Source organism: Ammospiza caudacuta, chromosome 2 (genome assembly GCF_027887145.1).
Source record: "Ammospiza caudacuta isolate bAmmCau1 chromosome 2, bAmmCau1.pri, whole genome shotgun sequence".
NCBI lineage: Eukaryota > Metazoa > Chordata > Aves > Passeriformes > Passerellidae > Ammospiza > Ammospiza caudacuta.
In genome coordinates, this window is record NC_080594.1 from 94,439,856 (window position 1) to 94,728,213 (window position 288,358).

Consider the following 288,358-nt stretch of genomic DNA (forward strand, 5'->3'; position numbering starts at 1 on the left):
CAAATTCAATTCTCTACCTCATCTTTAACTTTCTTCCACCTGCAAGTCCAAGAAGGAAAGGAAAGGAAAGGAAAGGAAAGGAAAGGAAAGGAAAGGAAAGGAAAGGAAAGGAAAGGAAAGGAAAGGAAAGGAAAGGAAAGGAAAGGAAAGGAAAGGAAAGGAAAGGAAAGGAAAGGAAAGGAAAGGAAAGGAAAGGAAAGGAAAGGAAAGGAAAGGAAAGGAAAGGAAAGGAAAGGAAAAAGGAATTGCTCACAGTTAATAAGGCAGACCCAATCTGGAAATCATGAAGAACTATTTCTTGGTATTAAAACTAATTGTATTGTGATACAATTTCTTCCTAAGGTCTCAATGCAGTTGAATCATCACTAAGGCTATTCACTGCTTATGGATTTTGAAGAGGGCACAGTCCTGCATTATTACTATTTGAAGCAAATGACTAATCAAATATTTTTTCCCTTCTAAATTTGGTGAAAATCATTATACTACCCTAAATGGACACAAAAGCTATACATACATTTGCTGGATATTCTCAAAACATGTCTCTTCTACCTTATTGCTCATCAGTAGCTTTCACATTAAGAATGAGTAGAGAGATACTGTAGTCCTTTTGGGTAAACATATTCTTTGATGAAGTCTTAAAGAACATGCTCTTTATCAAACTATTTTACCCATCCTTTTCTTGAGTTCTTCATACTTTGCTTAGTCCCATTTTAGCTGAAATAGTTGTTGTCACATGATAGAATTGATAGGTAGGCTTGATGCATCTCTGCAAAATAAAACTGGGTTCTTTAAAATAAAAAAAAAAGTGTGAGTAACATCAATCTGAGTCTTTTCTAAAGCAAAGCCCTGGAGACTTGTGGTATGCTTGTAGCCAGTCACGTGGGGGTTGTCATGGCACCGCTGCTCAGAAAAGGAGCGAATAGCTGGTGGTAGCATTTCAAACAATGCATTTAGCAAATAGAAAACAAGAACTGAGTGTTATAGCAATGAGTATTTTATTCATGCATTTAATAGATTACCAGTTATGCTTCACAAACCAGCTCTACTTCCCACTGGTGAAGGAAAGACAGTGGTGTAAGCCATTAATAAGATCCCTGGCAGGGGGGTTAGAACCAGCATCTTTAAGGTCCCTTCCAACCCAAACCAATCTATGATTGTGTGATTAATTCATATAAATATGTAAAGGACTGCATAATGGGCTATATTTACTGAGTCTTGAATTGCATGGCACGCCTCAGTAATGCCATGAACAAACCCACAGTGTGGTCTTTTGCTCTGCAATACATTTTTTAGAACATTTATTTCATTGATTAAAAAGCACTTTTCAAAAGCCAGGGCAAATGTGTTCATACTGAAATAGTTCTGGGGTTTAATAGACTTTTCACCTTTCTTTATCTGATAATATCTGACTGCTAAGAAAAACAGACAAAACAGACTTCCAAAAGCCATTTACCAAGCTGACTACTGGTTCTCATCCACAGCCATCTTGGCTTTCATTCTTCTTAGGCAGTATTTGGCAGAAAAGTGAACGGGCAAAGATGTTTTACTCGGGTCCTCAAAAATAGGAAAGGTTCTTCTGCTCATTCAAGATCTGCTTGGTCTTCTCCAAAGACAACTTTGAGATCATTTGAGGTTTCTGTCCTCTTGGTATGGAGCACTCTGAAGCTGGGTCTGGCAGACTGCTGAAGAAGTTTGCTTTTTGTTCATGCATTTTCTTTAGAAGGTCCTTAGTTCCTAAGGAGAAGACTTGAATTACAACTTGCAGCTGCCATGGGTCCTCTAAAACAGGCATATTAATGCACATTATATTGGAGCACTGGGCAGCAGGCAGGGAACCTTTGGCAGCTAGTACCAAAATTCATTAATGAGAATTGGTCTGTTCAAGGATGAACCAGGGATATTCCTCTTTACTGCAAGGCAGTTTGTACAGGTTGATCTTACACAGTGTTTCATGTGGATGCATGTGGATCCATCACACAACTTCCCAACACAGAACCAGTGCCAGTGCTCTTTCTAATATGTGTCTTGATTATCTTTTTCATTTCAGTGGTTGAAGTAAGGTTGATTATAGGCATTAGTGATTTTTATTACACTTGGTGTGAAATGGAGCTTAAACAGCAGAAGCAGACATATAATTAAAATCTTGATACCTACTAATTTTGAGCTGTAAAGCAAACAGTCTTATTTTCAGAGAAATGATGGAAAGGAATTAAAAGTGGTTTTTCCCCCGCTGTTTGTGTTCTTAATTTCTTGTTAATATAAAAGAAAGATGTGGCGAATGGCAGTCAAAATAATAAAGAGTACAGAACTAAAGTGTATTTTTTCAAATGCCTATATAAAATTGTGCACATAACACAATTGTATTTTGCTCTTGAACAAATAAAAGTGCTTGGCAGGGCCTTGGCCTGGGTCTTTTAAATACTATATGATTAATGATCTGTTATGCACTGATCTGAAGGACATCATTATCTTTTAACTGATTTTGATGAAGCCCTTAAAATATAAGAAAAACATAGACTCTTAGATTGATGGAAACATGGCCCAGTAAGAAATGAAATCACCTGGCACAGGTTCCCAGCTGCTTCTCAATTAAATTTTGTGAAGGGAAGTGGCTTTAAACTTCCTCCTTGGTTGCCTATTCTCTTTCTACCCTCAGAAACTGTGCATGTATGCATTCTAAACTGGGTTCTGGGGGAAACTGGTATTGCTGGGTTTTGTTTTATTTTGACATAAGGAAAGAAAAGCTCAGCAGTTTCAATGGTTGTCTTCATGTTGAGCTACCTAAGGTCCAGCAGGTCCTTTCTATCAGAAGATGGTGATGGAAGACAGGGACAATAGGTCCAACCTCCAGTTCTAACTTCACTTCTAAACTTAGAGCTACAGCAGGAAAATCTGTAGAATGGTGCTTCACTGCTTAGTTTTCTGAAGCATCCTTAAAAAGCTGCAGACTGGACTTGCATGTAATTTCTTATTAGCAAAAGGTACTTGCCAAAGAACAGATGAGAAATGAGCAGATAATGAATGTGAGAATATTTTTATTTTTTGCAAAAAATGCATTTTTCACTATGTCCTAAGACACAAATGCATTTAGCTTTCACACACAGCAGAGAGAATTGTGTTTTCTGCAGCACAAGAGCAGGGTAGTCAATACCAGACTACTTTGTTAACCTGTTAATCTTGGAGCGTGCTCAGTTTCTCATTGGAGGTCTCAGCACCCTATGGCTCTCATAGGTTTCTGGGTTTGTTTTTTAATCTTGCTTTTGTTTTGGTCTGATTTTTAAGCAAAATAAAATATATAGGGCTGTAAGCTCTGCAGGTGGTACTGCTGCTGGGAATTTGATTCTTGAGTTACTTCCCACTGTGTTGCAAATTAGTGAGTCACTGCCCTTTCCTCTCCCACCCCCTTTGCCAGCAGAAGAGCTTGGGCTGACTCAGGAGCTGCTAGCAACTGCTCATGTTTACTGCCCAGTTACAGAATAAGTTCAAAAATGCTTCTTCTGCCATTGCACACCCCATAGAGAGCATATGTTTGGAGGTACTGTTTCTCACCACGACCAGAAGTGCCCTTTTCATGTTTTTCATTTGCTGTGAACTTGGTATATTTACTAAGAAAATTCAGGGTGGTAAATGTACATTTTCTAAGGCTTTAAAGCTTTTCTGTATGTAGGAAGAGGAAAATATGTCCTGAGTTTTTGGGGGTTTTTTTGTTGACAGCTTTCCTGACTATTTTGAATTTTGGCTATTTCTTACTTTATTCTATGAAGTATTTTACACTGACTGACTTTGAACATATGCACACACTGAGCCACAGGATGAGAGCCACTTGTGGGTGTGTTTGAGGATCAAGCCCAGTCTCCCTTCATTCATTGCCTGTCCCTGGATGTGTGTTTCAAGATGCTGAGAGAAGCCAAATTATTGTTTGGTCAGTTCAGAATGTTACAGGACAGGACCCTGTGCTGTGACTGACCCTCAAGCACAGCCCTTATCAGGTTACTCATGAGCAAATCACCCAAGCCAGTAGCTGAAGAGTCCATCTGTACTCAGGGGGATAACAAAAGCAGCTGGAAGCCGTGCTGGGATGAGTGGGATGTGCTCTGCCTGTGCGTGCAGCACACCCTGGGGCTTCCATCAGGGCTGCCTGCCCCCGTGTGAGTGTGAGCAGAGCGTGGCACAAGTGCTGGCAGTGCTGAGTGGTGCAGAGGGAGGGGATGTGAGGGACACAGCCCCCACTGCAGTACAAAAGCACATTGACCAGATGCTTCCTTTAGACTTGACCCCTTCTGGAAGATTTGAGCAAGAATTAATTTTTGGCTGGGGAAAAAAATTTTCCACTTATTGTCTGAGAAATTGAGAGAAGGGAAAGGGGATGGGAAGAGAGGAAGAGGAAAGGAAAAACATTGCTATAATCACACAGAGTTCTGTTTATCTATATGTATTTATATCTCCCTACATAATTTAAAATCTCTTGGACTATGTTTACTAGAATGAACGATTTCCTTGATCTCCAGAAAAATTGCCAAGAAGACAAGCACTGACAGCCAGTGATCCTGAGGGGTTTTAATGTGGGAGAAGGACACAGAGGGAGAGGACAGGGCAGGACATGACTGAGCTCCTGCCCTGAGGTCTGTTTGCTTGTGCAGCAGCCCTCAGCTCTCTGGGGAGCTGGTCTCACTGCCTGGATGGGTGACACAGGGTAGTGACACAGAGGTAAGGCCAGAGCCCTGTTCCTCACCTTTGCCTGAGGAGGGGTCACTTTCTGGGTGATAAGCTCCAGTCCTGGTGCTGGCCATGGAGGAGGCACTTGGGTGGGGTAGGTCCTTGCTGCTGAACAGCTGCCTGAACAGAGCCAGCATGTCTGGCGACAGAGGGCTGGGTGAATTTTCCTGGCAGCCCCATGTTCTCCCAGGTGAGGCTCTGTGTTCAGCCAGGTGTCCCCTGGGTACAAATGTCACTGCAGCAATGGCAGCAGTGAGGGTGTCAGACTCCTGTGCGTGCAGGCTGGAGGGTGCTGCTGATTCTTTGGCTGGCAGGTTTTTTACTTCTGGGTATTTTCTTTATATCAGACCCTTGCCAAGCTTTACAGGAGTAAATCAGCCAAATTTTCTGCATGAGGCATTGCTAAATCTGTGGCTGGAATGAGGGACACTTACCAGTGCAGGTAAGTGTCCCTCATTGCTGTAGGAGAGGTGTCAGCCTCCTAAGAGCAGTGCAGAGGAGGAAACTCGGGAGCCTGAAGCACAACGACCTCCTAAGAACAGACACAGCAGGGTGAAGCAACAAAGGCTTTCAACTGAAAGCAAATGCTGACAGAAACATTGTTCTGGATGCATGGCCTGTGGCCAGTGCTCCTGGAGGGAATGCTGGACACTGCAGTGGGACATGGTGCTCCTGCATGCCTGGCCCTTCCCCTGCTCAGGAGGCATGTGGTAGTACATGCCCATGATAATTCTTGCTGTGGTGTGGCTCAATGTTTTAGATTTTTTTATATTGCTTTCAGGGCTATAAACAGCTGGTTGCTTTATACAGGCTAAAAAAAGTTAGTGGAGAAAATGAGGAATTAATTAGAATTTTATTAGGTCCTGCAATGTGTATTCTTGTTTCTTTCTCCACTCCATCCCACAGACCTGAATAATCTTCAAAAATAATTTCAATTTTAATTCTTTCTTCATTTTTTTATTCTTTCTTTTCCCTTTTTATTCTCCTTTTTTGACCTCAAAAATAATTGAAAGGTATGCAGAGAAAGACACAGTTTCCCTGAATGCAAGAACCATCTCAACACTAACTCTGGGCTGATGTTCTAAACCTGCTGGGCAAGCAAAAATTGGTTGCTTAAGGCCTGTGTTTGATTTTGTTTAATAAAAAAAGGTCTGGCTCTCTAATATAGTGGCACCTGTGTCATTCTCCCTGCTGCCTTGGGGAGACCTGCCAATTGCAAAATCACGCCAATACAATTAGTCCTGTCATCAGCCAGTGGGACACAATGAGGCAGCCCCTGACAAGAACTGCTCGTCGTACCTGTGTGTCCTGCTGCTGCTCTGCACAAGGGAGGGAGGGAGTCCAGTCCTGCACTGCTGCCTTTGGATTCACCCTCTGACTTACTTGGATTACTCACTCTGCTTTGCTGGCACAGAGGAAGCAAGTTACAAGGTTCTGGCTCTCTGAAGAATATCACATACAAACACTATCCGTTTTTTTTTTTTGAGCAACAAAAGATGTCTTGAATGGGCAGGTTTTGTTGTCCTTGAGGGTTTTATGGGCCACCATAAAGCCAGAGTGGTCAATCTCTTTGAATGAGGCTTGAAGACAATGTGAGGATGGTGCAGGGGGACCTGCAATCATGCCATTTCTAGCAGAGTGGCAAAGCCAGCTATGCCAGCCTGAGATGGGATTAGCTGCATGCACTAGTTTCAGACTATATATCTTGCCTTCTGGTCAGACACAGGCAGATAATGCCATTTTCACTAGCAAATTATTTCTGTTCATGTTAAGGCTTCTCTGTGGATGCTCACAAATATCCATCTTTGGCAAACCAAACTTTCCCAGTGGGCGCAAGAGGAATAAACTCCTGGGTACAAGGAATATATTTTTTTTCCTCGTTGACATTTCCGCTTGGTCTGTGAGTGACCAGACCTTCCATCTGTGGAACTTAGTTGCATTATCACAGCTATTTCCAGCAGGTGGCAGATGATAATCATGCTAGTAACCCAATCTGGGTACAAATGATGTGTTTTCCAGGCTGTTTATTCAGATATTGACTTAAATCTAGACATTATCTAGTGGCTATAAATGTTTCCGAAAGCAATAAACGAAGATTGTGTAATTGGAGCCCATTAGTAGTTACCCATGATAATATGTAATTAAATACTTGGGTATCAAGTGTGGTATGATTTTTATTTTTAAATTCAGCCTTGATTTTTTTTTTAATCTCCCAAATCAGAGAAATTGCTTCTTTCCAAAAACCTCAAATAACCATCTGGCTAATTGTGTTTCATGGTATAAGATTATCTTTGCTCATCAACTGTGATGGGATAGAGCTCCTCCATGTAGTCATGCCTGGATAGTTAACTGATGCTTCAAAGAATTATGTGTTAAAATATAGTGACAAACGGTGCTCTATTGCCCTTCCTGTGTAGCTTCTCACTGAGAGAGCTGCTCTGCCTGATTGTTACTACTGACTGAAGGAGGTTTTATTCAGATTAGCAGTCCTTAATGAGGACCAGATTTTGCTCCTTTTGCTCTTGTTGGTAGTCACTCACCACATGAGTAATCCCAGTGTGTTCAATGGGAGCTATTCACCACACAGAGAGGGTGGCATTTGCAAGTTGACCTTCCAGTGTTGGCTTCAATGGGCTATTTGAGCAAAGGAAGACCACAGGACCTGACCCATACTGAACGCCTGACTGCATGGAAAAGTCTGGTCAAGGCTTACAGCAGCATGTGGGACAGCTGTGTGCCCCTGCTTGTGGGTGAGTGATGCCAGACTTCACCAAGTCAATGTAAACTTCACAGCATCTGTCTTACAGGAGTCACTTATAGCACAAAACTGGAACACATCTCAGAGGCAGAGAAGTGTTTGTTTAATGTGTGTTTTGGGGTGGATGTTTGTAATATAATCCCAATGGCTTTCCTCTGGGAAAAGGAAAGGCTACACAATCCCCTGGGATGGATAAGAGGGAGAAGAAGGGGTGAAAGCTCTCCTTGCAGTCCCCTCAAAAGAGACATTACTGGTGCTGCCAAACTGAGGGGGGTTGAAATTTTGCCTTGGAGGTGGAGAGTAAGGATGGAGTCCTAGTTTGTCAAATTAATTCTCATAAAGAACAGAGAAGACTGCAGATAAGCTGATGACTTAAAAGCAAAGGAGATATGAAAATGATGATTATGGCTGCCAATATGCAATGGTTCATGAAATACGGTTGTTTATATGCATGTTTGCATATATTTATTATAACCATACTTATATACCATATAACCATTTATAATCATTATAACCATTATTTATAGCCATATATTTATTATAAGCAGAAGTGTTCAGTATTTTTAAAACACTAGGAGGTCCTATTGCTGTTCATTTTTTCTTTCTCAATATTATTCGCTGTTTTCACCTAGCAGTTTCACAAAAGGTTAATGTGGAAGATGTGAGAATAGATGCATACTTTTTAAACTGCAGGAAAATTCACCATATTTCATTCTTGTACATAATCACAGGGGTTTTTAGTGTTTTGTTTTGGTTTTATTTTTGTTTTTCTGTAAGATCTTATTGCAGTTTTATTACATTATAATCTTTTAGGGGAGGATAAAGGGATTTATTCTTTCATAGGAAAGCAAAGTTTATAAGCTCAAGTAAAGTAGATATGGCCAAGAACACAAAGCTTTTGCAAGTTTAACCAGAAAGTATTTAATGTTGGTGAACTTCATTGGAATCCTGAATGTTATGAACTTGCTGCTGAAATGACTTGAATTTTAACATAGACATATATTTTAGGAGAGAACTAGACTGACAGATTTTTAGAAGTGAGGAACAAGAATTAAATAATTAAAAGAGCAAAAAAAGAAAAAGTTTTAAAAACCCCCCATATATCATGAAAGTTAGCTGTATTGTCTTGGCTATTGTAACAACCAGTTCTTACTGGCCCCCTTTTCCTGTAATTAAAGCCATTTTTCTTTTCCCCCTTCTGGCCTCTTCCTGGCCCCATGTTCCAGCAACAAGCAGCAAAAATGTGGGATTTTTTGAAGGTAACTAGTAAGAAAAACAGGTAGACGTGCTTTACTTCCTGTACTCTGGGGTCACAGGGGAGATCTTTCCTTTCTTTAAGTGTAGTAACTGCGCTGCAATCCCCGGTTTTCCTGATTCTGAAGCACAGGTCTATTTTTATCCAGTGTGTGAGTGTACCATGCATGCATATGTACTGGTACATACACAGAGCTCAGTAACAGCCACTTCAGTAGTATCTGCTCTTTCCCATGTTTCTCCTTCAATTAGACTTTGTCACTTCTGTATTACTGTGAAATCTGTCCTTTCTTGTCACTGTTGCTGACATTTTGCTAATTAAAGGTTTCTTCTTCTTATCATTCTCTTTCTCTTCTTGTTTTATTTAGTGTAATGGCCAGAGTGTTTTTCTGCCAGACCAACCAAACAAGCAGTTTCACTACTGTTTCATCATTCCTCTGGAGTACATCAGATGTGAACTCTTAGCCTGGGGAGCCACAGGTAATCACAGATTCAGTCTTAATTTCCTACTTGCATAGTATATTTCTGCCATATCTCACTATGCATGGAGACTGAAGGAAGGACTGCAGATTTTCCTGACCAGTTGGGTGGCTCTAGGACTTCAGGAGCAAAAATATCCAGCTACTTTTGCTGTCTTCCTGTGAGAGGGATCACTGCAAGGTCTGAATTTACCACTCAGACAGGGAATAGGATGCAGAGGCTCTAACAAAGAGTTCTTTACTTCTCCACTCACTTTGCCGGGGATAAATGTTTATTGGATCACCTGAGTCAGCACAGTTGTCATATCATGCAGCATCTCGACATGGATAGTAGCTGCCTTTAGGCCTGGTACAGATATTATTAGTTAAAACTGTCTATGTCTTCCTAGAATTCAATTACAATATCTTAGTCATCAGATCATAGTCTTGCTTTTTATAACAGTGATATTTCCTTAGATTTGTCTTAAATATGTTGTTCCTTCACATAAATATAGGTAGCAGCTTTGTGCTACCCTGGGGATAGAAGGTTCATTTTTTGTTAGTTTCTTGCATAATGCAAAAGGAGATTAGAGAGCTTCTTATATTCTGTTTCCTCCCAAGAGAAAGCTATCATGTAGATCAAGAGAGGAAATGATTTCCTTGCTTGGCACAAATGAGTCACAGAAAATGACCTTCTTTGTAGTCTAATTTAGATTCAAGAATCCTCTGAAGAGCTGATAATATAAACCCATATGGCTTGGATGAAGAAAGTTGGGATAGACATTGTCACTAACAGACTCATCCACATCTTAAAAAGCAGTATTTCACTTTGCCTAGATTTTTTTGATGAGCCTGCTGCAGCTGCATACCTCATGTTGCCTGCACAAGTTATGTGTAATATGCACACACATATGTGATGCTGCTGCTGAGGTTTCATTTCAGCAATGGACAAACTGAAAAAGCAGCACACACTCCTTGGCTGTTTTTTATACTATGTTTAACATCTTTAAAAATACATATTCATATGAATTTTGAAACAGTACTTGCATTTATATTGTTGGACTCTATAACATCTGGAGACAAGTTTATTACAGAGGAAGCAGCAAGCTTTCAGCTGCATGTCAAGAAAACAAGATCTGACAGAAAATAAACTAGCACATTGGTACACAGAAGCACTGACAAACAGCTTCAGCAGAGAAGATCTGGTGGGAAACCAGAAGCATAACTGGACAGCACAGAGCTGCAAGCAGCCATTTGTAGATTTTCATGTGAGGAATATTAATTTATTCCACGGCAAAAATTCCAAGAAGGTGCCAGCTTTTTTCCCTATTTTTTCTTGCTATGCGCTGTTTTTTTTTTTTTTTAATTTACTAATGTTCTGTGTGTTTTGATGATTTTAAATGTTGGTCTGGTTCAATTGTTGCTAATTGATTCTGTAGGCATCTTGGTAGTTTCTGTTATGCTTAAGTGTGGAAGTTGGTTGTGCTCCTCTACATTTCACAGGAAAGGCTGGCTTTATGGTTAAATTTTGCCATACTTCTCCTGGACATATCTGTGCTCTTGGCAAAGCTAGGCCATCCTGAAAATGGCCTGGAAGTGTAGCCATGGGCAGACATGCATTCCTGAAGCTGCCCAGCACGCCACTGTGCCCTAACCACACCTTTGGACTGAGATGCTTTCTGATCAGGTTGCTTATGATGCTGGGTGAAGGATTTCCAAGTGTCATGGCTTATGGGCCTCTTGTTTTTCACAAAATACAAAGGGGAGTCATGACAGTGTAGTTTTTTTAGCCAACAAATGTGTTACACCACACACCCCTGTGAGCCCAGCGTTAGCACAGGGTGAGGTTGCAAGCAACACTTGAGGTTAGGGCGTGGGAGAAAACCTGCACCTTAGATTACAAGGTGACTGTATGCTGGGTGAAATGACATTAGATTTAAGATGGTGGGCTCTGACTGTAAATTTGGGTGCACATCAAGGGGTGGGGAATTTATGTAGAGCTTGATTTTTCTGAACTACAAAGACTCTATTATAGGTAGGTATGTTCTTTCATTTTCTGGGCATAAAGGATACAGATAGAAATGCCATGACTATCTGGAAAGAACACAATGGCAAATTGGGAAGGATAGCCTGTTCAGTATCTGCTGAGAACAGCTCTTACAGCAGCAAATGCTGGGAAGAGAATTGAAAAATTGATTTTTTAAAAATTACTATTTTGGGGTCAACTTTCTGCAGATAAGAAGAGCTTCCAACACAGAAACGAGGCCAGCTGAAGTCCTTATGTAGCAAACACAGAAGTAAAATATTTTATTAAAGATGTCCCTAATATTTAAAGGAATCAGGTTTCTTCCTGATGCTGTTGAGGAAGATTTAAAAGATTCTAAGCACAGGATATCTTTGCTTATAGCTGAACATGATCCACTTGCTTATAGTTGTAATTCTTCATTTGTGCCTATGTACAGCATTGTTGCTTGCCATTTTTCTTCAGTGAGATGGCCCAGTGGACTTGCATTTATTTTGTATCAATATCTTCAAGGAATGTGCATGTGTGGTGAAAGTGCAAAAGCGACAGACTTTGCATATTTCTTTTTATACCTCAGCATGTATACCCCAAAATTGTTTGTCATATCCATCATCTGAGAGGCAACATCAGGTTAGCTGGTCTGAGAAAATGTCTTCTTAAAATGTGAGCTCTCTGATCAGAGTTCTTGTAATTTCTGTTCAGACTGCTGCTTGTGTTGCCTCTTGTCCAGTTGGAAGGTGAGACAAAAAGAGGGGAATCAGAATTATTGTAACAATTGAAATTTGGGTCATGGTGCAGAAAATGCTAAAGGTTATTAGGGCAGGAGCACTGTAGGTATCACGGGGGATGTGAAGGACCAGCAGGCAGAGGAGCTGAAGTGTGGCTGGGAGTGAGCTGAGAACATTACAAAGAAAAGATGGCACATGGTGGAATGAGTATAATGAGGTTGCAGAGGACATATTACAGTGAGGAAAAAGGAAGTACAGCATGGGTGTTGGTAAATGGAAGCCTGTACTTTGTTAAATCTCTTTGGAGTCTTGTGCTGTAAAAGTATTTTTATCAAATTACATATGTCACTTGGCTATGCAGACAAGGAAGACACAGTAAGTCAGGCAGCTCCTAGAGATAACTCACTGCTTCCTTTTTTGGCTCTGAGCTTGCCAGCTTCCTTCAGTTAGACCCATACCTGTGTTGGAAATCTCAGATGCCTCAGGCTTTCCTACAAGCTGACTTCCTCTGCTATTGTAGCCCCTTCCCAACTTTTCATTTGCTCTTCTGCACTTCAATACCTCACCTTTTGTTTTTGGTAATAAAGGACATTTATTTTATGTTCTACCTTCCATGATTCAAGCACTGATGGATTGCCCAACTGTTTTCATCAGGCCTTCAAGCACCTCTTTGGTACAGACTTCATACTGCCTGTGACTGATTTGCCTTCTCATTTCTTCTTCATTACTAGCTTTTTAATATATGTATAGATTGTCCTCAGTGAGTTTGCCTTTCTATCAGTCCTGAAATTAGAACTAGAATAGAAAAGTATTTTTTTTTTAATTGCAGGCTTGAGAAAGGGCATTTTTTGGTGCTTATCAGACGTGTTGGACTGTGATGTGCCTGGGCTGTTCTGCATAGGGATGTTCCAAGTCTCTTGAGGGGGATTGTGACGGCACCAAAGGTGATTTGATTTCTTAGTTTTTGAAATAATCTGTAGACCTCCATTGAACCTTGTGCTCTGCTTTTGCCAGACCTTTGGGGAGGCGTATTTCAATTACTGACTTTACAAGACCCAAAGTTTGGCACTGAACGCTGACACAGGTCCTATTTCTTGCTGTTTAATGTGTAATCACGCAAGTCTGAAATCTGATTTCCCTGCTCTCCCCGTGCAATCAGGTAGAGCCAGCTTTGCCGCTGATCAAATGGAGCCAGGAAGACAGACCGGCCTGCTCCCAGCGCCCGAACGGGTTTGTTTATTTAATACGGGACCTTTTGCTCGCTAATGAATGGCTTTCAACCTGGGGCATCGCTACAGCCCTCTCTTTATGGCTCTGTGGGAAAGAAGACTTGCACATCCCTCCCTCTCTCTCGCCCTCTCTCGCCATGACGCCAAGGGTTGCTGCCGGCGGCTGGTCCGGGCCGGCACCGGAGCGGGGCACGGAGCTGGTGAGCCCCTGCCGGGCCGCGCTGCCCGCTGGGGTCCCGGCCGGACGCGCTGTGCCTGGGCCGTGCCGGGCCGTGCCGGGCCGTGCTGCGGGGGGCGGCCGCGCTCCAGCTGTTGCCGCGCTCCGCGCTCCCCCGCGCTCCCCCCGCCCCGCCGGGCAGCGAGCCAATGAGCGCCGCGGCCGCCGCCCCGCCGGCCAATGAGGGGGCGGCGGCGGGGCGGGCGCTGCCAGCCCGCGGGGGGGGAGGCGGGCGCTGCGCTCCGCTGGGCTGCGCGGCCGCTCCGTCCCTCGCTCGCTGCAGCCCGGTCGCGGTGCGTCCCGAGCCGTCCCGCCGGTCTCCCTCCTTCCCGTCTGCCGGAGTATCTCGCCCGCCTCCTCCTGCCCGCTCCCCGCGCCTCCTCCGCGGCGGCGGGGCTCCAGCACTGCTGAGCGTCAGGCGCAGCGGCGGCGGCAGCACCATGGCGGTGGAGGAAGAGGGGCTGCGGGTCTTCCAGAGCGTCAGGATTAAAATCGGTGAGTGCGCGGGGCAGCGGGCAGGGAGCTCCGCTGGAGCGGAGGGCGGCGAGGCGCCGAGGCCCCTTCGCGCTGCCCTGGCTCTGCGTCCCGCCCGGGGAGCGCTGGAGGCGGCGGGGCGGGCGGTGCTCGCGGCCGGGGGGGCTCCGCGGGGCCGTGCGGGGCGGGCGGTCGGTGCCTGGGAGGCGGCCGGTGCCGCGGGGACGGGCGGGCAGCGCCGTGCGTCCGGCAGGCGAGCGGCGCCGGCAGCAGTCCGGGCAGCGCAGGGAGTTCGGCCGATTTCGCGGGTTTTGTTTTTTTTGGGGTTTTTTTTGGGGTTTTTTTAGAGCGGTTTTTTTTCTTTTCTTTTTTTTTTTCTTTTTCATTTTTGCTGCTAAGCTGCGCTGTAAAAGTTTGAAGGCGGCCCCCGGGTCTCAGCGCTGTGTGTCTCTGGCAGGGCTGCTGTGCAGCCGGCCCAAAAGCGGCTGCGTGCAGGAGCTGCCGTGTCAGCCCCTGCCCTCGGCCAGGGGGACAGGCAGGGGCTGCTGTCGCTTCCTCACGGCTTCCTCCGGCTCGTGCTTTTGGAGATTCGCTCTTCTTCTTGTGTTGAGCGAGTTCCAAACCACATTATTAGAAAGTAAGCGACAGATGTCAGCGAGCGGATTAAACTCTCCCTCGTCGAGTTCTGAGTGTGCCGGCTGGGAGGGAAATCCCTCGTTTCCGTAAGACAATCGGTCCCTCAGGCCGAGCGAGCGGCTCTCCTGCCCGGGATGGGGCGCGGGGGCTGCGAGCTCCCGGGGAAGCGGCGGCGTTGAGCGCCGGGCTCGCAGCGGTGGGTACCGCGGGCGTGTGGCTTCCTAATAAAGCTCTTGAAAAAATATTCCTTTGCGTTTCCCTGCTTTCGGAAACAAATTCGCAGCTTCCAATTGGCGTGTTGGATGAAACTGAAACGTGAGATTACGTAGAAAATCTCATTATTGTACAGTGGCGTTAGCATTTCAAAGAGACCATTGCTAGGATCGTTTCCTCGTTGTCAACAGGTAGTTTAGTGACAGCAGTTTTTATGAATTAAAATATTATCATATAAACTAAAAATTACGTGTTCGTTTTATTTTCTCGTATACATCCAGAAAAGAGATTCAGTAAGCCTACAGAGTATGGACGGAGACTTGCTCTCTGTCTCTTTTCAAAGAGGGGAGGGGAATTTAAAAAAGGTCTTTTCACAGGGGAGAAATCCGGACACCATGCGAGTGAAGATATTGCAAGTTGTTTCCATCTGTGATTTTTTAGTAAAAGGGCTAAGAACGCATCCCGCGTATAGGATGATGACTTGTGGCTAAGCTGTTTGTGTTTGATCGGTTGGGGTTTTTTTGAGAAGAAAACAGTGATGATCTTATACCTGAATGATTGAAGTCACGAGAGTGTGGGAATTCCTTTGCACTGTTGAGGGGATCGAATACAATAACAGCTGCAGAAGTCTTGAGATGAAGCTCATTATGTGGCGGACTAAAGTTAATCCTGCTGCTGACTTCAGCTGTCGGCGCGGAGCACTTGATTCCTGTAGAACCGCAGCAAGGATCCCCGCTGTTTTTTAGGCTGGATGGCGAGCGGAAAAGCCGCGAGCATCCCGGCGCTTGGCTTGGCTGGTGCCGCCGGAGCGGAAGGTGATTCCCGGAGCACGGGGAGGACAATGCCCGCCGCCGTGCCGCCGCTGCCCGCCAGGGGGCGCAGCCGAGCGCGCCCGGCAGCCCCGCCGCCTTCGGCCACTCGTGTTCCCAAGTCACACTCCTCTCTGTAGCTGACTGTCTCTTGGGAAATTTTCACAAAAATAGGAAGTGGCGGGATTGCTTTGATGGGTTGAGGAAGTATTCCTAATGAGACTGGCCTTGTAAAGCAATCCTCATCTTCTAGAATTTGTACATGGAGCTTGTAGGCTCCCTACAGAAGGTCCTGTGAGTGGATCTGAAGGGAGGTCACAGACTCACGAAGCTGGCAGGGCGGGAGGGCATCACTGGATGTCATCCTCTGCAAACCCCCTGCCAAGGCATGGGTTATCCAGCATGGGTTATACAGCAAAGTGCCCGGCTGGTTTTTGAGTGTCTCCAGAGAGGGAGACTCCATGACCTTTCTGGACAACATGTTCCGGTGCTCTGCCACCCTCAGTGACACCAAAACTTTAAGGAATTTAAGGATTTTAAAGGAGCTGACGTTTTAGTTAGAGATAAGCTTTATTAGAGTTAATCAAAATAAATGGGTAGGCCTTGATGAAGTTAAGAGTTAGTAGTTAACTAATAATTGATTGCTTGCCAACATAATGTTTGGTTAGCTGAGTTTATAATGAAGACTATAAAAACTGATAAATAGCTTTTAGGAACATAAGACAATTGTAGGCCTCCTCTGTTCTGAAACCAATTGAAGACAGGGAATGGGAATTCTACCAAGGGTTCATTTGTCATGTTTGCATTGAAAAGGTAGAAAGGTGAGAATGAGGAAGACTTCATTTACGTCCTCATTTTGGGTCCCCTCTCCGTGAAAGGGACCACCGACCCATTTCAAGGAACAAACTATGCATGCTTAATTATTTTGAACTGATTACCATACAAACGGGCAATGAGATGTTCCAAAGTTATGAATATGCATTTGTATTTTGGGTATTCAATACTTGTGTAGATAAAAGGACTCTGTAATCACCTGTAAATTGCAGTGTGTATTTGGGAGCTGTCCCACATGCTGCCCAGCATTGCAATAAACATACACTTCCTAACTTTAAACTATTAGAGAGTCTTTGTCCATCACAGTTGGATATCGGTACTAGATCAGTATCCATATTTTTAATAAATCATCAGTGTAAAGAAGGTCTTCATGTTGAGGTGGAACTTAACTGTGTTTCTATTTTTGGCCATTCCTCCTGATCCTTTTGCTGGGCACCACTGAAAAGATGGTGAACATTGGAGGGACACTGCTTTTTTCAGCTATTCCAAATAGTTTCTTTTAGCAGCTCCCATTCATGGGTGTCTTGTAGTTTTCTCTCATTTCTAGTGACAGGAGGCTTTAATCTTTCAATGAATGGGTTAAGAGAAGAAAACTTATTTGAGGGCAAAAAAGGATTGTCATTTTCCATGTTTTGCTTTGATTCATCATGCTAAGGAGATGGTCAGTTCTGTTCTTTGGGAGCTTGTTTCATAGCCAAGCTCTGTCTGATTTCTGACTTTCAGGTATTCTGTGCTTGATCTGATAAGACATTTCCTTCTCTGTAGCACCTCTGCTGGCAAATCATGAATGGGGACACGGATATACAGGTGTGCCTTAGAATAAATTGGATGAAATGTAGGATTGATTCATTGAGGAATGAGTGCAAACACAGTGGATGACACCCATGTTGGCACTCCTCTTTTAATGAGGAGGCAGATGTGGTTGGGAGGCTTTTGGCTGTGCAAAACATTTGTAGCCTGGAGATGTTTGAATGCCCGAATGAAGTGTGCTGCTATGGCTGGCTTGTCCTGTATTTCCAAGAAGCTGCAGGTAAATGAAGGCATTTTCTTCTGCTTGTATAACTTGTTCTTTTGGGACTTGATAGGCTGCATGGAATCAGCATATTAAGCTAGGTGAGTTATTACATTCTGCATCTCTTAAATGCTTCCATGTTCTGAGCAGTGTTGTTTCTAGTCAAGCTTGGATTTAGCTTGAGCCATCTGTCTCCTTTTTTCAAAGTGTTGGAACAGTTAAGCTTTGTGGGAAGATGTGTGTTTGCCTCACTCAGTTGAACTGACAGTGGTGTGGCACCTCCTAAAGATGTCTCACTGAGATACTGAAGCTGGGGAGCAGCAGTGTGAACTGTCATTGTGGGTACCAGTGTTAAGAGGAGTTGTTCCTGTGCTACCTCTTGTCTACTTTCTTTTGTGGTTAGTTGAACTGAAAGAAGTTAATGCCTGGCAACTTCTGCTCATGTTGCAAGGAAGTAATGTACAGTAGAAAGAAAAGTAGTAGTACTTGTGTTAATGAATGTGCTGTTCAGATGTCTAGTTGAAATTGGTTTATTTTGGCTTCCCATAATTGAAACCATTGTGCTTATGTCTTTTTTTTTTTCCTTAATTGAAAATTATTTTTACCGGAATCCCTTATACATAAACAACACAATGTGTCATGTAAGACTAAACAAACACTTCCTATAAGATTGCCACTTTGAGGAAGTGTGCAGTGCTGATATTTCCATGAGTCAGTGTTTCAAAACCTGAAAGGAAACAACATAAGGCTCTGTGGCTGATGATTGGCTGGAAAAACTACAAAGAGTCCTTCTGCTTGACAACATGACTTTTGTTGCACTGTTAATATTTACTAAATATGCTGTACTTAATTGCTACTTTTTTTCTCCTTAAATGGCATCAACTATTAAACTTTCAGTTGAAAAAAACGAAAGCTCATGTTTAGCGTTTCTGTTGATGAAAGCTGTATGCTGCTTAGCAGAGAACCTGCTGCCAGATTTTACTTTGTGAAATTGTTTATACATGAAAAATCTAAAGAAACAGCTCATTTGTGAATTTTCGCTTTAGCAAGCTTTTCATGTCCCTAAAATCTAGTACTGTTATACTTACGGGCATTGGGCTCTGCTTTAAAATAGTATTTTTTCTAGCAGTAGTAGAGCTTGTTATAGTTCTGTCTGATAGTTTGAAAGTAGTAATTGGGGCAGGAGGATGTTGCACACTGAGAGTTTACTGGAACTGTAATATATTGAGGGGACCCTCTGCTCATTGTGCTTTTGAGCTGACAGATAGTAACAATCCCCTTGTGCAATGTGAATGCTTGTTGCAATTTCAGACATTCATGAACTTCTAAATCTTTCTTTTATCGCATTTTAAAAGGGCCATTTTGTGGTTACAAGGTGTTGAGGCCTTAGTCTAAAATTTGGGAATTCCAGTGGCATAAGCTATCCTTAGCAGTAAGTGTGAGCAGAATCATGAAGCAGTGAAATATTTGTGATAAAAGTTGGCTCCTATCTGATGTAGGTTGGTGCTTCACACACAGCTAACCCTGTTCTAAACTCACTCAATTTTCTAGGAACTGCAAGAACTTGTTTATGTCCAGTTGACAAAATTAGTATGGTTGGTCTGTAGATATGCCATCTCTTTGCCTCTTATTCTTTACTAATTAATGGAGAGCTGTGTAGTTTAAGACACTGTGAAAGCAATTAAACTTGTGAAGCTGAGAGTCTTGGGTGAAGTCAGGCAGAGTACTTAGTTAAGTGCTAGTTTACTGCTGTTTAAGCCGGTCAATTGCCAAGAGAAGGTATTTACAGGCTTTCCACCATTAAACTTGTTACAGTGTAAATGTTTGAGAGATGTCTCTGCCTTTCCCAGGCTAAAAAGAAACTTCTCTTGTCCCTGACAAATTTAAGGTCTCCCTAAAGTCTATTAATACTAAGGTTGTTCAGGAAAATCCATTTTGTCTTTAGAAGATGTCCCTTTTAATGTTGTCTGCTGGGATTTAGTGCCTTAAGTGGTTACTTGTAGAAGTAATTACGACTAAATATGTTCATTGCATAATACTGTAAAAGGATTTATTCCCTTTTAAATGGGGCACAAGGTTGTGGAATAAATATTTTTAGAATGAGAGAGTTTTTCCCAGGTACTTTTCTCACTCTCTCATTATATATATACATATATAGATATACACACATATGTACATATACACATTTGTATGTATGTATTTATAAAAAACAAATGGAAAATTATTTAGGAAGTGTGAAATGTTTCTTATAAAGATAACAATGTTTTTTTCCGGTGTTTCTAAGTTGGAGGACCAAGAAGAAAACAAAGGAAGAAAAGCTATTTGCATCTCACCCTGAATATATTCAAGACTTCTCAATATCTTTTCTTCACATTAAAAAGTTAACAAGTGCAGCTTAAACTGATGTTGCATAGGTGAAATAAAGTGGCAACTTAACGTTCATATTGATTGACTGTAGCAATGCTCATTAAGGCTTGAGACTCACAGGCCATGGAAGATGCAGAGTAAATTATGCAGATTTGTCACTGCTGGTTCAGTATTTGACATTGCTAGATTTGGTGGTGGCTGTGTTCTGACCAGCTTGTATTTGGTGTTCTGAATGGAAAAGGCTGGGTCCACTGCTGTTCCTAGAGGCAGAGTGCCCTGGCTTTTTATGGACTGTCCAGAGCAGCCATGGCTGGAGCAAGACTGTATTTTCTGCAAGTGAGAGGAGGAAACAGAGGTAGCAGTGGAAAATGCTGCAGTGAATGCAGTTTTGAAGAAATAGAAGATGTGTTTGGGGCTGCCAGCCTGATACCAAACTCCATAGCATTCCATCCATAGCTTTCCTTTCTTTTAAGTAGAGAAGGATTCATATATAAGTGGAAGCTCATGTGTTTTGGTTTATAGAGTGTGTAGAGGTAAATTCACAGGAGTGAATCTGTTAAACAGACATGCTCAGGGCCCTTGATGTCAATAAGCAAACTTGTGATCTTCTTCTGGAGTTGGTACATTTGAAAGAACTGTTATTTAATCTGTCTCATGAGAAGTATTTTCTTGTCTCTTCATGTAAGTGATTGTCTGATGGTCAGAATACCAAATGCTCTTACATAAGGACATACAAATGCTGGATATCTTTCTCAGTTTTCCAGAAAATGCTTTTGAAAACTTCATTGCCCTGAATTACTCTTCAGACTGATGAATATTTTTTGTGTTTTTGTTTTTTTTTACTATTTCACTATCATTGGTTAAAACCAGATCTTTAGTTCTGAAATTGCCGGGTTAGTTAGATGCCAATATTACCTTCTCCTGCTCTGTTTTTTATGTGTCAGTTCTGCCTGATGCTGTACTTTATGTATTGCATGTTTCTTCCATTCTGTTTGATAGCTGCAGTCCAAAGCATGAAATCATGATATAGTACCCCAGATTAGTCCCTTGGTGCTGTTGGGAAGGCAGGTCTTGTCTTTCCCCTTCCCTGCTCATGTTGCTCCCAGCCATGAAGTGCTCTTTGCACACATGCTGTTGACTGATGCTTCTCTGCTCTCAGGAGAGAAAATCCAGTTCAGTTTGCAAAGCAGAACCAAAGAATGCAACTTAATTTTCTTTTGAGGTTTAGTTTTTTTCCATTTTAGTGAGCTGTACACTGCAGTGGTTGTCAGAGGTGTTTCTGGACAAGTGTCCAGGAGCTTGACTGGGAGTGTGCGTGTGTGGGGAGTCGGAGGGGACAGCAGGTGCATCCGTTGTGTTCATGTCTGGGTACTGGTGATGTTGTGACACTGCCTGACTCCTTCTGTGCTCTTCAGTTCACTCCCCTTCCTTACTGTAGGTTTTCTTGATGGTGCTGTATTTGTTAGCTGCCATTACACACCAGCTTGGTCAGCTGCTGTGGAGAATAAATGTTAAAACTCCAGAGAAAATGGCAAGAAGATTACTTGACAAACTGATGTATCTGTATCTCTGACCTCCTGCTTGAGAACTACTTGAATCTCACACTCAGTTCAGGACCGTAGCTGTTTATGAAAGTTTAGGTGTTCTAGTTGGTATTAATTAATAGTCACACATGCTGCCCCATTTCTCCATCACACACTTGTCTTTTAAAGCTGAGGCACCTCATGTTGATTATCATATTTATGCTTGAGAGAGCTTTCCCCTTTCTCTGCATCAAAGCAAAATTTCTACTTATGCACTTATGTTGTCAAGCACTCTGTTGTCATATGAAGTAATTTGTTGCACTGATGCTCCCATTTAAGGAAGATCTCATGTAAACAACTGGACAGTGTTGCCTACACCAAGATTAGAAAATACATTTGAAAAACCTCATCAAAAATACCTTTGATAGTATTAATCAGGTTAAAATTCCCTCTGTCCTTTCTCACTGAGTGATGTCCATTACAGGAGTGTAAATTAGGAATAATTCTTTAAAGCCAGCAATTGCACTTCTGTGAGAGTCGAGTTAAGTCTTTGAATATCTCATGTAGCAATTTTTTTTCTTGGGGGAGGTGGGGGAAGGGAAAGGATGAGGTAAAATCCACTTTGAGTTGTTGAGGAGTACTTAACACTTCTCATGTTGTTACAATGCACTTTGCAAACGGATGTGTTTGGAGAATAAATCTTAGAGCTAGCTCTTGTGAGAGCCAGAAGCCTAGAATAAAATCAGAGGCTTGTAGACTGGGCTGCATACTGTAAAAGATCTAAATATCAGAGTTGCATTGCTCATATTGATCTGACCAACAAATATTCAGGCAAATATGTCAGAGGAAAATTAATGTGTGTGTGCTGGTGGACCATTAATGCTTCTGGGGAGCAAGTCACCTAAGGCATATATTAATAGTCAAAACACGCATTAGTAAATCTTAATGCTGTGCTTTTAAACTTTCTAGTACTCCAGGTTTATGCATTTTGTGGTTACACCAAGAAAAAGCTCAATCTTGGAGTTAATAAAAGGTTATAGTTTATTAAACAGAAAAGCTGATTGTGGACTCACCCATTCTAACCTTCTGATTTTACTGACATTTGCTAAACTTTATGAAATTTCTGTTCTTTAGCAGTGTCTGATTTCTTCAGCGTGGCGGGTTGGTGACTGAATTTAGGACCCAAATAAAGCTTTGTTTTGGAGTAAAAACAAAGCAAATCTGACTTCCTTCCTCTCCCATCCTAACCTCTACCAGGGGGAAAGGAAGTTCCCTGAAACTTTACATGTTGTTTTCCTCCTATAGAAGACTTTCTGGGTGAAAGTTTTGCAAAATGAGATGTGAAGCTTCAAAACTACGGAGAACTGCAATATTTTCCCCCTGTTTTCCTTTCTCAAATTTTAGTGGATCAGTGCCAGCTGTAAAACACTACATATATTCAGTGGAAAGTTTGAGGTCTTTGAGGGTTGTTTGGGTTTTTTTTTCCCTTCTGCTTGAAAGAGAAAAAATATATTGTATCTGTATTTTTGAAGACTCTTGAGGGAAGAACACAAATGTTGAAGACTTTTGAGGCTTCTGATTAACATTTCTGCTGTTCAGTTTTCATTCCAGACCTCTGAAGTATTACCATTTCTTTCTGCTTTGCTAGAGACTTGTGCATTTGTGTGTTATTGCCTCTCAGGCAGCACTGGGGCAAAACGAAGGTCCCTTCATTAGCCCAGCAGCCGAATCTTGCTGTTTGTCCCCTGTTGCTGAGGTTTGTAGCTGTGACTGCATGGCCACTGACTGAAGTGGATTAGGCTGATGTGATGGTAAGAGGGTTTCACTTCCTTCAGAATGACTGGTAGGTTTTAGCAGCTAGCATTTGATGCAGTGTTTAATTTGCATAAATATGAATGTACTTTTACACACTGCTAGGAGGTGGATGCATGTTAGATGAAGTGTCTCAATTCTTGCATGCGCAATAAATGAATGAAAAGTTTCAAAGCTGGGAAGAACAACTATTTCTGTGATGAGGGGAGGAGGGGGACACAGATCTGTGTTCCATAAGATGCATGCTTCAAGCTTAAGCTTTCATTTCATATGTTACAGTGACTTTGGGGGGAAATGTATTTTGTCTCTTTGTCTCTAAACTTGTTTATGAAGAGATTTCAAAATCCATTTAGAAGAAGTTTGCATTGAAAGGCCTGAGTTTGTGTTTCAAAAAAAGGAAGATGAAACATTGGAGATGTTGTTACACAGGGAGCAGAAGGGTGTTTGAACTTGTGAAGGAGTTTTATTTCCTGGGTTTTTAATCTGGAGTGTGTTTTCTTTTTTTTAAATTTATAGATGTAGGAATAAAAATTTTAAGTGACTGATAACTCGTTTTATAGCAATTTGCAAATTTAAATTCTGTTTAGTTCCAGTTGCATGGAAGGCATGTAGTGTAAGTCAATTTTACTGTTTTTTGAATTTTCCTTGCTTTTGAGTTTCATTCAGCTTTAATATTCCAAGTATTGGAAATAGGACAACTTGAAATATTTACAGTTGTGCTGCTGTTATGACTGTTTATTTAGATTTCATATGTTTAAAAAAAGCAGCTCAAAAAACCAGATTAACTGGTGGCTGAGTTTTAAACTCCTTAAAAATAGGAGGGAAGGGAAGAAGTTTATTACTCTTTCCAATTCCTTCTAAAAATATTTCTGTTTACAAATTGTTTACAGCTACTTACTTCTGTGTAAGAACTCTAGAAGAAAACAGTGGTAGCTTTTTACAAGGCTGGAGTTGATTCTTGCTTGTATTTCCCAGCTGGTGTTAGAGTACATCTGGAATCTATGAAATTCCTTTCTTTGTTCCTCATTTCCTGTTTCATTGAGCGCTACAGTGCAACATTCTGAAAGCTATTTCTCTTAGCATCTTCTGAGATGTGCATTTTAAACCAATTAGTGAGTTCTTAAAGGTAATTATATGTGCTTGTGTTTAACTGTGTAATTGAACAGTGAAATTGAACTGTATTTTGAAACTTCTCAGATGTTTTGTTATCTTATTTCGGTGAAAAATAGTTCCGTTGATTTATCTGGCTGTCGTTCAGCTTGTAGAATTGTAGGAAGGAGGGTGGTAGAAATAGAAGAAAAATCTGGTAGATAGTACAAAAGCTGCCTTTCTTAGTCTCTCTCTCCCTCCCTCTCTCCCTCCCCCTGCCCAGGAACAATCACCAGTTTGTAATGGAAAATTAGATCTATTTTGCAGGAGACACAGGGTGTGACATCCTACAGTTGCTTTTTGATTCTGGTTTGAAAGGCTGGTGACTGCTATAGAACACATGAACACAGCCTTGGAAAATTGAGCTCTGACACTGTGGCACAATGTGAGAGCTGTGTGTGCCTAAAACAAAACCAATCCATCCTCTCCAAACCGGCCATATTTAAGTTTGATTTACTGGTTGGGATTGCATTGTTGCAGATAATTCAAAGGTAGTAAAAAAGAGAGATGCAGTTGTCCAACAGAATTGCTCTCATTTTTTGCAAGTAGTTGTTCTGTTCTTCCTGAGAAAAATTGTGCTTTTATGAATACTTTATGTATCTGAGTGGCTGCCCTAAGTTTTATGGAACAAATGCAAATTCTTCGTAGTCCAGTGGTCAGCTCTTCTGTTGTTGCCATTTGCCAGCTGCGAGTGCCGTTTCTGGGATTGCAGCTTTCATTCTTCGTGCTGTTACTAGTCATGAAAACTTTAGTGCTGCAATACATGTTGAAAAACTTCTTCACAAAACACCTGCTCTTAAGATGAGACTTGCATTGGAAGCATTGTTTTTTTCTCTTTATAAATGCACTTGCTGATTTGTTTTCCCTTCCAGTTTTGACTTTGGAATATCTCTGAAATGGCAGCATTTGCTCTCGTGGAGAACTTAATATTGGGAAAATATTTATCTTCTTAGCTGCTTTGAGTAAATTTTAGCAGATATAAGCAAGGAGTGCTAGCAGTGAGACCTGTCACTCCTCTACAGATCTGATCAGTACAATTTCTTGTCTTCCTTTGATTTTTTTCAAATGTCCCTGACAGCAGATATGTAAGTGATTACATGAAATAGGTTGTGCATGGAGGTAGCTGCACATTATATTTTTTCTCCATATTGTAAGGAGCTGAGTTGTTTCTCACAAGGTAGGCAAAAATACTGACAGAATTGTGAAACTCCAGCAGCTGTGTGTCTTTCAGCATAATATATTATCTGGGTACAGAACCACTATTAAGGTTCTCACGTCTTCTGCACTTGTATAAAGGTAACTGTACTGCTCAGGGTGTCTGAGAATTTGGTAAACCCAAAAGCCATTTTGCTATGTAGGGGATTATTGTTGCTATTGGACTCTATTATGTTTCAGGGATGCAGTAAAGGTCCTAAAAACTTGCACCTGCTCTGCTCAAGTCAGAGGAGCTGTGCCCCTGTAAATTTTGTGCACTGTTGTAACTGTCAGTAAGCTCCTCGTCTTGATTTGTGCAAATTCTCTGTAGCCGAGACCAAGTCTGGTCCTAAGAGACTTCCTTCAGAGTACTTATCCCTGCAGCACTGGTTCATGAACCTATTAGCTGAATTCCTCAAATGATAAGTTGCATTTTACCTCCAGGAACATAATGTTCAAGTTCTGAGTTTTGTGTAAAGTATTCCCTGGTACATAAGAGAAAGGACCCATCAGCTATTTCTGCAAATGTTCTGTGGCCTGTTCCTCTTTATAAACTTGTAGTCACATTTACAGGGTAGATATTTAATGTTTAAGACTTCGGTTGATGTTGCATAATATTCAAATTTCAAATTGTTAAGATACCTGAAGAACCACATTTGTGCTCTATTAGCATTTCTTGCCCTAAGTGTGAGGTAGGAGTTGACCAGCACTAGTCTTACTTCTGTAAATATTTGTCTTACCCTGTGCTTGTAGATTGTTCCACATAATTAATTTTGCTGCATGCTGAGGGCCAGCAGGTCTTGGATGGCTCTGCTTGACCACTGTGAACACCAGAGTTCCCACTAACAGGAGCTGCTGCAGAATAGGCTTAGGTGCTTCAGAGATGATGATGGCTTACAGAGGAGGTTGTGGTCAATAGTCACAAATCCAGCCCTGTTTAAAGCTGGGGGAACTGTTGGTGTCCCCTCTCTGTCCTGCTGATGTGTAGAGCCAACCTCTGTGCTCTGTGGGATGGTGCTTGCAATGGACTTCAGGAAATTGGTGTCACGTGTTAGAGTTGAGAGGAACTAGATTTCAAGATAGCGTGACTCTCCCTACTCTCCCATGGATTTTTTATTTTTTAGACCTACTAAGCAAAATTGCCTGAGAGGGAGGAAAAAAGCTAATTTTTGTTCAGACCAATACTCCTGCCTGTCTATTTTTGAATGGTGATTCTGTGATTTTTGACAGGGAATAAAAAGTGCCTGGGGGGATTTGGAATGCTGCAATAGAGCAAAATCATTTCAGTGAAAGTGAAACTCTTACAGGCTGATAATTAGTGTGTTTTGACACCTGATTCTGTGACAGTATTCCAGAAAGTTGTGAGTTTGGAAGTGGAAAAAAAAAATGAGCTGAATTACTTTTAAAGCCAGCTTCATTATTAAATATAACCAGTCTCTGTAACAGTCTAGTGGAAAATGTTGTTTTTAAAGTTTCCTAATAACACCTGCAAATTATTGGTATGCTGGTGCCCTGCTTCTGGTAATGGGAAATGGTAATCCATTCTTGGAAATAACTAGTTCTACATGCTCTTGAATATAGGCTTCACTATCTTATGCAGAGTGAATCTCTGGAATTTAAGGTGTATTTTTCTCCTGGTCTGATGGAATCTTATTCAGGTTTAATTGTACTGTGTGCAACTTTTTTTTTTTTTTTATGTTTGGTGGCTGTTTGAGATATAACCAGAAGTACCAGGTGCTTGTGAGATGGGGTCTCTATTTCAGCACTACCTTGCACACTGCATTTGGAAACATATAGCAGTAAGTTCTGTGCCTAACAGACCATGCCCAGTGGCAGAATGAAATGGGGTCAGCCATGAATATCTTATCCAGGAAGGGCTTAGAACCAAATAAGAGCTTACATGTCTGTGAATTAGTGCCAGGCTGCAGATATGCCAAAACTCCTCTGGCCTTGCATGGGGTTAACTCAGTGCTACAGAATGTGATCTGAAAAACCCACTAACTTGTGTGGTGGGGAAACACTGGCTGTGGGGCTAGGTCAGATTCCCTATTGCTCTCCTGAACTCCCCAATATGAGATGTAGACAGGAGCTTCTACCTACTTCCCTCAGAGTATGGAGTAAGGACCACGTAGCTTTGCCTTGAAGACAGGAATTTGGTTCCCTTTGTCCGTCTGGAGGAGGCAGTGATGGTGGTTTATCAGTGCTTTTGTTGTATTGTAGGTATAACATCTGGTATTGTCAGTGTCGTGGTGCAATGCTAACATATTTTGCAGTGTATTTATCTTCTAGGGTATCAGCCTGCAGGAGATAGAATTGGGATATTTCTCTTGGGGTAGGTTGGGGTTTTGACAGAGGCAAAGCACAGTGCACTTTGATCTAGTGCAGGTGTCATGTGCACTTATTTGATATTTTTTTCTTGCTGTTTTGCTACTGTTTTGGACATGGATGCATGCCTTTTTTTTTTTTTCATGACAAAGTGTTTGTAACTTCTGTGACCTATGTGGTACACCTGAAACCAGCTGTGCTGGAGGGCTGAGCCTTCATAGCTGTGGGGGTAACAGGGTGTGGGAAGGATGAGCCATAGCTCAACCACTGTGTGCTGGTTTGTTTTTTTTTCCTTTGCATTGCTTTCTGTTTGTTGAATGATAGTTTTCTTTTGGGAACATGAGATTAGCACTAAAATAGGCCAGCATAGGATGAGGATGACGACAATATAAAGCTTCTGAACATGATTTTGAGCCAGTGGGTTAGTTTTATTTTAATCAGGATTTTTAATTTTTTTTTCAACAACCATTCAAGTAAAATCTTTGAAACAAAACAGCTTGGTATCAAGACTATGTTCAAGTATTTCTTTTGAGGAATGGAGCACTTATTTGGATTTTGATGGGGACTAATGTGAATTCTGTTGTAGGGCTGTGATTGAGAGCTTTCAGGGAATAAGGGAAGGAGGTTGAGACTTTTCTAAATTAAAACTAAGTCAAAAGGATGCTGCTGTACATCTTCTGTACATCTTCAGAGGCTATTAGTGATGCCTCTGAAAGATATTTAGCTGTACCCAGGCTTCAGAATCATATCAGTAGTTATGGCTGAGCTGTAGGCAGTATAATCACTGAGATACAAAATTGGTTTGTACTCTTGTAATAATCTAGATTGGGTGGTTCAGCCCCAAACCTTCAAGATATAAGACAGTAAGTTTGACCTGGCCCACTTAATTCCTTTTACAGTCTCCTCAGGTGTGATTTTTAAAGTTCATTAATTGCCTGATTAGCCTTAATGATAGATGACTTTTTATGCTAATTATTTGAAGACTGCCTGATTTAGGGAAGTCATTGAAACACATAGCTGCTGTTCTGCCTGTAAAACAGCCTGGATATTTGTCTCACTGTGACATTATGAGATGGGACATATGTCTTCATTCATGTTCCTGGCAGCTGGAAGCAGTGTCTAAAAGGCTTGTATTGTTTACCCTGTCTGCTAAGAACCGGTGAGCTTCCAGAGTCAAGCACTTGAAACTGAGGGCTGCCATCAGGAGGGTTGTTAGTTTTAATCTTGAGTCTCTTTGTGTACACAACATTCCTGCCTTTACAGGATTATATATTTACTTTTAAAAGAAAAATGCTGTACTGCTTTCAGTAGTACTTGTGTAATGAGTAATTATTTTTTACTATTATTATTATTATTTTATTATTAACATTACCATCATCTGTATTCTGTTCTTGTAGTGGAATGGTTTTCTGCCATATGTTTAGTTTAACACCTGCTCTGGCATTGTTGTTGAGCTGCTTTGCTGCATTCCGTACCATACAGTGGAATCTTTAATCATCAAGCCTTTTTCAAGGTAGAGTTGACTCTCTTAATTATGGGACAGGATAGAAAAATGATATTTACCAGTCGTGGTGCCAATTTCCATCTAATTCTATGTTTTTCTGGAAGGCAATTTTGTTGAAGTAGTAAGGATCTTGGACCTGAATAGGTATTCCGCCATTGTTATTCCATTGTGCATTCTTCTTTCTTCCTGCTTACTTCATTTGTGATGTGCCTTCCCCCACAGAGTAGCATGCAGAAAACTCACAAGCACCTCTCCCAGCTCCGTGTAGAGATGGAATCAACTGGCTTTGGCTAAGCAGTGCCAGAGTGATGAGAGAACCCTGCCAGGGGAAGGGACAGGGGAGGACAAGCAGGATTCTGTTTCTCTGCCTAGCCAAGTCTTGCTTCCTTCCTTTCAAAATCCTGTTCTTGTCAATCTGCACTTGGAGTCAAATGCCTTCTGTGCAAATCCTCCCTGGCATAACCAGTATTGGAGAAGTGAAATGCAGTACAAGAGCAAGTGTCTCTCACAAGGATCAGAAAATATACTGATTTCTGTTCTCTGGGATTTTGGTGAATTTTTATTGAATTATTTAAGGTCAAAAGGCAAGGGTTGCCTAATACTTAATTTTGACACCTGGATATTTGCTGAACAAGTTGACTTCTCTTGAGCTGATGTTGTCTGTTTTAGCTGAAACAGTTGAGCGGTGTAGGAAGAGTTTAGCAGAAAACAGCTGTAGTACTTGAATTGGTTTTGAAGAATAGAAGCTAAAGAGGAAGCTATTATTAAGAAACTGGTACTAAATTGTTGCTTTCTCTTTCCCCTGTGTAGCTGTCCTCCCCTGCATGTTAGACTCGTGCTGATCTGCAGGAGTTAATACAGTTTTTGCCTTTCAGTAAGCTAACAGTAATGGAATTTTGAGCACTGCGCTACCAAGGTCTCAGTCTTGGTGTAGAGCACTGTTTTGGGCAAATAATTTCTGTTCTAGTTGCTTGGAGTCTAAACAATGTAGAGAAGTCTGCTATAGCTTTGGTAATAAATTTCATTTTGTATTCTAGCTGTTTACCGTTTTGCAAAGCTGCTGTTCACTTATGTTACAACATAACCTTTTGCTTGGCCTTGACAAGTGTTGCCCTGTTCTGAATAACGATGGTTAAATACTGCACTGATCCTTGTGACCTTAGTAGCAGAACTCCAGTGCCCTGCTGCTATAAGGGTGTGTTTTATTAATTTTTAGAGCAGAACTGAATGAACAAAAGATTAATTTGATGTGATGCTATCCTATTCCATTTGTCACGGAGCACAAAGTGGATTACTTGATTAAAAAAGGCAGGCTGGAAGCTGGGCATGACAATAAAGCAGCCAGGGCAGTGATCTTGCCAGTGAGGTGGGGAATCATATGGTAGCCAAAGAAGGGTAGAGCAGGTTCATGATGTTAGCCAGGGTCAGCCAAGAGCATGGTGACCACCAGAGAGCTCTGTAGTGATGAGTTGGTCCAAGGTAACACCAGAATTTAAGTCATCAGGGCAGAGTTGGGGCTGGTAAGGCAAATGGCCGGGTGCGGAGGAACCTGCAGAGCTCTGCCAAGGGTCTGAGTTGGAACGCAGCCCTGAGGTGGGGCAGAGTGTCCAGTGAGGCCTCCTGCAGTGCTGTGTGCTGGGGCTGCTCCTCAGCAGCCTGCTCGGGGTTCACACAGCTGCACTGTCCCGGCTGGCCCCGAGCCCAGCTCCGGACCCCGGGGCGGGGGCAGAGGCTCTGCTCAGAGAGAGCCCTGGCACTGCTCTGCTTGGGTACGGCCTTGTCTGGGCTGGCCTCAAATCACATAAAACCTGCTGCAGTTCCTGATCCTGGGATAACCGTGGTGTCAGTCCTCAAGGGTGAGAAGAGGAAGTGGAGATGCAATAACAGAAGATAGGTCTGTGTGTTTTGTAACACTGGCTGTGGCAATAAAGCGCATCCTGTGTGTGAGGGGAGCCAGGCCCGGTGGGATGACTGCAGCCACCGGGGCTCGCCTGGGATGGCCGGGTCTTCCTCAGCCCTTGGTGGATGAGGGCAAGGGAGGAGCTATTGGCAGCAGCTATTGCTCCAGTGTGTCACAGTGATTGCTAATTAGACTGTTGGGATGGACAAAAAGTAAATTATCTGGAAGTCTCTTTAACCTTTTGTAGCTATGTTTTTGTGCCTTTTTTCATCCATGGACTTTGACTAGTATCTTGCTCTCATTCTATGACATTTTTTAGTGATTTATTCTTCTTCCCTCTTTCTGTGGTTTGAAAACCGTGTCTGATTTTTGTGAAGCTTCTGGTACATACTCTTACTTCTCTCCAGGCTGTGTCAAGTCTGCCCTTACATCATGTCAGCAGCCTTCTGTTGATCAGCAGAAGAGCTCTATTAGAGTTCAGTGTTCCTTTGTTTCCTGCCTCTTTTCTTTCCCCTTTCCCCAGAAGGATTTTTTTTAGAGACTTCTCTGTGTTATTTCTGTGGGAGCTATGTTGAAGGAGTCTTTGCAGCAGACCGTTCATAAGCTAATTTCTACACAGCCCTCTAAGCTGTGGTTCTCCCTGCAGACCTGTACTTAAGATGAAAGGGTTGGTTCTGTTTGCATTTGAGTTTCCTGCTGCTTTGAAAGACAGTGGCATGTCTTAGAACAGCGGTACTTGCAATGTGCTTCTTCCACAGAAGGGAGAGTAATGACCAGTCTTTTATAGATATAGATCTTCCTCTTAGTTCTGCCTGGTTAAAAGAGTTAGAAGTTATCACTGTTATTATTTTTTTTTCCTTTCTTGAAAAGGCAATGATAACTTACACAAAATATTTTGAATTGTAGTCTAAATGCACATACTGGAGTACTATTAAATGCATCTGAAGCTTGTTCTGCATAATCAAATTGCTTAGAGATTTTTATCTTCTCTTAAGATACACATAAAGTCTGCACTTTGTGGGTTTAGTAATTCCTTGCTGCATGACATCAAGGATTCCCATATGTTTCAGGGTATCTTGCTTGTGTACGAGCAGGGATATGGCAGGCAATCAAGTTAGCAAGGATTAAGGAGAGAGCAGTTGCAGGGTTGGGGGGAGAAAATTCACAGCTGTTATGTAAAGAAAGTGGTATAGGATCTCCCAAAACAAAGTAGCAGAGAGTGCCCATGAGATGTGTTCAGTAAGTTATTGAGTGATTCTTTATAGCTTGGCTTGACTGTTAGTGCTGGAATTTTATGTGAGTTCTTTTACTTAAGTGCAGTGTTGGTTCTGGCACTGTCTAAGATTAGGTGCTCCTTTGAGCTGAAGGGTACAGCAGGGAGGTGGAAGTGGAAAGAAGTTGAAAGGAAGGCTTATCCTTAAGTGGTTTTTTCTTCCCTGCTGGGAAAACCACAGAGCTGTACTATCTATTCAGTAAACATCTTCCACTGGGTGTGAACTCTTGGTAATTTGCAGCTCTTATTGATAACAAGGGAGAGAACTTTATTTTAGATAATCCACATGATATAGTTGGTTGTTGTGAAGCATTTAAAATGGGGATGGGGTGGGGGGCCGGGCAAAGCATGAGGAAGGAAGCTCGTTAAAGAGGAAGGAAGCTTGTTAAATGGGTGTCCTTCTCATTCTTGCAAGTACACTGTAAGTGGTTAGAGCTCAATGATGTAATTGGATTCCTTGGCAGATTTATTTTGCAGGTGGTTCTTTTGCAGTTATCAACTGTACATGTGCCCCATCTTCCATTTAAATGTAAGCCTGACTGGCAGCATTTATGACTTCTGATTCCTGAAGAAAATGAGGCAGGATTTATGTTTAAGATTTGGAAATTGAGTTCCTAATCTACAAGACAAATTTTCAATACATGTGTTTATGTCTACTTTGCCTTTACAAAAGGGGGAGAACTAATGGTAGAGGTACCACTTGAACAGGTCTGGGTGTGGGTCTTGTAATGGGAAATGGCAGTCTGGGTGTCCTTCACCTGAGTTTTGTGTTTCACAAGATGGTAACAATTTGTTGGTTTGTTTTTTTTTTCCTCTGCAATATAAACATGTGTCAGCTTTGGTTAGCCATGCCAGCAGGAGTTACACAACTTCCTCGGAATGGCACACTGTGCCGGACAGAGGATATCCCGTGAATTTGAGAATGAAGCTTGTAGATGATAAATGCCAAGGCAAGAGTTAATTTAGTACCCACTTGCCATAAATAGAGGAAGTTGATTCATACAGTCACAGCTAGAAGAGTACATGAGTATGTCAGAGACTTCACTGTCTTGCTTGAGATCACAAATTTGCTGAATAATGTGGCAGGCAAGTTGCAAAATTCAGTCTTCTACTCTTAGAATGGAAGTCAGAAAGATAAAATGGTGTGAAAGGAAATATCTTTTTTTGCTGTAGTTGTTCTTTTTCACTACTTGGCTCTTCAATACACCAAACACTTCCACTATTCCAGACATTTTAGATGTATTTGTGATGTAGTAAAAGATTAGCAACATGTGATATTTGATTATGCCTGTAGAAAAAGAATAGAGAATTCTTTCATCTCAGATAAAGCTGTATCAAAACCCAGCAGAATAAGTAGTCAGAAATGAAAGTAGGGTTTTTAAAATGTCAGCTGAACAGAGAGTTTCAAAGTTAAAAGTTGCTTGCATGTTCTGTTGGGTTTTCGTATGTCGCTGTAATGTGACAGAATAAAAAAACCATGTAAAGCAGTTATAGCGTTATTACAGTATATATTATGCAGGTTATGATCCTGTGCAGTGTATTTCATGAATATATGCTAGATTATTACAGAGAACAGTATTTCAGTTTGTATATTTGCTTTACTGACCACAAGTGTTGCTGTTTTGAGGCACTTTGAGGCTGCTGTTTTTGGCTTCAAATTGCAGCAATAAACATGATAGGTGGAAGAATCACAGGGACTATTGCTTGTGTTGTACTGTCAGTGATAGGGTTGAGTGTATCCAGAGCTGATTTTAGGACCAACTCTGTTTCTAAATGTGCTAACCATCTGGCACAGTTTATGTGTGTGGTTTGTTTTATGCTTGAGGGGTTTTTTTTGAAGGGGGATGAACAGATATACAAACGCATGAGTTTTCTTTTGGACCAGTTTTGCTGTACTGTAAAAGATAGTGTCTAACTGCTCTGGTTATTTACTTTCTAGTTTTTAGAAATGTTGATAGAATAGATGGTAGAGGCTGATACCAGGCATGTTAATGGAGTAGGAGAATAGAAGTGAGTGTATTTCTCAGCGGATCTGCAGTGGAGTTTGGAAAGTTGTCTGGATTGGCAGAGACCAGTTTGTTAGCTTTTAAAATAAATATATTCTTCTGCCAGGAAATAAAAGCTGCACCTTGTAAGTTCTTCAATGTATACCACACTTAAGTAGTCACTTCCAGGAGTCTGCCCAGAAAAATGAAGTGTTGCAGCATTGTTTTCTTCACTACTCTAAATTTCAGACTCAGAGTCATTAGTAGATCCTGAGATGTGAGCTGGTAGTTCAAGGGTCTGTTGCATACTGCATTTCAGTGCTAAGCATTAGGAAAAAAAAGATAAACACTTAGCCTGAACTGTCCCCATAAAGTAGGTAGTCAGAAGCACAGCTTTCATTTCTGTCCACACTTTCTCCTTTGGCTCTAAATTGGTCCTGTAGATGCATAACTGATTGAGATTTTCATTGCTGTCTGTCCATAAATGCTGATGTTTGGTCGGAATTTTTTAACATGCAGTAGCTCAATAATGCATGATCTCCCTCAATGTGTCTTTAGACTGTTAGAGTTGTCTGTTTATTGTTTTTTTAATTCTACTCTTAAGCATATGGAATATGCATGAAATAGAGTTGATGGGCTGCAGTTGAGCTAGACTGACACAAATAAAATCTCCTCATTATGTTAACAGAGATAATTAGTATGACTTTAAATACTTTCCTTGCTGTTTCCCACCCATGTGAATCTTGACTGAAGTTGCTAATGATTATTAAAAAGTATACACCCCTGTTCTCCACACCTGTAATTGCAGTGTCTTGGTGCTTTGTAGGTGTCTTGATGCTGTCAGGCTTTGTAGGTGTTTGACAGAGGAGATAAACAATGTTCTCTGTTTTTGTAGGGAATCTACAACAACAGCTTTGTGTTCTACACAACATGCAGCTTTTCTGTGTAATTTAAATTATTCTTTGTTCTGCCCTTCTTCTTGATATGTTAATTATGCTATATTGTACTAGCAAAATGACATTTGGCATCAATTTATTTTTACTATCCCATTTGGAGATGCATGAGTGGAAGACATCCTGTACAAGTGTCATGTTTTAGAGTTAATTTTTAAAATTATCTAGCTCTTGTTATGTTGCCATCTGTTTTCCACTAGCTTGAAGAGGAAACAGCTGTGGTGAATAATATCAACACTATTTTTAATAAAGTCTAGTAGGTCTGCTTACCTTCAGTGTGCATGTGCATCCCAGGGAGTGACTGTGCTGGCTAGGAGGGGAAGTGTGGTTTTGCAGTAGGAGCTGTAATGAATTTGGAGAAGCAGTGATTCTGATATGTCTCTTCATAGCTGGATTTGAATGCAGCTGGAGAGATGAGGGATAATGGGACACACTTCACTTGCTATAACTGTGCATTGTCTTGTAGAGGGGCTGTTATTGCAGCTTCCAGGGGCTGGCAGGCAGCTGTGGAGCTGACTGAACCTGCTGATCCCAGGTGGAGACTCACTGGTGGCCACACCATGGCATCTCCAGTGTGCTGAGCCAGCAGAGGCAATAGCTGCACTTGACTTTGGGGAAAGCACTGGAGATGGAGAGCCAATGACCTGGCCTCTTCAGCTGACAGCATGGAGCTGCATGGAATTAGAGGTAACCATTTTGGGGAGAATATTTAATTTTCTGATGGAGAATAAGCCTTACTGATGGTAAGTAGGGTATGGATGCACTTGAATAGCTGATTTCCTTGTGGGCTTCTTGATTGTATTTTAGACTTCATTTTGGTAAGGAGCAAGAAACCTCATGAAAGAGATGATGTACAGTATAAGCTTCAATCACAGTGGTGATTCAACTGAATAAAGGGAAGGATAAATGAAAGTAGAAAGTTGCCTGTCAAAGAATGCCTTGGAAAAAATTTCTGACTGGTTTATTTGAGCTCAAGCATTGCAGAGTGGCCAAGATTTGGTACTGGTTTACGTAGATTGGCTTTCTTCACTGATTTCCCTTTGATTTTGATAGAAAGACTTTGTTAGGTCTGGAAGACTTTGCTGGATTAGTAGTTTTTTTTTCAATGGCCCTTTTTTCAAAGGGCCATCAGTAAAAAGAGTGGAGAGGCTGATCAGCAGAGAGCATTAAGTGGTGGTCAGGGAATATAGAGTTGAATGGAGAATGATGATGAATTGGACTGGATCTTCCCATAAGTTAACCAGAATCTTTTTGTCAGAGACTTTTGCATTTGCTTGAGTCTTTAGGTCAGTGGCATTATAGAACAAACCCCAGCAAGAGTAGCTGTGAAAATGAGCCTGTAGTTCAAGTGCTTGAGATTGCAGCCTCAGATCTTCCAGGAGCTGACATCCCATAAACCTGTATGAAATATGTGTCCAGTGCTATGCATTGCACAAGCCCTGTCCCTTTCACCCTCATTGCTGCCCCATTTCTTGCACCAAGGCCAAAGGCTGTGGTGTGGATCCATCAGGAGCCTCTACCGTGTCAGAGCTAATGGCTGCACAAGAGCTGTTCTGAGCTGATGTGGTCTGTTCTGCTTGATGGGTTTGTGTGCCATGTGAACCTGTGTCTTTGCACCACGTGGGGCCGGATGGGCAGTGAGCAGTCACCTGGCCTGCGGTGGCTTCAAATGGCTGTGGAGCTGCAGTGTTACTGAAACAGGTGAGGACATTGCTGCTCCCAGCCTAAAACCCCCTTGTAACTCTTCTGACACAGGATGAGTGTGTTGCAGTACAGGAAAGGAAGACACTGACTTGCAATTCAATTGAAAATGAGTTATACTTCCTTCGCGCTTTCCTACCCAAATTATGCTATTAAACAGTGTTGCTGTTTCTCTGGAGGAATATCTTATGTATGCTAAGAACATGTTAGTACAGAAATCTATCTGCCTTTCAAAGGAGAGAAGCTTTGAGTGATAACTAGAAGAATTCCTAAGAAATAACCAAATAACAGTGACCTAGAGTATTGTTACCTATGTAGATGTTTCCTTTAAAGACTGATATTTCTGCTAAGCTTTAGGGGCAGTTTCTTTGGTTGAATAGCAAATGTGCATTTGTTTTCCTGCTTGCAGGTATACCACTGCCTCACTTCTGAATTTATAACACAAATATATTCATTTCAGAACAAGTTAGAACTGGAAATAAGAAACAACTAGTTTCTGGTGCAGAAACCCCCACAAGTCAAAAATCTTCAGTATAGCAAAGATCTGCTTTGACCGCACATCTTAACATTCTAATTCACAAATGGTTCATCTTGGGAAGATGAGGAGAAAGTGTCTTTCTTTGGATCCCTTAAGTCCATAGCTGGCAGCAGCATGGTTATGCTGTGGTTATGGCATGGTTATTTCAGATGTAATGGTGCTGGAGTATGCAGAGGTGAACTTTGCCTTAGTGGAAACTGTTGTTGGGTTTATCTCTGTGTTACTCTGTGCTTCTGTTGTGTGTAGGTACCCTCTCTCCACTTGGGAGTTCCTCTGCCCTTCTGTTTTGGTATGGAGTACCTCAGGCAGCTTCCCATGAAGAGTGTCTTTCCTATGAAAGTAATCTGTCACAAGGCATTTTTCCGCCAGGTTGCTCTGCAACAAAGGTTATATTACCTTTTTCCTGCCTAAATTAGTGTTCTTTCTATAGTAAAGCCCTTGGGGGCCATTTTTTTCTCTGTAGGGATGTGACAGCACTCCTGGAATTCCACACTGCTAACAGTGAGATATTTCCTCTCCTGCTTACTGGGAGCTGTTTGTCTTACCTGCTTGTTAAAAGGACCAGGTGCTTTGTCTTCTCCAGCTCTGTGTTGGTAAATTCTCCTTTGTGTTTGATTTCCACCCTTGTGCTGTTATGACAGCAGACAAGAGGCTTCCTAGACCAAGGTCTTGATTTTGACATGCTGCACAGGAGAGCCCTTTGGTGTAAGGTAGGTGGGTCAGGCTGGCATGGCTTTGCTGGCCCTCAGATGCAGAAGCTGCAGTCCCTCATGCAGTTGCATTAGCAAGGACTGTAATGCATTGCTCCCATGCAGCCTCATCTGAGGGGTCTGAAGTTGCATTTTGATTATGAAGTACTGAGAGGGATGGAGTTTGACCATGGAAGTTTGCTGTGTGACTTGCTGTGCACAGTCAGAGATGGAGTCTGCAGCAGAAGCAGGATGGAATCCAGGGGTTCAACCAAAAGAGCCAACTTCTTGCATGGGGATGGAGCCTTCCTGCACAGAGCAGCTCTGTTGTGTGGTATTGCTGTGTAAAAATAAATGGGCCACTTTTGAAATCACATGAAATGAGCAAGGGGTTAACTGAGGCTGAATGAATGACTTTCCATTCTCAGGTGATCTCTGCAAAGAAGCATTAGTTTGTTTTGGTAGCCAAATCTCCACTGTATTCATCCCCATCCTACAGCATTAAAAGTTGTGACTGCAGCGTGCCCATGGATTTGTGTCCATCTACTCTATGTAAATTGTGTTCTACCCTAAAAGGTAAAAAAAGGGAATATTTTTATCCAACAAATAGTCCTTGGATGGGCACGTCTGTTTACGTGTTTAACTTTTGCATCTGGTTATTGTAAATGTCTGTGAAGAACTTCCTTACAGTCTGTGAAAGTGTGTGATATAATCCAGAAATCAACTTCATTTTACACTTGATTATCAGAAGTATTCCCTGACTCCAGTCTCATGTTCTTTTGCAAGCTATGAATTTACACAGGGGTTTGAGAAGTTTATTTCAAGACAACTTGATATTGCACATGTGTAGTTTGACCTTTAGGTATCTATTGACACTGGCTGCATGTGATAACACAGCTTCATGTGACCCACAATAAATATGAAAGGATTTATTGCTTTCTGTTTTTTGAGTTTGAGATAAAACTAGTACATACTGTATCAGAAAGAAAAACATGATTTTCTCACTTCTGTTGGGCTCTGAAAAAGATGAACTGTAAGATGATGTGTGTGGGTACATTATCACTTTTTGCCTGCTTGATGTGTTCTGTAAAGTGCTGATGACAGAGTTAACCAAGGTTTTGTGTATTTTGGGCTTTTGACGACTGAGTAGTTGCACCACATAACTGTGATTCAAAACTGTGAGTTTAAGTTTACTTAAATGTGTGTTGTCCTTTTTGGTTGTTGGACTGAAGAATAAGCTTGGTTGCAGTGCCTTCTCCAGCTGTGTGTCATGAAAGCAAGCCACTGTCACCAGCTAGCTGTGTTGGCTCAAAGACTGTGCAGTTGGATCTTGGTTAAATTGGCAAAGTTTTCAGAATGAGACTTCTAAACTAAGATTGACACTACAGTATATCTTTTGTATTGCATTATGCTTAGGAATGCTGTGTCCTTATACTTCCATCCTGTCAAATGTCCTTTACCCTCCCTTATCATACATGAATATTTGTGTAGGCTTAAGCATTTTAAGAAAGAGAATGTCTTCTTTGTTGGTGCAGCTCTCATTACTGCTGGACCTCTGCTACTGAGGCAAAGTGAGAGCAGGTATGTGCTGTGTTAGAATGATGAAACTGAAGATGTGTATAACAATAACATTTGTGAATGTGTTTTGGAGCGGTTGCCAGATACTCCTCTCGTTCATGTTTTTGAATTCCTTCTGCATTGACAAATTATTTCTGCTTTTTCACTAGTAATAAGTATGCAAAATATTTAACACTTCATGAATACTTCACAATCAGTGTGACTGTACCCTGTTTTCTGCAGCTGATATGACTAACTTGTAAACTGAAACCAGAAGACTGAAGGAAAACCAACATCAATTGAGTTTCATTATATTAACACTTTGCATAATTTAGAAAAGGAAAGTAGGTCACTTTCCATTTTTAATACCCACTTTATACTTTGCATAAAAACCCAACAGGATTGCAGACAGTTCATGAAAAGTTATACATTTCCCTGTAAATACAAATTTGAATAATATGGATGTTTGTGGAAATTGCAAGGGAATATTGTAATTTTGGCTCAGATGTTTCTTCAGAATCTTAACTGCTTATATCAAGTGCTGTGTTTTTAGAGCACAGAGCTGCACAAACTTCTGAAGTCTGTAGTTTTGATCATTGCTTGTAAATAAATGACTATATCCAGATTCTTGCTTGTTTTTCTGCAGTTGTGCCTGTGTTACCTATACTCAGTGCTGAGGAGTGAAGAAATAAATGTGTTTTCTCTTCCCATAGTTACTGAAGTTGGAAGATCAAGCATTTGGTTTTTATCACACTGCCTGCACAATGAGTCATGCTTTCTTCGTTAGGTCTGTTCCTCAGGCCAGGATTCATGCGATGTTCCCCTTCTCTGGGCAATCAGATTAGTCACTGTTTGAAATCCTGTTTAAAAAATAAATGGCACCACAGGTTGTTGCCTGCTCACCCCTTCCGTGCTCTCCCACTGCTTGCAGTTTGGGTTCAGCAGCATCATTATATTGAAAAATATATTATGGTCATGGTAACTGACATATCATTGGAGTCCCACTGAAAATAGTCTACTAAATTTGGGATTCACAGTAACTAGCAAAGAATTGTTTATAGGCAGGTGAATTTTAAGTAATTCAGTGTGCTGAAATACATCTTGCTTAAACTTGGCTTCTTTCATTATACTGTTAAGAACAAAAACAACATTGCAAATGTAGTAGTAGCTTGAACTTTATGAAACCTATAGATTTATGAAAGCAGTGGCAATAGCAAAATTGCTAACATAAATGGCATGCTGTCATGGTACCTGAATCAGACTTTAGTATTTGGGGCAGAAACTGAAAGTGTCTGATGGAGCTGAGATTTAATGGAGGTTTTGAACAACTTTAGGACAGTAGCAATTTCTAGTCCCTGCTATGTAATACACTGTCATGAAGGCTCTTGAAGTTCTTTATGCTGGTACTAGAAGATTTTAGGGGTGCTGGTTCATTGTGGGAAGTAGCAGTTTGAAAGACAAATTAATGTAAAAAATGTGTGGTGGCCAGATTGGAAGTAGGAAAAGAGAGGGGAAAATATATATAGTGTAGTTGTAAACACATAACCCAGATGTTGCTGTAGATATGGAGTTTAGCCATTGTTAGCTGGCTAAACTCCATATCTAGTCAATGAACAACAAATCATGATTCAGAAAATGTGTTATGTTCATGCCCAAATACTCTTACATAGGAGTCTGTCAACAGTAGTTGTTAATGCAGGCACCGAAATTGTGCAAAGTGTTGCATCTTATGAATATGCCCAGGATCAATGTTTGGTTTGTGCCTTGAGAGCAAATTAGGGTTATGACATGGTAAAGAACTGGAAGTTGTGAAATAAATGGTTATAAACTCTGTCATAGTTTATAGATGAAAACCTGAATAGAAGGAAAGATGAATTATGTTCCACATTAGACTTTCATTCTGTTTCTTATGAACAACTTCATTTTTCATGTTTTAAGTTGTTAACAATGTTTTTTTGACAGGAAAATGCTCATGAAGTAGGTGGAGGTGCAGACCAGCGTGGGAGAAAATGTGATCATCTATAGAAATTAAAATGTGGTGTTTTGGGGTTTTTTGTGAAGGTTTTTGTGGTGGTCTTGTTTTGTCTCCAATATGCAGCTGATTCTCACAGGTACCAGACACTCACAATTGTTACATATACTAGTTCACATTGTTGGTTTTCCTTTCATTCTGTGTGAGACAGATTCCTGAGGTGACTAAAGAGATATACTAAAATTCAGCTTTGGGTGAATTTTGTGGGTGTGGGTGAGCAGCTCATACAGAATACCCAGCTTCAAAAACATTGCCAGATTTGGAAGATACTTAGCCTCTGGGTGATTAACTACAACCAAAATTTAATTTTGAGTCTTGCTCTTATTTCTCTGAGAATATCCACTGGAATAGAACAGACCTGTGTTGCTGTGAAGTTTGTTTAATCCTGCTGCATTGGCTTCCCCTGGAAGACAACATGCCTGTGTATTTTGGCAGTTACTTTGTGCAGAGATGAGTATCTTGGGTCTTATGTACTGGGAGATGAGGACCTGATCCTCTGACTGCAGATGAAGCCTGAACAAGTAAATACTTAGGTATTTGTGCATGTGAACTTTATTTCCATGAGAGATTCTTCCCCCAGCCACCTGGGACACTGGGAAATTGGATGGGGGAATTCTTGTTTGGTTTTTTTACAGCTCATTTTTCTCACTGCTGGTCAAGCAAATCCCTTATACTGCTCTAGGTTTGTGGGTAGATCCTTACAGCTTAATTTAAAAGTAATCTCACATGCTCTTAGCTTGTAATTTGAAAACTTTCCAAGGCTTAAGGCAGTGGTAGTTAATTGTCATTTCCTCCCTATACTTAGGTCAGTTTGTCTTCATCTGTATTTTTGAAGTGAAAATTTATTTTGACAAGGAGCTAAGAATCCCGTGCTGATGAGATTTCTGAAAAAACAGACACTTGTTTAGTAAGCCTGCTGACACAGTAAATGGAATGTTTAGGGTCTTGGATGATGATGATGGTCCAGGTCTGTCAGTATATGGATGTTGTGGAAGTAGCCACTTTTAGCCATTGTTGGGCCAAGCTGTGTGGTGGCTGTAGTTAAGGCAGTGTGGCTTCAGAGCAGAGGCAATAACTACCACCAAACCTCAGAGCAGAGGCATTTCATCCTCTTGCTTTCTGTGAAGAGATCTATGAGTTTTTAGATCAGTGGCAGTGTATCCTTCCATATGTTGACTTGAGTCCAGCTGCATAGCACTGCAAGCTGCCAAGTGGTTGCTTTAATAGTCAAGCTCAAATGCTTTTAGGCACCTTAAGATATTGAACGGAGAGATGCCTTTGGTTTTGCTTCATTAATGGGTCTGTGAACTAGCAACAAGAAATTAGCATAATTGATGTAAATTCTTGTGTATTGTTGTCATGCATCTGTGCAATACAGGCTAATCAGCAATGAAATACATTTTTTAAAGTCAGCTATAATCATATCAGGCACCAACCTTAGTAATGTCCAAGTGAAATGTATTTTTGTTTTACTCTACTGGAAAAGTGTTAGGCAAATAAAGGCCCAGCTACTGAAGTAAAACAAATACTGTGGATGGATTTGATAATGCTGAGAGCTGAGTTTGTAACATAGCATTTGTCAGCCACTTAAGACTATGGCTAGAAAAGTATGATTTCCCTTTTTCATTCAAAACCCATTGATAAGCATGTAGACTGAGAACTGGTTATGATCACACTTCTCTTAAAGCGTTTCCTTTTATCTCGTTCCTTAGTGCAGAGGATGCTTGTCATGTGTGAAGAAACACATGAGGAATACTTAAATGGGAAAAAAGAATTTGATCTCGTTGTAGGAAAGTACCTATTTTCACTGTTCTTGAAGAAAGACTCAAGTAAAGCAAGTTGAGGAGATATCAATACCTTGTTCTCCCCTCATGAAGATTAATTTTGTAATAGGAGGAGTATGTTGAATGTGGAAGAAGACACTCTTTTCTCAATTAATTCCTAAATCTTAGATAGTTTTCAAGATTGCCTTGAACTTCTGTGGTCAAAATCCCCCAGTTTCTCAATAGCCAGGTTTTGTTTTGGTTTGAACACTGTGGAGCCAGAGGACCAAACTGAACCTGATCTAAACGTGATTCCCTGAGACTGCTTGGTGAAGATGTTTCGAAATATGTAATTCTAAAGCAAGAGCTGTTGTGAACAGCAGAATCATTGGAGGAAACAGTTTCTGAACAGGACCAGTAAAGCCTTTGGCTGTTCAGCAGTTACTCCTTTTGCTTTTAATCGAAACAAAACGCGGCCTTTGGTGGATTTGTACTTTTCATGTTACTTTACTCTAAAAATTTTTGGTGTTGCTTGTTGTGATAGAAGTGATTAGTGTCCTGGAAGAGGGAGGGCATCACTCCTTTTGCATTGCTTGTGTTTTGTTGTTTTTTTCCACACTGTTGCTGTTGCTTTTTGATCTACAATTTAAAAGATGGGATGTACATAAATAAAAATTGTCCTTTTTAAAAAAACATTTGTGATACGACTTTTAGTTTTGTCTGTGAATAATATAAATAAAAATAAAAATATTTTTCCACATTTCTTTTTGCTTATGCTGATGTTTTTGAGAACAGTACTTTCGTTCCTTAGCAATGACTAGGTTTCTTACTACAGAGCAACAATCTTAAAGTATGCTAAAGTACAGAGGCTCTCAGAAGGGAACACTTGTTGGATTTCTTTGTTTGATGTTGTAAATCACTTGCTTGTATTTCCTGTGTTGTACTGTTTTTCTAAAAATAGTGAAAATTGCTCGCTGTTTGCTCAGTGCAGCTCCATGATGGAATAGTCTGTTTAAAGTTACTTCCTCTCAGCTACTCTGCCCCTCCTGCAGCCTGAATCTCTCCCTCATGGCCTCCCACAACAGATGTTCAGTGACTTAAACTTTGCTGAGAGAAGGTCTTTCATAACTTTAGGAGGCTGATATTCATTTTTAAAAAATAACTACCACCAAACCAAGCAACTCCCCCTCCCAAACGCCCCACCTCGGAACAAAACCAGAAAACCTACCAAGGACTGCACAAGCCACAACCTAAACCAAGGTCACAATTCCAAGGCCACAGAACAGCCTGTAGCCAGTCCCTGCAGTTCTGAAACTGTAGGAAAAACCTCACAAGTCTCTATCAAATGCAGCTAGGAGTTGCATGAGATGTGCTGATGCAAAGTACCATCTTCAAAACACAAACGGGATTGAAAAATAATAAATGTGGAACTGAGTCTAACTTTGTGCTAACACAGATAGAGTCTAGCTAATTCATAATTTTTTCTGCAGAAATATGACCAAAAAAAATCACATCAAAGCCCTTAAGGCTTCCGCCAGAATGCCACAGGAAAACTGAATTTAAATGTGAACTCCTTGAGAACACCTTTTTCCTGGCAGTATTCTACTTTAAAATAGTAGGATACCTTCAAAGTATCCTTTTACACAGAATAGCTTCAGTCTTGTTAAAAAGCAGCTGGACTGTGTATTTTTTATTTTGTGGGATTAAGTTACTATTCTAAGGGGATCTTTAGAGAAACCTGATGCCTGCTGTTGACCACAATATTGCAACCAGTTACTAAAGAGTTGAGGAGAATTATGCTTCTCCTCTTGTACAAACTAAAATCTTAATTTTGCAGGCAGCTCTCATGAAACTTGCTTTATAGGCGTCTTTCCTCTCAGCCCTGGGATTTGATTAACAGCCCTGGTACTGTAAGCACTTAAGTACTTAAGATCATGACAAGATCTTTTGAGCCTTCTCTCTGTTCATTCTTCTTACAAGAAAAGTAAGACTGTCAGCCTGCAGCTTCTCATTGCTCTCCAGTGAAAATATCCTCAGCTGCTTCTGTTACACCCAGAAAAATAAAGCAAGATACGTGGACAGTTTTTTGGACTTTCAGGGCTGCAAAAGGAGAACTGGAATGTCTGATCCCATGTGTATAGGAAAAAGGGAATGTGGCTACTTGGCATTCTGAGTGACGGGTCTGAGTGTGTTCACCATGCAGGCTGTGGCTGATGAGGCTTAGCAATTGTTACAGTGGTCAGAAAGGCCTGTGTGCTGTGCCAGAGCAGGCTCCAGCTCAGAGAAGGATCTGTAGGAAGGTTCCTAACCAGTATAAGTTTAATAATTTAAGGGGGAAAGGAGGTGGTTCAGCACTATGGCTCTGGGTGTACTGGTGAGGTTGGTTGTGCAGGTGGGATTTTAACAGGTGCCAATGTTCCTGTCACTAGGCTGTGAATAGAGGTATCAGCTGGTGCTGGTCTTCAGTTTCATGCCAGAAGATTTGGGGTTGATGCTCTTTCCCTGAAGCCAGGAGGGTTTCCACACGATACTCTTGTCTAAAAAGTATTTAATTAATGCCGTGTGCTTTCCTTGATGGCTGCCTGCTGAAGCAAGGCTGTGGTTTTGGGGCTGTGGTATGGAGCTGCTCAGGGGGTGTTGCTAATGCCTGGTCTGCGGTGCTGTTTTGTTGGGGAAATGCCATCCCTGATAACGTGATGACCATTTCACGTGGAAAGAGGCTGGCAGGCAAGGGCTTTTAGATTAAGAACAGGTCATCTAAAAATCTCATTTTCCAGATCATCAAAATCTCTTCACAGATGGCTATTTTTGACCTGGTTTAGAAATCTAATGCAATGTGTCCCCTCATGAAAGGAAAGTAGTGTGTATGTGTGTGCACATAAATGCCAGTGGTCAAGGCAAAGAGAGATCGTTGGACAAGTAGCATTACAAGCCATACCTGTTTTAAAAGAAAGAATTATATTAATATATTAATTTCCTTTTTAGATAAATGATTTTTGTGTTTTGCTTATTTTTGGGCTTTGAGAATTATACACAGATGTGGTGAGAAAGGAACATTTTTGACACTTGGCATGTATTGCTTAGAAAGTGTTTGTTGTTTTGATTTTACTGCAGAAGTACAAAGGAGCACTAAGCTGCTTACATAGTTCCATAGTTGCATGCTGGGTACACTGGTTTTTGGAACTTCACTTTTAAATTTTATTTTATTGCTATTTTCTATTTGGACTGACAAAAATTAATTCAAACTCTCTTTTTTGAGAGGTACCCACAGTATATCTACATATAGGAATTATATACAAATGCAACCATCTATTCTGCTTTCAAACATTGCATTAATGTCATATAATTATCACATTAGCTGTTCAGTAACAAAGTTGGTTTTTAATGTGGATGAAAGTTTTTCAACTGTGACCATTTCAATAATAAAAGGGTTTATTTTCTCAGTATATTCTTCCTGAGGTATTGTAGTCATATCCCTCCTTTAGTCCCCATCTAAGATGATCCCCAAAAGATGATCTTCTGTGTGCAAGAAAATGAACTGCTTTCTCAGCATTCAACATAAATGCAACTGTTTCTGTTCAGTTTAAATTTAATGCATAGACACTAAATTCTAGCTATTTGTGTGTGTGTTAATCCACATTGAGTGGTATTATATTTCCGTTTCAAGTACAATGAAGTATTAATTAGAAACTTGTTGTCATCTTGATATTTTACATATATGCTGAATTTTGTGCATGAGTAGCTTTTTAAGCATAAATTGTGGTCATCAGAGGTCTGGGTGTACATACGTTTTCTTTTTTCTGTTTTTGCTTGATCTGTGAGTGTTCAAGCAATAATGCTTTTTCAGAAGAAAGAAAACTTGAAAGGAATGCTTGAGATAATTTTTCAAGATTTCCAGCATCTCTGTTGAGATAGAGAGCTTAAATGAGAACAGGAGAAGCTTTTCATTCTTGACATACATTGCTGCTCTGCTTTTGTTCTTGAAATGCTTCCCTGCAAGTTTCTTTGGAGGGTATTTTCCTGAATATAGTGGAAACAAAGTGGATTGCTGTGGGTTTGGATACGATGCCCTTTTCAGATTTTAGCTATTTTGTTTCTGTACTTAAGTCTTTCAGCATTCTCCCTGAAGTCAAATGCTCTGGTACTGAAAGCTCAGCTGCTTTTATTGGATTTTTTTTTTTGGAGGTAGGTTTCTGTTTGCTTGTTTGTTTTCTGAAACAGTTTGAGAAATGGCTCTGTCATGCCATCATGGTCAAATACGTTGCTGCTAGAAAGCAGCAAGCTAAATTTGTTAATGCATTACAAAATCTTCCTTCATGCATTCAGATTGGCAGATGTGTGCTGGTGACCCAATATTTGGCAGCATAAGAGCAGGAAATCTGTTGCAAAAGGTAGATACAATATGTGGCTGCCATGTAGCCTTTGCTTTTCAGAAAGTTGCATCTGGGGAAATATATATCAGAAACAAAGAAGACACAATGGTAAGTATCTAAATTCAATTTAAAATACTAGATGCTTCAAAAAATTCAAGTGGGAAAACCTTAAGGAAATGTATGCATATACTTATTCCTAGAAGCATTTTCCAAGTTTTTTTAGCTCTTACCAGTTATGCTCCCAGCGCCCTTCCTTGCCATATGTGTAGGAGCGCCCTTTAAACTTGCTTTCCTTTGGTTGCTGGTGTTTTAGCAGGGCAGCAATATGCAACATTGGGAAGAACAAGGAAGATAAATACAATTTTGAGTTTTTCCTTTATCTTCTTCCAGCTTGTTGCATTCCCTGTGCCTGGCTTAAGCTAAGCTATCTGCTGTGGTAGTCTATTTTTGAAATGTAGCAACCTTGTAGTAATTCTATGAGGAGAACGGGGAGAAGATAGCAAGCCAGTGACATATTCAGAATTGTACAGTCTTTTTTTAAGACTTGTCTAAAATACCAATGTTAACTTTTCCACAGCTGAAATCAGCTTTGCTAGGTTTAAGTACTTAGTGCTAAATTGAGTTCGGCACACAGTTAAATTAGGACCATGTACATTGGAAGTGCAGGGATAGGGGGAACAGCTATTGGAAACTTGAACAGATTATTCTGCTGCTGTGGCTTCAAATGGAGGCCTTATGCTCCAAAACAAAGTGCTTGTGTAGTCTGAATTGTCAGGGTCTTAGACATCTTAAGAAACATTCCATTTCTTCTTAGTGGCAGTGGAAAACTAAAGGTTTTAAAGGCGAGTGTGTTGACCTTTCATCTGCAAACCCTCTCCAAGTTCTCCTCTGTGCAGGTACTTCACACATGTGAAGAAGGGAGGAAAAAACATGGGAGTTGGCCTTTGAAAATGCACTTGATGAAGATGTCTCTTCTGCACACATAGGTTAAGTGATTAAATTCTTGCCCAAAATAAATGATCTCATCAGCTCTGTTTTTTGAGAAAATGGAAATAGTGCATGACTATATAATGTATTAAGGACTTTCTTTTATTTTCAGTTTGCTGGTAGCAAATCCAAAAAAATACTGATCAGATTGTTCAGCTTCATTGTAGATGGCAAAAGAGTGTCACAGAGGGAACTTTTTTGTCTTGGAGGAATCTAAAGAGCAACTGAAGCTCTAACAGAGCGCATTTGTTGGCTTAAAATGTCTGGCTAGAGAGCTGAGTCTTTAGCTGTGCTTGAAAGCTTGATAAATTTTTCTTTCTCGACTGCTCAGTGCTGGAGGAATCTAAACAGCCATTGGCTGCTGCCGTTGTTGGGAAGAAACAGTATTTTTTTTTGTAAGTACTCAAGTCAGTAACATGATTAATATATTGGGTTGGTCAGTTAATCCATTGTTCTAATCTCCATGGTTTTCCAGGGTCTTTTTCATTTTGAAGAAAGAAATTACTGTAAAATGTCTTCTCCCTCTATCTTCCCTCTGTGTACTTTGTACCATTGTGACGGTGGTGACCTTTAATTTGCTGTACAGACTATGCAGGCAGCCATTTTCCAGTGATGCTAAATGGTGTCTTCCTTTACACTGCAGTTAGGTTTCAATATTGTGGGCTTTCCTATTGTAAGTCTTTTATGAAAGAAATAACTGAGTTCTCAAAATGTGGTTCTTAGAGTACTTGAAATAACTATTACCTTTAAGTGCTTAAGTGAATATTGTGCACATGAAAAAAAATGGAAATCAAGATGAAAAACAGAATTTGGTTTCATGTAATGCATTAATGTTGAAGCAGAAAGTGGAAGAGTGAAGAAAAAGGGAAGCTGTGTTACTGTTTTGGTTTGATTTTGAGCTTGAAAATGTTGTGTCTTTCTCTTGGAAGAAGTGTGAGAACAGTGTGCCAGCCCTGGAGGAAGAGTTCCTTATCAGTCTGCTATTGAAACACTTCCTGTTGACACTGTCTCTTTGGGGAACTGTACCCTGTTATCCAGGAAAGAGGCTGCTCTCATGTGACTCTAATGGAGAAAAATTAACAGGAATTTGCTTGCTTGGGCAGAGAAGACAGGCTTGGAGGCCTCAGTCTGTGTGAGAATAGGGCATTTGATTTGTAACTTGCTTGAACAAGAATAAAACTTGGAGGTTTAGTGTGGCAGGACAGACTTCAGTGCCGACTGAGCAAGCCATCAATAATCCTCAGTATATTTTTGTCTAGAGCTGCTGCAGTTGAACTATTGCTAACACTTCAGCTTAGTTTAACACCACATTGAGCATGCCAGCAGATGTTCCAGTCACACCTTCAAATTACAGTGGAGACAGCTTTTTTTAATCCAGTGTCTCGCAACTCTGAAGGAAGTGGGAAGAACGCTATCAAGTTGTATCAGCTGAGCTGAGCGAACAAACTTATTTAGAAGAACTCTGAAGCAAGGCATTAATGTGTGAAGCAACATTTTCTAGTCCCTTTTTAGTGCCTCTATATATGCTCCATGGTTAGCTTTAGAAAAAAAACTAACCATGGCGCATATGTATGCACTACATGCACATACAGTCACACATGGACAAGCCATTTTTGAGAAGTGTCGTTGTGTGATGTTTCCAAGGGCATGCCATGGGTCAGTTAGCAGAAGTGTGTGAACAGTGTGCCAGAAGGAGATGATAGGCAGGAAGATGTGGAGTCCTGTGTCATTTGATGTCTTTCCTTAATAGCTGAGGGTGCAGGTTGGCTCAGCATTTCCTTGCTGTGCGTCTTCAGTGTTTACAGGCACATGCATCAGATTGCTATGGGACAAATCTGCCAAAAGGAACAAGTATGTCTGTACTGAAGACAGAGTTGAAAAAAACAAGGTGATTCTGTTATTAGTATGAAGCTATTTGGGAGCCAGAGACTGGGGAACTGTGTCTAGGAAAGTGCACTTAAGCTGAGCTGCAGGGGTTGGATAAAAAGTTATATTTGTTACCATCATTTAGAGCTTCCTTCTGTACTGGCAAACAAGCCTGTGTTCCCTTGCTCTGTGCAGTTTTGGTCTTACTCCTTATATTTTTACCAGGACAGAATGACCTAGTACCCATGCTATGTGCTAATAATCTCCAGCTACTGGAAGAGTGACAGTAAATAGGACCATGTGCACTGCAGACTTACACTTAGTCTAAGTTTTGTCTTTAGATTTAAATCACTCCTCCACATAGTGATACATACTTCAGCCAAATGATGAGGGGCTTTGTCCAGTTTCCTGATGGAGAGTTTTGATTTTTATGAGTTGGCCAAGGAAGTTTAGTACTTGACTTTGGTTGTTAATGAATATGTAAAGGGGAAAACTGTGGTTTTTGTTCTTGTTTCATACACTTGGGTTTGGTAGTCTCTTGGTTAGCCTGAGTTCCTCGGTCCTGTCCTTTTTGTTGTTGTTAATTATAGTACTAACTTCTTGCTGTAGTTTTGAAACAAATGTTTATTGTGAAGAATATTCATGACTTGCATGGTACCTTTGTGCAAGGGCCTTAGGCAGCTTCACAAGTGCTAATTATCCCATCAGAGTGCTTTGAAGTCCAGCTTGTGATCTAAGGCTGTTGGCTGTAACTAAAGTGACTGTTTTCCATCTCCACATCCGTGGTGAGTGGTGGAGCTGTGATCTGCACAGCTCATTTGCTGTGTTCTGGTAATGACTTCAGGATAAAATCACCGGGCTGTGTTGAAAAGCTTGGTTGCTATGTTGTGTTGTGTTCTTGGTATCTTAGGGGAGCATTAATCAAAACCTAAACTTTGTATGGAAGGAGATAGTCTGCATCCAAATACATGGGAATAAATTGGATGCAATGGACTTTTCTTAGTTCTTAGCTGAGCTCTAAACCTGATCAGGACCTGCTGCATTGAAAACAGGAGACTGCTGCAAAGTTTGATGGAGACTTCACATTTGAGAAGGAAAATATAATACTTTCCTTTAGCCATGTTGCTGGCGCTGCAGTAGTTGACAGATTACTGATTTATGGATAACATTTTAATATGTAACCTTTCTGGTTTTTTTCTTTCTTGTCTTTAGGTGAAGCCAAAAATCTTCCTACATATCCAGGGCCAAACAAGATGAGGGATTGCTACTGTACTGTAAACCTGGACCAGGAGGAGGTTTTCAGGACCAAAATAGTGGAGAAGTCATTATGGTAACACATACATATATAAATGTTCTGTTGACTCTTCTCATTGTCTGCTAACTAGGTTTGTTTAATATTCCAAAGATACTTTCTTGAGGGGAGAAGAGAGAATGAATAGGATTCTTCTTCCAGTTTAAAAAACACTAGTGTAAAAAGAGTAATGTCATGATACTGACCTGTATTTAAGGGGAAAAAATGCCTTCACCAAGGCAATCCATATTAATTTTTTCCCTAACAATGTATCGCCAGTGCTTCTTTCTTTCTACAGTACTTGTTTTGTACTTCCTGAGCTTTTAAAATCTCAGTTTAGAAAAGGTTCACTAAACTCCATTTTGCATCTTTCTAGACTTAAAATTTTGCATTGGTCTGGCTGCCCTAGGGAGTTAAGAATTCTGTTTTTTTTTTCCTGTCACGAGGCTGTAACTGAAAGGAGAGGCTTGAACATAAGATGCTTGTCTGATTATCTTGGACACTTCCTATGAGATTGCAGAGGTCAAATGTAGAATGAAACAGAATGAGAAGCATGTAGTAAAAATTAAAATGCTTTCTTCTGGAAATCCTTAGACATAAAAAAAAAAAAAAAAAGGGAACTAGGCTGGGTATATATGTATATTCTGGTAAGCCAGACTTTTTTTTTGAGTGGAGAGGAAAGAAGCAGCAAGGAACAATCAAGTTCATAACATCTATATTAAGAGATAACTCTCACCCTTTTCCCAATTTGAGTAATAAGTTAGGAATTTGCTATTTGTCTTGTTATTGCAAATAATGTACTTCAGGAAGTATCTCTAGACCTCACTCCCAGCTACTCAGAAGTACCTGACCCATTCAGGAATGTGAGTGGGATTTATTCCTGTAAGTCTCTTTAATTGTTCTTTCACACAAATTTTTGTCATCTTTAAGCCTTGGTGTTTTTGAATGATGGTGCTAATGCTCTTTAATTTGTAGTATACAAACTAAAAGCAAAAATTGCTCTGTAGGCTTTCTTCCTCACCCCTATAGCTGACATGTAGTATCCCTAAATCAAATATCCCTGAACCAATTATTTTTTTAAAACTGATTGGGTGAATCATATGCATTTTGTTGTTGTTGTTTTGGTGGTTTTTTTTTTCTTTTTTTTCTTTTTTTTTTTTTTTTCTGGATGATCATTAGTGCTTCACAGGGAAATGGAAGATAGGAAGTGAGGATGTGTGAGAATAGCTGATGTCATTTCCTTGAATTAATCCAAGCATTTTTCTATTGAAAAAATAAACTCTTGGTAATAAAAATAAGCAACAAGTATAATTCATTCAGTGGGAAAAGCTGCATCTGTTTTTAGGTTGTCTAATAAAGAATGGAGAGGTACATGAGGCTGTGAAAAATTGGAAGGTTTCTGGTTTCCTGACAGGACTAAGTTCATTTGGTTAATTGAGGCAAATTCAGGGGAGAACTGAGCAATGATCAGAGGTCTGGAGAACATAACCAGTGAGGAAAGATTGAAATATTAGAATTGTTTAGCTTAGAGAAGAGGATGAGAGTAGACATAAATATTTAGATAAAAAAAAATAAAACCAAGACAAACCCCTAACAACCCCCCCACCAAAGCCAAAATTTGAGAGGGGGAGAACTGGCCTCTCTGTCCAGTATGGATATTGCAAGTAATAGTGAACTCAAATTGCAGTGGGGAAGGAAGTTGAGGTTAAGGTTAACTGTGAAGAAAAAATCTCTGCTCAAGGTTCTGGAGCACTGGAGTAGATTTTGTTTGTTTTCATGTTTATTGCTGATGGCTTTTAATAGGTTCTATATGATCTGTCTGAACTAAATAATAGAGATCTTCCAGCTTTGAAACAATGGTGGGACCAGATGACCTCTCAAAATCCCATTATGGACCTATTTTCTTTGATGTAAGGCTTGACTAAAATGATCTCCTTCATCATTCTTTCTTCTCCTAGTCAGTGGGAGCCTGCCTTTTCCCTGTGTGAGCCTTGGTTCTCAAATACTGTTTTTGAAAAACTTGATGCTTTACAGTCTCTGAATTTCCACTTATAAACATTCATATCAACTCAGTTTTGCATTTAGTCCTATAATTGTTTTCCTGTCTTTGTTTTTCTGGGCCATAAAAGAAAAGCAAACAAAAATCCCAACTACATGAGTGGTAATCCTGGGATGTCTTCCCAACCTGTGGGTAGGAATTGCTCTTACTCCATGAGGCACACTCAAACAGCTACTCTATCTTTCATGACTGTGTTTACATTTTTTAAAACAAATGCATACATAGTCTTCCAGAAGATGTTTTTCAGCTGATACCAGACCCTACTGCAGTTGCCCGTTATTTTTTGTAGGATTCTGGGATGAGGATCCTCATCACGTGATCCCTCATCACGTTCCATTCTTTAGTGCTTGTTTGCAGATGGATTTAACCCATTGAGTGAGTTATTGGGCAGGTGGGGCTCATGTGCCCTATGGGTCATGGAATTTCTGTGCAGCAGAGGAATTCCTGCTCTCATGTCTGGTGCTCCTTTGGCAGGCCCTTGCCAGCTTAATCATGGATTGTGTTGGTCTGTTTCTCTGAGGTATTGCAGTGATACACAATGGTTGGGAAGAGGGATGTGAAGCTGGGCCAATGCTTGGCTAAATTAATTGAGTCCTGCCTGAAACACTGCATGGCTGGGTGACATGGCTTGACACAGTTCTCCTCTAACAGTTTGAAGGGAAGATCCCTGGCTCTGGTCTGTTGTACCTGGTTTCTACTTCCTGTCACTTCATGTCTGGCACAGGACTGGCTTGCTATAGTTTTAAGTACTTCTTGTATTTTTACTAAAGCTGGTAACTCCCTCATCTTCCAATAAGCTCAAAAAAATTACTTTTATGTAGTTTACATAAAACAAGATAGTTTGTGTGAAAATCTGAATTAGGAGGTCTTTCATAAGCAGTCCTAGCACTACTGATTCTGGAATGATGTCTTCTTGTTCAGATTTATCCTGGAGAAGCCCATCTTTTGCAGCATTTCTGAATGTTTTTTTCCTTCACCTGCATGAAAGGCTCACTGTAATTGATACATGTCTTGTGTAGTTGGGAATTACGGTTTTCCCCCCACACACTTTCTTCTCAGTTGAGCTTCTTTAGGCTTCTACTAGGCATTGCATAAATGTATATTTTTCAATGCAGGCCTGCTCCTGGTGTAAAGCTTAAATAGAACTGGCAGATGGAAAAAAGGAAGCAGTTATCTCTCCTTCCCAGAGGGACTTGGATGAATGTCCAATTCTGGCTTGCTTGGAATATCTGTTATAGAATCTTCAGGCTCTGACTCATCCTCTCCTGTTTTATGCTGGGACAGTGTAAGAAGTTGCCTCCCTGAGCTTTGTCCTAATCTTCTGCAGCGTATTTTCTTTTTTTATTAGTCTGTGGCAGAGGCATGAGAAGACAGCTGAGAGCAGTAACCTTTTAAATCAACAATGCATGAATCATTCAGAACTCAAAAGAATTGACCCAGCACATCCTGTTGTCCAGTCAAGTGCCCTTACCAGTGCTCTGAAGAGAATATCTATGAGCTTGATGCCCTTTTTCTGAATGTGCGTCTCAAAAACTGAGAGGAGCCAGCATGGTGACTCTTACCTCCTCTGTTCAGCAGTCAGGTGGAGCTCATAAATTGCAACATAGAACTTAAATCATTCCTGACATCCAGCCTCTTGGCTGCTGTTAAACTGGATGGTGGGCACTGCTGCTTTGTGCTGGAAGATTTTGAGGGCTGTTGCCATAAACTTAGTAGTGTCTGAATGAAACAAGTCAAGGGTTGGTTACCATTGGGGCAGGCCTTCCTATAAAACCACAGAGCAACATGAAAGTGCTGTTTATATGGGTAGTTCAGAATCATCCCACTTCTCTGGGGGTCTTTGGGCAAGAATAGTGAATATGTGAATTGGTCAGACCAAGAAATCCAGGTTCTCAGGGAGAGAGTCTTGAACTCTTCAAGCAGCACTGTTTTTGTAAACTTGGCACAAGCTTTTGCTAAATTCTAAGAAGGTCACATGCAAGTCATAAGATATGAGGGAGAGGTCAGTTAGAGCCAGGATTTAATATGCTTCTCTGTTTTGTATTTGTCATTCAATATTTATATTACCGTCATCTACAAAGACACTGAGTAGATTTGGATCCATTCCATATAACCTAGCAAAGATGTACGTGAAGGGACTCGTGTATTTTATGTCCTAAGGAGCATGTTAGAATGACTGTGGTTTTTAAAATGCAGAGCTCTACAAATTTTCTTTAGTTCTGAGCTGCAAGGAAACAGCCTGACAAGAATTTTGCCTATTAATTCCCTTTGCTCAATAAACCACTTATCCTCCCCCATTAGTAGCTTTCCCTACTTCAGGCTCCACCATCCAGGAGTGTTTCCTAGCTACAGATATTTCCTGAGGATGAATTTTCTTGGACTGTTGGTGTTAAGACTGACTTTGCCTTTGCAGTTTGCATCAAATGTGCCCATTCACTTAAAGGGCAGTGTCAGCTGCAACAGGAAATCAAGGCAGCTTCTCAAATCATAGGTGAAGAATGGAAGGAATGTGACATCTCTAAATTTGTTTCAAGGAAATGAATAAAGGCAAAATCTGTCATACACTAAGAATCAAATTTCTGACAGTGTGTGCTTTAGAGAGGTGAGCCAAGCATGTTGAGTCTGTGATTATTTAGTTCACCACTATTTCACTGAGGAATTTTTCACATGCTAAACATAGTGATCAAAGCCTGAATGAAACAGCAAATGAAGCCATAGGCACTTTCCCCACTTTCACACCCCTGATCTTTTTTTTTTTTTTTTTGCTAGTCTCTGGTGAACATAACAATGAGAACTACAAGTCTGCAGTGTGCTTGTAACTGTATATTGAAATATGCTGTAAATTCATAGTTAAGGCTGTGTTCTCTTTCATAGGTGGTTATTCTGTGTTTGTTTCAAAATTAGATCAGGTAACAAATTCAGCCAATAGCTCTCAGAATTTTCATTAAGTTATTTTATTGCCATATTTAATTCTATTTTCTAATTCTAGGTTTGCTTAAATCCTCTTTCCCAGTGTGTTTGGAGTTCATGGCTGTGTAGCTAAATTTCTCATGTTCTGATAACATCTTGGATGCAGGCCACTTCTCAAATTTTAAACACAAAGTTGTTTCCCTTAGTTGGAATGTTGCCAAAATTAGCTGTTGTATCTGAGCTAGCTCCTTTAGCTGTTTCTACATTCTTATACTGCCAGCTCACCTCCTTGAAATAACAGCTTTCCCCAGCCCAGATGCCTTAAGCAGAGGCCTTGAGGTGGATGTGGTAGTGTGTTCTGCTGCCTCACTCCTGCAGGTTCCCAAGGTCTGCTTGTGACAACACCTAACAGTGGCTTGAGTTCCTGATGACAATAAACTTCAGTTCTGGAACACCCTGAGGCTCTAAGGGAAAGGATTGAGATTGGTGGGGGTACAGCTTCAGTCTGGGATATTATTGAAGCCAAGCACTGCATGGCTGTGCAGGGAAGTAATATAGCTGGGAAGAGTGCCAGTAAAGGAAGCAAGTTTTAATGGAAGAAGGAGAATGAAGTGAACCTTGAGACCCAAGGCAGGGTTTATGAATGAGAGTGTTTATCTATATGAAAAGCCACCCATGTGAGTAACAATTGCTGGTGTTGTAGGCTGCTTTGAATGATTAAAAAAAAAAAAAAGTAAATGCAGCTATAATGTGACTTCTGCTGTTTGTGTGTATCATCTTACAGAATATTTTGGGAGGTGACCAGGGGCCAAATGGCTGCTGCTTCAGTTTATCATAATCCTTGTAAGCCTCATTGAGCCAAACCAGCAACTGTCAAGTGAGGTTGATAACTATAGCTCATGTGTCTGTTTGTCTCTTCTGAGCACAGGATTGAGAAAATGCACACTGCTTTATTTTTTCCTCTATGTAGTAGGGCTGGTTATGGGTGTAACAAAGCACTGTTCATCCGAGTGTCTCTGCACAATACATCAGAAAAAATTCACTTAGGCTCAGTGGGTGTCTGGTAGACTGCAGCCAGCACTCTCAACAGTGGGCAGAAATTATATGTTTGGATTTAGAGGTTGCCTCCTGTGCCATATACTGCCTGTTGCATGTCCTCTGCCAAATCTGTGCTTCAAATATAATATTAGTAATTTTTAATAAATTGTGTCAGAAAGCTACTGTGGCATCTACCAACTTTGGCATTTACAGAGCCTGTCTTACTTGCCTGTTGTCTCCTAGTTTTGTGTCTAGTAGGAGACTGAAGTGCATTCAGATTTTATTTGGCTTGCTGTATCTGCTTTGAATAAACGTCCTCTCTTCTACCCCACTCCCTTACATATGCTGCAAAGCATAGCATAAAAAGTATTAGCCAAGTAGTAGAAAAAGCTTAGCAGTAGAAACAAACAAGTGTGCTCCTTTGTACAGACTGATTCTGCTTCCTGCTCACATGGTGATGTGAACTCTGGTGTTCAGTTCATGTAGCAGGATGAATTCAGTATTTCTAAACCTTTTAAAATAGTCAGAGGATGTGGAGTTGTCTGTGGCATGTTAATAGTCCTCACTTTTAATCACAAAAGCAGTTTAAAAAAAATCCATACACAAAGAATTCTGGCTTGAGGGGTTTCATTATTATTCATCATGCAACTCTTTCACTTCATCCACTGAAGTACTGGTGCCAGCACAGAAACAAAACTGCTTTAGCGAATCCTAAGTATTGAAAAACAAGCATGAGGTTTTGTAACACAGCCTGAAACTAAAGAAATGTTTTTACACTAGCATTTGTTTTATGAAATCTCTTCCTCTCCGTTAATATTGTGATGATCTCAGTAGATATATGAAGCTATGAAATAAACTTGCAAGTATACTTCTGGAATTTAGTATAATATGTAAATGTGAACAATTCTTGAACCCTTTTTAGAGGGTGTATTGTGTTTGAAGTAAGGATTCTCTTCATTATTTATTTTCATTCCACTTGATCTGCGCAGTAATTTTTGTTTCTCTTCTCCTTCTCAGTCTCCTCCTGAAAATATTCACTGCCATAACATGCTTAGAAGACATTCAAAAATAGATACCTTGAAATGGGGAGGGCTGGAAAGTGTTAAGTGAGTGAAACAATACCTAGAGGGATCTTTTTTAGTTTTGTTTTCTTGGTATTCCAAGAAAATATACCTTGCTCCCATGCCATGAGCATTCATAACAAGCAAGTTTTTGGTGAGGTGAGAGTGAGTATGCCTGAAGGTTTAGATAGGCTGCACTGTTTATGCATCTGTCTGACTTCATTTTTTTGTGTGTGTCTCTTCTGTGAGGAGAGCAGAAAGTGTCCTGAGGAGAGATTTTTCAGTGCGTGTGTTGGTGATAGAGGCTGTACAAAAGCTGTGCAGTAAGAGAGCCCTGTGCTTCCTAAGGAACAAGGACTGCTGAGCTCAGACTTCCCTGAGCTCAGGACATATTAAGATATGTGCATGTACTGAAAGAGAAATGAGAAAGGGGTGTGAAGGAGAGTGTGTGGAATTGAAGGCTAATCAGACCCTTGTGTGCCTGAAAGCTTGGAGCAAGGATTTAAAAATTGGTACAGATCTTTCTCCATTTCTAACCCCATCAGGAAAACAAGAGACAGTGATTTAATAACAAGCTCTGTTTCATAACTAAAGACTAGCTGATACCTGCAGTGATACTCTTCTTGTTACTTTGATGGCAAAACTAAAAATTAGCAGAGCTGTTCTGAACTTAGTAGTCCTTAACTGCATTTTCAAACCCAGCTTCTTCAGTATGTTCAGCTTGGAAGAAGATGAATTGCATTTTCAGGGGAAATCCACTGTTTCTGGCCTTGCAAGTTCTTGCTCTCAGCAGTAACATCCCACCACTTGTTTGAAGTGCAGAAGAAACTGAAATAATGACAGCACTGGTGTTGGCCATGCCCTTCCCCTGTGATCATATTCATGTGCAGTCTGTGCTGCCAGGGTTGGGGAGGAGGCCCTCACTGTCACTCCTCCACTCTGAATGATTAAAATATCTCTTGAGTGTAGGGCTGATTCATCTACAAGGAAAGTTCAACTCAAAACCTGTAAGTTGAATCTGAACTCACTTGGTTCTTGAAAGATTTCTGAGTTTTTGGCCGGCTAGTTCCAGTATTTGTTTTGGAGGATGTTGTCAGACTCCTGAGGGCTGGGTAGGCAGATGTTGCTGCTTTTTATTAATTGCTCTGTCAAAATAAAAGTACTGAATCCCCATCCGACAAATTCTGGCTTTTCAGAGAGAGGAGACACTGGGGGAAGGATTTAGCTGTTCTTTTGGAAAAACTCTTCTGGAGCCCTGGGGTTCTCGCTCGAGATAAGTTAGCTTGGGAAATAAATGATGGGATTTGACTGCTGCGACCTCTTGCTCTTCAGGTCTTGGTGGGAGACAAAGCAAGTACTGTTCTGAGGAGATACATGGAGAAAAAGCACACATTTCAGTGGAAGCTGGAAGTATTTGTATGGTTGCATTTGATTCCTTCAGAAAGAAGTTACTGTTTCTGCAGAGCTGCACAAGATTGGGTTGGGAACATTCTGGATTTATCTTGATGTGTGTTGTTACAATTAAAACTTTTCTGGCTAATTACCCAGTGCAGAGACAGTATGCTTGTGTTGGAAATCTTGCTTAAATTAATTAAGAACCAGTGCATCTCAGGGGTGTTACCTGAGTGATGAGAGGTTGTGAATCTGCAAGGGGCTCAAGATGTCAGAGGGGAGAAGCCAAGAGCAGAACAAAGCATCTCTTCTGTTGATGGTGGCTCACACTGCCCTGCTCAGACTAATAAACCTGTAGTGACCTGATACAGTCCCTGCATGGCTAAGTCAGCCTTCACAGCATTTCTTCTGCTTTTTAGTCTCTTTCTGATTTTGTGCATTGGGCTAGGTACCTCCTGTTGTCCACACTGCTTTTCTGGCTCTTGTTTGTTTTGCTGTGGATTGATCTTAGTTGACTTCTGCCTCTGTTCAACACCCATGGCAAACATTAATGGGAGGGACTTGCCAAAGGTTCCAGTTGATGTCTCTTCCCCCCAGAATCATTAAATTATGCTCAGTATAAGTCACTTGTATTTATATTGCATTTAAATTTGCAGTACACTGAAACTTCCCTTATATTGTTGATAGAGGATTGAATATATAATCCACAGTTCATTAAGTATCGTTTCATTCTAAGGTCATGAATGAAATAAATTCATCTGTCATGTTCTTCCAGCAGAAAGGACAATTTTATGGCTGAATAGAGTATTAAAGCTCAGAATGATGGAAGTGTTTTGCATGTATAATGCACTAGGTATTTGGGCAATATTAATGCATTTGTTTGGCCCCCTAGGGTTAAGCCTGTGTGTGAAAACATGCACCAAGTGATGTGCACAGAGTGAGGCCCTCGGGGCTGCCAGCACAAGCATGGCTGCTGGGACAGTCCTGCAGCTCCCACTTTGATAGAAGCTGCCTTTAACAAAGAATTAAGGTATTTTGGGCCTGAAGTAGTGGCTGTGAAATTCTTGCTTCCAAATGAAACTTATCAGAGCAGAATGGGTAGAGCGGATGTAACAAGGAGTGCTGAATTGGATGGGGCAGTTGGGACAAGGAGTCAAACCAGCTGCCATTTCCAGCTGTCAGGTTTTCCTCCCCTGCCTTCACAGTAGGCATGGCTGAGTGGGCCTCACATTGGTTCTTGTAACTTGGATGCATTTTTTTCAAGGAATGGGAAACCATTTCAGTGGTGGAAGTTTAACCTGTGGGTATGCCTTGGGCTTTGTTGTTCATCCAACATGTGTTCTTTGTGTGGCTAGTGGAGTAGCGACTTAAATAATGTTCTTGGTGAATCCAGAGTGATGTCTGGATTTTATGAAATTATGGTGTCATTTTCCCTTCAAACACAGACTGATGAGCTAATTTGCATTGCCTTTGTGTTTTAAGGGAGACTTGTCAGCTAGCTTTTGAGGGAACGTGGTGATTCTGAGGGAGTGTATTTTCCCATAGGCAGAAATACAAGCAAAAACATATGGTGGTGTAAAACATCCCTGAAAGAAGCCAGGGAAATGACCTTTCATGAAAAAATTCTGAAAATTTTGAAAGTTTATTCAAGGAGTTGTTAATAACTTTTGCATATCTGATTTTCTAACATAAAAAATTTTAATAGTGATTAAAACTACAGCGCAATCATGTCTCATTTTTGAGCTCAGCCAAGGCAATAAGAGGGGAAGAAAAAACTTGCTGGCTTTTGGCCTGTTGGAATTAGATATATTTTTAAATCTACATCTGCAGTGCTTGCTGTATTTGTCCATGTGACTTGAATTGCATCCACTCATTTAGATCTACTGAAGCGTGAGTGACTTGGAATGAAAGGTCTGTGTAAAATGGTAGACCTGTCAATGAATAAATAATGTTTATATATGCTTATAGTTCCTAGGAGTAAATCCTTAACCATGTAATTTGATAGAAGGAAACTGAAAGCATTGCTGTCAGGTGTCTGAGAAATTTTTTTCCCATTTAAATTGGTAGGATCCAAAGAAAGCCCCTTAGGTCCATAAGGAGCTTTTCATGCTGAGACAGTACTTTCTTATTTTTTTTAAATGTCTTTAAAAAAAAAAATCTTATTGTAAAAAGAAAAACAGAACAAAAAAACCCACACCAAAACTATGCAATTCCACTGTGCAAAAATACTCAGTGCTCTGACGTAACAAGCTGCCAGCTCCAAGGCGTAGTTACCATCAGTTGGCTGGGTCTGACTTTAAATAAAAAGCTTTGCAGGGGATGAGAAAAGATGCAACGGCTGTAGGCATTTTATCTTAAGTATACTAAGTGCTTTAAAAAAAAAAGCCATGAATCATACTGTATTTTTCTCATCCTGTTCAGTATGCTTTTGTGATCTCTATCCTAATGGTCTACTATAAGCATTCTTTGGCAGCAGGGGCCTCTCCCTGCCCTTCAAGCGCGGTATGTTAACAAATAATGTGGTCTCTGCCCCCTTTGTAAAGGGATACTTGTTTTCCAGATAGAAAGAAGTATGTGTTCTTTTTTGCTCATTAAAAAATCTTGTTCTGTGAGCGTTTAAGATATTTAGGAAGAGTCAAAATGGAACTGTGCTTAAAAGGGAGCATTCAGTTGTGGGAAAGGCCATCACAGTCCTGAGTGATGTTCTGGGTGTGAAATATAAACGCACCAGCTTGTCCAGGATACCAACACTAATCTATTTTCCTTTTTTTTTTGTGTATGTGTTTGTGTGTGTTGGTTTTTTTTGTTCACTCAGCCCCTTCTATGGAGAAGACTTTTACTGTGAAATTCCTCGGACCTTTCGCCATCTGTCATTTTATATTTTTGACAGAGATGTTTTTCGAAGGGATTCCATCATAGGTATGTGTTCATAAATTACTACTTTCCTTACAGCTTATTTCTCTTGGATTTTAACTTCTACATCATTTGCAGTCTTAGGAGATGGGGTCTTGATAGGACTGATGATGATAGTGGTAAGTCCTTTTGTCAGTTGTCAAAAATGCCTTCAATATTACATATTATGTATTAAAAAGTTGGGGAGAAAAGCACTGACTGTTGTGATAGTGAATGCAGATTGCAGTTTAACTAAAACAGGCTACAAAACCTTATTTAAATAGGATAGTGAGCAGTTTAACTAAAACAGGCTACAAAACCTTGTTTAAATGTTGACAGCCTCACATTTGTCACTGCAAATGTTATTTTTGGGTTTTTTTCCTAACTGCAGCGCCATTAGTCTTGCAGTTTTCCAGGGCCCTCACACTTGGGTGCCTGCAGTATTGTTAAACTATGGCTGCCTTAACAACAGGCAGAGGAATCATACTGGCAGTAGGTACCCCAAGTACAATGATGACAGAATTTTGGGGAGTGTATCAGAGCAAGCTGTCACTTACAGAATAGCTCTAAAAGACTTCCAGTGCCTGTTTGAGGATGACAAGATTGCTGCTTTTCCAGATATTATTTGCTGTGTATTTCATCTGCAGCAAATTGCGCAACACTCCGTTTATCTCTCTGGGGATAAAAACTTTGTAAAAGCTTAGTTGTTATTGAGGGGAACAGTTTCTATTTTAAATCACTTGAACACTTTGGACTTTTTTTTTTTTGAGTTATTCATCTCTTTTGAAATAGATGGCTATAGCTATCCTGACAGAGGTTGTAGAGAGGAAGTTGTCAGATGTTGAGCAATAGTTTGTATAATGGCATAAAAAAAATTCTCTTAAAGCGTGGAGTGCTGGTGCAGATATTTTACATGTATCTTTACATTACAGTAATTTGTCATGCAGCTTTTTCTTTAATTATTGTTTTACATATGAGGTAGGAAAGTAGGTCATCATTCTCTTTGTCTGTAAATGAGCTCATGTGTGTGTAGCAACCTGGGGAGGAGGGAGTCAATTTCTGATTGTTGAGTGAGCTTTTGGAAAGCTTTTTGTTCTCTCTAATGTCTAGTTTCCCTTGTACTTTGAAAGTAACAGCTCCCTTCTTTCAACTGATGAAGTTTTCATTGTTGAAATGATCTGATCTTGTGTGTCACCAGTTTTCAGCAGCTGCAGTGACCCATCAATAGGCCAGGGACTTTTCTTGCTCAGGGCTTTACTCCTTTTCTTGGAAGAAGAGTCTCTTGAACCACTTAATACATGTCTGACAGGTTAAATTGCAGATAGAGAAGTACAAATATTTTTATTTTCTCCATGTTTTCTAAGTTCATGTTTTAATAATCAAGCTCTGATGTTGGAGGGGAATTATTCAGGAGCTGCTATAGTAATCTTAAAGGTACTAGGAGCAGTTTGTGAAGAGAACATGCAGAAAATATAAAGACTTTTTTTTGCATGCTTGAATGATTGATCAGGTTTTCATTTTTCACTCTCTTCAGGAAATAGCAATGTTAACTCTTGCATGTGTTGCAGAATCCACAGGTAGGCAAACTGGTGTTACTATACTGGTCTTAGGATCATAGAAAGAGCTGGGTTGGAAGGGACTTTAAAGGCCATTTAGTTTCAACACCTTGGTTGAAGCATGGTGTAAGTGACACCTTCCACTAGATCACATTGCTCATAGCTTCATCCAGCTTGGCATTGAACAGTTCCAGGGATGGGGTATCCACAGCTTCTCTGGGCAACCTATTCCAGTGCCTCACCACCCTCACAGAAAAGATTTTGTTCCTAATGTCTATTCTAAAGCTACTCTTCATTTAAGGCCATTCCCCCTTGTCCTATCACTGTATGCCCTACAAAAAGTCCCTTCCCAGCCTTCTTGTTGGCCCACTTCAGGCACTGAGAGGCAGCTGGAAAATCTCCTTGGAGCCATGTCTTCTCCAGGCTGAACAGCCTGTCTTCACAGGAGAGGTGCTCCTGCCCTCTGATCAATGTAGTGACCCTCCTCTGGACTCATTCCAGCAGGTCCACATCCTTCTTGTGTTGGGGGCCCCCAGACCTGGACAAAGTACACCAGCTGGGGTCTCACAAGAGCAGACCTAGAGGGTCAGAATCACCTCCTTACACCTGCTGGTCACCCTGCTTTTGTTGCAGCACCAAGATACACTTGCCTTGGAAATTTGAGGTGCACATTGCTCCTTCTCTTTAGGGCTGCTCTGAATCCATTCTCCACCCAGCCTGTGTTTGAACTTCTCATTGCCCTGACCTATGTGCAGGACCTTGTACTTGGCCTCATTAAACTTCATGAAACTCCCATTGTCCCACCTCTGCAGCTTGTCCAAGGCCCCCTGGATGCCATTCCTTCTCTCCAGTGTGTCAGCCAAACCACAGAGCTTGGTGTCAGTGTTGATGTAGCAGTAGAAGTCAAAACTCCGGTGTTCCTGCCTACACTGAGATTTTACACAGTGCACATTATGTATTGTAGTATTTTTCCTCTCCTCCTCCTTCTCTTTCCCTTACTTCTTATTGAGACACGTTTTGAAAAGCATTTCAAAGATATGGAAGTGTGATAAATAGCAACGGAGAGAAGGGAAGAAAAAATCTAGAATTGCTGTCAGTTTGATACTACTCTCTAAGTTCTGCTTGTACTAGGAAATTTTTCTGGGAAGAGAACAGTGCTCTGGAGTACCTGCTTGCGGCTGTTTTCACTATGGGAGTCAGCAGCTGCAAAGCTCAACAGTGGAGTTTTTTTTGAACAAGGGTGTTGTCATCTTATTGCAAAAGTTCCCATACCTTCTCAGTGATTTCTCATGGTCTGCTCCTCACAGTACTGACTCCTTCACAGCACAGCCAACAAACTCCATCTCTCTCCTCACCCAGCTAACCCACTCTTTTGTAGCACTTGTCTTCTTATTGGACACAGCTGTGGCCTATTAAGGGCAGGCCTGTTCCTAATCTTTGGTGACTAGCACAGCTACAACTCCTCAGGTGTGAGATTACCTTCTGCACTATTCTCTTACATTCTGTCCCTCCACACAAAGGAACTCTTCAATTTGTAAAAGTCTGTAACATTTAAAAGCAATAGTTATTCTATCTGTATCTTCAGCTCGGTTTTAAGACTTAAAACTTTCCTTGAAGAGGCTTGTGCAAGGAAGGTTTGGAAGATGTCTGTACTGAAAGGGGTGATCAGATCAGAGCTAAAATGAGCTCTTTTCCACTGAAACACCAAAGTCAGGGGCCCTTAGTTTGCATTCCAAAGATCCCTTGTGACATTCTGTTATCATGAGAGACTTCTGTTGAATAAAATGTAGTTACTTATGCTCATCCAGCAATGAACTTTTTCAGAGGAGGAAGTTGGGGGGTAGTGTCTTCCATCCAGGAGAGACTGATTTAAAGTCCGTATGTTACTGAGCTTGTGAATTTACCTATGTGTGATTTTAAATGTTTGACATCTCTTGCATTGTTATTTGGCTGGTTTTGAGGGGATTTTGAGACAGAGAATGAGTGCAAATGGGTCAAAATGGTGAGAATTCAGCAAGTAGCTACTTTTTGTAGCTTCCTTTTGGTTCACTGTTCAGTGTTTCAAGTTACAATACTGACTTGGTATTACAATGCGACTTGGTGTTACAGTACTGACTTCCAGGGTTACTGGAGCTCAGGCATGCTTTTATTTATTGAAATGTGAAGTATAAGTTTGTGATGGTAAATTTGTGTAACTTCAGAAATGCAACTCAGTGTGTGACAGATGAGAATGGTTAGGCTACCAAAAACGGAAGATGTGGGAGAGAGAATATGAAAGACAAGAACCCCCTGAAAGCTCTGACACAAACTTCTGAGAAGAGCCAAACAAACTCAAACTGAAGCATGTGTAGCAGATATGTTTTGGAACATGCTGTAGTGTTTTGGCATACAGGATGGGAGGATTGTGCAGATAAAGATATCTTTTGAGTCTGCATGTTTGCTTATTACATTTGCATTTTCTTAATCATAATTGCTAAGTCATCTGGGATTTTGTTAGCTTAACAGACATAACTTTTGAACCATTGTGTCTTGGAAGAATATTGAATGCTGGTTGAAATGCAAATATAATGAAGAAAAATCAGTTCAGTGGATCTGAAATATTATTTTTCTCTTTTTTAAGATAAAATAGCAAATAGTTACTGTGAAAGTAAACTAGTTTTAAGTCGTTGTTTAAGTGATATTGACTGTTACTGGATAGAGTTTATGTACTGACTTATATAGTGTGTTGAGATGCTTTGAGTAGGAAATATGAAAGCATTTAAAATCGCATTTATTTTTTTCTGAATGATCAAGCAGTAGTAGTAAGACAATTTGCTGGAATATGTGTCTATAATGTGTAAATCACCTATTTCCTTCTGGTTGTTAGAATGAGAAAAACACAGAGGAGATGAGGCTAACTTGAAAAACTCAATTGGTGCCCCTCCAGTAATAATGGAAAAAAAGATGTCTCTGGCTAGATGCAGCAGAAGGAATATCAGGATAGTAGTGCTGCTATATCAGGCAAATGTTCTTTAATGATTGTTTTGATATTTTTCAGCCTTTTAGAGATGTTGAATGAGACATGCTGTGTCTGTAATAACAATAAACTGGGTTTCTCACACCTGAATAACTGAGCTAGATTTAGTGAGGAAAACCATGTTTGTGATATGCCCTGAGCTGTTATTTCTAGGTGTGTAATGAATAGCTCAGGCTGCCAGGCTGTGACCTTAAATATACAGACCAGATTAAAAACAGGAAATATGCCACACCAAATCACTTAACACTTGGGTGAGAGATTGGTTGATATCATCTGTCCTTCAGGTGACAAGTACACAATCATTTATCCTCTACTTAAGTGATTTTGGTTTTTCTCACCTCAGCACTTCATTTGTTTTGGTGAGAGATACATGAAACTGACTTGCCAACATCTGTGCTGAGCAGGAACTGAATAGAACAAAATGCTCCTGTGCTGCTGGGGATGGAATGGTGCTGAATAAAGCACAGATGTGAAATGTTAAAGCTTTTCAGTGAAGGAGTAGAAAGCCAGTGGAAGAAGACTAGTATGTGGTTCTGTTAATTACATTTACAATAACTTAGCTGCTCTAAGTCACCTTCATACAGGTTGTTGGGTGTGTTGTATGACAAATTGAGACTCTTGTGGCTATTCTATCTTATTTGGTTGTAACTCTTTTCCTGCTTAATGCTGGATGAGGTGAAGCAATGTAAAGCACTAAAACAAATTTGCCTACAGAAGGAGTTAAATTTGGCTAATGTGGACTAAAGTAGATGAAACCAACTCCTAACTCTTGGAGACACTCATAAAATGAAAACACCTTGGAATTGAAAGTTGAGGCTTGAATGTTTGAATTACCTGTGCCTTTGTTAATGGTTACTTCCAAAGCTGAGGAGGTATGTTTGTAGAGTAATTTATTACCAAACATCCAAGCAAACCATCTCCTGTTATTAGGTAAGTGTTACCAAATGTAGCTGAAGCATCACCTTTTTATTTCAGTATTTTACTGGTTTAAAAGAATAAATTTGAAAAAATCATCCCTGATGAACTGTTCTTCTTGCTAGTTCAGTGCAGGAAAGATCCTCCAATAAAGCATGAAGCATAGGTCAAAATTTCAGTAGAAAATAGCGTTCCTTGGTTTCTTCCAGCCTGAGCATGGCTTGGGCAGTGGTTTGCTGCTTCCATAATGTACTGGTGGATGACGTGGAAGTAACATATCTGCTCAGTATGATATATTTATATAACTCTAATGAAATAAAGGAAACAGATGACTCTTCCATAGCAAGTCTCAAAAAGATATAAGCTAGAATTATCCTGGAAAGGTTCTCTGCAGCTACACAGAAAGGCTAAAGTAAATACACTCTGCATAGAAAAAGTTGGCACTCACAATATCTTTTAACCTGATGAGTGGTCTCAAGAGCAGGGAAAAAAAGTTGAGCTTTCAAAAACTGGTATTTTTTCTTCTTCATCCTGGAAATACAGATCTAAACAAAACTACTGAGCGTAATGTGCTAGAACCTCGACTGTCTTTTCATGCATCCCTCCTGACCTGCTGCTGACACGAGGACAAGTTTTAATGTTGTTTGTATGTAGAATGAGGGGATGGATGAGGTGGCTGTTCAGCGCAGGCAGCATGCTCAGGGTTTTGGTGCCTGCTGGAAGGCAAACAGCAGTGAATGCAGGTCGAGTTCAGGACTGCTCTCCCACTGCAACCCACCACAGGCTACAGCCAGTGTCTCAAATGTAGGGCCATTTTAAGGGCCCAGGGAGCTGCTGGCAGAGTTGATACCAGAGGTGTGGTTGAGGATTGGTTCTTTTTGTGTGTGGGTTTTGCTGTTTTTAGCAGGGAGGGAGAGCAGAAATTCAGATGGAAGCCAGGTGAGATCTCTTGCATTGTGACCAGCAAAAGAACTCTGATGGAAGTTCATGCAATGCTGCAGCTTGCAGCTTTAAAGGATGGAAGCTGTGTTTTGTCCACAGCCTACTTTTCTCTGCCTTATTATCCAAGATAAATCCCACAAAGGGGAAAAATTGATTTAATAAGTGATATTCTTAGTATATTTGGACTGGTTTAAAAAACCCAAACAAATGAAATTGAGGTCATGAATATCACATACCTCAGTACTCTCTGTGGATGCACTAATGCTGTGCTGGAAGTGTTCTGCTATTATTGCCACTAAATTCTTATCCATTGTAGCAGATGGTTTAATAGTGCTTGTGCTTCATGGTGCACTGCACAGGAGCCAGGAGGGAACAATTCTGCTGCTTCTAAAGCTCTGAAGCCTTATGTTGCCCATAATTCTCATCCTTACCTTTGTAATTCTGAAATAGGGAGTTTGCTTGTTTTGATCTTTTTGTGTGTTATGGGAGAGGTGAGTGAATTTGTGGTCTTCTTGAAAAAGGCAGGAAAGGTTTCTGTACTTTCATTTAAAGACAAATAACCTTTCATGCAGATAATTATAACCATATAGGTAGGCTGAAATAGCAGTGATGCTTTTTGTTTCAAGATAATTAGGCTCTCACAGCCTAAAGTGTTGATTAAAATTGGTTCTGATTTGTCCGTAGTCTTTCCAACCATTGAAAGCTCCTTTCTTTGTGCACCTTCATAACAGTTGTGTTAAATCAATACAGTGATACAGTATGTCTGTGTACCTAACCTACTAACATGAAGCAACTTCTGAAGTAGCTTTGAGGCTCACTTATTGCATTACATAGGAAGGAGACAAAGTCTCTGTTCAGAGCTGTGAGAAGACTCAGTTAATTAGGCTTTTCGGGCCTTTTAATGTGTGACTCAGACCTAACCCTTTGCTGTGAATTACCTGTACTGCAGTCATTGTTAATGAAGGATATTATATAATATCAGCTCACCTGGCAACAGTGTGTAAAATTCTGTTGTTTTCACTATGTAGGTATTCCAAGATAAAGATAACCTAAAGAGAAGGCACAAGAGCTCCTGAAATGCTCTCTCTGATTTTAGACTTCTGTAAAATAACTGTTGGATCATGTTTCTGGTAGAGCCTTGTGCCCTTTTAAAATGACAAGCTCCTTTCCTTGCTGCTGTGCTACTTTTTCAGTAAAGGAATCTTCTACTAGTCTAGCATCTGTCAGAAATATTCGCATATCTCATTTGCAGTCTAGAAAATTACTCTTTAAAAGGTGGGATGTAATCCTTCAACCAATGCCTAATGCTTTTGTCACCAACAGGTACTGCAGACAGAAGGTGGTTGTGCATGGGTGGAGAATGCCTGAGCCAAATTATAATTTCTGTCAGTGTTTGTATGGAGATGTTGACCCTGACTTAACAAGCCTAGGCATGTTCAGGGACAGGTTAATGGGCTGCATTGACTTGTTTTGGAAAAATGTTTGTAACCAGTGAGGGATGGGCACTGAGGGTGTGGTGCTTCCACAAGCACTTTTCCAGGTGGTATGGCCAGAAATTCCTACCCTTCTCTGTTCAAAATCTCTGCCTCTGTGCCCAAATTACAGATTTCCTGCTGTCTTCTGTCTTCTAGCTATGTTAATGTGACTCTTGAGTGAGGAAGCTCTAAAACAGGTCAGTTGAAATGACCTTTGTGTTAAAAATGCCAACACCACCCACATGTGGCCCATGAAACTTATTTCTTAGTCTCTTCTCCTTGCACAGAATGTTTATTTTCATTTTTTGAGTTTTTTTTTAGATTAGTTTGATTTCCTCAATAGTTTTCAGTATGCCCTGCTTGAGAGGGTGGGGGTGCATGGGTGGAGAACGTGGGAGGCTCTTAAATCAGTTTGTACCAGGGATTATAAAGTGGAATTTGCAGCTTTAAAACCATCCAGGGCCTAGGTAGTAACTTTATTATATTGTTTTTTCTCTAAAGAGAGGTTCATAGAGGGAAGAGCTCAGTTGTGGCATGTTGCACCTTTGTTTTGAACACAGAGTTTAGGATTTAAACGTTGCAGTGAAGATCTGTTCAGTCTGAAGTGAGGAGGGGGATGGTCATAAGGAAAATGTTGCCATATGGATGGAAAACACACAGCAGTGTGTGAGGCTTTCCTACCCTCCCCCAGTCTGAGGCTCTGGTGAGCATCAGGCTTCAGAAAGAAATTAGTTCAGATGAGAAGAATATTTTTACTTCATCTTTGCTGGTTTTTGCTGAGAATCTAACTTCTAAAAGTGTAACTTATACTAAGTTTTGAAATTACACCTTACACTGTTCAACAAGCTTGGCTGTTTCCTGCCTCTTCCCATGCAGTGTCTAAAAGCTGAATCAGATGCAGACTCTGCAGCCTGGGGCCACTCTGAGGAAACCAGCAGGAGTGGCTGGGTGCCTCAGGTGCAAGATTTAGAGTTTCTTGGTGCTGTCTGGAAGCCACCCAAGCCTTGAGAAAGAGTGTGAGACAATGGGCTCGAGTTTGAGAGCATGCTGAAGAACCACAGGGAGGAAAATATCCCCTAAATGAGAGGTGGTAAATCCTTCTGACCTCTCGTGTCAGGTTTATCTTCAGGGAGAATTACAGGTTCTTATCGTGTAGTGTCAGGTCAAATGACAGGTGCCAACAGCTTGTGATTATTGGCCTGGATTTAACCTAGTTCTGGTGCTGTGGAAGTTGTTTGAGCCAGGTCAGATGTAGGTCAGCCAGTGGAAGAGCAGTGACTGTGTAGACCAGGGCAGAAACATGACCGTGCTCAGCACCTGCACTGTGTTTTGGTGATGAGGAGGAGGAATGTGAGCTGGATGAGCGTATGCTCATGGCTGGTGCAGGTGAAGAATTATTAACAGATTGAGAGGGAAGCTCCTCTGTGTGTGTGCAGAGAACTGTTTAACAGGGCAGATCAAACATTCTGCCTTATCAGTATTATATCTTTGTATATGTTTAGACTGGCCAAACTGTAGGCCCTCTTTTTACTGCCACCCTTTTCTTTTTCCCTAGTAGATTTTAGTTCTTTGTGGATCATTTGGTATGCAATGAAAACCCCTGGATAATAGCCAGCCCAGTCAGTAAGTTTCAGTCATTAATAAAACTTGCTTGTGTGCAGAGCAAACAGTGCTGTTCAAACAGTTTCCTAATCAAAACAGTTGTATCACCATGTTAACTCCCTCAGAGCTGGAGGCACGTGCCATTGCCTGTGAACACTTGGTGCTGCAGTCATGATCATGTACTGACTTTGTGGCCAGACCCGGCTGGGTTACCCTGCCATCCTTGATGCAGAGAGCAGTGGAACTCGCTGCTGAAAAAGGGGGCAGTGATCACCCCATTTATGCCACGTGCAGATGCAGATATTGGAAAAGAATCCTTGGGTTTTCTTCAGGGCACTCCTTACAGGGAGGTGGCTGTGAATGGGATGATGGCAGGTGACAGTGTTTGCAGAGTGTGTGCAACCTGCAGTTGAGTGGAGGATTTCTGCAGGAGATTAAAGGGTAGAGTGAGGATAGCAGCCAGTGAAAGTAAACAATTTCAAATGAGGTCCAAAGCAGTTAGTGGAAGGTCATGCATTTCAATGTATTCCTCTCCAAGTGTTTTAGAGAAACTAGGTTCCCCACAAACCGCTGTGGTTGGAGAATAAAAGTAGAAGCTTTGAAAAAACACAGTCATCATGCCATGGATTCTCAGCAGAATAACTTTGTGTCTTCTGTTCAGCACAGTGCAGATGTCTTATTTACCCTTCCTGCCATATTATTTTGTAGGTTTGTGTAATTTAATTATTGCTTTTCTAAGAAGTTTCAAGTGGCTTGCTCTGCATATCCAGTAAAGAGTCTCCCTTGTTAATCTCTAGTTAAATGCTTGACAGGAGATGGATCTGATAATCTCCACAGGCCGAGCAGTGAGAGGCTGGTGCTGAGGACAGAGTGAACAAGACTTAAAAATAATGGGTCAGAAGTTATGAAAGGGAAACTAGACCAGAAACCCTGCCAGATACCATGCAGGGCAGTTGTGGAAGAATGGCAGATAGTTTAGAAACTGGGACTGGAAATCTGGAAACTGTCATCAGAAACAGCCTGAGGTGACAGAACAATGCAGATGCAACGTGGTATGGGGCATAGCCCAGCAAACAGGAGGGCTGGGTGAAGCCATCCAACTAAAGGAAAAGGCCATAAATTGAAGAAATGCTGGTGTAATAGCTTGCTGCTAGGACTTCTTTAAGCTTTTAGATTTCTGAAGGGAAGTGCTTTTTGTTTGCCACCTTTGTAGTCTTTGATCATGTGTTCTTGCCTTTTTTTTTTCTTTGTAAATGTGTTCTGTTAACATGTGCTGGGGTAATGTATTACTGACATCTGGCCAAACTGCATGAATTTAGGTTGCCTTGGTACTCTTTTTCCCAGAAAAATATATCCATTGGTGAATTTTATCTAGCAACATTTGGTTAAAGAAAGTTTGTGTTTTTATGACAAAGCAGTGGTTGCAAACTGTGTGTGAGCAACTCACTTTAGCAGCAGAAATCTACCCAACCACATTGCCAAACCCCAGCTTCCTGGAGCCCTGTCAGTGTCTCTGACTGCCCTGGATTCTTTCCCTTCAAACATGCTGCTCTGCTCAGTGCCTGGGGAGCCACCCGACCCAAGGCAGCCTTCTGAGCATCACGTGCTCCTCAGGCATGCCACACTCAGCTTTGTGTATACAAAGAAGGAGGCTTGGAAAAAGTTTCAGTGCTCCTCAGAGAGTGCTTTACTTTCTGCCTGAGAGAGATTGGGCAGGACAGAAATTTCTGCATTGACCCTTTGCAGTCATGCAGGCTCTTAGTTCACAGCGTGGAGCTGAGTGCTGCTACTGTACCTACCAAAACAGATAATTTGGTAGTGGCAAGAGGGGGATAAAAATGTAAGAGTTTAAATTCTTCAGTGTTTTGGTGTGGTTTTCCCCCCTGGCTTTTCTCTAGAGTCAGGGACAGCCCTTGGGTGCCTCTGGCTTGTGTAATGCCAAGTCTGAAAGATTTGAGCGAGAGAGAGAGGTTGACAGGGCCCCAAAATGCAGATGTGGGAATATGCTGTGATTTGACATTTCTAGTTGTTTTCCTTTTCCTACAAAACTATACATTGAAATGCCTCATCCTGAAATATTGTTGGCAATAGCATATGCAGGGCACTGTTAATTTGGGATTGTTACAGACATCAGCCACAAAAAAATCTCTGCAGTGTTTTCCAAGCTTTTTTTCCCGCAAGTTTAATTGCATGTTAGAGAATTAATAATGACGTTTTTGTTATAAGCATATTTTCAAGCTTGTCCATAATGTCTAGTGCTTCACTCTGTTAGGTGTGTAGGACTTTAGGAATTTTCAAGTCATTCACAAAATGGAGTGGAAAAAGATGCTTGTCAGAATTGTATGATCCATCAATATTGTGCTCATCATTATGTATTGTGTAAAGAAATATTCCCCAAGAAAATCTTCCCTTGCTCTAAAGCCTTTCTTGAATAGGACAGGCCCTAAATCATTGTTTTGCAACTTGGTTTTGATGGAAATATATCTTGGTGGAGCTACAGTATGTCTTAAACTCTGTTTCTGGTTTGTTTTATTTCAGGAAAGGTAGCTATACAGAAAGAAGATCTGCAGAAGTATCATAACAGAGACACCTGGTTTCAACTCCAGCATGTTGATGCTGATTCAGAAGTACAGGTGAGATGGTTAAAAGCATATCTTGGCAAAGAGTATTTGTAACAGGACCATGGCAGTTTCATGGGTGTCATGGCTCTGGGGCAGATATGTTGCTTCCCTACAAAAAGGAAGCATTGCCCATTAGTATAGTTTGGGTTTTGGTGATGAGTGTAGGGTGGATTCAAAGTGTGCATAAATCACTGGGGGTCAGGATTCTGCATACAGAATCAATGAAAACAATGTGAACCATCAGGTCTGATACAGGGACAGTGTGTTTATCTCAAGTATCAAATAACTTCAGGCCTATAAATAACAGTTGATTCCTCAGGGAGTGGAGCCATCTTGAAAATAGTATCTGCAGGTACTGCTTAAAATAATTATGTTGGCAGGTTGCCACAGGAATGGCAATAAGTACATCTTAAATGTGAAAAACATTCCTTGCCAGATCTCCAGGCCCTCTTCCATACAGTGGGAATGCTGATTATTGTATTACTTCAGCCCTAAATCACATTTAGGTTTTGGTACTTTGCAAATTTTTCTACACAGTGTGACTCCTCTCTCTGTACTTTTCTTCTTTTGAAGCAGATTCTATTTTCTGTTATGACGTTAGGTCTTGTGAAAACAATCATTATAACAAAGCAAGCAATCAAATTATATAGCAAAATACTCTGCCAGTTACTTTTTTTTTTTTCCTCCTGTAAGTATACATATCACTTTTGAACCACAATATTTGTTTAGGAGGAGACATGAATATCTGGCCTGTGCAAAAGTCTCAGATAAATGCAAGGGGAAATGCCTCTTAGATACTTCTGTATGGTAGAGTTGGACACAGTGCCTTGGCTTTTCAGTGTGTGTGCAAGTCTGCACATATACCAGGTTGGAAAATGACACTTAAAATGCACACACATTCCAACGTAAGGTGTAGTCATGTATGGTGAAGCATATGTGAAAATGCATGTAAGATTAGGTTTTCTTTTTGTTTGGAGAGACAAATAATACCCTGTTGTGCCTGTGACAGAAAGAAAGCCTCTTCAGCCTGTGACATTCTCTTGTAAAATATTGATCCTCTCTAATGCCACATTTCAGTGTCACTGGTGATGGAAAGGCTTTTTAACAGGCTTTTAACTATGAGATCTATTCTGTTTACCCTGGTGTGTCCCTGTCTTCTTACCCCAAAGCCTCTTATGACAGTGCCTTTGGAACAATAGATTAAGTGTTTATTTCCTGTAGGATATGAAAACTTTCCCTTTGTAATTTATCAGTTGAAGAAAGCCAATATTTAGATAAGCTTCTGCATTGTTTGTTTTGTTACAATATTTATACAGAGTGAATTTGTGGAAGCTTTTTAGACCAGGGTCCTTTCTAGTGCTAATGTAAAGGGCAGACAGCTCTTGCTTTGAGTGATGAGGAGCACAGGATTTGCTGGAAGCATGTTCTCTGTTCATAATTGTGCAGTTTATCACTTCTGTTTGCATCCTCACTAGAGCCCAACTCTTAAAAGCTGTTTCTGGGATCCACAATAAGCCTTTATTATACGTAGTGTAAATATGATTTACATGATACTCTAATTTTTTCCATTTATTTAAAAGTTCCTTGGTCTTTATGTTGAGGCTGCAAGAGGGCTTGGTTTTCCATAATAATGGGAGTAGATTTGTAAATATTTTGTATGAACTCTTATGCAAGTGAAGATAGCCAAATGAATTTTTTTTGTTTGTATCTTTTACATTTGCAGTATCTCAGTTGTCCTAAGCACTTCATGATTTGTAAGGAAAAATAAAATCCTTGTATTAATGATGAGTATTTTTACAATGTTACTCAGTTTTCCTCCAACTTTAAAGAAATAGTTTAAGAAATTTTTAATAGTTAACATTTGCAGTGAATCATGCAAATACTAGTACAAAGGCAGTCTTTATGTGGCAGCTATCAGTTTTATCATTCTAGCAGCTTTTCCAATACAATCTAGTGGATTAAACATTGAGCTGTAGGCCAGGAAACTCCTGCTTTTTCTGCTTTTGTCAGCCAGGGGCTGTTGTACTATTTTTCCATGTTGTAGATCACTTCATGGCTATTTAGCTATGCATCACAGCACTCTATTGAGGTAAGCTATTGTCACTCCCACACTTTGAATACAGTGAGAGTAAATGTCAGAAAGAATGTGACTTGCTTGAGGTTATGCAGTCAGACTGAGAAATTAAAAAAGAAAAAGGAGACCAGGTTTCTAATTATTTCTAATACATTAGGCCATGATATGAAAGAAACTGGGTAAGAATAATAAACCTATGAGAGACTTAGCTTTACCATGTGTGAAGTCTAAAAATACCCAGGTTTTAAGCAGAGCAGCCAGCACAGTCAGAAACTGAAAGCCACCTTAAAAGCAATGGATTGTTCAAAAATTAGTGATATTGGATGCTTTGTTTCTTGTGGCCCACTTTTAGGACATGGTACCTCATTTTTGTGAACAGAAAGACTGATTTGAAATTATAGATAGTAACATTTGTGATGTAAGAACTGATATTTTGAGCTATCTGAAGTTTAATGAGAGAAATTTAAAATTTTGTTCAGCATGGTTGGTACCTCATTTGTATGAGTTCTTGTATACTTTAAAAAATCAGTATGTAAGTGTTAAGTGTTGTATAACTTCATCACAGATTGTTTCCAAGGTGTTTAGCTTGAGACTTTGAATCTAGTTTTATGGTTTTACAACATTGCCAATTCTTACTGTCTTAATGAAGGTGCTTTGTATGTTCAGGAGTGAGATTATGGCTTCATAAATTTTATTGCAGATAAGGATGTTACTGACAGCAGGACTGCATTAATTGTCAGACTACACAGATATGAGTATCACTGTCAGATGCTTTAATGCCACCTCCATTTATTGCTTGACAGCAAGTAAAGGAGTCTGGCATGATTGCTCATGTTGAAATAAAAATGAGGGCATTGTATGTCTGTGCTGGGTGCTGCTGAGCCTGTGATCTCACCAGCACCTTGTGTTCAGTCTCGCAGGGAGCGGTACAGGTGGGACTGTGCAGCTGCTCAGCCCACAGATGCAGAGCAGGCAGTACAACCCACCCAATGCCTTTTGTGGGTTTGGTTCACCCTTTATCTAGCAAACCCACCCAGTGAGATAATCAGCATCATCAGGTGCATCTCAACTTCCCCTTGCCTGAGTCAGTGGAAAGCAGTGGCTGCCAGAGCACAGTGCTGTGTCAGTCAGCCGTGGGCTGTAGCTGCCCCTTGAAGTTCCCAGGCTTTTTCTCTGTTGCTGCATCAGTGCCCCCACATTTCACTGGCTGGTTTTGCTCTCACTAGTTTGAGGATAACACAGTGCATGGTCTGCTCTAGTCCTGTCAGGACTACCATCCAGGATAACCTGGATGCTGTTGAGATAGACCTGGGTGATTAAACAGCAGTTGTGCTCTAGGTGGTTAAGTTTGAGCTGCTCTGTGAAGAACAAATGATGAAACTTCAGCTTGTATTTGTGTTTGTCATACAAATATGAAATTACATGATGTCTGAGTATTTCCTTTTTAAATATAAAGTAAAATGTTAAATGTGATCAGGAAGCTTTCTTATATAGAGTACAGAATAGAAGTTGACAGCAGCCATTAATGTTTAATTTATGGCTTAACTTTCCCAACTGAGAAACTTGTTCTGGAGGTAGAAAGCTATAACGAGGTGGGCTTGTGTGCATTTAGCTGAAGGAATTTTAAGTTCCCACGTTCTGATGGAGCCTGCCTCCTCCTCAGTACTGTGCCCAGAGTTAAATGCCCAGTGTCTGACAGTACACGAGCCCAAGAATTTTAGTGAGAAGTAGAACAGGAATTGAGCCATTGCTGAAAATGGTTTAACTTTTGCATTGAAATAGATTATGAGCAATCAGGCAGCTTCAGCTGGAGGGGAGGGGCTAGCAGCAGCAGGGACAACATTGTAAGCTGCTTGAGGCCAGGAGGAGCATGATGTTGCACACTTTACATGGGACGTGTTTTTTTTCTATCAGTCATTTGTCTTTCAGGACCTGCTGTATTCTCATTGTCATACTTTTTGAGGTCTGGAAGTAAAAATAGCCATGCTGTTGCGTGTACCTCTTCTTTGATCCATGAATGTTTTCCTTTTCTTCACAGAAGGAAGTTTACCCAACAGTAACTGATTCAGATATTTGCCTAGGGCTGTAGATGACAGATGCTCTCAGTGGTCCATGTGTTCTCAGTGGAACTTAAGCCCAAGTGCACATGCAGCCTTTAAAAGGCCTTTCCTGGTTTTGAGTAGTTTTCCCCTTAATATTTTTTCACTTCACATGAAATTCACAGTTCAAGTCTGTTTTGTGAAGTTTGAGGTTTGCCACCTAAACATTCTTTGTGTATATGTAATCAATGAAGTGGTTAAAGATCCAGATATATTCTGATTAATATCTATATATACCAGCATACTCCAAACCGTGTTGTCAGTATATGCCTAAATGGGGGCATGTGCAAAGAGAAATTATTCTGACATGTTTTCCTGTGCAGGCTCTTGTTTTAAAAGTTCCCCTTTTCAAGTGTGCTTTGAGTTACTTCCTCCATTCCATTGACAAATGTGTAATAGTCATGTCCTCTTACAGCTGAGTTCTCAGTTCTAAATGATAGAATGCTTTTCCAAAGCCATTTATGCTCAAGGTCTTATGTAAAGTCATTGTTGGGGCAAAAAAAAGGCTGACAAAAACTTGATAATTGCTCATTTCCCCTTCCTTCTCATAAGAACTTTGATGTGTCTGAGATATCTATTTGGCTATCAACTTAATAAAAATAAAAGGCATGTAAAGGGCAGATAACCAACACTGAGGAAGCAAATTGTCTCACATTTTAACCTTCTGTACTCAAAGCTTTGTGCCAAAAATTAACTGATGTTAAGTACTTTCTTCAGACACCAAAAGCTTTTCCTCTTCCTTTCACCACTTTAGCATTTTGTCTATGCAGGCCTTTGACTATTGTTGATTAAACATGCCTGTTCTTGAGAAAGGACTGTGTCATGTGGTGTACTGTTCTTCATTAGTGAAAACATTATTTATGGGTATGTTTGGAGAGTACACCTAAAACTTCTTATCTTGCTTGACATAACTACTGGCTCTGAAATGCTGCCTGTGTATTAACTAGAAGAACCTAGCTAAGGCATGGTGTGGTTCTCAAAAAAATGTTTCCTTTTTCTTCTTCATCTTCCTGTTGAATGCAGAATCTGCATCCCAAGTGTCAGGCTTTGTGAATGAAATCTTGGCCTTCTGGGAGTGGGAGTTTTGCCATGAGTTCATCAGAGCCAAGATTTTACCACAAATTGTTTAATTAGCTCATCTTCTCCATCACACAAGACTGAGTACAGTTTATCCCATTCTGTGGAGGAAGCTGGAAATGTTACTTTGTTATTTTTATTCACTTTATTGAAATTTCCAAGGACTGTCCCATGTCTGCTTGCTTCTTGTTCTATACAAATCAATGCTCTTTTTATATGTGGACCAAGTTGTGTTGAACTGTGATGGCTCTGTTGCTAATTGTTAATTAAGAATATACATTTGAAGATACAAGATATAATTGTCTTTAGGAGCAACTGTGCAGAGCAGTTTCACTCCAGTAATTGATAGAATTACATTATCCGATGAACAATTAAGAGCATTGCATGCCCACTGTCCAACACTGATATTTTCTATCTTTGTGTAGGTACTGAAACACTTCTAGCATAAAAATGAGTCACTGACGCATTTTGTACAACCTACTGTAAGCATGGGTAAATGCAAATGGTGAAAAGAAGAAGCTGCTTCCAGGTTAGGTATCAGCTTTTAACCACAAACAGGAAATAAATGGGTGTTACCCTCTATATTTTGAACAGTGGCACTTAAGCTTCTGTCTTCTAGTTGTTTTGAAGAGAGATGACATGTCTGTTTTGATAGGGTGGGGAGAATCTCAAGGCTAAATGCCTACTGACAAAATTATTTGAGACAACTGAACCATGCATCAGCAATGGTAAATAATGTTTGTGGTAAAGGGAAAGAGCAGCTATTGACCAGATCCTGCTTTGTGGCAGGACTTCCTGTGTGAATGTAAGAGCACACTATTCGGACTTAACAGCACAAAGGGCTAGGGCAGCTAATAATGTTTTGTTCTATTACTTTTCAGTAGCTAGTCTATTGTGGTGAGGAGCACCTACTGCTGAACGAGTGTACATGGTTTTAAAGTAACATACGTGGGGCTGTATCTGCGGAACATAATTTGTCTGGGGGAATGAAACCCTTTCACGTGCAACATCTACATATTATATCCCATCAAACTATTTGAGAGAAAAAAAAGATTAATTTTAAGGATTTTGACCATATGGCAGTATTCTTCCTTTAGAGAAACAGGAAGGTTAACATTATGCCATGTGAAGTTGTTTGCCAGCTCCTGAGCAGTTCTGACATGCTTGCACATATGGAGAGCAAGCAGATATCAGTTCTGCTTTGCTTAGCATTTATGAATCCATGCAGTGCTGAATGGAGCTGCTGCCCTTGCCTCAGCAATCAGCTGGGTTCTGTTCCAGTTTCTGGGAGCTGCCCTGTGGTCCAGCAGGCAGGCTGTGATCTCTAGCATGATCCTCAGACCTTTCCCAGCCGCCCGCTGCCCTCTGCTAAAGGAAGGAGCAGCTGCTACGAGCAGCAAACATAGACAGCAAACAAACTCCTTCTTCCTCCTGCTCCCAACCTGCTGTTAGGCCTGACCTTATGTGAGGCTGCTGATAATGCTGCAGGGCTGGATTTACCTAAAGCAGTAGCTGTACCCTTGATCTTTCCCCTCCCACTCCCTCAGGGGCAGCATTTAGTGAGCCCTTAGGGTTTGGCTCAGTTTTCTTGTTTGCTTTTAAGTTTTACTGATGGCAGAAAGTGACTTCCCAAGAAACTGGGTAAAAAGGTTTCAGCGTAGACAGAATCTGCCCAATAACATTTGCTATATTCTGAAATAAAATTTGGAAAGACTGGAAAAGCAGTGGTGCAGGTTATTTCCTAGTTTGGAATGGTCTCTGTGCAGTGCTGAGTTCTTCCAATGCTCATTTCTCCTGACAATTTGGAGCAAGGGAAGATAAACCAACATACCAGTGTTATCACAGTCCTGAATTTGAGATTGCAAAAAAAATGAAGTGGTGGCATGAGTCAGTGTTGAACTGTGGTTCATGTCACCTGCTTAGCCTAATCCTCTCCTACAGCTCCTGTCTGGTACATCTCATCTGTCCTCCACCTCCAGGAGCTGGGGTGAGACTGCTTGCAGCAGAAATACTCTATCAGCAGGATGAAGAGTAAGGAGCCAAAAGTGGATCCCAGTCCCTCTTTCCACACTGCCGAGCAACGAGCAGAGTTGAGTTGGGAAAAGTGTCCCCATGTGGAATAAATGTTTGGAAAAACTTTCATCCATGTGGAATAAATGTTTGGAAAAACTTTCATCCAGGTGCACCTCCCAACTTGGGGGGAAAGTTCCCAGCAAAATTGGGTAGGCTAGTGAGAAGTAGAAAGGTGGGTTACCATAAACCTCTTGCCAGCAGGTTTAATAGTAAACAAAATAGTAAACGAATGCCTTACTTAGGAGTTTTTCTGATATCAGCTGTTGTTCTTTTGTGGAAATGAATTATCATGCTGTGTGAGCCCTGGATATTAAGGCTATTTACCTGATACTTAATATTCAAGCAAACTGTATATTTTGTAGTTTTGTTTAAAATCAGCAGATAAGACTTGTTCTTTTCCTTTGATGTTTTTAAAAAGTGAAAGATTTCTAAAAATTTGATAGTAACAAAAAGGATGGAGGCCTGGTTGATATTTGCTTTAAAATTATTTGGGAAATTTGGATAGATTTGGCTCCTGTCTTGAGCTTAGGCAGACTGATAGTCTTTTGTGCATCTTCTAGAGCCTCAGATAGGCACAGAAGTTCCTGGTATTTGTCAGTGCCTTTTCATAAATATTTCTCTGAAAAACCAGATGGCATCTATTTTGATCTGGGTTGGATGTTGCATCTGAATATACAATCACTGCTCCATGAGGGGTGTGTCAGATTCCAGGGCAAAATGTGTGCATTCAGCTGCACTCTGACATGGCTCCCAGTGGTGTCTTCGTGACCTTGCAAGCACTGCCTCTGAGGCCTTGTTCAGGATGCTGAAACTGCTTCATGCCAGGGTGGCAGAACTTTGTCATAAGAGTAACTTCAGGATAATCTGTGGTCATGCATTTTTTTCCTTCAAAGTACTGCGGTTAAATTAAACCACAAATTTGCAACTGTTGGAAACATGATACAGTTAGGTAGGGTTTGTGTACTTTTATTTGCTTTATAACTGTTTTCTGGTGTTTCAGTCCACAGAGGCTCACTGCTTCATTCCAGGCTGGAGACAGGCTTTCCCTGTATCTAGAAAACCAGGACTTTGAGTATTTTTCTTTTTTTTGCCAACTTGCAGTCAGTTTTGTTTTCAGATAACAGAGTGTGTTGTAAAGGTTATATTTAACAAGCATAGTATAAATTGTGTTCTCAGTAAGGCCTTTCAAACTTTTTTTTGTTACTTATTTCCTTTTGAGTACTGTCTGCTTCCCTACAAGAAATTCAGTCATCCAATGGCTTCTCTAATCAATAACTGGAAGCTGGCTGGCCCCATTATGTGGTGTTAGATGTGGTTGGGAAGGAGGTGTGACCTGTGAACTCACCCTCCATATCAGCAGGAGCTGATGGAAAAGGAAGTGTTCAGCAGTTGAATTGGCACTCCTTCAGCTTGTTCCTTGAAAAGGGGTCCTACCCTTCCACAGAAGGTTGTGCTAATAAGCATAGCTGCTTCTATGAACAACCCTGAAATATATTTGCTAATGGAAATGTTTTGAATAATCAATACATGCTGCTTCAGAATTGCCAGACCTCCAGATTTTTTCTCAGAAAAAAGAAAGCATTATAGCCTCCTAATGCAGGACTGAGCCTAGACTCAATCCCTGGCTCCAAAGGAGGAATTCTCTCTGAGCAGGATGAAGTCACTTTTTCAGTTTTCAGTAAAATGAACTTTTTCTTTTGTTCTGTTGCATTGTCTAATCTTTCCTGCTTGTAAACTCTGCAGACCTACTACAATAAAAGATTCCGGTTATTATTACAGTAGTTCTGTTAATACTAAAAATATAGATTTCTTTCTTACAAACTGTCAGTCAAAGATCACGGCAATTCTCTGTTTCTGTGGTACATGTAATTCATTATAGGTTGACCTTCTTGTTGATTAGATTAACTTTTGATCCTATGATACTGATTTATTGCAGTTTTCCATCTTCCCTTTGCAAAATGAATTATCTGGTATTTTGTAAACCCAGCTAATGCCATTTCTCAGGAGTGAATTTATTCAGCTGAATCCTTATGTTTTGCATAATAGTATAATTGATTTGGGAAAAAGTATTCTGTTTATGTAAGAGTAACCTTTTCTGTAAAATAAGCCTGAAAGCATGTTACTGTAGCCTTATTTCAAGGTATTTGAGTTTTTAACTGGGAGTAAAACACTGGAAGGTGTTTTGGGAATACATGTAGGCTGCTGGTCCCAGTGATCCCATGACCTCTGTTTTGCTGTAGGAAGCTTGGAGTCACTCTTGGAGCAGCTGACCATTTTCAGAGCTTTCACAAGAGAAAGACAAAAGCTACAAGAAAAAATGGCTTTTTAGCCCATGAGAGGCATCACAATCATTTTATGCTTAATGTAGCTAGGAAAATGCGTGAAATACTGCTGATTTTTAAATATCTTTTTTTCAACCTAATTTCTGAAATGAGGAGCTTTCATTTTATTCAGTCTGTTATTCAGGTTGAGCAAATGGCCAGTTTGCTCTCAGGCTCATCTGAGTGCATTGAAGCATTCTTTCCTGAGAAGGAAACATTTATTTAAGACTAGCAAAAATATTTCTATAAAAACACTTGTATACCTTGGTACTTTGTGATGGTAAGGACTTGAGCACTGTGTAACAGTAGATACTGTGAATGCTAGCAACATGATTGAACATTTTTAATGTGTCTTTTTAATAGTTGTTTGATATACTTTTATTGATACCTGTCTTACAGTTTATATTGCTTAATACATTTTATTTTTATAATGTTTAAAACATGTAGAGGTTAATTTATAAGATACTTCTGTGATATAATTTTTAACAATAGTGTTGCAGATACTTGCTTAATATTTAAAATGCTAATTACAACTTCAGCATAACATTTCTGTGTCAGACCATAGACACTCCATATCCTTCAATCAGTTCAGCTTATAATATAATGGTGGGAATTATGCACCCAAATTTAAGTTGAATGAATACTAGTTGGGATTTTCTGGCAGTAGAAAGACCTCAGCTATACAGCTCTTATTTAATCTTTAGGCTTCTCCTGGAATTACTTGCACAAACTGGCTTGCTTTGGTTGAAGTTGGAATGGTGTGAGTGCCTATGGATAAAACTAACATTTCCTGTGGTGTTTTTGGTGTGTTTCAGGGGAAGGTCCACCTGGAGCTGAGACTGAGTGAAGTCATAACAGACACTGGTGTTGTCTGCCACAAGCTCGCAACTCGGTAGGACTTGAAATATAGCTGTGAAGTTATGAGAAACAGACTGATTGCAAACAGTCTGCAGTGCTGCATTTAAAAATAGTTGGAGGAATCAACACATTTAGTTGAACATTGAATGTTCCTAATCAGAAATATCCCTATGAGTTTATAGCATGTGAGTTTTTTTCATTTTCCCTTTCCCTCCCTCTATGTAATTTTCTTCCTAATAACCTTAAATGTTAATAATTTCCTTACCCAATTTAGTCATGGCATAAATACCAAAAAGACATCAAAGGGTAATATTTATGTCCTTCTAGTTTGCATTAAGGACCTTACCAGCTAAGTAAATTTGTAGCACAGCTTGTGTGGTGAGAGTGCTACAGAGCTGACTTAAAACAAAAGTTTGCTATCTCTTACTAAGGCAGCCTCAGAATCAGCCATCTGGTCTCATTCAGGTTGGAACAGAGATGACACAGGACTCAAATGGCAGTAAAGATTTCTCTATCCTGTGGGGAGGAGTCTTCAAGACCGCTGCTCTCAGGCCACACCAAAGCCTTTCACGTTACCCCAGAAGCAGTGGCAGAGCTGGTTTGCCTCTGTGAGGAATGCTTTGTGTTCTCTGGCAGAAGAGCTGTCAAAATCACACTGCTGGCATCATACACTTCTGTGTCAGTCATGTCAATATGAGAAATGCTGTGCTAGGGAAGTTCTGACCAGCCCAATTTTCAGCCCAGTATTTAGTATCATTTTGTTGCTGCCTTTGCTAAGGCTTTGTCCTGGTAGTCTTTACATCTGGGATCTGTTACCAAATGCAGGTGACCCATATGGTGACCTCCATCACTGTAGGCCCACTCTTGATATGAGGATGGGCTGGGGTAAGTGGTCCTGCCTGCCTGTGCATGTACCCTCTGGCCATGCAGGTCCTACCAGAGGTAGGTACATTTGACCTCCTCCTCTGCAGCAGGTACATTTGACCTCTTCCTCTCCACAGTCTGCTCTCATGAGGCAGGGGATAGTCTGCTGCTGTGAAGGCTCTGAGCTCCAGTGAACTTGTCAACCAGGGCACAGTGCTCCTGGAACACAGCTAAACCTCTTTGAGAACAAAAATTGCCATGTCAGTATAGCTGTGCACCACCTGGAGGGCCCAGCCTTCCTCTAGCTGCTGCCTGAGGACTCTCATTGTGTCATTCTCCATTGCACAATTTGAATATGACCAGGTGATGATGGTCACACACATACTGAGAAATCAGAGCTCAAACCTGTATCTACCAAGTCCTAGGCTGGCATCTTTTAAGTGTTGCTTGTATTGCTATTGGTCCTAAGGCTTTGTGGGACAAGGGGAAGTAGAAGGTGGGAAAAGGCAATTTCTGTGTTAGAAAGGGTGAATATGTGTGGAACATACAGGACAGTGAGTTTATCACTGAGCTTGGACTTTCCTTGAAGCATGCCTGGAGGATTATGTGTTTAGACAGGGAAAGGAGCACAGTTGTCCTGGTTACCACCATGAGGTTTTGGGGTTTTTTGCTTTGGCCTTTCTGAAAGTGTATAATGCACTCCTTAGATGTGATACAGCCACAGAGCCTTCTGTCCTTATCCTTTGAACCCTAATTGTGGGTTGAAATCCTGTGATATCCGTGGCTCTGCAAACATAGATTAACTGAAATGCCCTTCTGCTCCCATCTGTTTTGAATAGTTAGGAGGTGTACTGAAGGACCTTCAGAAGTGTTTGCCTGTGTTTGTTTTATTTTGAGAGAGTATGCCATGCCACAGCCAGCTGTCTTTTAAAGGTTTTGTCTTCGGTTAAGTGGGGCCCTGTAAAATTATAGTACCAATGGATTTTTCAGTGAACTTCCTGAAATGCTGGAAATAGGTGTCTGAAAAGCTCCTTCTTGATATGCAATACATGCAGCTTCTTGCTTCATGAATAGCAGTAAGGCAATGACTACATTAACAGTGTGATTTCCAAGCTTTTTCATTTGGCTAGACAGGTTTTAAATACTTATTCAGATTTTTGCTTATATATTCTCTATTTGAAGACTATTTCATTAACTTGCTACAATGCAGATAAAAAAAAACTTCAGTTGCTTTGTGAAGCATTCTGTAACCATGATTTGCTAGGTATTGTTCAGTGTATTAGCTGCAATGTGTAGAAAAATCACAGGGTTTTAGCCACTGAATCACAATGAGTTCAGGTGTCTTAGAAACAAAATTTGAAAATCAGAGTTCAAGCAATCTTTTGTCTGCTGAAACTGTTCTTTCCCTTTGCCACCTTCTCTTTGATATCTGACCTGGACACTCTGCTTTGTCTAGTTTCCACATTTTTTTGTTGTTTGAGTGGTGAAAGTAGTGCTTAGCAGTTCAAATAAGAGAATTGGGAAAGAAGAATGTTTCTAGATTATGTCGTTCCACAGGATTGATGCAGGATTTCATGGCTGTCTGTCTTAGCTGTGAGAAAGAAGAAGGGAAAGATGAAGGGGAGTGTTTACATCATGGGATAAAAAAAAGCACTTCAGAATGTAGTCCAGCATTTTCTTCATGCCACACTGCTTGCTTCAGGAAGGTCTGAATTGCAGTTCTTAACATTTTTCCACATGATCTGAAATCTCTTGCAGGTTTGTTCACAGACATCTTGGTTCTAGCGCTTCAGCCTGTAAGAAAAGTGGGGTAATTAAGCAATGCTTAGCCAAATGTCTTTGTAGCTGGAATTTGCCAGTGAGGAGAGCAGCAAAGGCAGGAGAGGCAGAGCCTTTGTTAGAGGTGGGTCAGGAGTGCAAAGCAGAGACTAGGTGTTCTAGGGAAGTGCAGGTTCCAATTGAGTGTTGTGAAAATCACTGATTTTCTTATGAATATCTCGTGGATGTTACAGTGAGCCAATAAGGCTGTAAAAATATGAGCAAGAATCTAGAATCACTTCATCTTCAAAACTGACTTGTTCTGGTGAATCTAATGCTTGTCTTGTAAACTTCCTTGACTTTGTTTTAAATGAAGCATTTAGCTGCAGAGATGAACACTACCCTGCAAACTCCCTCATACATGTAACTGGTTGAACAGTTCAGGTTTGCAGGGAGAACAAAAGCTGCATCCAGTGGGCAGCTGTTTAAAAATACCTTAGAGACACTTGCTTAAGTCCCAGAGTAGTGCTTGTTTTCAAAGACCACACATGTTGGCTAAATGAACACCTGGCCCAATTAGGAAACTTTTTACCTCTCCAGAAGGTAAAAAAGATATGAGCTTACCCATAGGTCTTTTTCAGTGTGCCCTCTGAGCCTGTTCACATTGCTGCCACCTCTGCATTCCAGAAAGCCTGGAAAGCAGCTGGGGCTGAGCCAGCCCTCAGTCCTGTGGAGCATGCTGTGAAGTCAGCTGGATGAATGGATGGAAAAATTCATCTGAATGGAAGGGCAAATTAAAATATTTAAGTGCTGAGCTCTTGAACATTAAGTAGTAGATTATTAAAAAATGCAAAAGGCAAGTGTGCTTCCTTAGCCCCTGCAGAGGAAGCAAAAAATTCAGTTCAAAACCAGTTACCTAATAGCTTCTCCTTAAGAAGCATTCAGTACTTTCATTTAGTCTTAAACCACTAAGCTGTTGTGCTTCATCACAGGCCGTGGTCTCAGCCAGCTGCTACAGCACAATCTCCTGGGCTGAATCCCTGCACAAGAGATTAAAAGGAGAAGCATTAGTGGATTTAAGTTGCATTGACAGTACAGATGTAGGCACCACACTCACACTGCTTGTGTCCCCCAGCAACTTCTTCTGTCATACTCTGTAAGAACCACAGCTCTCTCTTGGGATGCTCCTTCTGGGAAAGGTTTGCTACTTGTGGGCGTCCCTTGTGGGACCCGGTACAAAACCTGGTGGTCCTTGTAACTGACCCCCATCAGTCTCCTGTATCCCAGTTACAGGACTTGGGATGCAGGCTCTTGATGTGTATGTTCACACCATACAGGGAGATGAGATGTGCAGCCTGCTGACCACAGACCCTTGCCCGAGTATGTCAGATAAAAAACAACAGGTATGGACTTGGTGGTTTGGGACCTTCCTCTAGCTGCACTTGTACTGAACACTGTTGTGCCATGTAGTGAGTCACCTTGAGTGCTGGGAAAAAGAAAGTCTTAGTAGGTCTGGCTTCTCTCCTTTTTGTCTTTTACTCACAAAAGATCTTGCACTGTGTTCCTCCTCAATTTTACAGTCACAGCCTTCCTGGCCCTCTGCACAGTCAGCCACTGCTTGTTGTGACTAGCAACATCTGGCCTCACTGGCTGTGAGGTGAAGCCTCTCTCCTGTTTGTCACCCGCCAGAAATCTATCTGTAATTTTATGAAGATTTTTAAGATAGGCTGTGGAAGGAAGTGGTCAAGACTTTTCCATGCTTCTGGCTGTTTGTGTCCATACACACCCCTTTGTGCTGACACACAGCTTTTGGCAGCTGCTTGAGCCCTGTTGTATTTTTTTTTTCCCTCATGCTTTTTAAGCTGAAACAGGCCTTAATCCTTTGTATCGTGGAACTGCACTTTTCTTTTTATGTAATGCAGAAGAAGGAAAATGACCAGGGAGAGATTCTCTTTCTGCAGCCATGCTGGGTGGAGGTGTTTGAGCTGTCATGAACAGTGTGTGTCTAGCCATATTGCATGAATACATCTGAAAATCAATGGTATGTACTTTTCCCTGAACTTTTTTTTATGAGCCACCACTTCCCATGTACAGAAACCTTTCCTGCTTTACAACCAAAGTACTTGGAAAGGATCCCTAGACTTTTTGTAAACCTTTCCCCACCATTGCTAGAGCAGGTTTTGGGCAATGTATTTGTGTTTAGCACAGAAGGGTGGTTCCCCAAAGGCTTTAAGGCCTCTGGGCTGTCCGGACAACTTTGTCTCATCTGTCAGAGCCACACAGGCAAGGAACAGCAGATAGGTGCATTTGTATTTATTTAATAAAGAGGAGGGCTCCTGTAGATAGCTTTGTAGCAATCTGCAGGCTTTGCTGTGGTTAAGCTACTAGAGGCAACATTTAGAGGCAGTGTTCTGTATTTAGCAAGATGACATCTTGCAGCATGCCTGAAGGAACAGGCCACTGAACTCCTGTTGAAAGTCAGAGTGAGCTGGGAGCCTGGCTCCCTGATCATCCTCTGAGAATTCCAGCATGTGTATGTAATTAGTCACATTTAAATGTCTGTATTTATTCGCTGTCCCCAGCTGCTCCTTCAAGTATTGTCTTATGTCTTGTCTCTTAGTTTTAAAAAAGCTTGGAAACATCTGCTTTGGAGAGCTCACCCCTCCTCTCCTCTGCTTCTTTTTTCTCCCACCCAGTAAATCTATATAGCTAAATAACAACATCTGTGCTTCAGAGGCTACTGCTGTCTTTCACATGTAGTAACACACTTATCCAGTAAGTAATTCATAAGTCTACAAATACATTATCAATGCTGAAATTTTATTTGGAAAGTGAAGCTTTTGTAGCTCTGGTATGGAAGATGTGGCTGCTCTGCATTAATTTATGAATTAAATCCTGTGCAGCTCTTTTGAGGGCTCCACAAGATGTATTCCGACCATGTGGAACAAAGCTGAATGGGCAGTTTACAACAGCAGGCAGGAGAGGAGACAATAAGTAGGTATGACATCCCCAAGATCAATGCTTCAGGGATTGTTAAAAGAACAGTGACTGATCTGTGGGCTTTAAAAGCTTTCTGAAGACAAAGAGGGAGGTAAGGAAGAAGGTTTCATTTGTCAGGTGTGGTTAAAGCAGAAAGTCTCTGCCTAGGCGTGGGAGTCCTGGGACTTGGTGGTGCTTCCCTTGCCTTCCCTGCCATGGGAGTAGAGCACAGAGCATGCAGTGAGCAGCATCCGACCTTCCTCTCTGATGGCTCACATTATAGATCTGAACTTCCTTGTCCATGAGCATTGCTGCTCACTGGTTGACAATCACTGCCCTAAAGCAGATTGACTTTATGTAACTGTTTAAAAGTCTCTTATGCAATATGATGTTTCTAAGGTTAAGGTAAATGATGGCTTTGTTTTGAAAATTTCAGCGCTCAGCCTTTTTGTTTTGTTGGCCACAGCTCATGAAGGGCAAAGTTACATATATCAGGTCTGGTTGGAAGGCTGAGATAATGGCCATTCCTGCTTTTGGATCAGCAGTCTGGATCCTCATCTAAAGCACTAGAGGAAAACATGGTTTTGTCTGGTGCAGGTCTGCTGTTTCCTCCTGTGATTGCAAAAAGTATTTTCTTTTTCCAGATTGGAGCTGGTGTTCCACCAAAGATCCAGCAGCAACCTGGAGTTGTTTCTTCATGGAAGCAATGTTTTGTTGCTGTGTGAGGCTGTAATGCTCAGTCTCAGGCTTTTGATGGTTGTGTTGATGTGGTGCAGGGCTGCAGCTCCTGTTGGAGGTCAGAGGAGGCCAGAACTGGCAGTGGCTGCTTTTCCTGTCATGTTGCATCTCTTGGTACTGTGCCTACATCCAGAATGGGTCCTTGAGCCACCCAGCCCTCTTGGGTTTGCTGCTTCCAGTTTAGAGAATATACATTTATGTTGCTTTAGTAAAGTTTCCATTCCACTGCAGAGACATGCAGCCAGCTTTGAACTCCCCTCAGGGTCAAATGAAGCTTATTTTCATGCCTAAAAGATGATCAATTAAGGGAAAAAAGGTATTGCTAACTACAAGAAGGCCGGTTTAATGTATGCATCCATCAGGTGAACTCACAGTATTTTGAAAAATTTCAACCTCTGTTTGCTCCTGGGAAGGAATGCTAATGAAGGCATGAAGTAGTTTCATGGCTTCATTTTGAATAAACTCATGCATCCATTAAATGTGTTACAATCTCCTTTCTCTGGAGAGCATGCCCTGCATCAAGCTGCACCTTTTCCTGCAGGATTGCATCTTGATCATGCTTTTCATCTGGTGTGGGTTTCATAACAAACTGATGGGGAGAAAATGCTCAGAGGTTAAATCACATAGCATCTGGTACTTTTTTTTATCATGAAGTGCTGCAATGCTGTGGGTTTTGAGAGTACAGAGGAGAAGAAAGAAGAGAGATGTATCTTTATAAGGCTTTAACATAGTACATAAATTTTTTCTTTTTTCCTCCCAGCTCTCATAACACTGAGTTCATCACTGTCTCTGCTGTGCTTCTCCATCCCCACCATAGCCTCTGTTGACTGTTTTGTAGCCTAAATCAAATTTCAACTGTTCTCCATTAAACCTCTGACATATAGAAGTACTGTCTTCTGCTGCTGCTGTGTTTCCCACTAAATGAAGTTTGTTTCACACTTCTTTGCTTTTGTATTCAATGCTTCTTCAGTGCTTCTCCTCCATTAATGAAATTCTTTATGCAAATCACATACAAGTATTATTTTATCTGTAACCCAATCAACAGCAACTTCAATTAGACTCTTCTCTAGCAGAACATACTTTAAAGTGCTCACCATTTTGAGATTGGATAGTCATCACATGATTCTGGAATAGGTATAAAACTTGGTTTGTAATTAAAGACTCAAATGTAAGTCTTAAGCCGTTCTGTTTTAGCAGTAAATGCTGCTGTGTAGATAATGTGACAGTACTTCCTGTTTTACACAGAGTATGCACAGACTGGGATTATAAATGGAGGCAAATTATTCAAGCATAAATCCTAATGGTAAATTATTTTATTTCTAAATGTGCTCGAGGTCAGTGTTAGGGTGCTTCAGGGGCATTAGAGAACATTCCTATAGTGCCAGTGTAAAAGGTGTGTGGATTTTGAGAACTGTGAATTGTTATCACCTTCAGTAGGCTGTCAGTGCCCCAAATGTCTGCAGTTTTTCCTTCACTGATGTCCTTTAATGATGATCAGCTGGAAAAGTTGAATTACATTTGAGATAGGGCCCCAGGAAAAACCAGCTAGCTGTGTTGCAATGTGACCTATATCAAAAGGTTCTTCCCTTTGGAGTACAAGGTGTTTCACATAATACAGGGGTGAGCTTGCACCCTGTTTCATTCTGAGTGACTCTTGGGATTTCTACAGCTTCTGTTGCAGGCACCATCTGAAACCAGTGGAGGAGTTTCTAAAGGAGCAGTGTGATGAGGCACAAAGATTACGGTTGTCTCTGCAAATTTTTAAACTGTTGCTCCAAGAGCAGCACTTGCCAACATGATATTTAAGTAGCAGAATGGAGCTAGGGACAGACATCAAGGTAGGATGGAAATAGGGGAAGCTGGAGGGTAGAGAGGAAGTTGCAGGGCCCCAAGTGTTGAGGTTGGACGATTTCTTTTTTGTTGTGCTTCTCTGTTTTGTTTCAGATATAAGGAAAGTAGAGACATGGTACACAATACCTAGGAAACACTTGTCATTAACTTCATTGTTCACAGAAGGACGTGTTGAGAGGAAGTTATTGCAAAAAGTCATACAGTGATGTGGCAATAATGAGAAAGTATCTCTTGCCCTACTCCATCTGGAATCATGTTTGTGCTTCTGGGCACATTATTGTACTGAGAATGCAACTAGTTATGTGCTATGACTGAGTACTTTCCAGAATCCACAGTGCTAAAATCACCTGGTGTCAACTGTATGTCCCCCTACTTGTCTGTCTTGGTGTAAACCTTTGACTTGGATGCCATTTTTTGGGATTTCAGTAAGAGTCAATTGTGGAAAAACTCATCTGTTTTGCTAGTTGTATATTTGTAACGTAAAAAGCACTTGTGAGTCAGATTAAAAATCTTTCAATACACATTGTTAATTTAACAGCACTTTGAAACCTGTCATTTTCACTGTCCCATTCCTTTCTGCCATACAAGGTAGATTGCTAGTTTATCTAATAGTTTTGTTCTCATAAACCCTAAGAGAAAAGGGAAATACTCTGAAAGAAATTGCACTGAGCACAGAAATTGTCAAGGATGCTGTGCTTTTGGAGGCAGTAATTTCTGCAATTAATTTGAACTTATTTTACTGTTGACTTGCTTCCAAGCTGATGGTTTTGTAATAATTTCATACAAGCTTCAAATAGAGGCAACAATTCAGCTAGACTGTATCCACCTGCAGATATACTTGCTGTGTATGGTTTTACCCTTTTAGTTATTTGACAGTCTCTGCTGATTTGTCCAGTTTTGTGCCCCACCAGCCCAAACATCATGTTTGTAAAAGGTGGCACAGTGTGACAGCAGACTCACTATTTATGTGCTTTTCAGTCAGAAGCTGCTGAGAACTGCTGTGTGCAGCCCTTTCCTCCCTAGGGACATCCTGGGTTGCTTTCTTCTCTGCATAGCCATTGAGTTTAATAAAATTAGTAGAACTGGAGTATCTTTTGAAATCTCTACCACTTACTCAAATTCTGTGGAAAACGCCAACTGATTAAAAAAAAAATCATCAGCAGGAGATTGATTGACAAATACAGACAGAAAGCGTTTTCTCTTAAGCTTCTCTCTTTAGGAGACTGGGCTAAAAAGCATGCTGTTAAACTCAGAAGTGTTCATGGAACAGCTACAGGAAAAATAGAAGAGCTGGTAAATATATCTTAGAGTGAGTGACTGCTGGATTTATGCAAGAAAAACTTTGATGACACCAAGCTGGGGAGGAGTGTTGATCTGCTGGAGGGTAGGAGGGCTCTGCAGAGGGACCTGGGCAGGCTGGATCCATGGGCTGAATTCAATGATATAAGCCACACCTTGAGTCCTGTATCCAGTTCTGGGCTCCTCAGCTTAGGAAGGACCTTGAGGTGCTGGAGTGTGCCCAGAGGAGGGCAGTGAAGCTGATGAAGGCTCTGGAGAGCACATCCTGTGAGGAATGGCTGAGGGAGCTGGGGTTGTTCAGCCTGGAGAGGAGGAGGCTCAGAGGGGACCTTCTCACTCCCTACAAACACCTGAAAGGAGGCTGTGGCCAGGTGGGGGTTGGCTTTTCCTCCCAGACAACAAGTGACAGGCACAGGTCTTAAGCTGTGCCAGGGGAGGATTAAGCTGGATATTAGGAAGAAATTCTTCACAGAAAAGGTGATTGGGCATTGGAAAAGGTTTCCCAGGGAGGTGGTGGAGTCACCATCCCTGGAGGTGTTTAAAAAAAGACTGGATGTGGCACTGAGTACAATGGTCTGATTGGCAGGGTGGTGTTAAGTGATGAGTTGGACTTGATGATCTCAGAGGTCTTTTTCAACCTAGCTGATCCTGTGAAATCTCAGTATGCACATTATTTAGAAGAGTCCTTCTGAATGTATGGTTACTTATTCCTACTGTGAGTGATAACCAATGTTTGGAAGCTCAAGAGACTAGTGGGAAACAAGTAGTAAAACCATTGGGGGTGGGGAGTTTGTTTGTTTGTTTTTTGTCATGATCATTAATCAGCAAACAATTTCTTGTGGAAAATTTTGAGGATATTTTAATAGTTGTGATTCCTTTGAGTTAAGCCTTGATTGCTCTTCAGAAATGTGCTCTCAAGATGAAGCAATCATGAACTTGTTGCACAAATTTAGTAGGTGTGAGCTTTCATCACTGTCTTAAAAGAGGCCAGAATGTGATCCCAAAGATCCCTTTTCATCCCAAACTATGAGAATAAACATAACATCAATATAAATTCTCTCTGCAATAATTGGAATTAAAAAGCTGATATGGGCTTCTAATTACAGCTGGTTATATCAACATGCCTATCTGACTTTGCCCTAATTTGCATCTTGTTTTTTTCTAAGATGAAGTGACAAGCCACTAAAAACTTCAATAAAGAGCACTTTACATTGCTTTTCACCTCTAGAGGCTTTGTGCTGTACAAGCAATGGTATAACCACCACTTGGTGAAGCACATTCTTCTTTGGATGGGATGTCATAGGTTTTAACTAAACCTATGACATGACCAACCTTTCAGAGCAGAAAGTCAAATGGGACAGTGTGCCAGGGGAAATTGTTTACAATTTGTGTAATGCTTTGTTCCTGGTAGGGGCTACCAGGTTTAACGTTCAGATGTGCTTTTGTTGTGCAGGTAATCACAGCTGGTGCCTTTTCCTGTCAAACAGGTCAAAGGGATTTTGTATCCCATTAGAAGTCTGTGGCTTCCTCTCCAGGCACCTTCTGGGTTTTGCTCCATAGGTGTTTTCCTAACATCTTAAAACTTGTGGAAAGTCTTAAGAGCCTGGTGCTTTACAGTTGTAGCATTGCAGAGGATGATGCTTTATTAAGGAAGTTTCACTGCTAATGGAAGATTTTGTCTGCAGGACCTACTTGCTTTGGTGTTGCTACAGAATGGCCACAAAATATCCTTCATGGGATTTCTGTATTACATTCATAGTTTGATCCTTCAGGCACAGAACACTATTGCACATCTCCTTGTAGGACCAGAGGAATTATTCAAATTAGGCAAGTCACCATCCTGTGACAGCTGTTTTTGAAATAAATGGTTTATGAATCCTGTTTGATCTCTTCTTTTGCCAAGTCAGGGACATTGGTAAGGGCTTTTCACTTAATTTCATAGGAAAGTGTATTGCAAAATGTACATTTTGATCCTTATGATGCTTGTGCTTCTTTGATGGGGCTTTGAGCAGCTTGCTTTAGTGAAGGGCATCCTTGCCCATTGCAGGGGAGTTGGAACTTCATAATCTTTAAGGGCTCCCCAACCCAAACTATTCAATATCTCTATCTGCACTTTTCATTTCAGGTAAATGAAAGTTAACAAGCCTGATCTGTACGTTGCAATTTGATTTACTAAAGAAGACTCTCCACAGACTTGGTGTATCTGGTTTAAATTGAATGTTTCTGGTTTGAGTTAGGTTTCGTTCTTTAAAATAAAGGGCAGGTTTTGAGGATATAATGCCTTGATTTCCATATTAAATACTGTGTGCTTTTTGTTTTTTGCCTCCTGTGTTTGATTACTGCATTGTCCGTAATTACAATGAGATACATTGACATCTTTTTAGATATTTAAATCCTGACAGAATCAAGTTATTAATATTATTTTGTGAATTCTAGTTGGAGAGCATTTTTATGTTCACTGTGACACAATTTGTATAACTTTAGCCCAATTCTCTTATCACAGCAAATCCAGTGTATCAGCGTTACTTTGGAACTTAGTTGGCAACATAACTGCCATTGGGTCTCGGCAGGGCTAATGAATCAACTTAATTTGAATTCCATTATGAAAGTATTGCAAAATGTAGCAAAGATCACTACCCTTTAATAATAACTATTGTTAATCAAGATCCCAGATTGTCTGATGATTTACGTAAACATAATCAAGAGTTTTTCTGAGTTGTTTCAAGTTGAGTTTTTTAAAGCATTAAAGGTTCTGCTTACCTCAGGTGCGCCAAGGCATTCTCATTGCAGGGGATTGTAGCCTCTGTGAAGTGTTTGGAGGCACCTTTGATTGCTTTGTAGTTCCACAGGTAATTACTTCTTTTCTTTATAAATTACAACCTATTTTTGTGTTGCTTTCACTTAGAAAGGTGTATTTCTTACTACACCTAATTAAACTTTGTTACTACATCTAATTAAACACATGGTGTGAAAACCTATATGGAGGAGTATTCAAGAATTTATTTAGTAGAGAAATCAGTATACTTGGACTGGGTAGGGATGAGAAGAAGCTGGCTGGGTTTACATTCTGTTGGTGCTACAGCTTTCATTAAACCATCTCATTCCCTTGTGTTCCCTTCCTGTGCATCCCCTATCACCCAAAAGATGCTTCTCAGCTGATGCATTCTCTTGGCCCAAGAGTTGTGTGTTGTTGGGCCCTGTGGTTCAAATGTGTCATGGCATGTGATTTAGATGCTGTTTTCCAATCCTAGATGCTGTTTTCCAATCTGCTGTGCTTCATGTTCTCCCAGTTGTTCCAGGTATTTGGCAGTTCAGGCCACTCACCAGCATGTCTAAATTTTTATTTAAAATACTACTGTCTATGGCCAGCCTGGGATATCTGTTTGACATGACCATACTCAGCATTTGGGAGGAAACTCTTGCTCACCAGCTAGGTAGGAAAGCCCTAGGATGGGCTGCTTCTGTTTCTCTCTTTTGTTTCTCAGAGTTTAATACCCCCACTCTCGCATACCCACACCTACCCACTCCCCACCAGGGTGCCTATTTCCTTCTCTCTGTCATAAATTCTTTAAAGCTTCTGCTTTTAGCCTTTTCCTTACCTTTTACTTCATAATCAGATTCCTGCCAGTAGACTCAAAAGCTTTTGGGTGATTTCTTTAACTTTTACTCTGCCATGTATCACACTGTCTTAGGGATGAGTGTCAGTTATTCCTGATTATAATAGCTTCCTGATTGTAAGGTATTCCTTACTAGCATAGCTTCTTCATTTTGTCTTCCTTCTTGTCATATGAGTATCAAACATCTAATAGTTGCAGATGCTTCTGGCCTCTGCTGGCTGGTGGAGGGGAGAAGTCAGGACATGTTCCTGCAGCTTGTTTTGTTTGCTTATGTGCTCATGTATGTACACAGTGACATGCAAGTGCTGCCTGAAAGGAGAGACTGTGCTGTGTGCCCACAGCTCCTTCCTGGGAGCAGGTTAAACTTGGACAGGTCTCAAGTCAGAAATCACTGCAGTTTTCTTTCCATAAAACCTGTATTTCCCATACAGATAACTGAGACAAGTATACCTTTCCAAGCAAATAAAAATGACATGGGAGATTTTTGTGCCATGGTCTGGCTTCATTATTTAGCCATAACGGCCTTTCTGCCTCTCACTCCCATGGTGCCTTTTGGTCTTCTTTCTTTTCTTATCAGCCTGTACAGACAGGATCTCATTGCCTCCATTTAGGATTGCCACAGGCAGCTCAGCTAAAGCTGCTGGCTGGGCTCTAATCATTTGCTGTGCATTGTAATTGTTGCTGTTTTGTGCTTCACTCCTTTTGCATTTCTCACCATGCTGCATTTACATGAGGGCTTCTGCAACTGCCTCGATGCGTTGACCCGTTCCTTGGCTTCCTGCCATACTACATGAAATTCAAATTTCTTCACTTGCCCCTGCAAGAATCAATATAGTACCATCATTAAGCATATTCCATTACAATTTTTATATACTTCTTGCTTTGATTTAACTTGTACCTGCATCTTTTGTCTTCTCTGAATATCAGCATGTACTAGAAATAACTTCTGCCTGCTTAGCCTTTCTCTTTTCTCTCCTGCTAAGTTCTTGTTCCCTGTTAATAGCTGGGGTTGCCAGTCTGAGACCAAGGCAGAAGGAAATGATGATGTCAGTGCCAGGAATAGTCACTAAATCAGTGTAGAGCAAAATTTCAGTGAGCCTGTGTCTCTGCTTAAAGCCTCAAGGCACTGTCATAGAGGATAATTTAATCATTTTTTAATATTGACATAACTGAAGAGTTTTCTGAAGAGGCTTTTACGAAGCTCCTGTAATTGGCTCATAAACTGGCTTTAACTACTAATGGATTAACTCCTTGTGGGAACAGGTTGGCTGTCACCCACTTTTTAGTCTGCTCTCTTTAGTACAGAGTACAGATGGTACTCTGTGTGCTTTTAAAGGTCTTTCTAGAGTGGGTATTGGAAAGCAATTGAGATGGTTTGAGCTGTAGTATGGAGGACAGTTCCCATATTAATAGCAGAAAAAAAGTCTGGTTTTAAACTTCTAAGAAATGTAGATGTTTAATGACATGAGAAGTTTGCAGTTTATTTGAAGTAATACTGGTTTTAGGGATGCATATGTGTTGACAGTATTTCTTCCTTCTATTTAATGAAGTAGGGGTTTTGCATTGGATGTAGTTGTATTGTAATACCTGTAATAGGATTTGATAGAATGGGGAAGTAGGGGCTGTGCTCATTAGCTTTCACTTGTTTTCTATATGTTATTTGTTGGCTTTGTATGAGTATTTGTCCCTGTTTTGCTGTAAAATACATGGGAAAGAAATTTTTGCTTGATCTAAGACACTAGCAGTTAATTCCTTTTCCTTTGCTCTCTCACAAGGAAATCACCATTGCCAGCCTTGTGTTAACAAGAGTTGTGTGTGTGTGACAGAAATTTTCTGCTTACAGAACTTTTTTTGTGCTTAAGACCAAAAGCTAATCTGCATGCTGCACGGAGCTGCAAAAATAGTCGTAGGTCAGCTTGGGAAGGAATATGTTCAGGGTAACATGGGTTTAAGAACATCTTTAAATTTGTTGGACTATGATGATTTTCATCTGAACTGGAAATGGGGAAGAAAAAGTAGAGCTTACATGCGATTGCAGCTGTAATCTGAGTTTCAAGATTTCTATTGTGCTTTTGTCATTGAGGCTTTGGGGAGTATTCTAAAAGCGAAAAAACCAAAACAGTTGCCTGCACAGCCTATTCCTCTGATGTCCTTAAGGTTGATCAAAATGGGAGTAGTTTTGAGTGTATAAATATATTTTGTATATAAATGTTTCAGAGTCAATGCCTCAAATACTGCAAAAATCTTTATTCTGAGAGAATACACGTGGAGTAAATTGCTGGTCCAGGTGAAGTGCATTTGTCTGAATGAGGCAGGGTTTCATTTAGTGCCACAGATCTTTGTGGCAGAATGAGTTGCCACATGAAGGTGAAAATAGCTCCAGTTAACTGTTAATCCTCTCAAATGTTAAGGAGATGGCAAGTGTTTATTTTTGCTTTATAAGACAGAACTTGTTTGTTCACCAAAATAAACTCAAAAGGAGGGAGGGTATTATCCAGACATGATAGTGTACTGCTGAAGTTCCTCAAGGGGAACAGTTTTCCTGGAGGGGCAGTGAGAGTGGTGGGAGGCTAGACTGGAGACCAGCAGTGTGGATGAGGACTGGATAAAAACACTGGTTTCAATTTTCCTGGAGAGATGAAATAATGTAATGGGAAAATGTCTTAAAATCATTATGGTAAAGCAAGTATTGATGTATTTTGTTCAGTATGGCTTTATCTTCTTGGACATTGTTCCATCCTTTCCTTTCCCTGGTTCGTTCTGCCATGGTGGCATGGTCAGTGGTCACCAGACACTACCCAGTGCTGTAACATTTTCTGTCTGTGTGGGACATAACTTGAAGGTGAACCAGGACACATCATTGCAGGCAATTCCCAGGATGTGAGAACTGCTATCAGAGGAAATTGGTCTGTTCCCAGTACAAAACAACATTCAGGTGAGAAGAATAGTAGGAAATCTTGTTTTGGTACAAATAGATCACTTCCAAAAGTCAAGGAATAGGGACTTTTGAAACAATCTTTTACTGGAGTTCACTTACTGGGAGTGGGCATGATCCTTTGGCCTCAGATGATCATCCAGAGGACAAGGACTTGATTCAGTATGTGTATTCCATAGTCTTAGCCTCCTCACTCCCTGGGGACATGGACAAGTTAAAGTCATAGTGTGAATTGGTAAGAAATTTTGAGAGGGTTGGGATGTAATAATTCTAGTAGTTTTGATGATAAAGGCAGAGTGGAATTAAAAACCAAGATTGAGAAAACTGTAAGAATTTTTGTCTTACTCCAGAAGAAACTGGCCACTTCATCAACCTCTTGACAAAAAAGGGTTGTGTGTGTATGTTAAATCCTCAGTGGACATCCAGTAGATTACTTTGTGGAAGTGGAGGGGAAGTGCAGGGCTTGTCTGAAGGTGCACAAACAGATGGAGCATTTGGTCAGACTCAGGCCAGGATACTGACTCTGAGTCTGGCTAGGACATGAAGAATGATGAGAGCAGTCATACAGTGACACACTCTCCTGGCCTCTGAAAATTTATGATTCAGGGAAATTCTGAGCTAGACATGGTACCTTTCTGCTTATTAATGGTGAATGTACTTTGTCTGAATTACAGACAAACCCCTCTGAAACATGTGAGTATAACTGGTTTATTAAGGCTGTAATAAAAGGAATAAGAAGGAGGCCTGGCAATAATTCTGCTTGCAGTGGAAGGTGTCAGTCAGTTCTCTGGTCTGAGAGCAGCTGCCATGTGCCCACCCTGGTGTGAGGTGTGCCAAGGTGCACATGGAAGTCCATCATGCGGCCTTACAGCAAAGTTCCTCCTAAACCACTGGGAATGAGAAGGGAGCTCAGCTTGTGGTGCAAAGCTGCACCAAAAGAAAAGAGCATTCAGGAATGATCTGAATATTGCAAGGAAGGGACACCACCTCTTTGCTGTTAGACAAAAAGACTGGACTGTTCTATTATGAAGTTACAGAGTAATAGCTTTATTTTATGCTTCATGAGAAGTCCAGTCACAAGGAGAGAGTATTTAGAGGTGTTCTGTTATCTCTGCAAGACAAAGTACTCAGGATAGAGCATATGTTAAAAGATGACTCTAGTGAGTAGAAAAGAAAAATTGGGAAGGAGAAAAAGAGAGTGAGAGAGCTAAAAGAGAGTGAGAAGAAGCTAAGTCATATACCCAGCTCTGGGAAATCTACTTTATCAAACAAGTACTTAGCATAAGCCAAAGATGCATTGTTTTGATGTTAGTTCTGACAAATCTACCACAAGTTTGCTTTTAAGTTGGTATTTGTCTGGTCAGGCTTACCTCACAAAGTACTGAGTGTTCAAGTAATGATTAGATCACTAGAGCAAGCAGGGAGGAAGTCTCTTGTCTTTAAAATTATGCAGAGCAGAACCTGAGTATGGCCAAAAAATGTTCATATGAGGTGGAATGAAGTCTCAAGATAAAGAAATGAAAGAGAGGTGGAAAAAGTGAAGGCTGGAAATAGAGGAATGACAAGATAGATGAGCAAACTTGCTAATTATCTATATTGATCTCAGAAACCAAGCAATTAAAATATATGGTGCAGTGATAGAAAGCAATTGTATTGAAAAAATGATGTATTTATTTTCTCTTGAGAAATCACAGTGAGAAAACTGTCTGATTTGAGAAGGAGAATGGGAATGGTGTGCTGGTCCCCACTCTAAGCTGAAAGTGGGGAAACAACTGTGCCTGAATTGGTACACTGTAGTGATTTATTCTGGAAAAACAGTGAATACCCGTATGAGTTTTAAGAGCAACAGTGTCCCTTCTGGTTTCTTTTTTTGGTCTGTTTTTGCCTTGGCTGTCCATTCTGACACACAAGGAGGCTGATGACACATGTGCATCTTGAACTAATCACAAAGCCTGTAATTCCTAAACAATTTTGGGAGTTCCTGGGCAGGAGCATGGAATGCCTGTGGGCTTGGATCATTCTGATGTTGCTCACCTGTGTTAAGGCTGATTTTGAGTATGTTTGTGTAGGGGCTGTGTCAGAGATTACAGCCTCCAGTGCTGAGTTGGCAACCCAGAGGAAATGCCTGTACTGTCAGATATGAGCTACTCAGTCTTTGTTGAAAAATCTCTTCATGTTTTTTCAAGACTTTCTGCTCCTGCCACCCTCTCAGCTTCTGTAGACACAAGGGCATGTTTATGATATGTTTAGGTTTTTGAGGTTTTCTCTTACGCACTGGGAATTTTCCATAGCTTATTTACTCTTCTGAAGGTTTGGTCATGAACCATATTGAAAACTGAACTGCCTTGTTTCTTGAAACCTATTAATTTTATAAACCACAAGCAAAATACAGTGAGGCAGCTGCATTGAGAGTTTTCTCCTATGACCCAGCACTAACCTTAGCTCTGCCCAGCCAGGCAAGCTGTGAGGGATGGCTCATTCTGCCCCAGCTGGGCTCCAGACAGCTAATGGTGAGAAATCACCAGTTGGGTAGACAAGATTCTGGCAGCCACCAGACATTTTTTTTTTTTCTCTGAGGTCTAATGGGTTGACTTGTAATTCTTGAATAATTTTGATTGTCAGGGCTCTTTTTCATTATTCTAGTACATGTAAGTTAAGTTTATTCTGCAGATGACTAGAGCAGGGGCATTTTATTTTTACTGGCTTTGTTCACTGCTTCCCACTACGCCCCTCTTTCCCAAGATCATACCTTTATTACACTTTTTTTTTTCTTTTTCATCTAATCCAGATATGAACTGTCAGTCTAAGTAATGTGATGGCCTTGTGGCATAGTTGAGATTCCATTTTATTGTCTCTGAGAAGCTGACATTTTGTTCTAGCTCTTTCCTTGCTTGCCAGGTAAAGCCAGTGTTTTGGTACAAGGCTGGGAGAGAGGAGCAGTAATTGACTTAGCAACTTTCCCATGACTGAAGAAAATGGCTGTAACAAAAGCAGCCCTGACATTACAGTATCCTGTAGCTAAGGAGAGTGTTCTAACATGAGTCAAACAGACCTGTGCATTGTTGAATTTTATTGTTTCCTCTCATAATGCTTTATAAGAAACAAGAACCAGAATGATTGTCTCTCCAAACACAGCCTTCCTTCCTCAGAATCCTAAGTCTTCAGTCTTTTGCCTGATTTCTTCAACATTCTTAAACAATAACTGCTTTTAAATTACCTAAAAGGCTTGTGATACAGTCTGTTGGTGTCTGTTTCCTGTTTTCCCACATTTTGTTTCTTTCAAGGTTGCTTTTGCTTTCCTTATTCCAGAAGTACACAAAGAAGCATCTTACTCTTAAGTCATCATGACTGCACAAGAACATTTGTGTATTTTGTTTTATTCTTTTTTCCTTTTGTTTTTGCTTTTTCCCCAGAGAACAGAACAACTACCCTACTGTGTAAAATGCCCCTCTAGTCTAGCCTAGTACTGATGCTCTCTGGTGAGTGATACTTCAAGTGTTGTGATTGCTCCAGTGTTGCACCCTTCCTGATCACCAATTTGGGATTTCCTGAGCTGAAGGAGGCTTCTGGACCATTAAGCTTTAATAGCTGCCAACAAACCTCTGCTCCATGAGTTTCTGTAGTGCTGATTTTAATCCACATATTCTTTCAGCCTTTACAACACTGTGTGGCAATAAATTTTGCAATTTCATTGTGTAGAAAAAGTACTTCCTTTTGTTTATTTTTAAACCTTCTGTCTGGTAATTTCATTATGTGCCCCTTAGTTCTTATTTTGTGAGGAAATGTTCTTCACACCATTCATGATTTTGTAAGCTGTTTGTGGATGGATAACTTCTGTTTTCTGAGCTGGAGAGTACAGCCCTGGGAGAGCTATGGGTGGTTAGAAGCCATCTGTTGTTGTTCTCCATGTGTTCTGGAGAGCACACACAATTCAAATTATAGGTGCCCATTGATTTACATTGCTGTGTTCTCTCCAAGCAGCTGGTGATACTGCTTGCCTTTTTAACCATTGCTGATGATGGATGTGATAACACAGGACTACCCACAATAAAAATCTTCAATTCTTCTATGTGGCAATATTAGAATAGATCCTGTCATTGTACATGTATACAGTTAGGATATACATATTTTTTGCTTGGATGAGTTTGCACTTTTCATCATTTAACTTCATCTGTGATGTTTTTTATTTTCTGTTTTGATTGTGTAGTGATTTGCAAACTCTGTATGTCCTCGAGTGTAGATTACGCTCTCTCTAGGATCACTTTCTATTTTCTACACACTCTGGAAAGAACTGCTTTTACTAAAACAGGAGTCATAGTCTCTCTGGCCACATGCTCTGACTGTTTAAATTTCACATAGTTCTTCTCTTATGGATGAGAGCTCGCTTGGAATCCATTCATCAGCAGCAGAAAATTGGCAGACTGCTATAAAGTCATTGAGTTACTATTTCATTTTAAGGAGCTTCCAGACTGCTTTAAGGAAGCACTGGAACACAGGAGTTTGGTTTGACACTGACACTTGGTGTACAATTGTTCTGTTAGATAGGAATGTGTTCACGCCACATCTGCAATCCTAAAAGAATTACCAGTAGTCCTGCTGTGGCTCACTGGGCAAGTGTTTCTGCTGTGAATGTGGTCTTGTGGTCCTACTAGAGCAAAGACCCCTGGAAGGAAACTGGTCTGTCCTTTACTTGTAAGAAAATCAAGCTGCACCTGCCTCTCCATAAAAACTTTCTGCTGGTGCTTACTGGTTTTTCCTCCTGCACTGACAGATACTCTGTCAGAACGCTACAGTGTAAAATTACATGTTCTTTCTGTTCACATCTGCCCCTTTTAAATTTAAAAAGTGGCATTTCCCTTACAATTTTGAGTATTTGTATTACTACATGTGCAAAAAAAAAGCTTATTCTACACTTTTTCTGTAAGGTAAGCTAGGTGAATTTGGAGTAGGATTTGACTGCTTGCAAGCAGGCATCTGGTCTATTTATGAGGCCTCTGAGAGATGTGGAGCTGTCAAATTTATGTGTTTTTCATGGGTACCTCCTGCCTATGTGGAGCAGCATCAAGGGATGGTGGAAGAAACTAAGACATCTCAAATGGCACTGTATGCATTGCATTGAGGCAGCCAAATCATGTGTTTTGTGTGTTGTTTGATGCTGAGGGTTCCTGAAGCTTACACCATGGATTTCCAGCTGGTGCTGGGATAGAATCTGTGGCTGGAATTTCACTGTTTGTGTTGTAGCACTTTGTAATATCAGATATAATCTTAAACTACATGGCTTTGGAGGTTTCTACATTCTGTCTCTGTGGATGGTGAACTTGTTGTGAAATAATTGAAGTCCAGAGATAAAAGCAGCACATAGCCTGTGCAATCCAGGCTTTTCCTAAATCTCTCTGTTGTTTTGATCTATGATTCCACTTGCATATCCAGAAAACACAACAGAATTTTGTACTAGTGTTAATGAATTTTTGTTCTAGTGTTAGTTGGCAGTGAGGAGTCAGCTAGGTGAGGGCTGTGCAATTGGGAAGCTTGTGACTTGGTGCATTACTGGGGGCTGTCTGTATTGAAAGACAGCTACCTAGCCTTCATTCTGAGGGGCCATGGGTAGGACAATTCAGCTAGCAATGTAATGTATTGTTTCAGCTACCTGTGTGTGCCCCTTAGTGTGGTGCTCAGTGTTCTTCTACTTGTAGTGCTCTCTGAACCTGTCTAGGTTGTGCCTTCTCTGGTACAAAAATGATGCCTGTATTGATGCAGAATATTACTTATTTTCTCCTTTTATGGAGGGTAAGTAATAACAGGCCTGTAGTTAAACTGTATTTAAAGTCTACACTATATGTAACCAAATAATTTGCCTTGTGGATGAAATTGTGGAGCACTATCTGGTACTGAATTGTTCTCTATCACTTATCCTTACATTCTTTTACATTGAAATTGCCATCACTGAAAACAGTAAAATGGCTATTACTTTGCATGTGATGTTACAGCACCCAGAATTTTGCATGATACTTCACATTGCAATGATGGTACTGCTCACTTGCCCAGAGAGCTTTGTGGTTTGTCTTCACTGAAACTTTCCAGTGAAAATTGTGCAAATACATCAGTCCAGCAGGTTACCTGTTGGAAGCAGAACTTGTTGCTGGAGGGAGAGTTCTAGAAACTGGCTTGTCTGTCTGTGTTTCCAGCTGGTGCTGCATTCCTCAGTAGGTTTTAACTTCTGAAACATGCAGCATTTTTTTCAGTTTTTGGGGGTAGTTGTGTTGGGTTTTTTCTACTTCTTTTTTTCTTCCCCAAAGAGATGTTGAAATGAGAGTGCAGAATTGCAGCTTTCCCACCATTGTGTGCAGCAAACCCCAGTTTGTTCCATTTTTTCCCTCCAATGTCTCTGTTACTACCTGAATGCAGAGCTGCTGAATATTTAGGATGGCTGTGTTATATGTCCTGGTCTGTAATTAACACAACTTTATAAATAAGCCCATGCCAAATTTTGCAAAAGCACTGAGGTCTTCATGAATGTTATTTTGAGAAATTATTTAGCTGCTTCTGGAATCTGTCTGTGTGGGTTTTTTCTTATATTTCTCTTACAGAATAAATTCTGGTTATGTATTTTGGTGAATAAATTGTCACAGAATTTTAAAGTGCTGACAGCTCCCATCTTGACAGCAGACTCCCACTTCATGAACCTTAAATTGCTGTGCTTGCATAATAAAAATCCTTTGAGTTAAGGCTTTGCAGTAATTTAACAGTATTTTTGACCCTTATTAAAGTTAGTATTTAAGAACAGAATGTGTTGTCAAGTTCAAGTATAAATTAAATGTTTCTGCTTAGTGACATTTAAATTCCCTAGTGTAAAGTGTTGTGAAAAAAACCCTATGAACATGCTTCAGTTTTATTTTCCCTCCAGCTTCTTTCCATTAAGTTAATGTATTTGTCTTCATTTTCTTCTTTTCTAGAGTTTTGGAGTGCCAAGGGCTGCCCATTGTGAACGGGCAATGTGATCCCTATGCCACTGTTACCTTAGCAGGACCTTCCAGGCAAGTATTGCACATTCAAGGGCTTCCCTTTTATAAGGGTGGTTTCTGTTTCCTTTGTCTATTAGAAATTTGCTTTCTCCTATGGACAGCTGGGAGTATTTAGACACTGCTAGAATATGTTAAATGTTGGGGTGGGTGTGTGTATGAGCTACTGAATTATGCTAGAGTAAGTGATTTGAGACTTGTTTCAGTTTTGATTTATGTAAAGATCTGAATAATTTGAATATCCCAGAGTATATAATTTGTGGTTAGTCTTAATTTATGCATCTTCTCACCTCACAGTTGGAGGCCAGTTTTTGAGCAAATTCATTGCCTAATTTTGGGCAGGGTGGAAGAGAAATGTGAATACATCAACATCTTGCCGAGTATGCACGTTTGCATGTGAATATTTAAGAGTGTCTTCACTTTCAAGGTGTGACAAATTAATATGTATGTCAAAAACCCTCAATGGCTCAGTCCTTATATATAATTTGATATATGCAGACATTATATCATGGATAAAATTTGGAATGAGGTTTTAGTGATGAGATTCTGCATGATACTCTTCAGTTCAAATTTGGGATTCAATTTTCCCATCTGTTATGAAAATTTTCTCTGCTGTTGGATGTCGCTGGTTTTTCTGCTTATCTAGTCATCTTTTATGTCTGTGTCATTTTAGAAACAAAACAGCTCTGCTGTGACCTCAAAGAATCAAATTTGGTGGCATGGGTTTTTAATGATGTTTTACAACAATTTGTTGCAAATACTATAAATAAGAAGCATTTTTGACAAATATTTACCTCGCATGTAGAGAAGTCTTTGAGCCTGTCTGTATTCTGCATCTTTGTCTAGGTGTGTTGTGCCTTATCTCCATTAATGGAATTGTGTATTTGACTTGTGCAATTCATTTTAAGGTTGTAACTTGTTTCAAATGACTGGCTGGGTGTCTATTATTGAAACAGTAAGGAGACTGATTGACTAACTCTTAAATGTCTGAATTTACCTTTGTCTGCTTCCCTATGCCCCCAGTCTGAATAATGTGTGACTCTTGATAATGTACTTCCTTCAGAATAAGGAGCCTAGCCTTATCCTATTCCTATCTGGGTTTTGGTGGGGGGAGAAGGCTTGCTTCCTATCTCCAGCAAGCAGCATGCAGCTTATTCCCATTCACTGCTTTGTAATTGCTCAATAATTGTGCTGCCTTAATCACCTCCCGTTCTACATCCTGCTTCCCAGTCCCCTCCCAGATGGGTTTATCAGTAAAGAGGCTGATTGGCAAGTGTGACTGATGAGATGGGGTTGGCAATCTGTGCTGTGTCCTGGAGGAGATTAGTGTCTCTTATCTCTCAGCTTCTCCTAGGAATAGTGGGATATTCTTAATCTGTACATCATTCTCCTCTCTGGATTTTCCAGTGCCTCTCATTTTAGAGTAGGAAAGCTGCTTTATTCAGCTGCAATTATGCAATGACAAGCATAAAAATTTCAGCAAAAATGCTGCTGTTTATTATGTGATTTGTACTTAGAGTCAGCAGACTTCCTGACAGAAACTCTTTCTGTGCCTGTATTATGGATGGAAAAATATTGTATACTGGTGGACAGGCTCATTCAACTCACATGGGAAGTCTGGGAATTAGATCCAGCTCCCCTTGACCTCTGTGAAATACACAGAGTTGTCCAGTGAATATAAGCAGTTACAAGCTATCTAAGCAGCTTTGGTGATGAGAAATGAATGATAGATTCTGGGATGTAATGATTAGTAGGTCAGTTTTCCACATGGCTGATGTGCCTCTCCGTCTGCATCTGTTTTATCTACGCCTGCAGAGCTGTAGGGTAAGATTGGTGACACAGGACAGCATACAGCTTTTCTCTTGTAGGTAGTGAGAACAAATCAAGCATAGGTTCATAGCATGTGGAAGCCATCAGACAGCTGTTGGCTGGCCTGTGAGAAATGCATTGGCTGGCTTGAGCCCAGCAGTCAATGTCTGTGTTCTCAAAGGCAGGCACAGGCGGATGGCACGGCCCATGGGGGATGAATGGGCACTGCAGAGCTGGGTCAGGCCTGCTGAGTGCTTGGGAGGAGGTCTGCCACATCTTACGCCTTCAGGACAATAAAAATACAGACTTCTGCTCAGCACTGGTCATAGTAATCCACCACTGTATTAACTAAGTGCTGCTGGTGCTGCAGGAAAAGGGATGCTCATACAGCAATAAAAATATTCTTACCGAAGAAACCATTCTGGATTTTTTGATTGTCACTGAAAAGCAGCGATTGATTTTTCAGACCAGAATCATAAAATATGACTCACAGAAATAGCTAGGCTAGTCTTTGTCTCCTGTGCTTTTAGATTATGAGGAATTTTTGAGTCACATCAAGACTGACTGCCCTCCAAATGTTGCTGTTCAGAGCCCTAGTCTTGCCAGTTTGTACAGATAAAAGATTCTATGTCAACCAAGTGAAAGAATAAGGGTTCAAGGAGTTGTGTTTAAAATAGGATAACAAAATGTGATTACTGCCACTTTAGAGAACTAGGAATGCATTGAATCTCTCTCTTAAATGTGTGCAAAGTGTCTGTGCCTTGCTGTGCTGGAGCCACATGGCATTCCAGTTTTATCAGATAAATCAAGTGGCTGGCTATTTCCTCCTCAGTGGCTCTCTTCTAGGATCACACCTCTACTAATGTTGTTTCTTACCCTATTTTTTTGTTTTTGTTTCCTTAATTCAGATCAGAAGCCAAAAAGACTAAAGTTAAAAAGAAGACCAACAATCCACATTTTGATGAAGTGTTTTATTTTGAGGTTGGTATTTCAAAGGAGCGGGTGATAAGCTGAAATACTATACTGTGGATAGTTGGCACAGCATCCTGCTCCATGTTGTGCCAGCTGTCATCTTTGAAGGCTGTTTCAAAGCATGGTGTGGGGGAAAGAAGTACCAGGGCTCAGACTGGCTGTCTGCTGAAGGAGCAGTATCCTGCTTTCACCTCAGGTGCTCTGTAGGAAAAGCTTCAAGCTGGGCACTTCTGAGCAACAGGCTTTACATTTAATCACAACTTACCTCACGAGAGTTTTGGAAAAAACACATTTAAAAATAAGTTCAAAAAACCTTAACAAACCACACATGCAGAGAAATTATATTTTTTCTTAGTCTGTGTTTTTATAGCTGGTCTACCCTGTCTTTCCCAGTCACTGGGAGGAAGGTTATCTCCTTAGGAATACTGAAAACTGTAGAGGAAAAATACACTTAAGCTGGTTGTTCTGGCTGTCTACCAGTCTGCTGCAATACTAGTGCCTTTTCTCCAAGTGGGTAAAACCTCTATAGCTTTATTTAATACAGAGCATTTTCAACAAGTCCAGTTAAGATAAAGTATAACTGCTATGAAAGTCCTCATTTTGGTTCCTTTTGGCAAGAGTAGCTCTAATTGTGGTGTGTCCATACATATATGTGCATGTGTTTATAATTTAGATCTCTCTTGAAACTTTTCATTTTGTCTTCTAAACTATGCGTATCATTCTCTTTTTCTCTGGTGTGTGCTTGACAGTTCTATTTCAGTAGACACCTCAAGAAAGTATCTGTAATTGTGAAGTTGATGGAATAAAAGCTAGAATGGCACAGTGCAGTTGGCATGGATTGAAAAGCTCTTTCTGCTCATGTGATCTGAAAGATGCAAGTCATATTTGCATTAGAAATTGTTGCTGCCATAGGGATGGCACGTAGGGATGTGGTTTCTGGGATCAGCTCTGTGCCACAGCCACATGAGGAAGGGAAGCTGGGGGACAGAGGAGCCATACAGGTGCTGTTGCACTGTGCAGATCTGAAGTGTCATTCTTGACATTGCTGTCTTCCCTCTCCTGCAAACCACTATCTTTGCCTAGGAGCCAGTAGTTGTACTGACCAAAGTCTGGCATACCAGCAGCAACTTGGCTCTTGTTGATGTAATGTGTTTGGATATAAGGAACAGATTTAGCAAGTTCCTGATTGGCAGGAGCACTTTCTGTAGTGCCTGAGGGCTGGAAGCCATGAGGGTAGGCCAGGACAGCTTTCTGAGGTGATCTTTGCTCTGCTAACCCAGCCCATCTCATCCTAGGATATAGGATGTAGCTCCTTGCAGTGAGCTCTTGTGCCCAGTTCCTGGCTCCATGAGGCTCTGTGGAGTTGCTGGGCACAGTTAGAGGGGCAGAGGTGCCGTGAGACCAAGTGCTGAAACTGCACTGAGGTGTCTGTGTGTTCAGCCAGGATTTCAGTCCCTCACCTGGCCCAGAGCTGTGGTCTTTGGCAGTGATACGAGAGTGATGCTGTATGTAAGTAAACTAAGATGGGCTTCCTTATTGTAACACAGGCAGTTCTGGAGGAGCCTGTCAGTGAGAACCTTTTAATGAGAATGTAAGACTGTAAGCCACAAAAACTTCACCTGATTCCTCATCCTTCCGTGTGCTGCAGAAACAGAAAATGTTTGGTATTTAAACACTGAACTTGGCAGGTTGTGCCATGCTGGGAGAGGAAGGAGAAAAACAAAGCATCTTCCAGCTGGAGTTGAGAGAGAGAGGGAGGGCTGGGGCTTGCTTAGCCTGCCTTTATGTGAGAGCTGGGTTGTGTGCAAGTACCAGCAAAAGTAAAACCTGAACTCAAGGCCATGACACAGTTCTGCTAACTCAGAGCAAAATGAATTCTGTGCTGGTAAAAGCAGAGCTTGGGAAATGACTGAATCAGCCAGAGCTCTGAAATATAAACAGCTCTGCAGACAGAACCATCATAGATTTATGTCATTTTGGGAGCAGTTAGTACAAATCAGGCTAAACATCTTCAAGGAACAAGGTTCAGTAAAACTGCTGTGACTGGGAAATACATTCACTAATGAGGTGTGGGCAGACCTGTGGCTGGTGCATGCAAAGGAAGAGCTCCAATTCCTGTGGAGCTGAGAGATCCATGCTGTTGACAGCGGTGTCACTTTCTGCTCCTGAACAGCTTCATCAGCTTTTCTGCAGCCTGCTAGCACAGTGATTGTCCAAGCCTCCAAGGAAGAAGCTGGTCTGTAAAAGACAGTGTATGGGTGCTTTCCTTTCTACAACCAAAAAGTTACACAGATTTAATTTTCTAAGTGAAAGATAGCTTATTGTTGGTTTGGGAAATAGAAGGGCTTATTTGAGGGGTGTGGTGAGTGAAACTTGCACCTGATAGTCAGTGCCATTTTCACCACTGCTTCAGCTGCAGTGTGGTGTGGAGCTGTGTGTGCAGCTACAGGAAAATGGTCTTCTTACAGGAATTCAAGAAGGAAGTGCTGGGGACCTGTTTGTAAACTTGCATGTGCTGAAAAAAACCTGAGCAGCTGACAAATGGCTTGCCAGCTTTCTCAGGTGAAAGGGACAACACAGCAGAGTTATGCCCCCTTTATTGTACAGTGTTATGGGTCAGCTACTTTAGCACAGTGGACTGGAAGGTTCCTCATCTCCAGTTCTGTACAGCTATCCCTTTTGGAGTACCACTCTTGAGCTGTATTGATCTCCACACTGAGTAGCCATATGGGTGTACAGAGAGATGTCATAAATGCAGATTCCAGCAAAACTTCTGAGAAGGTGTTTACTTAGAAGGGACATGCCATAAGTTACACCTATGCTACAGCTTTTTGTAACAACTCCTGTGTTACAGATAGAAAGAGACTTAAAAGTTTGTTTCATTATTAAAAATTGCACCATAAGCTTCACAATGGTAGTAGAAACTGTCATTTGCAGGCCTGTAGGACACTCTGCAGAAACAGTGAAGTGTTTGCAAGGCTAGGGTGAGGAAACTTGTGTTTAACTGCTGAAGTTGTCCTCTGCATTTAAATCCACTGAACTCTTGGGCTTACCAGCTGAATTTGATTCCATTAGTGTGGAGCATTTGGTCTCCAGTGCTGCTGGTAGTGTCTTTTAGTTCTTGTGTATCACTTTGAAAATGTTGCCTGCCTCACACATACAGAAATAAAAAGGCTCTGAGTGTCCTCTGCCAAAGATTGTTTTCTGGTTTCTCTCCACTTAGGCAACTGTATCATTGCCCCCCTCAAGTGCCATTTGCATCTCATGTACAGTACAAAACCAAATAGTCAAGTTTACAATAAAAGCCAGTTTTTGTGGGTGAGGAGTATTCAGCCACAAGCATTTTCAAACATACAATAAAGTTCAGCTTCAGTGTGCAACCAAGAGCTGAGCCCACACATCATCATACACCCTTGCATTTGATCAGTTCCTGCTGTGGTTTCAGCTGGGTGGGGTAGCCTTTTTCTTGAGTTTCTGACGCACTAGGCAAAAGTACAACCACCAAACTGTTCTTACAGTCATGGTAGAAAACATTTTATACAAACATTTAAGAATTGTTTTTTACAAAAACTTTCTATGCTAATACTCTATACTTTTTTCCTTTTTTCTTTGCCTGTGCTTTCCACTTAATCAGTCTTGCAAATATGGTTGGTGAACTGTGCAGCTGCTTTTATATTCTGATATGCGTTACACAGGCTAGGGTCTCTTGGTCTGCTTGGTGTTTGTTGTATGGGCAAGTTAAATTAACTTCCAGGATATCAGGACAGGAAGAACTTCCTAATTTTAATTGGATACACTGCCAAATGTTTTTAAGGGTGGTTGTGGTTCCTCCCCCATGCTCTGCAAAGTGCCTCAGGGCATCTGTTGTACAGCTGTGTTTAAAACAAATATTAATTGCCCTTTTCTTTCCCTGGATGTGGATTATGGAAGTGGTGCTCCTTTCAATGGTGTTTTTTGTTGTCAATGTAAACTTAAAGTGCTGTAGTAATAAAGATGGTCTTCCATGTAAAAAAAAAGTATGGACTATCTGCTTTCTCTTGGTAATGATTGTGTAACCACCACTTTATAGTCAGTAGTCTGTTTAGTCAACATGTTTATTCACTTGCATGAATGTTTTCACTATCAGGACTGAAGTTACTGCTGATAGTAAAATACTGTACTCTTCCAAAACTTTGTGAAAGTTACATCAGAATGTTTTTGTATCAGATCAAGCTGCTAAAAGTTTCCTCCTTTTTATTAGGTTACAAGACCTAGTAGCTACAACAAGAAATCCCATTTTGACATTGAAGATGTAGATGAAGTGGACAAAATGGAGATTAGGTAATATAAAATGCATTATTAGCACAAAATTGTCTTCCAGAATTGTGTAACTTTGTAGTAGACTCTGTTTACAAAGTGGAAAGTGTGGTTTTTCTGTTGATAAATCAAGATGAGTTTTTGTCACTGTATCTGTATGTTTATTTACCTCCACTGTCCTGCAGATTCTATCTTGAATATGTGTGGTGGTTCTGATGCAGGAGAGATCCTTATTTTCCTTGTTTCTCATGTGCACTGTGTGTATACTGGTATAATTGTCATTAAGCACAGCCTTTTGTGTCTGGGCTCTCCTTTCCTCCCTCCCTCAGTTTCCCAGGACAGCCCAGAGGCTCTGTGATGCTCTAAGTTACAGAGTATATTTTCTTTTTTCACTTAATTTTAGCAACCTGTATAAGGTCCTTCTTCCCTGACAGGAGACTCCTGAACTCAAGAGTTTTCCTGGGGCAGAGACAGTTTCTCATCTCTTTTGCCTTCCAACTTTAACCCTTTATTGCACAGGATTTGGTGTGATAAAAGTGAAATCAATTGCACAGGAAAAAAGCAATTCTGATTTCAAAGCCAAAACCATTCCACCCCACCCTGTGCCGCCCTCTCAGTACAATTTTAAAACCTGCTGAGGCCAGTCAACATTGTGGGGACAGGTGAGTATAAAGAGGGGTGAGAAAACAATAGGAGGTGCAAAACTTGAAAGTGTCACATGTGTCTTAGCATCAGATACTATTGGAACTTGGAGGCTTGGGCCATCTGGTGCACAGTAAATGAATACTGCTATTTCTGCATCAGGTGGTGAGAAATTCCCCTCTCCTTTATGGTAGAAGAATAGTAGCACTGCCTCCCTCCCCATATGTTCTTGCTAGAGAGGCAGTGAGGTGTCTCCCAGAAGGTTCCATAGTTCCTTCAGAATCACAGCTGGCTCTAAGGAAAGAAGGGGAGACCAGGAAAGGGGAACAATACTTCCTCCCAGCAAGCAAAACACATCTGTGTTCATGAATGGATGGAGGGCTGTTCTGGTGTGACAGCTGCTGGCTCATGTAGCCTGTCAGTGCAGTGTGGCAGCACTGCAGGAGCATTGATAGGTTTGTGTTTGCCATGGTTCTGAGGCAGGAAAGGGAAGCTATTCATAAATATATATTCATACATGAGAGAGGCAGGAGCTGTGCTGCTTCACAGAGAACATCTGTGTCAGGCAGTGCCAAGGTAGCTGGTTTAGGGCAAGCCACAGCTGACTCATGGGAGCAAAAGCAAAGGCCCAGGTGCAGGGCTGAGCTGCTTTGGTGGTGTCAGTGTTGCAGCACAGCAGGTGACCCAGTCCTAGCACCAGACTGTATTTCTGCAAAGCTTTTTCTTGTGTAGGCAGATACAAAGCAGCATGCCCCATATTCTATGGGATGTATGTGATAAATGGGAAAATACACCATGTCTCAGAAGGCCCAGTCTAATCTTTATAACTATGGTGCCCAGCCATGCACTGATTTTAAATGAAAGCTAGGATTCTCTGATAGATTTTTCGATAGTTTTGAAGCAGACGCTAGATATTGGTGTATAGCAGTTACATATTGCTTAATATTTCAATGATTCTTATTTTATACTACTGGACTAAATGAAATTACACAGTTGTTTTACTTGCTAAGTATATTTTCTGGACAAATTACTCATCTGCAGCAATAAAGGATGTGGAGCTGAGCTTCAAAAAAGTCTATAATTCCTGAAAACCAATACAGCACAGTGTGGTACAGATAAATAGTTTTAGAGGAAGCTTGCAAAATAGTTGGGAAAAGATTAAGCACTTAAATAACAGGCAAAAGCAGATAAAGTGTCAGTCTTGGTTGGGCAAATTCTCCTTAGAGCTTTTGTCCCCTGTGGGACAGTGTGTTTTTGTTTCCATCTTGGGTTCCCCTCCCACCCCCGCTTACTTCCTCCACTCTGTTTAGTGAGAGTCAGAATGCCCCCCGGCCCTCTGGACAGATCATACAATTTATGGGTTTGGCGATTTGTTTTCTTTTTCCTCTCCTGAGAAAGATACAATTCCACAGGGTAAAGAGGAGACTTAGTCTCTCATGATTTCTCTCTAAAGCTATGAAAAGTTTTCTCTTTTTGAGTGGGTGTAGGAAGTTGTAGGCTGGGCATATCAACACTTGGGGACCAGATGTTCTGGTGAATTCATTGTTTCTCCTCCCCTTCTCTCCTGTTTGTTTCTTTCTGTGACTACAATCTGACCAGTTTCAGAATAACACTTGTCATAATTTTGTCTTCTAAAAATATTGGGAAACAGTGATCTTTTAGACTCTGAGATCTGTGTATTAACATTTTTAATAAGTCCTGTTTATTCTTTATACTCCAAGAGCACCACGCAATAACTTCAGAATTTGCATGCCTGCTTTGCTTACTGTGTAGTGTGAGATCTACTTTGAATTTTTACTTCCTATTGTACAGATCCTTTGCACTGATTTTTTTTCTGTAACTTTGGGGAAACCCTTCAGCTGTCTGTGTTTGAAAATGATATTACTAGTTGGTATCTTAAATGAGTTTGGATAAACTAGAAACCAGTAGCCTGTAAATACTTGGTATATTTTAAGTTTGGCTGTGTAAAAAGGCTTAAAGACTCCTCTCCTCTTGAAGCTGCTTTTTAGCTGTCTGAACTGGTTTGCAAGATAATAACCCATCAAATATGGAGAAAGGAGAGAGAAGGTCGAATTTTCAAAGAAGTTTTTTTCCGTTTGGAGAGTTCTTGCCCTGCATAAATACTGTCCAAATTATCAGAGTCCAAAGAACTTTACCTAGCAGGAATGGAGTGTGGGCTGATGGTGTGTCTAGTGTATGACAGCTGGGGCAGGAGACACTGTTGAAAGATACAAGGCTCAGAGGATTTAAAAGTAACACATTCTGTGCTTGCATAAGATAGATAAACCTTTAACAGGGCTGTCAACATCTGTTCCTTGGCCAGTCTGCTCTGACTTGCTTGGCACCAGGAGGGTTGTGTAAATACATCCACAACTGGATGCCTTTGCACCTTATCCAAGTTAAAGTTGCTCTTCTAAAAATTGTCATTAGTTGAAAACTTGCATTTCTTTCCATGTACCATCTTTTCTCCCAAAAGTTTAGGGCACATTCAAGCTGTCACTTAGCTGCAAAATAGTCAGCTGATCTTGTTTTTTAATAAAAATAGCTCTTAGAGAAAATCTTAAAATACATACAGAAACAAACACCCTGGAGTGTGAAACCCTTGCCTCAAGGTGGGTGTGGTAGCGTTAACCTACATGCTGGGTTGGACACCAGTACTTCTGCTTTGAGTCTCAGTGCAGTTGTTTTCCATCCAGATGTTGAAGAGCATATGAAAAGGAAGAAAGGATCATCTACAGATAGATACCAGAACTTCCCAATTGTGAGGGACCAAGTGCCAGAATTTGTGTAAGGTTCAGCCAGTACACAGACTGTACTGAAGGTAGAACCATCCTACAGCTTTAACTCCACAGAACCAGTTTAGGTGCCATAAGTTTGTATGCTTGACACAGGAGTCTTCCTAAGAGCTAGAAACAGGGAAAAATTGTGTAGAACTAATTCTGTAAAGCTGCCACTTAGCTGTTAGTAATCCCAAATTAGGGACTGACAATATGTAGTCCTTAAATAACTTCATGCTTTTTCCCCTGGTGTCCATTTTACCTGTATTTTTCCATTACCTGGGGTAGCCAGACAGCCATCTGAATCTTTATCAGTATGGACAGTAGAAACAGTACAGATGAGAAAAGTTAATCTAAATTATATTTTTCACTGATGTTTTATGGAGGTGAATTGTAGGGCTTCCAAAGTCTAAGGTAAGATTATCTCTTTACTATTTGGAAATGATTGCTGTACAGTTTCAAGTCTTTCTAACTCATAAACTTCAGGGGGAAAACCCTAACAAATTTGGAAGAAATGTTGGGGTTTTTTATTATTATTAGTATTATTTTAATTTCTTAATAGTATTTTAAATTATTTGTTTTTATTACAGGGTTGATCTTTGGAATGCCAGTAACTTGAAGTTTGGTGATGAGTTTCTAGGAGAGCTGAGACTGCCTTTGAAATTTCTCCGACAGTCCAGTTCTTATGAAGCATGGTATTTGACATTTTTCTTTTGGAGAATAAGTAGAAACATATGTCTACTCTGAAGACTTAAGAGTAATTATTGCTATGTGATAAAGTTTAAATGGATTTAATTTGTATCTTTTTGTAAGCAAGCCAAAGTAATCTTAGCAAGTGTAAGAACAAGAAGTTTTGATAATGTGATTAGAGGTTTCAGTCTGCCTCTCTGTAGCATGTGGGAGTTCTAGAATGTTGTTTTTATATTATTTACTGCAGTTCATCAGCAGTGCTGTAGTTTTAGTGTGTGGGTTTTTAATCATATCTACAAAAATCTTTGTGTTCAGAACTTCCCATGTTGCAGTTGGTGCAAAACAGACTGGCAAACTTAATTAAGTCTGATTCAGAACTCTCAAGAGTTTGGTACATATATAAATACTTTGTGTATCTGTAGAGTTTCTCTATGCTCATATATACCCTGAGAAAATCTTGTGTTTCAGCACTAAGTTTCTGTCCTATTTTTTGCACATCAGGTATTTTCTGCAGCCCAGAGATAATGGTAACAAGTCATTGAAGCCTGATGACCTGGGGTCCTTAAGGTTAAATGTGGTTTACACTGAGGACCATGTTTTTTCCTCAGACTACTACAGTCCTCTGCGAGATGTCCTGCTAAAATCTGCAGATGTTGAGGTAATTTGCTTGTGTTGTTTGTTGTTTCCTTGCAGATCATCTTCACAGGGGTCTCTGAAGATTTGTCACTATCTTGCTGACACCATAGTTGTGTAATTACCAGAGGGGTCAGCTCTTCCTTTTCAGACTTCAGAGTGTTTTCAAGCTCTGCATGTCCCTTGTGCTTGTTTTCAGTCCTTGCAGAGATCTTTATCTGCATTCTGTGGGTGAAGGCAGACCCAGGAACACAGTGGTTTTAGCAGCAGCACCTTCTTGGTGATTTTTTAATTTCAATTGTTTACCTTTACTGGACAGGAGCAGGTTTTTTTGCATAATTGGGAAAAGCCCAAACCAAGAACTAATCCTGAAACATCAGAGATTTGGACCATGTGTCCCTTTATGTGTACTTTTTACAGTTGTAATGGTGCTTTTGTTTTTTCACTAAAAGAACTCTCTCTCTGTATTCATTGGGACTTGAAATTGCAAAGGGTTAGATAGAGTTTCTTTCTCTTCATTTGCTTCCCAGGCAAGTGACATTTACTGAAAAGGCAGCCATTAAAAATGTGGGAGATAAGAAGAGCCTGTTCTGTAGTAGTTTTTTAATTGCTGCCCTCTTGTGACCAGAACCTACAGCCCACAAAAACTGGGATGTGGCGTCCACCCACGTTATATACAGACATTTTGGTAACTGGCCATTGCAACTGTTGTGGGGGGTTCTGCATTAAGGAACTAATGGGAATATAAAGAAAAAATGGTTGTTCTGGAAGGATTTCTCAAAGTTTTTGTCTTCCACTGTTCAGCCTGTTTCAGCATCAGCTGCACATATTTTGGGTGAAGTTTGCAGAGAAAAGCAGGAAGCAGCCATACCTCTGGTCAGGCTTTTCTTACACTATGGCAGAATTGTGCCTTTCATAAGTGCCATTGCGAATGCTGAAGTGAAGAGAACTCAGTAAGTACCAAAACCACACTGCTATCAAAAATACCTAAACTGCATTGGCTAGTGCTAGAATCCTCCACTCAGTTTCTAGAAATATGCAATTTCAGAAGAAAATGCTGGAGTCATTCCTGTTCTTCCTAGCTGTGTGGCAGAGTTCTTTTGAAATTCTTTCACTGCTCTCAAGATCTGGTTAATTTGACCTTGAGGAGGAGTTCTCATCATTTTTTGTGGAAATTATTTGCAGGACTATTCCAACATGTGAGAGCAGGGATTTTTACTCAGTCTTAAGTATATATGATAACTGAAATTGTACATTACCTTCAGCTCTTCATATGAAATAATTTCAGCTTTATCGTGTGCTAATAAATCATTTAGTGCTGAGTGTTTGTTGAATTTGTTCAAAACAACAAGCAAGTTTCTTCCTAATCATAAATATTTAAGGCAAGCTGTGTATCTAGTCCTCCCAGTTAGAGGGTGAAGGATTAAGGATGGGATTGAATTTGGATGGGAGGGCAGAAAATGAAGTTTGTTTTTTTCATCTGCTTCTTTTGAATTCCTTGTTTGACTTACTGGTGGGCTGATAGTTCAATAGTGTAAGATCTAGTGTTAATCCCAAGCAGATCCTAAAGAATATTTGCTGCCACAATCCTTCTGCCTGTGTAGTCATGCTCTTCACTAACAGTAGAAGAGATAATTGGAGTCAAGTGGAATGACAGATACTTCCTTAGTAAAAAATGAAGTCTTTGTGTGGGTTGGCTCTTTTCAGAGTGTCTGAGGGATCAAGTGCTTTCTTTCCTGTAGATAGGTGTATTTTTTTCTGAACTCAGGTTGACTGAAACAGCATGGTTGTTGTAGCATGAGGAAACTTGCTGATCCCTAGTCAGCCCATGTTAGTTTGATAAAAAAGCAGCAGAGATACATATTGTAGATGAGATCATTGGCAATCTACCTATTTGCATAAAGTAAATTGCTGAACAGGGAGGTACAGGTACATGATAGAGCAGTTGGCTGAAGCTTTATCAGTCACAGAGGCTGTGTGTCTAATACAAGATGAGTTCTGTGCAAGAGATTTTTAGGAAAACCTGAGAGTCTGCAAGATGCCACCTTGCCTCACAGTTATCAGGGCTGAACTGGGGTCTGCATTGTGTTATCACAGAACAGTGCTCCAAGTCCCTTAGAAAATATGGCAGTGCCATTGGAGCCTGTGTTTTCTTCCTCCCAGCTCACAAGTACTTATTTTGTAGGGGCAAGTAGTAGGTCCAGCGTAGTTGTGAGACTAAAGTCTCTGCCTTTTTCCCTTACTCAAATTAGCAGTGTTCAAATTAGCATGTGAAAACAGATGTGTTTCCCAGATTTGTGCTGTAGACCTCTTGGATTTGAGCCTGCGTGTCACTGTGTATTAGGATAGTGCATTGAGCACAAAATGCTAATACAATGAAGATCTGTAGTCCCTCTGAGTTTTCCAAGGCTGCTGCTTTTCTCTTAGACCCTGGAAGTGCACTAAATGCTGCATGACTACATTTAATGGCAGGCTGCTGTCAAAGGGAGGTTTTGCTTGTGTATTCAAACCTAGAATTCTGTGACCTTTCACTGCTGCTTTTATCTCCATGTATTAGCAGTTCATTACAAAGAGACTAAATTACAGAAAACTGTTCACTTCCAGAGATCCAAACACCATTTTCAGAGGAAACTCGTTAACTTCCAAGTGCATTGACGAGACAATGAAACTAGCAGGGATGCATTATCTGCAAGTTACTCTAAAGCCAATTATAGATGAGGTAAGAACAGTTCAGACTGTTTATTTGGTAAAATATCATTGTAAAGGCCTTCAGGGAATAAATACTGTTTATAACTTTTCATTTTAAGAACACTTTGTAAGAATAATGTTTAATAGCTATTAATAGCTTGTTTCTGCATTAAAATCCTGTTTGTTAGGTTAGCCACAGCTGAGTTGTTCAATTCAGGAACAGTTGGATTGCATTAAAGGAGAAGTAAAATTTCTGTTTATTAAGCCACATTACCCTGTTTTATAAAAACTAGCATATATTGTTTCTGAGAAACTAATAAATAGTATATCCAATAGAAAGCTGTTGTGAAGCTATAAATAATGCATTTCATCCAGTGGGTTTAAAGGGATGCAGTTATTCTTAGATAACTGTGCATGTGATGCACATATTGGAACAATGGTTTATTATCTCTACAGTCCAGAATGGTGGGTGTGGGTATTTTAGTGCTGTAATTGGGCAATACTTTCAGACCACAGACTTCCTTTAAATGATTTGACAATTTCTTCAGCTGTTCTTGTCTTAAATGTTTCATCAGAGAATGTCAAGTTTTAAAGAATATGGAAGTATTTTCAAAGTTGACTGTTTTGGAAAAAAATAGGACTTTTCTTGGACAGCTTTGCTTGAGAAAGTCTAAAGAACAGTTCTGCATTTCAGTTGAAGGAAAAAGTAGAAAATTAATGCTGCTTTTTCGGAAAAAATAAAGATCACACATAATTTACCTTTGCTGTTAAAAGAAAAAAATACTGTTTATAAAGTTGGCTTTTGCCTTTTACATCTCATCTCAAAAGCTAAAAGATTAAGCTTTTTACAAAACTTTTTGTACTTGTGGATAAATTTATATGTCAATTGTTAACTATATATTTTTTTTCTAGATCTGCCAGGTCCATAAACCTTGTGAAATTGATCCTGTGAAATTAAAAGATGGTGAAAACCTGGAAAATAACAGGGTATGCATTAGATTTTGAAGACAGTCTCTATTTATGCCATCAAGTTTAACTGAGGTCCTCAGAAGCTTGATCTTGCAAATAATTTTGTCATTCATTAGAATACACTGTAAGCTTTCTTGACATCACCCTTATAATTATTTCACAACAGCTTTGCATTATGCTATAAATGCAGTACCTGTAGAAAGTTAATGACTTCTCCTGCTGCCCTGAGGACAAGGATAATTTAGCCTGTGGCTAACTTGGAGAAATGGAGGCTCAGGGGAGACCTCTCTCTCTTCAGCTAAAAGGAGGTTGTAGCAAGCTGTGGGTTGGCCTCTTCTCCCGAGTAACAAGTGACAGCATGAGAGGAAGAGACCTCAGATTGTATCAGGGGAGGCTTAAAGTGCATATTGGGGAAAAGTTTCTTGAAGGTGGTCGGGCACTGGAACAGGCTGCTGAGGGAAGTGGTGGAATTGGCCTCCCTAGAAATGTACAAGGGGCTTATGGATGTGGTGGACTTGGCAGGACTGAGTTAACTGTAGGACTCAATGATCCGAGATCTTTCCCAGCTTTAATGATTCTATGATTCTGCTGATGATGTAGTAAACAGTGCTAGAGGAAGGAATGATTTGCCATACTGCTGCATCATTTAATGTTTGGTTTAATAGGAATGATATTTTTACTCTTCTTCTTGAATATGTGCATTTCCCAAACAGTATAATTGAGTGAGAGTTTGTTTTTCAAGTGTATAATGTTGAAAGTGGGAATCTTTTAATGATGCCACTATGAATAAAACCAGGAATAGTGCCACTTTGCACAGCAGAAAATTATACTAATTTTGTCATAATCTTTGCATTTTTTCAGGAAAATCTGAGGCAGTATGTTGATCGCATTTTTACTGTAATTACAAAATCTGGTGTAAGCTGTCCTACAGTGATGTGTGATATTTTCTTTTCACTGAGAGAATCAGCTGCCAAACGTTTTCAAGGTGGGTTTATAGATATAATTTTATTTTACATAACTGATAGCTTTTAAATACAGGTGTAGTCTAGCAGTCTGCATAATCCCTGCTGAATTTAGTATGTGAACAGCAGTTTATCCAAAATAATATTTGCAGTATGTTAATGCTGTTTTCTCATTGTTTATTCATTCCAAAAAGGAACATGATTTTTGATGATGACTAGAGTTTTTTCTTAAACATCTTTCTAAGGAAAAGAGCATTTAAAAAGATCATTATGATGATCATTTATAGGTTCAGTATTTGCAAAGCATACTCAATTTTCGAATATTCATGATTTTGTAATGGCTCATTCAGCAGATTTCATGCAGTGGAATTATTTTCTGCTTGTATGTCAATCTGTAATAAAAGCCAGTCTATAAATTGGAGTTACTGCAAGCTCACTGCTCTAGGAGCCCATGTGCTGCAAAGGTTTTCTGGCTGTCAAGAAACAGCTCTTTCCAGTCCTCTTAGCTGTTGTGACTCTGTGAGAGTCAGTGGGCAATGTAAAACCAGAATTAAGCAAAACAACCAAGCTATGTATTTTCATGAAGGGAAGCAGATTACAGTAGAGAAGTTTTAGAGAGAGTAATATGAGTTCAGCTTTTAAATAGTCACTTTGGAGTAGGCAAGCTCAAGTGGAAAACCACAGACTGTGCTGTCGTACTCTTTGTTTAAATAAATACATAAAATGTATTTTTTGTAACTACCAACTGGAATAGATACATTAGGAGTCTATACAACACTTGTGCTCAGGGCTATATAAGTAGGTAACTGAGACTTGGCCTCTGTGCTGAACATTTCATAAACTGTGTAAATTATTCATCATAATTCAGTGCATATATGGAATAGCAGATGTCTGTGAAATTCCCTGTGTGGTGGAAAAGTGAATGGTGTTCTTGCAGCTTATGTTATGAACCTGGTTATTTTTTAAAGAGGCTCTCATTGACATTTCCTTACATTAGGCTAGCTCATCTCTGGCTCCAAATCCTCTGTTATCAGTTAATCCTGTAACTCACAAATACATACATTATCCAGCACATGCTGGAGTTAGCTCTCTCAAGGCTCTGATAATTTCATGAGGCTTTTCAGGAAAGATTATTGAAATGCTGAGTAGAGGTATTTTTTTCTTTTTAATAGGTGACCTAGATGTAAGGTACACAGCTGTCAGCAGCTTTATTTTCCTGAGGTTCTTTGCTCCTGCCATTCTTTCTCCAAACCTCTTTCAGCTTACACCACACCATCCAGTAAGTGCTGTATCAGTTTTTTTTCTAGCTGTGCTTATGGTTCTGTCACCAGAAGAGTCTTTCTTCAATTCTTGTAATAGCCTTCAGGAAAAGTACCTTTGTTAGTTCAAATATCTGTTATATCTGTCTTGGATATGAAGCATATGTTGAATGACTTTGCATGTGAAGAACTTGGGAGATGTTGGAAGAAGAATGAAATTTAAGGACAAACAAGGTAGATGGTCTAAGCTACTGTGGAAAAAGGATCGTTGCTTCATTCTTGCTACATCATATTAATGCTGGATTGATTGGCAGAAGTGTTGGAAATATTTTGGATGTTAAACAATATATGTCAGGCTTCTAGTAGTTGTTCTTATTGGGAGTGGGGAGGATGTGGACAGCCTTGTTTTTGTTTTGTAAGTGATTGCCTTTGGATCTCTGAAGCTATGGAGCATGATGGCTTATGAGCCAAAAACCTTTTTAATATAAAAGCAGTTTTTTCCTGCAGTGTTTTACTTGAGGTATTTTCTAATTTTTTGTTACTCTTCTGCAAGTGAAATAAGAAAGAAGAAATATAGTTTACCTTCCTCTATTCATTATTTTATATAGCTAGTCCATGTAATATTGTTCTTCTTCCTAGGATCCTCAGACTTCTCGAACTTTGACCCTTATCTCTAAAACCATTCAAACACTAGGCAGCTTATCAAAATCTAAATCTGTAAGTATGCTATTTTCATTTAATGACTTCATTTAGGAAAGTGATTTTTTAAATCTTTTATCATTAATTGTAATTAAGCCTTTAAAATGCTTGAGTTGCACTAGGCTCATGCAAAACTGGTTATGATTGCTTTGATTATAAGCCTCTCATGTTTAGAGGAAAACTAAATCTATCTTAATCTGAATTAGATTTCAGTAAAGCAAAATTGTGTTACCAATCTAGAAGTCTGTTTCAGAGCTCTTCATTCCTTCCTTTGGAAGAATGATAACAATCAGGAGAACTTGTGAAGTTCTCTACTTATCTGTGATACATGATCAGCAGCTCTATAGGGCTCAATAGATTGTTTCAGCATTTTAAAACTCAACTGAGAAAAATCACTCAGTAAGGGAAAGGGCTATACTTTCCTTTTCATAGCAGTGCAGTTTTCTGTCAGTAGTGAGATTAGAGCTAGATACCCATACTCTGGATGTTTGATTGAAATAACTGTACCTAAGGCACCACACTGCTATAGCTGATGGTAATTTGTGGTGGTTGGGGTCTTGTTAGGATTCACACAGGTGACTGTGGATGACTGTGTACCTCAGCTGTGAGTCCTTCAAGACAGCAGAATTACTTTTCTTATCCTTATTGTCAGGAGGAAAAAATGAAGCCAAAGCAGAATTTTGAAGCATTTGAAGAATGCATTATTAACTGTAGTAACTGAACATATGAAATGCATTCTCCTGCCTCTCTGAAATAAAAGTTTGGTACTACTGAATGTGTGCTGTATAACATGAAAGTACTACTTTCCTTATTTTACTTCTGGCCAGAAAAAAAAAACGATCTGTCTGCAGTGGTTTTCCTCCTGACCTGCTGCTATTAACAATAATATTTGCTGTATAAACTGTATGGTGATATGCATGGTTTTGGCTTTGTATTTCAGGCCAATTTCAAGGAATCTTACATGGCTACATTTTATGACTATTTCAATGAACAGAAATATGCAGATGCAGTAAAAAATGTAAGTAATACATGTGAAGGTTCTAAAAATCCTGCTGTGCTGTTGAAGTTGAATCCTAGAAAGCAATACATACTGTTGGCAGACCAGGAAGTGTGTTGAGAAAAGCAGACTCCTGATAACTAATATTGAAGAAACTTTTTTCAAATTATACACATGTCAGTAGTAAAATTTCTTTGCATCTATTTCTAGTTAATAAATAGATTGGATTAACAGGGTGCTGCTGAGAGCTTTTGAGATGTGTGTACTTTATAGAGTGCTGCAGATCTGTGATGAAAATTGCTTAGTCCAAAAGGAAGTGAAAGATCCATGTAACAAAGGAGAAGCACAAGAAGTATTGGGCATCTGCAGTTCTACTGCTTAAGAGCATTTGTGCTATTTTTAGGTTACAACCCAGGAAACCTCCCAAATTCCTCAAGCTTCTGACATTACCTTCTGTTTAACTTCTTTTACAAATACTCTCATAGCTCTGTGCTGTGCAAATGCTGAAAGGTTTTCATTTGGGTAGTGTGTTCTTGCCATTTTTACATCTGCTTTTTTTCACCTTTAGTTTCTAGATCTGATTTCATCTTCAGGAAGAAGAGATCACAAGAGTATAGAGCAGCCTATATTGCTTAAAGAAGGGTAAGCATGCATGTGCAACAAAACCATCCACTCGTGTGCTTACTGCCATTTTAAGGCAGCCATCTCTTTTTCTGCCACCCCTATTCCATTCATGCAATCAGAGAGGGATGTAGGAGAATTCTTGTGTTGCAATTTCTGCTCTCTGTGGTTGCTATAGCTGATTTGAACATATTTTCATTTGGTTTAAAGATCTTAATATAAATGTGTTTTGAAATAAGTGGAGGAAAGAGAAGCCTGTAGAACTTAAATAGTTTAGCTAAGGCAAAATAAACTCAGCATTGTATTAAAATCAAGCTGGGATCTTCCTCCTGAATTATAGTGAATAAAAGCTGTAAAATTTCACTGTGAAGACAGTGGAAGACTGTGAAGAGAGATACTGAATAACTTAAAGAGAGCAAAGCCTGCAAACAGAACTTGCTTTTGCTGCCCTATGAGATACATATGCTAACTATTATCATGGGCATTTCAAGGAAAATTTGACATGCACTTGGAACAGTTTATAGTTTCAGTACCTTTCCTTTTTTGGGAAGTATGTTGCATATGCTGTCTTAGTTTCAGATACCAATTGTTGCATTTTTTGTTACAAAATTGGGTTGTTAAGATCATCTAAGTGCATACTAGAAATAGCTTCTTTGAGCTGGGAGGAAGAAAGGAAAAAATCCAAATTTATCAGAGCTCAGTAAGCTCAAATACTGTTTGAAAGTAAGCCCTCATCGTTGTTTTAAGTAATACAAAACCTACATTTTCAGTGAAAACATGACTACCCCTTCTGTTTAACCTTGACAGTTCACTTCTCTGATAAACCTCTGTCCTTAGAAGCAATTTTGTCTAATTTAATTCTGTACATTTATCATCCTTTTGGTTTTCAAAATAAATTTATAATTTGTAACATTTACCCTCTAACTGTAAAACATTTTTTTTTCTGCCTCTGTCTTTCTTTTGCTCCTGTCTGATTTTTTTCTGTCTTTTCTTGCTCGGCCTGTGGCTGCTGTTGTAAGGACTCTTAAACTAACAGTAAAGAAAGTTGATGGTAATAGTTCATGCAGGTAAGATGGTAGAGGCAGTTGCTGCTTTGCTGTAGCTACTGGCTGACAGCATGTCCTTTGCAGCAGTAGATTTGTCTGACTTAACTTTGGGGAGGAAGTACCCTGTTTAACCATCCTGAAATGCCTGTGTAAACCCAGCACAGAACTTTTAGTTACCCATTTATTGATGTTGACCTTTTATTTTATTTTCCTTAAAACAAAAACCTGCTGTAAATAGAGAATAAAGGATTTCTATCTATAGGCAGGGCACCAAGAAGCACTGTATGGATCCTGAAGAACTTACTGGGAATGATGAAAAGACCATGCATTTTCTAGGCACTTCTTAATTACTATTCATGTAAATTATTCCCAAGGTTAAGAAGTGGCCTTCAGCAGTCTTATTTTCTTTTTTGCATTATTGCTGTGTTTTGTTGTGGGACTTCTCACAGCCTTTGATTTGATTCTTCTCCAGACTGAATGGCTGTTTAGTGAGGTTTCTATTTGCCTTTGCAATATGTTTGCTTGCTTTTGTGCTTTTAATCTATCTTTACCTCTGTTAAGAGTATCAAATGGAAAGCTAGAGCATAAGTACTTTTGGATGAAAAGATTAGTCATTGGCACTTGGGTATGCTGTCATCAATCATGCCATCACTGCTCAACAGCTGCCTGCCTGGTTCTTTCGAAAAGGAAGAGAATGAAAAGGAGAACTAATTTTTTTTTTTGTTGGTGGTGAAAAGGGCATGTCAGTACTTCCAAGCAAAGCTAAGGTGGATCTAGATTCAGGTCTACCATAAGCATGAGAAGAAACAGTTTCTCCAACCACCTTGTACTGAAATGGATTTTATCTTGGACTTTTTCTCCTTTGTGCTTCTAATTGCTCTGATTTCTCATATCTTCTGCAATTGCTAGAAACAAAGAAGTTGACTGTATCACTTCTGTGACTTTGAATGCTAGTCACCTATCTCTGGAAAATAAAAGCACATTTTTCTCTTGGCTATGTCACCTATGAAGAATTTAATTAGAAATGTGCTCTTAGCTCTGCCCTATGGAGTTTGCCTTTTTCAAAGAAGGGAGGCTCTGTAGGAGTTTGCAATTTTAAGTCAGCTTTTTTAATTGTTGGCATGAGAAAGATTCGAAACTAACTTGAAGAGCATGTTGTCCTGCCCAAGAGTGTCAGTTCTTCCTTTGAAATTTGTGTTAACCTGGAATCTGAGGGCTACTGCCAGTGGGCCTGGTGACAACCTGACTCACGTGGTGTTATTAAATATTTCTCAAGTATTCCAAGAATAAGGACCAAGACAGAACTGTCTGACCATTTTAAGAATGAGAGATGTGTAACTATAACCAGTTAAAAAAAAAATCTGCTGCTGTAGACAGTCTTTGTCAGCTTTTGCCCACACAGCTTGGAATGAGCAGCAGGCACCAGCCCAGCTGGTTACAAAATAGTTAAAGTCTGAAGGAACTTGGATCTCTGTTTGAGCTTTAAACAGACCTGTGGTTTGGTCAGATGCATTGTAGTTATTTGTGACTGAAGGTACCAGAAGCAAGAAACAGTATTAGCTGTTCTAAGCATTTTAGCTCTGCTATATAAAAATCTTAAACCAGGTCATTTGCTGTTCTCTCTGTGTGCTCTTTGTGCTGTGTAGTGCCTTCCTACTTGACAAAAACTACTCTGTAGTAAGTAGTTTTTACCCACTCCATTATACAGTTCTGTATTTGGTGCAATATTTAATGTAGTGCGTAGAGTAGCTGTTATCAACTCTCTACTGCATATGGACACACATTTTTATCTTAACAAAAGTGATGCTGTGCAGTTTGAAGTCACCAAAGTCACATTGAAGCTTTTGGATTGATTTAGTGGTTAGGAAAGTGGTGGATGCATCACAGTTTCCTGGTAAACTAATTCCACAATAAACTCATTCAAGTTTGAAATTAATTAAAACTGACAACTCAGTAAATGATCACCCCTAATCTGCCGAAAAAGTGGTGGGGGTGCTCTACCTTCCAGCCATGAGATCACTTTGTTACTGAAATTGCATTTCAACTGCAGTATCTATGTGCAATTGCAAATGAGGCTGTGGAACATCCTGATTTTGTTTTTAGAGCTTGAGAGTGATTAAAGCATGTAAGGATACAGTCCTTGTGCTCCAGAGGCTTTACACCTGCCTTTTAATTATTAAACATATTCTAAACTTTTTGAGCTTTCTCACAGCTTAAAAAAAATAAATGAAGCTTGTTGAGTCAACAGGTCAAGCTTAGCAGAGCAGTACTAACAGTGTTCTGCCTTTTTTCTGCTGTACTAGGAAACCATTTAGCTGGATTTGTAACTGCAGAAAGGGCACAAACTGCAGCTCAGTTAACTAACTACAAGTCAAGTTACACGTCTTGCCCCTCATTTAGATCTGGAAAAAGGACAGACCTAACTAATAGATGCACCAAACCTGTCCAAATGTGACACTTTTCCTTGCCAAGAAAAGACCTCAATAATTAGAAAACACTCTGTGTCCCCTCCTAAAGCTTTGCAAGTGCTATGACATATCTGTGTATATACACATTTATATATAAATCTCCATACATAAGCATGTATTGTAACAATTGGTGCCCTGTTTGCTAGGTTCATGATCAAGAGAGCACAAGGAAGAAAACGATTTGGAATGAAAAACTTCAAGAAGAGATGGTTTCGCCTGACAAACCACGAGTTTACCTATCAGAAAAGCAAAGGTAACAAAGGTTTGCCAGTCTTGTTTTGATACGTTGAAGCAAAGATTAAACAGAAGGATTGTGTAGGAGTAGAAGACTGAGATCCAAATGTGAAACTGTAGAAGACACAGTGCAGGCATGTCTGTCAGCCTGTATGTTCTTGCTCTTCTTTTAATGTCTGTATTGACAGTTAGAGAAGCTTCTTGGATAGCGCAATACCCTGTAAGTTAGCAAAGTATTTGATAATATTTGTCTAATATCAGTCAGTAACATCATCTGTAGGTTTCACAGTTACCTAGATTGTCCTAAGATATAAAACCTACAAACCTCAAGCTGGAATTTGGGTTTGTATTGGACGTTCTCAGATGCATCTCAGCATGTGCTCATAAATTCTGTATAGTGTTGGCACAACTGGATACAGTAGACAGGAATTCACCTGCAATCTTTGAACTTCAAAAAAATGTGTTCACTTAATGTTGCCTAATAGCAAGGATTTTACTTTTTTGCAAATTGTTCCTGTCTGTTCAGTAGTACACAACAAATACCACTTCCTTCCATCATGTAAGTACATAGGGAGGAAGAAAGATAAGGAAGTGTGTTCAGATCATGCCAGTCATTATTTCACGCTCAGCTTTGAGATCTTGCATCACCACTAGTTGAGTTCACCTGACAGGAATGATTTATTTCATTGTCACCTTTGCAGTAAATATACCGTGTCCTGCTGCAGTAATCAGTTTCTAAGAGGTTTGCTAGCATAAGGTAGTGCAGCTGAAAAGAGAAATGTGCTTAAGATAATACTTAGGGACCATGCTAGCAAATCCCTGCTGAGTGAAAGATTTTCCCTCTTTTCTTAAGCAGTCAAAATGATCTTCAAAGAAACTGAAAGAAACTGAATTAGCCCTTGGAAAAAGGGCAAAAGGTGAAGATGAGTTGTGAGTAAGTGGCTCATTATCTGTGTGTCTGTGTTCTGCAGGTGATCACCCTCTGTGTAGCATTCCAATTGAAAACATTCTGGCAGTGGAAAGACTAGAGGAGGAATCCTTTAAAATGAAAAATGTAAGTAGGTCATCTTCATTAATGTATTTGTTAGGCTGCTCCAGATCCAGCAGCCTAATCGCCTTTTTCCCTTCTGTAACCTGGATTGGGTTTCTCTTGAAAGATGTACAACCACAGCTGCTTGTTCTGTATATAGTAGCAGGAGTTTCCAAAAGTACAGCCCATTCAGATTCTTAACAGCCCAGTCAGCAGTCTCTGGGTTTCATGATCTGCAGCACACACAGTACTGAGTGCTGCTGGTCAGCTGCCAGCTCTGTAAGGTCACACACAGGTAAGATGATCGAGCCCCTGGCCTTTCTGCCAGGCCTCTCTGGTGAGCAGGAGCTTGCTGCTTGTAACTGTGAAGGATCACTACTTCTTTATTAGCTATTAGGTTTCTTTATTGGTTCATGGATTTGTATATTTGTATTTAATTTGGGTTAGGTTATGTACCAAAATATCTGTGCTGTGCTGGTATGGTTTACCATTTTGGTTGCCACATTAGGGAATAAAATACAGCTGTATTTCTCATGCATGGAACACCACTGCCAACTTCTGTATTGTGTAAGAACAGACTTGATCAGTTTGGGTGATGTTGGGAGCCTTTTTCGTACACCTCTGCCTGTAAAGCTGAGTCCAGGCCTTAAAAAATTGTATTTAAAATTAAACAAAAAAACAGCTCAGGGGTTTTTTTCTAGTTCCAAACATGCACCTACCACAGACTTACTTATACATATAAATGGTTGTGACTTTTATCTTTTTCTGCCTTTAAGTCCTTCCTGCCATCTACACTGCTTGTGAGCACCATGCAGGGCAGTGCTCAATCCTGCCCTAGATATTAGGTTCCTCAAACAGCTCTTTGTTAAAAGTGAAATACAATTCTAGGCTCTTCAGTATTTCCCAGTTTTAGATATGATTTTGGTAATATCTCTCTCTCTGTTAAAATGTGGAGTAAGTTTCTGTTCCACCTGCTTCTAGAACACATCTCAGTTGTACTGTAGTTTGCTCTAGTGTTTATAACTCTACTACACAGGCAAAAACCAACCAATCTGCAAAAATAATTTAGGCTATCAGAAGGCAGCTATAACATGTGATGAACTACACTCTGCAAACTAACATGATTGAACTGAAAGCAGCCACACAGTTGAGATAAAACTCACTGTCTGTAGAGAGGAGCGAGCTATAATTCTGTAACTTATGCTGAGTGTACTGAGCTAGACTGAGCATCCAAAATATGTCTGCATTGTGAAGATTTATTATTGGAAAAATATACCTTTATTGTTAACATCAAAAACCCTGTGCTATTTTAGTTGCTTAAATTCAGTATTACCTGGGAAATCAAGGTGACTATATCCATTCCAGAAAATAAGGTTCAGTCTTTCCATTAACAGTAGCAAATAATGTTACCACCTTCTTGTACTAATATATTCCTGTTTTTCTTGCCATACATAAATAGATTACTGCAGCAAGATCAGAATTCTCAGAACACCACAGCAGATGTATTTGCAATGGATATTCCCTTGTGGGTGCCTGTGTGATAAAAATTCACATTTTGTATAAATACTCTCAGTGTATCTGTACTCTGAATTGCACCAAGTGTGTCTTTGTCTCTCATGTTAAACCTGCCTGTCTGGCAGTAAGGCCAGTTGCCTATGTTGTTCTTAAGCACAGTCTGGGGCATCTGAGGGTGGCTTTAAGTACTTTGGGTCTTCTGTGTTGTTTGAGAGACAACTGGTGGTTTTGGTAGTGTAAAGGTCCTGCAGCCACTTGAAATTCTTGGCTTAGTTGTGGGCTCCTCATTAACTGTTGCCATATATTGGATCACTTTGGTTGGTATCCTCTTACACAAGGCCATATTCCTTAAATCTGTTCCTTGCTGCAGTGCAGGAGGCTCCATTTAGCCCAGCAGGACATTAAATTTCTTTTCCTTGTAGCTCTGTGTTAATAGAGAGTTGAACTGCATGCTCCTGTCTTCCTTTTTCTTTCTTCCATCCCAAACTCAAATTGCCAGTTATGCCCTGAAGAGTTTTATTGAAAGGACTCTGGTGTGTAGTTGGCACTGTTGGACTGATCACACCAAGCAGCTCCTACACTGCCATGGTGCATTGTGCCTTTCTAATAATGGTCTGATGCCATTAGGGACCAATATCAGATCAATTGTCTGATACCAGTAGTGCTTCCCTGCTAAATCCAGGGAAATGATTGTTTGAGTTTTCCCTTTGCTATTTGGCATGATGCACATTTAAAAGTGTCACAAGGGAAGAAAGGACTGTACTTGGTACCAATCTGCAACATTCTCCCAACCAGCTTGGTGCAGAATTCAAGCCAGTATTTCAGGTCTATGTAACAAACAAAGGCAAATTTCAATTCTGTTGAGTCTGGTTTGTTCTTATTGTTTAGTTTGTTTATATGGTTTTTGTTGGTTTTTTGGGGTTTTTTTGTGTGGGTGTGGACCTCTCTGGTTTTCTTTTTAAAACAGCACAATGAAACCAGCTGTTTATAAAATTGTATTCCATATGGCAATGTAACGTCTAATGATTTGAATAATCAAGTGAAGAAGTAAAGGGGAGAAAGATAATTTAGGCATACCTGAAAGAGAGAAGAAAATGCGTTAAAACTAAGTATTTGCAGAAGCTAGAGGAAATGAAGGAAATTTACCTTTCCAAAATTTGCAGCCAGGATCACTAACTTGAGCTTAGTAATCTTCAGTGTGAGATCAGTATAATCAAGCATGAAGGCTGTGCATCTAAATGTTCCTTCTTCAAGAGGAGGAATACCCTTCTAGGTTGCAAGCTGTTTTGAACAGGCAGGAGAGCTGTAGTTAAGATTTTCGGTGGTCAAGCTGTAACAGAATTAACGTGTCATTATTTAAACCACCTGATGTCAATCAAAGAGAAACAGTATTTCTGTGATCTTTTAATAGCAGCTACAGTTGGGTGCAGAAGCATGGAAGTTACTAAAAGACAATGGTCATGCTGAAACAAGTACTAGAAGGACTGGAGAAATGGCAGTACTAAGGCAAAGCTGTCACTAAGGCTGGATCCAGACTCTAATTTTTCTCTTTTCTGCCTCCTGCTGATGAGTGTTTCCTTTCAGGCCAGCACTGGGTTCCTCTGTCAGTCTTCCAAAACTTGGAGTTGCAGCATTACTAAAATTGCTTCCCTGAGGCTGACAGCAAGTCTTGTTGAGACCCAAGCAGCAAGTTGATATTAGCTATTTGTAAATCATCTCCTACAGGAATGGTATCTTATTCCTTGTACCAGGTGAAAGGTCTTGTTCTTTTAAGGGCACATTTGCTGCTTGGTTGTATTTGTGTTGAAATGTATTTATTGGTCCATTCTTTTAATATGCTGTGTTTTTCCTGCAATAAATCTTCACTCTGATTCTAGTCCTAGGTTCACTGACTCATTCTAGTGCTTTATTCTGTGGTTTATTTGCAGATGTTCCAGGTGATCCAGCCTGAAAGGAGAGTCCTGTATATCCAAGCAAATAATTGTGTGGAGGCCAAGGACTGGATTGATATCCTCACCAAAGTTAGCCAGTGCAACAAGAAGCGCCTGACGGTCTACCATCCCTCAGCCTATCTCAATGGCCACTGGCTCTGCTGTAAAGCTACTGCAGACAACACCCCTGGCTGCACACCCTGCACAGGGTAAGGGTTTCGTGTGCCATGGCTACTGCCATGGGTATGTGTGTCTCTGCAGGTTGACTTGCAAGGGCACAGCTAACCAAGATTAGCCAGGGGTACAGGTGTTCAAAGGCCATCTGTTGGTATTCCTGATTCTGCATGTCTGGATTGAAATGTTGACTTCTAAGAGTTAGAGATGATGATAGGAGGTGACTGTGGGATTAAAAATACTTTGGTTTTGATTGTCTGTCATTAATAAAAATGTCCAAAATCCCTTCAATATCCTGTTTGTAAATTCCTGTAAATTCCTATCTACTGATAGATGTAATTCTAGATTGATCTTTTCAGAGTTCTGCTCACACTCTCTCTTAAACAAAGATGTACTGTCTGGTTTGTAGGAAGCAATTTTCATCTAAACTGAGAGAAGTTACAAGACTGTAGTGGTAGTTAGTCTAAGAGACAAGACCTGGGTAGTTGGAAGTTCAGTACTTTGGCTCCTCCATCTGGTTGTAGCTGTCTAATTCACCATAATGGCTGGATACTGATACAGTCTTCTCTTTCAAGTCAGTGAAAAGATGCTGGATAAATAGAGGCTTAAATGAGTTTGAACTTTTCTTCTTTGGGGAAAAAATTGAAGGTTTTGAACTCTGTCACACACATTCTTTTGGCTTTCATGAGAACTCACATTTACTTTGTTTTCCTTGTTAAGTGCTTTATGTGCCATAATGCACTGTTTAGCAAATAACTTTTACCTCTCTTCTGATGCCTTACAGAGGCCTGCCAGCAAATATACAACTGGATATAGATGGAGATCGAGAAACTGAGCGCATCTACTCTCTTTTCAACCTGTATATGCCAAAATTGGAAAAAATGCAAGGTGAGGATTAAAGATCATTACATCTCCAATTCACTTACCAAGGCAAAAATGCTTGTGAGAAGTTGGATGTTCTGGCTCAACCAGCCTTACAAATCACTTCCTAGAACACAGTGGCCTTTATTCCACTTGTTTCCCCTTCTGCAGTCTTGAGGCAGTTGTGTGTATTATTTTTGGTGCAGTCTCATGGTCTGTAAAAAGTTCTTTGCGTACGAACAGTTGTTTGAAATACGGTCTTAACCACATCATCCTAAAATAGCATAGGCACAGGGCGTTGCTTGGAGGCTCTGAATTGACAAATCAGAGCCAGCACTGAGCCAGAGGTTTACTGATCCTGACAAGAGCTTGCACCAGCAAAGTTGAGGTTTCAGTGGAATATGGTTTTGTGTTACCAGAAGTCATGTGCACACACATTCCCTGATTCAGAGCCTAAGAACAGGCTGGATACAAACGGTTTCTTTGGAAAGGCTCTGTCAGAATTACCCATCGAGGATGACCTGTGGATGCCGGTGAAATGTTAAAAAGTGGAATTTTGGCTGGGAAGCTTTCAGGAGCTGAGGGAAGCAGAGATGTGATGGAAAGGATAAAAGAAAGAAGAGACAGCAGAGGAAGTTGGTACTAGTAGGCATGCCAAGAGAAGTATCCGGTGTACCCAGTGCCAGACTTGAAATCTCAGTTTAGCACAGGGAGTGGCGGGGAAGCCTTCACTATGGCACTGATCTTTAAATAGGACTTTATTTTATAATGTGAGATAAGCCAGTGGTGTCAAACACACAGACTGGAAAGCACTTTAATCTGTTCCTGGCTGCTGTGCAATTGCAAACTCAAGATCCTCACCACTTCCGAGCTGTCTGAACTGGCGCCCAGCTTTCCCCTGTTCCAAATCCTCGCTGCCAGAGCCAGCATCAAGTGTCAGTGCCGGGTAAAAGGACGCAGCTCTGGCACAGACAGTGCAGCAAGGGGAAGGGAATTTGAAAGCTGAGACTGGGACAGCAGTAAAGCTAGAAGGAGAGACAAAGTAAAATACTCTTTCCCCTTCTCTCCCCTTCTCTCCCCACTACAGTGCAGGAGTAGATCACATGGGAACTATGTTGTGGATGTTCATGTGTAGTCAATGTCCAGATCTCCTATTCAGGAGGGCTCCCTGCTAAGATCAGAAGGAATAGAAGGATAACTTGCCCCTTTGGATATGTCATAAAGCAGGCAGCCAGGCAGTAGTTATGGCATATTCTGCTTATGCTTATTGTATGAATCTTTTAGGGGTAATGTGGTAAAACACAACCACTTCAGCCTGTACTGTTTTCAAATTCAGCCTGTAGTTGCTGCCTGGCGGTGGAACTTGTCCCCACAAGTGAATACTTGACTTTGTGCAGACAAAGCAGGCAGCACAGTGGCAGAGGCAGGCCTGTGTGAGTTTCCAAATGTGTGCATGGGGTGCAGATAGTGGCAATTGAGATTAAAGCCTTGCCTTGCAGCAAAGGACAGCTTCTCACCAAGCCAGGAGCAGCTGCCAGGCTTGCTGCCCTTTCTGTACAAGATGAGGAGGAGGGAACGAGCATGGGACACCCTCTGTGCCTCCCAGCAGCCCAGCAAAACTTCTGCTGTTGATGTCACCCACAGTTGTGTGGTGGCCCTACAGAAGCAAACCAAGAAACTATATGAAGCCCAGACTGAATATTTTTAGTCTGCTTGTCTTGCTTTTTTCCCTCTTGCCTCATATCTATTCCTGTACTTCATTTTTTTTTTCTCCAGAGGCCTGTGGGAGCAAATCTGTGTATGATGGACCTGAAGAGGAAGAGTATTCTACATTCATAATTGATGACCCTAAGGAGACATATAAAACACTAAAGCTGATTATTGAAGGTGTTGGAAATTTAGAGCAGGAGCACGCTCAATATAAGAGGGATAAATTTAAGAAGACAAAGTATGGAAGCCAGTAAGTGCAATGGGTTGTACAAACGGGAACAGTTCTGGAAGATGGTATTTCCCTTGCTTATGTTCTGGGTTTCACTGTATTTTGTCCAAAAAAGGTCCTGCAAATACATACAGAATAGCACTGTGACTTAGTATTTATTTCACAATATTTTAAAGCACTGAAGTGCATTTTTTAATGCTTGTTTTTAATGCAGTTTCATTCATAAAATCTAAATGTGGGTTTGTTATACTGTTGGTTTTAAATTTTGAGCCCATGCTGGTGAGCTGAGCAGTAGTTAATAGCAGAAGATAGATGTGTTTACCAGCTTATCTTGGAGTGTTGGTTTAAAAATGGAAAGAGTAATTGACACAGCCACATGACTGTATTTTGTGTACACATACAGCTTTCTGCATATGGCTGGCAAAAGAGAGGATCAATTCAGTCAGTTCTAGCTCAAGTAAAATGCAGTGTTAACATTACAATTGCAACTCTGAAAATCAAATTTAGGGAAGAAGTTCTTGTGTGTTCCACCTTCTGTTCTGACATTTTAATGTCCTGACAGATGGCTCTATGTGTAAAACTGTTTTTTTCTTTTCTTTTAGAGAACATCCCATTGGTGACAAGAGCTTCCAGACATACATCAGGCAGCAGTCAGAGATCTCAGCACATTCCATATGAAGTGCAAAGGAAATCGCAGGACAGTGCTGAAGGGTTGATTAGTGATGCTAAATAGCAAAACAAAAGGGAAGCCACACATGTAGCAAAGTGTATGGATAAGTGTCAAGCTTACAAACTTTGAGACTTGGTAAATGTATTCTCTTTTCAAGAAACTGTTATAATAGTTGCTATGCACTTTATTCATCTGGTTATTGACAGATGATAAAACCCTGCCTTCTAGGCAGTTGTCATGTGTATTTTTAAATTTGCTTTGGTTTCTTGGAATCTAGTGATCAGTTCAATGATCAAGGTGTGTGGACTTCATCTTGACAACTCCCATGCAATTCCTTGTGTTTTGGAAACCAAGCATGCTGCTAATATGCAGCATTTTCTAGAAAGGTCGTTTGTTACTGGTTTTTGTTCCAGATTAATGTATATTATGCCATATCCCCTGTGTGCTCTCTTAGGAAAAGCTTAGTAACACTTTACTTTTAATGCCTGCATTTAGAAAAGAAGCAGAGAAAAATCCCTCTGGTGTAATCCTCTACATTGTAGCGTGTATTCTGAGCAGGCCAAGGAGCAGGCCTTTTGTTTTTACAGCAGTGTAATTTTTGCTAACTGTGCACAGTTTTTAATAGAAATTCAAATCTGAATGGTACTCTTGATATTTTTGAGATACGAAGTCATTTCTCCAGGCACATTCAGCAGACTTTGGATTTGAAGATGCAATCTCAGCAGTGTAATAAAACTGACTCTCATAAATATGAGTAAGAAAGAGTTGAACTCATGTCAGAGCTATGTGTCTCTTACACAGTCCAGTGAATGGTAATCTTTGAAAGTCTGCCAACTGAAAGGCAAGGTAAGCTGATTTTGATGACCTTTTATCAGCACAGTGAGAAGGACAAATAGAATATGAATCTGGCAGCTGAGACATGCTGATTCCCAGGCACAAAAGTCATCAGGATGGGTTTTCTCTGAAAGGATGTTTATGCACTGGAGTCCATGCTATCCTAGTACCACTTGCTTTTCTGGAAAATAGATTTCTACTTTTCCAAAAATGTTTTTAAATACTTTTTAAAAGAGACTTGTTAAATGATATTTAGTATATTAACATGCATAATGATAACTTGGTAATACTATGAGTATAGTAAAAATGGAATGAGCTGTGTATCTCACTAATATCAACAAAAGGAGAAGGAATAAAGATCTTCTGAATATTCAATGCATATTTATGTATGCTGTTTAGCTGTACACCATAATTTTTCTCTGTGTAAGGGTCTGATACACAAACATCTAGCTTTGATGGCTTGGAAGCCTGCATGATGGACTTTAGGCCTCTGTGGGGTAGAAGCTAGTACAGGTTTTAAGCTGAGTTGGATCAGAAAGCGTGGATCAGTTTAATGTGAAGATGTCTGTCTTTGCTTCATGTGTTAAAGAATAATTCTTAACCGTGTCCTCATTGCATCTGACATGATTTAAGATGGCTAAAGTACTTTGAATGCCTCTGTTAGTGATATTCTTAGGAATTAAGTTTTGGTTTTGTTTGAATATATAGTAGACCACCTTCTAGTAGATGATAGATGATCTTTTATTCATCTTCACCCAGCAGACTGGGGAAAGGGAAGTAATGAAGCATTGCAAAGATGCATTTAGGACTCCAAGCTTTTAGCTGCCATGAACTGCAATTTTTAACATGTATTTGTAACTTAATATTGTTTATAAAATACTAATGACCTGTAATGTGTGTTCTACTTGCCAATTAAAAGAAATGGTTTATTTCTGAGAACTGTGTCCACGTTTGGAGTCTTTTTAAATTCACAGTGGCCCCCAGCATGCCTCTTGGCACATCATCTGCTGAGAGTGGAGGCCATGGATGGAGATCCTTATGAGTGAAACCTGCCAAGTCCCATCCTTGCTCCTCGTCCCATCCCCACCCACCCCTTTTCTTGTCAGCATTGCACCCATGGGACTCTGCAGTGAGGCAGACTGGGCATCTGAGCCAGCCATGAACTACGTTAGCAAAGAAAGCTTGCTCAGATAGGTCAGCATCTTGAACTGGTTCCTTGTGTTACTGCACAGTAACTGAGCTGAGGCCATGTTGAAAGGACAGGGTGTCCTACATTGACTATATGATGCTTTTATCCCCAATTGTCTTGTTCTGTTTATGCTGAATAATAAGTTTTACACCTTTAAGACTTTTTCCAGAGAGTGAAGGAGGGAGAGAAGAAGCGTGCAGTTTGTTTTCAGACACTGCAATCACTCCTCCACATTTCTGCTCCTGGACTGTGTTGTCTGCAAACAGACAGCAGGACAGAGCTCTCCTTTGCTTTTAGTTAGCTTAGCTAGCTGAGGCAAAGAAGTTCCCTGGACTGTGGTTTTCTTTCCCTTTTCTTTGACCTGTTCAAACCTGCTCTGGACTGAACACCCAGGGGAGCACCGGCAGCTGCACCTGTGGCCCACCGGGCCGGGCCTGGGCCGCGGCATTTCCAGCACTGAGGGACTGACCAGAGACTGAGTGAGCTGAGCTGCTGCCTGGGGAGGGACTTCTCAGTTTGTCATCTCTTTTGGAGCAACAAGGAGTTTTATTGATTAATATTGTTTAGGTTTTATTGTTTAATAAACATTTTTTTCCACTTTTCTCCAAGGAGGTATTTTCTCCCGGAATGGTTGGGGGGCGGGGCCAATCAAATCTGCTTTCCTAGAGGAGCCCTTTGGGGGTTCTCTTCCAAATTTGCCCTGAACCAGGACACAGGAGGAATGAGCTGAGCCCACAGCACCCTGCATGCCTATGGATTGGCTCATAGACCCATGGAACCACCACCCTTGTCCTGTGACAAAGCCTTGGACTTACTGAGGTCTCTGCTGTTCCTACTCCTGGAGCTTACCTGTCCTCTCATGTGCACAGAAGTCTGGCTCTGAGGTGTGGGACAAGCTGCACACGCTGGTGTTTACTTGGATTTCAGCAAGGCCTTTGACACTGTCTCCCACAGCATACTCCTAGACAAACTGGCAGGCCGTGGCTTGGACAGGAGCACTCTTTGCTGGGTTCAGAACTGGCTGCATGGCCGGGCCCAGAGAGTGGTGGTGAATGATGCTGCATCCAGCTGGCGACCAGTCACCAGTGGTGTCCCTCAGGGGTCTGTGCTGGGGCCAGTTCTGTTTAATATTTTTATTGATGACATGGATGAGGGTTTAGAGTCCTTTATTAGCAAATTTGTAGATGACACTAAGCTGGGAACGTGTGTTGATCTGTTAGAGGGACAGAGGGCTTTGCAGAGGGGCTTGGAACGGTTGGATGGATGGGCAGAATCCAATGGGATGAAGTTCAATAAGTCCAAGTGCCGAGTCCTGCACTTTGGCCACAATAACCCCCTGCAACGATATAAGCTAGGGACGGTGTGGCTGGACAGTGTTCAGGTGGAAAGGGACCTGGGGGTGCTGGTTGACAGTCGGCTGAACATGAGCCAGCAGTGTGCCCAGGTGGCCAAGAAGGCCAATGGCATCCTGGCCAGTATCAGGAACGGTGTGGCCAGCAGGAGCAGGGAGGTCATTCTTCCCCTGTACTCGGCACTGGTGAGGCCTCACCTGGAGTATTGCGTCCAGTTCTGGGTCCCTCACTTTAGGAGGGACGTTGAGATGCTTGAGCGTGTCCAAAGGAGGGCAACGAGGCTGGTGAGGGGCTTGGAACACAAGCCATATGAAGAATGACTGAAGGAGCTGGGGGTGTTCAGCCTGGAGAAAAGGAGACTCAGGGATGACCTTATCACTCTCTTCAACTTTCTGAAGGGTGGCTGTGGTGAGCTGGGGGTCGATCTCTTTCTCCGGGCATCAACAGACAGAACAAGAGGACACAGTCTCAAGCTGTGTCAAGGGAGATACAGGCTAGAATTAAGGAGGAAGTATTTTACAGAAAGAGTGGTCAAATACTGGAATCATCTACCAAGGGAGGTGGTAGAGTCACCATCCCTTGAAGAGTTTAAAAAAAGACTGGATGTGGCACTTGGTGCCATGATCTAGTTGAGGTGTTAGAACATGGGTTGGACTTGATCTTAAAGGTCTCTTCCAACCTAGAATTTCTGTGATTCTCCTGGGGAGCGTTCCAGGGAGGCTGGGCAATGCCCCTCAGGATGGAAAGCTGCTGGCTGGCACTCAGGATGTGTCACTCAGCTCATGTTGAAGGTGACTCTCACTGCTGGGTGGGTCTCAGCAGAACCCAGGCCTGCGCTTCCGAGAAGCTGCTGGGGCCCAGCTGCTGCAGGCACGCTCAGGCTGAGTGACAGCAGTGGTTTAACAGATAAACCACATCCAGGAACAAAAACCAAACTGGTGGTGGAAGACACATCACAAGTGTCCTGGTGAACTTAACTGCAATTGTGTACATGTAGGGTTTTGCTGAGGAACTGTAAACCTTGTTTTGAAAACAAAATTTTACATAAGATGAGGTAGGAAACTGACACAAGATTTGTAAGAAATGAGAAGAGTTAAATACAAAATTACTGTAGAATCATTTCCAGCTCTGTCTCTTTTTCACTCAGTCCCATCTGGTATATATATAATAATTTTCATCTCCTGCTAACATAGCTTAGCTTAAGTCAATAGGAAATCTTTGAAATCTGCTTTTCTTACAGCATAACATTGTGTGTTTGGTGAGGGGGTTGTGTTAAAACTGGGCTTCCAGTACTTGCTTAGCCTCTATCTCCTGTCTGTCTGCAGCATATGTTTCTGATGCTATCTTCAGAAATAGTCAGAAATCCTACCCACAAGAGAAATAGTTTGGGAAACTTGGGATGGCATCCCTTGTGTCTGGAATGAAGAAAATAGGGGGGGAAAAAGCATAGGCATAAGTAAACACATCAGGTCAGTTTTCTTCTCTACTCTGTCTGAGGCTGAAAGACAACAAAATTATTTTTGATTGAAAAAATAGTTAGAAGCTGGGCTGTTCTCTCCTGGGACTCCTACTGCCAGAGAAGTTCCTGAGCCTGTTTTCTCCCTTGCTGAAGCAGTATGCTAGGGCAGGGCTGATGGGGTGACAGGACCCAGATGTGTAAGGCAGCTGGCTGTGTGACACAGCTGTCTGAGGCACCTGAACTTCAGTGTGATTCCCCTCCTCTTTCTGCCGTACTCTCTGCAGTTTTACCTTCTCAAAGGTGTGTGTGAGAAGTTCACAGGACAGCAGGAGAATGTGAGAGCCCTTCCAGCCCCCATTATTAGGTGCAGGAAATGGGTTCTGCAGCAGGAAAATGGTGTAAGGACTGACAGTGGGTGGTGCTTGGAGATAAAGAACAGCATCTTCCCACAAGCCACCTTCTGTGGGTGCACTGCAGCTGGGCTAGCAGGGCTGACTGAAGGCAGCATTTCCTTCTGGCTCTTGGGCTACTGTCATTAAATGGCAAATAAATTATTCCAGAGCTCAAGTGGGTACTGAGGAATGGAGGAAGTTTTAAGACAAAAGCACTGTATTCCCAGATAAGATTCTGGATATGATCTGTGAAAGAAAAGATTGCAAAAAGTAATCATGAATCAGTTGTTCTGGATTCCTAAAATAAAACATATCTTGAGGATAGAAACCAGCCCTCCTAACCTGTGACCAATTACACATGCCTTTAATTTCAATCCTTATTTTTCTTCTGCTACTCCATTTGAGCCACTCTGATTTACCTGAAAATTTAACATTATTGTATTTCCTGGTTCTGTGCAAAGCTGTGACTTTGAACCACAAAGGTGCCTGGTGTTAGTAGGTTTGCCTGCAAAAATGATGTGGAAGTATTGATTAAAAAACAGGCTCACCAGCAGCCTGGGCTAGATGTAAGGAATGTTGAAGTGGTGAAAACAGAAATTGGCTTTTTACTGGTTTGAAAACCTTGCTCTGCTGAATCTTAACCAAAAGCATGCCCTGGATGACACCAGTCTGCTTAGTGTTGAGAGCAAATTCTCTCTACAAGTGCGGGGTCTGTATGGTGTCCGACTTTACTAAATAATTTCATCATCTTTAACCTCTGTCACAGTTGCACTGTTCTGTCCTAAAGCTGTGAAATGGAAATACACTTTTTGTTGTTTGCTTGAGGCCGTAACAAAAGTACTACCTAGATATGGACTCTTACAGCAAATGAGTAAGTTTTGCTAGAGATGACAGCAGTGCACAGGATTGCCATCATGTACCAAAGGTAAGAATTTGTAAATTTAATTGACTAAGAAAGATACTTTGGATAAATGTAGCCATATATTTCTCTGGGGGTGGAACCTAAAACTACAGTCATCATGTTTGTGTAGAGAAATCTAATGATGGGAGTACAAGAAGTGAGTTTTATGAATTAAAGATGAAGAAAGACATACTTGATAAAAATACAAATTTTTATCACGCACAAAAAAAGGGGAGGGCTACCCTGAATCTCCTTGTGTTTTACTTTCTTTAGCAAGTCTTTCTGCATTTCAGCTTAGCTAGAATTCCTACTTCTCATTCTCTATAGAAGCTATCTCTTTGGCAGCCAGGAGAGCCTATGACTAGAGAGGACACAGCTGAGAAAAGCAACTTTAAAAATAGACAGACTCATCTATGGTGTCTGGAGATGCAAATGCTTTGCCTCCCCTGCACCCAGTGTTGTGAGAACAGCTCTGTGCTATGTCTCCTCTTGTGGTAAGGCCCCCTGAGAGAGATTCTGGCTGTGCTTCTGCATCCCATTAATAGTACTGATGAAACTGAATCAGTAAAATAATTAGGAGTTGTTAGGAGAAGATTTTGGAAAAACCTGGACTGTCTACCTAACCAGGGGTACAGCAGTCTCATAAACACCTGCACCAACAGAGCTGACACGGACAAGCCACCCAGAGAGCCTCACCACCAGAGAGGATGTGTGATACCCTCCCCACCAGCCCACTAGATCCAGGCTGGTTTTCCCACTAGAGACCTGGGCCTCAATCTCCTTTGTTTGAATATCATCATTCCTTGTATAATTTCTGCCAAAGAAGCAGGAAGAGGGAACAGTGAGCAAAAAGCCCTCATAGAGAGCAGTTTGTTGAGCCCTCTGAGAGGACTAAGCACTGAGTCTCACCGAAGAGTAGCTGGTGCCCAAGCTATTTTGGTGTCAGAGATGGCTGATGTTTTGGCTTTATTTAGAAGTTGTGACTACAGGAGAGGGGATGAAGACACTGGCAGGCCTGGGCAGATAGTATCAGTCTCATTAGGAGGAGAAAGGTATGAAAATCTCATGGACAGACAGGACCCATCTTCCTGGGCTGGAAAGGGCCAAGTGCTCAGGTGTTTAAGGGCCTGCTCAGCTCTTGTGGTGGGACCTGACACAGTCAATGTAAAGCAAGAGCCAGGATGCCATGGGCAGCCTAAAGTAGAAAAATCAGAACTGGTTTTGCCCACTGGGCTCCCAAAGCTGAATGATGCTCTCTTAATCGAGCTGTCCAGTAATTAAATTTCTCTGCATGTTTCTCCTGCCTAAGCAATTCCTGCTGTGAAGGAGAGCTGTTGTTTTCTGTTGTGCTTCTTCAGAGCTGAAAACCCTACAAGCCACCATGCAGCCACATGTACATGGATCCCCTGCAGCTGCCTGGGGCCAGCAGGGAGGAGAGTGGGGCACATCCCTGGCTCCCTGCATGTGGGAGCTGCAGGGCAGGGCTGCTGGCAGTCTTCCCAGGCTCTGCAGGCAACGTTGCCACAACTTCTTTTGCCTTCCTGCCTTCCTTGGCCCTGCCCTTCCAAAACTATCCCAATTTCTTCTCCTCATCTGGTGCCTGGACAGAATAGATGGAGACACACCCTGCTTACCAGCACCTTCCTCTTGTCCCAGGTGCAGGCCCAGCCTGTTGCCCCTTCTGGTGTCTCAGATCTTGTGTTCACCATTGCCCTAGTCCTGGCTGCCATCACTAATCACCAGCAGACTCAGTGTGGAAAGGACCTCCAGGGGACCCCTCGTCCCAGCTGCCCCTCAGATCAGGGCTTTTGGCTGCTCCTGAGAGTGCCTCTGTCTCTGAGGCAGCACTGCTCTTTCACCCAGTCAAGGAGGTCACTTGGGCAGGGATACAGTGCTGCAGTGGAGGAAGAGCAAAGCTGGTGAGCTCTCTGGGAAGTTTTGTTCTTCCCTTACAAGAATCTCAGTGCTGCTTGGAGGTAATGGGATGCAAAGAGAAGTATTTCCATGCTACAGGCAACTATGCCAGCATCCTTGCCTGTAAAATTTCACTCATCTGAGTATTTGTGTGTGGCAGGGGCTGAGTGTTCAAAACCAGACATTAGGGGCTTTGAAATGGCATAAACCAGAATGAGTTTTCTTTTGCAGGGAATGGGGAATGATGTTCTGCTGAATATGCTCATACACAACTCTGACAGCACTGTTGGAGTGTTACTTAAACAGGCAATCTCAAACCTCTTGTGATATCTGTGAGAAGCAAGATTTGTATTTAAATTGATTCAATAAGACATCATAAGATAAAGAAAATAAAATCTGCCTCTCAGTTGCAGATGTCCACCATGACATTTCAATTAGTTACTCATCCTCCAATAGTCAGGGGAAAGAGAGAGGCCTCTCCAAACTGATTCACAACACTTTTTAGTTTGTCTGCTTTAGGATTAAATTAATCAAACCTGAAAAATTTTCAGTTCCGTTTTGTAGACTGCAGAGAACGTGGCAGGATCTCTTACAGGACAGCCACCTGAAGCTGGTGAGAGGAAGCACAGGCAGGGTGACAGGAGGGAGTCCCAGCTGCTGTGATGTACCTTGTCGCTCAGTGACACCCCCGCTCTGCAGCTGGAGCCCTGGATGTCCTCTCAGGGTTTTCCCTCCTGCCTTTGGTGCCACAGGGACCGCAGAGGCCACTAGATGGGGGTGCAGGATCTCCTGCAGGACCTGTCCCACAGCCCCGGGTCCGGCTCAGCGTGTGCTGTTCGGCACAGGCTGACCCCGAGCAGGAGAAGCCCAGGGATGCTTTCCTGGCTCTGAGGGTGCCTGGCCCAGGGGTGCCACGCAGGGCCCAGGTGGGATGTGAGCCCATCGTGGGCTCCTGCTGAATGTGCTCTGAGGGCTCAAACCGAGTTGTTTTTCCTTGGCTCCTCTGGTGGGACAGGACCACACCTGGTCAGGGACAAAGCTGGGGCTGCTCCAACAGCCCTGGAAGCTGCCAGGACCCAGTGTGGCCTCCAAACAAACCTGGGCTGGCAGAATCTGAGCAGGTTGGTTCAAGCCTTGCATGACAAATCCCCAATGCTTTCAGCTGTGCACTGATGCCAGATGAAACAATATTCCTGCTTGGCAGAGGGCAGCCAGATGAGAAAGGTGAACCCCTCCTGCTTCAGTGCAAGGAGAGTGGCAATTCCCATGTGGTACCACTTAGTTCTAGAGCACCAAAGCAGCAATGAATTTCCTGGTCATTGCTTTTGGTTTGCTTTGTACTTCTTGTATTGCATGTGGGGGATATTGTTCTAATTTTTAACAGTCTCTGGTCCCCTGATTTGTTGTTCTGTCCTCTTTTCCAAAGTGCAAAAGGAAACACATTGACTGGGTGAGCTGTGCATCCTTATTGTGAAACTCACACTGGAAAATGACTGTGTATTTAAGTCTCCAGTGCCTCCAGTGATTCCTGTGGTGTGGCTCAGAGAGCTACAGGTGGCCCTGTGGTCATTTCTGGGGTGGCTGGAAAGAAAACCCAAGGCCAGAGGGCCTTACAGCATTAATGCAGTACATCCCATCCACATTGCCATCACATCCACATTAGATGTGACAAAAGGATTTACGGCCCAAAGGATTTATGTTCTGGAAAAAAAAAATTATAAACAATGTGAAGGATACTGGCATTCCTAAATTTGGAAGTGGGTATATCATCCTATTGTTTTTGCAAGCACTAGCAGAACAAGAATACTATATATACTATATTTGATCAATCTTGTGAGCCCTGAATCTTGTGAGACTCCTTTAGAGCTCCTCAGCTGACCAAGAACAACTCTCAAGTGCATCCCTAAGACACAGAGAGCATCCTTTGTGCCTTACTGCTTTGTTTGCAGGGATCAGGTGGGGTTATCAGCAGAGTGGAATCCTTAGTAGGGAGCTGCTGGCAAACCACCTCTGCTTCTGCCTGGTGTCCAGCCCCACAGAGGCTGGGCTGCTTCCCAGGCCGGCCAAGGCAGGAGAGAGAAGGAGCAGTGCTAAACAAGCACCCATGTCTTGGGAGCTGCTCAGACCTGGTCTGGGGAGGGATCTGCACCTCAGCTGGACAGGGGAGAAGTTTTCTCCACAGTTTCCTTTCATGTCCCCTCCTGAGCATCACACATTCAGACCTTGTCCCTGGCACCTCTTAATCAAACCCTGACCTCCACAGCCCCTCTTGAGCTCCCATGGCACGGGCATGGCTGTGGCAGCTCTCCTGGAAGGAGCAGATCCTCCATAGGCTAGCAGCCAACCCTGGCAGGGCTGTGTGAGCCCAGGGAGTTTGCCAGCCGTGCCCAGCTGGCACTGGGGAAGCTGTAACATGTGCCCATGGAGCACCTGGCAGGGCTGTGTGAGCTCAGGGAGTTTGCCAGCCGTGCCCAGCTGGCACTGGCTGTAACATGTGCCCATGGAGCACCTCTCCAGGGCTCATCCTGGAAGAGGAAGCATAAATCATGCTGGCTGTGTGGCTCTCTCCCAGGGCTCTGCACAGATCAGCTGATCTCTTTTTGTTTGTTCTGTGGTTTTTCCCTGGCAGGCACGTGACTCGTGGCCTGCAGATATCCCTTCTTAAGAAATGTTTGCCTGAGATTGGAGCCAAGGCTTGGAGCTGGGAGTAGAGCACTTCTCAGCCAGCTCCTCCTCTGCAACAGCCCTGAATGTCAGCATTCTGTGCCTTTCCCCAGGGCAGACAGGGCTGGCAGGACCTGTGTGCTGGGGGCACAGGCTGCTTTCAGCTAGGTTTGCCAGACTGGATGGTTTGTGTTTGGTTAGCTGAGATGTCTGTCTCCAGATGCTGCAGTATCTCATTCTTGGCTGTGAGGGTTGACATGGACCAGCTGAGAAGCAGATGCTACTTTAAACAGAAAAACAGAGCTTCAGTCTGGTTTGCTGCATGTCCAAGACACTTTATACAGAGGAATTACATCCATTATGAGGTGCTGTGGTTGGTGCAGGGTGAGGCTGTGATCTCTAATGCTCACTTCTAAAGGGCTATGCTGAAGCCATGCTCCTTTTCCTTCAATGTGTGGCTTTGTTTAGCTGAGTATCTGCTCTCACCCCATTAAATTCCTGCTGCTGGTCTGTCTCACACCCATTTCCTGTCATCTAAATTCTACCTTCTTCTTCCACCATGGTCATTGCTTTTGTAGTACAAAGCATTTGGTGGGAAGGGCTGTGGGCAAAGCACAAAATTAGGTTCATCCTGCACCAGTGAGGTGGTTTTGGTTCAGGCTGCTCTTCTCAAAGTGACACTGGGGTAAATACAAAAGACTGTGAGAGAAGAAACCAATGTTAGATACAGTATTCCTTTCCCTGCTATCTGTTTTGTTTCTCTTATAACAGACACAGGTGAGATGATGCTGGAAGATTTACACTCAGCAGAAGGTGAAGAGGCCACTTCCCACTGATGAGAGCTGTGTGTTCCATGTGTTTGTTCAGAGGCTGGGGAGGGCACTACTGAGCTAAAACCCAGCAGAAACATTTTCCAGCACTGAGAAGCTCTCTATGATTTGCAACAGAAAATGAAGAAAAGGGTGAATGAAGAGCAAATTCAGCTGTGAGAAACCTGCTGGAGGTTAAATCTCTGCTGCCCCCCAGGGCATGTTAGCTTCAAAGGTGAGAGAGGTGCTGCATGCTCTAGGTAAATTTTGCTTTAAACACTCAGCATGATGCTCTAGGTAAACCACCTCTGCCTGGTGCAGTGAGAGCCACACAGCCAAAAACTCATTTTGCAGATATACTTTAGCCTGCTCTACCAGAGCTGGGCTCTCTGGCAGCCTGGCATTCACTAACAGAGGAATTCCCCTGCCTCACTCAGCAGAGATCTGAACATTGCTCTGGGAGATGTTTTTGGGGCAGTGAGTGTATGAAACACTCATATCAGCCCAAGTCACAAACACTGCCTCTTGTTAAATGGGTTTTAAAAGCTTTAACCTCAGGGTTTTGAATTATGAGCAAACAAAACAAGACTTGGATTCAGTTGAGAGGCCTTGGTGGATTATGCTTCACCCTGAGTATATAGCTCCAGCATCCCACTGTGTGCTCTCCCCTAAGCCATTCTCTGGACTGAAGGCTTTTGGAGACACAAAGGGATTGTAGTGCATCCTCTTCACTGCCTACAACAGATTCCACCTCACAGAATCCCTGGGGGCTGCTGATGGTGTTTCCCTGGCTGAGCCCTGAGCTGATCCCAAGCACTCACTCCTGAGCCTGGTGTGTTTCTGCTGTGGTAGAGGAGAAGCAGAAATGATCTGTCACTGCCTGTACAGCTCCTGACTCCAAGGAACAGCTTCTGGAGCAAGTCCAGGGGACATGACTTCAAGGGCCCCTGATAAACTCTGGAGTCAGGTGAGGTAAGTCACAGGAGCTGCTCATCGTTCAGTTCCCTTGAAACAGAGGAGCTGAGCATTCTGCTCAGATTTCCATGATGAGAGAAAACCTGTGCAGCCTTAGATCCTTTCAAATCCTACCAAAACTAAGAGCTGGCATATTAATCTTAAAAAATAGGCACCTCTATTCCCTGCTAAACACAGGACAGCAGTTCCCAAACTTCTCTCTTGCCTACTCTGATTTTTTCTGGGAGACACTGGCCCTACAAACCCTCTGGACAACGTGAGCTTGCATCTATAAATCGCTGAGGCAGAAGATGCAAAACCAGCCAGACTCCACTGCCACCACTGTTAACCCCAATTCAGTAGAGGCAGATGCAGCAGAATTGCATGTTGGGGTGTTGAGGTGCCCCTGTCACACTCAGTAATGCTCACTCGCTGCCACTGCTCTCTGTGCTTGGGACATACCAGCAGCACTATTGGAGCTGTGGCAGTTCCAATGGCTCACCCAGAGCTCTGCTTTTCACCAAGATATTCAGAAGATGACCAGAAACTGAAGTGTGAGCTCTCTGTCTGTCAGCTGGCCCTTAGTGAGGGGGGTCTGAGGACATCACGTCTGTTGACTGTTAGAATTATGAAAGAAATGAGAAATCTGCCTTCCTCCAAAACCTCCCAGCAAACCTCCCTGCAGTCAGGCAGCCAGAGGTCTGCAGAGTCTGAGCAGTGCTGCTCCCTGAGGGTGGCCCTTAGTCCTCAGTGGTGCAGGGCTGTCTGCAGCACAGCTGCTCCAGCTCAGACTGAGGCATCCAAAATATATTCCAAGGTCACCATTGCTTTCCTTCCTGTAGGACTTGCCTGCACGTCAGCAGCCCTGTGGTGTTTGTTGGAACCACAGATAATTTTCCATCTTGCAAAGCACGAGGTTTGCTGCAGCATAGTGGGCAGGCTGGGTAAAATCTCCCACTTTTACCCAACTTTACTCCATGTTTCTCTTGTAACATTTCCCCCCTCTGCCCTGCCTCTATCAGTGGGGCTGACACGTTTTCTTCCAAGTTACCATACATCTGCCAACTTCATGGGAAGTCCTGCTGTATTCCTCAAAAGCACAATACTTTCTCTTGCTGCAACCAAATCAATCATTGCAAAAAAAAAAAAAAAAAGTTTGTGAAAAAGTTTGTGTATCAGATACATCATCAGCAAATATTGGGCAATTCTTGCATTTGCCCCTGGCAATGTTGCACAGGGAAATAAGTGTCATGGAATGTCAGCACAGTCTGTGTCCCTAGAAGCTCTGGAAAGCATAATTCCCTTTTTCCTGATGTAAATGCCATTTGGAGCTGAAGAATTTAATCTGATGTTCATACAGCCCCCTTGAAAGGCTAGGGGTAGTGTTTCCTGAATTGCCATTGAGTGCATCCCATCCCAGCTGCAGATGGAAATAGCTTTTCATAAGATAATTCTTTTTCTATTATTTTCCCTGAGATCATTTTTGCTGTAGGAAATATGCTCTTCAGAGCAATGGGCTTGCAGGGGGCCAGCAAAGCATCCATGCAAGCTGGATTTTTTCACTCTGTTCTGAATTTTCTTGGCAAAGGTACACAAAAGCAATGCAGAGAGCTGCCTGGGAGGAAAGTGGATGTCCTGTAGGTCATGATCTAATGTTTTCCAGACAATGTCTGGCAGCAAAATGCTCTTCTCCAATTCTTCAATGTCTTCCAGAGGTGGGTAATTTAATGAAATATAGGTGTCCAAGATTAGATTTGACTTGTCTGTTTCTGTCTTTTCATGTACTTAACACAATAAACATCACTAGGAGCTCAATTTGAGCTCCCCACTCAAACCTGTAAGTATTTTTTGGATCTCCTACTCTGCAGTTTGCAGTCTGAGCCTGTCCCACTCCCTCTGCTCATGCCTGGGGAGCTGTGTGGTGGGGCTGGCTGAGAGTAGCCCTGGTCAGCTGAGAGCCTGGCAGAGCCTGCACCCACCAGCCCTCACCAGGGGCCCCAGGGCATCGTGGTAAGGACATGACATGGGCATGGCCAATACAATGCTGATTCTCATGCAAGGAGTTGGAAAGGTCATAGAGGGGCAAATGGCCAGGAGAGGTTGGCATGGCTTGACTCATCACTAAATTAGCACAGTGGCAAGCCTCATCTCTTGGGATGGCCAATGTAAAATGACAGGCAACTTGTGTCTGCAGAACCACTGCTTCTAAAATTGGGGCAGGTGAGCTTTGGGTTTAGCTGTGAGTAGCTCAATGGTGCTACCTCATGGCCAGAGAGAAAACTGCTTCACCCTTGTATCTATTTTTAAATTTTTGATTTATCCTGTAGGGTGACAGACTTGCCACTGGAGTCTCTTACCAATGGACAAATATTCCAAATACATCCAAGTCTCCAGCTGCATACATGGGGATTTTTTTTTTTTTTTTTTTTGTGTGGAGACAGAGTGCAGACTTAAAAGTTGCAAGCTTCACAGAGTACTCCAGTTGAATATAAAGTTTCTGTTTGTCCTTGTTACCTAGCAGTGTTGTACCCACCTCAGACAGGGAGCTCTTTGGCACAGGGGCAGCTCTGGTGCCCAGCTCCCTGCAGAGGAGGCCACAGGGGTGCAGCCACCACCGCTGGCTGGAGCTGCAGCTGGTCCCCACAGACACCATGCCCTATCTTGGGAAAGATAAAGTTAGGAACAAGCCAAAAAGAAACTGCTCATTCCTCTAAAAAAGTTGCCAATGGGAGCCTGATTCTTTTGGGCTTTTTGTTCTTTCCCCCATTGGATGCCAACTGTCTTCTTTTCAATACTAGCTGGAAAAGGATCAAGCACCAATGCACACTAGAAGTGACTCATGATTTGGAAAATTGGTCTGGCATGGGAACCCCTCATTCCCTTTCACCACCTTGTTTCCAGCCCTGACACTGAGTATTTCTATGCTGCTAAATAACAGAGAACTGGACCCATCATGAGGCCAGTGGCTGTTGCCTGCCCATGCTGGGCAGATTTAAGCAATGATTGCTGTATCACACCCACTCTGGGTCTCTTCTGAACCGCAGGTGGTGCCTCCTGGACCCAAAGACAGGTTTGTGTTTTGCTGTCTCCTTTTGGTGCAAGGGTCAGAAATACTGTGAGGCCTCAGTGCAGCCCCCAGCAGTTGCTTTGTAGCCGAACACCAAAGGTGGGAGGGAGTCCCCACAGTGAGTGTTCTTATGAGCTAATTCCAGTTCCTGCAAGAAAATTCAAAGCCTCCATCAGACGGAGAGCAGAGGCTGCAGAGCTGAGCTTGGTGTGGTTCTGCATAGGCTGAGGCCAGACCCACAGCTCCTCTGGGACTGGCACCACCTCTCCTTCATCAAATCAGCCCCTGGGCCAAGAAAGCTTCTCTGTGGGGTACAACTATTGCACCAGAGTAATAATTGTCCAGTTTGTGCACCAGAAATTAGCTCTGTTTGCCAAAAGCTCCTTCAGTGGTTCTGAGAAAAGTTAGAGGTATATTGCAAAATGATCCTCATGTACACCATACTGGACCTGATAAGATGCAAGATTTTAGGATCCCAGTGACAGAGACACATCTGGTGTTTGTAAGAGAAAAACAGTCACCCTCTGGGAAAATAAGTGTTGGGAGCAGTGTAACTGGTGTCTTCCTGATGCCTTCCTGTGGAGATGTGGTTTGCTCCAGGTCAGCTCACCTTGTTAGCTGAGCTGACCTGGAGTGCAATCCTGCCCAGGGACAGAGCCAAACTGCTGTAACAAAGTGTTTGCAGCTCTTTATTTGGCATGAGGTTTTGTTTGCCAGCATGCAGGAGCTGGAGGGAGGAGCCACAACTTTGTGTCAGCAGTGCCACTGTCCTTGGAGCTGAGCTGGAGAACTGTCCTCCTCAGATGGACTCTGATTTAATACTGGTGAGCCTATGTGAAAAACACCCAGTGTTTCACTGGCACTGAGCCCTCTCTCTTCCTGAGCTTCCCTCCCAGCAGAGGCACAGGGCATTGTATGGATGGGAGCAGGTCTGCAGACAAGGCTCCAACCTGGCTGAAATTCATTGCCTTTGGCAATTGGTAAGTGAATGTTTTTGTCTGACAGAGCTTCATGGTGCATCCTGGAAGCAGCAGCCAGCCCTGGAGATGTTTTCCTCAAGCTGGGGTCTGCTGGAGGAGGATCCCTGCAAGGGAGGATGTGTGAGGGCTGAGGAAGAACCACCCACCCCTCAGCTGGACATGAATGAATGCTTAGTCAGTGAGGAAGGCTCCTCCCCTCTGCTTTGGGACCTTGAAGAAGCATTCAGAGAGCGACAGCAAGATTTCCACAATGTCCCAGCAAGGCCTGGGTGTGTGTCCCCTGGCTGTGGGGACACAGAGTTTCCAGGAACCCCCTGAGCTGGTGTGAGAGGCACTGAGGTCTGCCTGGCAGGAGAGCTGCTGGCTCTGCACATTCACTCAGCCCCTGCCATGGAGGAGCTCAGCCAAAGGACTTTTTTGGCACATTTTTCTTTCAGAAAACATTGAGAAATAGAAATTTAAACTAGCAAGTTTGTCACTAGAAAACCCCGTGGAAGAGGCTCAGTATTGCTCCTGTGGGAGCTCTTGACTGACATGTGGTGTAGAAGGTTTCAGTCTTTGGATGATTTAATGTTAGCTTGACTTCTTTTCTGTAGTGCTGATGTAGAGAGACACAGTAATTGTACTGCTTTTGCATAAGTGCAAAATTCTGGCAGCCTCAGCTTAAGAAAGCAAAATATTAAAGTTCAGATTGCAAAATATGATCCAGTTGTTCTTGGTATTAGAAAAAATACTCAAAATATTACAGTTGAGGCCTTTCCCATTTTCTCCAATTTATCTCTTTTATGTGCTTATAGCTGCTGAAGCAATAGGGACAACAAGGAATACTAAAGCTGATTAACCATAGAAGTGAGTATAGGGCTGCCAGGCTGTTTCTCCAGTATCACTGCACTTTGTCATAAATCTGGGTCCTGGGGGACCCCTGAATGAAGAATGCACACAGAGAGCATTAGCATGACTCTGTGTGAAAGGCAGTTGTTTGGAGTTGCAAATAGCACTCTCCATCCCACTGCTTGCCAGTGGCTACCTATTCCAGCTGACAGTCAAAACAAGCCAGATGTAGCAATCCAGACAAAAACAAAGCCCACCGGACAAACCACACAGGGTAAGCAGCCAGAAACACAAACATATGGTTGTGTGTTGTCTGACTTCTAAACAATTGTCTTGTCAGAGTGGGTTCCCTGCATTTATTTACTTCCATGGACAATAGCCTGTCTTTTCTTAGTGTTTCAGTGTTTTTAACCACCTCATCCTCTGGGGACCATCACCCTCCAGAAAGGACCCACAGCACAGTGTGACCTAGGCTGCAGTGCTGCAGAATAAGGGTTTTCCACCTGTGGGAGCTAGAAATCCCATTTTTCAAGAATGTTCCAGTTTCCGATATGTACCAACAACCTCAAAAAAAAAAAAAAAAGGTTTTAAACGTTAAATATTTCTCCTGACTTCCTTTGGAAATCAGAAAATGCTGGAGTCATAGGTGAGGAGCATGACTAGTGGAGCCAGGCTTTATGAATGAGCCCCCAGATAGATTGCTCACATCATATTCCCTGTCTCTGCGTGATGAGTTTGTGTCCGATGCTGCCCTGGGACAGCCCTTAAGGGATCCCACTTGCTCAGCCCATGGTGCTGTGGGCATGTTTCCTCAAAGTCACAAAATGTGATGCTACATTGTGCTAGACCAGCAGGATTTTGCTGTTTGAATAAGAATCAGTAGGTGACAGTCCTACTTTTCTTGTTTGAGCTTTTATATCAGCAAAACTTCCTTTCCAAGCAGCTGATGGTAGGACAGCTGTCTAGGGAGCTGCCCCATGCAGTCTTGCATGAGGAAAACCCTTCTGAGGAGCTCCAGCTTGCTCTGCAGGAGCAGCACATCAGCTGTGCTTGAGGCATGTTCCTGCCAGCATCAGACGTGACGTGCTGCAGTGGGACTTTCTTAGCCTGGCCACTGCACTTCATGCGCTTGATGGTGTTGGAGATGTTTCCCCAGCTCATGGCTCGTGTCTCCTCTTCATTGTAGATATTACAAATCAGAGCAAATTTCACAGCCTAACTCTCTGAAACACTGCTCTCCCATTACCAAACTGTGACATTAACTCCAAGCAGGGAAAATGCAGGTTCAAACCAGTTCCAAGAGCCTAATCCATTTCACACAGGAGAGTTTCCCCCTGGATTAGAATGCTAGTGGTGACAGGAGAATAGACCCCACACTAACCACGTGCCATTGAGTCACTGTGAAAAACGCCAATCACTTACTTTTAAAATTTTAATAGTAATAAAACAGTTATAAAAATAGTAACATAATTCAAGTAATAAAAATTTGGACAATTAGGATTTAGGACAATACGAGACAATAAGAACAAAGAGTAAACCCAAAAAAGGACACACGTTAACAGAGGATTAAACCTTAAAAGCAATAGCCTGTTGCATATTCATACACCTCATACATGATGCATAAATTCCATTCAAACACAGGATTCTGTCTGGTCAGTGTCAACTTCTTCCTCTGAATCCTAACGGCATCTTCAGGGCTGAGCGAGGTGGGAAGAAGTTTGTTTCTTCTGATAATGGTGCAATAAATTCTTTTTCTCTGAAAGATTTAGGTGTCCTGTGGCTGCTATCTGGTGTGAGTCCTCTCTTTAAAAAAAGTATCTTACATAGCATAGTCTCTATTTTAACATTATGTTATAACCTAAAACTATATTTAACACCCTACTTAAGAAAATTAATACAGCATAACTTTCTAACATAGCACATACAATATTCATTTTAATATTTGTGAACAGCCAATCATAAAATATGCATTTTTCACAGTCATTAAGCTGGTTTCCTTCAGGGTCACTGCTCGAAGCTGCAGCCCTGCCAGAGGGTCAGTGCTGAGCTTTTGTCTGTGCAAGGCCCTCAGGGATCCTCAGGTGGGAGCCCTCAGCATACCTGCATGTTTTCCTATGCACATCATATGAAAGGAACACCTATGAAAAGGAGAAGGTCATGTTTGACTGCAGAGTGTAAATGCATTTGTATCTTCAGCAGTTGCCTTGAGAGAGGTCAATAATCCTCAGCAGATTTTACCAGGAGGAATTTCTCTCCTGTGAAAGATTTTGGTCTTCAGGTCATGTTACCAGATGCAACTGAGCCAAATTCCCTCCATACCTGTGGGCTGGCAGCTGCTGTGGACTGTGTTCCCCTACATTCTCATGGGTTTTGGGTCATTTGGCAGACTTTAAGTTTGAACCCTTTTTTAAAAAATATGCAACATAGGTAATTTCCTCTGTGCTACAGTAAAAAAATGTCACTTAGGAAGTGTCCTTTCAAATCCATATTTTTGATGTTATCATCAGTTTTGTTTCCCTTTTTGGTTTCATTTATACTTGCTACAGCATCTTTTTCTTTTTTTTAATTGTGTCCAACAGAAAGAGGCAGCACTCCAGGTTAAGATGAGATGCTGTTAGAAAGCAGCCATGTTAGCTGTGCAGCATTCCCTTGGTGCCAAATATTCATAACCATCCTGCCTTAAAACACTTAGTTAATTATCAGATAAAACTCAAGGGATCAGCCTGATGACCTGTAGAAAGTGCTTTGTGACCGTGTGTGTCATATATGTGGCACCATCATTGATCCCCTTCAATGACCAGATGAATTGGTGCCACAGAGATGTAAAACTCAGAAGTTTTAGTCAATATAAGTGTTCTCCTTCTGCTGACATGAAAGCTGGGCCTGATGCATGTTCTGATCTAGGCTGGAGCAAGCCCAAAGGTAAGAGAAGCATGTCTGTCCCACTGATCCCATTCCTCACGCCACATCTGTCTCCTGTTATCACTTCAGGCTTGGGTTGTGTTTAGACTTAGCTCAGCAGAGAATGATCTTTTGTCAAGAAAGGCTTTTCTCTCTGTCATGCTGGTCATGAACCATCTTATCTGATTTGCTGCTTCTTGAGCAGAGAGCAGAGGCTGTGTGCAGGGTACCACAGGAAAACACTGCTTATAACTGTAGGAAAACAAAGTTCAGAGAGTGCTTTATGCTGCATGTGTCAGCTGATTATTTTTGCAGAACATGATGTTATTTCCTCCTAAGGACTGAATCTGCTTTTCTTAGTCTTTTCTTGTGTTATTTGTGCTTTGTTGCATTGTATCCTTGCTGCTCCTCAGCCTGTTCTCTTAGGCTCATTGGGCCCCTCTTGACAAAGAAAGCAGGTTCTTGACAATGAGTATTTATTTGCAAATATAATACCCTGATAAATGTGGTTTTCTAATACCTGCACTGGTCTTGGGAAGAGAGGAAAAACTAATACCTATGGGGTGAAATCATGGTTTGGTGGAAGGCAGTGGTGGCATTTCCACCAGCTTCGCTATGGCCAGAATTTCACCACAAAGGGGTTTGGGAATCCAAAAACCTTCACTGCCTCCTCTAACTGCCTGCCTCAATGCAGAACCAGGAACCCGCAGAAACACCTCTCAGCTGCTGCCTCCCTACTGTTTCATCACAAAAGAGATTATTTAGGAACAGGGGAGTGCCCAGGCCCAGGCCCAGGTGCTGCTCAGCCATCACCAAAGCTGCAGAGTAAGGCTGACACCCATGGCCTCACTTCACACACTCCTGCTCCTTGTCTGGCAGGTGCTCTGTGTGGACCCACCTGCAAAATCACCTTTAGCTGTGTGGCACACTTTGGCATTACTGCTAGAGAGTGGCTTTAGTGGGCACCTGAACCTCCTGAGTGGCCTCAGTACCTAAATCAGGCCCACTCTGTCCCATCCTTCTTCCCGTGCTTTCTTCAGCAGATGTTTTCTCAAAGCAGGCCCAGAGCACTCAGACATGGTGATGCAAGTGAGGGTTTGTGTGGCTCTCTGCTCTGCAAAGCGTGGGATTAAATCCCGTAAACCTTTGGCCAAAGCAAGCTGTGCTGTCCCCTGGGACTGATCTGCCCTTGCTGAAGTCAAAGGCAACTCTGTCTGATTTTGCTGACTGTTGTGAATTATTGTCTAAAGTCAGGATTTCAGCTTTCATCCTCATGCTGTGAGGATGGCAGGATGGACCACAAACCACCATTCAACTCTCACTGTTAAGGACTCCACCAGCCTGGACCTTGTCTACTAAACAAGGAAAGCAGAGATTTGTGTATAACCATCCCACTCCACTGGCTGATATCAAAGTGGGAATAACATGGAAAAGAAGCTGCTCATAGGGAAGGCACCCAACTGGTTTGTGATCAGAGTTTGGTGTTTTTCTCATCTTTGCTATTTTCCGGAAAAGAAGCAGAATGGCTTGAGTGTGGTCATGCTCAGGACTTCCAATTTCTATACAGAAAATTGTCATAGAAAATGTGATGCAGACATTTATTCCTCTCCTATGCTCTTGCTGAAAATTATCTCATCTATGCTCCTTCAACCTCAGATGCTGATGAGCCTGATCCAAAAACCTCAGAGGGATGATTCAGTAGGATTTCACTTTGATAAAGGCTCCTTACAAGCATGTAGTTTCCTTGGAATGGCTCTGTTGCAATTCATCATTTTATCTGAGTGAGGTTATCCCTCAGGGCACCCTGGGCTAGTGGCCCATGCTGGGCAGGACCAAAAGCAGAGCTGTTCCTGAGACTGAACCTCCCCTATCATACTTCTGCTTAATTTATTTGCTCATGTTTTGGCATTGCTGCAAAAAATGTCCTGGCCTTTGAAATGTCAAGGTGTGTAGTGCACAAATGAGAAATCAATAATCTCAGTTGAGACTTGTCATGAGAGAGGCTTGTCTGCAATTGCCTCCTGGCAATCTTTTAAATTAATTTCTTTTAACATCTCTGTCCTTGTTCTTTACAGAGTCCAGAAAAATGCATGTGAACAGAGGAATGTGCCACCTTCAACAACTGCACAATTCATGTTACCTCTGTGTGCTGGGAGAGCTTGTCATGAAAAGGCAAGTGCTGGCAGCAGATTTCTGCTTTTCTTGTGTTTGACATTGCTTGGAAACATTTTGTGGCTTCAAACCTAAGGCCTAGGAGGCTGTCAAGAGAAATAGAACCCTCTGAGTGGGTTATTTATGAGGCTCACACTCTGGGGGAAGGGCACAGAGTGTGGATAGTGCTCATGGCAATTTAGCACAGCACAGGTGAAGAAGGAGCAGGCACCCAGACCTAACAAAAGAGGGTGTTTCCTGACAGAAACAGAGCTCAGGCTCAGTAGATGCATTCTGATTTTCAGTTTCTGTGGTTACTGACAAAGTTTCTTTGCATGATCACATCAGGGCAAACATGCAAATCTTTCCAGGAAGGGTTTCATGCGAAACATTTTTGGCTCCTGAAAGAGAGAAGGCTGCTTGGGTTCAAGATCCCCTGGGATAGAAAGGTTTTTATATATGGGACTTCAAATCAGAATTTCTGTTTTCCACTCCACTTTGCAGTTCAGTCTGGCAGGGATGTACCAGATCTTGAGCTTTTCTAGAGTGTGGAAGGAAAACCTCAAGCACAAAGATCATTTGAGTACCAGATAGTTTCCAAAAGTCTCCTACAGGAGGATGAGCCAAACTGGAAAACTGTGATCTAGTCTTCAGTTCACATAAGACCCTCTGCACTGCTTGGGCCACAGCTTTTATAAAATTTGTCCTGTCTTACTTATTATTCCTGAAAAATAAAACTAAGCATTCTAAGAGAGTTTTAAAATAGCTCAAGTGTGACTCAGGTCCTGCAAAAGTATGTCATTTTCAGCTTAGAGAAAGTGTTTTATCCTTAATTTGCCCTGCAATGTTCAAATCCACAAAATGAGGTGCTATTCACACCACTCTTGATGGTGACTCACCGTCCTTTAACCTCCCTGTACTGGGCCCAGAAGCAGATCCAGGTTTCCATGGGTGGAGGCAGGGACCAGCATTTGGTGTCTTCACTGTGTGTGTGGCAGCCAAGGAGAAGCATGAAGGGAGCAACTTGCACTTGTGTCTGCATTTGAGGGATGCTGAGGGCAGTGATGAGCAGGCAGCTTACTCTGAGGGGCAGGAGTGGCAGCAGGGCATGGATAAAGCATTTTCCCCAGCCTCATGCTGCCCACTGACATTTTCAGCAATGTTGGTCAGCCCTGCCCTGGTAAAGCTCTCCATGGACATGCACAGCTGTTGAGATGTGATTATTTTGCCTCAGTAGTTTTACTTTTTATCTCTCCTTTTCTCAGTCCCCAAGAAGGAGTTGTGCTAACGTCTTTATTCACTTCTCTTTCCTTTTTTGAGTGTAATTTTTCTTTCCTCTTCCTCCTGAACACGAACAAATCCTCTCTTTGCTGCAGCAGTGTTCAGGGCTGGCTCTGTGCTGCAGTTTATCACAATGTCACTCTGACCCGGAGAACCAGGTGCTACCACCTGTTCTATAGATGTGGGGCCAAATGAGCACACCATGGTGAGACTTCAGGATGTATTTCTTCTGTAACCTCTCTCTCTCTCTCTCTGTATGGAATCTACATGGTGACAAAAGGAGTTATCTTAATGCCTCCCCTGGTCCCCAGCCATTTGAACACTCTCCTTTCACAGGTCTCCTGCCCCATGCCAGCTGTGGAGTTACAAACATTGATGCTGGCACTAAAGAAAGGGGGACATCCCATATAGTCAGGGGTAAAGGAGCAAAGGGAAAGCTGTTTTTTGGTTCCATGTGGACCTGGCAGGGCAGCCCAGGTCAGGACAGAGCTACAGCTCTAGAAGTGCCCCAGACAGTCACAGGATCTCCTTCCCCAGCACCCCACTGACATGGATATCACAGGTGATATGGTGGACACACATATTGGGAGTACACCTGGATGGACTCAGGACTGCATGGACAACCTCTCTCCACAGCACTCCACCAAATCCCTCAGCTGCCTTAGACCAAGCCACTGCAGTTAGGGTGTAGTTATTTTAAACTGGGACATCTTCAGTCCACTGGTGGGAGGTTGGCTGAAGTGCTTATTTCAGAAACAGAAACACATTTAATGAACTATGGCTCTTTTCCCTCCCAAGTGAGTATCACTGCTCAGAATAGCTGTGAGAAGGGCAGCTGTAAACATCTCCCAGGCAGCCTGGCACAAGTCAGGCACAGGAACATAGAGATAATCTCTGTGATGCTCTGGTTAGCAAACATGGCTAATCATTCTCAGATTTTTCCTCCAGACATGGACAGCTCAGAGATTGCCATAAAAACTGTGTTTTACAGTCTCCCTGGAGGGTAATTAGCAGCAATAAAAATATTTTCAAAATTGCTGGCTGGTTAATAGTGTGTACAACACAGGAGAGCTCTGAGCCCCAGCATCAGCTAATTATGAGGCATGAATGCCTCCAAACCAGTAAGCAGTCCAAAACAAAAACCTGCATTTGCTTCTCCATCATACAGCAGCAGCAGTATGGGACATGCAGGGGAGGTGTTGTTTCAGCCATGAAGCAACATAAAACTCAGATATTGTTTTTAACCACTATCCAAGTAAAAGAAAAAGAAATCTCTCTTGTGGAAACTGAATTTAGAATTGTTTTCCTACACAGAGATGGCTGAAGTCATTAGGAGCCACCATTTTGCACCTTCACTTGCTTCAGGACATTTGCAATGGGAAGAAGCTCAGTGTGATGGCATTTTACTGATCAAGCTTGTGTTCTCTCCTGAACCCCTTAATTGCCTCTTTGTGTTCAAATTTCAAAGTGTTCCTATTCCCCTTTTAGGTTCCTTCAATGAGCCAGGAGGGAAAGATTGAAAGGGGAAAGGTGGAGGATATGCCATGGGTTTACAGCTTGCAAACTCCCAGGCAGCCTGCAGCTCCACAGCTGTGCTGCTCAGGGCTCACTGCCTTCAGGCCTTGGGGGCAGCAAGTCCTTCCTTCCAAACTGATCTAAGGAAAAAGCAAAAGAAAACTATACAGTATGAACATGAGCTGTGCACTAACCAGGGACCTGGGGATGCCAGAAAGGAACCTGCAGGAGTCAGGAAACAGAGCAAATGGTGACCCCACCTGAGCTCCAGGTGGGCCCTGCTCATTGCCCCTTCCAGTGATTTTGGGTTTTGCACCTGACAAAGAAGGCAGCTTTGAAGTTGCTTTCCACATTTTGCAGACTGCACGTTACCTCTATCAGTGTGACACTGGCTGTGGAGTGCAAAGGCTGTGACTGACAGTGAAATAAAATGCTTTATTTTGAAAGAGTTACACCACAACCTTCTCACTTGATTATTGTTTTAAAGTACAAAAGGCTTAAAAATAGGTACATTAGCAGTTGTACATGAACAATATGTTAGCATTGGTTATTTGGGAGTTTGTAGACTGGTCAGTCATACATCATTTGGAATCCAAGTCCATTTGAGGAAACACTAAAACATCACATAATGTTATCCTTAAAGACCTTTTGCTCTGAATACTCCTTTACTGTGATGTTTTTCATGTCTCTTAATAGCACACAAATAAGTAAGAAAAAAATTTTGGGAGTAAATTGCAAATTTTCTGAGATTAGAAAATATTTGTCCATAAAATTATCCTCCTTTCACTAACAAGTATCTAATTGTAAAACTGACTTCTGGAATGGCTGAGAAGGGTATTGTGAACCTTTCAATAATATAATATGTATAAAAAACACAGTCTTGCAACCTTCCATTTGTTCTGTATGAATAAAGTCTTCATTTAAATTCCTGACAGTTTTAAAAAGGGCACCTATTTTTAACCTAATCTATTAATAGTATTCAATATTTAATTACCCTTAAAGACTGCAAAATTATAGAGGACATTTTTTTTTCAGTACAAAATCAATGCCTAAATAATTTTCACAAGAGTGTTCTGGATGAAAATTAATTTCTGCAAAGAAATTATTTAGAAAAATGGTCTAAGTTATTTGGTCTAAATTTCAAGAGAGTATTCCTGGTCAAGTATTTTGAGAGCTTAAATGGGTTTCTGGTGGCATTAAATGAAAACATGAAATGGGTTGTGAATGGGAGTGGGTGGAAGCAGTTTTGATCACTGATTGCAAGGCTCCCACCTTTCTTTGGCTCATTATTGCCAAGATTTACTTCTGCTGAGACATTTATAGCAGCAGAGCAAATCTTGCTTTACTGAGCTGACACCATGCTCTCTGGCTGTAACAAACATACCCCACATGTTTGGGGGCTGAAATGTTTCCAGCTCTGTCCTTTCCTGGCACTGGAAGGTGCTGGCTGTGGCACTGGAGAGAAAGAGCTTTCCTTTGGGCCACCAAGAGTGTGTCTACCCCTCTCTTGCACAGTCCATAGCCACAGAAGATGCAAGGTCATGGGGTGATGTGGCAGGGAGATCTGGAATTTAAGGACTCTGAGGAGCCCAAGGCCACCAGGCAGCTTTGGACACTCAAAGAGAGCACAGTCAGAGCTCTCCCTCCCTCCTCTCCACTGCTCCCCAGCCAAACACGCACATACAGGGCTAATGTGGTGTGCAACAGCACTTGGGAAATCAAACATCTGTTTGATCACGGATCAAAATGTAATAAATGGAGGGGGGTCAAGAAGTGTTGCCAGAAAGATCTGAGAACACCCTGCTATCAGCTACAAATCACCGCTGACACTCTGCAATGGCTGGTATGCTCATATAGCGAGAAAGTTTGTACTTGGCAGTGTCAGATCTTGGAAGCTAGCAGATGGCAGCCTGTTTTTCCAAAGGCTTTTCTCATTGAGGCATGCAAGCCACTCTCATAAAGCTGCAGGCCAGCTCCAAGTCCTGGGAGCCAGATCCCATTCTGATTCCTTGTGATTGTAACATGAAAGAACAAAGGGCGGTATCCTGCCATTGATACATTTTCAGGCCTTTTGATGGACACAGCTTAGAGACCCAGATATAGATCAATGGCAGGATGTAGTCATAATGACCAAAACTGAGCTAAAAGAATGGTGTCTTCCTATTTCAACTTTATATGACATAACACTTGCGCATAATGGAGACCAGGTTTTTCTTTTAAACAAGTTGTCAAAGTATCTATTGCGTCCCATTGAAGGAATGCTTGAATAGCAAATTCCAAACTTAACACTTCAGTAAATCTAGCACATTTGTTATTCTATATGTGAGAAACAACTGCTCCCTTTGAAAATTTAAAAGGTTTATTAAACCTTGACAAAAATACAACAAAAGTGCTACATAAGGAAAAAGTTACAGCGCTGGGAACTGCCCATGTGCATACTACATGGCTGGTTGATCTTCAAGATGGATGCTCAATCTTTTATACCCCTGAGAGTTGTATCAGCCAGTCCTGGCCCCTCCCAAAGTCTGTCAGTCAGCTATTCTTTGCCATTTATCAGTGGAGACTGCTTTCTTGTTACTTGATTGAAGGTCAGGTGTTGCCATGCCACACCCCCTAAGCACCAAGCTTTTCCATTCCCAGTTGCCCCAGGCAAGGGACACATGTGCAGCCTTCTCTTGCACCTGTCCTAGACAACCCCAGCTGTCTGATGGTCACAATACGGGGGGGAAAGGGAGCTATGGGGAGAACAGAGGACATCTAAACTACAATAACATAACTATACATCACTAAAGCTTTTATTAATATTCACACAATAGTTATCTTCTAATTGCAAGAGCCAATCATCTCATTATCCATCTATAACACTCTACCACACAGAGAACTCTCTGCAGATCTTTTCAGTTCAACTTTTGCAGATAGAATATCTTGGCTGAGACCACAGCTGGGGTTGTTACCAATAAAATGAGCCACCAAGAAGATGATGGATGATGATGCTTCTCCACAGCACTCGGTACCAACCATGCCATGTCTCCCAATTTATGCAGCATAACATTTGTGTGATGACTTTGTCTTAGAGCTAAACCTGCCTATCAAGTTGCTGAAAGTTTAATCTTTACAGTGTGTGCATTACTGCACAGATCAGTAAAAATTCCCCCAAAACCAGACACAGAAGTTTTGGCCAAACAATATTTTAAGAAGTTTACTTATTCTGCTGGTGGTTATTAGTTCAAATAACTCATGACGGCCTAATTTCTCTTTAAACTTTTTCTTCCTCAGAGTCAGAGGTAGCATTTCAAAATATTTGGAAGGGTGCTATTTGTTTTTCTTCCCAAAATCTCCACAAAGATGTTGTGGATAACCGCAAGAGTATCATCCACATTCCTTTATGGTAGTACACAGGGATATGATTTATTCAAACCCAGAGTACTTTAAACATGTGCCAGGTCTCACAACGGAGCCCTGGAGCATCCACCTAGACTGCTCACAAACCTGGCTTGAGAAAGCCATCTCTGCACTATCCAAGAGTAACAGGGTATTTGACAGTGCTGCTGAAAACCTGGGAGGCTAATGTGACCCAAGCAGGCCATCTGGGGCTATTTAGCTGCTCTTGCTGTGTGATAACATAACTTGGCGTGAAGGGCTGGAGCCTCCAGCAAAATCAGACATGACAAAATACTCCGAGCTGAGTCAGAAACAATAATGACTCTTTTTGCTGTATATAAGCAGAAATCACTGACTTTTGTATGGCAGAGAGCAGGCTGACAGATAGGAGTGGCTGCTCAGTGGTGCCTTTTGACTGCTGATCCCCTCTCAAATGCTAAGAAATGGAGAGCTCCTTAGGCTTTATTGCAGTGTAAACATTTACAGTGTTGATTCCTTTTTGGAAAATGAGGCCTCATCTGCATTAGAATGAGGGAGCTACTGAAGCATCTGTAGCTCAGGATGGACTCCCAGGAAGCTGGCAACCATGAAGTTGTCCTGAGATTAAATACATAATATTGTAATTTTTCAGTCTTTTCCCTTTATTGAGGCTAAACGTGAATTAAGAGTCTTTCAGTGTTTGCCTTGGAGAGAAATAACTATTCCTCCTGCACGCTGGGATGGGACAAACTTGGTCCTGATGTGACACAGAGGAATGGGAAGTAGGAGCCCAGCTTCCATAGCTACAGATCAAGGGATGCACATCTGGGGTGGGCTTTCCCCCACCAGCAGCATGGATTAACAGCAATATCAGCAGCATTAGCAGGGATGGAACTGTGCAGACCAGACCCATGACATGATATAGTCTCTGTTGCCTGAGGTGATAGTTCCTCTAACCTGGGTCTGCTGCTGTGGGCTGTGCCTGAGGGAATAAAGATGTCTGAGATTACACAATGAGGTAGCCTGAGGTAAAGCTGAACATGCTTTTTACTGGGTGGCAAAAAGTTAAATGTTGGGAGCCTCAGAAGGAGGCAGAACTGGAGCTGGACCCTTGCAAATTCATCTGTGCATAGCTGGCAGCTGCTACCTGGGAGGAAAAGCAAACCTAAATTTCCCTTCAGGTACTGCTGCTCTAACACTTTGGGAATGCTCCCTGTAAACACTGCCCTGAAACTGCTTTTTAAGGATAATTTTTGCAGTAGGTTAAAAAGTGAGTGAATTCAGGACAGCTCGTGACTACACTGGAGATCTGCTACTCAGAAGAGGTATAGATCCTGCCCCAGGCTCTCTGTAGTTTGTTTCTCACAACTTGTGAGGCTTCCAACCTCCCCTTCACCTGGGGCTAGGGGTGATGTTCTGGTTTGGTAACATTTCTACCCTTGATATCTGGGACACATGACCCACAGTGCATGACAATGATGCCTCAAGCCATTCTGGTTTTGGTGGGTTTTTTGCAGCTGACATCCTCATTGCAAAGTCCCAAGCATGCACAGGCAGAACAGTGCAAAACTTCAAGCAATGACCTCAGTTTTGTGACTCAGGAGTGCTTGGTGGTGCTGGAAGGGAAAGCAGGAGTGTGTGATTCTGTGACTGCTGAGACAAAAGTGCTCCTGTAGGCACAGCTTGCTTTTGGATTTGAAGAGTTACTGGGAAATTTAGCCAGCCTGGAAAGTTATAAAAGGAGGGAAAGATGTCCCAGAAAATAACCCAAGCTGGTTCCGGGAGCAGAATTGTCAACAAAAATCTGTTTTCACATGTATTTGTGACCTTTTGCATCCTACTGCTATAACTCCAGGTAACTGTTCCAGCCTCTGCACTTGCTTTTCTCTCACTTTGTTTTATTTTTATCGCTATGCTTATTGCCTATCCCATATACAGATGAATTCGTAAATCATTATTTAAAAAAACCAGAACACCAGAAAGCCTGAGATGAGGGAAGGCAACTAGAACTCTAAACCAGACTCAGCTAGAGCTCTAAACCAAAGGAATGTCACTGTGTCTTTCCCAAGACTCCCAGCCTCTCCCCAGTTCCTTCCCATGTCACCTGCAGCTGCTGGTGCAGCCCTGCCAGCTGTGCTGCCTGACACCCTGCACAGCTGGCTGCAGCAGCACAGGCTGGTGAGGGTGGAGCTCCCTGGTTCTGCTTTCACAAAGGCAGGATTTAGAGAATGGTTCTTCTCAGCTGAGCTGACAAGGGCCATGTATCAGAGCCAAGGATCACTGCAGAACTCAGGGCACATTTGTGCTGCTCATGGCTCTCTAGGTCAGGCTCAGAGAGCTGTGCAGAGCATCCAGAACACAGCTGAACATGAAGCATGCAGGCAGTACAGAGCTCTGGTGACACCCCTGCCCTTTTTTCTTGGGCAGAATAGCAATGAAGACCCTAAAGTGAGAAGCTAAAACCAGTAGATCCTGTTAGGGGGACAGAAGGAGGAGGAGGAGGTATTGGTGCTTATAGAGTTATTAAGAGTCTTCCTATCTGAGAGCAGAGGTAAAAGCAAAATGAGATTTGCCATTGAAGTCTGAAAGTTTCTGCATGTGTTTTATTTGTGTACATGTCTTTTTCTTCAAATGGAATTTGGACAGTGTTTTGCATGGAGTGATTTCCAGAAAGTCTTGTTCTTCATCCTCATGGAATTTTTAAGGAGATATTTGCCCAGGCTGTCCACATGAGTGTGTCTTGTAATGTTGATCCCTCAGAGAACAATCATGGATGAAATAGCAAAAAATGTTGTGCAACACTGTTTTTCTGAATTAGGAGCTTGGAAATAACAAATATACTGGAATTTGGTTTCAGTCCATTCCCTTCTTTATTTGACCTCCTATCAAAAAGAAATAATATATTCTTGTAGAATAGGAGCTGTGTCAGCCAGTATATTGGCACATCTGTGAAATGCACAGGCTTACTTCAAAACAACATTTTCTTTTGGACAGGAAATTGCACTGAATTTTTCTGAAGTCATTGGCCAACCATGCAATGACAGGATGGGAATTTGTCCTTTTTGACAGATCACTGTAGTCCTCAGTCGACTGAAGCCCTTTCAGCATGGTCCCCTTTGATACCTCTGGGGGTTACAGCACCCCTATCCTTCTGCTCCAGCAGAGCCAGCCCTCTATCCCAGCTCTTCCCACAGCCTCTTTAACCACTGAGGGCCCTGTATGTCCACCAGCCCCTCACCCTCACAGTGCTCACACAAGGTGCTGTCTACCAGTCCTGGGACCCTTTGGGGAACCAACCTTCATCCCACCCAATTGTCCCACATGTGGAAGCAGGTCTGCTGCTGCCACTGTGAACTCCGTGGCTGTGTGGCTCATGGCCACAGACAGACTCTGTGGGCAGGAGAAGCTGCCCTGCCTGCCTCCACCCCAGCTGCATCCTTGGTCTGCAGCTCCTGCAGTCTTCTCCTCACCTTTGCAGAGAGCAGAAGGGAAAACAAGGAGAAGGGGTACAGCCAAAGAGTCTTCCAGTGGCTGCTGCACCTTCTCCTCACAGCTTCTGCACCCATGTGAGCCTCCACTGCTGCACCTGCTAGCACTGGTGAAGTCAACAATTCCCAGCTTGGACAGCTTGACAACCTCACCACCTTCTCAGGCACCCTCCACCACAGCCACACACACAGATCAGTGTTCCCTTTAGATCTGCTTAGAACATCTCCTGCTCTGCACTCACCTTTTCCTACCAGCAGCACATCATTTTGGAGCTGCTCTTCTTTCTTCATCCTCCCTTGCTCTTGCTGCAGAGGAAGCTTGCAGTCAAAGAGCAGGACAAAACAGATCACTGGGATGTTCACACCATCACAGGGTCTGAACTCCCTGCTTGTCCACAGGGATGTGCAGGCAGTCACTGCTGAGATTTTCAGGAATGGCAATTGAGAAGAGGAGGCCTGGAAAGGAGTTGGGAAGATTATGTCTACACAAGCAATTGATCACATTATTTGGCTTGCTGATTTTATAATTGTAGTCCTAAAGGCAGCAGGACTCTGTACTGGGGTTTTTAAAAGCTTATAGAGGCCATATTTATCCTATAGATTTTTTTTCAAGTCTTGGTTTGCTTTTAAAGTATCATCAAATAATATATAATCTTTTGTGAAGTCTCCCCCTCTTCCCATTTAAAACATACCTTCCAAACAGCACAGTCTGTCCAAAAACTGGGAAAATGTTTGTGTTGCTAGTATTTATTTTTTTCTGTTGAATAGTGCAATAGATATTGTGCCTGCATAAGGCAAGAATTTAACATAATTCTGAACAGACAACCTAAATAAACAGCCAACATGATGGCAGACTCCTGGGTTCTCAGGGAAGGTAATTTCATCAGCAGCCTGATCACTGAACAGGCAAAACCTGCCTACAGTTCATTACAGGCCTATTTTGAAAACACTGACTGCTTCTTGAGAAATCTGTGTGTTCACAGGAGAAAATGGAGGTGAAATAACTGAGAGAAGCAGCACAAACTTCTATTTGCACAATTCATCCATGCTAATCAGCCTCTTGATTTACCCAGAATATAGGAGCTGATGTAACTGCCCTGAAATCCACTGTGGATGTAATTGAAACCTGCTGCAAAACTGTGCTTTTCTTACTGAGTGCTTACTCACTGTAACTGTGAAGTTTCAAAATTTTACCACTGTACTCTATTGCTTGTCCTGTATAGTAAATAGAATGTTGAAGAACTAGCCTTCTCTTCAGGTTTGTTGGCTTTGCAATGATTCCAATAACTACCACATCACTCAATATCTCCTAATATGCTTGCACAGACATGAAAATTTATGATAAACAGATGGATTTTGAGGAAAAAGTACAGCAGCAGTTACTTCGAGATGTGTCTTTCCATGTTCAGCTGCATGCTTTTTTATTATTATCTATATGCTTTTTCCAAGCTATATGTTCCCAAGAAACACACATTCCTTTCTGCTTGGAACCGTGCAAGTGCAGCAAGTCACCCAATAGGAATATATGGGTCATGGTACTACATGACTGAACTCTTATTCAATGACTTATGCTCCTTTTCAACTACTTCATCACCAATAGCTGCTGCTGAAGGAGCCAAAACTGAATACAAATTGGAAGAACATAAGGAACAGTTTTTTTCATGATGTAAATATCTATTTTAGGCTCATTTTAAAAGATATTTCCATTTATTTTCAGAAGGAAAATGTTACATTTACTTAACTTTTGTCAACTGAAATGAATGGGCTGTATTCATTTGCTCCCAAAGGGAGTATTTAGAACTGCCATTAGTCCTATTAAAACCAGAACTAGACTTAAAGTGACCTGCAGAATGTGGTGTACAATAAAACTGCAGATGAGTCTTCAGGAGATGCTTAAGGCACAAATATTTCTCAGCAATGTACCAAACTTTGCTGTTTCCCCCAATGACAATGAAAATTGTACAGAATTCATGAAAGATTTCATAAATGATCCTATGTGTAAAAGTAGATATGAACTTTCTACTCTTCCTGTGCTGGAAAGAGAGGCTTTTAGAGTAATCTCAGACAGTCACTGTTGTCTCCTCTTGATATCGTTGACATTTCAGGTTGTTTTTTAAAATATGCCACAGTCAGAGAGACAAAACAAAAATGACCCACAAAACTTCCAAATTTTAAACAGACAAGAATGTGTAAATATAAACAGGACAGATGAAAAATTCAATCAATTCAATTTTTAATTGCAGACAGCCAAAAGGTCCTTTGCCTCAAAATAGGCTGCATAAGTTTGAATCCCACACATGATATTAACCATGACCATGCTACCATTGCTTGTGGTAGGAAGACCTTTATTTGATGCCAGCACTTTGTTCAGTGTATATCTTTCCATGACTGGCCTAGCCTTTCCACTGTGAGATGTTTCCATTCTGCAATACTCTTGAAGTAACAGAGAATAAGAAAAAAGGAAAAATGAGTGTATGTAAACAGAGTTGAAGTCTTTCAAACCACTCTGAATCCTTTAGGCTTTTGTATTTTCCCCACTGGAGACCTTTTGATTCCAACCTCAGTCCTCTGTACACTTCCCACAGATTGAAGAAACAATAGCAGAGACTGACCCAGTTTGGGCTTTCTGCTGCCACTGCCTGTGCCCCTGTTAGGGCAATGGGTGAAAGCAGTCAAAGTGCTGGGCACAGCAGGGCTGGCTGAGCCAGCTCAGGGGGCCTGGTCTTGAGAACTCCTGCAGATATTATACCTGGATCCTGGATTTTTATATATCCAAAATATAATATTATCCATTATATTTGACTGTGCAGTGCCCAAATACATTTAAAGCAGAGGATAGTCCATGCCCCTCTCCTAGCTTCCCATGAGCTCTGATGTTTTGAGCTGAAGCTCCACTGTACCTGGCAGGTGGAGCAGGGTGTGTGGGGATGGGCTGTTTCCATGTGGGAGCAGCTGCTCTATCTGCACAGAAATGCTGAATAGCTTCTCTGCTGGCTTGCTTGGCTTAGTTCTATCTCTATTGCTCACACCCACAGAACTGCTGATGTCCACAAGACCCAGTTTTAGATGGTACATGGACATGCCTACAAGCACACTAGGAAAAATGTCCATCTATTGTTTATCCTATCCTTTTGTCCTACTCAGATGAGTCCCACCACAGCCTCCTGCAAACCTCCAACAATTCCTGTGATGTTTGGAGCCTTTTATTACTGCAGGGGCTTATTCTAGCTTAATTTCTAAAAATTAGTTAAAGAGAGAGAACAAGAGACTGCTTAGACTAGGTTTTTATGTCACTGAATCATTATTTTTTTAATGAGTTTTAAGGAATATAGGATTAGAGGTACTTTCTGCTGATTTCACCATACTCTCCATATCTTATTTCATTCTTATGAAATAGGAATATTTGTTGCTGATTCAAATTTCATTAGACGGCATCTAGATTCAATATTTTCCTCATTTCTTACATTTTATTTTTAGTTTAGAGGATTATCAAGAGAAAAATATCCAGAACTTGACTGAGAGGTTTAATTTTGCAAAGGCATTGATATTTTCAACTCTTGTTTAGGATCTGGGTCCCACTTATAAATCTAGATGTACAGCTCCATACCACAAAAGAACATTAATCTGCCTCAAATCAAGATGTACAAATGACTTTCTACATGCCTGAAGTAACACACATTTGGTAGCTTGTCTGGACTGGATCTAGTACAGAAAGCCCCATAAGATGTTGCTCCACACCACTGTGAGACAACCTAATGAAATCCAAAGCACCAGCTTCTGACAGACAGAACAGTGTTGACTGATGTCATTCTGAATCAAGACTTTCAGCATCATGAATTAAAACTGTGGCTTTCAAGTGGCTACTGGGAAATGTATAAATGTTTAAATATGTATATTGTTTATAAAGTTCCCCTGGACTTACATGTAGGCTACCAAGATGCAGTCTTCAATATGTCTGTCACTTTTCTTGCTTCTGCATATGTAGATGCTTACACACTGATTCTCATCTCCAACTGAACTAAACTCAAGAAGCCACAGGTAATTTTGGATGACATCCCAGGATTGCTGGCAGGGAATGAGACAATTCTATAGCTCTCAGTTCAGCCTTGAGGTTACTTGGTATGTTCTGCAAAACATGTTTTTTCCATGACACCTGTTTGTTATACATAAGGGTTAGCAAATGCATTTTTCTGCTGCTGTGCCAGTAAATGTCCTAGTTTATGAACCAAAATAAGCTGTTGGAGAAGGCTGTGTCTCACCCTGCCCAATTTAAATGAAAAAGGTAAGGCAGGAGCTGTATTTTAGCCTGTCAAAGTACATCTTTATGTGCAAAAAGGATCCAGTGGTCTGCAGATTATCAGTGAGGAAATGACATCCCCATTCATGGCTTACCCTCCAAGCAGTGGGAGGGGAGCCAGGGTGCTGACACCTGAGCCAGACCTGAAGGTCAGCTGAGCTGTCCCTGCTCCCTCACACAGAGATTTCACAACCCAGAATGGACATTCAGCCAAAGCTCAGCTCCTCATCTTGAAGGTATGGAGATAATGGGGTGCTACCACACAAAACCTCTGTGTCAGCCACACAAACATATTCCAGCCCTTCCTCATGGAAGATCCCTTTGCTCCTTTTTGTGTTATCTTGGAAGTATAAAAATTTATCCTAAAACACAGCTCTGCAGCAAACCTGCTACACTGAAGACTGGTTTATAGTGGTAATGAGTAACATTTACTGCACGATATACTTTCTCTCTGGAATTTTTCTGTTAGTTCTGATTTGCTCAGAGATTTCAGGTCTGGGACACACTGGAATTATCTAAATATTTCAACTATGGTATTCAAGGTTAAAGGGATAACTACCTGTGAAACAGCATTATCTGAGTAGACAATTCTTGTCACTCCTTGTTGCAGTGCAACTTCACTCACTTGCTTTGAAGGGTTAAATCTTATTCATAGAAAGGAAGGTTTCTGGTTTCCTGTCCCTCCCTTTGCCTGTTGGGTGAGCAAAGCCATACAGATCCCAGGGGCCAGCAATGATGGCTGATGGCAACCACCAAAGCAAATCTTGTGGGCTATGGGCTCTTTTGATGAAATATTGATATTTGTAACACAGACATCTACTATGGAATAATCTCTTTTTTATCAATGTACAATGTATTCAGGGTGTGAATAATTTCACTCCAAACCAGACACCTGAAATAAGGAAATAAGTGTCAGATGAACCATGCCCTTATCTGCATCCCTCTGCTTGTCATGAGGAAAGCCTGGAGTGAGTGGATTGGACACTGACATCTGCTCCAGACACATCCAAAAGCAGGCAAGATATTTGATTCCTGCTTGCATTTCCCAGGCCATGAGATCTGGGTCACCCTGAGTCACAGCCTTGCTCAGAGGGCTCCTCTTTTGCAACAGACTGGGGCTCTGGGAGAGCTTTTGGCTGCTGGACAGCCACTTGCTCTGTGCTTCAGGCTTCCTTCTCTGATGGAGACAACTCCAACATAGAAAGCAGTAGCTGGACTCTTTGAGGAATGCTTAATTTTATCTCCTTCCCCCTCCACCCCTGCTTCCCGCCGTGGTAAGCTAAAATAATTAAACACTTGGGGCTTGTTTGCCTACATTGTTTATCCATCCTTGCTCTTGCTTCTATGTTTAACAGAGGAAATAACTCTCTATGATAATGTATCACTACAAGCTGGTAACATCAGATAAACTAAGCTGGACAAAAATGTTTTCCTTGGCAATTCTCCACTTTCTTTAATTTGGCCAGAGAACCCACTTTACTTCTGGAATTGTGAAGACCCCAGTTACACTTGGTTGTAACACAAGAGTTTCATGGTTTTTCTTGTTAAACTCCATGTCAGACTCAGAGAACAATCCTGCCATTCATTTTCCTGCAGCATAATTGAGCTGATAAGCATCAAGCCACACACATCAAAACCCACAGTGAATGTCATTTGCATTAGTTTTCTGCCTCTACAGAAAAAAAAGCAATCTGCTTATCAGCCCCCATCGGAAGCTGCACAATGCTACAGGGATGCATATTAAAGGCTGAACACAGGGAAGGAAGGAGGCAGTGCTCTTGTGCACTTGGAAGGAGCCCTTTTGGGGTGGAGACAGCATTCCCAGGCTCAGCAGGAGGAGCTGGGTGAGCATCAGAGGAGCCCTTCCATTTACCCACAGGGACTGGTATGGGGACACTGCAGCAAGAGAGAGGGAAGCAGGATGAAGGTTCAGGGATCATCACATGGGAACAGCTTGTGCTGCAGCTCCTCTGTGCCTCCCATCCATGGGGTTCAAGCAATAGGGCCAATCTGGAGATATCTGGGCACACAGAGACAGAAGGACAGAGAGGGCTGCTGGAGGTGCTACACCTCTGCCCCCCAGGTAAGTGTGTGCTGTGCCTGGGGAGGTTCTGGGCTCAGATTTAATCACTCCTTGCATGGCACCTAGGATGCAGCCACAGCTTTGAGTTGGGACACCTGGAACACTGCAGAGGGCAATCACCTTCACTGTGTGCAGAGTCTGTACAGGTGTGTGGGATGTATGCACGTGGGGCCACATGTGAGTGAGCTCCTGTGTTATGGGTTAGCACTGTGCAGGACTCACACCAGTGCATTGCCAAAGGGTTTTACCTTTTTGTTTGGCACCCAGCACAAAGCTTTGGCCTCATATGCCCTTTTCTACCTGAAGGTTAGAGTGTGGCCCTGCCCATGGGAGACACAGGAATGCTCTACCAGAGCTGCAGGTAGAGCATCTTTCCCCCTCGTGGCCCACCAAGTGCCTTGAACAGCACTGGCTGGGCTTGCTGCAGACCCAGTACTGCACAGCACGGGCAGCTGCTCTGCTCATGTAACTCATTCAGCCCACACAAGGTGAGTCTGCTGCTTCAAGACCCTGCATGTGAGATTTCGGGAGCTTCACACCCAAATTGTGCATTCCTGTGCATTTACTGCACTTGCCCTGAGAGCTGCTGTCTCCTCAAGTGATGGGCACATTGAAGATTTCTAGTTTCAACAGAGAGCCAAGTGCATGGAAAGCTGAGCTCTGTTTCCAAGCAGCAAATGCACCTGGCATACAGTAAACCACACTGCTGCAATCTTCCTTGCAGCATAGGTACAGACTGAAAGCCTTAAATACACTGGGTTATTTGTTGGGACTTTTCCCACCCTTTCCTCCCTCCCTTAAGCCAAACATTTATGCAATAAATTATTTCTAGAGCACAATATATAAACAATGCACACAAAAATAAGAACTGATAAGCTCAAGTAAGAAAATAGCTGAAATTTTATATCTAGATAACAACTTAAGTTTCAGTCCATTTTATTATTTTTTTCAGATATTTAGGTGTTTTTCTTGCAATAGGTTTGACTTATGAGTATTTTGCTTAACACCATTTTCTTAACAGAATGCTTGAAATTTTTTTTCTTAGTTATAACCAAATGTGTAATTTCTGGGACTTAGAATTTGAACTTCTGATCAAATAACTTAGAAGCAAACTGTAATTGTGTGACTTTTCCTGGTGCAGCTGGTGCCAAACCATAGATGAAGGCAAAGTGATTACAGACAAAGAGCAGCAGCTTGGTGACTGGGTTTCCTTTGGAGACAGTCAATGCAAGTAATTTCTGACTAAGTCTAGAGAAGAATCTGCAGCAGAGGCCAGTACTCAGGGCTGGGATGGGTCTTGTATAAAATATACAATCACTCTGTATTGTATATAATATAATGTATAAAAAATCACTAACATTCTCAAGGAGACTAATGTAGGAGACACCATATTCCCTCCTGAGGGTCCTCTCAATGCACCACAGCATCACAGATCCCTCCATTGTAGCCATGATATTTTCTGAAAAATCCTTTCCTTAGGATTTTTTCTCCTGAGAAGCTGAGACCTCAGAAACAAAATGTAAACATTGATTATCTGCTGCTGTGGAATGCAACAGGTGCATCTTTGGTCCATGTTGGTTGTTTCTAATTAATGGCAAATCACAGTCCAGCTGGCTCAGACTCTCTGAGAGTCACAAGCTTTTTTATTATTCCTTCTTTTCCTTGCTAGCCTTCTGATGAAATCCTTTCTTCTGTTCTTTTAGTATAGTTTTAATATATCATTTTCTTTTAATATAATATATATCATAAAATAATAAATCAGCCTTCTGAAACATGGAGTCAGATTCTCATCTCTCCCCTTGTTGTGGGACCCCTGCAAACACCACAACACTCCATCATCTCCCTTGCTTCACAGCATTGTCCATAAGAAGTGAGGGTGCACTCCCCAGGGACAAGGAGTCAGCATCACAGGCTGAAGAAAGCCCCAGCCTGTGTCCTGCAGTGGGAGTGGATTTATTTGCCCCTTATATCAAAAGGGGTTGCTGCCCTTCCAGATCTGCTTTGCCCCATTTATTTCATTAAAAGCAAGGTGCTGCTGAGTTTTTATTATGCAGTGGACTGCCCACACCAAAATGCAATATCCTGGACTGGGTCTTTTGAACCATTGTTTTTCTGGTTCCAGCTCTTAAGATCCAAGAAGGGCTTTAATTACTGTGGTCTGAGTGTAATTCATTCAGATTTTCCCAACCACATATTCATCTCTTCCTGTGGTAGAGCTTGCAGACCCAGCTTGCAGACCCAGCTGGCAATTTAGCAAAACTAAATTTCTTTTTGAAGAATCAGCACTTCATTTTTAAATTACCACTCTGATACAAGCTAAGATGAAGGAAAGATTTTCCCTCTCTCAACTTAAAAGGAAACAATTTTGTCCTTTTATTTGAACACTATTCTATTCCATGATTTTTCTCTTTGCCATAGAAATTTTGAAATCAAGTCAAACAACAAAAAGAAAATATGATATCATAAATCTTGGACATAAACCCCCACTTGGACTTTATAAACTTAAAGTCAATTCCAGCTCTTCCTGGGTTTTACATTTGAACTTCCCTGAGACTTCTGCTTTCTAATCAGTAAACAGGAATAATACCTTCCTGTCTCAGAGGACTGCTTAAGAAGCTTAACTGGTTTGTGTTTACAGGATGTTGGGAGATGGCAACACATGCATGGCTATGGAGATGCCTGTATGTGCATATAGGTATCTCCTAGGGGGTACAGACTGGTTTGATTATTGTGTGGCTCCTGTTTTTTCACTGTCTTCCTAAAACACAGAAGATTTCTTGTAGAGAGGAGGATGTTGATACATTTACCTGAAGATCAGATTGCACGCAAATGAAACATATTTTCTTGACATATTTCTTGCCCATTTTAAGTACCAATATTTGAAAGTTTTGGTATTTGATAAAATTTTTACAACACAGGCTCAAAACCAGCTCTCACTAGCAATGTATTGTGACATTACCATATCTTTCAAAGCAATCTGTAATGGAAAAGGGAAGTCATACTTGACCTAGATATCCCTCTCCCTCCCTAATTTTCCTGATTAAAATAAAATGTTTCTGAAAGTCATGGTTGAACTGCAGTGCCACACAGGAGTTCAACTCACTCTTCCCTCCCCAGTGGGATGGGGGAAAGAACCAGAAGGGTGAAAGTGAGAAACTCATGGGTTGAGGCAGAGACTATTAAACAGAGAAAGCAACAGCCACACAGGCCAGCAAAGCAGAACAAGGAACTCATCCACCACTTCTCATGGGCAGGCAGGCATCCAGTCAACACAGGAAAGCTGAGCACCACCACATGTAATGGTGACTTGAGAAGATAAATACCATTAGTCCAAACATTCCCCCTTTCCTTTTTCTTCCCCCAGCTTTATAGACTGGTCATGACACCACATAGTGGGGGATATCCCTCTGCTCAGCTGGGGCCACGTGTCTCAGCTGTGTCCCCTCCCAGCTCCTGGTGCACCCCCAGCCCCCTCACTGGTGAGTGGGGTGGGAGGCACAAAAGGCCCAGGGGCCCTGCAAGTCCTGCTCAGCAATGGCTAGAACATCCTGAGTTATCAACACTGCTTTAGCCATAGCCCCATACTGGCAACTATAGAGAAAATTAACTCTACCCCAGACAAAACAGCACACTGAACTATGATTTTTTTAATTTAAACCAAAGCTGATATTTTCTTTTGGTTGCTTACAACCCTTCTAAAGAACATAAGCAGGCCCCATGACTGCCTTCCCTGCCAAAGCCCACATCAGTGTCACCTTTTGTTCCCAGGACTTCAGAGGATGGCTCATCCCTCCTTTTTGTATGCTGCTTTGGGGTTTTGCAGGCATTCTCCTTGAGGAGGCATTCCCCCAGCTTTTGAAACTTTTGAATGGAAACTTCATGGCAGTCAGCACAGGTTGCCCAACAACACATGTTAAAATTCCTTCCCTCAATGATAACAGTCTTACAGTGGGATAACCTTCTTCTCTGGCCTGATCCAGACTTCCATTTTGTCTCCCACAGAGACGTCAACAGAGATGTCATTCAAGTCTCAGTCCCTCTCAAACTGCACAACTAGAATTTCCCTTCCAGAAAAGAAAGCAGAAAGCCTGTTTTAGAAATAAATTCAGACCCTTGCTATTATTATTGTTATTATTACCACCAATAGGTAAATGTACACATTTGCATTTAGATGGAGAAATCAGCACATCAGATGTTGTATTTTCCATTCAAATACAAAATATAAATGTTGATATTTTAATACATATATTTTCATACACTTTCCAGAAAACGAATTTTTGCTTTCTTGGTTATGTCTGTTGTGCTGCTCTGTTAAAATCCCCATTGCTATTACCTTTTTCCCCATCCTTTACACACACCAGAGGTTACACCACCAGCATTCCACTGACAAATCTTGTTGGAACAAGAAGCTGATCAATAAAAGATTACAGAAAGTTCTGTTTCCATTTTGCAACATGGACCTGCTGGAACTCTACTGCAAAGACTTGTGTCCTAAACAATTTAGAGATGCCATAACATTACTCCTGTGTTGTTGTTATATTTCTAGATATTGCTGTTGTTATACTTCTTGACTCCCATACCTTCTTTTGGTGTTTTCTTACAGCTGCAGATCTTCACAGCACACTCCTTCTTCTGCATATCTATCTTTCTTAGTCAGGGCTCCCCCAAGGCTCTCCCTGACTGGCCAACCCACCCCCTTTTGTCCCAGTTGTCTTTACTAGCCACAGCTGCAGCCCAATGAAGGACATCACAGCTGCAGCCCATCGAGATCAACTGGGACCTACCGGGGCAAGGCCTATATACAGATATTGAAGTACAATACAGATATTTACTGGGACTCAAAGGCCACCTCTACTATACTCCTGTTTCATTGCATTAAACCACAAATCATAAGCTAGGTTTCTACTCTGGTATTATTCAGCTCCTTCCAATGCAGTTTTACAGCTGGAAATGAGAAGGCAACAGCTCCTTGTTACCAGGCAACTCTTCCCAACCACCAGCAGCTTGCCCCAGGGATCAGGGCTTGAGAGCTGCTCTGCAGTGACAGCTCCTCTCCCTTCTTCCAAGCCCAGACTGATGCAAGGAGGCTGCTTCAGAGCAGAGTTCCCTCTAAGAGCTAAGCATTGGCAAGAGCTACATCTAGTTAAAACTCTGTTTTTGTCTCTCGCTGTCCCATTATATTGTATCATACAGCTGGGAGTTTTTTATGGCTTTGAGTTAATGAGAACAATAAAGAAACATCATGGTCTTCTGTTAAGAGGCCCTTTTCACAGTCAGCAATGAATATTAGTACTCTCCCTCCTGCCTTGGAGAGACAGCTCCAACTCAAGTAATGTCTCAGCAACTCCATTTGTCATTTGGTGTTTATATTATTCCTGGTGAGGTTTTGTAGAACACATTGTATGGGCTTATATTTGTTCTTATTGTTTTGCTGCAATATTCTTCTCCTGCTTATGTCATCCTTGAATTTATTTATATTTCTTTTAGCCTTTATTCAAGTAACTAAAAATCCCCTAGGTAGGACTCAAGCACGTGCGGAATGCAGGGGAATAGAAGCCATGATGACCTCATGGTATATTCATATACCAATGGCCTAATAAAACACAAATCCTGTCCACCAGCAATGTTTATGACATCCCTTACATCACTCAAAAGTTCATTCCTACTCATAATCTGGTTTGGGATTCAGTCTTGTTGAACTCTTTTCCTCAGTATAAGTCAGAACTGGGCTCTATCTGCTGGCACTGCGTTTTCTCTCAATGTTTTCCTGACAATCACACACATTGCGATAATTTACCCATCATCAGGGTGCTCCTTGTTTTATCCCAGCACACTTCCACAGGGCTGGGGGCATCAGAGAAAAGAGAAGAAGAAACATAAGTGTCCATGTTGGTGCAATGCTCCAAAGCAAGATTCAGGTGTCTCAGCTGCAGAGCATCCAGCAGGAAAGCCCTGAAGAGAAATTGGTCCCTTGCAAAGGCTGTTCCTCTGGTCATTCAGTTCAGCATACAGACATGGGCATGACTAGCACCTGAGGAAAAGAAGCTTTTCTCCTTCTCCCTCCAGCATAATGTATCCCTGTCAGAAAATAGGATTGGGATCTCTTATTGAGGAGAGACATTAATTGGAGAGTGTTTTATGAAATTTCTTTTTAAGTAAATGACATGTGTGAAAGATGAACAACCTTTTTTCTACATCTCTCTCCATGCATTCAGCTCCACTTTTTACTCAAGTCTTTGATTCTCTCTCTAATCTACATTTACTTATTCTTTTTATCCATTTCATCATCACTAAAATTAAGCATATTTTGAAAATTAGCCCTTTTCTTCTTGATTTAATATATGCCACACACTCAAAAGACTTGTTCAGTATAAGGGCACTTTTTCTGTGATTGTTTTTATTAGAAAATGTTAAACTTGAATACACCAGAGAAGAGGAATTTTATGCCATTTACATTATTAAATACCTCTGGATGAAATTTCACATTCTAACAAAAATATTGGTGTGATCTAAACAAAGGCACATGTTTGTGTGGCTCCATGAAGGACTTATATTTGGAAGAGGAGAAAGTAGTTTTTTGTATTTATCCCTGAAAATAGCCTGAATTCGAGCATGGCTTCTAATTGTTTTTAGTTGCAGTTTCTCATCCTTCTGACATTCTTTTTCATCACCTGTTGCATTTACATCAGTGTGTGTCTTGGAATAAAGTTTCACATATGCATCAGTAACATCTTTCAGTGGAGCTGCACGACTATCCAGCATTACACCAATTGCCTGGAAATGTTCTTAGAAGGCTTGCATCCTATTTTTGTTACCTCCAAACTTTCACTTCTCATCATCACAAATACTTTACAATTTTAATTTGTTTTGACTCACTTTACAGCCAGGCATTAAATGAATCTGATGTGTCCAAAACTCTGTTTTTAAAAAGGAAAGTGCAGGCTGTGCAAAAAGCCCCAGCTCATCTGTGGCAGTGGCACATTAGGAGAAGGTCCAGACGGATCTACCAAATGGGTTTCCCAAGTAGCAGGGATTGCACTGGTACCGTGAAAGGTTCTTGTCTTGGAGTCTGAGTTCAATTCTTGCTGATGACAAAAAGAAATCTTAAATTTTTAGTGTGGGAATCTATACTTTGTTTAATTAACTGAGGCCCACCTGGGCATGCTGCACACACTGCTACAGGAGCTTTTTCATCTTTGGGTGAAACAAAATGACAAATCTTCAGGTCTTCAAAATGTCACTGTTTCAGTAAGGAATATTTGTGTGATTTTCCATATAAACAAGATTTGTGTGTGTGTGTGTGTGTGTGTGTGTGTGTGTCTGTGAAGACAGTAGGATATTTGACATTTGGGATTCTACTTTTTTATATAAGTTACCTGCTAGGGGCATTCTAAAGTTATTTATGGTCTGTCTGCCCACAGTAGTTCCAGTTTGTGAGCTCCCTTCTTTGCCTTGTCACATGTGTTGAAAATCAAGATATCTTTCAACCTATACAAAATTCTTTTTCCAAATGGCAACATATGGAGACACTAGAGAGACATTTAGTGATAGCACAACAGATGCTTAATCATCAAGAAAGGAATCTATTAGAACTGAATTTAATATCCTCAATTGGATAACACACCTGTGAAGGAAGGAGCAAGATAAAAGGAACTGGTGTTCCTCCACAACACAGTTAAGTCCACAATCTAATGCTTGTATCCCAGAGGTACAGAGGTTGTTTCAAAACAGAGAAAAGCAAAGCTATTATTTTTAAGAGGGAGTAAGAAGTAAAGAGCAGAATCAGTTATGGAAGATCATCTCCACAGCATCTTGTCACCATAAATACAACAGCCCCATTGGGCTCCCTGCCTCCAGGTACTTAGTGGTGACTCAGATTGCACAGAAAACACTCTCTGGTCCTGCACCCCACCTCAACCCTTTGGTGCCCTGCAGAGGTATATAACCAGGAGCCACAATGTCCTGCAGGCTCTGGCAGGAGGTCTGTGCTGTTGGTTGGTGCCATTCAGTCTGGGAGCTCACCTGTGGATGGCAGTGCCAGTTCTGCCCAGGAGTTTGCTCGCTGTCTTGCTGCAGAGGGAGTGCCACTGTCCAGGTAAGCAATTTGGTTTTGCTAGTGCCTAAAGACATTTTCAGCCACCATTTTAGCCTCTAATGAAAGGAAATCTCATTCACCTGGAACCAAGACAGGCACAGAGAGAACAAGATGACAGTTCAGAACTTCCTTGCCCTTGAAGTTTATTTCCTGGCATCAGTCCGTAAATTATAGTTGACGACTAAGCAGCAAGTTCCAGATCTTAATGTGCTGAGTATAATTGGCATATGGCCAGCCTGTACTGCACTCAGGCCAAGGATCATGGAAACAGCTCTCTTACTCTCAGAGGGATTTTCTGATTAAGTATGTTGCCTTCAACAATAATTTAATTTCTTAAATATTCTGATGTAATCTCATATCCTTCTAGTCGTAAAATACAAGCAAAAGTAGGAATGACACCTTAGGAACACTTTCAAAGGAAAAATAACAGGAAATGAATGGGAATGAGCATGTGAAGCAGTTGCTTGCTGTAAAATCTGAGATACTTTGGCATTGTGGGACAACTCAGAGGACATGTCTAACCATTTTTTCCTTGAGGTGAGAAAAGTACTTCACACAGAAGAGAGGGTCTTTCACAAGTCAAGAACATGCACCTCACAGTGTCCTTGGCTAGAGGACCGACAGAAAGAAGGAAGGGCAGGCTTGGGAATCCCTTCCTCTCGTACACAATGAATATGTAGAATCATAGAATTGTTTAGGTTGGGAAAAAACTCTAAGATCATCAAATCCAACTGGTATCCCAGCAATTCCAGGTCCACCACTGAATTGTGTCCCCAAGTGCCACAACCACACATTTTTGGAACACTTCCAGAGGTGATGATTCTGCTCTTTCCCTGGGCAGCCTGTGCCAATGCCCGACCGTTCTTACCATTAATAAATTTTCCCAATATCCAATCTAAATTTCCCCTGGCACAACTTGAGACCATTTCTTCTTGTCCTGTGTTTTTTTAACTGGGGGAAAAGACTGACCTCCACCTCACTACAACCTCCTTTTGGGTAGTTGTGTTTGTAGGTGTCCCCTGAGCCTCCTTTGCTCCAGGTTAAACAGCCCCAGCCCCCTCAGCTGCTCCTCATGAGATTTGTGCTCTAGACCCTTTACCTGCTCCATTGCCGTGCTGCTTCTAAAGCTCTAAAGCTGTGAGGCCTGCATAGTCTTCTCAGGACATTTTAGTTTCATTCTGCACTTTGGTGACTACAAATGTAATCAGTGGCAGGAACCTAAATGAACTTTGCTCAGTTAAACCTTCTGCTACACCTGTGCAGCTTGTCTGCACACTACACACTGGTTTCTTTTGGGATTAATGAAGGAAGAGAAACCAAAGGACATCAGTTGGCATTTGGAGTACGTGTCTCAAGTTCTGTGAACCAATGAACAACTTTTAGATTTTTGATCCTTAACAATCACCTTCTAGTTGTATTTTTAGTCACTTCTCTCAAAATTTGTTAGATTTGGTGCATATTTCTGGTTAGTGTCTAAAAACCAATGGAAACTAATCCTACAGGTTCAGATTTATATGTGGAAACATCTGTGTCTAGATTACTGTAAAATCAAAAGACAGTCTAAAATGGGACATGCTGAGAGCACAAGCAGTTCATGTAACATTGTTTTAATATTTTCAGCCTTATTTTTCTATGCTGTTTCTCATGTTCCCTAAGACATTACTGGGACAGCTGAGAGCAGATAATAAAAAAAAAAATCCATGAATTTTGAAAAAAATTAAACTGTTACTTTATTCAACTCATTGCTTAAATCTGCCTTAAATGCTACCATGCCAGAAGAATGGAAGGTGGAAAATACAACTATTGAAGAGACTTCTGAGCTCACCAAAATCAGTGTTTGATGTCTGTGCCAAGTAACTTACTGGAAAACATAAGAATAGAACTGGTGAACTGAATGATATGTTGGAGAAGAATCAGCATTGCCTACCAAGAAGGATGTCTTGTTTTGCAAATCCATTTGATATTCAAGGAATGATATTTATTTAGACAAGGATGGTTCTGATAATATTAGATACTTGGATATTAAAAAAATTTTGAGCTGGTCTTTTACCATATGCTCTCAAAGTGTGATCATATGGGATAAACAGAAAAGGATTTTAAAAAATGTGAAAGAAAGAAAACTCATCATTAGATTACACAATATAATGCAGTTTCCAGAACCCACAAAAATTTCTGCTGTTCAACATCTTCAGAAATTTTATGGAGAAACTTAATGCCATGAGGTCAGTTGGCAGATAATACAAAATTCATCTGAACAGACAAATCTTAAACTGGTAATCAAGAATACCAGGAGACTTTTAGCAAAAAACCCCAACTTTTATCTTGACTTAGTGAGTTTAATTTATTTGCTGAGAGGTCACATCAGTGACAAAAGTGTACAAAGATTGTACATCCAGGGATAAGGTGGAAGCTTAGAGGGAAGGCAGAGTGGGACAACCTGTTTTGGTAGCAAGAAGCTGTTCAGTTGGCTTGGCTGTATCACTTGATAACACTCTTCATGTGACAGGGTGATAAATGACAAGGAAAATTTAATATACAGACACACAAAGCGACACACCCATGAAACACAGCCCTCACTTTTGCATTCACTGCTAAATCTGCACTCAGGAAAGAGATCTCAGACCTCTTGTTCATGGCTCTGTGGAGAGACCAGGTCAAGAATTGACCCATGCAATGTTTGAAAATAGTAAGAAAAAAAAAAGAAGTAAGAAAGAAGCAGGACACTTGCTATAATATCATATCTTGTATATTGCATGTAGTTTTGCCCACATTGTCTGAAAAGAAGTATAAATAGCAAATGTACAGGGCAGGATGAAAAGTTGGGGAATGGTGTCTGAGGGGCTTAGGCTGCAATCCCAGAGCTGACTATGGATTTACTGCTGTAATCCCACTCCACACTTCTTCATGCTGTCACTGAGCTGGTTCAGCACAGTAACCTGGTAAAACACACACACACACACACACACACACACACACACACACACACACACACAGAGACACACACACACACACACAGACACACACACACACACACACACACACAGAGACACACACAGAGACACACACACTCCCACAGACACACACACACACACGCACACACACACAGAGACACACACACTCCCACAGACACACACACACACACGCACACACACAGACACACACAGAGACACACACACTCCCACAGACACACACACACGCACACACACACAGAGACACACACACTCCCACAGACACACACACACACACGCACACACACACAGAGACACACACACTCCCACAGACACACACACAGACACACACACATACACTAAAAAAAGAAGAGTTTCCTGCCAGGTGACTGGGCTCAAATGGCACAGCCACATCTGTGGACATGGGCAGGAGGATACATGACAGAGGGAGGAAAGTGGCAGCCAGTCCTAGGAAACCTCTGCCTTCAGCTGTAGCTTCATGAACCACTTTGGCCAGCTCTGCTGATGAAATTAGGCCGCAGCTCCTTTGCCTGCAGCTACTCGCTGTCATCCCTGAAAGCCTCTCCCTTTTGGTGTTTGTGCAGCTGTTCAGCAACTCAGTGGGGGAACTGATATGAACAAAATTAATCATTTTTGTTGGATTATTCTGATAGAGTTTGCAGCATGCTAGCACAAGAAACGGATGTGACCAAAGGACAGGAAAAAGCAACAGGAACTGGAAGGACTGCTCCTTTGAGCAATGCTAGCTCAGAGGGGTTTGGAAACAAGTAATAGACCAAAGCTCCACAGATCAGGAAAAATAATGGTTCTGAAAGCATATGAGAGAGGTCTATATACTGGTGTGGTGGAAACAAATAGGGCATGATCATTCACTATTTTTTGTGACAAAAATTCAAGTACCCTGTAAAATTATTAAGCACTGGATTTAAAACCAGTGAGAAAAAGTTCCTGTCTAGCCTTTGTGCAAATTTGAGACCTTCCCACCACTCCTGGAGGCCAGGTGTACAAACAGATCAAAAAGATATTGGACAAATTCATAGAGAAGTGGTACATTGGTGGCTGCTAGGGTTGCACTGGATTTCACCTGAGAGCTTTCCCTCTGCACTTCAGGAGTTGAAAACAGAAGAAAAAAAAGCCACTTAATGGTGGTTTCTATGTTTTTATACCTCTTACCTGCATCTCTACTATTGGGTATTGTCAGACAGAAGATACCAGCGTAGGAACAAATGCTTTGAATGAGGCTGGCTCTTCTGTTTTCACCTACTTTACTTCAACTATGTGATATGAATACATTGTTTACATTTGTTTTATTATATTTGCAGTAATTATTGTGGGGACACAAAATCTGTATTAGATATACCTAAATAACAAACTAAAACTAGATAGGTTCTTTTTCTGAAACAAATTATGCCACTGAAGCTTTCTCGAAGAATGTATGGACATGGTGTTACTGGAGCTATCTGTCACACTTACCCTTTGACAGAGCAGTACAGATAGAAAGCACGGCTTTAAAGCAGCGGCACTAGATAGCCTAAGAGCCCCTCTGAGCTCTGACCCCACAGCTCTAGGTTACAGCTAACAGGGTCTCCCACGGCGGAAGTGTCCTGTGGAACTTCGGATGGACAAAGGACAGTAAAGCACGGCTTGCAACACATTGGTAACAAAAGACATTAATCTCTTTCCTGGGGAGTTCATCCTAAAATACTGGAACAAACTGAAAATGCGTTTCTGACGAAACCTGTGTTGGTGTGTGGGGAGAGCCAAGTTTCTAATTTACGGCAGGACTGGCTTGGGTTTGGTGCCAGCTTCTCCCTTCCCAGTGATGAGCCCCGGAGCTATTAAAGAGATGTGCCTGGAGCTATTAAAGCGATGTGCCTGGAGGTGAGGGCGCAGTCTCCCCGCCCGCTGCCCGCGTCCTGCCGGCCGCCCCTCGGCCCGGCTGCCCGTGACCGCCCCCGCCGCTCGCCGCGGTCGCTCCGGGCAGGTACGCGGAGCCGGGCCGGCGGCCGCTCCGCCGGGAGCCAGCCAGCGAGGTGTGTCCGTGAGCAGCGGCTCGGCGGTGCCTGGTGAGGATTGGGCAGGGCGGGCGAGCGGCTCCGCGGCTCCCCCGCCGGGCTCCGCGCCGCGCTCCCGCAGTAGCAGCGCGCCCGCCGCCCGCGCCGCTCCCGCTCCGCCGCTCCCGCCCCGGCCCCGGCCCCGGCCGCCGCCGCATCGCGATGCCGCATCCCGCGGCGCCCCTCGGGGCCGCCCTGCTGCTCGTCCTGCTGGCGGCGGACTCCTCGCAGAGTGAGTACCGCGGGGGGTTCGTGCCTCCCGCACATGCCGCCGAGCATCCCCGCCGCCCTGCGTGTGTGCGGGTGCGGGCTGTGCTGGCTGGGGTGCGGGGGATGCGCGGCTGCGGTGAGGGCGGCGGCGGGGTCAGGGGATGCCGTGAGGGGCCGCGCTGAGGCCGCGGGGGCCCACGGGCGGCGCCCCGGGCACGGAGAGCGCTCGGTGCCCCCGGAGGGGCGGTCTGGTGTGCGGGGCGGGGGTCGGGGGTCCGGGGCGATCCGGCGGGCTCAGCTGTTCACCGCTGCCTGTCCTTGCTCCCGCTCCTCTCCTGCTCCTCTGCTGCTCCCGGCCTCCCGCCGTGCCGGCTCGGCTGCCCAGCCGTGCTGCTGCGCGCCCCGGAAGCCGCCCAGTTCCTGCGGCACCGGCAGCGGCGGGCGTACCAGATCTTCGAGGAGACCAAGCAAGGACACCTGGAGAGGGAGTGCGTGGAGGAGCACTGCAGCAAGGAGGAGGCCCGGGAGGTGTTTGAGAATGACCCAGAGACGGTAAGGACGCGGAGGCTCGGGGAATTGTCCTGCTCTGCGCTCCCGCCCACCCTCTGCCCGCGGCTGGATGCCAGCTACCGGCACGGCTGGGAAAGGCATCGGGAGGAGGAGGACCCCGGGCCATGAGGGGAATGGCTGGAAGGCACACTGTGCTCAGCCCGCACAAGGGCAGTGCCAGGGCTGTCCGGTCAGCGGCGTGTCTGTGAGCGTGCTCGTGTGAGCAGCCCGGCCTGGCACCGGCTGGCGGGACTGCCACTGGAGAGTGGAAGGGTCCTGTTCACCCACGGTCCAAAATCCATGAAGCAAGACCAGTGCAGCATAATGATACAGCTTCTCTGTCTGGATACCCTGCTCTTCCCTCCAGCTTCCCATCCCAGCTGTATTTAAAATCCCCTCAGTGTTGCGGCATATGTCACAACTGGGGCTTCTAAGACAAATGTCCTAACCACTCTTAAATTTGTGGGGGCCAATTCAGCTTGGTCAGCATTTAGAATCAGTAGGTTCAGGACCTGTCACTACAACAGCAGGAGGGCACATATATGGGAATGTGGTGCTGCTGCACTTCTAGCACTGGATTCACACGGTTACAGACTGCACACCATGCACGGAGCTGTCTTTTCCAGTCTTATCAAGGTTGACTTTCACTTCAGTCTTCTCACTTTGAGCAGCATGCAGATGCTTTACTAAGCTTGGCTTACTCCTCCAGCCACTTTACACTTCCTTTCAACACTGTTTTGGATAGGCTGTTCTCATTGCAAGGACTCTCTGGCATTGATTTAGCAGTGGGAAGCGGATTTTCTTGGTGTTCAAACTGAAGCTCAGTTCTGCACAGCATGTTCCTGTTAATGGTATGATGCTCTAGGGAGAAGATAGGACAGAGGCAGGGAGAGAGAGAGTGAGCATGTGTGTGTCTACACAGAGGCACAAACCACAGGCAGGGGAGGGATTTAGCAGAGGAGATGTTTTATGCTTCAGTAAGGCAAGTCTTGACACGTGTGCTTCATTGGCAGCCTCAGCACTGGATAGTGCAGTAGCTTGCTGTCACAAGACAGTAGTAAGCACAGCGAAAGCAAAGTGATGTGGTTTTGACCATCTTTATTTTCAAGATTAATATGGAACACTTGCCCAGGTAGTGTTTAATGTTACACCTTTTATGTGTACCTGTAGTCACATCTGCATGTAGCAGTGTTTGCTTCTGTTCTGCAAAAAACAGCTACTCCAGAATGTGGATAACTGTAATGGGGTGAGAGTGGCTGGCACAACTACAGTATTTGTGTTGAGTAATATAACTTTAAACTCAATATAAATATTCATCACTTAGCAGTGAGTACAGGGAAAACTCTGATGAGTGTGATTTTGTAGCCTTCTGGAACAAAGGTGATCTAAGGTCACTACTTTTACTAACTGGCTGCTGGCCAAGAAGGTAGCCAAAGGGGATATATTGATAGATTAGTTTAAGGGTAGGATAGTGTACAAATTTGTCAGGAGTTTTTAACAGTGTTTGGTAGTGATTTTGTAAATTGTAAAGAATAGAGAGTTCTCCTACTGAAATGACAATAGTGAAATCATTTTGGTTTAAAATCTTTTCACATGTAATAGAAATTCTTTAAGATGCCATCATACTTTCAGTGTGTTTTGTAGGACAATGCTGGCTTTCTGTTATTGCAAGTGATTTTGATTTTTGGTGCATTTCCTTTGTTATTGCTGCTAGGTTGCACTTTGTTCTGAAAACCTGAAGAAAGGCTAGATGGTTTCCAGTGTCTGTGCCCCCTAACATGTCCTTCTACACCAGGACACTTAGATCTGCAGTGGCATGAGATCCCACCTTTTCTGAGACACAAACCTCCCAAGAGCTGTGAAGTTGCTTGTTAAGTGCAGTATGTCCTAGTCCTTGTATTACTTTGCTTCAATTTGATTGAGAAGCCAGTGTGCTGTAATATATCAGGGGGATTTCTGGCCCTTCCTCTCCCTTTTGCAATCAGTATGTGATGGGAAAGCAGCAGCTGCTGTTCAGTAGCAGCTTTCCAATGCATGGTGGCAGAGGTTATGTATGTGGGCTGCTTCTGCTCTGCACTGGAAGGCTTCACTGTTTTATAGTGCATAGGTGACTACTCTTTCAGCAGTAACTGGATTTCATGGACAGAATATTAATGCACAATGGAAGTGTATTTTAAACAGTAGGGAGCTGTTGTGCTGTCATTTCACTGATGCTGTGTTGTACATCCAGCCCCAGTGACTGACAGAAGAAGGAAGCTAGTTGAGACTTAGGAAAGCCAAAACCTGTTGTGAACAACACCAAGCTTTTTGAAAAATTACAGTAACTGCAGTCATGCTTCAGCATATTGCCAGGCTGCAGCTGATCCATGAGGGAAATGAAGAGATTGCTGTTGACAGATGAAGATTCCTTGTAGTTTAGGAAGGATGAAATTTCTGCATGTGCCTGCTGAACCTGGCCACATGGATTAACTATTTAGGTTGTACAGAAAGGAGCAGCTACAGTACTTTTTGCCCTGTGCTGGGCTCTGTGAGGCTATGCAGGCAAACCATGACAAACACAGCAGTGCAGTCTGTCCTGTTGCATCTCCCAGGTTTTATGCTTTAAATCAGCAGATGAGCATCTATGTGGGCATTTGGCTGTTTACTGTCCCACAGGAGCAATGCTCTTGCAGCCTTGACAACTGAAAGTTAGTTTCAGATTAGTTGATCAATCTTGATGCTTCTCAGTTAGCCTCAAGAAAGGCTTGTGATGTCAGACCAGAAGTGTTGTCCCTCTTCCCTTTTCCCCTCCATTAGATGCTGATGAAATGTATGAGTCTTCCTTACCTACCTTTCCATTCTTGACTATCCTGTGGTTGTGTGAGGAGAATTTGAAGGGTTAATTTTACGACCTATGACCTAAAGATGTGATAGGAAATTGCATTAACTGGATCAATAAAACAGTTCCAGAAGTTGAGGTAAGACGAAGCAAGGTTTTAACAGCTCATGTGATGCTTCCCATGCTTCCCATACCTTTATGCAGCCAATTGTAACATCTAGCCAAGAATTTTAGGGAAAGATACCGATTTCCTGGACAGAGCAGTAAATGAACTGACATGTCACATACCTACACCAGAGCACTCTTCTTGTGGGCCTTCCATTGTTTCAGTGATCAGCTTCCCATAACAACATCTGCAAGCAGCCAGCAGAAGATGCACATTCTCTGAAACCTGAATGTGGATTTTGCCATGTGTGAGATTACTTACCTCAGCTGCTAAGAATAGTGTATCAGGCGGGGCCCAAGGGCCATTCATGTGCAGGGCAGTGCAGCTTTTGTCTTTTATGTTACGGAAAATATAAATATCAGCTTGCTCAGACTAGAGGAAGGAAGATCAATTGAAACATTTTTAGATTTTTTTTTTTTAAGGCAGAACAAAACTCAGTCTGTGCCACTTGTATGACTATACATGGTAAAAGCAAGTAGCCTGGATTAATGAGTCTTGCAGCCTACCTTTTTCATGAAGCTGATTATAGCATCCTTAAACATTACTGCAGAATTCTGGGATGGTTCCTGTTTTGTAATTTCATTTATGCTAGAGGTGCCAAACAGAAAAATTAAAAGTTAATATAGAGGTAAAAAAAAAAAAAGAAGGATGGGAAACATCTTGATGGGAGGTATGCAGACTGTTTCTAAATGTGATCTATTCAAAATACATGCTAGGTGTGATAGATGGGATGAAGTTGCAAAATATCTTGGATACAGAGATAAGAATATCTTATTTAAGATGTTGACAAGGCCTTATAAAAGCAGCACTGCAGAAATATTTGACCTTGGTATGCAGTCAAGGTATTACAGCTTGTTAAGTGACTGATAAACTGCTCTGGAATTTGGTTGACCCGTTCTAAAAATCTGGTCATCCAAGCATGTAAAACAAAGGGCAGAAGGGAGTGTAGATCCTGATCTTCTTAGAAACATTGCATTTCACTGAAGAAAAAAGTGTCTTTGTGCAAGGAGTTTCTCTGCTTTGAAAGGCTCAGCATAGGGAAGATGTTTGAATGCAGCCTCTTATCCTTTGGTACCACAGTGCAGCATCTGTCCCTGCACATCTTGCTTGCTGTTGTTACTGCTGAAGAATTACTGCTCTTCCTGCAGCTCACCTTAGAAATTGCTGTGCTGAATGCATTGAAAAGTGCTAGGCACACCAGAAACGCTGATGTAGGTCAGCCTGGCCACCTGTGTTTACTGTTTGTGGATTTGGCCCTTGGTAGAGCACTGTGCAAAGCCAGCTGGTTTCCATGTGCGTGCAGAGTGCACATCTGATTCATAGGCAGACACGTGAAAATTCCACATTTTGAGGGACTTGCATCCAAAATGTTTTTAAAATCTACGGCTTGTCAGATACACAAAACACTGGCAGAGAATCACAGCATAACTTGGGGCTGAAGAGGAATCTACTCCACTGTCCCACTCGTGGCAAGGGCAGCAGTGACACCAGACCAAGTTTCTGGGGGCTTTTAGCAATCTTGTCTTGAAAATTACTGATCCTAACAAAACATCCAGCAATGTCAGCATTCTTTCTGCTAGGCTGGGTTTGTCGAGAAGTTGAAATGAAGATGAAGCAATTTATAGGGTGTGGTAAGGGTCAGTTTGGTTGGTTTTATTCTTGATGGCTCACTGGTTTTATTTTTTACGTGTTCCATAACATGACATGGTCTTGATAACACAGATGAGCTTCATCCATGGACTAGGGTCATCCAGACTTCATTCTGATCTTTTAGGAGGCATGCTTGTCAGGCAATGTTTACATGTTATTTCTAAGAATAACAAGGTAGACACACGCTTGTAAATATTAATCAGTAAAGTATGAAGGCATGTAGAGGGAGGAGAGGAGTTGCTGGGAGAGTAAAGCAGTGTAAGATTTCTTTGAGTAATTTAGTGAATGTTGTGTAGTCTAGACATGGAAAATACTGATATCATCTTTAGATACAGATCTCATCATCCCTGTATAGAATATTCCTTTAATAACCAGGCAAAAATCTGGTTGTATTTGCTGTGACAGTTCTTCTCAATATACTGATTTGTTTTGACATTTTGGCAGAGAATGGAGAGAGGGCTAGATTTATATCTGTATAAATTTCTTTATCTCTTCTTGTTGGTGCAGAGAGAGAGGAGGAGTTACTGGAAAACTCTGTGTTGATGTTTTAACCTGCTTGGACTCAATACATGTAAGAATGGATTTCCAGGCACAGTGATACCTGCTTAATAGCCTTTGAGAAAGAAAGTACAGGGATACTTAGACTTTTGTCCAGGAATGGGTTGAAGGAGAGAAAAAGCAAGTAAAAATCTGAGTGCCCAGGTGTATGCCACAGTGGCATCCCAGCCTGCTGGGATGAGATCCGTGTGTCCACCAGGTGCATTCCCTGCCCTTTCTTTCCTTCTGCCTGTAGTTTGGTATAAAAGACAAGGGAGCTTTGTACCAAAATCCAGTGGGTCTAACTGATCTGCAAGGCACAAGGATTGGGACTGTGGGCCTGGATGTGCCCATCTACTTTGCAGTACAGACACAGTATTTGTTGGCAGTGGTGGTGTTCAGTAGCAGGAGGGTGACAAAAATACTCCTGCCTGCCTTAGGAGGCAGGTCAGGCATTTATTGGCTAAATGCTGCTTTATCAGAAGAAGATAAGGGTGAGTGAAGTTTGCCATTGGTGGAAGCAGACACAACTCCATCAGCTCTACTGCACTCATACCTGCCTGATTTGTATCAGTTTCCACTCATGGGAGAGCAGCCCAAAAATTCAGAATAAACCTGGGAATACTGACACACCACATCACAGATGTAGTGCATGCTAAATGTCCTGTGCAGGAGGAGAGAAGGAGCAAGAGAAGACAAAAGGGACTAATAATGTGCTGAGGGACTGTTTGAAGATAGGGTGGAATAAGATGCTAAGAATGACAAATTGAAGGGGGGGGATTTATACTGGTTGCAAGATGGATAGTAATAGAAAAAGTAGATGAAGTTAGGGTCAGTCAGTTTTCTAGAGCAGTACAATAAGTATTAATAAGTACGTAAGAAGGGGAAAAAGTCAATTAAAAATTAAGAAAACAGTTTTGTGGCCATGAACTCATCTCATTCTGTTTTTTAAATTAAAAAGAAAATTAGCAGTCTACAGGGAATTAATATAAGTTTTTAGTGCAGCTGCCTAAGAATCAGGTAAGAGAAACATTGAATGTGTATAAATTGGCAGCAGTGATTCATGTGTATTCCATACTCTGAGTGAGCTTAATGAATTACAAGCAGTCATTTTCCACTAAGTATGAAGAACAAGGATGGAAGCATGACCACAGATTTAGAAGAAACTGAGAAGGAGCAGAGCAGCAAGGTTTACTTTTCCCCTCACATTGCTTTTCAAGCTTTGGTTTCACACTGGGGATTCAGCTGCCGTAGTAGAGATAAGCAACTCCTTTGCCTGTTCTTTTCACCCTCCTTGCACAGCAATTTGGGGGATTGCATGGACCAATTAAAGTAACTTAACCTAAAGAAAAGTAGCCTGCAGAGAAAAATGGTAATTTTGCAGCTGGATTGGTTCCCCAGTCCAGTGGAGACTGGCAATGGAAAGGACAGCCTGAGTTAGGATGGGAAGGAAGGCCAGGTGCTGCAAGAGAAACAGAAATGGTTGTCAGAGCTCAGCCTGTCAAGGCAATGAATGGACAACCAAGCCTTGGAGAATCTGACTGAAGTTTTTCAGCAGGTCTCTCTTCTGTATCTTTGCTTTAATCAGAGTTTTGTTATGACCGCTGCTCTATAGGCTCCCCACATGTGTGTGGAATTTACTTATTGATGGCTTTGTGTTTTGTCCCTGTTCCTTTGAGCATCAGCAGTGGGAACTAGAAGAGCAAAGTTGGGAAGTAAGGAGGATACCCAGAGAGGGGAGCAATTGTTTGTGTTGTCTTCACTCTACACACCTGCCAGGACAGAAGGGTACACAAATGAAGAGATAAAAGGAGAACTGGTCATGCTTGCACTGCACAGAATTACATGTTCCTGGAAAGCAACCATATTTGGCTGATTCCTGGAACAGGGAGGTGTAGTTCAATTCCAGAAAATATTTAGGACCAGAACAGAAAAGCAAAAGTTGCTTAATTATGAAAATAATGAACAGGGAAGTATGAGACCAGATTCTGTCACAAGAGTCTGGTATCATCTAAGATGTCACTTCCCTATTCCTTACTTGCCTGTGCCCTCTGAGTCTGAATCCTTAAATGCCTCAATGTGATTGAGTGCTGCTCGTGTGAGTTGCAGCCTCTGCAGATTAAGCAAGATCCAAAGAAACAGTGTGATTACATTATAAGGAGGGGGAAAACTAAAGTGGATAAAATGCCACAGAGCCCATGAGAGAGCATAGATATTTAAAACATGTTTGATAGGATATATGACATGTTCTGTTTTAAATATGGATAAAATAATTACAGAGTGAATATAGACGGTGTTGGAGAGACAGCCTTTTACTTATGTTACATGTTTTGTTTTCCTTAATTTGACTAAATTGTCTGAGCAAATGTTAGTTTACTACATACAAATACTGTAACTCTTGCAAAAGTAAAGATTCAAACAAGCAACATTGAGTGAGATGACATTTGTCATCAAATTGAGATCTTGCACATTATTGCAGCTGGAGGGAAAGTAGCCTTTCTATTCTGAAGCAGTGGAGGAAACCTCAAGGCATTTATGATCAGATTTCTGTCAGAATAACTTAAAAGCACATGCAACCAATTGGAATCACACTACAAATTATTTTTGTTGAAGTATTTGGCACCAGTTATATCCATTTCATGCTGTTTACTGTCTAGTCAAACCCTGCCTCAGGCCACCTATAGAAATCATGTCTCCCTGCCCCCTGCATCTTCACAAAATGTAAAGTCTCTGTGATATACATAAACATTTTTTTTGTCTTCTGTTTGCTTCCAGTATTTTTTTTCTCTCCTTTAATTATGCATTTCAATCATTGGTTGGTTTTTCCTCATTGCAGAGAAACAGTTTTTGCTGAAGTGGCACCTCAGTAAGCTATTGGGAAACAATCTTGCTGTCCAGAACAGAGCCAAGGAAGTTATGACAATAGATGGGTTTTATTTCAGACTCAAGGATTCTGCAGAGGTACCAGTCTCTATGGAAGATGTCATGCTGGAGAGTAGAGTCTTGGATGCTTCTGTTTTGGAAACTTCAACAACTTGGTAAAAGAGGCAGTCCCAGCTTTGTGCACCTGAGTAGCTGGACAGTGTGAAGAGGATACTTGACAAATGGACAAAAAAAACCTAAAAGCCACCTGAAACAGCTGTAACTGGGGTGGTAGGAGATGAGACTTGGATGCTGCTTTTGGATTGTAATGTGACCTACTTGGTTCTCTAACTCCTCACTTGCCAAATTGTGGGGAGAAGTTCTCTTTGCTCTTCATCTGGAGAATACAGATTGCCACAAAGCACAATCGGAAACACATTGCCCTGGCTGAGTGCTGGGTCCCTCATGATGAGAGGGAAAGCTTGTGCAGGCAGCATGGCATTCATTTGAGGATAAATTCTGAAACTACTGATTCTATGTATTTAAAATTCTGAATTGCAGAACTGCTTCATGCCCTGATACAGGAGGAAGGCCCATATTGTGTAGTGTGAGATTTGCTGTGCACCTAAAGTCTGGGGCTGAGTTTTAAAAAAAGGAGGAGAGTTCTCAAGCATTGCTGAGATTTGCACTCTCAGGTTGTAACAGTTGAAAACTAGCAAACCCTGAGTTACAGCCAGTTATGGTTGGAAGCAGAGATTTCTTCAAGGATAATGCAAGCCCATAGTGTGGAAACATGAAGAACATTTGTGAATGAGGTCTGGCCATGCCTAAGACAAACATTCAGTCCTGAAGGAAAGAGGAAAAGGGAAAGGGAGAGTCATTATATGGAAATGAGGAAAGGGCATAATGTGGGAGTTGTTGCTACTGTCTTAGAGGTAACTAGGTAACTGAGAAAGTGCTTTTTAGAAATCACTGTTGCTAACACAAGTCGGTGAAATGCTCCAGTGTTAGTAGTGCTGCAATCACAGAATCACAGACTGGTTGAGGTTGGCAGGCCTTTTGGAGGCCTTTTGGTCCATCCTCCTTCCAGGCCCCTCCTTGTCCAAGCAGGGCCACCAAGGGCCAGATGTCCAGAAACATGAGCAGCCTTCCTATGAACTACATCTTTTATTTGTGGCCTCTAGAGCTCAAACATGATTTTCATAAGATTCTGTGCCTTACAGTCTTAACTGACCTGCTACTCAGGCAAAATAAACAGAAGCAGTAAGCAGGCCCTTTTTTCTGAGGTCTCCAGTGTTACCAATTACTTTAAAGTAAAGCACCAGTGAGAACATTTTCCTGGTGTTGACAGGGTCATTGTTATGTTTTCTGAAGGGCTATTTTTGTACGGTGACTCATGTTAATGCCTGTTCTGATTTGGTGTTTTTCCATCTTTTCTAAAAAGGACTAATGCATACCCTGTATAATTACAGTGACTTCTGGATTTTACCACTGTGGACTTCGGCCATAGAGTTGAAAATAGATGGTGACCCCATCCCAGTGTAGGTTTGCTTTGGCAGGGGGGCTGACACAGGTGTTTCTGCCCCTTCCACTCCACAGCTGTGAATTCTTACCTTCATGTTGCTGTTCTCCTCAGTTGTTTCAATGACAGGCATTTTGGGGGTGGCCCCAGTCAAACTGTTCTTATCATTTGGAAGGAAAAAAGCCAAAAATAAAAATTAACAACCTGGACTTTTGGGGGGGTCGTTTGCTTGGGTTAGTTTTTCTGAGGACACTTTTAAAATTATGCTCTCTTAGGTATCCAGACTAAGTGTTGTAGTAGCTGTTTTATCAGGGTAATAGTAAGCTCCAGTTGCAGGTAGGAGAGGAGCACCTTAGCCCCATGAACAGAATTCTTATGGCCAGGCTTGGTGTCACTCTGCCTTGAAATAAAAGCATGCACTCTCAGATCTTGAAACACTGTTGTGGAAGCAAATAATTGCATTTAATGCATCAGAAGACTTGCTTCCAGTGTGTACATATATTCGTGTGAAATGGGTGGGGATTGTAGAGCTTAAATCTTTCTATTAAAGCACAGATCTGTCTCTTGGGCAGCAAGAGCAGGATCTCTGGAACTGAGCTGAAATAAGCAAGCCAGGACCTGCCCGGAGAGCCTGGCCTGGTGCCCTGCTTTCCACCTCACTGAAAGGGTGGAGATGTGCACGTCTCAGGCACTTCCCAGTCTCTCCTGTTCCTTCCTCTTTACCTGAGATCTCTGCTGAGCTGTGCTTTGGGTGGTACACGATGTGTAACTCATGGGTGACTTACAGCTCATACTACAAGTTTGACCTGTAGTGGCAGCAGATAAAAGATGTGATTTACAAAAGGACCATTCGTGTTACCAGGCACCACAGGCTGCCAGTGTCCTGTAGCTTCTCCCATCCCAGCCATGACTGGTTGATAGGTAGAAGCCAGCCAGACAGAAAGTTTGCTAGGTCACAAAGAAGAGAAGTGGAAATATATTTAAGTTTTCTTGGCAACACTCACAGAGGTTAGAATTTTGAGGCTGCATTTGTGATGTTTGGTCTCTTGTGGAGGTCAAAGCTTCTGCAGCCTTTGTCTTCCTTTTGCCAGCACTGGGACATTCCTACTGGACAGAAGGATTAGAGAGCTTGGTGAGGTCAGTGTCTGTGCAGCAGCCTGTCCAGTGGATGTTTATGTCCAACATGTATGTGTTTATAGCTTTTTATTTAAAAAGCCAATTGCTCCTGCTTTTATTTTCAGCGGTAATTAGGAAGCAGATCTAAAGGGATAGGGCTGACCACACTTAAATGTTGACCTTTTTTGTCAGAATCCAAGCTGAAAATTTAACACTTACATAATTCTGTGGTGATTTTTGCCACCCTAGTGGTAACAGTTAAATAACTTCCTTTGTTTTGATCCTGTGAACGGTGTGTGACTTTCTGGATGGTGAGAAGTTTATTGAGCCTGAAATTGAAAGTGACTTGTTGAGAAATCAGCAAAATAGTAACAGAAAATCTTTGCCAACTCCTTCTTAGCAAGCCTCAAAGCATTTCTCTTGGCATTTTTTTAGGATCCTGAAAATACAACGGAACACTTCTAGTGGAAAGAAGATGAGTTGCACACTTTTAACAGGGACCTAACCCTGTGTAGGATTTTCATTGTCTTTGGCATCTGGGGGTCATTAAGCCTTAGTACATCACAGAAAACTGAAAAGACATTGAAGAGTTGAGTGTCACATGAGAAATAATGTGTATCTGTATCAAGTTAGGTACTCTTGAATTTTTAACTGAGAAAACTTCTCATTAGTGTTTTTTGAAAAGGGACTGCAGTTTAAGCAGGTTCCTTTTCTCAAGGTGTAAGATCATTCATCCTTCATTCTTGATCAATCTTTTCTCTGAATGTAAATGCATTGTCATTTTATTTACAGAAGCCCACTGTAAGAAATATTGATTATGGAAAGAAATGAAAAGCTAATCATACAAAAATGAGTCATGTTAAAGCCTGTGAGCACGTGTCTTTGTTTTAGAATAGTAATATCAGCAGGTTTTGTAAACCTGGAGAAGTGCTACTGATCAGCAAGTGCCTTGGTATAACATAAGCAAATGAGAAAGACAGGGAAAGAAGAGCTAAATTTCTAGTAATAGCCTCCTGTTTAAATCACTTGGCTACATACTCTGTGGAATGAAGCTTGTGGTGGTACAATGCCTTGGAGTTTCACTTATCTGCTGTTCAACTGGCATTGAATACACAGTCAGTTTGAGTTTGGAAGTTATGTTTACAAAAGTAAATTCTGTACCACTTTTCTAGCACTCAACTCATTCATCAGAGGTCAAGGAGAAAATACCTTTGCCACCACTGACATGGAGCAATTAGGCTGATAGCCATGAATATGAATGCTCCTATTTATTGTCCTGTCAGTGCCAGAATAGTTGTTCTTGTCAGAGTCTGGATTATCCTGTTGGTGGTTAAATCTATCTGCACATTCTTGTGAAGTACCTGGAACAAAGGGGAAATAATGAAAGAAATGTTTGGAATATTTTATTACATGCCCCTATCTTTTTCTCCTCAAGTGCTAGTTGAAGTGCAATTTGTGGTTGTAGCACATATGAGCACCCATCTGAATATTTAGACTGCTTAGATTTATTTTTGTTTTGACTGCATTTTTATGACTTGTCTTTTCCAAACTAAACCTTAAAAAAAAGGAGTGAGCAAGGACCATAGTGGGTTCTGAGCTCATCACTCTGATGACACATCTCAAGCTGAAGAAACATTTCAAAGCTCAGCCCCAAAAGAGGCCAAGAATATCACTCTCATATCAGAATTGAAAATTAACATTAGTGTAAGCTGCTGCTTCTACTTCTTTGCTGATGCTCTCATAATTTAGGCTGAATATTTACATGGTGCATTTCAGTAACTGGAGCATATTTGCCAGAAGCAATTGATTCTTCTGGTAAATGACAGCAGTGCAATTGATTGCACTGGACAGCCCAGATCAAACTGAACCATGGTGTGTGCCTGTCCCTGTTGTTTATACATGCCTGTGTAGATCCAATCCAAACATCTGTAATAAGAGGAGAAGATAAAATAGTTTCTTCTCTTGCACATTGTATAGACCAATTTAATTTTGTAGAATGCAGGGTATTTACTGTCCCAATCTCACTGAATATAATGTTATATGGAAATTGCTCCTCTTGCATAAAAGGAAATGATACTGTGCATATGCTTTCATAATTAGCTGAGAAGTGGTTTATTAAAAAATAATTAAGTACTGATACAATGCATAAGTTTTTCCTCATTCAATACCCCAGTTACCATTTTTAACTGCACTTGAATTAGTGACATGTATTATGAAAACCAGCATGAAGGTGGAAAAAAATGCTTTTTTCCTGACCATGAAGTTTTTTTTTAAGAATGTGATACAATTGTCAGCTTCAGCCAATCTCCCATTCTTCCAAGCAGCACAACTGCATTTTTCTGCTGTTTCCCTGTGTTGGTGCAGGCAGTCATGTGGCTTGCCAGGCCTCACCAGGCTGACTATTCTAGCATGCAAGATTGGATTCACATCACATCAGCACAGTGATGCTGCTCTCACTGTATGGCTGCACTTTGTGGATGCAGAGTAGGGAACAGTAATGCATGACCATGTGGCATGAGAGGAATGGCAATGCCCTTTGCAGCCTGGTTTTAGAGAAATGGATGTCAATTTTCCCCTCTCTTGCAAAACATCATTGCTCCCTTCTTTGAGCATCCAGGATGTGATGTGTGGTACAGCAATGGGTACTGTTTGAGTTGTAGGGTGCTCCTTGCAAGAGCAAATGTGCTTTCCTGTGGTGTTCATGCCCTGCATCAGCAGAATGCCTTTGAGGAGGCACAGGGTGACTGAAGGATCCTGTACTCTTCCCTCTAGGTTTGCCCCAGATTCCAGTTCTTTCCCCTACCTCATGCCATCAGCAGCAGCTTGGAGGGTGTCTTCATGCTCAGTCACTGACCAGATCAGCTGCCATCAAAAAATACCTTGAGACAAACTAATGTTGCTTTGCTTTTCAAATGACAAAATGCATGTTTAATACTCTGCTGGTTCTGGTTCTGAATAAAAGGAAATTAGGTGTTTGGAATTGTTAAATAACTGCCATACAAGACCACTAAAGCAGCTCTTAAATAGCATGAAAATAGAAGCAAATACAATTCAATAAATCTGTGCTCTTTTTTCTCCCTTCTACAGGAATATTTTTACCCGAAATACTTGGGTGAGTTGCAGCTTTTATTTCCACTTTGTGGGAGTGCTGGTATGTGCCTAACACTGGAGCTTGTCACAGCTGAAGTCTCTGTTAAGGGATGGAAATCTGATTGCAATCTGATTGCATTGCTAACTTTTAAGATAGACTTTATGTTCCTTATTGTACTTTGGGGTGTGTGTTTTTACTTATGTGTACATTTGCAGACAGAGATGCTTTCTGTGTTTTCTGCATGTTGAAGTCTTGATGTTGCATATATATCAGTGGCTTGTTATGAAATAATTTGTAGTTTTCTACCTTTTTCCCTTTTTAATGAAGTTAGTTTTTAACTTATCTCCTTTTATAAATGAGATTCTTTTTTAAAGAGAAAAGGAAAAGGAGATTTCTTTTCAAAAAAGAAACAGGTGCCAGATTCAACTACTGGCTTATTCTAGTGACTGTATCATAGTATGGCATCATACTGTTTTCTATTTGTGTTAAAAATTATGTATTTAAGATTACAAATGCCACAGTGGGAGAAAAAAACATGTACTTTTTAGATTTTTTAAGAAGTTTAGATGGTCAAATTGGAGTAGCTACTATCATAGTTTTAGAATCATAGTAGCATCTGGTTAAGTGATCATCTTCTTCAAATGGCTTTTAACTGTTGTACATCAAAGCTAAAAGATTTCAATGAACTTCAGAATTTCAAGGCATCTGGGAGATGATAATATTGGATAGATTTTGCATCCACCTTCCAAATCCTCGCAGGCCAGGTATCATTTTACATGCTTTGAACAGCTGTCCTTCACCACTGCAACAATAACAATTTCATTTTCTGTTTTTCAGCTTGTATTCAGAAATATGGGTCGCCGTATACGAGAAATCCAGATTTCCTTACATGTGTTCATAGTAAGCATTTCTGGTTTTTATATTGTAGCTAAATGTTCTCTCATTCTACCTGAAGGTGTGGGACTAGCTCAGCCATCTCTGGTTTTGGTAGTATTTTAATACTGGTCTTCCTACTCTCCAGGCTTAAGATTCCATACCACTAAACAAAATCTTTCCCATTTTATAACCTAATGCCACCTTGCTGTCATGTTTTAGTGCTTTGATATTTGATGATGCAAGTTTCTTTCCCACCAGTTTCCCAAAGTTTGAATAACATGAGAAGCAAGAGGGACAAGAACTAGGAAGTGCCATAAGGCATAAGGTACACAATGGTTGGCCCCTTGTTTTCTATTCCCTTGAATGCTAGCTTTGGCTTACCCCATTAAGGAACCTCAAGAAAAATTTAAAGTCAAACCAGGCTTGTGCCAGTCTTCTTTGCTTTAAGAGATCAGTTTAATGTATCCTGTGACTATGCTTTGAATATTGCTACCTTTAAAACCTCAAATCAGTTTGGAAGCCAAACGGATAACTTTGTAGAGGGTGAAGGGGTTTTTTTGTCCTTCACTAGAGAAGAAAATTTAATGAATTCTTCTAATACCTTTCTAGTTGCCTCTAGTAAACTTTTTACATTAATAAACTGCATTAAAACAACATTTTAAAAGACTGAATTCCAAGATTAATGAGTGGTATGTGAAGAATTTCCCTCACATATTGCAGCAGTATCACTTATGGATGGTGAGTCCTTTGACCTGAGAATTCTCAGACGTGTGATACCTGTGTTGGCTGCAGTATGCCAGCTTGTCCAAAGTGGGACGTGAGGCTGAATGTTTACATTTACTTGTGCGTGTGGCAGAGCAAAGAGGCAGGAGTTTCTGCTGAAAATGGTGATATCCACTGGGAACACTTGTTCCAAAGATCTAATCAGGGTCTCAGAAATGAGAGTCTAAAGGGTAGTGATGAAAAAACTTAAAAAAATAAAAGCTGAATAATTGTTTTTAGGGATTTCTGCCCATTGCAGATGCAGTAGTTTGGAAAGAAAATGATAATATTTTCCCCCATTAAAATATTAACAGGTTTTTAAATGGCTGAGTTTTGGCTAGCCATCATCAATTCACAGGAGCAGTAACAGAGAAGGAGCCTGAAGCGCACTTGGAAGAGTGACAGGCTTCGTGCTTGGCCAGTGCTAGTGTGTCTCTTAATTTTTCACAGATGCTGCCAAAAGACTATGTAGCTCTATGAGTTTGTGCCTGCAAGACACTTCTAAACTTTGTTTCTTAACAGCCTTTCTCCTCTCAAAACAAGGCAGTGGAATGTTCTTTTAACCTGGTGTACAAAGCTACTGAACAGCCTGAGGGCTGGAGGGTGATTGACTGCACAAGTTTATACTGGAAATAAGGCAGAAATTTTAAGTATGACAGTGATTAGGTAGGCTAGATGGAATATGTGAGGATTCCTAATTTCATAAACTCGTAAGATAAGGCTACTACTAGGATTCCCCTCTAGATTCAGAAGAGTTGATACAGAGAGTAAATAGGTATTTCCATCATGGGTGCTTACATGAGCAGTATTCCCATCAGAGTTAGCTGAGAGTTAATCTCCTCTGGTTCTAGAGGGATTCCCCCAGCCAAGCTGTGTCTGCTCTGAGGAGACCTGGGTCCCTCCACAGACTCTGTTTATTGTACTGTCTCCACTGACTGCAATGAGTATTTATAATTGCTTTACAGATAGATGCTTACTTTATACATGGATATTGATACTTTCTCTGCATATCTGGATCTTTTTCTAAAAGAGATCCTGCAGGTCATCTAGGGATTAAGGATTTGGTTCTGCAGTGCTTTGGAAAGTTCTGCAGGACTTTTGGGAAATGAATTGGCCTCAAAAAACTCAATGATATTTTTGTTAGATCATATGTGCCTGCTTTTGACTATTAAGTTACTGAGTGTAATATTATCTGCAGCCTAGCATTTTATGAAGTTTCAATATGAACAATTTTTTGGGTATCAAAAAATAAGTTCACAGAACAAAGTAATGAACTGAAAGTGGCAGTCAGTAGGCATAAAAAAAGTCTTGTTTCCATACAGATTTCAAAGATGGAATTGGTAGTTCTATTCTGTATCTGCACTTGTGAGCTTCATAGGTGGTATCAGACAGCTCAAAGCACATGAAAAGGACATGCTCATCACTACTTTTAACAGCTTTGCTAAAATCTGTCATGTAAAGGAATGGAAACAAGAGCTCTGTTTTTTTTCTTTTGCAATGATTTCAATCAGGAGCACCTTCTATGAAGCCAGCAGAATAACACAACTGTGAAACCACCAGAAGAGTAATAAGAGTGTGACTTATGTTCTCAAACTCTTGTGATAAGAGGGAGCAAACAATCAGCACAGTGCTGATGTGATAGAAATCTCTGTGGTTGATATCCATGGATTATACCCTGGGTTATTACCCTGCTGGGCATTGTTACTACCATGTGGCTCTGCAAGGCATGTCAGAATCCAGTTTGAGGGGAAGAATCAAAAACTTGTGGATATACCAGATAAATTATGTATAACCCTGCTGACTGGATTTGCTTATCACATAACACTGCCATATTTAGGAGGTTTGGGGTGTGCTGCTAAAAAAAACCACAAAAAAAAACCCCAAAACCTGGCTTACTATACCTAAACCATTCTGTTTAATGTAAACATTATGATCTATCTAAGACAAGGAACATCCAGGACAGGCTTGCTCTGTTGTGGCTCATTGCCACCTTAACCTGGCCTGTCCTTCCCCAGCTCCTCCCCCCAGCAGTGTGTCAGCTGGGCAGGGATTTACTGGGAGGGGTTCTGGCAGGTGGATGTCAAGACAGCCCATGTAGCTGTGTTTTGTTTTGTGTAGCCTGGGCTCTGTGGCGGTGCCTTTGCCCCAGCTCTGCACAGCTGGAAGGTTTTGTCTGAACATCAGGAAATGCTTTTTCATTGTGAGAGTGAACCAGAACTGGCACAGGCTGCCCAGTGGAGTCACCATCCCTGGGATAATCAAAAGCCTTCTGGCCATGGTCCTGAGCTGCAGGTGGCCCTGCCTGAGCAGGGAGATGGCACAAGTGACCTCAGAGATGCCTGCCAACCTCAACCACCTGAGATTTAAATCCAAGACAGTCAGTGCAAACAAAAGTGCTGTTCAGTGCTTTATGAGACATCAACTGCAGCTGCTGCTGCCTGCACTCACAGCAGTGTTAAAGTTCTTTCAAAGCAGCTGGTCATGACAGTGACTTTCAGGGTCACACAGAGGAAGCTAAGGAGAGACATGTAGCAGTATAGTAATCCTGACAAAAGTAGAAGTCTTGACTTTTCTCAGTTTGAGAAGTCTGATGGGGCTGCTAATCTACAAACAGTTCCTTTCCTGAAAGCCTCCCTGTCATGTTTAGAATATCAAGAGTCCATACCGGACTCAGCAGAACCAATGCATGGAAACCAGTGCAGGTCCTTTCTGCTGCTGCTCACTCAGTGTGTACACATTTGGCACTTTCAAATGCTGGGAGGAGATATGTGAAAAGAAAGGCTCTTGAGCTTTTCAATCTGCAAAATGAGCTTCTGCACTGTTCCTTCTGGTTAAAGTTGTGGAAACAGTTAACACATTCATGTTTTTGAAGACCACTGATCTAGAGCACTGGTGTTAACAGATTACTACAATGATAGCCACCAACTCATTTTTTGTGGAAACAAGGGTGTTCTCTCATCCTTCCTTTAGCCACCTCTGTGAAGCACTGTCCCTGGGTGTCGTGCAGGTAAGTGGGTAGGTGAATTTGGACAGCTGACTACAGTTGGTGAGTGGCTACATGACTCTTAGGTATTTATTCTCTCAGTCATTACCAAAGTGTGGTGACTACTCCCCTGCTTCTTTCCAATGAGGAAACTCATTGCCAGGTCCTGGAACTTGGCTTAAAAATCCCCTTATGAACATTGTGTTCTTTATAAACTGGATTAATGGTTTGCTATTCCTTGGTTGTTGTTATATGAGTATTCCTTTTTTATTTTCATTCTATGTAATAAAAATTTTCATTTAAAATAGCTGGAAATCTATCAGTCCTGGTAAGATCCTCAGTTTAACTACCAAAGGTAATTGAAAAGAGTACCCATCCTTTCTTGAGTATGTTAGTTGATACTGCTTTTTTTATTTTTCTCAAAATTAGTGAGAGTAGAAAAATAAGCTACTTTAAGTTATTTCTTTGAAGATATGTCCTTCAGATATGGGGGTGGTAGCTCACTCCCTTTTGCAATTAAGTGAATTCCACTGCATGTGCTCTGTAAAATTCCTGGCACAGCTTGTTTGGCACGTGAGCACTAAGAATCAGCTTATAGTTTTGCCAGGTGCAAGTATTTTTCAGTGATTCCCCAATACTGTTTAAGCTTTCCATCTTCTAATGAGAGTGAAACACCTGGTTGCCAGTGACTTCAATGTATTGTTTTGTTTTGGTTTTTTTATTCCTTGTGTAAATCAGATTTGCCAAACCAGTGTTCTCCCAATCCTTGTCACAAAGAAGGGACCATCAAATGTGAAGATCTCAAGGGGGATTTCTATTGTGAATGCAAGCGTGGCTGGCAGGGAAAGAAATGTGAAAAAGGTAATTTGGTTTCATTATCTTTTATTATTGTAACAAAAATATTTTGGGTTTTCCTGTATTCTCAAATGGTCACTGATGCTGTGCCGCACAATTCAAAAGTCACAGAACTGAACCTGGGTTACACATTGTTCATGTTTTTACCCTTCTGGGAAACAGGTAGTTTTTCACATCAACTTTTTTGTATGACTGTAATGGAGCTCAGCTTGGTATTGGCTGTGTAATCCCGGAAGTTATGGCCCAACTTTCTGCTCCACCCCTCTGAAAGCAGCAGCAGAAATAGAGTAGTAGTGGCTTTTCAAGCAGAGCTGCATCAGCTGCTGCTCCGAACCCTGGTGTAACAGATCACAGACCACAGAGCCAGAGAAGCTGGCCCATCTTCCCATCTAGCATCCCTGCAGTGGGAACAGCGACTTCCAGTTGGCAAGTTGAGGTTTGAGTCTGATGACACACAGATTGATAAAATTATTCTGTTGAAGCCTCCTTGCTAGTCTGACCTTATTCCATGTCCACTTAATTCCACATATTCCATTGGTGCATTTCCATCACCTCAAAAGAGAATTTCAGACAGAAACTATTCGTGCAAGAAGTTCCAGCTGCCCACAGTTTTCTCTACAAGTTATCTTCCCTCCTCTTGTTTTCTGGTTACTTTGGTTCTTTTTCTTCTGCCTGCAAGGCTTCCTGTCAGGGCCACTGCTTTTTTGCTTGCCAGTAGTAAATAATGACTAGAATTGTATTCAGCCATTCCAGAATTGTGTCAACCAAGACAGCAGGAGATCCAAGTCTTTCCTTCTCATGTAAATATTGTGATGAGTTTATAGGATCACTCAAGCATCTTATTTAATCAATTCAGAAAGCAGATCAGTCCGCATCCAGTTGGCTTTGAGAGCTCAGGCTCTTATCAGTCTGAAGCATATTTCCTTATTTTATTATAAAATGCCATGACATGCTGTTCTACCCATCAGCTAACTCTGGAGTGCCATAGACAAGCAGGGCATAATGAGCAGGTCGGGTAGATTGAGGGTGAAACTCAGGCTCTGCTGGACTTTACAGGCCTTTGCTGCCAATTTCAGTGGGGCACAGTTAAGCTCACAAATGTTCCAGGTTTGAACTTGGAACTTCCTCTGTTCTCATGAGTTCTGTAATAGTAACAATATAGTGTTCCTGTTTTATTTAAAGCTTTTGTCCTGAATTACTGGCCATAGCATAATTTTAGTACTTAGTTATGATATAAAATACATAAGTAGTTTGCTTCTGCAAACAAGTTTCTTTGCCTCCACAGTGACTAAAGATACTTTTATGTATTCTCAGAGCTGTGAAGGAGATACTATTCAGTTACAGATCCTTCTCTCTCCCTTTTTTTTTTGTAAGTTAAACAAACTTGAGCTTATACACATGAAGTGTTTGAAAGAAATCTTTGTGCTTTTTGTTATCACTTACTGCATCTGTAATACTGTTTCTTGTTTGATATTTCTCCTTCCAAATGCCTGTTGCTCTGTGACTCTGTAGATTATTTACAGATGTGAACAGCTGACTGTGGCACTTTCTTTTGATGTAGATATTGATGAATGCAGAACGCAGAACGGCGGCTGTAACCAGCTCTGCCTCAACAAGCTAGGTAGCTACCGGTGCTCGTGCTACAGTGGTTATGCTCTTAAAGATGGCAAAATATGTGAAGGTAAGCTTTGCTGGGACTCTCAGTTTGCTTCAGGGGGTTGCTTCATGACTTGTGTCTATATTCTGGGGAGCTGGGCTGCCCTGAGCAGTCCTGGTCTGCTCCCTAGCCCAGCAGAATCTTGCTGGTAGCTCCTCTTAACTTTACTCCACTGGGGTTGTGCTGGGTGCTCCAGCCAGCCTACATGCCTGGGCTTGTCAGCAGTTGGACCATGATGCTCTCAAGAGCATAACAGAGGCGTGATTCATGGAGGATTTGTGGCTTGGATTGTGCTAAATTGTTTTAGTTGATCAGCCCTCATATCCTGACATTGCGAGGAGGAAGTGCTGGCCAGATGTGTTGTTATGATTCTTTCCAGTCTTACAGTGTTGTAGTATGTGAACCATTTGTTTTTGTTTTGTGTGTTTCCTATTTTATTGTTTTAGATTTGCATGTGTGCAGCTGCTAATGAATTCAGATAGATACAGATGGCTAAATTCACTGCAACTCAATATTAATAGGTGTAGAAAGGCCCTGGTGAAGTTTGGCAGCTATTTTACATACCAGCTGAGAACAGAAAATGAGGACCTAAAGTTTCTGATTGAAACTGCTGAATGAATTTACATAACCAAAACTTAAGCAACTGAGATTTTAGAAGTGTTAAGAGACTGCATGCTGAGACAAACTCAGTAACTCAGCAACAGGTGGCTGTTAAAGTTACAGCCACATCTTATGAAAAAAGATGCATATATCCCTTAGAGATGGATGTGATGACATATTTCTAAACAATTTGCATACATGATCTGAACAATTTATTAATGCTACCAGCAAAAACAAAAACAGCAAGATTTTGTTTCTATTCACTTACACTCTAAAAAGTGATAGATTACATGGTATCCATTCCTAACCAACTTAGAAGAGCCAACTTCACTTTTGAATTGCCCTCTGGTGCCAGCCAGCATGGACAGGTGGCTGGCAAGGGGCTCACATATGTGTTTGTTTTGCTGTGTGTGTACATTTGTTCCATACCCCAGTACTGTCTCCTAGAGCACTGTGAGCACTGCTATATAAGCGTTCTGTAGCTTCAATGTGTGACCTTCCAGCTGCTGAGATTACTGTCAGGTGTGGTTATTGATAGCTCAGATTTATCATTGCATTTTGACTTCTTAAATGTTTGTTCCTGTCATTGTGGGCATACACACAAAAGTTCCCTCTTGCCTTGATTTGTAGGCTAAGCCACACTGGGTACTCAGCCAGTTTGTTCATATGTGGGAAAATCAACAAGAGTCATGAGTAATTGTAGTTTTAACACATACTAGAAAGCAAAAGTAAATATTAAACTCTTAGTACACTGCAAATGTTTTGTCAGCACTGGGATTCTGCAGGGTATTAGTTAACATGTGAGGAAAACAATCAGGTTTTTTTATGGACTTCCAGTTCCAGTTCATTGCCTGCCCTTATGGCAAAACCCCACGTCTCTCTGGCATGGCTTGTTCTCTGGGACAAATTGAGCTGCTTCAATTCTCCCTTGCCACTACAGACCAGCAGATTTAGATCTTAGCTTTGTAAATATATGAAAATGTATTGTTTGCTTGTCTGAGGACACAGAGCAGAAATGTCTGGAGTGCCATAGGCTGAGTGTTCTTTCAGTGTTTTGGAAAATATTCATGCTGTTGCTCCTAAGTTTCTGCCTGTTGCTTTTATAAACCTGCACTTTCAGTCCCCCAGGCTGGAGACAGTGGTGCTTTTTTGGTTTTGTAGTAGTTGTTTTGTTTTACAGTTTTTCTCCTGGCTTACTTTGCATTGCTTTTTCCAACAGTGGTTAATGGCTTAAGGTAAAAAAGACCAACTGATTTTTGAAGCCTGAAGTCACTTCTTATAGCTAGCTAACCCTAAAAGTAGATTCTTAAAGATACTGGTCTTTTTCAGTTTTCAAAATAATACAGGGATCTCCTTGCCCTAAGCTCACTCTATGTGAAGAGTGAAGTGATTATACTCCTCTGAAGTTGTGTTGTTTAATTGTTTGTTTTGCAGACATAGATGAATGCACAGCATCAGCAGACATCTGTGGAGAAGCTCACTGTAAAAATTTAATAAGCTCATATGAATGTCTTTGCGATGCAGGCTACAAGTACGATGATGTGAGAAAAACTTGTCAGGGTAAGCACAAGAAATGTGTTAGCATTTATGATATAACTTAAATCTGTAGAACCCCAGAAATTTAGTTTCAGTAAAAGCTTTTTTTATTTGTTTTTTAATCTTGCTTACACACTGGAGTTCTGTTCCCTTTCTGTAGTTAGGAGTGAGTTTGCAGTTTGCGGTCACCTTTGAATTCAGTGAGTTTGCAGTCACCTTTGATGACTGGAATCGAGTTGTACGAGCCAAAGTACTGAGATTTCTTGAAATTTCAACAAGTGCAAGATCTGGTGAAAGCTGAGAAGCATCTGTGCATGTTGCTGTCTCTTCATAGGACAAGAAAAGTTACAAAGCAGTAGCTCTTTTTTCAAAGCCTGTCTTGTGGTATTACTCTGAACTAGGAATTTAACATGTACTGGAACCATGCAGAGTTCTGCTGGCTACACTGCCACAAGCTTTCTCAACAGAGTAAGTTTTGGAAGTATTCCAAAACCAGCACTGTTCCCTGCCTTTTGTCTAAGTTAACTCAAATCACACTCCAACCTGTCCTGTTGGGCGTTAAGTGTTAAACTCTGCCTGAAGAGATCCCTGTCAGCTGTCACAGTTTGCTTTCCTGCATTTGTTTGTGAAGAAGATAAAAAATAGCTGAAGAAAAAAAGAAAAGAGTGAATGAGAAACTCAGGTTTTATATGCACTCCCTGACTGCAAGGAGCAAAAGCCAGTCACTACAGGCATAGCAGAAGGGGCCTGAAGGGAGGAAGTGTTGTCTAGGAGTTAAAGCCCAGGGCTCTGCTCCAGCAGACAAGTAGTTGAGTTCTGCTTCCAGCCTTCCCACTGACTTGCTATGTATCTTTGGGCAGCTGGAATCTGTCTGTGAAAATAGATTTCACAGAATAAGCTGAGTTGGCAGGGACCCACAAGGATACAAGGACAGAGTCTTTACTCCCAGCCCTGCACAGCACCATCACCAACAGTCACACCATGTGCCCAAGACCATTGTCCAAATGCTTCTTGAGCTCTGTCAGGCTTGGTGCTATGACCACTTCTCTGGGGAGCCTGTTCCAGTGCCCAACCCTCCTCTAGGTGAAAAAACTTTTTCTAATATCCAACCTAAACCTCCCCTGACACAACTTCAGGCCATTTCCTCAGTTCTGTCATGTTTAAATGTTTAAACAAACTCAGTTTGTTTTATCTCTCCTCTTCTCTGATCTTGTGTAGACATAGATGAATGCAAAGAACAGCTCTGTGAACAGACCTGTGTCAACTCACCAGGGAGTTACACCTGTCATTGTGATGGCAGAGGGGGAGTGAAGCTTTCCCAGGACATGAATACATGTGAGGTATGTCAGTGTTCATTGCTGTAACTGCAGACAGACCTTTACTTCACAGCACTCTCTGATTCTCTTTCTGCTCTGTGAGGATAATAAGCACTCAGAAATGTGTTTTGATTATAGAACATCATACCATGTGTGCCTTTTGCTGTTGGAAGGAGTATTAAATCCTTGCACCTGGGGAGGATGTTCAGCGGCACTCCTGTTATCAGGCTGCGCTTCAAAAGGAAACAACTGACGAGGTGAGGACAATTTAGAATGGCAGTGAAATGCTCTAACTGGCTTTGATGCATGCAAGGGAGTTGTTACAATAATAATTGACCCTACATTCATCATTATTTGCTTGGATTATGAAGTCCTGTTAGGCTAAACATTACCTAAACCAGTAATTGAGAAAGGCAGCCTTGACCACAGAGCTGTTAGGATAATTACTGAAATATGTTATTGTACTCTTTATTCTTGATGGTGTTTTAAAAGCTGTACTCACATCTTAAGGCTTTCAGGAGTGCATTAAAAGCTAGTGTATTTTAACAGAGCTTTAGAGCTGCTAGAATTGATGCTATCTGTATAGAAAATATTCTGTGGTTTTTGAACTCTGCATAACTAATTTATTTCTTGGCACCTGTGCGGTCAGACTTGTGGCTGAGTTCGACTTTAGAACCTTTGATCCTGAAGGTATCCTTTTCTTTGCTGGAGGCCATCAAGACAGCACGTGGATCGTGCTGGCTTTGCGCAAGGGACGGCTGGAGCTGCAGCTCAAGTACGGCAGCGTGGGCCGCGTCACCAGCACCGGGCCGCTCATCAACCACGGCATGTGGCAAACGGTGAGCCCGCACCTGCCGGGGCCCCACCCCTTCCTGGCCTCTCTGGGGGGCACTCATCAGGTGCAGACGGACTCTGTGCATTCATGCTTCTCCAACCTGTCTATCCATTAAAGGCATGCCAGTATGTTATACATTCCAAGGTGAAAATATTTTTCCTAAGAAATTGAAGTATACTTTATATCCATTGTAATATACACTGCATCTCTAATTTGCACAACCAGAGCAACCACTTGCACAAACAGTGCCTTTGAGATGCAGTAGGGCTAAGATGACTTCCCCTGAGTTCAAGAAGATGGTCTCTGGCTGAGGGCTGGAAGTCAGATGAAGAGATCCTTCCCTCTGTTCTTTTAAGAAAGTTTCCAAGTGTATTTGGTGTGGGGAGGTGTGTTTATTCCTTTTGTTTATTCCTTCATTTGTTTAGTTACAGGCCTCAGATTTTCTGAGGCCTTGACAAATCTCTTATGCTACAATATACTTTTTATAAAGTCTTCAGGCCTGTTTATATAGAAAATAGACTGTTTCCCTTGTAAAGATATTGGAGTCTACTATAGCATCAGGGAATTCCAAAAAAGGTTGGAAGAGACCTCTAAAACCACGAAGGCCAACTGTCAACCCAGCAATACCACTGTAACCCCTAAAGCATTTTTTATTGATACCATAATCCCAGAAATCTCATGAGATTATATGGATTGTAAGGGTTCATGTTCTTCTTGGCACTCTCACAGAACATCAGCTGGTGATTTTGGGAGCGTTAGGTTGTTGCCATTTGTGCCAGGATCATGAAAAACATGCTGCAGTATGATCTAGACTACATGAGCAGTTTATACATGCTTTCTCACTTCTGCTTTTCCTCTCCTTTCATTTTTTCTTACTTAATTAGTTCTTTTAACTTTTAAGTTGATGTGCCTCTTGGGGAGTGGGTGGGAAGTTCTCAGCTAACTCACATATGAGACAAATGCAGATACTGGTAACTGAATCATTTTCTGGTTTACATTTTTTAGTATATAAAAGCTCCAAATCATACATTAAAGAAATAAGCAAAGTGGGAAAAAATTGTTTCTAATTAATAAATTAAGAATACATTCACTATCAACCACTAACATTTGGTAATGCTTCCAGCAGATGAGGTGATGTTTGGTTCAGTTCCTTTAATGACAGTGAAACAATTTTAGATTCCAAATGGAGAACTGTAGAGGTTTAGTGAAGCTGTAGATAAAATGTGTGATATGCTGTATCTTTACATATAGGAATGGCTTCAAGCCAGTTCTTACCGAATTTTATGGTAAGAGTTGTTGTGCTAATTTGAAATATGACAATTGTAATTGCCTGCAAAGAGAGGATGGTGACAGAAGATGTGAAAAGCAGAGTGAATGCCACTGGAGTGACTTGGGAGTCACAAAAATCAGCTGTTGTCAAGCTAATTCATTTAACAGAGGAGCTAACATACTTGCCAAGTGCCTGACCTCATTATAAGATAATTACAAACTAGCCCATATTAGTTTGAGGGGGACACAGCTGAAATGTGTTTTCTTTTTTCAGGGAGAGAAGGCAGTGGGATGAAAGTGTCATGTTTAGGCAAGAATTAAATGTCTCCTGCCAGCTATCAGTGTCAGGGCTCTTATCCCGAGGTACCATCCTAACCAAGGAATTGCCTGGCCGAGTGACTGCAGCAACACACCCTGCACATTTTCTGAGGGGTTGTATAAGTCCCCCAGAAGTGCTTCCCAAGGCTTTTTGGGGCAGTAAAGACCAAGCTGTGGTGCTGTGTGGGGCAGGTGGGCAGGAGCCACACTGATGGGGGGAGGCAGAGGTGTCCCTGCAGCCAGGGGTGCTGCCCTGCCTGTGGGCTGAGCAGTGCCAGAGGCACAGATAGGATGGCACGAGTGCAGAAGAGAGCATCGTGCAGGGCAGCCACAGGAATGGACCTGGAGCAGGCCAGTGGCCATAATTCTGCTGGCTGTCTCCCAGAGAGAAACAGTGCAGTGCTGATACTGCCCCAAAGCAGAAGCATTTACCCAAAGATAAACAGCAGCAGAAGGAAGGAGCTTTTAGTCTTTTGATTGCCTATTTTACACCTTTGAGACTTGGGATCTTGCCTGCTTTGCTGGGGGGCTGTTGATTTCTCCTTTCTCTGCTGTATTTTCTACTCTCTTGCTTTCACCCTAGAGATACTAGGCTCTCTTCTGCTTGACATCTAGTGTCACACCCCTCTAAATGCCATTTAATCTATATGGCTGAGTGATACAACTGTAAATATGTTCCTATATTTTATCCCCTCCCACATTTCTCCATTTTTCTCTCTCTGGCATGGTTTTTGATTTAGGAAATCCTGTTTAAGAATTTCTTTTTACTGTCTCCTATTATAAAACACATAGCCACACATTTCATTTTGAGCATGGACTTGTGTGTGTACTTTGCAGCCTCACTTTCCATGAAACACAGCCCCAACAACCTTCAGATGTCACAGTCCAGGCTTAAATGCAGTTGTGATCTTTAGTCTGCACTTCAGTATGCACAGAATCAAGCCCTTAGTTTTGGCTAGATCTTTACCAGAGGACTTTGGATACTGAGAGAACTTCATATGGGTTATGAGAAAAGAAATTTTACTACTTAACTTGCAGCAGATGGACAAACAACAACTATTTAAAAGCAAAAGATATGAAAAAGCACCAGCTGTGTTCTCATCTCTTGAGCAAAAGTTGCATACTTTTTACTGAAATACAATGGCATTTTCAAAACTTCAGGCCAATATTTCTACCTAGGTATTTTCTCTGGTGTTAATCCTTCCTAAAATATTTTGCAATGAGCATTGAACCAGCATTGAAAACACAAACAAGCAAACCTCAGGAAAGACTTTCAGTGTGGTTATTTGTGTGTAATGCAGCTGGATGAAGTGGCACGTATGAAATTATGATAGAGAATGCACTCGCCTTCAGTTTGTTTTGCATTTCCAAAAACAGTCATCATTTTGTCTTATTTTCAGTGTTCAGTTTAGTCCTGCTCTGAGGGCAAAGTCTGGTTAGCAAAAATAATAACTTACCTGCACTGTTAAATGTCAGGGCTGAAAATTAAGCAATCACAAGATTGGTATTTGGTTGTAACCCTGCAGCTGACTGTAGGTCTGTCCCTTTCCAGTGCTGTCCACTTGCCTTTTTTTTTTTTCAGCAAACAGTGGGCAGGCTAGCTGTGTGCCATAAGCTGTCCAGGGCATGAATCCAACACACAAAGCTGCTTGCCCTTGCTATGGCTAAGCATATGGGAGCCCTTAGCTATGCGAACTGTCTGCTGAATGTCCCTAAGCCATGGTGGCTGGCAGCAAGCAGCTTCTCCTTGCCACAGGAGTAGGGAATTGGAGCAGGATGCTAACTACTGAAAGGCTTCCTCTTTTGGTTTATATGTGATGGTAGGGCACCAGCAATTAAGCTTTGACTATAAGAAGCAGGAGCTTAAACAGCCAGAGGGCATTGTAAAGTAGGCAGAATGTAATTTCCTAAACTGGAATCTGTTGAGAATTCCCACAGGGATTAACCTCTTCTCCTATGGAAGTTTTCGCTGATTTTGGTTTGCTTGTATTAAAGATCAGATGCAGATTTTTTTTTTTATTTATATGTTATTACTTGCTATGCAATCTAATAAAATTTTAAAAGGCCCTGAATTCTGGTGGCCCTGTAAGTAGCAGTGTTTCTTCAGAGTATGGGCACTGATGCAGCTGGCTATTCCCAATTCCCATTGGCTCTGTGCCTGCCCAGTGTCTGTGCCAGGAGCAGGGAGAAGCTCTGTGCCAGCTTCTTGTGGCACTCCACAGCCTGGAGCATCAGGGCAGTGGTGACCACGACACTGGGCAGAGGTGTGTGAGTTTTTGGCTACACAGCCTGTGGGCTTATGTTCCCACACACTGAATGGGCTTCACAGCCACCCAGTACTCAGAAAGAGCCTGTTTAAGACTGGCTGGTGTGTCTCCATGAAATGCAGTCTGGAGATGTAGGTGCTGCTTTAAACAAACAAGCTGCAGAAAAATAAATTAATGTCCTGTAGGATGTGGCATAGGGCAACACAGCAGGTGGAAACAGTGCTGTAGCAATATAAACCAGATTGTACTGGAATTCATAAGAGAAGAAAAAGGTTCATGAGAGGAGAATATTCTGTGAATAGTCTTTCCTACTATCAAATTCACTTAATCTTGGTTACTGAAGACTGCAATCCAAAGGGAGTGCCCAGGTACAAACCTGCTCAACCCCTTTATGTTCTCCTTTATGTTACAGCCACAGAGCAGGAGCTCAGAATGGCTGATAAGAGCAATTTGGGACTGCTAGTCAGAATACAGAGAGAAAGATGCTCAGGACCTGACCTGCTAGCAGGGAGAGGGCAGGACATGTCTAAACATCCTCTGAAACAGATAACTGGTTTGTACAGCAGCTCACTGATAGAAGCTGCTTCTAGGTGTCCCAGGGAACAGAGCTGTACAGATGAAGAGTGAGTAGGTGGAGTATCTGTCATAGAGTGGGAAGAAGATTATGAAATAGTGGAGGTGTGTTCCTTTCTTCTTTACAGAAGGATTGAGATTGTCTTCTGCCACAGCCACAGAACACCCCACTGGTAGCAGGACCCATGTCCAAGGCAGCAGAATCTTGGCTGCTGGTCAGTCTGGTGCATTAGCTTTGGGCTTCACCTTCCCTCCCTCCACAGAAGATTTATAGTGCTTCTCTGTGCAGCCTGGTCATAATCAAAATGATGAAATCTTTTTGAATTTTCAGTGGTAATAGAATCTTCCTAGAAGTAGCTTTTCAGAGACATGGAAGGAAAACTTGCAGTTGCTTTTTTGAGAGAAAAGTTATTGGCTATTACACATTTTTATTACCCTCTCAAAATTTCCACTCTGTGTTGTGCTTTTTGAAGAGGTGGATATTAAAAGACTGGGTCTGGGAGGCTTCTGCATTATCTTACACTGATCCAACAAAAGACATCTTGTTGGTCCTTCCAGCCTTTCCTTTCACATGCAGTTGCAATAGGAAGTTTCTCATTAATAACTCATTATTGCATTTACATTTTGCATAAAGCAACCTACACAAGTCATGTATTTAATCCACTCACATTTTTCTGTAGCTGTTTTGAAGTAGGTGGACTGTCTTCACCAATAAGGTTAATCACAGACTGCTTTCTAGAGTAGATTTACATATCAAGGTGGAATGTAACTTAAAAGGTGAACAAAGAGCTTTGGGGACTGAAAATATTCCTTTATCTTGGGGATTTCACTGTGGTCTGTCCTGTACCTGAAATTACAGATACTAAGTTCTATTCGTACTTAATAACTCAATTTGGAATTTTACTTTTTCAGATCTCTGTTGAGGAACTTGAAAGAAATTTGATTATAAAGGTGAACAGGGATGCAGTTATGAAAATTGCTGTCTCAGGAAACCTGTTTACACTGTACAAGGGAGTGTACCAGCTGAATTTGACTGTAGGAGGCATTCCTTTCAAAACAAAGGACCTTATTCTACCAGTAAGTGTGGCATGATAACTTGTGTTCCTTTGCATGCCTGAAGGGCTTGAGTTCATCTTTTCTTGCGGTAATGTGGTGACATTGTGCCTACCAAGTCTGGAACCAACATCAGGGGCACTCTTTGTGTTGTGACCAAAGTTTGTTCTTCACGTGTAACAAATCACAGTTTGCTGCATTTGTTTGCTGTGTCACTATAGTGAGAGCCAAGGAAAAACAGAAGCTTATTTTTCTTTATTTCCTCCTAATTGAAGTAGATACAGCATATGAATAAAAGTTAAGGCAGTCCTTGGGTAAGATTGGATGATTGCTGTGTTTCTGGAATAGCTGCTGCTCAGGCTGGTTTGAATGCCCACCACCAGCAGAGTTGGCACCTTGAAATCCAAATTTGCATCTCTTTATTCCTAAATTGGGTGACAAGCTTGAGGCTCTGTGACTGGGAGTGCAGCAGCTGAGCCTCACAGCTCCTGTGCCTCCCAAGAAGGCATTCAGGGCCACTGCTTGTCAGAAACAGTAAGCCCAGGGTGTAGTCAGAATCTAGGATTGAGGGCCAGAAACTCCTCAGGTTTTTATCCTGGCTCAGACACTTAATTCTTTCTCTCCTTCACTTAATTGGGGGCAGTGGTGCTGATTTAAAGACTTTGCAAGGAGCCTTCTCTTTACAAACTGACTCCCATTTTAATGCTGACATTAGGTACAGGATAATACATTTAATTTAATGTATTATTAAATGTATTATTATATAATGTATTATATATTAAAATTAAATTTAAGACATTTAATACATTAGGTACAGGATAGCCTAACTAGAAGCTGGAAGGAATGAGGTTTGTACAGAGTGGTGTGCCAGTCTTGTGGTGCATGCACCCCTCCTTGAGCCAGAACCCAAAAACTTATACCGTGATCAGCTCCAATGTCTGTCTTGCATGTCATGCAGACTGTTTGCAATGACAAAAAGGATTGGGATTTCCAGTCTTAACTTAGCCTCCAGCATTTGCAGTGATGAATTATGGAGCTCTGGCTACAGAGCTTTAGAAATAAGTTGTATTAATGATGGGCAACACATAGAGGAGCTTACAGAACCAATACAACCAAACCAGGACCTGCACTAGCTAATGCCCTTCTGGCCTGTGGAGACAAGCTGAGCTCAGGGGAGTTTCCTGGGGAAATACTGACCATTCACTTGCTTGGGGTCACAGGATTGGGGTTGCTGCCTCTTGGTTTGCATGTGCATAACACATCAAAATGATTTCTACTGTTTAGTATGAGAATATAACTCAGTATTCCTTTGCACACAATTCCTCTTCACTGAGCAATCATTTGAGGCTTGAGATGCTGCTGTATCTTCCCAGATCAACCCTCGGCTGGATGGCTGCATGCGGGCATGGAACTGGCTGAATGGGGAGGACACCTCCATCCAGGAGACCATAAAGATGAATGAAAAGATGCAGTGCTTTGCTGTGGCAGGACGAGGCTCCTTCTATCCTGGCCGAGGTTTTGCTGTGTTCAATCTTACTCACAGTAAGTAGGCTGGGATTTTTTGTTTCTGACCCGTTGTCCTGCCATTAACCATACCTGGTTAATAAACAGTGTTAAAACTTAGGTGTGTGCCAGACTCACTGTAGATTGATGCAGAAAAGATTAAACTTGTGGTTCTTGTCAAAGGAAGGCTTGTAAATGATAGATCAAGCCAGTGCAAATGTGGCCATCAGGTTCTTTCTGTGTAGCTCCAGTAACACATTTCACAGCCATACTGGCTCCAGCCAATCCTCAGCCTTAGAGGCTTTACACCTCTCTGTCAGCAGCCTAGGTGCTTCCAGTCCTTACCATTGTTTCCTGCTCAACAGGGAGACCTGAAAGCCATACTTATGATGATAGACAGAAAAATTGATATTGTCTATTGTCTTGGATTCACTTCTAATCATGGGCTGTCTTTACTTACACTTGGGACAAATGCAGTAAGCATATCTCTGATAGAAGCCAATGAAATTGGCATACAGTAATAACAGGTTTCAAATCAAACTTGTCCATACTAATGTAGCGCTCAGAAAGGCAACTTTTATTGTTCTAGATTATTGTGTTTGCTTATCTGTGTAATCAGCTGTCAATATTTCTGAACCCACACAAATGCTGACCATCTATTTTAGCATGGTGTGTAAGTCCTGCTCTGCAGGAGCCATCTGTTCAGTGTTATGTGGATTTTTCTGCTGTGCCATGGTCAATTAGGGAGTACCAGGTGTCTGTCATATTACTTAGCACGTGGATTTAAAAGTTCCAAAGTAAAGACAAGGCAGCATCTAAAATGCAGGTGAAGTGCAGATAAGGCCTCAGCACCTGCAATTTTTTTCAAACAATCATTCTCTTTTTTTTTTTTTTCCTTTGCAGTGGTAAGCTCTATAAAGAATGGATTATTGTATTTCAAGATGTGGTGAAGTAGCAAAGCTAATAGTCCTGTGAAGGGAGGTTACAGGAGCACATTGATATCTTTCTTTGCAGCCTTCATTACCTTTTCAATTATTAGGGCACTGAGGCAGTAAGTAGATACCAGAAAATTTAATTCAGGGTGCAACAGGTGAAATAAACATGCCACACTTCTGAGAGATCAGTGATCAGGAAGAGTTTGAGTAGGTGGTGAGTGTAGTATGCTTATACAATTTTGAGTTTAATACAGGCTTTCATAGAAATGTTTCCTGCATGTCAAATTTCAACTCAGATTTCTCAATGATCTTTGGACAGACTGGTTCAAAAACTGGTTTTCAATTGACCTATCTTGTAGCAGTTCTTTGAATGTGTCAGATTGGCAGCCATGGGAATTGGACTAACTCTTTGTGATAAAAAGCTTCATGTTATCCTTTGACATTCTAAAACCAGCAGAATGCATAAGGTATCAAGAGGAAACTGATGCCATTTTCTTGTCCAATTTTATGTTCAGGTGCTTTGGAATGATTTTTTGTAAAATAAAAAAAAATGTGGCAGTCCCTCCAGATGCTCATCTGCCTATGTTCTTCTCCAGGGAGAAATTGAACAGCTTACCCATTTGACACATTGTCCAATGAATTCCTTTTTCTGCAGTGCAACCTTCTTCTGGAAATGAAACCAAGACAAATTGGGAAATTGAAGTAAATGCTGTAATTCAACCAGCAACAGATACTGGTGTGCTGTTTGCCCTAGTTACAGAAGAAGCATCTGTCCCTTTATCGCTGTCTCTGATTGACTATCACTCCACAAAGAAACTGAAGCAACAGGTACAAACAAGTATTTTTGTACAGAAGTTTCCTTGCTGTTTCCTGGTAACTGGAAGTCAATTTCAAAACCAGCTGTCAAGTTTGCTGCCTGTCTCATTATTTGTCCCATCTGTTCAGAGCACAGTCTGAAACAACAGTGCTTGCCTGAAGTTCTGCCTCTTACAGGCGTGTGTCAGATGCTAATAGGGAGCTCTTTGCAAATGTGGCCTAGGTAAAAGAACTGCTCTCTTGAATGCAGGCATATTTTATTTTCTGGCACAGAAACTGTTTAGTGCCATAAACCATGGATTCCTATTCTTGCTTATCAGTAGCTGTCCCAAAGTAGCCAAGGCTTTAGGTGTGGGAAAGGTGCTGGGAAAAGCCAGTCATGGTGGAGTGTTGAATGGCATTCATAACAAAGGGCTAAATTCTGGCATTCCACAAGGGTAAGCCAGGAAGGATTTCACTAAATCCCATGAGCCAATTTTCATTAATAGTTCAGCAGCTCCAGTTGGTTTGTCCCCAGTGCAATATAATGACTTCTGCAAGACCCACTAAGAACTCTCTCTGAGAAGACAGTTTCAAGAATTAGTCCCACTGGTTCACTGGTTTTTCATCTGTGCAAATGAGCTCAGAACACAATCAGCAATAGTAATAAGCCTAATTCTCTGAAGGCTCTGCAATATATTTGTAAATAAAGGACACATTGGGCTCATCTTGGTACTGGGTAAGTGTAGCTAGGTATTTTTCTGCTCATTGCCTGTTTTTCTTTCTTTTCACTGCTGTTCAGTTTGTCATCGTGGCCTTGGAGAACACAGTTGTGTCCAGGCTGGCAATAAATCTCTGTGATAAAAAGGAACACTCTGTGGATGTCCTCCTCAAGAAAGATCACTTATCCCTGAGGGTGGATGGGGTAGCAGGAGAAAGTGAACTAAGCATCTCTGAGTTGGAGGACAGTCTGTCCATCCTGGAGAGCTCTTTGCAGTCAACGAAGACATACGTGGGAGGATTGCCAGGTGAGCCTCCAGTTTTGTACCATGGACCACAGACTTCCAACTCGCTTTGCTGAGCTGGGAGTCAGGAAAACTGTTTCTGTTCAAGCTGTGAGAGTCCTTCTCTTTCTGCTTGAGCAGGCCTTGTCTGCAGTGCAGGAACATAATGGATCTGGGGTTGCACTTTGCTTGAATGATTGTGTCCTTATGAGGGCAGCTAGAGGCAAAAATATTAAGAGGAGGTTTTGCTTGTTCAACAATAAGAATTATTTAATCTGAAGGATTGCTGTAAACTGGGTTATTACCTTAAACCTGGTAAAATCCATAGGAGTTGGGCTACAGGTTCTTGCAGTGCTTCATTAATGCAATGAATCCATGGGAGCACTCCTTGAGGGGAGTACTAGGGCCTCAGGGGGTTTTGCCTAAAACTTGGGAAGTGCAGTGTTGGGATTGTCCCTGGCTGATGCTCTTTGAAGCGATCACAGCACGACACAGTTAACTGACTGCCTCCCAGCCAGGGGCAGGTAGGGCGCAACCAAGGGGCTAGCACCATTTATAGTGTCTCTGGCTTTTCAGCACAACAGCGTTTCTTCTGGGAGGTCAGTCTGCTCCTCTCTTCTGAACCTGTAAGATCAAACTTTCATCTGAATCATGAATTTTGGCCAAGTTTGGGAGTTTGTTTCTTGTTCTGCCTGAACAGGTTTATCAGTCCCTTCTGCTGAGGAATGCTATTAAAGGAACACTTATGTCTCTGATGCACATGATGCCAGCAGCTAAGCAAAATCTTGCCCTTACTTGCCCAAGCAAGGGAGAGGTACAAATGTTTGCTTCTTGTGAGGTGCTGAAGCAGTCAGGCTGGAACAGGGTGGCTGAGGTGCCACACAGTACACATGGTGTGGCTGTCCCCACCATGAACAAGAGTTTACAGAGGATTTTTGCTGATGATGCAAATGGCTCACAGTCACACCTGGAAGGGGGAGGCCACATACTCTGGGACATTCACACAGTGGCAGGAACAAGGCTGAAATCCCAAACGTGGCATTTTCTACTCTCAGATTAAATTATCTAAGCTGGCCATTGCACAGGCAAGAGAGGTTGCCTGCTTTCTTTTAAGCTGCTCTCAGATGCACAGTGGCGATTTCCACAGCTCAGAAAACATCCCATTCTGTCACTGTGCAGGTTCTCTGTGGTTTAGACTACCTGTGCTGGGTGCAGGCCTGGTTTTCATTGCCATGGCTGTGGCAGCTCGGGCTCAGCTGGCTGCTGTAGGTTTAGCGCTATCCCCCCTTTGATCTGTTGTGCTTAGCAACAGGAATTTCTGCCAGCACTCTGCTTTTGCCATTGAGAGGAACCCAGCACTTCCATGAGAAACACTGTCATTTGCCAAATAAATAAACATTTCAGCACTTCAGTTGGATTAATCACTCTGGGTTAAGTAACAATACCAAATGGTCAGATCTAAGACAGTTTGGCTCATTCAGATTTTGAAAACATTACGTAGTTTTTGGTTTTTCCGTGCTTCCATACGCTGTGGAAAAAACAGTATAGTGGTCAAACTTCACCTCTTTATTCCATTTGCCACAAAGAAAGAAATAATTCTGGATCCAAATATGTATTATTAAGTCTGATCCTAAGCACAGCTAATGTTGCAGATGTGGAAGAAATACTACTTAGAGTTTCAACAGATAAGAGAGAACATGTAGACATTAATTGCATTTTCTGTAGGCTTTTCAGTTCTGGTAAATCCTAAATTATGTAATTTATATAATGCATAGGTGATTTTTCAGAAACTATGCATTCCACTAGGTGAACAAACCTTTAAACTAGGCTTTCAAATCTTTACATGGCCACATTTTGGACAGATCCATTTCTAGTCAAAACAGAAAATTAAATATTTCACATAATTTACAATACAATGAAATTGTATTTCATTGTATAAATTATTGTATTTTGAAAATAAAATTTTAAAAAAATTCTTTTTAATCTCTTACAAATCTATCTGAAAGCCCACACTGTCTTTTAGTCAGCCCTGTGGCACATGTGACAGCAATCTGCTTGACTCCTTAGATGAGTCTTCAAGTTGTTAAGTCACAACTTCAACTCTTCTGACTCAAAATTTAGTTTACATTCCTGTAAGGTGTTACAACAGAGATGCTGCATTCCTTCAGCAGACTTTGCAGATAAACTTTGGCAAATGGAGGGGAATGGGAAATAGATAACATCACTAAATAAAACAACTACTGAGCAATGGTAGCTCTCCCCCTGGAAGCTGAAGAGGTTTGTAGTCTTTCTTTGTGGCTTACAGATCTCCCACAAATGTTCTCTCTCCCACTCAGTCCCAGATTCTGTCTGAGCTGTGTCTGAGCACATCAGCCCTGCATATCTCCAGGCAGAGCACTTTAAATTTCATATAATTTTGGGTCAAGAGGACAACCTATTGTTCAAGTTGTCCTTGCTTCGATGTAAAGATAAGTGATTTATTTAGCCACCTGAATCACTGTGAAGTTAAATATTCTTTGAGTTCATTATTTTCCATTGCACAACCAGTTTGATTAGGTCAGCTTTGTGTTGTAAATAAACTAAAGACCTTTGGGGAAAGGTAGAGGACAGAGCTCATGTAGATTTTCTTGTTGTTATGTTACTGTGTTGTGTTTTTGTTTGTTTACAGTCGGTGTGTATATGATATTACAGAAGTTAGTAGTAAGACTGACTAATTTCCTCTAGTCTATTGGATTGTGCTTAGTGTCTTCTTCCTTGCCATCTGTTTTCTGTCTCTGGTAAACTGATTAAAAGAACAGTGGATCTCCACAGTAAAAATTAGTCTCATTAGTCTGACCAATTCTACTGATGAATTCCAGCACCTTGCTCATGAAGGCCAGCAAACTTCCTGTGCTCATACACAGCAAAATCATGGTAAAGATGAGTCCAGCAAGTGGCAGAGGCAGCATATGGGAAATGCTTTCCTGTCATAAAATTCTCCCCATAATATTTTGGAGGTTATTTTGAAGAGGAAGAGCATTTAGAGGGAGGTCTAACATCTCCACCAATGACAAATTAGAGGGTTCAGAGATGGAGGGAGGAAAACATGGGGCTGTGTGAACACATTGTCCCACTGCAGTGGGGCTGTGCAGCACAAGGTTTCATCCAGGAGCCCTTGCAGAGGCACAGAGCAGCTGAGGAAGGGTTCAGCCTGGGAGAAGGGCTTTGGTGCACCAGAACAGATGGTGTTTTCCTCACGTCTGGGATTGGGCTCTTGCCTTCTGGCAAGGGGGCAGGGGAGGTAGAAACGCCAGCATGGAAAGAGGTGAGCTTGAATTCATTGAAGCAATATCCATCTGAGCCTAGGCAGTGCAGGTGTTTACTTAAAGGCAGCTGTCAGAGACATTTATCTCCCCTTTCCCACAGACGTTCCTGTCACCTCCACTCCGGTCACCGCCTCCTACCACGGCTGCATGACCCTCAAGCTGAACAACACAGCACTGGACTTGGATGAGGCTCTCTACAAGCACAGTGACATCACCTCACATTCCTGTCCTCCAGTCCAGGAGGGTCAGTAGGTACCACTGCAATGCGAAAGTTTTATACTCAGAAACTTTCAGTGCTTTTCTTTTTTTAAAAGATATAAATTATTCAGATCTACCGCACTGCGTGTATAGTTTCTCTTAAACACTGAAGTTATGTAGAAGCTACTGATCCCTATGTCAGATTGATTATTGAAATGCTCTTTGCTTTGAGGTTTAAAGGTTGTAATATATTTGTAAATAGTTCAGAAGACTAATATTAAATAAGTCAAAAGTACAGAATGTACTGAAAGTGAATACTGTCTTTAGGCTGTAAGAGACAGTTTCATCTGCAATGTGGGAAACCTGGTAATATATGAGTATGGACTGGAAGAAAAATAATAATTCTGTATTATTTTTTATTACCAAACACTGCTTTCTGATTTGCAAAATATGAGAGAATAAAATATTTACATACAAGTTTTTAATTTACCTGTACTGAGATTATTCTGTATTCTGGTGTCTGGAGGTTACACTGGGAGAGGGTGGGGGCGAGGGGAAGGGCTGCTTTTTTTTTTTTTTTGGAGGTTGAGGGTTGGGGTTTATATGCTTCCATCAGTGTTTCATATCTTCTCAGCTGCAGAGCAAATGGTGGCTGCTATTCTTATGGCTAGAGCTTCTCTTTCTGGTACCACAGAAAAAAAGACTCAGTTGTGACCTTTAGAAAAACTCTTGGTCAACAGAAAATGGAAAATGAAGTTGGGTCAGCAGGAAACATTTAGAAGGAAAGACTCAAGAAGTTGAAAGCCATACAGCTTTTGTGTCAATAGCTGCTGGAGTAAATGATGAGGTGTTGAGAATTGGGGAATATTATCTGGTGATGACATATTTTTGCTGCTGCATTTTTGGTTGGCTCATTCACTGTGAGCCTAGTGGGAGCAGAGAGGCTTGAGCTGTGAGAGCTAGCCAGGCTGAACTGCATGAGGTGAGAATATCCATGGGGATTTATGCAGGAAAGGTTTTAGAGCCATAAAGTGTGTTCAGCTTTTCAGCTATCCTTCTGAAGTTGGGATGGGCTTTGCCTAGTCTCTCTTGAGTCACTTAAATCTTGTTTTATTTGGTCCTTGTCTTGCATCAAATGAATAAACTGAGTAATTTTGGTATATGCTGCAGTGCAAAAATCCAAGTATTGGGTGGCTAAGGTTACACCATCCTTCAGAGGATTAGCATGAAAAAAGTCTAATTCTACAAGGTCTTTTATAAATTATTCTTGGTCAGTCATGTTATGTTTTCCCTAAGCAGATAAGGAGATAACACATTAGTCTAATAATCCTCATGTGCGGCAACATCTGTGACCAAACTGTGAAGATAAAACTGTCCCAGAGGAAAAGGGGAAAGAAGGGGAAGACTATTCCAAGCATATTTTCCAGCAAGGATCCCTGTTTTATTTAGCAGAGAAGAGAAAGGTACTCTATTAGCCATTAGACATGGCATCATAGCTTCTTATCACAAGTAAAACAATCAGCAGTGATGCAGTTGGGCAGAAAAGAACAGAACTTTATCACTTTGAACCAGTCTACTCATTTGTACTTGGAGAAGGATCTACTGTCAGCTCTAATCAGACACAAGTTTGAAAGGAAATTTCCCACTAGACAGTAATAACTTCCTGAAAGACTGTGCATGGATAGGAAAACCCAGGAGTAGTTCTATGTTTTTGCCTTTTTTTTAGTTGAGCAAGGGAAACCACCTTGTTTCTGAAAGTGCTTTAGTTACCCCTGATGACTCTGGATCAATTTGTGATCCAGTATGGGGCTGTAGTTTGGGTTTCTGCTGGAAACAGTGTTGATAACTCTGGGATGTTTTAGCTATTGCTGAGCTGGGCTTGCAGTGCCAAGACCTTTTCTGTTTCTCACCCACCAGTGATGGGGCTGGGGATGCACAAGGAGTTGGGAGGGGACACAGATGGATATCCCACACCATGTGGCCTCATGATCAGCACATAGAGCTGGGGGACAAAAGGGGAAGGGGAAGGACACTTAGAGTGATGGTCTTTACCTTCCTAAGTCCCTGTTCCATGCGACGTTTCCCAGCTTTCCTGAAGATGTCTGAACCCCTGCCTGCTCACGGGAAGTGGTGGATGAATTCCAGCTCTGCTTTGCTGGTGTGTGTGGCTTTTGCTTTACCTATTTAACTGTCTCTATCTCAGCCCATGAGTTTTCTCACTTTTACGCCTCTGATTCTCTCCCCCATCCCAGCAAGGGAGAATGAGTGAGTGGCTGCCTGGGGCTGGGCTGCCAGCTGGGGTTCCACCACAAAAATCTCCCATCATTTAGACTTGGAGTAACTCCACTGAAAAAAATTACAGATTCGGAAGACACCTATTTTTAAGCCAAGAAGATGAAACAAGCCCTGCTTTACTTTGCTCTTTTCAAATGAAACAATCTAGCAAAATAGTTTCATGTCTGGTATTTTGGTAAAATCTCTGTGGTAGTTCCAAAAAAAGTACTGTGTGGCATAAATGAATCACAAACATGTCTGACTTTTGTGTTAATATAAGTGACACTATTTATGTGGCCGGAATTATTTTGGGTCCTGGAAACGTGAATCCTGTGGTATGTTATGGTACTCTGCAGTTCCATACTAAATGTGGTGTGTACGAGAGCATTTAATTCTCTAATTCAGAGCAGAAATTGCTCCCAAATCTTTGCATATGTGTGCATATATGTGTAGATGTTTTGCATAGACCACAATGAACCCTGACTCAAAATGTAGTTTAGAAGAGAAACTCTGAATTTCTCAGACTGGAGAATGATAGAAGAGGAGGGGGACAAGGGGAAGCAGAGTGTAAAGATGAATTGTTTTAATACCCTACTGCAGCACCATACTGGGAAAAGGTTAGGAGGAAGAGGTAGCTGCAATAAGCATCCCTTCATTCCGTCTCAGTCACTTGCTTCAACCCAAGAGAAACATTGATTTCATCCTTGTTCAGTTAGTCTAGGTGTTCAACCCAAAGGGATCAAGTCTGTTCTGGACTTCGAGTCCTCAAAATGGACCCAGGTGGTTCCCCTGGTAGTATTCACAGCAAGTAAAAAGAAGTAAATGTGTATCTTTACTTACTTCATAATCAGAGTGACTGTGCTTTTAACAGCATGCACTTGCACAAGAACTAAGCATTTGGGATGCATTAAATTAATGTTTAAAACAAAACAAATGATCTCTTTTCTGACTTCTGTTTTTCTCAGCCATGTTCATATAACTCACCTTGTCAACAAGATGAGTAAGGCACCTCATCGCCGGCCTAAAACTTTGCATCTCAGAAAAACCTTAATTGAACAAAAGGTGGCTTTTATGGTCCATGTAAATTAATCTCTCTTCTTATGTGTATCAGTACTGAATCTGCTTTTTATACATTGAGGTAAAACACATGAATTAACAGATATTTTTTGCAAGTTGCAAAGTACTATGCAAAAGGATGATCACTCTTTTTTCCATTTTAAGCAGGTCTGATGGTGTCCCTTTCTTTCAAAGGAAACTGTCAAGTAAGCTGGTTTTGTTTATTTAGTTTTTTTCAATATCCTCATAATAGAGAGCAGCTGCTTAAAATGTTAATGAGAAATACCTTCCATTCCCTGTTTTACTCTTTGGCATTTCAGGAAATTTCTAGAGCTTCATTGCTGTCTAGACTGTAAGATCTATGGAGCAAGCAGCACCAACACCCTTCCTGCAGGAGCAAAATGCCGTGAAAGGATGCAGCATTAAATGGGGTTTTGTGCTGTTTGTAAGTACCCCTGTCCCAGAATAAGGCAGGTGTGTGCCAAAAGGAATCCCAGCTAATGTGAGGAGGCAGGGTGCACACAACAGGGATATGGCTTTTTTCCTGTTAGTGGCGCTGCCAAAGGTATTGTTGCTTAGCCTTTGGAGAAAATAAATACATTAAAAAAGGAATTGGGCCCCTTCATTCCTTTCATCCTTTCATTCACTCTGTTTCAGTCATGGTGAAATGCCTGCATTAGGTCTTGGATTAACTTAAAAATAAATAAGAGGCATTTAACCTAAAATGGTTTTTCTAGTGATGCTCTTTTGACTAGAAAGGAATTAATTTGAACACTAAAGTGTACCCTAAAATAGACATCTGGAAATGGTATTTTTAGTGCATTAACATGACATTTTATTATGAAGACCAGAATGGCAAAAAGTTCAGCTAAAACAGTACAAATAGAATTAGCCTTTCTATCTGAAACTTGAAAAGAGAAACTATTTGATAGAGTACTTCTTCCTCTGTTCTTTTGTTTTCCTTTCCTTCCAAATATACACAGCCTTAGAATAGTATAAATATACACAGTGAACTTTATTGTAAAATAATTGCCACACTTTATTAGTACAACACTTTCACCAGAAGAGTTAATAAACACTATAAGCAAACAAACTCTTGCTAACCAAAATTATTGACTCTGGGAGCTCCCAGCTACCCACTCAGACAACACAGTCTAAAACCCCTCAATATTGGTTCATGAAAGCAGAACACATATCTGGAGTATTTTCGTCATTTTTCCTCTTGAAGAAAATCTATTCTGCAGTGGACTGGGAGGGAAGCATCTCATGCTTACAGTAGCCAGAAAGTTCTACTACATCTGCCTGCAGGCACACTGAGTGGTGATGTGTCTGCCCTCACAGCTCCAGGGCTCTGCCCTGCTCACCGGGAGATGTGGCTAAAAGCAGAGTGGCAGTAACTCTGTGCTGGGCTCCTTTGGGAAGTCTACTGCCTGCACAGCACAGTTTCCAGAGGTTTCTTTAAAACAAAAGAAAAGCCTACCAGCTACTAAGATAAATTCTTTGTTCTATGGTGCATATGGTGGAGGCTTTTCCCCAGGCAAGCAGTAAGTTGGTGTATAGAGGGCTGGAGCATTTGGGGGAAGACCATAGCTGGAGCTGGACTGAGATGGAGGCTGAGTTTCTTCTGATAAAGAAATGTCAGTAGATGATGTTCCTGGAAAATTGCTGGCAGGCTGTATCAGACAAGGAAAAATAACTTCTTCAGTAAAGGATTACAACCCCATCACAGCTTTGTGTTGTTTGCCATGTGTTACATAATAAGCCCCACGATTAAATTCCACATGCATTGCAGCACAACATTAACTTTAGTTCTAAAGCACCTGCTTAAGTGTAGCAATGATGGTGTCTAGTGAAACAAGAGATTCCATCTGTAATCCAAGTCATTTTTAATAGACATTGTGCAGACAGCTAGGCAATAGAGCAGAACAGGAATTTCTGCAGGAAAAGATGCTTGGCTTCCTGGGTGAGGCACAGCACCTGACTGACTGATTAGGTTATGTGTAGCTGCTCCTTTCCAGGCCTCACTGTGAAATTTAAATTACCTCAGATGTAATTAATCTCAGTCATAATACTTGCATAATTATTTGCCAAATGCAGATTCCTCTTAAGAGAAAATTTTACAGATGGGCACATGTTTCCCTCTTTGGCAGTCAGCATGATGGGGCTTTGCCTGAAAAAGGCACATTAAATAAATAGAGCTTGGGAAGTAGCCTATCTTCAGAAACAAACAGGGTTCATTAACACAAAAGAATGCATGTAGGGAGTAATATTCTGGATAAAATCCTACTACTGCTTTAAACCAAGTTTTGTCACTGATTTCAAGAGGATGACGATTTTACTCCTCCTCTCATATGACAGCACGTGTCAGTCTGTGGGCTTCAGCTGAAGACATGGGCTCAGTTCCCCTCAAGTTCAGACTTTAAAGTGAACTTAAAGTGCCTGGAATTTAAAAATGAGATAAAGTAATCATGGATCTTTTTCAAGGGAAATGAAAAATCTGGGCAAGTGATGTTCCCTGCTGCTAAAAAATTAATATCCACAATCTAGAAGGCCAGGGCCAGGGCTGCCCTTGGACGATGGCATCTCAGAGCTGTCCAGGGCTGGCAGACCCCATGCCAAGGTGTTTGCTTCCTCCATGGGGCTCCATGTGACTGCTGGGTCAAATCCTCCTGGCAAGGAGAATGTTGTCCTGCATTTGTACCACACAGTGACTTAGTGAGTGAGAATGGGGAGATCTCAACAGGAAGGCTTGTTCATGGCCTTTAACTCTATGAGGCAGTGCAGGTACACTGACACACCTGCTAGATACATCACCTCCAAACTTAGGTGTTGTGGTTTTGGGTTGGCTTGGGGCTTTATTTATTTCAGAGTTGTTGCTTCTCTCCCCTCTCAATCTGCAACCACTGCTTCCATCTGTTTGCCTGGAATTGCTTCTGCAGTGAGTTCTCTCTAGCAGGAATAAGTGGCACAACCCGTAAGTGCTGTCATCACCAGCAGTCCCTGCCCAGCTAATCAGGACCATTACCTGCCCAGCTGCCTGGCCTGTTACCAAGACTAGTTGTGGCTGAACTGTATTATTTTGTTGGCACATGTCACAGTAAACAAAAGAAATGCTGGTTACATCCTTTCAAAATGCATTCCTGCTATCACCATTTCTTTTTGCCATATGGCTGATTTCTTTGATAGACTTCACCTCTCTGGCCAGCATTTATTCAGTGAGATACTGGATTCAGCAAAGGACAGGAATGAATTGTCATATATCTTTAACCTGAGATAATCCACTGGTGACTCTAAAGGGTAGACTAGCTCAGTCAGGGACTTCTAATCTGTGGACAGCTAAAAATTCAGTTTCCCACATCTAAGTGTGCAGCCCTTTTGGGATGCCATGGGATATCCCAGATGTCCCTACAGATGTGACCCAGGGAAATGGGACCTGAACCTGGACCTTCTCAGAGTAGCAGCAGGGGACAGGTGGCTACTTGATCTCATTATCAGGCAGTTCAGATCCCTACATGCCAACAGCCGCTGTGTTCAGTCAGATGAATCCCAGACCCAGACTTGGATTAAGGACTACAACCATCTGAGCAGGGCTTGTGAAGGTCTGAATCCAGCAGCTTGAAGCACTGAGATGGAACATGAAGACCTCCAGCCCTATGGATTCAGCCCACAGCTCTCAAACAATGGAAGCAGATGACAGTTAAGCTTCTGGCTGTTCCTGATCATTCCTGCTTCCATCATTCATGAGTTGTACCTCTGCATAAGTTTATTTTGATTTCTTAAAATTCATATACTGATGCAGAAATTACTTCTCTCCAAACTGCAACATAATGAGTTCATATATACAGGGAGGTGGCTTGCTTTTAGTTTTTTCCCCAGGAATAGAGTTAAGCTTTCCTATTGTTTCTTACTAACAATCCCAGTGGATCCCAGTGTTTCTTACTAACCTCTCCTGACTTGGGAACAGCTCCTGGTGTCTGCCTCTGAATGTTATGAAAGTGAAGGAAGATAAATGAACAGACTTATTTGAAAAAGTGGAAATCTAGGGAAATAATAGTGTTTATTTTGGAGCGCAGATAAGAATTTGGGGAAAATGCAATGTATTTCTGTTTCTCAGTGGACACAGGACTGAACAGTCACAGTGGATCCTCATGACTACTTACATTAATATTTTCAGCTTAATTTTATGTGTTTCTATCCCCTTCTCTGTCTACTCTTGGCAACTCTTACCTCACCAGCAGGTGAGAGTCCAAAGGACAACCAGAGAAATCCTGAGGTCTGAGAACAGAGCAGAAAACTAGGCACAGACTAAGTCATCCCACAGACAAACCTGGGAGCTGGGATCCAGCTAAGAGCTCCTCTGCAGAGTTTGCACTGAGTAGCAGCTAATGCTTTTGTGGTGTGTGAGAGGGGTGTGTGTCTGTACTGTACCTGAAGAGGCAGTGGGTAGGAGGGATAGGTAGAAATTGTTGCTGCAGAAGGACAGAACCCAGCGTAGGTCAGGATCTGCTGGGCAGGATTGTACAGGATCTGGGGAGGAGGTGCAGCACTGAAGGCAATTTGGGACAGAGGTACCTGTTGAGCACACAAGACAACAAAATATCAGTACAGTGCAGAGGGGGCTGGAGCAGGAGCTGCTCCTAACACAGGCAACAATTCAACAACTTTCTATTTTCCAACACAATACCAACACAAAAAAACAGCAGACAGAATGAGAGGAGGGTGTATCCGGAATGAATTTTCTGAGTAAAAACACACAGCTATTTTAATCTTCTTCCCTTGGAAAAAGGCTGCTGGTGCTTCCCTAGCAACAGTTACAGAAGCACTGGCAGGGCTCCAGATCCAAGACAACCTGAAGTGCACAGCATACAGCTTTGGCTGCCTCTTCTTATTCATTCAGCACCAAACACCAAGTCCTTCACCATTTACTGCTGGCTCCTTCCAATGGCAACTACCTGATGCCCTCAAGTCTTTTTTCTCTGCTTTCCTACACAGATTTACCTAGATCTCCCTTTACAGACCAGTTGTTCCTCTTTCACAGCTCACTCTCACTTGGGAAATGGAGTTTGCTGCTGGCTCTCCAGCATCACTCTCAATGTGCTTACCTCATTCCTACTGCAGAAGATCCTTCTCTCATGGCTTTATGGCATGTCTTTTAATTACAATGCAAAATGAAGTTTGAATGAAGAAGTAATAGCTCACATTAAACCAGCTAAAAAATCTTGGTCAGGAAGAAAGATCAAAAGCTGGATGTGAAAGAGGGTTTGTGTTAAACCCTAAAATCTTGTGCTATATAACAATTTGTGAAGGACAGCAGAGCAACAGAGCTTTGTGAAATATTTTCACGAGATAAATCCAGTGGTTTCTTTTATTTCCTTTGTTTTTGTTAGCAGATTCCTCCACATGAGAGCATGGAATTTTCTTTTCACTGAAATTATAAAATATGGTAGTTGCCAGACAAATGCTGAAAGCAGCAGCCAGGATTTTTTTTTCTTTTTACTTCCTTTCAGATTTATCAGTGGGAGATATAAACCATTGCACCCTCTGGAGATAGTGTGAGATCTCTCTGATCGAGAAAGAGGTATATTAATTGTGTTTGTACATGGAGAACATCATCTAGGTCACTGATGTACCACATAAGGTTAATGAAAAATCTAGGCCTTAGCTTCCTGGGGAAATCTGGCATTTCAGGAGCTGGCATGGAGAAAGGCTGGGATCAAAGGCAGAGAGCTTATTTCACAGGAGAAGGCAAAAGTCCCTCATCTTCAAGGCACCCTCCTCAAAACACTCTCATCTGCAAGGAACCCACCTTTCTAGCTGCCTTGCTGTGTGGATGTGCTGGGGAAGAGACACTGCCTCAGGAGTAGGGAGGAGCAGGTAACCTGCTTGCTTCATACCCAAAGGTTTGGGGCCAGTGTACAGCCCCAGAGGGTGTCCTTCCTTCCTCAGAGGAGGGATAAAATCAGATCCCTCTGACATAAATGAGTCAAGAAACTTGACCCACAGCTGTGAAATGTAGATGCCTGTTCTGCATCTGTCACCAGCTTTCTGGTGTGGGTCTCTTTGGGTGCTGCTGTGTGACCCCCTTTGGTTTCTCCTCTTAAGGACCTCTCTCAGTCCTCTCACATTCCATCCACCCACAGAGCAATGCTCTCTAATTGCTAAGGATGAACATCTCAACAGTCCTAGAAGACAAATTTGGGGAGTCATCCACGCCACATATACTAATTCAAAGTGCCTTATTATCATTCTATCTGGTCTCAGCCCAGGGCCAGCAACAATTCATGGTTACTGAAGTTGGTTGGATGCTTTTATCAAGTATTCCAGTAATGACTCTGTATTAAATTACTCACCCAAAGGGTGGGTTGAGACATTCTAAACTGCACCAACACCCAAGTCAAAGAGATAAGGAGCTATGAACTAGCCAGGAGTGCTAACAGTGCCAGCTCACTCAGCTCACTGGCCTCACACAGACCTGCCAGAGCATTTATGTCTGACCTCCAGCTTCTTTCCACATCAGACTGCACCTGTAGTTGCATGAGTGCTAAGCCATGAACCCATGGCAAGTAGCTCAGTCATGAGGGGTTCATTCTGCTTTCCTTTTTAGAGCAGGGTGAAGGAAGCAATGCTATTTAATCTGTTCAGATTCCTTTAAGGACTGCAAGAAGGAGATTAATTAAAACAAATTTTAAAAAGCATCCCCTTCCCACCCCCCATCCTCCCCTTTAGGACTATCAGTAGTTCAGACTAATGCAGCCCTAAACTCAGGGCAGGCAGATTCCTTGGCAAGGTGTGTCAGAAAAACATCAAGAAGTCATCAAATGAACACAGGACAGGGAAGGGAGTTTCTACATTAACTCCTCATCAGCAAGTGAAATGTTCCATGTAATTCTTTACCTGCAGCTTCTGTAAGAAATAATCACAGTGTGTTATCATTTTGGGTACCTCGACTACATCTCTTGATGTAATATCTTGATCTGCTTTTTTGTTAGAGGTGACTTTAAGGGAACTGCCTCCATGTCTTATATCCAAGCATGCTGTAGATCTTAAAAGGAGATCAGGGGAGCGCCCAGGGTCTGCAGGGAATTTGTCACAAGAAAGAAAAGCCGAAATAACCAAAACAACACTTTTTTTCTGTCCAGGAAATCTGATGGGTTTAAAGGAAAGGGCACTATTTTGCAAACTCTCCCCTTTGTAACATGGTTTGGCTGCCAGCATTCCCCAGAGATAAACATGATGTTTTTTGTTTGACTAGTCAGCCTGGCCTTGTGTTTTCTGGAAGTCAATCCCAAAGCAATGCTGTGAGGCATTTCAGGGGGCTTTGCAGTTCTCCCTGCAAAATGCCAGTGAGCATTTATGTGAGAAGGTGACATCTTAAAGCAAAGTAAATAGTTCTCTCACATACTTCAAAGGGTTTTTTTCCCTCTTTATTTCAGTCCCATGCCCCTTTCTTTTCCTCTTCTACTTGATGTTTTCTTGGCCCCTGTCTTCCCCCAAGAGTTACTCCTTTTGTAAGGAAAGGGAGCAGCAGATTAGCAAACTATTTCTGGTACTAACTCAAAAGAACCCTGAGAAAGCACAGGCAGGAGCAAGGAGCAATCATTGCATTTTGGATTGCTGCTTTAGTAAGGTTTTCACAAGCATAGCTGAGGTGACTGACACAAACTCATCTTTCCCTTGAACTACAACATCCTTTTCCTGCTCACACTCAGTGGAGACATTGAACAGCTTATTCAGATGAGGTTTTTAGCTGGAGCCCTGACAGGCTCACTCCAGCTAAGCCTGGGGTCAAGCTGCACATCCACTGCTGCTGGGATTTCTCTCCATGGTTTTATGCCACCCAGTCAGAGGACCCAGACCCTGACCCAGGCTCTGCCTCCCAGCAAGGGAATGTGCCAGATCATGGACACTGCAGTTCTCCCAGGAACATCTCCTTGGATTGATGTTCCTCACCAGCAGTGCAGTGATGGCCCTGCAAAGCACAGAGCTGTATCACAGCCTCAGCCCAAATCTCATGTAAGCTTAGGTTTGAGCAAGACAGATTAGGTGGACTCAGGCTGGCTCTCTGCATGCTTCCTACAGCTGCACTCACACGCATCTGTGAGGCAGGAGAAACATTTTGGGGGCACTAAGCTGCAGTGCTCTCCCAAAAACTTACTGTAGGTGATAGCTGCCTTCACTCCACATGCAAGCTGCTCTTCTCCTCATTTCTTACTGTGGTTGTTTCTGTTCCCCTTCTGCTCCTCTCACAGGGAAGGGATGAATTAAGATGGGAAAATTGTTTTCTACTCCCTTTGGGCAGCTGCAAGTCTTCAGTGGCTGGCTGCAATCTGTTATCAATTCCTTGCAGGAGTCCCCTGCATAAAGGAGAGCTCTGCTGCACATTTCTTACATGAGACAGCTCAGGGCGCTTGTTTAGCTTAAGCTGGACAGAGGAATATTTCCAGGAAATGTTGCAACCCTTAACAAAGGTGAATTTCAAAAAATTCACATGGCCCTGCTCTACTTTAAACATGGATTTAAGCACCCAGCACACAGTGTAGACAACCTGGGCATGCTTCCTAAGGAATGCTGGGGGGTCAGAGATGTCAGGCCATCAGGCCTGACTGGATCTTTGGCTCTGACTGGGTGCCAGTTCCGAGCAGTCCCATCCTGCCACTCTGCTCCCCCTCCTGTCCTGATGTACAGCTCATCTCCCTTGCCTGCTCTATCTCTCAGCTATCTCTCATGCCTTCTCTTGCCTGCTCTAGCTCTCTTTTTTCATTTTACCCATCTTTCTATTCAGTTTTCTCCTCTGCAACAGTGACCAGACACATCATGGATCTAAGATGGCCCATGCTGCTGTCAAACCTCCCTCTGGTTCCTGCATTTCACCTCCATCTCCATGCCTCTGCCCATTTAGTTCTACTACTCTCCTGAAAGTCTAGTGAATCATGAGCCCCTTGCTTGGTCTGTAGGCATTGCTCTAGCAAACAGGGCCACTGACAGTGATAATCCCAGGAACAGCAACTCCAGCCTTTAACGTGCCAGTAACCCAGGCAAATGAGGGATGTTACTGGAGAATCCCTCTCACTCCACAGTCTCTTCTGAATGCTGTGATGCATGGTGGTGTGGCACAGGGAGTAGTTACAAGGCAGCATTCCTTAGTGAAACAAAAGAGGATATTGAAGTGTCCGAGCACACAACTGTTTAAATAAAAATTTAACTGGTACTTCAGAATTCACCCCATTCTTAGGGAAATGAACTACACAAGGCTGAGCATGTAGGACTTGACTTTTACATGTTAGCCACAAATTAGCATCCTCAGACTCCGTGCTGGCCCACACATTCAGTGATGAATTAGAAGGGAAAAAACATATGCCACTAAGTGAATTGCCAGCATTTGTTCACACTGCTGTGGTATTTTTCTTCCATTCATGTATTTGACTGGGCTTGACCCACTTAGCTGTGAACAGCTGGCAACAGCTTTGCCTAAAGGTATAAATCCATGAGAGAGGCTGAATTGTTAAGGGACAACGACTCAAAACATTCCTCCATTTGCTGAGACCCCAAGGCGCTCAGCTGAGCTGGAGGAGGTGAATTTTTGGGTGTGTATTGGCTAAACCTCTGATCTGATAAGGCACAGGGTGAATGATGGGCTGTGAGTGAGATAAGAGCTGGATCCTGTGGACATGGATTGTTCCCATTGTCATGCTAACTTGTGGTCTCTAGCACAAACCACTGAGTTGTGGGGGTCCCCCTCTTCCCCCCCCCCCCCCCCCCCCCCCAGGGAAGTACCAGGGAATTCAGGACATTTGCCTGTGGCATCTTTATCTCTACTGATGGGGCACAACTGACTCAACTGCTGCTAGGATGGGCAGCTATGCTATCTTAGAAGGTGTCAAGGATTCCCAAAGCATCCCATAATTCACATTCTTATGTCAAGCTCTCCGCCTAGCGGGAGGTACCTGAGCATTCCCACCTGAACCAGAGTGAATACAGACCCACCAGATGCTGTTCTGGGGATTTCTCTCCACCACTCTTCAGGATTTCCTCCACCACCAGACAGATGCGATCAGCGACCACCACCTGGACCAAGACTGCACAGCAACCAAGCCTTGTCTCTTGTGGGTGGTGAGATCCTCATGCTCCTGTCCTCTCTCTCTTTCTTTCTCCTTGTGTGTGTCCTTGGGTGATGTTGTTGCACGTTCATGTTGCAATTATTTAATCTTTTATTACTATAGATAATAACCACCAAAACGGCTCTATAGCCAACCAAACTGGTTTATAATAAACCCTACGTTGCTTATTTAAAAGCAGTGACATTTAGTGTTGTTTCATTCTCATCTGCTCCAAGGGAGCTATTAACAAGAACCTGGGTTACACTCTTGGTACCTTCTGTGGTGGCTCACATTCCAGACTCCCACAACACCCTGGAAACATATTCAAAGCATCTCCTTTGAATGTACATTTATACTTCCTCGGTCTTAATTTGATAATGCCAACACACAGAAAGTCCTCACATAAGGCAAAATACTGTGAGCCTTACCATGTCTTTAAAAGCCCCAAGAATGGCTGCAGTGATAATCCCCAGGAACAAGCCGATGATGTTGAGGACTGTGGAGGACCACAACAGTCTGTACAGGTGGAGCACGTCCTGACAGCTGCTCACACCCAGAAACTCATAGTAGCTGGAGGACTGGTCTGAACTGAAAGAGAATGCAGAGACAATGTCACTGCAGTGGGAATGGTTTTGCACACAATACAGGATCCTTCCTGCTTGCTTTCCTCTTTGGCAAAGTACTACACCCTTGCTCCCACCAAAAACTGCTCAGAAGAACGGGAGAAAGCCCTGCTGAAAAACTGGCTCTGCTAAGGCCAGCATCAAATGCAATCCAACCCTAGTTTGGCCGATTGATGGTGGTTACTAGCATGGACCTTTCTTTATTTTTTCTTCAGTGTCTCTAAACAGAGACATAATCTTGGTCTATGGAGGCTGCCCTTTCCATTTAGCTACCAGATAAAGCTTGCTTAGCTTTGCTTTTTTACCCAGCTCACCTAGAAATCTGCTGGCATCTCAAAAATTGGGGAAGGCAAGTTTCTAAAGCATTAATTCAGCTACAGGAAGGGAGATATTGCCAGCTAACTACGTTTGTTTATGGTGTTTGTGGTTTCAACACAGTACAGTATAAAGATGTCTTTACACTTGGGTTGTACTATCCAGAAATCTTTATTCATATTTCTACAACACACTGGTTATTGTAAATCAGGCATGTGGTGAAGTTACACCTCATTGTCTTGCCAAAAGCCAGAAATATCCTACTGCAAAATTTGAAACCACAGGTTCCTGCAGTCCTTTCCAGTACCTACCTTAATTTGAGCCCACTAATGATCTTCTAGGGCAGCTATTTGAGTAGGAAAGGTTTTTTTAAATGCCAAGCCTGTTTTTCCACTGTTAGGAAATTGCCAAATTGCCATGAGATTATGGTGGAAACCAGAAGTGGGCAGTTTGTGTTCACTCCTCTGTTCCCCCATCCCCAGTGCATGTGTGGTTAGGGAAAGCTCTGCAGAACAGTCCACAACATTTCTGGGAAGCACCAAGCCAGGCAGAGTAACTTCTGGAAATATCCAGTTAATGGCTTCAGGTCATGGTTCTGGCACTGAAGAACCACTACTGTTGAGTTCACCTGGGCCCTGCCATGAGCCCTTCTTAACTAAATAAACCTACAGCTTCAGCTGCCATGAGGCTGGGGAAATCTGATTTTACAATCCTGCCTTCATATCAGTCTATTCTAGGCCGACAACAAATCACTTTGTGGGCCTGTGCCTCTTCCTACTTCTCTCTAGCCATCCTGTGAACTGGAATTTCCAAGTCTCCAGAGCAGCATGACTGCTTATTTACCCTGGATTTGTCCATGCCAGTGCCATAAGATCTTGCTGTCCACTGTAGAATGTGGACAATAGCAGAACATATACATTTAATATATCATTGGATAATGTCACAGCAATGAGCAGTCCCAAGTGTTTCAAACAAACTCAATGTCTTAGAAAAATGGCACTGAGGATCTCCATCTGAAAGGGAAATATTCTGATCTCTCCTTAAGGTTACTTTAAGCAAAAGTTTCAGTCACTTTTTTTGACAACTCCTAACACTTTCACCCCTTTAACAGTCCTGTTCTTTTCTGTGTTGAGTTGGGCTGGTTGGTTCAGTGTTAACATGCAGACATTAGCTGTGTACCATGGAAGGAAACATTCTCACATACTGCATTGCAAATGTTCCATTATCTGTCTGGTATAGAAAAGGTACCAAAGCTGTGCATTCTCTACCTTTCCCACTTGTTTTGTACACTTCCATCGTGTCCAGATTTAACATTTCTTACATAAGCAAAAGACTCTACATAGGATTTTAATCATTTCATAGACCTTCATTCACTTTGTGTCTGCCATCTGCATAAATCACCTCCCTCTAGTCCCAAATGTTCTTTTACTTCTCTAGTTGAGATATCATCTGGCTAAAAGCTACCTTTTCATGCAGAAGCCTTTTGTAGAAGCTTGACTGTTCCCACCGTGTTTCCCTACACATAAAATGTTTATGTCTGGCATCACACTAGCCAAGTCCTACAGAGGACTGGGGTTATTCAGGGCTGCTAGTATGTGAAGAGGAGGCAAAACCAAAATTAAATAGGTGTAGGAAGGAAGAAGGATGAGAAATACACAGGGGGAAAGAAGGAAAAGTGACTGTGGCTGAACTGTAGAGGGTTGCAGAGGTTGCATGAGAGTATGTGGTAAAATGGTATAGAAGATCAGGTAAGACAAAGGAGAATGGTTTTAAACAATAGGGATGATTTAGACATTAGGAAGTAATTCCTCACTGTGAGGGTGGTGAGACACTGGAACAGATGTCCCAGAGAAGCTGTGGATGTCCCATTAGTGGAAGTGTTCAAGGCCAGGTTGGATGAGGCTCTGAGCAGCCTGTCCCAGCCCATGGCAGGGGAGCTGGAACCAGATGGTCTTGAAGGTCCCTTCCAACCCAAATCATTCTGTGATTCTATGACAGTAAGATGAGCCAAGCAGAAGATTCAGTAAATCTAATGGGAAAAATGCATTGCCAGACCAACAGTATATCTGAGCAGTGATATAATAATTGAGTAATTGAGTGATCAGTTTTAAAGACATGGCAAAATGGTTATGGACATATTCAAAGGAAAAGAAAATTAAATAATACCAACACTAATGAACAACTCCTGACATACTTTGTACTGGCATCAGGACTTCAGGGGCAGAGAAACTGGATTTCTCAGCATACAAGCTCCCTGTGTTACTTCTTCAGGCCCTGCCAGTTACAAGGACAACCAGCCAAGAACTCCTCAGAGGCCATAGAATGCACACAGGTACTTACTTCTCACAGTTGTACAGATCACAGCAATAGCATGTGTTACTCTTCACTTTCAGCTGGCACCTGCTGTTTAAGGTATGACATGTAACCTGCCAAAAACCAGAAACTTACTTTAATGCTCAATGTTTCACTGTTGTGTGAATCATCCTACTGTACTGACCACAAAAAAAACCCAGCTACTACAACATTGTCAGGTTGTATTACCTGTTGTGCAGAAAGATCCTGAGATTCCAGAATTCATGACTGGAAGCCAGAAGGCCACCCCTGAGCTTACAGGAGTCCTGAGTCTGAGGGCATTTGCACTGTGGAGCCCAGAGCTCCCAGGACCAGCCTGCAGCCAGGGCTGCCAGAGTTTTCAAGCACTTTGCTGCACAGCCTGGTGCTACTCTGCTGAGACCCAGAGGGTGCAGCCAGGAGCCTCAGAGCTCTACAGCTGTGACAAGCTGACTGTGGGTCTGGAGAGAGACACTACAGCAAACACTGAAGTGGATAAGAGAACCAGTTGTTATAGTGGGGAAATGGCAAGGGAGCCAATTTATCTGAACAGCTTCCAATAAAGGGGAGCTCTCCCCTTTCAGTGAAACCCTCCTGAAGAAGGAAGTAATTATTAATAACAGCAAGAATAATCTTCAAACCCACAAACAGAATAATTCAGAAAATATCCAAGCACTCCAGCAAATAAGTACCATTTATTGCAGGCTCTCAAATTCAAAACTGAAAAGGTTTATTTATGTGAGGAAGAATTGCAGGGATGGACAGATGTTAGAACAATAACGGCAGGCACACGTAAGCCACTCTCCATCCAGACACAAAATCATTTTAATGACTCCCTAAGTATGGTAAGCAATAATTATTTCTATTTGGCACTACAGACCAATTGAAATACTTTATATATAAGGTTTTGGGTTGTTTTTTTTTTTTTTTTTTCCCTGAGAGTTTTAGCTTATTGACTTTGAAATCCTGGAGAGCTGTCAGGTTTTAAAAGCTAGCAGTCAGAAAATACATTCTTTCTATAGCTTTTATTTGATAGGAAAAAAAAAAAAATCTCTGCCACCACTGAGAATTATTTTGTTCACAAAATACAATTAAAATATATTATTGACTGGAAAATTCACAATGAAAAAGTAGAAGGAACATGCTTAGGAATACATACTTTTGACAAGTTTATCAGACTCAGGCTAAGCTCTGGCTTAGTTCACAAGAGATGTTAAACTAGATGTTTCTCACTTCCTAAGTCCTGAATCTGTGTATCCTTTTAGTATGAAAATTGTCACTGTTGATAAGTCTGTACTCCTCATGTGCTTGTTCCCAGCAAAAAGGAAAACCTTAAACACACACACACTCAGCAACAGAGCAAGTTCATCTCATAACTGCTCTCCAACTTGGCACACTTGTCCTTAGCAGGATTTGATTGGGCAGTGGAAGATGGGTGACAAAATTAATGTTAGAAGGAGATTAAAATGATTCCTTGGGATTGCTTTGCTGCTCAGGAACAAGGCTGTACCTGTGGTTAGTGTCTCATACAAATCAGCTCTTCTATCCTAAAATTGTAGAAATAAAAGGACAGTCTCAGTCTAGGTTGCAATCTGGAAAAAGAGCTCACAGTTTGATACAGGAACATCCCACTTGTCACAAGGACACCTCACCCTGAGACAGGACCTTGTTTCACCACCATTTCTCTATTGTGCCTGAACTTACTGGAGTAAGGGCTAAGGGCTACCTAAGGGCTTTGCTGGCCTGAAGTCACATTCAGCTGCAGCTGTCAGCACAAGAGGAGCACCTACTGCCACTGACCACATCATCCTCATCAAGGCAGTGACTGAACCATCCCACATGGTTACTTCTCAAAGCAGGCTGAAAACCAATCCTGGAGCACAGTGTGCTACCTCAGCCATTTTGTGGGATGCCCTACACTTTTGCATTCAGTAGATCTTCAGACTTTGGTTTTGACCTCCTCTATGCAGTGACATTGGCCTAGGATCTGCAGAGTTAAAACACCATTTGCCATTACACATGCATGATTGGGATAGGAGGGCTTTATAAGATGGAATGGGCTGCTAAAAAGTGGTTTGTTCTCATGCATGGTTTGGGGACCACTTCTGATAGGAAATAAAAGTAGTTTTTCTCTCTCCAAGCATTAATAAAGCCAGTCTGCCTGTTTTAATGGAGAAGGCTAAAAGTACAAAACAGGGAGATCAGCGTGACCTTAAACATGTTTTTGGCTGCTTCTACACTACAAGACACATAATATTGGCTGAGGAAGTTACTGTAGTCATCTATTTTTATCACTGCATTTTTAAAACATGCATAGAACAAGACACTCCTTTTTAGGAGAAGGGTGGATAAACCAAAATAAACAAATTGGTGTGTGGTGTGAGCAAGGGTGGTGGAAACAGGCCATTTGTGGGTGTTCTGCATGTCAAGACCTATTATTTCATTTCAGTGACCAGACACACACCTTTTTCATGTCCTGGACATTTGTGATTTATTATCTCCACAGCATCAATTGAAGATATGTTCTCCTGTCATGGTAATTGCCAGTAAATCAAATTCTTTCTGCTTTGAGCAAAGAGAACTGAAACAGGCAGACCAAATGAGCTAGAGATCACTTACAGGTGAGAGATGTCAATCAAAAGGAAACTTGCAGTCAGTAAACAATCTGCTTTCCTAGTTAAGTGTTTGCCTGGCATGCAGAGCATGCCCCCTGCTCACTACCTGGCAACCTTTGGAAAAGCAAAAGCCAAGTATAAATGCTATGAATTCCTAACTCTGAACTAGTATACATTGACTCTAAATCAGTGAGCAACCAGACAAGAATGTTACTAGAAACTATATACACTTCTAAAAGATATGGGGTTTGGTTTTTTTCCAGAATAGAGGAAGGAGTTCTGGGTGGCCCAAGTTTAGACATTCCCAGAACCAGCAGAGCTGTGGAAAACCATCTGGCCAGAAGCCTGAGGCTGGGGTCACCTGCAAGGAATTGTGGTCAGTGGGACACCAACCACATTCTCATTACAGGAATCAGAAGCATTTCTCAGGCCATGTCTGAGTCTGAGTGTGCATGCACACTTTAGAACAGGAAGGAGTAAATTTTCCAGGAAAGGGTGTTGTCACATTTAAGAAGTTTGTCTGGGTCAGTCTTTTACATGAGATCAGTGAAATATTTTTGCCATACATTTTCTGGAATCAACAGCAGGATGCCCTAGCATCCTCCAAGATTTAAGGAGCTGCTTAACCTGCTAGTACACTTCACTAAGTTTTCTAGAAATATTACTGGCACCATTCCCCATACACCTTTTCTTAGCCATGGCAGGAATGATGATGAAGAACAACTGGCTTCTTGAAAGTTATACCACTGTTTATACCATTTCACTTTTCTATTCACTCCCACCAATTTACCACAATAATAAAACAGGAAAAGAAACTAACTCTGGACTTCTCAGGAAGCGAGCCATTTGGATAGGGGCACTTTCCTGACCATGCTAATGTCACTGAGATAATAAAAATGCTGCATTCAAACTACTGATGTTCTTGACCTGTGCTGGATGAATACAGAGATTTGAAGTCTTCTGGATGATACAGATGGATTAATTTAGATATTTCCTATTCCACTTGGAGTCTACAAAAGCCTTCTTAGAGGAAGATGCCAATGTGACAACACGTTCCAGACAGTTATTCTACAGCATGGATGGCCTAGGAATTATTCCAACCCCAGAGTAAAGTACTGGATACAAACACTGATGATGACTCAAAACCTCACTGACTGTAGTGATTTTAAATTATCAGAAGCTTGGACAAGCAGAGAGCCACTTGTGGGAGAAAAACAGTGGCATTTCTGTCTACCCATGATCTACATGCACAAACATGCTTTCAAACATCTCCCTCGCTCCTCCTCAGCACAGCAGAAATGAACACATAATGAGGTGAGTTTGTTTACCTCAGTCTGGTAGGCATCATATAGGAATCCTATTCCACTTGAATAAAACTGGCATCTTTTGTTATACAGAGGTCTGGGTTCCTGTAAAGAGAAAAACAGCCAAAAAAGTGATTGGTTTGGAGGAAGTGGAAGGCACTGTATACATTTCCCCATGTGGATGTTTACAGCTCTGTGGAGCTGAAGCAGTGCAGTCACTTGGGTAAAAGGCTTACATCCCCTGTGTTGGCTTTCCTTCCTGAATGGCTCTCCTCAGGGTTACATTTTCCATCCTCACTCCACCTCTAAGCTATGTGAGGATCATCTATTTTTCTCTAAAAGACATCACCTCTGGCATTTAACCACTTGACGTCATTTAACCACACTCGACGTCAAATAGTACTGCTCTGACAATGGTCCAGTCATTCTTTTTTCTGGTGCAGTTTCTTACCTAAGAACCAAGATTTATTTTGCAGGTTGTTTTCAAGATATTGAAAGAAATTTTAAAGAATTTCAACAATGTCCATGGTGAGAACAAAGTCAAATAGATAATAGTCTGAGTATTCCACTTACAACACACACTTCAAACCCCAGAAGTAAAAAAAAGAATAATAAGGAAATTAAGGCATAAAGAGAAAGTAATTTACATTGTTTGGTTTTGCCTTATTTTCCATTTATACAGTTGCAAAAGATGCATTCACTGCTCATATTTCATATTTTACTTGTAACAGTTCCCACAAACTGATATAAGGGAAGAACACAATGAAATATCCTTGGCCAGATGGAAAATGTGTGTTTCTGACCTTGGCAAACTTTGAAGCCACTTTGAAGCCTGGAGGGTGCATACCTCAGTCAGTTTCAGGACTAGACCATATTTGTTTTGGGAGGATTTGACAGCTTTAGTCCTCTGTGATCCAATGTCTATCCCAAAGCAGTCTCGGAATTACTTATTTGCAAAAAAAAAAAAGAAAAAGACTTTTTCAACTTTCCATCGCTTATCTAGTCCTGATCCGTGCCTTCAAAAGCATGAAGAGCTGGGAGCATTTGTTGATCTGTTGGAAGGTAGGAGGGCTCTGCAGAGGGACCTGGAATGGTTGGATGGATGGGCAGAGTCCAATAAGATGAAGTTTAATAAATCCAAGTGCATTTTGGCCACAATAACCCCCTGCAGCGTTATAGGCTGGGGATGCTGTGGCTGGACAGTGCCCAGGCAGAAAGGGACCTGGGGGCACTGGTTGGCAGGTGAGTGAACATGAGCCAGCAGTGAGCCCTGGTGGCCAAGAAGGCCAAGGGCTCCTGGCCTGGATCAGGAACAGTGTGGCCAGCAGGAGCAGGGAGGTCACCCTTCCCCTCTACTGAGCACTGGTCAGGCCACACCTTGAGTGCTGTGTCCAGCTCTGGCCCCTCAGTTTGGGAAGGACATTGAGACATTTGAGCACATCCAGAGGAGGCAACAAGGCTGGAGAGGGGCTGGGAACACAAACCCTGTGAGGAACCACTGAGGGAGATGGGGGTGTTTAGCCTGGAGAAAAGGAGACTCAGGGGTGACCTTGTCATTCATTACAAACTGAAAGGTGGCTGTAGTCAGGTGGGGGTTGGTCTCTTTCTCCAGGCAGCAGCTGACAGAACAAGAGGACACAGCCTTTCCTCCCTGGGAAATACAGGGTAAACATTACGAAAAAGTTTTTTATGGAAAGAGTGATAAAGTACTGGAATTGTGTGCCCAAGGTGGTGGAATCATGATCCCTGGATGTGTTTAAAAGAAGACTGGATGTAGCACTTGGTGCCATGGTTTAGTTGAGGTGTTAAGGCATGGGTTGGACTCAACGATCTTGAAGGGCTCTTCCAACCTAGTGATTCTGTGATTCTGTGGAAGTACTCAAGCACTCATTGCTCCTCAGTAAGTCAGTCAGACCAGAACCGAGACAGATGATGCAAACCCATTATCTGCCATCCCCTCTTTCCATACCAACTTACAAACAAAGTACTATTTAAGCTGTTAACAGAAATCTTCACTGATTAACTTACACTGCATTTTAAAGCTTTAAAATCCATCCGGGAATAACCCAGATTTTGCATAAAGATCTGCACTACTTCAGCTCACAAGCAGAGTATTCTCTGTTTGTTGGATAATTAAGTGTGAACTGTATAAATCTGCTGATCCAAAATACATAACTAGTTAAAATGCAGAGCTATGCAGGAATGCAGAGAGATCAATGAATAAAGCTTCTCCATCAGCTTGTTTGCCTTTCTGATTACTCCAGCAAACTTAAGCAAGTTTGGACACCAACTCTCAAGGGTTAGAGAAAGGTTAGCTTCCTGCATCCAAAAATATTTATTTATACTACACAAGTGTAAGTAAAAAAAGCTTCAGTAACTCTTCTTCTCTAGAGGAAAAGCAAATACCACACGAACAGCATGCCGTGTCTTGAACTAGGTCAACATTCTTCCACAGTCCTGGGAAAGCAATAGCCTTTAGCCATGACTTCCAGGGACAGCTCTGGTTGGGAGGTCTAAGAGGATTGCAATTTCTTTGCCAGAACAAGGAGCTGACGAGGAGAGGAGCTCTGCTGGACTTGCTCAGGGATGTAAAGGTCAAGGGCAGCCTTGCCCCTATGTTATGCTGGAGTTCAGAATCTAGAGAGGATGGAGCAGGATTCCAACTCTGGACTTGAAGAAAGGAGACCTTGGTTTATTCATTGATATGTTTGGAAGACTCCTATGTGATACAGTCCTGGAAAGCAATGAGCCCCAGGAAAGTGGGTTGATATTCAAGGTTCATCTCCTCCAAATTGAGAAACAGTTCATCCCATCTAGCAGGAAATCAAGCAAAGGCAGCATGAGGCCTGTGTGAATAAACAAGGAGTTCCAGATGTAACTTGGGCATGAAAAGGAAGTCTACGAGAAGAGCAGGAAAGGGAAGAAAAGAGAAAAGTTATATGAGCCTGCACAGATGGGGTTACGAAAGCCAGAGCTCTCTTGGAATTCAGTCCAGCAAGGGTTGCAAAGGGCAGGAAGAAGGGCTTCTGTTGGGTGTATTAGCAGAAATCAGGAAAATGTGTTCACATTACTGAATAAGGCAGGCAGCATAGTACAAAGACATGGTAAAGATCAAAGTATTCAGTGCCTTCTTTGCCTTGGTCTACAGTGGAGACCTGTGGGAAAATCTGGTACAAGAAAGAATTGCCCTTGCAAAAGGGGGATCAGTTTAGAGAACATTTAAGCAGGCTGGAGATACATCCCATCTTCAAGGATGACAAGAAAGACAATCAAGGGAGCTACAAGGGAAGGGATGGAGCAAATAATCTTGGAAACAATTTCCAAACATCTCAAGGACATGAAGGCAATTTGGAGTAGTCAGCATGGATTTACAAAGCAAGAGTCATGTCTGAACCACCTATTGACCTTCTACAAGGACGTGACTGGTTTGGTGGATGAGTGGAGCTTCTTGCTCACCTGCTTCTGGATCTTTATCTTCACTAATCCCTCCATTGGTCTCTCATTCTCACAGACAAGCTAAATAAGGGCTAAATAACTGGAGAGTGAGCTGGACTGAAAGCTGGCAGAACTGCTGAGGTCATAGTGCTGGGAGCAGTGACCTGAAGTCCAGCTGGAGGTGACTTAATAGTTGTCTGCTCCAGGGGTTACTGCTAGGATAATATTGTGTAGCATCTCAGTTACTGAACTGGGTGATGGGTAGAGTGCAGCCTCTGCTAGCTGTCAGATGATACAAAAGTGGGATGAGTGGCTGAAACACCGCAGGACAGCGTCATTATTCAGAGAGACCTGGGCTGGAGAAATGGCCCACAGGAACCTCAACAAGTTCAGTACAGGAAAATGTCAAATCCTGCACCTGGGGAGGAATAATCCCATGCACCAGAAAAGAGCGGGGCCTGAGTGTCTGGAGAGCAGCTTTAGAGAGGGTCCTGGTGGGTAGCAAGTCAAACAAGAGCCAGCAATGTGTCCTTGTGGCAAGAAAAGCCGGCAGTATTCATGACTGCATTACAAAGAGCACCACCAGCAGGCCCAGGAAGGTGTTCCTTCTTTTTAACACTGGTGAGACACATCTGGAATACTGGGTAAAGTGCTGGGCTCCCCAGTGTGAGAGACACCACAGACATGGTCTGTGAATTAACAGACCGGAACATCTGTCACAAGCAAAGCAGAGCTGGGACTGTTCAGCCTAGACAAGAGAAGGTTCCCACGTACCTTATCACTATGGGTCTATACTTGATAGGGAAGTGAATATGGAGCCACATTTCTCTCAGTAATGTCCAGAAAAATGACAAGATGCAGTGGGCACAAACTGAAATATGGGAAATTCCATTTAAACATAAGAAGAAACCTTTTTTATTCTATGGGTGATTAAACACTGTAACAGGTTTCCCAGAGTGGTTGTGGAGTCTCCATCCTTGCAGATATTCAAACTGGACACAGTTCTGAGCCACCTGTGCTAGCTGACACTGCTCTAAGCACAGGTGGTTGGATTAGAAATCTCCAAAGGTTCTGCCCAGTCTCAGCAACTCTGATTTTGTGAAGAGGGTCAGAGTCTATGTCAGCCTATGAGCAGACTAACAAGTTCTCTCAAAGTATGAGTTCAGCACCTGCAAACAGATGCTCCCTGGCCTTACCTTCGGGGCATTCACATCTTACTACAGGTTGCTGATGAGTGACTCCACCATATCACACTATGAGGCTGAGTCTGACCCTATGCTAAGATACTCCCCTCAGAAACCTCTATCTGCTCTTAAAGGCAGTGAGAGAGCTGTCTAATCTGCCTCCATCAAGTACAGGAAGATCCTCACTTTTGGCCCTGATCTCTTGGCTTACACAGTTTTTCTACCTCTTACACTTTCTTCCTCTTAAAAAAGAAATTGGTCCTTTCATGGCTTTGGTCTTCAATGGAAAAGACAAGCACACTTTTCATCCAAGTGTGCTTGTGACTGGAAGCACCACTGTTCTCTGAGGAAAGAGGTGATTGATTAATCCATACCAGCTATTATGGCTTGATACTGATGTCCAGCAAAAAGGTCAGAGCTGTGACTTGGAAGTGACCACACTGAATACAGTTATTATGTTTGCATGCACAATCATGACAAACAATAACCTTCCTTCATGCACCTAATTTTGAACAGCAAGCTTGCTGCACTGATACAGCCAGTCTTCTGCATTCAGTCCATTCTCTAAATGCATCTCTATATGCAATGAAATAAATGAGTGATGATCAAGTGTACAAAAATAACAAAGATTAGATAACATTGGCCTTGTCCAGACACTTACAGAATTTAACACCTAAAGCACACAGCTTTTAAGTAAAGGTACACTGGGGATGCCAAAATGTTGCATTGGTAAAAGCTTCCATTTTCATGTTACAGAGCTGCTGTGGTCTGTCTGTCTACTGAGGTGTTTACATGAATAAGGCACCACATAGATATTAAAAAGTGCTTAAAAGTTATCCAACAGTATGTCACACCACATAAACACCCGCTGGACTTTATAGGAGTGTCTCTTACCAAAGGCAAATGAGACATACTTTAAAGCTATAAAACTATTCCTAACAGATTGGTCTTAAAATACTTCACATTGCTCACAACGGATTGTGTATGAATATAGTATATACCTACCAGTCCCTGATTCTTCCTGATTCTACTGCTTATAGCAATAGTGGTTGAGATAGAGCTACTGTTAAATACTATATATGTGTGTGTATGCATATATATACATTTCATCTATTAAGAGTAACTCTAAAGTGTATAACAACAATATTCTTTTTAACTAATTTAGTATCATTTGATACCAAGAACTTCCTCAACCACTATTACTGAGACAGAGCTATGCAATACCTCCCACTAATGTAACATATTCATATATAACACATAATGTATTCCCTTTCTCTGCTTCTTTGAGTAAGTTCCTTTAAATAGAAATGGGCAGGTGGGAAAGTTCTGTTGCTAAAAGCTCTGCTGATACACACACAGGACAAAATAGGCTGGTAAGGAAGGACGAATTTTCTACAAAAATGTTGTTGTATTCTTGGGTTTGTTTATTTATGTGCAAAAGAAAAATGGACAGGTTTTATTCAATCCTTCTGAGCACTGGAAAAGATGATTTCTTAGCTAACTACATTTGTGTATACCAAGCAGGTACAGTCAGAATGCCATCAAGCTAAGTTTTCAGATGTGTCAGAAAACCCCCCAAAACCCAGGATACTCAGTACTTCCCTTTAATTTCAGACAAATCAGAACTACTCAGCCTTGAACCCTACAAAGCAAACTGTAGCTTTCCCTCTTCTTGAATTTTTTTATTTCAATACTTTTCTAGTATGTGTATTAAAACCTGAGAGTGACAGACAGACAAGAGGGAAGGCTTTATGCCAAGGAAGAGAATGGTCCAAATATAGAGGGTTTTGGTTTGGCTGATTGTTTTATTTTAAGAGCATACAACAGAAACCCCACATTGTCTTTGATGGTGGGAGCATTGCAGTACATTTTTTGTGTAAGAAAAGTATTTTTTTAACAGTATCTTTGGTGGATTTGATAAAATGACTGTGGGGAGGTTGAAGGGCTCTAGGCTGAGGTATGGAAAGAAGCTTTTTCTATGCCAGTTTTTGTTTCCTTGGAGAACAGATATATTTTGGATAACATGGGGAAAATTCCATCTCCCTTAAGTGTAAGCTCACTTTCAGAAAATGCAGATATAGCTTAAAGTGTATAGACTGAAATGTATGCCATACTTTACAAAACATGGCTAATAATTTATTGAAATAATTATACAGTGAGGGCTAATTTTTTCCAATTACAGTATTTATTTAGTCTTAGCTTCCATAGCTGCATCAAGAGAGGTGTAGATTGATCAGTGCCAGGGAATGTTCCCAGGGCTGAAACTCAAGCATCAAGCCTATTAAATTGTTAGAACTCTGCTGGTGATGGCTTTGGCCTGGGCAAACTATCACTCTTCCAAAATATTTTCTGGGCATGGTTTGTAAATTAGTATGGGCCAAGAACCATTCCCAGTAAGTAATTTGGACATTGCCATTTACATTCCAAGAGACTTTGAGAGTGAGGACGTGGGTTTCACCATGCCAGTTGGCCTGGGGAGCAAGGAACCATCCTGGTCACATGAAAGAGATGAATATAGATAAAATTGAGGAGTCCAAAATCAGAATAATGTTTTCAGTGTCTCATTAGTGTCAAGTTTTAATTCTCTGTTTTTGCTTGTTTTCATCTACAGCAAAGCTAGCAATGAATAGGAGAGGGAAAGCTGCCAAGATTTTTCAAGTTTAATCCTAAAAACAAACTGAAACATCACCCTTCAGTGCCAGCTCAGCCTTGTGCCAACAGCTGGGTGTTCTGGAGATTATCATTCCCCTCAAGATCACACTCGCTGCTAACTTTCTCAAAACAGTCATGCAAATATGAACAAACAGAAGTTATTAGTAATTAGCTTTGATGCTTCTCTGGGGGGCTAGATGGAGCACAGTTATCTGTGTCTGCCCCACACTGGCTGACAGCACATGGCACATGGGAGCACACAAACCTGAGAGCTTTCAGACCAAAGATAAAGAAGCTCCTAAAAGAAGGGGCCAACATATTAGGAGCCTGGGAAGGCAGGCAGACTGGATCACTGTCTGGAGGCCCAAGTTAAGTTGGTTGGATCCTACCCTGTACAAACAATGAGAGGAAATGCTACAGGTCTTTTGTAATTCCTGTCTCCCTCTGACCAAGGGCTATTTCTCCATCTTTTCCAACAGCATTCCCAATGAGAAGGGTTTCTCCTAAGGAAGACTGCTAGAAAATCCTAGGGATTCACAGGAGTGATTAATACAAAAATTGCTTTCAATCACAAACAAATGAAATATGTCAATTAAAAAAAAATTTATGAACAGTTTCCATATTGGTTCTGGCCACTTTAGTGTTAGGAACTTCTGAGTCTAAGGCCAGTATCATCAACACTGCAGTGAGGGGGCGTCAGCTTTGAAGCACAAAACATTTTACAGCTCAGTTTGCTCCCCAGCCTTGTGACTCCCACATAGAGCACATCACCACTCCCCTCTAGAATCAGAAACAAGGGTGGGCTTTTTTGAAAAGTGTTTTGGGCTTTTATTCACTGGCAGATAAACCTACAATTCAGTTTTCAGTTTGTAATTTCTGAAGCAGAAATGGCTTTCATTTCAGAAAACAATTTATCTTGCAGTATTTCACTGTTACATGGAAAAAGAAGAAACAATACCCCCTGAAATCTCCAAGTCTGTATTTCTAGTTATTGAACCCCCATCAACTGCCAGAAAACTAACTAATTAAAATAACCATTTTAAAACTGCTAGTTTCCTGAAGACCTGTATCTTCTCTTGTGTTGTTAAAGAATCTTTAACTACCTGGTAGTCCAACAGAATGCCTTACTCATAATTCATGAGATATAAAATTTTTGTATACATATAGTTACATATAGATTGTTTTGTAAACTATTTGTTTACATACAGTTATTAACATAGTTTTCCTCACATGCCTCATTAAAATTTATTTCTGTAACTAATACCATTAGTTTCAAACCTTTCTATTTCAGACAGCAGCTGAGCAGAGAGGAAGAGAGTTCAGTGTGCAGCAGGAGCCTCAGGGCAGGACACATCATGTGCTCTCACAGGAAATGTTGACTCCTTGGACAGACCAATGTCCTGGGCTGCCCAGCACCACCATGGGGCTCAGTGAGCTTCTCTTCCCCCCCTTCAATAGCTGGGGCAGCTGTTATGGGAGTGCCAGGCAATCAGCTCCTGCCCTCTGCCAGGATGTGCTCTTTCAGTCAGTGCCAGGGACTCTAAAGAGGCTGCCATTGCATCTCCACCTCTCTTATTCACAAAGAAATTCAACCCACATAATAAATTGGCTGTAAGCATTTGGCTGGCAGCTATCTGGAATGCTGTGGTTGCTATAAAACCTCAGGCTTAAAAACCACTGTGACCCTGAAAGGAAGTCCAGGTGCTAGAAAATAAAGTCATGGTCATTATGGAGAGATGATTGAAAGACAGAAATTGTAATAAAAACAAACATTTTTTTTTTTTATTAAGGAAGTTGGGAAAGTAAAGCTATGATCAGAAAATTAAATGTACTACTGGATTTGGCAGTGTTAAGTTTACATTGAATTTCATAATCTTAAAGGTCTTTTCCAACCTAGATAATTCTACCATTCTATGATAATCCCTTCCTATTTCACCTTTTGACCATGCACTAAGACAGTTTTTTTCTGGAATTATTAACATAGCCAACAAGGTCATAATCAGCTTTTGAATCTAAATGTGTCAGTTCTGTTTCACTTCAAGTGGGCCTCCAGGCCTTTCCATTTCTTCATTTCAGCCATTTTCCTCCTCTGTGATTGTTCCTTACTTTTTCTGATGTTTTGCTCTCTCGATACCATCATGTTGACTATTGACATGGGAAGCCCCAGGCTGTCAGGGTGTGCACAGTGCATGCTGGGTGGGATTTGGAAGGGAGAATGCTAAAAAGTGAGCCATTTCTGGACTCCCACAGTTCTGTGTGAGTGCAGCAGCCCAGCTCTAAGGCCATGCTTCTGCCAAGGGCTGCAACAGACCCAACTGGCAGGAACAGAATGCTTTCAATTTTTTTGCTATTTTCTTTAAAAATGTATACAATAATTAGGAAAGTAAATTAAGAAACTTTAAGCCCTAGAATAGTGTGTGTTAATTCAGTTTCTACACATGTTGCCTATGCCTTAGGGGTTAAGGGCTCCCAAATGTACAGTTGATCAAACACTTCAAAGCAAGGCAGAGTTAGACAGAGACATGCTTCTGTCCATGCCATACTGCTACTGTAACTACAGCACTTTAGTGATCCCCTGGTGCAAATAATACATCCCCAGTGTTGTTTAAGCACTTCAGAGGCAGCCGCCAGGGTATCTGGTTACATTCTTTGGATGAGGTCACACCATGAGAGCAATTCCACTGCAGACTGCAGACAGCACTTACCCTTCTTGCACTTCTACATCTGCCTTGCATGAATTTAAGAGCTAATCTTCTTCTAGAAATGCTGCACTCCAGCCTAGAGACCCTGCCTATTTTGTCTGCTATGCCGAAACAACCCAACTTCAGTGCTGAAAATAGGCAAAGCAGCTGGTGGGGCTTAAAACTTTACTGTCACAAACTAGATTTACTTCACATTTCCAGGGGTTCTTTTTAGAATTTCTATTTAATCTGAAAGACTCGATCCTACTGAATCCTCTTCTCTTAACATTTGGTAGCAGCACATATTCATTTCAGGTCTTTCAAACCAATAAAATATTCAGAATACCTTTAAACTGTCATGGCTGAAAACCACACAAATATGCTTCTGTCTCATTTTATATTTCCTCGCTGATTTTTTATTTATTTCTACTTTGCAGTGGTAGTCTTAGTCTTACTCTTCTTTATTTTGGTGAGGTTTGTGCTCTGGTAGTACTGCTACAGTCAAATGAAAAGCCTCCAGATGCTGGAGCTGCCCCATTGTAGGACAATGGGCACAGACAGGACACTTCCTGGTGCGGACTGACAGGTCTGTTCTCAGATGGATACATCTCTCTATTAGGAGAGGTTAAGACCTCTTCAAACAGGTGATTTTCTCTCAATGACTTTTGGCCACACTCTCCGTGGCACGAAGGTGGGAGGAAAGGCCTGTCAGCCTTCACAAGCAGATGGAGTGCAGAGGAAGAGGCAAAAGAAATGGGAGCTGACTCCCCTGCACATTCCCAAGGAGGTTCAGTGCCTGCAGTGCCTTTGGCTGAGCAGGCTTAGGTGGTGGTAGGAAGGAAGGACATGTGTGCAGAGCTGCTGAGTGACACGGTGTGTGTCTGCTTGGGCGCTGCTGCTCTGGCTGCTCTGCGGATAAGGCCACCCAAGGCTCCAGTGAGAAAGCCTATTCCTGCCTTAATACAGCAAATCCAAGCCTGGTCTGCTTTTCTTTAGTCAAGTCTTGCTAGCCAGCGTCTCTCAGGATGAAGCTATAGACCTTCCCACAACACCTGCAATAGCTATGTTGTCTAGTTAAAAACTCTAAGCCTTACCACTGGCTTTTACACAAGTTTCTAATGATGCAATTAGCTGATACTATTCAAGGCTGTAATTTTAGTTATTGCTTGATGCAGTTAGGTATTTAATTGCTTATTATAGTTGATTACTTCCATTGATTACATTACTTTGATTATAGGGTTTGTTATATGAACTGATTGCTCTGTCTTGATTGTAATGATGTTGTGCCGTGTGAGTAATTAACGTTTCCACAAGAATGCAAGAACTGTTTATTCTGTTTCTGGTAATGTGACTCAAATACATGAAAAACTGCTCCATCTCCTTCCTCTTGCCTTAATGCTATCAGAGTATGCAAGAAATCACTGAACCACAGAATATTCTGAGTTGGAAGGGACCCACAAGGATCATCAAGTCCAGCTCTTACATGAATGGAATGAATGGAATGATCCCACACAGGGATCAAATCGGCAACCTTGGCATTATGAGCACCATGTTTTAACCAGCTGCACTAATCTCATATAAATCTCTAAGTATACTACTGCAACAAGCGTCATTTTGGAAGACACTAGCCTTTAGGCATCTGAAATACTGAATATCCTGCTGACTGAAATGTACAGGGGTTTAATTTATAATACTCTTTTGGATTTGTTTTATAGCAAAGGGAAGGAAAAGAGGCTGCACTAAATACACTAATTGGGCAATATATAAATATATTGAGTATCTACATCTACAGATAAAATGCTGGAGGCTTAATAAACATTGGTTTTTTGTTGGTTTTAATTTTCAGGGCATGGCACAAAATATCCCTACTATATTTGATTAATGTAATAACAACTTTATGCATGACATTTTTATGTTAGCTATTGAGCAGAAACCAGCCAGAAAGCAGCTGTTTATGCCCAGCAATTTGCTATGAAAGGTCCCTATCATTCCTGTAACAGGGAGATCCCCACTGCCACATGTCAGCCAGGCTGACTGGCCTCATCCAAATGGGAGGAACTGAAGGACTGGGATCCAAAAGGTAATAGAGGAGAAAGCCCATGAAAGAAACTTCAAGAGGAATGAAAAGACATGAGTTTTAAAAATAAAATTGTCTAAACAATTAGTGAAATGGTTCATGAATGCCCAGACTGCTCAGGTACAATTAGCTTTTCCCCATCTCCACTGGCTTGTCATTTTGAAGCTCACATGCATCTCAGAAGATCTTAGAAATGTTGTAATACATGGCGCTCAGTGCTCCAGAGGAGAAGAAGTCACTGGATATACTGATGGCTGGGAATGTGGAGAGAACTGCACTGAGCCGTACAAGAAAACTTTAGGCAGATTAGGTAAAAAAAATTTCTTAAGTATGTTACCTTCTTGGAATTCATCATAAAAGACTAAATAAATATATTACAAGTGTGAAGTTCCAAAATCTAGCAGAAGTGATGCAACACATTTTAATAAGCTCTTAACAGAGCCATAAATAATCATAAATCAAAACTTAGTTGAGTACCTGGGAACATAGTTTCCATGGATGTTATATGCAATTGAATAATCATCCACCCACAGAGAGAGAAATTCCTGCTCTATGATATGATTATTCATACTAATTGTGGTTTCTTCTTAAAGGGGAAACAAATAAAACCTTTTGCTAGGGCTTATTGCAACGTACTGAAACACCCTTAATTACACCCTTAATTTTTACTCTAGTAGAATTTAAGGACTTCAGATCCGTATGAATAAACAATGCCTTTATTTTTTTCTTTTTTTTTTTTTTAACTCCACTAGTTTCTGCACTGGGCAACTGAAAACAATGTTTTTCCTTTGAGAAATGATGAAAAAACTATTAAGTATTTTTGCTTCGATCTGAAGTCTGCAGGTAGTTATTTTCGCTCCCTCTATATGTCTGTGTAGAAGCTTTGAAATTTTTTCATAGAAAAGAAACATCTGTTGTTGGTCTAGAACCATTTCTGAGAATAGGAAACAATAAAGGACATTATCTTCTGCTGACAGCCCATCAGAGTGAGGTAGATTAGCTTTTCAGAACAGACTGCAAGCCCTTTGCCCCAGTCACCCACCTTTCTGAGGATTAAAGTGTAATTAACTTGCTTTGTACACTTCGCATAAATTCCATCATGGCCCGTGCTTTGCAAAGTAAGGAAGCAAAGATGGAAGTAGACAATAAATCTCCCCTGACCCAAGCTACTATTCTGCATTGCTGAACAAGTTCTGCTGTCTCTGCCACTCACCTGATTGTTGGATGTATAGCAGCCACACAGATGCAGAAGCCATTATCTATGTACAAATGCAGAAGACTATAATCCGTGAGAACTAAAATACCAGTGTAATTTTAAATTTGGATCAAATCCTTCTCACTTTCTCATATTATTTCTAGCATTAATAATATGATTATTAATATCAGTAAAATGTGTACAATTTCCCTATCCTATTTCCTTATTTCTGGAGCTGATTTACAATATACTCAATGGAATTCATCCCTATCTAAGTACACTAGAAGCAAAGCTACAAGAAAATAATTAAACTTTCAGAGTCAAAGAGATTGGAACTGCCAGATTTGCTACAAGCCCTATGCACTAAAAATTCTGCCCAGTTGTACACTGACATTGTGGTCTCTGTGCAACAGGATCATGTAATTAAATGGCAGTGGCATTTAACCATTAACTTTCAAATATTCAAACGCATTAACATTTTCACAAAGTACAAATTCCCATTTTAAAATAAAAGAACAGTCTTCCTCCCTCCATATTGCATGTAATTGTAGAAAGATGGTCTTACTGCATCTTCACAGAACTCCTCCCTCAAAGCTGCCTTGCTGCAGTTTGAATGACTAAAGCAAAGGCATTGATGAGAGATCTCAGTTTGGGCTGTTACATCTCAAAGAGGGAAGCCAATGGATCGGTGTTTATGTCAGGGGGCTTTGGAATCCTGGACCAATCCTTGGTTTTGTCAGCAGTGAAGGCATTTGTTCTACAGTGGGGCAGATGGGAAAGGAACCCAAACCCCTCTTTTCCCTTCTTATCAAAAAGTGAATTCCTCTTTGGTATCCAAACACAGTGTGTGTGCTGCCTAATGGTTGAGACATTTCTGTTTGGTTGGCACAATACCAGCCCTTCTCCCTCTAGAGAACCAGTCACAGCAGGAAAGGAAAAAAAGGATTTTAAAGAATTTGCAATTTGGCTAAACCTGAAAGGAATTTCAGGGATTAAAAAAAAAAATGCACTGTGTAAACTGGGAGCTTTGTCCTTGCCAGTGTGAGAGGCTCTGCAAACTCGAGGGGGAATCATAAGAGGTTCTCCAAAAATAAAAATGGTTGCCATTATTTTTCTTACTGCAAAATATCTGGCAACCATAATGCATACTACCAGCTCCTCTGTAATGTCAGTATATTTGGGCTGTATACATAATACCTGTCTGGAAACAGAGGAATATTTGTGGGTACAAAATCCCTTCATCTGTGTTCTAGACCAGAAAACATTAGCAAGATGGCAGTTTTGCTGACAAATCCCTGGATGCATCCAATATATTCAATACATATGTACTCATATATATATATATGTATATATATATATAAATATATTGAATGTACTCATCATTGGGTTGTCTTGTATGTTATCCAGTATGTGAGGAATGGTGGTTTTAGTAGAGAAGTTTTTAAGTTATGTTCATGTTAAAGATTGCATTTCCTCTGTTGATTTGAAGATCAGCTAGCCTAGATCAGAAAGATTGATAAATCGTGTTCAAGTGGTTTTAGTCTATCAAATCCTAAACATTTTCTAGCAGAGGACAGGTCCTGGCACCACACAGACAGGTTTTACAACAGGCAATAGAGTTTCTACCTGACTGTAAAAATAGTTCACAGAAGCCTTCCTTGAAGACCCTGCTCTAGAATGACCTCCTGAATAACAAAGCCTAAATAATTTCATCCCAAGACATATGCTTCAAGTTCATAACCTCTGGATATGCTTCGTAAGATTACACAAAAAGAAGCTTGGAATTCAGATATTTCAGTGATGGAGGATTATCCATAACCTTGACAAAGCTGCTTCCATAATTCATTATTGTCAAAACCATGTCTGCTTCATGGTTTTAATCTTTTTAGCATTGACTTCAACTCACTGCACTTCTTTTGTTTTTGTGTGAAGGACTAAAAGGCATCTGCTATCAGATAACATTTGACTACACAGATACTTTAGAAAGGCCATAATCAATTTACCTGTCAACCTTTTCTATGTTAAATAAAACAAATCAATCTTCTGAGTACTTTTTCTAAAAGCTCCCACTTCAGATTTCAGATTTTTCTTCTCCAAACTCTTTCCAAGTCAATCAGGTCTTTGGCAAAGCAACAAGGAAAACCAGAGCTGGAATCAGTAATCTAGCAGTGGTCCCACAGGCTATTCCTGTGTTGCCAAATAAAAGCCAGAGACCAAACTCCACACAGTCCCACCACTTTGCTCACATCAACACAGCTTAGCATTATATGTCCAGTTCAAATCTGGCTTCAAAATAGCTTGTGGGGGTGGTCTAAAACTCTTCTGTGATGTCAGTACCTTCTCTTCTAGTAGATGTCCTTCTGACTTCTGTTTTCAGGCTTTTGCTTATGTACCTCTGACTAATTTACCTTTCACAGGACTGGACACTCCCAAGCTATAATGTGCTTCACAGGAAATATACATCTGAGTAACAGGAACAAAAATGATAGTACAACAGGCTCCAAGCTCTTCAGGCCCTCCAGGAAAATTCTTTTTCAAAGTATTTGCCCTTTGATTTAAAGTATTGTCAGCTGCATTTGGACGCGTGAATGGGGTTGTCTTTCAGCACAAAAGAGAACTCTTGGCAGATGGGCTTAAGCTGGTTGCAAGAATCCTCCTTTGCTCCAACCCTCGTACTAAGTGCATAAAAAAGAATTAATCCCACCCTGTAAATGGCTGGTGCCCTAAGAATCTGTGCTTCAGTGTCAGATGCAAGGTCTAGTACTGGAATTAATACTGTGGGACAGTTGACCATTGGCATCAAAATGTACTGATTGCAAACTTAAGCACTCTGTATTTAGGAAGTTCACAATGAAACAATGCTCAGTGGACCATCAACAAAAAAATCACTGCTGAACTAGTACTAGTTTTCAGTTAAAAATGTTTAGTACTCACTCTGCTAAAAGAAAAATACAATTGCAAAGCCTTTCAGAGAATCACAGAATAGTTTGGGTAGGAAGAGACTTTTAAAGTCCATCTAATAGCAATGAACATCTTCAGCCAGACCAGGCTCAGAGTCCTGTCCAATCTGACCTTGAATTCGTTTCCAGGGATGGGGCACCTACCACCTTTCTGTGCCATCTGTTTCAGTGTTTTACCACCCTCATTGTAAAAAACTTCTTCCTTATATCTAACCTAAATTAACTCTCTTTTACTTTAAAACCTTGTCCTATCACAACAGGCCCTGCTAAAAATTTTGTCCCTATCTTTCTTATAGGCCCCTTTAGGTACTGGATGGACTCAGTCTGGTTTCCATGGAGCCGTCTCCTCTCCAGGCTAAACAACCCCAGCTATCTCAGCCTGTCTTTGTAGGAATGGTGCTCCATCTCTCTGATCATCTGTATGACCCTTCTCTGGGCTTGCTCCAAGGAATCCATGTCCTTTCTCTGCTGATGAGGACTCCACAGCTGGATGCAGCACTCCAGGTGGGGTCTCACTCGAGCAGAGCAGAGGGGCAGATCACCTCCCCTGACCTGCTGGACATGCTGCTGTTGATCCTTTTGATGGTATATGCTATGCCATGCTATTACATTAATGAGTCATACAGGATGGAAATGGAATTAAAAGTAATTAGGTGTAATTTTGTCTCATGTGGCAACATGGAGAACACAAAATGCTTTTAGAGTTGTTCTCCAGAGAATCTACCTAATTCAATTCCAGTGAGAAATTATTCTTTGAGTTGTATTAGACATGGAATAAAACTATTTGTTTTTTTCTTCAATTGGAAGGCCAACAGGCTCGCTCAGAACATTTTCAAATGGCTTTTAGAGGATCTGACCTGCAGTGTGCAAGACTGTGGCCTGTGTTATGTGCCATGGGCTTATGAAGCCACCCCGTAGTAAAATGCAGCAGTGGCCAGCAAAGCTGCCAGTCACCCCTGCTGCAGTCCTTGCCTGAGTGTCTGTAACTGCATGAGAAGCTCCAGAGATGGGAAGGGGTTGGATATCCTCGGCCACTGCACATTCAAACACCACATGTAGCTGTCGGCTCCTGAGGGCACACACGGCAGCACCGGCATCCTCTGGCCCAGGCCTCAGAGAGCAGCGGGGAGCCCTCAGTCACTGCTGGGAGCCCTCAGCCACTGCTGGGAGCCCTCAGCCACTGCTGGGAACCCACAGCCACTGCTGGGAGCCCACACTCACTGCTGGGAGCCCTCAATCACTGCTGGGAGCCCTCAGCCACTGCTGGGAGCCCACAGCCACTGCTGGGAGCCCACGGCCACTGCTCAGAGCCCTCAATCACTGCTGGGAGCCCACAGCCACTGCTGGGAGCCCATAGATCACTGCTGGGAGACCACAGGACAATGCTGGGAGCCCTTACTCACTGCTGGAAGCCCTCAGGCCAATGCTGGGAGCCCTCAGATCACTGCTGGGCAGGGGTCTCTATGTCTCTGCCGGGGAACCGCTCTTAACACAGAAATCAGCAGATCTTCACCACATAGAACATGTTTATAATGTAGTTATTTGTTCACTAGGTTGGGGCTGCCAGCTTTACATTGCTTAATACAGCAGCTTTGGAGTTCTACCAACCAGAGCTCAATCTGCAAGAGCATTCCACAGATCAAAGACTCCATGTTCCCATTGCCTTGTCTCTGTGCCTCAGAGAAAGTGAGTTTACATAATGCCCATCTTATCGAATAGTATTTTGAGTTATGTATATAAAGAGAAGGCAAATATTTCAATTTAATTTCTAAATTACAAAATGGGTAGGTAATTACTCAGCGGATACACTTCAGCAGTCCACAAGCTGCACTCAAACCACATGAATGAAGATCTGAATCTAGGAATGTTTCAGTATCCTCTAGTTCAGCTAAGTTCATTCTCAAGTACATTTCAGGGCTTAGTACCTGACGACATATTCTTTTTTAATTAATTCCTTAAGCCATCACTGTCAAGAGGAAGAAACTAGGTCAGCTGAAAATGAAATTAAATCACTGTCACACAGAAGTGTCTTTGAAGAAGAGGAACAACTTAACACTGCTTGGTTTGGTGTGCATTTTAGATGTCACAATGGACAAGTAACTCTGCCTTCCAGAGCACCCAGCTTTTTCTTCACAGAATCACAGAATAAACGCGGTTGGAAAAGGCAATTTCTTCCCTTCACACCTGGATTTCTTGCTGTTGGCTATTTTAGGTTCCACCTGGAGCACAACTGCAAAACTAAAGATCATATGGCAATGGTCAAGGCTTGCAGTCATGAATAGGAGATCATAGCTACTGCAGAGAACCTGTACCTGCGGTGGGACAGGGAATCTCCCTGTGTGGTAGGAGGACATTGTTGAATGATCTCCATTAGAACAACTGGACTGTTCTCATCCACTAAACAACAAAATGTCTGAAACAAACACAAATGCACATAAATTCCTTTAATCACCATATTTTTCTGAAATAACATCACTGCACTTTAATTTCAACTTTGATTTATTTTTCTTGATTCTGGTTTGGTTGTTTTTTTCTTTTTAAGGTGAATTATATCTGCATTATTTCTTAAATAAGCTACTGCTATTTTAAATCAAGCTACATTTCCTTCAGTGTTTTTAATTTTATAAATGGTGTGATCCAGACCTTTCTATAAAGCAAAGTAAGTCTTAAATAATTTAAGCCTCTCTTTTCTGAAATACATCCATTTCCTAGAAGAATTTTCGTCAATTTCATGCCTTCTTGGGAAGGAAATAAAACAGAGGAAACTATTTTATTATTCTATTCACAGTTTTATAAAAGCAGGAGAAAATGTGCAACAATAATTGCCTCCATTCCACTGCAGGCACATACTAAGAAAAATCTGCAATTATGTGATTTGTCCTCTTCACATCCTTTCCAGCTCAAATGAAGCTAAAAATAAAACAAAAAAGGGGGACACATTTCTTATTCCAAATTGATGTGAAAGATGCTGTATTTGTAGTCAGTCTGAAGACTGCTTGGCTTCAACTACCATTTCTCACAAAAAGTTGATGGCTTTAGTATAGGCATCTGCTCTGACATTGAATTTGTCCTTTCCATGACTAGAGGACAGTTTACTCCAACTCTTCAGCAGTTGTGCCCCAAAGGCAGTGGACAAAATGGCAACAGCACAAGCCAGGACTGAAAAAGGCTGGTACTGCCTGTAGCAGTGGACTAAATGTGGTGTTGCTGCTCTTCCTGAAGGAAATGAGCTGTGATGCAAAGAGGATGTAACACAGTGCCAGTGACACTGTAGTCTGCATGGCACGTGTTCTTCTGATAAAGCCCTACCATTCCTGTAAATTAAACTGGGAGCACACTTACACTATCATCCCTACAGACCTTCCCAGTTGTGTTAGTCAGAGAAACTTGGTGATGTACACCTTTACTTCACCTGATCCTATCAAGTTCCTTATCAGACAGAGGAGAATGAGTTGAAGGGAGTATGATCATGCTGAAATGCAAATTAGTTTTCCAACAAATAGTGCTACTTAGTATTTCTTTGCTCTGTCATAGGTGAAAGAGACAGCAAGATACAGATGTGACAAACAGAACTAGGCCCAAGTGTAAACAACTGGTCATGGATTTCCATGAAGCCTGTCAACTGGTTGTCACAGACATTTTTTCATAGAAATCCTTTCTTTCAGATTTCTGCATCTTCTGGGAAGCAAGGGCCCCAGAAGAGAATGTAAACAATTGTTATCAGCTGCTGTGAAATGCAATAGGATGCACCTGTGATTGGTTCATGTTCCATGTTTTTAATTGAGAGCCAATCACAGAAGCAAGCTCGAAAAAAGATTCCCTGGAGACAGAACTTTGTTTGAGATTCTATTCTATTCTTAGTTTAGTTTAGCAAGCCTCTGCAACTTCTCTCTTTATTCTATTTAGTATAGTTATAATGTATTATATATCATATATCAAAAAATCCAGCCTTCTGATCAAGAAACAAGATTCTCGTCCTTCTCTCTCACCCCAGCGACCTCCTCAGGTCGCTGTAATATTTGGTGACCCCTCGTGTCAGAGCAAAAATTAATTTGATAAGACCAGAGGAGCAAAATTGCTGCACTGGGTAAAATCCTGTATGTGTAGCATGTGATGGTTGCTTTGAAGCGACCACAGAAGTGGATTCAAGCCAGGAGCTAAAGAACTGAAGATCCTGATTTGGACAGAGTTCACAGCCAAGGGTGACCACAAAGAGAACCTGAAAACCCTCCGGGAGATGTTCGGAAAGAGCAGCAGACCCGTGGAGCTGGCCAGAGCAAGCTGGACTCTTTCAAAAGGTACTGTTCGCTTTCTATCCCTGAGGATTCAGCCCTTCGTAGTTTGTGGCTGATCGTATGGCAGACACATGCCTTGCAGGAAGAGGTTCATTTTACTCCTTCAGAGGAGAAGCTTATTGCCCTCTGGCAAGAATGGTGTAGAGAAGATGGATTTTTTTGGAAAAAACAGATCTCTATGAGTTCTTTCGATGGGCAAAGCTTTTTGGGTTCTTTACTGATGTCCTATATGCTTTGGATGTTTTCGTCTGGGAGTGCATGAATTCCATCTTTTATTTCGTCTACAGTCAGGGACGTCTCTTGCCTTCTATCTATCCAGCATTTATAAAGCTCTTCCCAGTTCTGAAATGAAGAGCAGCCATTTTTCAATGGATTTCTAACTGCTATGGGCAGGCTCCGTTTCCACCATCCTCAGAGGGAGAAGACACGCTGGGGGATGAGTTTGGGCTTCCCGGCCCCCCCGGCTTCGCGGCGGGGGGGGGCTGAAACTTCGCTGCGCAAAGAAGTTTTTTTACTCTTTCTCTGGAGCCTGCGCAGATGGAGCCTTCTCCTCCCCCCCTTCTCCCTCGCCGGGGGGATGGGAGGAGGCGGTGCTGCCACAGCCGGCCTCTCAGACTCCGCCCTGCTCAGAGATGGGGGCGGTACCGGTCTCTGAGGCCTCCCCGCCCCTGCCAGCGCCGCCTCTCTGAGTGATCCCGTCTCCGCCTCTCCAGGCGGTCCCGCCCACGGCGTCACCAGCTCGAAAAAAGATCCCCTGGAGACAGAACTTTGTTTGAGATTCTATTCTATTCTTAGCTTAGCTTAGCAAGCCTCTGCAACTTCTCTCTTTGTTCTATTTAGTATAGTTATAATGTATTATATATCATATATCAAAAAATCCAGCCTTCTGATCAAGAAACAAGATTCTCGTCCTTCTCTCTCACCCCAGCGACCTCCTCAGGTCGCTGTAATAACTGGTCATGGATTTCCATGAAGGCTGTCAAGATGTGACTGAAGCAGGATCATGTTACCGGGTTGTACAACTCCAGCACTCCTGGGAATGGATGGAAGGTGACCAGCCCCTTCTACCCTCCAGCTCTGCACAGGAGATGCAGTCATACCCAGTCACTGACTTACCCAGATACAGAACTGCACTCCAGATTGTAAAATGCTTTTTTCTTGGGTGGGTGCAATGACTTTGTGCCTTGGTGTTCTCTTACTGAAAACACCTAGAAAGGGGTGAGGCGCAACGGCTGTGTCTGTGCTTGAGACTGAGCACACAAACTGTCCCCTGACACAGGACCTCACCTCAGAGAAGCTGTGTCTACCCTCAGCAGTGGGGGGCTGTGGCTGCACAGCTGCACTGCAGTTACAACGTGTAAGACTGCACAAGTGCCATCTGAACACTTCCTAATGATCACATTAAATCAGGACAGAAACAAGTCAGGTTCCTGGGAAATTACAGAATCACAGAATCCTCAAGGTTGGAAGAGACCTTCAGGATCATACAGTGCAATCATTAACCCTAAATCACCTTTACACCATATCCCTAAGTGACATATCCAGATGCCTTCGTGGACTTCCAGAAATGGTGACTCTGCCATCTTCCTGGGCAACTTTGTCCAATGCTTAACTACTCTCTCAGTATCCAATCTGAACCTCCCCAGGCTCAAGTTAAGGCCAGTTCTTCTCAAACTTGCAAGTGGGTCATGGCATAAAAGACTGACCTTCACCTCACTGTAACTTCCTTTCAGATAAATAACCTCTGCTTCTCCAGACTAAACAACCCCAGTTGCCTCAGCCTCTCCAGGACAGGTCCAAAATTTCAACAAGTATCAGTGGTTTTCCAGGGCACAACCACTGAATGTTCTGGAGCAGGGAATCTAAATAGGAATTTGCTCCCCTCTGCTTTTAAGCAGCTCCCATGGCAAGGCTCCCTGGGCCTTTGCTAACCAGAACAGTTAAATCAAGTATCATTCAGACCAGCTACAGGGTAAATCCAAGAAAAAGCAGGCCACTTTGGCATCATGCAGGGTCTGTATACCACAAAACATGACTACAATCCAGAGCATTTACCCATGCTCACATTGCACACCTCAGCTTTTTACACCAATAGATGTTTTTTGTCTTGTGTCATGCATATGAAGCTCTGAAACACACATTTGGTTTAAAGCCCTCTTCAGTAACACTAAAATATAAATCAGTTTATAACTTTTTGCTCCAGGTGATCTAAAGCCTAATTATTCTGAAGTATTTGCTAACAGAAATTCAATAGGGTCTCACTGATGCCAGTGGAGTTATGCTGCCCCTCAATGAACATAAGCAGAAAGATGAGTGACTCGTGGTATTTCATAGCAGAGAGAGCTTGTATACTATCATGCTGTATTATTTAGTATACTCCATCTGACCTCTAATGTCTGTTAACACATATGACTACTTATTTCCTGATGATTTTGGAAATCAAAGCTCAATTAAATCTACGGTTTTGACTGATTTTTTAGGTATTCTATCACAAAAGATAGAACAGCAAACAACACATTTCTAACATAAACTAGCATATTCAAATCCCATCAGGTGAGGGTGCTCATCACTGGTTGCATTCCAAATCCTTACTGTGCCCAAAAAGCCTTTGTACAATAGGAAACAAATTCTGGTAGTGGTTGAAATGTCTTCCTTTTCTAAGCAGATACACCTTTTAGCATGCCTTTCATGACATCTTTTATATCACCTTTCTATTTGGAATCTCCACCAAGATCTATCAACACCCCTAATATACTGCTAAACATAAACCAAAAGAAAATATTTTCCTGCTAGAAATGACATAACTAATCAAAATTGAAAGATGACAAAATCAGTGCACTTACTATGTGTCGTGCTGCGAACACTCCATCAACTACTGCACAACAGAAGGCTGCCACAACACCAAAGCTGATAAACACAATGGAGGCCACCAGCTGAGAAGAGAAAAATAGATTGAGCAATCTTTTCAGTATAATTCCTTAAATAAAACAATTACACTAGTATTTCTAGTATTCTGAAATTATGGTTCCTGCTGCTGTAATTCACTTTAGATCATGTATCAGGATGACAGTCATACACTAGTAAAAAGGCAGACATTCTTGATGCTGAGTTGACAGACCATCAAGCCTACTAGAAAAGTTTTAATCTTTCAAGACAAAATTAGGTCAGCTGCAAGAGTTAAATTCAATGGTGATTTCTTCCAAATCAACTTACTTAATAAAATAGCAGTGCTTCCACAGGGACATGGTAAAAAGTAATCTTCCTGTTGGCATACATAAATCCTTGGAGCTTTACTACATGGTAGTATTTCATATCAATAGATAAAGGCATCTGTAGTAGGTTAATAACTAGCCTGTGAATGATCAGAAATCCTTTATCATCCCAAATAGCTTATGCCACAACAAAAATCAGAGATTCAGAGGACTGGTACCTGTGGAAGGGCTGGGGTGTGCTGCCTTGGCCCCCACCCTTGTTGGAGTTTGCAACCTGGCCCTCAGTCTCACAGTGGACAGAGCAGAGCACAGCAGAGCTCAGTGAGTGTCCCAGCTGCAGCACAGACAGCACAATGTCTTCATCAACCTACTAGCCATAGCTTCAGACCTCCTTCTACCTCCCAAACTGCTTCATTCATTAAGCACTGTTAATTCTCTCTCAACAGGACTGCACATGGTGCACAGCTGGAGCACAGCTCTGGCATAAGCAGTGGTGGTATGGAGGGCTGGGGGGAAAAGGCTGTACAGGTTGGGCATGCTGAGCCCCTGCTCTCTGTGCTGCAGCTCTGACAGCAACTGCAGGGCTAGAACAACCCCAGACACCATGAGCTCCTGCCCAATTCACTGTGGAGAAAGCAGAGCACTTGGAAAGAATGTGGAATGCATCTCCACCAGGGACCAGTCAGTGTGCTGCTGGCACACACTTCTGAGGTGACACTGGCTTCTTCCAAGGCCACATCTGAAGGGTGCAGTGCTGTGAGCCAGGTGAGACAAAGCCCTGAAACACCAACTGTGCACTTGGCAGGGCACTCCCCTGGATTTGCTAGCCCCAGTGCCATCAGATGAGGGAGAGAACCTGACAGTTCTTCCTCTCCCAGATTAGAGGATTTTGTGATGCTGGGGACTCTGCATCCTGAGTTTGAAGGAGTGAGTTCCTGCAGGTGAACCTAATATGCACTATCTGGCTGTGCTTTTTAATATAATGTAATGTATACTACTCATGTCTCTGGCATTTCTCAGGCAAAGTCCCAAGAGGAACCCCTTGAAACATCCTATATGTTGATTTTAATTTACAACAGTATTAAGTTATAGTTAATAACAACAACAGATTAGAAAAAAGTTCTTGAACACTGACAGAACAGCATTCTTTTTTTGATAGGGCACATGGAAAAGGGATTCAGTTAAGAATGTGGAACCTTTTTGTTATTTACTAGTTATTAAATGCTCCTTCACAGCATGTATTCCTGAAATGCCTAGATACAGATTACAAAAATTGTATCCATACAGTTCATATATCCTTTTGCCTATACAAAATCTGCATTACCTAGATGCCATTTTCACAAATTTATAAGGCATCACTAAATCACTTGAAAAATTGACTCTTTAGCTTGTGTTAGGTTAAGAACAGCACAATGTGAATCCTCCCAGGGGATGCAGCATTGTTGATTTTCTCAAAAATATTTGTATTGGGCAGGTAAGAAACTACAATCATACAAGCCCACAGCTTGGATGCACAGATCAAAGCAGTATCACCCACATGGAGGTAAGAGCTCTTGGAGAATTCACAAAAAGTACAGTTTAAAAGCAGAAGAATCACAATGCTTTCTGACACACTCCTTAAATCTCCCCTCAGCTCATGTCTCATACAGTCAGAGATGAGCCAGCACTGACATAGGGATTGCTGTGGAATTGGAATCCTCAGCATGGGGAGAAAAGGGGCACACACAAATGTGGCTGAGGTAGATGGTACTGGCTGATCTTGGGAGCCTGCTGCATTCCCCCTGCAGCCAGCTCCCTCTTGCTGAAACCCTAGGAAAACACTGTTGGCTGCTTCAGGCTTCAACCTCTGCTATCCCATGGCTCTCCAGGGTGGAAGGTCATGCCCCATGAATCTGGTTGTCTAAAGATCTTGGCATGCAATTCATCAGATTGAGAAGGCTGTGGACTCCTATCACTGCAGGGTAGAGGGCTGTGCTGCCCTGTGGCAGCTGCATTTGCTGTAGATCCTGGTCTCTTTATTTGAAAAAACAGTAGTGTTTAAAAGTTCTGATTAAGCCATTATTGTCTGATACCTCTATCTTGTTTTTCAAGTCATAGCAGTCAATCAAATAATTACTGGGCTAAGCCAGGTGTTTCCAAATTGCCTGAGCTCAAGATGAATTTAATGAAAGCTGACCTCAAGGTGGCTTTTCATTTCACACACGAACAATTTATTGATGATCTACAATCCCCAAACCAACATTTTCCACTCATTGAGATAGCTTAAATCACCTAATGAGTGTGCTGGCCTTTCAGTTTCACCATATAGCCTTAGGAGACCACATAAAAAGGTGCAGTAAATCACAGTATAGAAAGGAGCTATAGAAAAAAGCTGAGGAGCTTTGCACTCCTCAGTCATGTTGGAGAACATCTATGCTTCCAAGGAATTGTGTGCAAGTCAAAGGTTTACAGCCTGCTGTTCCTATCCATAACTACTAGCAACTACTTCAGTGAGCAGTCCCTTCAGAATCAATTTCATTTCTTGACTGAAGTAATATTTATCATGATGCCAAAGTGGCAGAACATGACACTGAGAGCTTTTTATGACTGAAACTGCCTTATATACATTTGAACCACAAAAGAAGTGACAGTACAAGAGCACCACTAAAAAATTCCTTAAAATAAAATTATAGATTTATATTCTCTCTCAAATCTCTCACTGCTTATTAAGAAAGTACAAAATGAATTACTTCTGAAAATTGCCAGGACAACCAAATGAAGAGCTGTTGCAAATTCAAAAGCTAATTTTCCTGAGTAGTAGGTGATTGGTGGAGCAGTGAATTCACAAGCCTAGGACTGTCTAGAAAGAGAAGAAATGCAACTCATTTAAAGATAGAGAATGTTTGCTGACAGGTATAAGAAATAACACTTTAAAGAAAATAAATACTGATCCATCACATCATCTTATCTCCATTTTCAACAGCATTATGTTTTGTCAAGACAGCTATTCATTATTTATAGCAATATATTTGAACAGTTATTCAAGAAACAGTTTTGCTTTTGCTATTCCATTGATGTGCAACCAGGCTTCTCTCCAGCTGTTGCCATCAGAACATGTTTACTCCTGGCTCTTGTATAGAATACAATCATCTGATTATTTAGAAGGGAGACGTAAAACCAGCTATTAAACACTGAAAACTGTACTGTGTGGGCCTAACAATCAAACTCAAAAGGCGGTTGTTTAACAGAGGGGTTTTAGCAAAAAGGAGAACAAAACAGCACATGGAACGAGGGAGTTTTGTACACAGTGTTAACTAAAGAGCTGTAATCTATCTTCAGCTGTGTCACAGAACTATGAAAATGCTCTAAAAAGTAAAACCAGTGAAAGGCTGGACTGCTAAATTCTTGCATACCGGCTTCTTTCAGAAAAGACTTGCATTTTTTTTCAGAATTCACCTGTCTTGGAGAACCTCCTGTCCTTCAGCAGGCATACAACACCACTGCCTGCACTATCACCCTCCTGCACAAGTGAGAGTAGTGAAGGCAACAGGGGACACACAGTGGCCAGAGATGCTGGTCACAGACTCTTGTTCAGCTGCCAGAAATGCACCTGGCACAGGGAGATGGCAGCTACGTATCCCACAAGGATTCCCCTAAGAGTTGGCCAGAGAGCAGAGCCAAGAGGATGTTTGAGTTTGATGAGGCCAGCTCAGCTGCAGGCACACTCTCATGTACACACTGCACACAAACATTCACCTCAGGTCCCCAGGCACACTCTGTGCTGAATGACACACTGATGGTGCCACATCCCTGGTGTGACACACACAGACCTGCAGCCAATGTTTGCCAGCAGACCCACCCAAAACCACGTTGCTCCTCAGCAGAAGCACATGCTGGCTACAGGCTGGCACCTGTCTGGCTGTTTCCAACAGCCCTGTGGATACTTCTGGGAGCTAGCTACACTCTCAATTCTGGCACATCCCTGGTTTCCTCATCATTCTAATTTAGCCTCAACCTATCCTCAACCAAAGAGCACAACTTCTCAGGTAATGACAGTCATTTCTAGCACCAGATGCTGCGTGAGATGCTTCCTTCTCTTGATCTAGACCAAGCAGATATGAGACTGAAAAATGCATGGATTTTTGTTCTCAAAATCACCTCGGTACTGGATGCAGGTTGCATTACATCTAACAGACTCACTTCCCTCATGCTAAATGGGTACTTCTGCATTGCACAGCCTCCAATGTCTCCAAGCACTGAGCTGTTCATCAAGCCTCCCTGGGATTCTTTTTCAGGCAGAGAAGGAATCAGAATTATCCTGACTGATGTAAATTGACAACCACTGCCACTCAATATTTTTTGCTCTACAAAGTCAAGTCTTTGCAAAAGGGGGTGTAAACGTAATGCCACAGATTTGTAAAGACCTTTTTTATTCCCACACAGGTTCAAGTATTTGGAAAAGAAATGCACGGGGCAGTTTGTTGTAGGCTGCCCCTAACATTATATTTCTCAAACTACAGTTTAATTCTGTGGTCCTTTTTACTGGTTGGATTTCCCCATGACCCTAAGATCAGAATTGTAGTCTTAAATAAATCTGCTGCACTTTTTCAATGCGGATGATGATGATGATGTAAGAGTAGAAGTTTACAAAAACTCATATCACAAATCCAAAACAGAGAATGATTTTTCACCCTGGTGCAACCAGGGAGCTGGAACAAACAATCTCAGCCAGGAGCTGCATCTGTTACCATGGTACCTCAGCAGGTCTATAGATTAATGGCCTGCAAAATTAAGATAATTAAACTCATTGCATTGCATTGTATTTCAGATGCTGCTGTCAACTAAGCACTGCCTGTCTTGTGAAATGGGCCTGTATGTAACTACTTTAATTGTGAATTAATTTTCTCTAATTGGAATGCCCTCTCCTGTGCAGCTGCTTCTCACACAAGAGCCAGTTCTTTTTCCTGCCCTTAGAACAGATGTTTTGCTGCTGTGATGAAAATGAAGCACAAGCAAGACTCCTACAGTTTTCACAACTGAGATAATTAGGAGGTTTCTCACTAACCAGGTAATATGCTCCACAATTTATAGCCTGACAACATACTCTTTCCATAGGCTGGTTCTTAAATAATGGCATGGCTGTAATTGAGGCTCTGCTGGAGGGTTGTCACACCACAGGAGATGGGATCACATCATGTATGTTATTCATTAATGCCAACTCCAGTCATAGCTGTGCACTGGTTACAACCACAAGAATTCATAATGGTGAAAAACTTTCATGACTGCCCAAACTATGTATTCCAGTTCCTAAAGGAACCCTCCAAAAAATCTGGAGAGGAACTTTTGATATGGGCCATGTAGTAAGAGGACAAGGGGAAATGGCTTCAAACTGAAAAAGGGAAAATTTAGATAGGGTATTAGGAAGAAATTCCTTACTGTGAAGGTGGTGAGGCACTGGAATATGTTGCCCAGAAAACCTGTGGATGTCACATTCCTGGAACTGTCCAAGGCCAGGCTGGATGGGGTTTGGGCAACTTGGCCTAGCAGAAGGTATGCCTGTCCATGGCAGGGGGGCTGGAATTAGGTGATCTTTTCAAGGTCCTTCCCAACCTAACCCATCCTGTGATTCTGTGATTAAGTCTCATTGTTAGATCAAGTGACCAAACTAGAAACCTATGGCCTTTTCACAGTATTATCACTGTTGAATTCAGCAAGTCCAGTCATATTGTTCAATATTATCAGCAAAACCAAAGATCTTCAATTCAGATTTCCTTCCCTCTCTCTGTTGTAAATAGCACCTCAGGGCACAGACTTGAGCCTGTGTGATTGCTTGCTCACTGCCAACTCAAAGGGCATCTTCTTCCTCTATCCTTTGGTTCCCTTCTGTCCAGCCCTTTCTCCTGCTCTCTGTCCCAAAGGGCTGCATCCCTTCATCCCAGCTCCTGTGCCCACCCAAACACACAGAAAGCCAGTGAAATTCACTCCACAGGCAGAAACTACTGATTCCCTCAAATGAGTTAAATCAGAAGACTGCAGAGAGAGATGAGCACTACATTCAGTGCAAATGAGAAGGTGACACCATGTAGCCATGACAGAAGGGAAGGGGCAGAAGTGCTGACAGCAACTAATAGATTATTTCACCTGTTCCATGTAATTTACAGTCCTAGGGATTATCAAAGTAAAAGCTAGGTTTTAGCTGTAATGAATAAATCATAAGGACTGGGGTTATTTTGTTGTTTGTGGTCAAGGAGACTTTTGTTTTACTGCCTGTGAAGAAGTCTGCTGTTTCCCAGTATCGTGTCAGGTATAATTAGGAAAAATAGCAACATGAAAAGGCCAGTTGGTGTAACACAGGCAGGAGAAAAGTCCCGTGAGACATTTAAGCAACCTCACATGCATAAAAAGGTCAAAATAATTAGATAAAAAAAGGGAAAAGAATACAGAAACCACATGAGAGGTATAAATTATTATGCCAAAAAGAAAAAACAAGATCAAAATCCACTTTCAAAATTAAAGTGGCATTTTCGTTTGGAAAATGTATCTTTTTTTTTTCCTTTCCCCACATCCTGAAGGGGAAAATTGTGAAAGGCAGGATTTGCAATATCTTTTGTTATACCTTAGGTAGTCCACAGTTAATTTTTATCAGACATAGGCATGTAAAAAAGTAGGCACATTGTTTTCCTCTTTTTCTCTTCCAGTGGTACTGCTGCTCAGCTTTTGTAGATAGTTCATGATTTAGGCTACACACAATGGCAAGGGACTGCAGAAGTATCCAAGGATGGGAAATGTGCAGCAGGGTGACTGAGCAGTCCTGGCTCTCCCCCAGCCCAAGCAGGTTTATGCAGCACAGCTGAGTAAGAAAAGAAAGGGTGTAGGAAAATGTTCCTCATTTAGAGTCACCAAATGTGGTGGTGTTCGCAGGGGTCCCAGGACGAGGGAAGAGATGAAAATCTTGACTCCATGTTTCAGTAGACTGATTTATTATTATATATATTATATTAAAATAAAATTATATACTGTGTTTTGCAGAGATAAACAAAACTCTGCAACTTTTGTGAAAGTTGTAAAGCCGGTATATTTATTACAGCGCTGGAGGCATTTGGGAATTGTTCTCTTGAAATGACATGTGTACATTTGGGAACTCTAGATCTCTTTTTATCTCCCTCTCAAATACATATGCATGCAATTTCACAATAGGTTCATACATATTCATTCTACTGATTTCGGTGACACTTGCTACTAATTCTTCAGAAGGAACTCCTGGGTCTGGTTGCCCTGCTCTGTCTGCCCCTCCTCTCCCTCCTTATCTCTTGTCTTTGGCTGAAGCAGTCCCTCCAAGCACAGGCCCTTCAAGAGAACAGGCAGTCAGACTACACAGTAAGCTACAGACTTAACTCAAATATGTACATTCTACTTAAATCAAAATGGATTTCTACCTAGGAAAATTTCCACTCTGCCTCAACTAAACTATACTAAAAGCATAGAAGAAAGGATTTAATCAGAGGGCTAGCAAGGAATAGAAAGGAAAGGAATGATAATAAAATCTTGTGACTGCTCACAGCCTCGACATAGGTGGTTGTCATTGGTCATCAAGTAAAAACAACTTCACATGCTGGGTAAACAATTCTCCAAATCACATTCCAAAGCAGCAAAGCAAGGAGAAGCTGAAGCTCTCAGCTTCTCAGGAGAAAAGATCCTAACGAAAGGATTTTCCATAAAATATGTCTGTGACAAAAGGGAGCACAGGTCCTTAGCCTGCTTACTCCAGCTCCTAGAGGCACACACAGACATCTTTAAGACAGGGACTACTTTACCGATCAGATGAACAGACTGCTCAAGTTGCTGGGAACTTTTCTTGTACCACTTGCTGTGGCAGCTTGTTATGGAGATAGGGGAATGGAGCATCTGAGCACACTCACACAGACCTGGGGTTGTGTGATGGCTGTGCTGGGTCCCATGGCAGGAGGGCTCACCCAGGGCAGGAGGGCTCACCCATGGCAGGAGGGCTCAACCCATGGAGGGAGGGCTCACCCAGGGCAGGAGGGCTCACCCATGGAGGGAGGGCTCACCCATGGCAGGATGGCTCACACATGGCAGGATGGCTCACCCCATGGAGGGAGGGCTCACACAGGGCAGGAGGGCTCACACATGGCAGGAGGGCTCACCCAGGGCAGGATGGCTCACCCATGGAGGGAGGGCTCACCCATGGCAGGAGGGCTCACCCATGGCAGGAGGGCTCACCCAGGGCAGGATGGCTCACCCATGGAGGGAGGGCTCACCCAGGACAGGAGGGCTCACCCATGGCAGGAGGGCTCACCCCATGGAGGGAGGGCTCACCCATGGAGGGAGGGCTCACCCATGGAGGGAGGGCTCACCCATGGCAGGAGGGCTCACCCATGGCAGGAGGGCTCACCCATGGAGGGAGGGATCACCCAGGGCAGGAGGGCTCACCCAGGGCAGGATGGCTCACCCATGGAGGGAGGGCTCACCCATGGAGGGAGGGCTCACCCAGGGCAGGAGGGCTCACCCAGGGCAGGAGGGCTCACCCAGCCAGCTTTGCTTGCTATTTCCCTTTAGGGCATGAAAGCCCATAGTTCAAAACTATCTCTAGAAAAGTAGCATGGAAACATTTTGCCCTAACATTGTACTGTCCAAATAAAAGCTTGTATGCTAGTTCTAATAGTTCCCTGATCTAGGTCTCTCTGTTGTTTTCACCCTCTAGAAATGTTGTCTTGAGCATTAATCCTTAACTTATGCCAAGGCATTTGCTTTACTCTTTCTATAATTCATCTTGTCTTTTTTTCTAACTTGAAGAACATATGAAGACACAGTTTCTGTGAAAAACATTATATGAAATAAAGACAAATTTTCATATATTTTTGTCTTCAAGCAATGAAAGATTGGCAGGAATTCAATCAATAGCCATTACGAAATATGAAACAAAATTACTGGGAAAGGTTAGCTGATTAATACATTCTTTCTTCTCTCATAATCTAATATCAGCTACAAAACCAGACTTAAAATAGCTAGGAAATTATTTCAAATTGTTTTAGCAAAGCAAATCTTTACTAGAATGACCATTCTACAGAATAAAAACCTATATCAAGAAGCTTCTGTGCACTTAAGAATTTGAAACTGGAGTCACCATTACATTGCAATCAGAGAATTAATATGATTTATGTGTAAATGAACACATATTAAATTCAAGATAATTAATTCACTGATGAGTAAAATGCTTGTCTTGATTCAGTTAAAAATGCCACCACTGATGATGCACTATCAAGTCTCCTGGGATTTTGGTAGAATCTGATACTTCACTGGAGTCCAACAGATATTATTAAAACAATTTTCAAAAAAATGAAACAGAACTGAACTTGCTTTACATTTTCTAACAGAAGAAACAGAAGGAAACAAAAAAAAAAAAAAGGATTTTTTTTTCCTGGTGCAGGGTTAGCTTTATTATCCATAATGCTCTTTTCAGCCTTCACAACATCTTAGAACCACAGATCATCCTGGTAACCATTACTGCAGTTCCTGATTTCCTTCTAGCAGCAGCACATCTCAGCTTTACTCAACTCATTCAAACAGCACTGCTGTATTTTGTCCCAAGTCTGAATTGATCCAACCCCCCTACTGGCTGATCTTCTTATTTCAAGGAGATGCACTTCATCTGCTCTGCTCCTGTGTTTTCACTCCTTTTAGAGATATTTTTTTCAATAGCTGCTCTACTTTTCTTCCATCCCATTAAATCAGGTGTGCGATCAGCCCCCTTTCCTCTGTTTCAGACTCCTATTGTTATGTAGGGCAGCACTGGGGCTCCTCAGGGCAGTTCAGTCTAGTGTGCTTTTCCAGATAGTGCCACTCTCTGGCCACCCTTACACAGAAAAGAGAAAAAAAAAATCACCCTGATTCACAGCTGGAGAAATGCTAATGGTTTTGGAACCAGTTTAATCAAGACTTAGTCCAGTAGGCAGTTCAACCTGGTAAGAATTCCTCTTGGGAAATATCAACAAAAGCACTTAGATAAGAACAGTTAAAAATTATTACACACTTGGGGACATCAAATTCACTCTAAAAGAAAAAGCTAAACACAGCATTAAAGGAAAGGGAACAAAAGTGAAACAAATTTAGATTCACTGATTAACAGTGCTGACATTATAGGAATTCATCACATATTTCTTTTTATGGATGCTCTTTTATTGATTAAGCTGGAACAAGGTCATTTCATCACTTAAACAGCTGTTCTGGGTGGTATGAGAACAATAACCCAAAAATATATAGCATACCATGTGTCACAAAAGTTTATGTTTCCTGATAAAAAATGGTGGAATTTACACAGATTGAGACTGTCAGAGCTGACTGTTTGAGCAGCAAGAACTGTTTTTACACCAAAGTCTGTTTTGACAAATCCTCTTTCCCTGAACAGTAATTGCATACACACATCCTCTTTAAAGAAATGCATTAATTACAAGGTTTTTTGGTGGTGAAATTCTACCTGCAGGGTCTGGAAGATTGTATCTGTCCATCAGGGATGTCGGCTATTTAATTTGTGCTAATTCTTCCACAAGAGGTTCAGAAACTGCCTGTCCTTTCCACAGGGCACAGCCCACCTCACCTTCTTCACCATGCACACACCAGAAATTAGATTCCTTACGGACACTTTCTAGCCCATGATCCTGCCTGCTAGGAAGAGTAATTGACATCTTCATTGTTCCACAAACACATTTCATGGGTCATCAGGTTTACTTTTGTTTTCAGCTGTGTGACAGAAATGCTTTCATTACATAAACAGCACAAGAAAACAAACTGGCAGTTAAGAAGTGCTCTATTATGCACTTAATCCTGTGTGCTGTTCCCAAGCAAGATCTGAAAGGAACCACATCCCAAAAGACTGCCATTTAATAAGATAGAGAACTTAAACTGACTTTGTGGCTTGAGTCTCTGACTCTAAAGAATGGTGACAGCCTTTAAAGACTTCAGTATTGGAAATAAGCTCTGGTGGTGGAGAGACATTTTCATTCATACAGGTATGCATCTTTCTGTTTCTATTGAATTTAAGCTTCCAGAAGCAAAGCAAACTAAAGTAATTCCTGTTGCCAAGGAAGCTCTCCAAATAGAAACCAAAGAATCTCTTTCAAAATTTCTCCTTTTGTAACCAACATTCCACTTCTGTCTTCCAGTGAGGTGAGAAACCTGAGGTGGGTAAGACCTGAGACTGGTACAACCAGTGGACCAGCAGAGGGCTGTGTGGCAGGGAAGAACTGCAGTGCTGGGCTGCAGGTGGAGGTACTTGGTGTCATCTCTAGCTGTGTCAGACACAGCCCTGATGATGGAGCACAAAGATTGCTACAGACCTGACTGTGCTTCCCATTACTGCTGAAACAACCTGGCACACACATCTATGAAGAGTGTAAAAAGCACTTTGCAAAATAAAGACATAATGTCAGTGGCACAATGGCATAGACCCCTTTGTCATTATTACAGGTATTTTCCAGGACACGTCAGCTGTAAATTCATAAATGTACATGTGTGAGCATATATTACAGGTTAGGTATTACATGGTTATAATTTCATACTAGATTTCTATATTAAAATATTTACATATAAATAAATATTTGCATGTCTAGCTGATGAATCTGTGCTGGTAAAATCTGAAAGCATACACATGTAGACATGTAATATGAAATGCCAATCCATAAGGAACTAGATCAGGGAAGAGCTGAAACACTTCCCACACCTCCTTTCATAAATTGCACAGTGAAAGCATCTATTTTTGAGTCTTTGAACTTCAAAATTCTCCAACACTGTTGGGAAATTTATGCTATCTATCTTCAGGCATTTCACTCACTGACAACACTTAGATGATGGTTTCACACCACAGTGAGTTGATATAACAGATTATTCCTGGCAAAAGGGACAAGTCTTGTTCCCTCCTTCCACAGATTCCTCTCCACCCTTACCCATGCAGCCCCACCAGTTAACTTGTGCTGTGTCTGATGCTCACTTGGCTGTGAACCTTTTTACTCACTTAACCAGTGCAGAGTATTTCTAGCCAGGGCAGGGCAGAGGAGCAGAAGGAGTCAGCAAGATAGAGGAAGGAGCAAAGGAAGGAAGATAAAAGAGCTCTTTGTGTCAGTGGGTATTTACATTTATTATAAATTGGAAATCCTCACATTAAGTGCATAAGGTCAAAGAACTGCATAAAGAAATCCAAAGTATTTTACTTGGTCTTTATTCATGGACTATATAACACTAATAATAGAAAAATGTCTCTCATAATTTTATACTATTAGAAACAACTTTTCC

The 288,358-nt window shown here is 41.7% G+C and overlaps 3 protein-coding genes across 4 annotated transcripts in view; 2 read left to right on the top strand and 1 right to left on the bottom strand.

Moving 5' to 3' along the window:
- Positions 1–13,709: 13,709 nt before the first annotated feature.
- On the top strand, positions 13,710–142,839 carry RASA3 (RAS p21 protein activator 3). 2 transcript variants are annotated; one of them, XM_058821936.1, is made up of 24 exons: positions 13,710–13,878; positions 52,065–52,182; positions 63,419–63,522; positions 75,540–75,634; positions 86,082–86,158; positions 109,119–109,199; positions 111,902–111,974; positions 116,206–116,285; positions 120,271–120,375; positions 120,872–121,028; positions 121,808–121,956; positions 123,608–123,722; positions 124,604–124,678; positions 125,522–125,645; positions 126,795–126,901; positions 127,521–127,598; positions 128,521–128,598; positions 129,146–129,219; positions 132,859–132,965; positions 133,918–134,000; positions 137,420–137,631; positions 138,381–138,484; positions 140,234–140,417; positions 140,999–142,839. In XM_058821936.1, the coding sequence occupies exons 1-24, from the start codon at positions 13,824–13,826 to the stop codon at positions 141,072–141,074; spliced, it is 2,511 nt and encodes an 836-aa protein (XP_058677919.1). In that variant the 5' UTR covers positions 13,710–13,823; the 3' UTR covers positions 141,075–142,839. The 2 variants fall into 2 exon arrangements, with proteins under 2 accessions (XP_058677919.1, XP_058677926.1); XM_058821943.1 differs by lacking the exon at positions 13,710–13,878 and adding an exon at positions 24,106–24,189.
- Positions 142,840–192,763: 49,924 nt separating this feature from the next.
- On the top strand, positions 192,764–232,244 carry GAS6 (growth arrest specific 6). Its single transcript, XM_058825192.1, has 15 exons — positions 192,764–192,838; positions 193,202–193,368; positions 207,124–207,148; positions 207,965–208,027; positions 212,487–212,609; positions 214,165–214,284; positions 216,295–216,420; positions 217,615–217,736; positions 217,851–217,969; positions 218,362–218,551; positions 223,887–224,051; positions 225,401–225,569; positions 227,121–227,293; positions 228,063–228,288; positions 231,670–232,244. Exons 1-15 carry the CDS (start codon positions 192,769–192,771, stop codon positions 231,819–231,821), a joined length of 2,010 nt encoding a protein of 669 aa, XP_058681175.1. The 5' UTR covers positions 192,764–192,768; the 3' UTR covers positions 231,822–232,244.
- Positions 232,245–236,293: 4,049 nt separating this feature from the next.
- Positions 236,294–288,358, bottom strand: part of TMEM255B (transmembrane protein 255B) — a 69,626-nt gene continuing 17,561 nt past the window's right edge. The window contains exons 4-9 of the mRNA XM_058800327.1: positions 275,705–275,794; positions 252,407–252,487; positions 248,473–248,558; positions 245,623–245,782; positions 239,526–239,669; positions 236,294–236,770 (exon numbers count right to left, since the gene is read on the bottom strand). Coding sequence (XP_058656310.1) covers positions 236,603–236,770; positions 239,526–239,669; positions 245,623–245,782; positions 248,473–248,558; positions 252,407–252,487; positions 275,705–275,794 — 729 coding nt within the window. The 3' untranslated portion in view covers positions 236,294–236,602. The remainder of the gene's footprint in view (positions 236,771–239,525; positions 239,670–245,622; positions 245,783–248,472; positions 248,559–252,406; positions 252,488–275,704; positions 275,795–288,358) is intronic.

Coding starts and splice junctions, on each gene's coding strand:
- RASA3 (XM_058821936.1), top strand. CDS start 13,824: ATGGCGGTGGAGGAAGAGGGGCTGCGGGTCTTCCAGAGCGTCAGGATT. Junction 128,599..129,145: donor ATGCAGATGCAGTAAAAAAT/GTAAGTAATACA, acceptor TTTCACCTTTAG/TTTCTAGATCTGATTTCATC. Junction 137,632..138,380: donor GGCTGCACACCCTGCACAGG/GTAAGGGTTTCG, acceptor GATGCCTTACAG/AGGCCTGCCAGCAAATATAC.
- GAS6 (XM_058825192.1), top strand. CDS start 192,769: ATGCCGCATCCCGCGGCGCCCCTCGGGGCCGCCCTGCTGCTCGTCCTG. Junction 227,294..228,062: donor CAAAGAAACTGAAGCAACAG/GTACAAACAAGT, acceptor ACTGCTGTTCAG/TTTGTCATCGTGGCCTTGGA. Junction 228,289..231,669: donor ATACGTGGGAGGATTGCCAG/GTGAGCCTCCAG, acceptor CCTTTCCCACAG/ACGTTCCTGTCACCTCCACT.